Source organism: Acomys minous (genome assembly GCF_964271855.1).
Source record: "Acomys minous genome assembly, chromosome: 12".
In the NCBI taxonomy this organism is placed as follows: Eukaryota; Metazoa; Chordata; class Mammalia; order Rodentia; family Muridae; genus Acomys; species Acomys minous.
This window is the reverse complement of record NC_140493.1, coordinates 80033001-80247199: the sequence shown is the minus strand read 5'-3', so window position 1 is coordinate 80247199 and position 214199 is coordinate 80033001. Positions and strand designations below refer to the sequence as shown.

At 43.8% G+C, this 214199-nt stretch overlaps 4 protein-coding genes and 1 pseudogene across 16 annotated transcripts in view; 4 read left to right on the top strand and 1 right to left on the bottom strand.

Moving 5' to 3' along the window:
- Positions 1–8833: 8833 nt before the first annotated feature.
- On the bottom strand, positions 8834–161744 carry TEX14 (testis expressed 14, intercellular bridge forming factor). 10 transcript variants are annotated; one of them, XM_084803249.1, is made up of 33 exons: positions 161614–161744; positions 159831–159951; positions 144804–144940; positions 93415–93551; positions 77745–77859; positions 72445–72610; positions 70264–70400; positions 66182–66263; positions 63623–63753; positions 62031–62144; positions 60141–60264; positions 58992–59170; positions 49864–50015; positions 48141–48331; positions 47468–47618; positions 45421–46370; positions 42097–42200; positions 40178–40260; positions 38599–38877; positions 36975–37075; positions 34965–35031; positions 31312–31393; positions 30036–30098; positions 27390–27517; positions 25850–26055; positions 23698–23794; positions 21948–22022; positions 18363–18440; positions 17521–17614; positions 13681–13773; positions 11721–11827; positions 9720–9771; positions 8834–9174 (listed from the first exon to the last, which is right to left on the bottom strand). In XM_084803249.1, exons 4-33 carry the CDS (start codon positions 93548–93550, stop codon positions 9138–9140), a joined length of 4374 nt encoding a protein of 1457 aa, XP_084659375.1. In that variant the 5' UTR covers position 93551; positions 144804–144940; positions 159831–159951; positions 161614–161744; the 3' UTR covers positions 8834–9137. The 10 variants fall into 10 exon arrangements, with proteins under 10 accessions (XP_084659375.1, XP_084659373.1, XP_084659371.1 ...); XM_084803247.1 differs by having other exon boundaries at positions 161559–161647; XM_084803245.1 differs by lacking the exon at positions 161614–161744 and adding an exon at positions 160912–161015.
- Positions 64743–65626, top strand: LOC311609872 (small ribosomal subunit protein uS5-like; annotated as a pseudogene). The gene has a single exon. The product of its transcript is annotated as a small ribosomal subunit protein uS5-like (transcript).
- Positions 110744–128700, top strand: LOC311578385 (DNA repair protein RAD51 homolog 3-like). The gene is given in 9 exon segments (XM_084748213.1): positions 110744–111120; positions 111988–112097; positions 112100–112248; positions 113234–113400; positions 114754–114887; positions 118817–118883; positions 120123–120183; positions 127151–127211; positions 128501–128700. Coding segments are annotated over 9 exon segments (969 nt in total). The 5' UTR covers positions 110744–111002; the 3' UTR covers positions 128603–128700.
- A 14-nt stretch (positions 161745–161758) lies between the features above and the next one.
- RAD51C (RAD51 paralog C) lies at positions 161759–187120 on the top strand. 3 transcript variants are annotated; one of them, XM_084803298.1, is made up of 9 exons: positions 161759–161973; positions 162841–163099; positions 163987–164153; positions 168964–169097; positions 171056–171187; positions 173987–174053; positions 174453–174513; positions 182544–182604; positions 183890–187120. In XM_084803298.1, the coding sequence occupies exons 1-9, from the start codon at positions 161856–161858 to the stop codon at positions 183989–183991; spliced, it is 1101 nt and encodes a 366-aa protein (XP_084659424.1). In that variant the 5' UTR covers positions 161759–161855; the 3' UTR covers positions 183992–187120. The 3 variants fall into 3 exon arrangements, with proteins under 3 accessions (XP_084659424.1, XP_084659426.1, XP_084659425.1); XM_084803300.1 differs by lacking the exon at positions 183890–187120 and adding an exon at positions 174803–174884; XM_084803299.1 differs by lacking the exon at positions 174453–174513.
- A 16628-nt stretch (positions 187121–203748) lies between these two features.
- PPM1E (protein phosphatase, Mg2+/Mn2+ dependent 1E) overlaps positions 203749–214199 on the top strand; it is a 136819-nt gene continuing 126368 nt past the window's right edge. The window contains exon 1 of the mRNA XM_084803276.1: positions 203749–204337. Coding sequence (XP_084659402.1) covers positions 203892–204337 — 446 coding nt within the window. The 5' untranslated portion in view covers positions 203749–203891. The remainder of the gene's footprint in view (positions 204338–214199) is intronic.

Genomic DNA, 214199 nt, shown 5'->3' with positions numbered 1-214199 from the left:
TTGGCTGCCCTGGACTCTTTTTGTAGACCAGGCTGGCCTCAAACTCACAGCGATCCACCTGCCTCTGCCTCCCAAGTGCTGGGATGAAAGGCGTGAGCCACCATCGCCCGGCTGTTTCCTTTCTTTCTTACACCCTTTACCCTCTTTTTTTGACAGAGAAATTACCATGTGCAACCTTCTATCACTGACTCTGAAAGACTAAGGTTTTATTTGAGACAGGATCTTACTGTATAGCATCGGTTGGCCTGTGACTCACAATCCTCCTGCCTCAGGCTCCTGAGTGCTGTGATTACAGATGTTAGGCCACGACTCACCATCATGTCTTTTGTACACTACACTGACCATTCTCTTTTCTTACTTTTTCTTCACATGAGATATGATAAAATTAATTAGGTTTATGGTTAATTATAATGCTATTCTTTTTTTTTTTTTTTTTTTTTTTGGTTTTTTGAGACAGGGTCTCTCTGTGTAGCCTTGGCTGTCCTGGACTCACTTTGTAGACCAGGCTGGCCTCGAACTCACAGTGATCCACCTGCCTCTGCCTCCCGAGTGCTGGGACTAAAGGCGTGCGCCACCACGCCCGGCTCTATAATGCTATTCTAATCCCTCCAGGAACTTGAATTTTAAGTATTTCTAAACTCTTTCCATTTTCCCCAATTAGAAAGTTTGAGTCAGGTGTGGTGGTGCATGCCTTTAATACTAGCACTTGGGAGGCAGAGGCAAGACGATTGTTTTGAGCCCATGGCCAGGGTTTTTCGAGACAGGGTTTTTTTTGTGTAGCCTTGGCTATCCTGGACTCTGTAGACCAGGCTGGCCTTGAACTCACAACGATCCACCTGTCTCTGCCTCCCGAGTGCTGAGATTAAAGGCATGCGCCACCACACCTGGCTCCATAGGTATGTTTCTATACCAATCTATACCTATGATATGATTTTGTATGACCTGACTTATGGTTATTTCATAATTTTGGTTTTTTTCTTTTTCAAGAGACAAGAGTTTCAAGCTGAGCGTGGTGGCACATACATTTAATCCCAGCACTCCAGAGGCAGAGACAGGCAGATGGATTTGAGTTTGAGGCCAGCCTGCTCTACAAAGCAAGTCCAGGACAGCCAAGGATACACAGAGAAGCCCTGTCTCGAAAAAACCAAAAAACAAACAAACAAACCCACCCTGTGTATAAGTACATCATCTTTATGTTTCCTCCTTAGGACAGCCAGTCTTTGTATTTTTATTTTCTAGATATAATTATTTTATAATTATTTTGTCTGTATGTAGGCATCTGATCCCCTGGAACTGGGGTGAAGGACGGTTATAAACCACCGTGTGGGTGCTGGGAACTGAACCTGGGTCATCAGTAAGTGCTCTTAACTTCTGGAGCCATCTCTCTAGTCCCAAAACAACAGTTTTTCTTCCTGGCTGCACATTTTAACTTCCTGGAGAGCTTTTAAAAGTTCACATATTGCCGGGCATGGTGGCACACGCCCTTAATTCCAGCACTTGAGAGGCAGAGGCAGGTGGATCGCTGTGAGTTTGAGGCCGGCCTGGTCTACAAAGCGAGTCCAGGACAGCCAAGATAGCACAGAGAAACCCTGTCTCACAAAACCAAAAAGAAAAAAGAAAAAACTCACATATAACCTCAAATAAAACAGATTAATTCTGGGGTGAGACCTTTTGTGTACACACACACACACACACAGGAGGAAATCTCTTCAGGTGGTTCTAATACGGACTTGGGAATTAAGGATCACTCTTTTAAGGTAAAGCCTTCTAAATCCTCTCTATGCAAAGGAGCTGCCAGGACCAGAAGCACATTAGTAAGGAATGGCTTGGATGCCATCTCAGACTTTGTGTTCTATTAATTTTTACTGTGTGTGTGTGTGTGTGTGTGTGTGTGTGTGTGTGTGTGTGTGTGTAAGAGTGAGGGGAGGACAACTTTTAGGAGTCGGTTCTCTCCTTTCCTTTTAAGTTCCAGGTATTGAGCTCAGGCCATCAGGCTTGACTGGCTTTACACGCTGAGCCATCTTACCAGCCCCATTCTTCATGCTTCCTTAGTGCAGTCCTGAGCTACCTCAGAGAAGGCTGCTGTGCTGTCTGCATGTATAAAAATACATTTGCTCCAGAAAGATCATGAAACCCGTGAATAGTCTCTGCTTTTGTAAGAAGGGCAGTGACACCTGACCTTCAGGGTTTTGTGAATACTGAAATGAATTGCTCTCTTAATGTACTAGCTGAGTAAGCAATACTATTACAGGAAGCCACGCCATAGTAGGTCCCCAGACTTTAACATGACTGACTCCATGAGGGAAGCACCATTCAGGCTGGGAAACCCAGCACACAGACAGCACCACCTGCCAAAATGTAACCAAAGACCCAATCCATCAAAGCCCACGGTTCTGGGAAAGTCTTTAACCTTGCTTTTTAGTTTCTATAGTCCTACTTCTGGCTAACTGTTCTTGTTAACTAAAGCATGTCAACCCAGAACATGTGTTTTTTGTTTGTTTGTTTGTTTTGTGTGTGTGTGTGTGTGTGTGTGTGTGTGTGTGTGTGTGTGTGTGTGTGCTTAAACGCTCACCCAGAGAAAGGCTCAGTGCTACACTGGGATTCTGAACACACAGTGTTGTCGCTGGCCAGCTAATAAAGACTTCGTATTGGCTTAAACCCATGTCCAAGCAGTCCTCTCTAGTGAATATCCCAAAATAAAAATCTGGACTACCTCAGCGGACAACACAAATACGACCTTGCCTTCTTTAGGTTATATACAGGAACAGGAGTAGCCAGCACATTTTACTGGTCTGTAAGTGTGTTATGCAGTATGAAATTAAAGTATGGAGCCAGAAGGGTGGCTTGGTAGGTGAAAGTACTTGCTGCGAAAGCCTTAAGTTCTATTGCCTTAACCCATGATGGAACGAAATAGTGCCATTCCGCATGGGCCAAGCCCATGGGGGTCATTCCATTCAAACCACCACAGAGTCTATTGGGCAGACCCAGAGCTTGCTATGTAGACCAGGCTGGCCTTGAACTCAGAGATCCATCTGCCTCTGCCTCCTAGAAGCTGCTATTAAAGGTGTACATGCTTGGCTAATTGTGTGTGTGTGTGTGTGTGTGTGTGTGAGAGAGAGAGAGGGGGGGGGGAAGAAGGGGGGGGGAGAGAGAGAAAGGGAATAGGGTCTGTATACAGGGTAGAGGAAGGCAGGCAGGATACCATAGTAGAGAATCTTACAGGAGATTTAAAAACCTCAAGAAGACTCTGTAAGGAAATTAAATGAGAACCGAGCAGTGCAGCTAGATGGAAAGGAGAAGCATTCTGGGCAAGAGCAGCACATGCTGCCGTGGGTTTAAAGAGCTGAGAGAACTCCATTATCTCTAAGAGCCATGGGCAAAGATCCGAATGAGATGCAGATAGTAAGAAGATCGTTGTGGGGTGGAGAGAGGACTCATTAGATAAAGCGCTTCCTGTGCAACCACGAGGACCTCAGTTCAGATCCCAGTACTCATAAAAGCAAGTGTGGCGTGTACTTGCTACGCCAGTGCTGAGGGGACAAAGACAGATCTCTAGAACCCAGCAGCCAGCCATTTTAGCCAATCAGTGAGCTCCTGGGTCCTATCTCACCCAATCAATGCAGAGGAAGATATACAATGTTGACTCCTGGCCTCCACACGCAAGCACTCACATACCTGCATACACACACATGCATATATCTATCTGCTGTTCCCACACCAACAAATGAGTGACAGGTCACTGTGCCTGGAGATGCAGCTTAGTTGGGAGGGTCCCAGCCTGAGCTAACATACACTAGTGCTGATAAGGGCCTACACTCTTAGCATTCAGAAGGTGAAGGAAGGCTCGGGGGTTCAAGGTCACATTCTACTATATAGTAAGTTGAAAGTTATCCTAGAATACATGAGATCCTATTTCAAAACAACGCGCACATCTTTAATCCTAGCACTCGGGAGGCAGAGGCAGGTGGATCGCTGTGAGTTCGAGGCCAGCCTGGTCTACAAAGTAAGTCCAGGACAGCCAAGGCTACACAGAGAAACCCTGTCTCGACAAACAAAACAAAATTTAGGGAAGAGTGAGACTCTTCTAACAATGCCTATGTTCTGCCCTTTGTTAGTCTAACCTCTTTACTGTACTTTGTATGCATGTGGATGTTTTGCCTCCATATATGTCTTGCACCATGTGTGCAACTGGTGCCCATACGTGCCAGAAGAGGGTTTTCAGATCCCCTGGGACTGGAGTTAGATAGTTGTGAACTGTCACATGGGTGCTGGGAATCAAAGCCAGGTCCTCTGGAAGAGCCTCCAGTGAACGCTGTCTCCAGGCCCCTCACTGGAACAGTCCAACAGCTGCCCCATGACAAATATGCTTCTCTATCACAATGGCCTTCCATACCTCGGGTCAGTAAAAAGTGGCTCTTTCCCATCATTCCAGACAAAGTTTAAAGGTCACATCTTCAGAGCAGCTTCCCTTGAATACCATATTTTTCAGACCATAAGACACTTTTTCCCAACAGTTGGGAGGGAATTAGGGAGTAGATTATGGTCCAATTACTGTTTTCCTTGTTTTACTGCTCTAAAAACTGGGTACGCCTTATGGTCAGGTGCATCTTATAGTCTGAAAAATACAGGACCTTATCTGATCTTAAGTTACCTTTTTAAAAGACATATTTTATGTATATGGGTACTTTGTCTGTATGTATATCTACACACCAAAATATGGCATCAGACAGTTATGAGCTGCCATGTGGATGCTGGGAATTGAACTCAAGACCTTCAGAAGGCGGATCTCTGTGAGTTTGAGGTCAGCCTGGTCTACAAAGTGAGTGCAGGACAGCCAAGGCTACACACAAAGAAAACCTGTCTGGGGGGGGGGGGAGGGAGACATGAGAATAAGGAACATGATTTTTGATTTTCACTGTGGAGGTGGGGTTTGAGATCTTCTATGCTCAAGCTCCACCCAGTATGGAAAGCCAGTCATACAGTTCTCCTACTGGCTGCTTTTGGATCAAGATGTAGAACCCTCAGCTCCTTCTCCAGCACCATGTCTTCCTGTGTGCTGCCATGTTTCCTACCATGCTGATAATGGGCTAACCCTCTGAAACTGTAAGGCAGCCCCAATGAAATGTCTTCTTTTGTAAGAGTTGCTGTGGCCATGGTGTCTCTTCACAGCAATGAGATCCTAACAAAGACGCAAAGACTATGAGCTCTTGAGTGCTTGAAAGAGATCCACGAGGTGCCGCTGAACGCACGGGTGAGCCCAGGGGCTCAGAGGAGAGGCCTCCTACTCCTCACAGTGAGCATCTGGGATTGTAAGCGCATGCACGATGAGTGAAGCCACGGAAGTAAACTGGGTCACTGTCTCAGTCTCTCGTCTGTTGCTGTGAAGGGACACTATGACCAAGGCAGCTCATGCAAAAGAAAGCATTTACCTGGCAGCTTGCTTACAGTTTCCGAGGACTAGTCCGCAGTCATCGAGCCAGGAAGCAAACAAGCGCGGCACCGAGAGCTTTAAATCTCATGGGGGAGGTGGGGAGACCTGGGCCTGGCATGGGCTTTTGAAACCTCACCCCAGCGACACACCTACTGCAACAAGGCCACGCCTAATCCTTCCAAACAGCTGAGTGCTAAGCATGAAAATAAATGAGCCTCTGAGGGCTAGTCTCAGTCAAACCATCCCAGTCATTTAGGAAGAACCTTCAGAAAAAAGGTAAAGGGGGAATCATCAAAGAGACAGAAGAAAAACCCAGAGTGTAACATCAACGAAACTGAGGAAATGGGTGGAGGGAAAATTTAACGTGGAACAAAAAGCGCCTGTGTGGCTTAGAAATATGGAAGACGCTGGTGACCTGAGTAACTTCTGAAGAATGAAGGTGGGACTCAAATTCTAGTGTACTGAGGAGAGGGAGGGAGGGGAGGCAGCAAAGATATCAAGTGTAGTGCTTCAAGAACCGCAATGGAAAGGCAGCTGGAATCCAGTACGTGCTGTCTTATGTAGTGCTGGGTGTCACGCATGCGGGGCAAGCACTCTGTCACGTGTTTTGTTGCTTTAAATTTTATTGTTACTGCTTTTTTGTTTGAGGAGTTGTTTGTTTTGAAGACAGGATCCATCACTATATATCACTATATCCCTAGATGGCCTGGAAATCATTTTGTAAACTAGGCTGACCTTGAACTCACAGAGATCTACCTGCCTGTTTTTCCTAAATTCAGAGATTAAAGGTATGCACCACCATGGTTGGCTAAGATTTATTATTTTTTAAATTTTACATGTAAATGTGAGCAACATGTATTTTGGTACTTGTGGAGGCCAGAAAAAGGTGTCAGATCCCCTAGGGCTGGAGTTATAGGCACCTGGGAGCTGCCTTGTGTGAGTGCCAGAAACTGAACTCCATCCCTGAAAGAGCAGCAAGTTCTTAACTGCCGAACCATCCATCTCTGTAACCTGTTTTGTTGCTCTTTGTAGACAGGCTGGTCTTGACCTCACTGTAGTCCACCCTGGCCTTCAACTTGCAGTCTTCCAGCCTTGGATTCCTGAGTCCTGAGAATACAGGCATGCACCGCCAAAGATAACAAAAATCCACATGCTGATGCTTATGGAAAGCTGAATGGATGCATATGGAAAGTATGGAAATGGGGAGATGGCCTAGTTATGAAAGCACTTGATGCACAGTTGTGGGGACTAGATGGGAACAGCATCCCACCTACAGTTCCAGCTCACGGAAGGTGGAGATGAGATCCCAGCAGCAAGTGGCTACCTAGAGTAGCTGCATCAGTGAGCACTAGATTCAAGTGAGAGATGCTGCTTCAAGGACTAAGGGAGACAGCAATTAGGGAAGACTCCTGACATCAACCCTGGACCTCCATATACGCACACTCACACCTAAACACACACACACACACACACACACGCGCGCGCGCGCGCGCGCGCGCATGTACATAAGTGTGTGCAAAGGAAAAGTTGAAGTTGCTGAAAAATGTTACTTAACAAGGTAAAGTGAATGGACAGGATAAAAGAAAGTGGGAAGACTAAGCACATACAGAATATAGTCATCTGTTCTACAGAGACTGATGTGACCATGTCATGAGTAGTGGTGATGGGAAGCTGAGCGCATTTTCACCTAAAGGCTTGCTCTTTCTTTGTAAAGCTAGATGTGACAATAATTGGCTGAGTGTCCATTGGAAATGAGGGGCTGAAGCTTGAAATGGCTGACAAGAGCGAGAGAAGCAGCACCTGGAGAAATGATTGATGTGTCTCCCTGGCACACATGGCTACTCTGTGACCAGTAAGTGCTCTCTACCGACATTGTGGCTGTCAGCACTTGACCCTATTTCACAGTCACTGGTCAGGGACAGGCGTCTGTTCTCTAGATGGTATACAATCCATCCTCCCCCGGCCCCAATTTTGGATTTTGGAGAAAGGGTCTCTCTACACAGCCCTGGCTGTCCTGGAACTCACTATGTAGACCAGGCTGACCTAGAAATCAGAGGAATCCACCTGCCTCTGCCTTCAAGAGCTGAGCTGAAAGGCCTGCTCCACCATGCCTGGCCTAGATTAAAAGTCTTATCGGCAGGCATTAGTGTAACCTAAATGCTTGTGAACTGATAGTGTTATAAGCATGCACGTCTCATGGGCGTCTGCTGTCAGTCTTCACGTTCTTACACACGTCTCATCACCTACAGTAAGCTTTTGAGAGGAAGCCTGTACCATACGTCTCTATACACTCACAGTTCCTTACACGTAATATTTGTAAACTAGGGAGTGGTTTTGCTTTGTTGCTTGCTTTTTAAATTTTTATTATATTTATTTATTCATTATGTGTTTGTGGAGGAAGATCAGAAAGCAACCTCTGAGAGCCAGCTCTCTGCATCCACCATGTAGGTCCTGGTGATAGAACTCAGGCTGTCAGGCTTGATGACAAGTGCCTTTACACACTGAGCCATCTCGCAGGCCGCTTGTTGTTTGCTTTCTTTATGAAGGGTTGTCTCATGCTGTATCCTAGACTGGCCGTGAGTCAAGGCCAGCCTCCTGAGTCAGCCTCCCAAGGGCTACGATTATAGGCATTATAAGCATTCACGAGCTACCACACAGCCAGGTAACCTATGTGTTTTCTGATGGTTTTCCTCTGCTTACAACAGCAAGCAATTGTTTCTTTGTTTTAAAGTAACCAAACAAATTTGTACTTCTTATTTTAACTGTGCAGCATAAATTTTTCTGTAATCTGAAAAGTATGAATATGACCCACAATAGAAGCTATTTAATTTTAACTACAACTACCAAGACAAAACCAAATGTACTGCCCAACAGTGTAATGCTTCCAAGAAAAGTTACTAATCTTATGTGAGAACCCTATAATGGACACAAATCCTCTAGACCCAGTCTGGAGACACATCCATCTGGCTGGTAGTCATGAAAAGGCTAGATGGGAGAAAACGTGATTTTAGTTTGGCCATGGCTCCATCCTTCTAGTGCACTGCTGATGTGAGGTGCACAATCCAACGTATGTGGAGATGGTCATGGTCATCTTTTTTTGTTTGTTTGTTTTGTTTTTGGAAATGGGGTTTCTCTGTGTAGCCTTGGCTGTCCTGGACTCACTTTGGGAACCAGGCTGGCCTCGAACTCATAGAGATCCACCTGCCTCTGCCTCCCGAGTGCTGGGATTAAAGGCGTGCACCACTACACCCCATCGATGATGTTCATCTTAAAAAGATCAACTACATTAGGGTTTTGCTGCTGTCTCCTAGTAATCTGGTTCTAGCTGGAAGGGAAATGCAGCAATCTTCTCAATCCTCACACCAAAGCACAGAAATACATGTTCCACAACTGACACCTCACTAGCATTAAACATAAACACTTTATTGTATAACAAAGTTACAGTTTCAGAACTTTACATCAATAAAATCAAAAGCCATTTTGAACACAACAAAACGTCTGCCATTATGGTTACCTTGCACTTTTCAAAAACCTGACTTAAAACAAATGGTTAAGCTTGCTACACATGATAGGGCCACGTCATTGTGCCCATGGCAGCAGCAGAACAGTGTGAGGTACAGACGGGAACCACTGTCCTTGAGGCAACTGAAGCAGATAAAAGAAGAAAGGAGCTACAAGCCACAATGCCTGCATGATCCAGTTCCAGTCATTCTGACAGGTCGCTCTGATCCAGCACAATTATCCTGCATGCACATATTTTAAAGGACAAAAAAGGGAAGTTTTGAGTTCTTATGTACTTTTAAAAATTCTTATGCAGTGCTTGGGATCACATCCCAGGCCTCACACAAACCAGGCAGGCATTCTGGCACTAAGCTCATTTCCTAAGCCCAGTATGTATTTAGAACACATGAACAGGCACAAGCACATGCATGCACACGCCTGCACGCACTTTTCCTATTCAGCTGAAGTCACGGGAAAGGAATTTTGGTCTGTTCAGGCAAATAGTATCAACAATGTATCTCAGAAATACAAAGTGTCTACAAAGCAACTGATAGCAGCAAACATCCCTGTGTATGAAAACTTTCCTCCAACAGATACCACTTACTTAAGCCAGGCTGGCATGAACATCACCTTATTTATAACAATCATAGATATAACTGTAAATTGAGCAGCTTGGTGTAAATTCAGTCTGTTAGTGATATTTATTTAGATACTGGTAAATATTTTAAATCTGCTCATGCAATCTAAAAAGAACAGACTCTGACCTATAAACATGCTATCACATTACCTGGAGGGTTCAGACCAACCCAGTCGCTTCCAAAAACAGGGCTTTAGTTCATCTTGAAGGAACACAAGAGGAATAAAGTGAAAAAAAAAATCACAGTTACTTTCTAGACCAATGGCTGTCAGAATTCAGTAATCACATTAGAGCACTCTCTAGCCTGCTGTGCTGTTTACTTGTTTGTTCTACTCTATATATGACTTTCCTGAAAACACAGGTAACGGCTTCTTTTCCTAATATCCATGGCTCCCTGCCATAGCAATGGATACCAGGGACACTGATTCAAAAGTCTCTGTATTGCCTTTCTAAATTCCCTGAGTTATCTTCTCAGTGAATTCAATCTTGGCTAAATGTCCATATACTCTGGGCCCTGTGCCCATCAGCGTTTTGGAGGAAATAAAAGGTACACATAGCCTGTACAGATAAAGTTTCCTTAACAAAGTGGCTATACACAAAGATATAATTAGAATTAAGGGCACAAACAAGGAATCTATTGGCTAGCAGCTGTGGGAAGCCTAAGTAGAAAGCAGCTGAGCAGCGGAGATGAGATGGCAGGACAGTTACTGGTACCTGGAGGGGACGACTGGAGTTAGGAAGGACAGGATCCTTGTGAGGGACACCACGGCTACCAGATGCAAGGTGTAGGTAGGAAAAGGAAGTGAACAACAATAATCTTGGCCTCTGGCCCTCTGCCAGGGCCCCCGCTGGCTACCAGAAAGCCAAAGGGATGCAGTCACAGGGTCAGCATCCTGAGGCATAAAGCATAAAGCAGGACAGGAAAGCAGGGTAGAAGGGACTAGGGAAGGGACGCAAGAGAGGCTAGAAGACCCCACAGGGGAGCGTCTAACTCCCTGAGCAACTGAACATGGAAGGGGCCATTTGTAAAGATACAGTAGAAGGCTGACAATCTATGACAGTAGGTTTTTGTTTGTTTGTTTTTGTTTTTTTGGTTTTTTGAGACAGGGTTTCTCTGTGTAGCCCTAGCTGTCCTGGACTTGCTTTGTAGACCAGGCTTGCCTCAAACTCATAGCAATCCACCTGCCTCTGCCTCCTGAGTGCTGGGATTAAAGGCGTGTGCCACCACGCCCAGCAGAAAATAGGTTTAAAATTAAGGTTAATTTATAATTTCTACATTACTTGCAAACTCCATTTAAATTCTGAAATATATTTCTTCAGTACCCATTTGAGTTAAATTTAAAAATGCTTAAAAAGTTTTGTTTTACATTTATGTGTACGTATGTACACACATGCATATGGAGTTGGATCTCTCCTTCCCCTATGTGGGTTCTGGGGGTCAGACTTGGGTTCCTCAGACTTGGTGGCAAGACCCACTGAGCAGTCTTCAAGCTCTTGGTTTTTGTTTTGTCTTTAGACAGGGTCTCCCTGGCTGGCCTTCAAATCCATGGGTCATTTGCCTGAGCACTGAGGCGTGCATCAGCACACTCCGTTTAAATTTAAAGCTCTTTTGAATGTATTTAAATTCAAAACAGCTCTACAGACAACAATTTTGGGCTGCCCATGGCTTGTTTTAGAAACAATTGAAAAGCCAGGAGTGTTGGCTCATGCCTGCACTCACAGCACCTGGTAAGAGAACCGACTGCTTTCAGTCTGAGGCCAGCTGGACTAGGGTGAGACTCTGTCTCAAAAAAACAAAAGTAAACCCGCAAAAGTTGATGTTACTGTTTTGTTGACTGCAATTATCAGAAACGCTGAACTGAACTGCAAGGAAAAGGAAAACTATCCCAGGTTGGAAGATTGTGTATAACATCTGGGAAACATTTCTTTGTTTGTTTTTGAGACAAGGTCTTTCTGTGTAGCCACGGCTGGCCTGGACTCACTTTGTAGACCAGGTTGGCCTCGAACTCACAAAGATCCACCTACCTCTGCCTCCCAAGTTTTGAGATTACAGGCGTGCGCCACCATACCTGGCTGGGCAACATTTCTTAAAAGCTTTGATGGTCCCCAAAACCAAGGACCACAGACCTCACAGTGACCACTCATCCTTACCTTCTTCCAAGGCCCCTAAACAGCTGTCTGATCGCATTCTCTCTGGCTTGACACTTGCTTCCCTTCTTCTCTTCTCTTCAATGTCCTGATCTTTGCTTTTTTTCTCCCTTTAATGGCAATGATTTGGGGCATTAAGACATACATAACAGTCAGGGAACAAGGCTATGTCTGCAGTAAACACAGAGTACTTTGTACTAGTGAGATGCTCCTCAGGGAAAACGTTGATTTCATTTGGTTATTTACTTTTGGTTATTTATCTGTTATTTTCTTTCTTTCCTTCTTTCCTTGACACAGGATTTCCCTATGTAGCCCTACCTGTCCTAAAATTCACTAAGTAGACCATGCTGGGATTAAAGGCATGTGTTACCATGCCCGACAAGGCTAGTTTAAATGTATGTTAACTCACTCACTCATCTTCAGAACTATATGGAGCAGTTGCTGTTACTATCTACCTTGTGCGATGTGAAAACCAAGGCACAGAAAGCTACACACCTAAAAAGTCCATGTAATCAGACTGTTTGCAACATTAAGACTACATAGCTAGCCTCAAAGGAAAAAGAACACATTTTTCCTTATTTTATAATCAGCATTCTCTTGGAAATCATTACTTATTGCCTTGTCTTCATTTCCCTCAAACTCCTTGTGATATGAGAAGTCTAAATAAGCATCTCACAGTGTAAAACCACACGCCCCTTGAGAGCAGAAGCAGCTACCTTTCTGAGGTGAGGGAGAAGATAAAGCCACCTAGAATAAAAAGTGGCTTTTTTTTTCTTTTAATCTTCACTAACACAACCCAAGAACACAGTCATGCAGCCCACCTGAGCGGCTGCAGCCACTGCTGACATGGAAAGACTGTTTCCTCTGTGTAATAGTAGTGGCCATTAGAAAATCCGTGCTGCACTAATACTGATCTGCTATTTGCAACATCTGGTCCAGCGGCTCCACCCATGGGGGCAGAGGACAGTCAGCAGACTCTCCTCACTTTGTAGTCTTTCAGTATCTGAGGGAAGCTATCAAATTCTCCACCCATCGGCTCTTTTCGGACTGAGTCTTCCTGGCTCCTCAGCTGTTCTCATGTGACCTGGTTCCAGCCCCAAGACTGTTCTGTGTCCTCTCTGTTGATTGCTAACATCCATTTAGAACTGTGTCCTCGGAGTCCTCCAAGAGTGCCTGTTACCTGAAGTGCATTTGTCTGATCTGTGTATCCTGCATTAATGCTGTATCGACCTTTTCAGAAACTGAGTGCTGGGCAGGTGAATTAAGACTTTCTGCCCCTAACATAATTATACTGAGCAGTTTCAAAAAAAAAAAAAAAGTATCCAGTGAAGCCTGGTTTTCCACATTTTATACTTTTGGATCTAAAACCCACCAATCTTCTCATTTTATCATTTTTACTGTTACATTTTTGTTTGTGATACTGTAGCCCTATGTTCCTTGGCTGGCCTTGAACTTCTGCGCTCAATCATCCCTTGGATTTCTGAGTAGCTGAAACTACAAGTTCATGCAACAGCCATGCCTGGCTTTGTCTTTATCTTTAAAGTAGCTAACATTTCCACCTGTCAAGTTAACTTTGGATTTTCAGTCTATCATCCATCACATTAGCGTTCACTTCTAGATTTGTGTTACCTGGAAATTAGAAATAACTGCCTGTTTTGATTTAACTCAAATGGCTGGCGAAGCACTGAAGGTGACAGTCTGAGAGCTCTAACTGATAATCAGTGTCTTGAAGAGGCAAGTGTGAGAGTGAAGGCAGCTGGAGTAAGGGCTGGCTGACCTACAGCAGTGCAATGCCAGCACCAGAGTTCATTCTCCAAGAAGCTGAGATCCTAACTACTCCCTGGGGAAAAGGAGAGGAGAAAGAAACTGGAAGCCTAGGACTCTATGCCCTAGACACACAGCATCTTGTATACTCTTTTCCCTGTGAAACATGAAACATGATTCCTTAATGGGGAAAGACAACCTTATAGAGCCCTTGGGGAGGTCCAGTAGTGCCATGTTCTCCTCAGGTGACTGCAGCAATCTCTCCAGGTCCTCATCAAGAGAAGAATGAGCTCTGTCCAGGGGCAAGTAAAGAGAAGGATGACAAAAGTCATTTTCCCTCATAGCATATCACTGCACAGTGAAAGGGTCCTTAAAATCGGGGCCTTCACAAGAGCTGAAAGAGCATCAGGTGTGAGATTGTGTCTAGATTCCCAGAGGCTACCTGTATCTAACTTATATGTACGCTAAATAGTCCTTTAGGCCAGGCATGGTGGTGCATGCCTTTAATCCCAGTACTCAGGAGGCAGAGGCAGGTGGATCTCTGTGAGTGCCAGGCCAGCCTGGTCTACAGAGTGAGTCTAGGACAGCCAAGGCTACACAGAAACTCTGTCTCGAAAAACAAACAAACAAACCAACCCAAATGTCAAAGGGCTGAAGAAATAACAGTAACTTTTTAAAAGACAGGGTTTCATGTAGCCCAGGCTGGCTTTGAACTTGCTGTGTCCCCAAAGCTGGTCTTGAACTTCTGATCTTCCCATTTCTACCTTCTGAGTGCTAGGATTATAGGTATGTGCCAGGCAGAGTTTATGTGGTGCTGAGGACCAAACCTAAAGCCTCATACATTCTAAGCAATCACTCTACCAACTGAGCAACAACCCTAGCCCAATAGCTAACTTGGTACCAAGGTTCAAAGAACTTTACATCATACAGCCAAATGTAGCTTGCTTTTCTTGTTCTTAAGGCAGTCTGTATGAAGCCCAGGCTGACTTTTGACTTTGGTCTTCCTGTAGGAAATACAAAATGTGCCACCACGCCCAGCACTAACTTTACCTAGGGCAACTCGTCTTTTCCCCTGAATAATTCATATAGCTTTTTGCTGAAAGTGGCTTGAGAAGATGGATGAAATAGTTACAATACACATCAGAGATTAAAGCTTTCTCGGGGCTGGTGAGATGACTCCACAGATAAGCCTGACAACCTTAACCTCCTGAACCCACATAAAAGTGGGAGTAAACAAACTCCATGACACTGTCCTCTGACCTCCACACTCAGATCATAGTATGCACATGTGCTCCCATACACTGTACACAAAGACACAGAAAACGATACACGTAATAAATTAAAATGTTTAGAAGGTTTCTAAAACACTTATTGGGGAAGAAAAAATTTTTCTTTCTTTTGCCATTTTTTCGAGATTTATTTATTATTATGAATACAGTACTCTGCCTCCATATTCACCTGCATGCCAAAGAGGGCACTATATCACATTTAGATGGCTATGAGCCACCATGTGGTTGCTGGGAATTGAACTCAGGATCTTGGACCAGTTCTCCAGCCCCGCCTCTTTTTTTTTTTTTTTTTAATCTCCTCTAAAAATAAAAAACTTTCTTCTCAGCTCTTAAGACACTGTTTCCTACTTCTGTGATTCTGTTTTAGGCTTCTCCCTTCCTTCCTTAAAAATAATGATTTAGCCTTTAAAGAGTGGGGAATATTGGGTTCACAGCTTAGCCAATAAAATATAAGTAGCTGTCTGCTGGGAAATTCTGGAAAAGGTGTTGCTTCCCAAATAAAAGGGGGAGGATTCCAGTAACATATTCCTTTATCCTGCTCTCTTTTTACACTTGCCTGTTCTGTAGACAACAGCCATCCTGCTACCAGGAGACAGATTTTAGGAGAAAGGAAGAAAAATTAAGGCCAGAACAAAGGCCAACATGTCACAGGCAATAGGGCAGAAAACTGGTAAAGCGGAGTCCCTGGGGGTGTGATGGACTGCTGCACCAGAAGTGCCTGCCGCTCATGGACCTCGCCAAATGGGAGCCACTCATTTAACCATGACAGTTGGGCTTTCTGTTCTAGGCTCCTGAAACCACTGAGCATGGCTTTCCCAGGAGATGCAGGAACAAGATTAGGAGTAGGATGATAGGAGGGAGCAAGTGCCCCCACAGGCCTAAGTTCTGTCTCTTTTCTTTTTTGGTTTTTTGAGACAGGGTTTCTCTGTGTAGCCTTGGCTGTCCTGGACTCACTTTGTAGACCAGGCTGGCCTCGAACTCACAGCGATCTGCCTGCCTCTGCCTCCCAAGTGCTGGGATTAAAGGCCTGTGTCACCACTGCAATAGCAACAAATGCTCTAGACCAACGAGCCATCTCTCCAGCCCCTCTAATAAACATTTCTACAAAAAGGATACACAAGCAGCCAAAAAAGTTCAACATTCATTAAGGAAATGAACAATGTGGCATCATCTGATGCCTATTAGGATGGCCAATCCTGAGAGAGACGTAACAAGTGGTGAAGACGAGGGAAGTGGACCTTGTATGATGGAGATGGGAGCACACAGTGGAGCAGCTGCTGTGCAAAGCAGTACGCTGGTTACTTTAACAATTAAAAATACATTTACCATATGATCTGGCAATATCTTTTTTGGGTATTTATCAAAATAATTGAAAGCAAGGGGCAGGAAAGATTGCTTAGGAGTTAAGAGCCCTAGTTCCTCTTAGAGAGGACCTGAGTTTAGTTCTCAGAACCCATACTCAACAGCTGCCTCTAACTCCAGCCCCAGATGACACAATCCCTCTTCTGACTTCTTTAGACTCATGATTATATATGATGTGCACACTGCCACTGCCACACACACACACACACACACACACACACACACGGAACAATAAATCTTTAAAGTGGATAGAACCTGTATATCATTCTACTATGAAAAACACTCCATATTTTCCTCTCACATGTAAAACTACATTTAAATGTATGTGTGTGTGTGTGTGTGTGTGTGTGTGTGAGAGAGAGAGAGAGAGAGAGAGAAAAGGGACTATAAGGAAAGAGGTCCTGAGAGAGAGAGAGAGAGAGAGAGAGAGAGAGAGAGAGAGAGAGAGAGAGAGAGAGAGAGAAGGGACTATAAGGAAAGAGGTCCTGGGAGCTAGAAAGGGCAATGAGTGTATGTGCCATGAAGGGGAGGGAAGGACTATTAGGGAGATGGAAAGGGACCGGCAGAAGGTGGGGAAGACACACACATTAAGGCAGGAGGGAGCGCGAATAAGAACAAAGTAGGCATACACAGAGACAGACAGACTCTCAATCTCTCTCTTGCCTCTCTCTCAAATAAATGTGGTTTAAAAAGTTTTAATTATTTCAAGCCTATCAGATGCCTTTAATCCCAGCACTCAGGAGCAAGAGTCGGGCAGATCTCTATGAAACCTGCCTGGTCTACATAGTGAGTTCCTGGACAGCGAAAGCTACACAGTGAGAATCTGTCTTTTAAAAAAACAAAAACAAAAACTTGTAAGTGAACCATCATGGATAGCAACTATATCATTAACATCAGGAGATACATTTTAAATTTGTTAAGAAAATTATTACATGTTCTATGTATTTTAATCACAAAGTATAAATAACTAGGAGGAAGGGGCTCACAAGCCCCATCCAGCCCTGAGAATCCATAGACAGTTCATGATTCCTCAGTGGTGTAGCCCTGGTCAACTGCTCATGCTCCTATAAATAAGCCCTCACCAATGCTCCTGTGAGAGCCCCTAATGACACTCACAGGTCATGTGCCCTCAAAAGACATCTAAGTAGAAGGGAACTAGCAAGAGTGGGAGAGAGGCAGGAGGGTAATGAAAGATGAATTTGATAAACATACATTAGATAAATGAATGAAAACATCATGGATCCTATTGTATATACTTAATACAAGTAATATATAATAAAGCAAGGAGAATAAATAAAAAGATTGTTCTGCTCTATTTATTCATTTAATAAAAAGCAATAAACACAAATGCAATTTTAAAATCCTTTCAAAAGTCTAGATTTTGTTACCTCTCTGTGTCTTCCAGATCCTGAATTTCTTTGGTAGAAAGAAAACTGCTGTCTTTACTACTGTTGGTTTCTTGTTCTTCCAAATTCTTTTTATCTAAAGCAATTGAGAGAGCTAACTTTATTAAAATGAAAAACAGTTGATAGCATGCTTTGAAATAAGCTGTAAAAATTAAGGCCATCAGTCGTTCTGCAAGTGTGCAATGCATCAGCCCTTTCCCATGAGAGCAGAGGGCCAGGTGGCAGTGCGCAGGGCACCAGCACTCACAGCAGCTGCTTCTGGGGTCTTGGGAGCTCTGCGGTGCCAGGTGAAGCTACAGGAAGCCTAGGCGGTGCCAAGTTCAGAGAACTAGACAAAGCAAAGCAAAGAAGGCACAAAAGAGGAGGGTACAACTCTAAAAATAAGCCACACAATTGTACTTTAGGAGACTCTTCCCTTTCTTGCTTCTTAGGCACTCCTAGGGTACAACTTCATGAAAGGAATCTGTGTGAGATAAGGATGTACCCTTTAATGTATGCCAAGCATTTTACAGATCCTGACTCCTTCATATGGCCAGCAGACCTCTGAAGGAAGAGGCCCAACATTAGCAAATTATTCCAGTGCACCAGGCACTGTGCATGGAGCTATTGTGTGTCATGAGATGGGAACTACTGTCCCCCTTTCACAGATACGGATAGATGAAATTCAGAAATGAAACAGTTTGTCAGACAAAATTAACTAGTAGAATGAGAATTACAGTAGAGTCGTACTCAGCCTAAGTCACACTCTCCCACGCATACCACTATGCTATTAAGGGCAGCATTACACAGAAACCTCACGAAAACAGACCTGGGTATCAGCTTACCATTTTCAGTGACACTCAGATCATGTGCTGTGTTCCCATGTGACACCACGGATGAGGCTTGCTGCTGCTTCAGAAGCTCTGTTACAGTACAAAAGAAGAAGGCAACTTATCCCACTTCTCCATACCTCCCATTTTCTAGGCCAGGGGCCCTCAGAGGGCAGGCCTCAAGCCAGCACTATTGGTGAAACCCCAACCTACTAAATCTAAAGGGCCTGCAGTTTATCTCTGACTCCTAGGAAGTTTGAAAGCCACTACTTTAGTACATTCTGAGTTCAAAAAGAATTCTTCAAATAATAAAGCCCCAAATAACACTTGATAAAGACTTTTTTTAATTTTTATTTATTTATTTTATTTATTGCACATGAGTGCTTTATCTGCAGAAGAGGGCACCAGATCACCTTATAGATGGTTGTGAGCCACCATGTGGTTGCTGGGAATTGAACTCAGGACCTTTGGAAGAGCAGGCGGCACTCTTAACCACTGAGCCATCTCTCCAGCCCTTGATAAAGAATTTTTAAAGGACTGATAGTAGGTGTTGTGGCACATGCCTACAATCTCAGTACTGAGGAGGCACAAGCAGGAAAACGTTTAAGGCCAGTCTGAACTATATTGCTATATAGCCAGAACTGCATAGTGAGACCCTGTCTCAAGCAAAACAAAGCACTGGGAGGCATGTGGTGCACACCTATAACCCCAGGACTTAGGAGGTGGAGGCAGAAACTTGTCAAGGTCACCCTTGGCTACATACGTAGAGTTCAAGGCTAGGTTGTATTACATGAAACTTTGTCTCAAACAGTAATAATAACAACAACAACCAATCAAGCAACAAACAAGCAAACAAATGAAAGGAGAGCAAGATGGTTCAGTGGGTTCAGTCCTTGCCTCTGCACAGGATGATCTGAATTTCATTTCTAGCATCCATAGGGTTGAAGACAAGAAACAACTCCTTCAAGTTGTCCTCTGATTTCTACACAAGCTCTATAGATGTGTACACACACACACACACACACACACACACACACACACACACACACACACACACACACACACGTAAAAATGTTAAGGAAGGAAGGAAAGGAAAGGAAATAGAACACACTTAGAACACAAAAAGCAGGCACATTTCTATGAGTTTCAGGCCAGCCAGAGCTATGTATGTAGACCTTGTATAAAACAAAACAAAACACCCAAGACAGATGATGGTGATGATGATTAAAAAAAAAAAGGTAACACAAGAGGCCTACATAGCAGATATTAAATATTTATGTACGTTTGTGGAGGGTTTTAGACAGGGTTTCGCTGTATAGCCTTGGCTGTCCTGGACTCCTATTGTAGACCAGGCTGGCCTCAAACTCACAGTGATCTATTTGCCTCTGCCTCCCTGAGTGTTGTGATTAAAGGTATGTGGCACACCCCTGGCTCTATTATGCACATTAATTCAAAATTAATGTTCATAATCTAAACAACAGCCCTATGAGATTACCTACTATTTTTACTTCTGCTTTTCGGATGAGGAACAACAATCTTGAGAGTGGAGGTGAGGAGGAGCCTGGAACACAGCTACTGAGACGAGGGGACTAAAGAGAGGGCTCACACTGCTGAGGAATTCTCATAAACCAGAGTAAGAAGGAGAACTGAGACTGAGCCCAGAAAATCTTGGCTCTAAAGTTTATGTTCCTAACTCTGATTTTAAAAACAAATTTAAAGATTTTTATTTGTATAAAAATGTATATATCCACATGTATCCACAGAGATGGTAAGAGGGCTTCACATCCCTGGAACTGAGTTACAGATGGTTTTAAGCCACCATGTGGGTGCAGAGAACCAAACCCAGGCCCTATGCAAGAGCAGTAAGTGCCCTTAACCACTGAGCCAACTCACCAGCCCCCAATCTTGATTTTTACACTCAGAGCAGAGCAGGTGTCTCCCTCTCTCCTGGGCTATGTCATGTTTGTTTTTTGTTTACCATGAATATCCATCACTTCCTTATAAAATGCTCACTAGACCAAGATAAGTGTATGCTAAATTCACTGGCTGCTCTCTGTCTGGGGCTTGTTTCAGAACAAAGCAGAGAGACAGCTGGGCCACCCTAACTGGCTGTGAGAGGGAGGAGTTCCGTTAGGCAGTGCTGGTCGGCTCCCTCCCTACTGTTAGTAAACTGCTGCCTGACAAGAAGGCATATAAGACATTTAGCTCAGAGTTTTACCTTTATCAGTCCCTTGCTGCTCTTAAATGATCACCTATACCCTGAGTTCCATTTGTTGTTGTTGTTTTTGTTTTTGTTTGTTTGTTTGTTTGTTGAGACAGGGTCTCTCTGTGTTAGCCTTGGCCGTTCTGGACTTGCTTTGTAGACCAGGCTGTCCTCGAATTCACAGCTATCCACCTGCCTCTGCTTCCCTGATGGGATTAAAGGCGTGCGCACCACGCAGCTGAGTTCCATTTAAAAAAAAGATTTATAATTAATATGTATACACTTTTCTGCCTGCATGTGTGCCAGCAAGCCAGAAGAGGGCACCAGATCTCATTATAGATGATTATAAGCCACCATATGGTTGCTGGGAATTGAACTTAGGACCTTTGGAAGAGCAGTCAGTGCTCTTAACCTCTGAGTCATCTCTCCAGCCCTACTCTGAGTTCTAAAAGACCTTTTGTCTTAGGGTTCCTATCAGGGGCCTAAATCTCTGGATGTGAACTCTCCAAAAAATCAGGAGATATGGGGCTGGAGAAATGGCTCAGTGGTTAAGAACACTGACTGCTCTTCCAGAGGTTCTGAGTTCAATTCCTGACACCCACATCGCAGCTCACAACTGTCTGTAACTCCAGTTCCAGAGGATTTAAGACCCTGTTACAGGCAAACATGCAGGCAAAACAAATGCAAATTAAATAAGTAAATAATTTTTTTAAAAAAGAGCAGGAGACAGATCCTGACTACTCCCTAAAGGTCTTTTCAGGGGGAAAAAAAAACAGTGATAATACTGCAATTACTCAAGTTCATTAGGTCAAAGGACAGGGATTGAAAGTTAAGAATCCCAGAGGATGGCTGTGCTTTGAGTCAGAGCATTAAGTCTTTATTCCTTATGATTCCCAGGACCACAGTAATCCTGAAAACTAAGTGGTGCCCTTGAGAATTCTTTGTAGCCCCTGTACCCAGGACTGCACCATCACATATCCAAGGAGAGAGACCTCTAAAGACCAGGGCTTCCAAGGCATACCTGGTGGGACACTTTGAGGCTAAGGCAGAAAGATTGAGAATTTAAGGCCAGATTGGCTATGAACTGAACTCTAGAGCAGACTGTCTCAAGAAATGAAAACAAAACAAAAGCCTCAGAAAATAAAATTAGTTCTTCACCATAAAGCATCTGAGTAACATGTTGTTACTTTACCTCAGACTCTCTTCCGTAAACCTTTTAGTAACAAATGACAAAATAAATGGGCCAATGATCCTGGCCTACTTGACTAGAAAGGTGTCCCTGCCTGTGTCAACCAACCTCTGTACTAGCACTGATACCTAAGCAACAAAACCATATGTGGTCAGTGACAAGAACCAACAGGGGCCAAGGAGTATGTTTTATATTGAACACCTCTTACCAATTTCATCAAGTAGCTCCTGAGCTGGTGGTGGAAGGTCATCAGTATGATGCTGAGATGTGGCTTCCACTTGTTCTTAAAAAAAAAAAAAAAAAAAAAAAGAAGAAGAAGAAGAAGAAGAAGAAGAAGAAGAAGAAGAAGAAGAAGAAGAAAAAGAAAAAGGGTAAAAATGACTTAACACTCTCCTAGACCCCAAGTGCAGTTTTCCAGGCTTTCCATGGACTTGAGGCTTTCTCAGTAATAGAATAAACTAAGGAGTATGAGAGCATCTAACATAACATTCTTAGTGGAGGCTTCCTTGATATATGAGTGACTTTACTCTCCACTTTCACCCCACTTAGCCCATCTCTGCTTCTCTCTTCCAAGGACACTCTTACTAAGAGTGTGGGGATGCTCTGGAGCAGGATGTTGGAGAAACAGACTATGGATTAGCCAAAATGAACAAAAACACAAAGCACGAGGCCGTTCTCTGTAGGAGATATGGAAGCAAACATCTTTTGGGTCTTTCCACACACGCTCAATTATATATAACAAACCCTTCAATATAATATACAGAATTTCTCTTTCCTGGAGAGAAAGTCCAAAAGCTATAGCAAAGATCTTAGACACTGAAATTACTGCAACAAAAGCAATGTGCCCTAGAAGTTATTAGCATTTTTGTGTGATTTCAAAACTGTCTCTGAAGAAATCCATCCTAAGGAAAAGATCAGAGGTACAGATAAGACTCATGCACAAAGGGCAAAACTTGAAAAAATTTAAGTAAGAATAAATTTAAATTATAAAAATTCAAATAAGAGAATGGTTAAACAACGTATATAGAATGTATTATGCAGCTACTATATATTTACTATCATTCTTATATATACATATTTATCGTATATAAATTATTTTTAAAAACTTATTTATTTATCTTATATATATCAGTGCCCTATCTGCATGTACACCTGCAGGCCAGAAGAGGCCATCAGATCCCTGTATAGATGGTTGTAAGCCACTATGTGGTTGCTGGGACTTGAACTCAGGACCTCTGGAAAAACAGACAGTGCTCTTAACTGCTGAGCCATCTCTCCAGCCCCCATATATAAATTCTTAATTACAAGAGGAAATGCTCAAAATACAATTAGCCTTTGGTATTTATAAGGATGTATTTCCAAATCTCTCAGCCTGGCAATACCAAGATCCATGGGTGCTCAGTTCCTTATGTAAAGTGCCATAGTATTTGATGGCTTGTAATATCTAATGCTATGCAAATAAATAAATAAATAAATAAATAAATGCTATGCAAATACATTACACTGTTTAGTTAGGGAAGAAAGAGAGACTAAGCATCTGTAATGTCCAATACAGTAGAGGCAATCTTATTCAAACACCTGTGATCTGCCCCTGGTTGAATCCATGGATATGGAACTAACAGGTAAGGGTGCTGAGCAATTGGGGGGAACAGAGTCTAGAACTGATACACAACATAGTCACAAGGACTAAAATACATGTTATTTATCTCTAAAACTATGAAACAAGATAATGCACAAAAGTTGTACAATACAGCAAGCTATGGTATGACTATTTGATCATTTTTTAAAACTTTTCTTTATTCACCAAGTTCTCAATAATGAATATACTTTACTTTTATAATAATAGAAAAATAACATTTTTGTTCAAACCAAATGTTACATGAAATATTCATGAACATCAACTTCTTCAGCTACCTAACTCCAATGAACTGCTTTGCTATTGATTAAACACAGGGTACCTCTGGGTAGGCTCCTCCTCTGGGTAGCATAGGTTGATGTCACAGATGCCGGAGAAATGTTAGAAGAACCAGCCCCAGTGTACACATACCATTTTTTCTATAGAAGACATAAAGCGTGGTAACCAGTGTGTTCACTGAATAAAAAGACACATGTAGCACAGTCGTGTCCATTTATTTTGGACAGTATGTACAAATTCAACAAGTCACCTCTCCTGGAAAGCCCTCTCAACAACATGGTCTGTCTGCTGAGCACCTGGCAATCACACGGGCCTGTCTTCCTCACTAAGCCACTGCTAACTTTAAGAAAGACCCTGTCTTTCTTATTCAGGTTTGGATAAGGCACCTGGCACTTAGAATCTGCCCAGTTAACAGTTGAGTGAAAGCATAAGAGTCCTTCTTATTTCCTCACTTCTGGGTAGAACTTTTGTGAGCCAAATTAAAAAAAAAAAAATTTTTTTTTCAATCAATTTTCCATTAAGTACTAAAGAAAACAACCAGTCTGTTTATAGAGGGTGTCACTGTTAGCTTTAGTTATCAACTTGACATACAAAAGGGAACCTTACTTGAGTATCTGTCTCCATTGTATGTGCCTCTAGGCATGTCTGAGGCAGTTTCTTGATTGCTAATTGATGCAGGAAGCCTCAGCTCACGGTGGGCGGTGCCATCCCTAGGCAGGTGGCCTAGACTATGTAAGAAGTGTAGTTGAACAAGCCAGGAGAAAGGCAGTGAACAGCTGTGGTGATCTGGATGAGAATGGCTCCTGGTGGGTCATGTATTTGAATGTGTGGTTTCCAGCAGGTGGGCTTGTTTAGAAAGGATTAGGAGGTGAGGCCTTACTGAAGGAGGTGTGTCACCAAGGGTGGGCTCTGAGGTTTCAAAAGCCCAGGCCAGGCCCAGTTTGTGCTCTGCCTGCCTGCATCTTGTGGGTCAGACATGAGCCCCGTGCCTGCCTGCTATGCCCCAGCCATAATGACCATGGAATAACCCCTGACACTGTAAACAAAGTTCCTGTTAAATGCTTCCTTTTATGTTTCCTTCGTCACTGTGTTTACTACAGCAGCAGCAGCAGTCAGTACAGTGATCCTCCAGATCTCACCCCCAGGTGAAGGCCTTGGTTTCTCTGGATGAGGGACTATGAGCTGTAGCCCAAATTAACCCATCTTTCCCTTGAGTTGTTTTTAGTCAGTGTTTTATTTTAGCAACAGAAATCAAACTAATAGAGAGGGTCAACCAAAAGATTTTGAGTATTGGAGGGAAGGAGAGGGTTCAGGCAGGGGTTGTTTGTCAAGACAGTTTCTCTGTGTACAAACCCTGGCTGTCCAGGAACTTGCTCTGTAGACAAAGCTGGCCTCAAACTCACAGAGATCTGCCTGTCTCTGTCTGCAAGTGCTGGGATTAAAGGTGTGCACTACAGCTGGGCGTAGTGGTGCACACTTTTAATCCTAGCACTCAGGAGGCAGAGGCAGGTAGATCGCTGTGAGTTCGAGGCCAGACTGGTCTACAGAGTGAGTTCAAGATAGTCACGGCTACACAGACAAACCCTGCCTCCAGAGGAAAAGAAAACAAAACAAAAACAGGTGTGCGCCACCACTGCCCAGCTAGCCAAAGGGTTTTAATAGCAGTATTACACAGGGATTTGTGGTTTTCTTTTTTGTTTGTTTGTTTGTTTGGTTGGTTGGTTGGTTTTTTTGAGACAGGGTCTCTCTGTGCAGCCATGACTGTCCTGGACTTGCTTTGTAGACCACGCTGGCCTGGAACTCACAGCAATCCACCTGCCTCTGCCTCCCGCGTGCTGGGATTAAAGGTGTGTGCCACCACCACCTGGCTGGATTTGTGGTTTTCTTAAAAAGATTAAACATGTAAAATGTGAGGGAGAACAAAAGAAGAGCTGTGGACAAGGAGAAAGGGATAGATATAAAATGAGTTTTTCCTGCCAGTTCGGGGAGATCAACCAGCATTCAAGGAAGCATCCCGCTCAAGAAGCAAAGCACAGCCCTCCCACAACGCAGACTCCAGGGAGGGCCCAGGGATGCCTGGAAGGAAGCTAGGGTATTTCTTGCTTCTAAACGCATCTGGAGAAATCCTAGGCTTTCCATCACTGAGGACCTTGGACTGGTATCATGAAAGTGTAAGCCAAAACTGGAAAACTCACAGCATCAGTCAGTTTTGCAGGCAGGGCTTTAGAAGCAGCAAGGAGACATTCCAGGCTCTTGGCTCGCTCTCGGACACTTGTAAACTTGGCAGATAAAGTTCTCATAGCTTCTTGACCATTCCAACAAAATGTAGATCCTCTTTTAACTTTAAATGTGGTATTTTCAAGGCAGTCTTCATACTGACTAACAGCTGAAGAAATTGACGCTAGGAAAAAAAGAGAGCATTAAGTCTCTGGATTCTTTATATTATAAACAAAATAACCACAAAACTTTAACTATGCCAGGAATTTCCCAAATTCCTAATAACTGAAACAGCCATGAATCTTAGCTTCTTGGTCTCAAACTTTATATTCTAGGTTCTCAAGGCATGTGCATGCATACATATATACATATGCCCGGTATCAAAATTAAGCTACGAATTTACCAGAAATAAGAACACTGAGAAGAAAATATTTGATGCTGGCCACACATGGTAGCAGGATTCAAGGACTTGTATGCTTACGCAGAAGGTGGTGTTTTCATGTTTCTGCAGTTACCCAGAGCTACTTGCATACAGAGCCGACTCTGTACTGGAGCTTTTCCAGCACTGCAATCTAACCCTAACTTCCAATGAGTAAGTACAGCACCAGCACTAACACTTCAATGGAAACTCAGGGTCATGATCTATTGCCCTAGTGAATTGGTAAAGGAAACTAGTTTGTTATCATTTTACTGAATGAGAGAGAGAGCTATTCCTAATTTCTCTCTACCACGCCTGTGCCATTTAATAGAAAACTATGAGAGGACAGTGCTAGAGATATTTCAGTGGGAGAGAACTTGCTTGGTTTCACGAAGTTCAATATTTGATCCCCAATATTAAAAAAAAAACAATCAAAGCTGAGTGTGGTGGCGCGTGCCTTTAATCCCAGTACTTGGGAGGCAGAGGCAAGTGGATCTCTGTGGATTCGAGGGCAGCCTGCTCTACAAAGCAAGTCCAGGACAACCAGGGCTACACAGAGAAACCCTGTCTCGGAAAGAGGAAGGGGGGGGGGGGAAGGGAAGCAAGCAAACAACTAAAAACAACTCAGGAGATATGGATATTTAACTATGAGAATTCATTTAATTAACTGTTTCTGAGAGTAAGGCAGTTGAACGCTAAAACCCAACTTGCCTCCCTTTGCAGTAGGCTGCCTCCTGCAGGGAGGGTCTGTTACCCTGTTACAGCATATCCTACCCCTGGCTCAGAGAATAACTACTATTGTTCTCTTGAGAAACCACCTTTGCAAAGCCGGGCGTGGTGGCACATGCCTTTAATCCCAGCACTTGGGGAGGCAGAGGCAGGCAGATGGCTGTGAGTTTGAGGCCAGCCTGGTCTACTAAGCAAGCCCAGGACAGCCAAGGCTACACAGTGAGACCCTGTCTCGAAAAACAAAACAACAACAAAAAGAAATCACTTTTGCTCTGGGAGAAAATAGCCATCAGGATTTAGGCTCAGCCAAAATACATAGGAAGAGCCTGTGAATTCCTCGTCTAAAGACACCCTTCCCTGTGTGTGATTACCTGGGCTGAGCGGAGTACTGACACTAGTAGGTGCATGCTTTAATTTGGGTGTTTTCAACGATGTTTCCTTAACAGAGCTGTCTTGTTCATAAGTGATGCTGGACAAGTCTTGAATGTCTGTCAGTGATCTGTGGAAGAAAGAGCACATAACACGCTGGTCACGGTGGTGCACTTCTGAGGCCGAGGCAAAAGGACTGCCATGACTTCAGAGCCATCCTGAGTTCTAAGGCAACTTCGACGACATTGCAAGGCTCAAACCTTAAAAGGAAAAGAAAAGGTACAAAGTAATTGTGAAATGTGGAGATGTATTTGGAAAACAGAATAATTCCTGATAAGAACTTCATTTATTGTGATGAGTCTGAACTCACCATAAACTGGCCTTGAACTTGAACCTTACTGCTTCAGGCTCCTTAATGCTGGGATTGCAGATAGGTACCACCACGTCTGACTCTTCTTTTAGAGTATATTCTTGATAAGATCATTACTTGTCAATAGATTAGAGACTATCTTAAAGAAAATATTAAGTTTCTTTAAGCTGAGTGGTGGTAGCACACATCTTTAATCACAGTGTTCAAGAAGCAGTGGTAGGCAGATCTCTCTGAGTTCAAGGCCATCCTACTCTACAAAGTGAGTTCAGGACAGGCAGGGCTACACAGGGGAACCCTGTCTCAAAAACCAAAAACAAAAACAAAGCAGGTTAAAAAAGAAAGAAAGAAAGAAAGAAGTATCTTTCAAAGTAGGGCTGGAGAGATGGCTCAGCAGGTTCAATTGCCAGCATCCACATGACGGCTCATAGTCATCTGTAACTCCAGTTCTAAGGAATCCAATGTCATCCTCTGGCCTTCTTGGGCACTGTACACAAGTTATACACATATTTGCATGCAAAACACCAATACAAATAAAATAAAATTTACAGATACCTATCTTAATCCAGGTATAGGGGCACATACCTTTAATCCTAGCACTTGGGAGGCAGAGGCAGGCCAGCCTAGTCTACAGAGCAAGTTCCAGGACAGCCAGAGCTGTTACACAGAGACAGCCTGTCTTGAAAAAAAAAAAAAACACAAAACAACAACAAAACAAAATAAAAAGCCAGGCATGGTGGCACATGCTTATAATCCCAGCACTCTAGAGGCAGAAGCAGGCATATCTCTATAAGTTCCAGGCCAGCCTGGTCTATAAAATGAGTTCAGGTCACCCAGGACTACACAGAGAAACCCTGTCTCAAAAAAAAAAAAAAAAAAAAAGTTCTATCTTAACAAAGAGACTCTGGGGCCAGAAGCAGTAGCTTGCTCATGCCCATAAATTCAGCACTTGGGAAGCTAAACCAGAAGGAGCGCCTAACTTCGAGGCTAGCCTACGCTACACAATGAGTCCAAGGCCCCACGCTCAAAAAATAACCAAAACAACAAACAGCTGGGGTGGAGGGCAGCGTGGAGCATGCCCATAAACCTCTCACTCCCAAATAAAGAAACAAACAAAGAAAAAGATACTGAGCTAGAGATGCGGTTTTAGCAGCATAGCACTTGCCGAGCATATGACAGACAGGCCCTGGAGTTCTATTCCTGGCAGCACAAAATGAAAAAATATATGACTTGAAACATATTTTGGCTGACAAAAACAAAATTCCCATTTAAGAAAGGCTGTTTATGTAGAAAGTGCATTTAATCTATCTCAAGTAATAAACTTATTACCATGATCATCATCACTGTAGTTCCTTGATTATAAGATGTGCTGTTAATAATAGATATCATTGATTAAATAACAGCTTTTTGGTGAAAGAAGACAGTTATAATAAATATACTTATGGTAAGAATAAAAGCCAGAGCTGGGCAGTGGTAGGGCACGCTTTTACTCCTAGCACTTGGGAGGCGGAGGCAGGTGAATCTCTGTGATTTCGAGGCCAGCCTGGTCTCCAGAGTGAGTTCCAGGACAGCTCAGGGCTTTTACACAGAAAAACCCTGTCTTGAAAACCAAAAAGAGTAAGAGCCATAAAGATGTTTAGTGGAGGGGCAGAGGGGCTGGAGAGATGGCTCAGCGGTTAAGAGTACTGACTGCTCTTCCAAAGGACCAGGGTTCAATTCCCAGCACCCACACAGCAGCTTACAACTGTCTGTAACTCCAAGATCTGACACCCTCACACAGAAATACATGTAGGCAAAACACCATTGTACATAAAAAAATAAAAAAGAAATAAAATTAGAAAGAGGAGAAAGGCACTTGCTGCATAAGGCTGGCAGCCTGCGTTGGATCCCTGGAACCCATGTAAACATAGAAGGAGAGAACCAACTCCACAACGCTATCCTCTCGCTCCACATGCACATCACAGCAGTGCTTTAATCTCTCAAAAAATAATCATTGAGCCGGGCGTGGTGGCGCACGCCTTTAATCCTAGCATTTGGGAGGCAGAGGGAAGAGGATTGCTGTGAGTTCGAGGCCACCTTGGTCTACAAAGTGAGTCCAGGACACCAAGGCTACACAGAAAGACCCTGTATCAAAAACTAAAATAATAATGAGGAGGAGGAGGAGGAGGAAGAGGAGGAGGAGGAGGAGGAGGAGGAGGAATACAGATTCTTACAAACAAGGAAATATTCCCATAAAACCAAGACTACATAAGCATCCTTAGCTACTCTTTGGTGGTCATACATGTCTTTCTCTTTCGGTTCCTTTGGTACCTCTTCTAATATCTCTTCTTGTTTATCTTCAGCACTGTGAGAGAAAAAGCAAGAAAATGAGTTCCTTATGTCAAATGCATTAACCTGGTACCAGTTCACAGCCTAGGGTAAGAGGCAAGTGGAAAGTCTGGGTTCTAGCCCTGGTTCCAATGCTAAGTAGTCACAAGTTCTTCAGCCTGTGTGGTCTCAATTCTTATTTTGGACAAATATTCTCAAAGGGTGATCCCAGCTCTGAAACAGGCCAGTCAGTTGGTCTATACAATGGAGAGCAAGTTCCGTAGAACGCCAGTGGAGCACAGGTACTTTGCTGGGAGGTGGACACTGGAGCAAAGGGCACAGACAGGAGGCTTTAGCAAGTGTGAGACAGCTTCCTGGTATAGAGCGTCCAGAGAGGCTTGCATGGAGAAATACCACAAGAGATACTCAAGACAAATGACCCATATTTACTTCAACCAATGCTTAAGCTTCAGTATCAGTTCTCATGGGATATAGCATTATTAGCATATCCCACACTAAATATCTCCCGTTTTCTTTACTTTATGTACACACACAGACACAAGGCGTGCACCAATACCACCACCTGGCTTATTTCCTTCAATTCTTTTTTTTTTTTTAAGACTTATTTATTTATTATGTGTACAATGTTCTGCCTGCATGTATGCCTGCCCACCAGAAGAGGAAACCAGATCTCATTACAGATGGGTGTGAGCCACCATGTGGTTGCTGGGAATTGAACTCAGGACCTCTGGAAGAGTGGTCAGTGCTCTAACCCCTGAGCCATCTATCCAGGCCATATTTCCTTGAATTCTTATGTCAGTATTCTCAGATTTATTATCCCAGTTTTATTTATTCATTTATTTTGAGACAAGTTCTCAATATATAATCCTTGCCTGCTCTGGATCTTGCTATGTAGACAGGATGGCCTTGAACTTACAGTGCTGGGATTTAAGGCCTATGCTACTAGGCTTGGCTTTATCATTCCTATTTTGAAGATGCTGACAGCAGAAAGGCAGAGACCTATGTCATATGGATGGCATATCAAAAGCCAGGATTTGAATACAAACAATTACTCCTTTTCACTACCTGTCAAATTCTGCTGAACAAGTCCTAATATTTTTAATGCTCAGAGCTAATTTGTATGACGTGGGTAATATATTGGAAGACAAGCAATACATAAATCTAATAACTTTCAACCAATGAACATTGCTTCTGGCTCTGAAACTGATGAAGAAATGAACAGACCATACCATTGAACAGCTTGGAACTGAGGCTTAGACAAAATCTCAGCATTCTTTCCAAAGATTTCTCTTATTTGGAACTTTTCTTCAACTGAAATGATAAAGAAAATGCATTTTTACTTTAATCCCAGCACTCAGGAGGCAGAGACAGGAAGATTTCTGAGTTCTAGGCCAGCCTAGTTTACATTGTGAGTTCCAGGACAGCCAGCCCAAGTCTCAAGAAATAAATAGATGATCCAACACGAGTGTCTTCATCTGGGTTGGACTTAAGAAGCATTTGCCCAGAAGCCTGACAGCCTAAATCAGGTGTCCGGAGAGAGCCCACTAAGCGCTGTCCTCAGGTTCCACATGCACTCTGTGGCGTGTGTGCAAGCTCAGGGGTGGGGAGGGCTAGATCCCTACACTCATAGTACAACCAAGCTATTCAGTAGGCTTTTACATTTGACAGTTATTTTGTCTTTTCAAGGCAAACACTGGGGGTGTTGAAGCTAACAAACTGTTCACTTAAGATTCTAAATCCAAAGGGATAGGGTTGGGCTTTAGTTCAATAGTAGCACACATGAGGAAGGTCCAGGCCTGGTCCTCAACTCCAACGGTTTGGGAGAAAGATTATTCCTAAACAGACAACAAACTGTGCCTCTTAGCTAACACCACTGTTTAAAGAGAGGTGAGCAGAAAGTGGGCAAGTGCTAAAAAGGCAGCTAACAGTCTTCTGTTTCCAGGTATCAAGTGTCTGACGTTAGCCTTCCCCAGTTCTAAGAAGCCTCTCAAGTATGTAGGCAAACAGACTGTATTCATTTTCCTTTCCATTTAAACTGTCCTATAGGAAAGGCAGCTGACCCTGACTCCAAATGCTCATGGTTAACCCTACTCCTAAATCCAAGTGGCTGCTGGGCACCAGGAAGGTCTCCCAGAACAGTGTTGCCTACAGCAGGCATGAACCAACCAGTAGGGAGATGCTGGGGGATGGGACCCTCTTCCTGTCATACTCCTTTAAAACAGACAAACATCAAGAAAGCATAAACCAATAACCACAATTTACATGAGCTTGGCCAAGGCTACACAGAAAGTCAGACCCACAGAAAACAATCCAGACTGGGCGTGGTGGCACACACCTTTAGTCCCAGGAAGCAGAGGCAAGCGGATCACTGTAGTTAGAGGCCAGCCTGGTCTATGGGCTAGTTCCAGGACAGCCAAGGCTACATAGAGAAACCCTGTCTTGAAAAACAAACAAAAAAGATGGGTGTCTGTAGATGCTGGGACCTTTTAATACATATCCTGAATCCGAGAATATAATTTTTTCTAAAAAAGCTTTCAGCTGCTTTCAGTCCTAGGAATGGAACCCAAGGACTTAGCCATGACACTGCCCCACATGTCTTTTTACTTTGAGACTACTATTACTTTTGTATTATCATTTCCAGCTTTGCATCTGAATGTGTTCAAATGCATGCACATGCATGCAGAGGCCAGAGGTCAACTTCAACTATTGTTCCTTCGTAGCTCTCCACCTTTTTTTGAGACAGGGTCACTCAGTGGGCTGGAGCTTGCGAAGTAGGCTAGGCTGGCTGTCCAGGAGGCCCCACATCCCCAGTGATGGGATTACAAGTGTGTGCCACCATGCCAGGCTTTTTCACATGGACTCTGGGGTCTAAATTGGGTTCTTACACTTGCATGGTAAACACTATCAACTGAGGTGTATCTCCAGCCTCAGATCTAGCTTTTAACTCTGCTTTAAAAATACATGGGTGCATATGCCACAAGGACAAATTAGACAGCTTTTTGTTCTTGTTTGTTTGTTTCCAAGAAAGGGTTTCTCTGTGTAGCCCTGGCTGTCCTGGATTCGCTTTGTCCCTCCAACTCACAGCGACCACCTACCTCTGCCTCCCAAGTGCTGGGATTCTAGGCCACGCCCTAGATTGGGATTGCCACGCCCGGAAAATTACACAGCTTTTAAAAGTATCTATAGCAGAACCAACAGTTCACTTCCCTGCCTGCTGGTCCAATGTTACTTTCTTATGTAATGGAAACTTCCTTATAAATTACATAGACATCAAGGGCAGCTGGCTGGGCATGGTGGCAAAGGCCTGCAATTCCAGGACTCAGAAGGCTGAGGAAGATCATGAGTTGAAAGTCAACTTGGGGGCTAAATAGTGAAACTTTGTCATTAAAGGAGAAAAGATATGAAAACTGGCTCAGCAGGTAAAGACATTTGCTGCCAAGCCTGATAACCTGAGCTGGAGTTGCAGGACCCACATGGTGGAGTAGAGAACTGGCTTCCACAGGTTGTCTTCTGACATCCACATGTGTATCCCCCAAACACATACATAAATGTAAAAAATTAAGAAAGTTTAAAAAAAAAGAGGAGATTGTCTTAGACACGGCTACACCCATGATTCTTAAGTATGTCTTAGTTTTTGAGTCTCTCATGCTCACGCCTGTATTAGAATGACTTTAGTATAACCCTAAATCTGCTTTCAAAGAGAAAAAAAAGGACAAATGAACAAGACTCCTGGAGGTTTTTGTTTTGTTTTGTTTTGTTGACTCCTGGAGTATTAAGTTAAAATCTGCATAGTTGGCTGTTACTGAGTTTTGAAGATACTGAACAAGTTGATAATTGCCAAAACATGGCATCAGCCTAGACAACTACTGACGGATAAAGGGATAAAAAAGTGTGTTGTGTAGACATAATGAACTTTATTCAGATGTAAAGAGGAATGAAAATTAGTTTTTGTAGGAATATAGAAGTAGAGATCATAATGTTAAGCAAAATAAGTTAGACTCACTAAGATGAATACTGTGTATTTTATCTCATATGCAGAATCTAGATTTTTAAAAAATAGTTTATGTTATGAAAATAGAGGGGGGACCATATAGGAAAAGGGAGCTACTGAGAATGCCTAGGGAGAACCAGAGAGGATAAAAAGGGACTGACTGTAAACAGAGCAGAGTATGTATACGGTATGAAAATGTCACAGCAAAACCTTATATTTATACTAATTTTAAAAGTGTAAATTTTAAAAGGGAAAAAGATACTAAGCAAAGGAAAATGATGATGATATTCTTTCTGGCTTCTAGGGCAGAGACAGAGCAGAAGTTAAGTTCTAGTCTTGTGCTGTCCATAACCAGCTCTGTGGCTTGTGCACATCCCTCTGGTTGCTCAAGAGTGATAACCCTGAGCCCGCTGTATGCCATCAAGGGACCTACAAGTTGGGCAGTGCACACCACTCACAAGTGTGCTGCAGAAACGCCAAGGGGGTGTAAAGAACACAGTGTGTGGCCACAGGAGGCTGCTGAGGGGGAGAGGATTCATTCTTTTTATTTTATTTTTAATCTTTATTTGTACTTTATGTGTAAGGGTGTTTTGCCTCCACAGGCACTGCTTGCACTGAGTGCAGATATATATGCAGGAGTTGCCGACAGTTGTGAGCTGCCATGTGGGTGTTAAGAAGTGAAGCGCTCTTAGTCGCTGAGTCATCCTCCAGCCCCATACAGGATTCACTCTAATGAGGGGAGGTCCCTGAGCCTTGCTTGATTTTCTTGCAAAATGAAAAGCCTGAACAAGGTTATTTCTAAGGACCCACCTAACTCTCAGCTGTAAATGCTTGTAATTCAACAGAAAATGAAGGCAAAGAATTACCAAAGAGACCTGCCCTGGGACTTACCATAGCTTTGAGGTTGGGCAAAAGAACTCTGTGGCCTTTCAAAGTCCTCTTCTATGGGGCTTGAGGTCTATAAAAGAAAAGCAAAGAAAATAGGTTGTGAAGGCAAAGACATTTTCTATTTATTTATTTATCTATTATACAGTATTCTGCCTGCATGTGCTTGCACACCAGAAGATGGCACCAGATCTCATTGTAGATGGTTGTGAGCCACCATATGGGTGGTGGGAATTGAACTCAGGACCTCTGGAAGAACAACTGGTGCTCTTAACCTCTGAGCCATCTCTCCAGCCCGACATTTTCTAAAGAAATTAAGAGAATTTCTTATTATTTATGTTTTCCTGTTCCAGTTCTGGGCATCAAAACCAGGGCCTTCAACTGTTAGACCACACCTCAATGAGTATATGGGCAAAACAAATTTGATCTCCTTTTCTTTCTCCTCCTTCTTTTTTTGGGGGAGGAGAGACCTGGAAGGACTGGGAATTGTGATTGGGGTTCATGATGTGAAATTACCAAATAATCAAAAAAAAATATTATGTAAAAAACAAAACAAAAACAAACCTCAGGGTCTCATGAATACTAGGGAAGCTCTCTACCACTGAGCTATATATTAAGCCCTCTTGTTGTTCTTAAACCTTGAGAAATATAGAAAAGGAACATTTTCCCAGACACTATTGTGTTCTGGGTCCCTCTTAAAAGCCCTCCTTCAGGGCTGGGGAGAATGTTCAGTGGTTAAGGGCACCACCTGTTCTTCCAGAGGTCCTGAGTTCAATTCCCAGCAACCACATGGTGGCTCACAACCATCTATATTATCTGATGCCCTCTTCTGCAGATAAAGCACTCATATACAATAAACAGAATAAATAAATCTTTTAAAAATCTTTCAAAAAAAGCCCTCTCTCCACCTCTACTGTGTAGAGGAATTTTGTGACCTCACTCCTTCCAAGCACTACCCCTTGTTCAAAGATGCTATGGTTATTTGAGCTCTACCTGAAAAAGCAAAGGAGACTGAAAACAACCCAATCTAAATTATGAAGTGAGCCATAACAGCAATGACTTCCTATGGGAAAAGCAGTGACTGGAGGGAGAACAAGGGAGCTCTTTGGGGACTAGTGACGCTCAGCTTCTTGACCTGGCTGATGGCTATGTGAGTCTGGTCTGCAATAACTCATAAGCTAAACTTCACACTTTTTTGTTTTGTTTTTCAACACAGGATTTCTCTGTGTAGCCCTGGCTGTCCTGGACAGCTTTGTAGACCAATCTGGCTTCAGATTCAGAGATCTACCTGCCTCTGTCTCCGAGTGCTATAATTAAAAGTCAAGCGCCACCACACCCAGCTAAACTTGCACCTTTTTATTTATTTATTTATTTATTTAAGATTTACTTATTTAAGTATACAGTGTTTCACCTGCATGTGTGCCTACATGCCAGAAGAGGGTGCCAGATCTCATTATAGATGGTTGTGAGCTGCCATGTCATTGCTGAGAATTGAACTCAGGACCTTTGAAAGAGCCATCTCTGCAGCCTCTACAACTATGATGGGTATTTTTGTTTATTTTGGTTTTTGTTTGTTTGTTTGTTTTTGGTGGAGGTTTTTCAAGACAGGGTCTTGGCTGGCCTTGAATGCTATCTATATTCTTTCTTTTTTAATTATTAATTTATTCATATTACATCTCAGTTGTTAGCCCATCCCTTGTATCCTCCCATTCCTCCCTCCCTCCCACTTCCCCCCCTACTCCCCTCCCCTATGACTGTGACTGAGGGGGACCTCCTCCCCCTGTATATGCTCATAGGGTATAGAGTCTCTTCTTGGTAGCCTGCTATCCCTCCTCTGAGTGCCACCAGGCCTCCCCATCCAAGGGACATGATCAATTCTTTAGGCCACTTTAGTTCTACCTAGTTAGTATATCTTATTTGTATAGCTAACATTTTGGTGTCATAATACACAACAACTCAGATCTTCAATACTAGAGCCTTGCCTGCATCTTCGTTCTGCCAGGCTGTATTACTTACACTGTAAAACTTCTCGGTACTCTCAGACATGTCACAGCTTCCTCGAGAGGCTTCACTGTGCTCTGGCTGCTCATGGTTTCTGAAGAACGGGTATGTAATACCTAGTGATCATGACACAGTCAGGGGCACGGTCATTCACTGATATTCACGCAGAAGGAAAAGGGAAAGAGTAACACTAGAACAGAGATGTAAACATACTCTGCACAGAGCAGCCAAACTCTCTAAGTTATACAGACAGACACTGTTAATTTAGCCTGGTCCCAAAATGCATCCCTACATCATCCAGCCCCTTTGGCCACTCATTCAACAGCAACTGTTTGTTTGTCTGTTTTTGTTTCATTGTTTATTTGGAGGGAGTGACAGGATTTTTCTGTATAGCCCTGGGTGTCCTAGAACTCACTCTGTAGACCAGGTTGACCTCAAACTCAGAGATCCACTGATCTATGCCTCTAGAGTGCTGGGATTAAAGGTATGAGCCATCACTGCCCAGAAAATAGCAACTCTTGATGAAGAATAGACTCTAAATACCAAAAACTCAAGAAATTGGTTTTCCTGGGTTATTGTTGTTGGTTGGATGGTCTGGTTTTCTGGGACACAGTTTTATGTAGCCCAGGATAGCTTGGAACCTGCTATGCAGCTGAGTATAACCTTGAACTTCTGATCCTCTTGGCTTTGCTTTTCTAGTTTTAGTGTATGTGTGCATGTGCAGTATACATATATGTGCATATGTACACGCAGGTACACATGTGTGTATATGGAGGGCAGAAATAGATGCTGGGTATTGTCCTCTATCGCTCTCCACATTTTCTCTTGAGAAGGTCTCTCAGTAGACCTGACACTCACAGGCTGCATGCATTATGTGTCCAGTGTCCAGATGCTGGTAGTCACCCTTGCATTTTATCTGGGTGCTGGGGATCTGAACTCAAGCTTCAAGCTTGTACAGCAGGAATGTTGCCCACTGACTCACAGCCTCTGCATATTCTCACTCATGTTCTCTTCCCCCTCTCTCCCTCCCTCCCCCCCCCCTTTCTCAGAAAGTAGAGAGAAAGCCAATTGACACTTTCTATAAATGTCAATTTTAGAAGTCATTTTCTTTGACTTCAACATCTGTGAAATTATTATCTGATGATGTGACTATGCGCCAATTATAATGACAGTAAATGCCATATGGACTCTCAATAAGTTTCTCTCCAGCTAGAATTGCAATGCAAGGAAAAAAGCAGGTTAGATTATGACGGCATCCACCTGCAATTCCAACACTTGGAAGAAGGTAGTTCCAGGTGAGCCTTGGCTACACAGCAAGGGCCTGTCTCCAAAACAAACAAACAAACAAACAAACAAACACTCAGTAGGGAATGATGGCCCACCTTCCCCCTCCAGTAAGAAAACTGTGATTCCTTCCCAGGTTCGGCCGGGCCAAGGTCAGCACTTGGAGATTATTTTACTTCCTTTGGACAAAGGGACCTTGTTTCAGGAATAGGGAAACTAATTGCTATCATCACCTTTGAACACAAGGTCCTCAGAAAAGTAGGAGACAGAACCAAGCAAAGGGAATAAGCTCCAAGTGCACATTTTGAGAGCTGGTAAGTAGATCACAGGACCCAACTCCTCCAAGGGAACTTACTGGTGAAGCCCTGAAGGCCTGTCTGTCTGCTCTGCTTGCTCTTGCCACAATCACTGTTGTCTGTTTTGCCAAACTTCATATTTCCTGGTGGCTCATTTTCTCTTTGGTATTCTACGGCGTGCTGCCAGTCTGTGCTTTCAGGAGCTCTAACTGGGGGCAGTAGTAGAGCAGTGCTCTCATTTTCAGCTTTACTCTCAAAAGGCAAATTACTCTGAAAACTCCAAGGAGCCACTAGGAGCTGTCCAGAAACTGCTTTCTCTGCCATCTCTTTTACTGCCACTGGGCACAAGAGAAAGGAACATTTAAAACATCACTGCAAATAGTAGAAATAGAAGGTTTCCAACCTTAAAAGATATAATATTATTTCAACCATACTGTAACAATAATTGTTTTGGTACCAATTCGTCATCCTTATCGTGCCTGCTTCCTTGAAGGGGAGGGGCTGAAAACCATGACAGACTACCACAAACTCCAGTTATCACCCAAACAACAGCCTATGCTGCTGGATTCCAGTAGCAACCAGTAAAGAGCTTGTAGGTGGACCTTCTTGCTGAGTGAATGAGAAAAATAATAACTGAAGTTCCCAGGTTATGGCAATTACCATCTGCCTGACCTTTCTAGACTACACTGAGGACACAAACCAGGTAAACCATAACAAAATGGATTACGGAATATGTGAGAGAAACATGGCAAGCTTTCCAACTTTTTGTTTTGTTTTGTTTGTTTTTCGAGACAGGGTTTCTCTGTGTAGCCTTGGCTGTCCTGGACTTGCTTTGTAGACCAGGCTGGCCATAAACTCACAGCAATTCGCCTGCCTCTGGCTCCCAAGTGCTGGGATTAAAGGCATGTACCACCACATCCGGTTTAATCATGTTTTTTAAAGATTTATTTATTATGTATACAGTGCTCTGTCTGCATGTACACCTGCAGGCCAGAAGAGGGTGTTACATCACATTACAGATGGTTGTGAGCCACCATGTGGTTGCTGGGAGTTGAACTCAGGACCTCTGGAAGAGCAGTCAGTGCTCTTAACCTCTGAGCCATCTCTCCAGTCTCCATTTTAATAATATTTATGGGATAAATATACTGTGTATTGTTTTACTACATGCTATACTGGGGATAGAAATATTTCCTACAAAGTTTAAAAATAGGAAAGCATTTTCCTTCTATAGCCTGTAATCAGAAGGGCTGCACTTTTATTATAGAATGGTCTTGTAGAACAAAAATGGGGGGGGGGCAGCATTATCTTGACAATAAAACCTGTGCTACAGCTAAGAGATACCAAACAGGTGGTGGTGGTGGTGGTGGTGGTGGTTAGTTGTGTAGTGCTTGGGTAGCATGCACAATGCCCTAGGTTCAGTCCCAGAACCATAAGATAAAACAAACAAAACTGATGATAACAAGAATTAGAAATTTCATACCTCAGCTGGGAATGGTGGTGCATGCCTTTGGCCTTATACTCAGGGGAATCATGAGTTTAAAACAAGCCTGAGCTACATAGTGAGATCCTGTCTCCAAAAAAAAAACAAACCAATAAATAAATATTATCTAAAAATCAAAACCCTGACTTCATACTTACTTTTCCATCTTAAGTGTGCATCATCTTCATTATTTCTTGCCTTGGTATGATAGATTTCAGAAGACACGGATTCCATATTGATCCTAAGTTGTATTATTTAGGGTAGGAATGAGGTAGATACAAATGAAATCCATTTGATCACGTTCCTAACAAAATTCAAAGCCCGCCAGCCCACCCAGATCCTTCCGCATGGAGTCCTGGAGATGCATTGACTCCTTCTTACCACTAGAGGGAAGGCATCACATGCCCTAGCATCAGACTAAGGCCCTCTATCTGGTAGAGCCCTGCTGAGGACTGGGTGACCCAGGTTTCTGTGAGGGTTCACTATTTAGCTGAGTAACTCTTCACTTGGATCCCTGACTCCCTAAACCTTTCCGGGATGATAAATTAAAAGGTTTGGCTAAAAGATCCCTACAAGTTGCTTTTTTTTAAATTTCCAAGTTCAAAATTCTTGAATAGGGTGCAATGTGTTTGATATTTTTATTTTGAATCAGGTTATTTTTTAAAAGAAGACTTTTTTTCCTTTTTTTTTTTTTTTTTTTTTTTTTTTTGGTTTTTCAAGACAGGGTCTCTGTGTTAGCCTTGGCTGTCCTGGACTTGCTTTGTAGACCAGGCTAGCCTCGAACTCATAGTGATCCACCTGCCTCTGTGCGAGTTCTGGGATTAAAGGCATGTACCACCATGCCTGGCCTGAACTTTTAAAATTGACTATGACCTTGCTTCCAACAGAATAAAAAAAATCTAAAAATAAGTTTACACAAGTTTTTTTGTTTTGTTTGTTTGGAGACAGGGTTTCTCTGTGTAGCCTTAGCTATCCTGGACCTGGACTCGCTTTGTAGACCAGGCTGGCCTTGAATTTAAGAGTGATCTGCCTGCCCCTGCCTCCCCAAGTGCTGGGATTATAGGCATGCACCACCACACCCAGCTAGTTTACACAAGTTATTAAAAATAGCATAGCATGTGAAGTGAAAGATATGATTATGTATGTATGTCTGTCTGTACGTATGTATGTACTGTAGAGAATCCTACTATGTGGCCCAGGGTGGCCTCTGGCTCTTTAGTGCTGAGATTATAGGCATGTGCCACTATATCTTACTTCTGGCATCTTTTATACACACACACACACACACACACACACACACACACACACACACACACACACACACACACATATATGGGTATTTTGCCTCCACATATATCTGTGCACCAGACGTGTGCCCAGTGCCTTCAGAGGACAGAAGAGGTCACTGGAGATGGTTATGAGCTGCCACATGGTTGCTGGGAACTGAACTTGGGTCCTCTGTGATGACAGCAGCCAGTGCTTTTTAACCACTGAGCCATCTCTCCAGCCCTCTTTTTTGTTTGTTTTATTTTGTTTGCTTGATTTTAGGCAGGATCTTGCTGTAGCCTTGCCTGGCCCAGAACTCACTATGTAGGCCTGGCTGGCCTGACACACACCATGTAGATCAGACTGGTATCAAACAAAGCTCTATCTTGCCTGCCTCCCAAGTGATAGGGTTAAAGAAAGTTGTGTGCCACCATGCTGGACCATATTTCTTATTTTAAATATATATTTATTTTTATGAATGTGAATGTTTTGCCCTCGTGTATGTGTGTATACCACATGTGTGCAATACCCATAGGTTTCGTAGAACTGGAGTGAAAGGTGTTCCTTGACCACTGTGTTGTCGCTGGGAGCTGGAGATGACTCCGTGGCTGACAGTACTTCCCACCCTTCCAGAGCACAGGGGTTCAGTTCCCAGCAACAACACAGTGGCTAAGGAACATCTGCATTGCTTTTCTTCACTGCTCACAATCCACTCGTCATCAAACAGAGGAAGATCAGTAAGTGGTCTAAGGCCACATAGGAATGTAAAGGCATATAATACAAATATAAAGAACAGTAAATGTTAACCCACCTCTTACTATTTTGGTTTCTATTTCTTTCAAAGCTCTCCTTGTCTTGAGTGGATAGCAATTGTTCACCTGTGTTCTCCTTCCCAGGACCACAAAGAGTTGGCAGCTTAAAAAACAAACATGTTTCAATGCTTTTTGGGAGGAAATTATTCTTTTCACTCTCATATTCTATTTTCAAAATCATGTCATGTTTGCTAAGTGTGTGGAAATAACAAGACTAATTATGATATTAATTCCCTTCACATGTTTCATACCCAACAACTTATCTCTTTCCTAGAGATTTTTCCTCAAGTATGTGCAGTCTACGAACCCAGTCCAGACACAGTGCAAGTAGAAAATGAGTAGACAAAATAGAAATCAAAAGCTTCAGTGTGATGAAAAGTCCTAGAGTTCAGTTTCACCATGCATAAAAAGAAAGCTAACACCTGCCTGTAAGGTCCTAAGAAAATAAAACATAATAGAAGTTACTGGAAATAGCAGAAGTAAAAAAATCATAAAACCCAGCCAGGAAATGGCACACGCCTTTAATCCCAGCACTCAGAGAGGCAGAGGCAGGCAGATCTCTTTGAGTTCAAGGCCAGCCTGGGCTACAAAGTGAGCCCAGGACAGCCAAGGCTACACAGAGAAACTCCATCTCAGAAAAAAAAATCTAACAAATAAATATGTAAGTATGTAAATAAATATTATTTCTTAGCTTATAGCAACAAATCTTGAGCTTGGGATGGCATCAAGATGCACAGAAATGAGAGAAGTTATTAAAAATGAAGTATATCTGACCTACACAATGAGTTCCTGGCCAGCCAGGGCTACATAATGAGACCTTGTCTCAAAAAAAGGCAATGTGGAGCCGGGCGTGGTGGCCCACACCTTTAATCCCAGCACTCGGGAGGCAGAGGCAGGCTGATCCCTGTGAGTTCAAGGCCAGCCTGCTCTACAAAGCAAGTCTAGGACAGCCAAGGCTACACAGAGAAACCCTGTCTCAAAAAACTAAAAAAAGGGGGCGGGGAAGCTATGTGATGGTTCTGTGAGTGTTTGCCTAGCATGCACACAGCCCTTGGTCTGATCACCAGCAACCAAATAAATAGGCATGCTTATAGCACATGCCTGTAGTCAGAGTACTCAGGACACGGTGGCAGAATCTGAGGCCAGTCTGGGTGATGGTGAGATACTGTTTCAAAAGTGAAAACTGGGGGCTAGTAAGACAGCTCAGCAGATAAATACACTTGCCACCAGGCCTGGCAACCTGAGTTTGATTATCAGGACCCACATGGTGGAGGGAGAGAATGGATTCCTATGAGCTGTCCTCTGACACTCGCAAGTGTGTCATGACATGCCAAGTACACATGCATACAAACGCACACACACGTAATTTTAAAAATCAACACTTTTAATTTTGAAAACCTCAAAGGAATTTGCCAGAAAATGTCTTATTTCATGATAATGCTAGAAAGCATTTTCATATAGAATAGAAAATGGGGCTAGAGAGGTGGCTCAGTGGTTAAGAGCGCCGCCTGCTCCTCCAGAGGTCCTGAGTTCAATTCCCAGAAACCACATGGTGGCTCACAGCCATCTATAACGTGATCTGATGCCCTCTTTGGCAGATAAAGTACTCATATACAAATAAAGTTTTAAAAAGAAAAAATAATGACCCATGTTGGGAGTGGTGGTGCAAACCTTCAACCTCAGCATTTGGAGAGCAGTGACAGGAGGGTCTATGTGAGTCTGAGGCCTGTATATATAGCAAGCGCTAAGGCTATACAGTATAGTGACAGCCTGTCTCAAAACAAACAAAATAAAAAATAGTCTAGGCCAGCCTGAAGTCATGACCCTCTTACATCAGCCTCCCAATGCTAGGATTTCAAGTGTGCACAGGACACCCAGTTTCAAATTCTAATTTCCTTTTTTTGGTTTTTCGAGACAGGGTTTCTCTGTGTAGCCTTGGCTGTCCTGGACTCACTTTGTAGACCAGGCTGGCCTCGAACTCACAGCAATCCGCCTGTCTCTGCCTCCGAGTGCTGGGATTAAAGGCGTGTGCCAACACGCCCGGCTAAATTCTAGTTCTCAATGGAAATAAAGAGAACTATGCAAATGTTTTGGTGTAGATAGTTGGATAGACAGACAGACAGACAGACAATTAGTCAGCCATACAGATGTAGCAACACATACTTACTATCTCAGCACTTGGAAGGCTAAGGCAGGAGGATATTTTGTTCAAAGACAACTTGGTGTATATAGAGTTCTAGGCAAGGCTGAGCTATATAGTTAAGACCTCAAAAGGACAAAATGAAGATAAAAAGCCAGAGCTAGAGAGATGGGTGGGGAGGGAGGGAGGAGAGCACCAAGCAGGCTGGATCTTAGCAAAAGCACACCAAGCTAGTGGGCAAAGGGCTGTGCCTTAGTCTGCCTGACTAAGAATACATGGCTACCTGAGTCTCTCTGTATAGTGTTGGCTGTCCTGGAACTCCCCCTATAGACCAGACTAGCCTTGAACTCATAGAGATCCACTTGCATCTACCTCCAGAGTGCTGGGATTAAAGGTGTGCACCACCACCACCACCCAGCTGTCAGTAGAGAATTTTAACAATAAAAATCTCAACAAAAGATAGTCTAGTTAGAAATTCTGATATTTCAGAATAAAACTCTTTCTCCCAATGGAACAGACCCCCATCACCCTACTCTCTATTTTGGTAACACCTCTAGGCCTTAGCAAATGCCAGGAACTTGAATGTCACACCCTGTAAGAGGATGGCGTTAGTCCATGTCTTCCAGTTTTAAAGGTATACGACTCAAGAGGCACTCATCTCTCTGTGCATTTGCCCAAACTTATGTATTCATGCATTCTCTCCTCCGTCAGTGAGCACTCACTGCCTCTGATGGTATCAGGCAGCATACCAGATGCTGGGACACAGACTGAGACACACCTCAACTGTGCCCTTAAAGGACCACAGAAGAACCAGTCTGAAATAAAACTTCCAGGCCAGCTCCTAGGATACCTTGCTGGCTAAATTTTACTTCAGTGTTTTCATAAACACTTTGAACTATTTCAAACTGCTAGCACTTAACCTGATCTATAAAGCAGAAATTTCACATAGCTGAACCTAATACATTTGAATCTACAGAAGGACAAAGGCTTTGTGCTTGGCTTGGAATGGGGGCTAGAGAGAATATCTACCAGATAATTTCATCATAGTGGCCTTATTTCCTAAATCAAAGGACCTTGCTACAATACGAGCTGTCTGCATTATTTACAGGCACTGCACACAGGACACAGGAAATACTGGTTCCAGGATCCTGCTACGGCAGCTCCTTCTTCCCCCTTGATGTACCTGATTGTTTGGCTCTGATCGGTCCCCGCTGCTTTCTTCAGAAACTTGTGTGAAAGGCTTCCAACCACAGTCACTTAGTTTATGAGTTTTTTTGTGAGAATATTCCTCTTGGAAGTCTCTGTCATTTCCTGGAGACCTTGCGAGGGCCAACCAACTGCCATCATTTTCTGACCACTTGAGGTCTAATAATTGTATAACAGGAGGATGATAGGTCAAAGATGGAGGGCCCACAGCTAATGGGTACTTGGCATTTGCAAACCTTAATGCAGCATCCCTCAAAATCCTACACTGATTGTCCACCTCCTTCTGTCTCAACTCAAGTTCATCTATTTCCTTCTCGAGTTTCGTCAGCCACTCGACATTATGTTGCACCATCACCTGTGAAATCTTTATATTCAGCACACACTTACTGACACACTCGTCAGTCTTGGACCAGCTGCCCACTTTGCCCTTGGCTTCTCTGGTTGGCTCGGACAGGCTGAGAGAACTAAGAGAATCACTCTGCCAGGCCCCATCACTCTGCCAGGCCCCATCACTCTGCCAGGCCCCATCCTCAAAGGAAAGGTCTGTGTCAACTTCTGAAAAGTTCTGGTCCTCCTCACAAAAACACTGCAGTTCTCTCTCCATCTTGTCAAGCTCGTCTTCCAGGGATGGCAGTTCATCCACCTGGTTTGGTTGACCCTCCTCAGGTGATGAGGCAGTCCCTGGGCAGTCTTCCTCTTTGTCAGTTCCCAGGTTCAGGCAGCCTGAGAAGACTTCGTTGATTTCAAAGCTGCAGAGGCTGGCCTGACTTGCGGTCGGGCTTCGGGCCTCTTCTGCTGAGCATGACGCAAGAGGAGAAGGAACATGTGCATTCTCGGGCGCCTGGGCTGAAGGACTCGAATCCAGGACCTGAGGAGCTGGTGTTGTTTTGTCAGTGAGAAAGGAGTGACCTGCTGGTGACTGACTACCTGTTGGAAAGAACAGTAATACCCACAGAAGGTAAGCATCAAGGTGTACATCAAGAGCTGGGTCAGGTGGCATAGACACCTTTAATAATCATAGCATCGAGAGGCTGAGGCAGAAGGATCTCAAGGTAGATGCCAGCTTGTACTACTTAAGCAACTTTGAAGCCAGCCTGAACCACATAGTGAGAACCCATCTCAAATAACAAAAACAATAATCATTTTTAAAAGGCACAAAAATTCACAAAAACTATCTTTTATTTTTCCAACTCCTTCCAAGAGGAGTGAGATCTTAACAGAAGACCAACAGACACATTCAACAGAGGATAACAGTGTCTCTCTCTCTCTCTCTCTTTTTTTTTTTTTTGGTAAGGTAGTGTTGTTTGAGACAGGATCTCTCTCTTTAGCCCTGGCTGTCCTGGAACTCATGATCTTATTATGTAGACCAGGTGGGCCTTGAACTCACAGAGATCTGCTTGCCTCTACCTCTAGCCTTCCGAGTGCTGGGATTAAAGGCAGCAGAAAATGAAAGGTATTTCTTTTTTTTAAAGATGTATTTATTTATTATTATGTATACAGTGTTCTGTCTACATGTACACCTGTAGGCCAGAAGAGAGCATCAGATCATATTACAGCCACCATGTGGTTGCTGGGAATTGAACTCAGGACCTTTGGAAAAGCAGGTGGTGCTCTTAACCTCTGAGCCATTTCTCCAGCCCCCAGGGATTTCTAATATAAGTGAAAGTTCCCATTTTGACATTGAATGAAATAGATATTTGGGGCTATTGAGGTCTAATTGTAATAATGTTCTAAGCTTGTCTTCTAACCTCCGCATGTGTGCTAGCACACAGACACAAAATATTTATTTATTTATTTATTTATTTATTTATTTATACAGTATTCTGCCAACAGGATGGAAGAGGGCAGATCTCACTATGGATGGTTGTGGGACACCATGTGGTTGCTGGGAATTGAACTCAGGACCTCTGAAGAGCAGACAGTGCTCTTAACCTCTGAGCCATCTCTCCAGCTCCACAAAACAAAACACCAAAATCATCCAACTGTTACCAAATTGATGCTTCGTCTGTAAGTTCAAGTCATACCCATTTCCTTTAGCTCTTTGATGTGCAAGTCTGGAGCATCTTTTTGATATTCTGAAGTTAGTCCTAGACAGACATCAACATCAGGATGGGGTTCATATCTCTGCACTCTGGGACTCTCAGTTGACTGAGTCTTCTGAGCTCCAATAAACTCCTGTAAGAAAACATTGTCACAGACACATTTAAAGTCATGCAAATGCTATCTATTTATAAACTTACCCGTACATATCAGACACCTCCCTTTTACTCTTACTAGACAGACTGCTATCGGTCCTGATCAGCTCGTTTACTATTGTTCCCATCTGCCTTTCTTTACCCTACAACTTCCCCAGCACATCTCCTATATTCTCTGATGTTATCGTAAGTTAAACAACAGCCTTTCCTCATCAGCACAGAGCATACTAAAACGAGGCTTTCCAGAACTCTGGGGGCTTCCTGAGACCCAGTCATAGTGTGCACTCCTACACCAGCTTTGAACCCTCTGTGTAATCCAGACTCATCTCAAACTCCTGATCCTACTTCAGCACCCCATCCCCAACCCATGTGCTTGCATGGCGGGCATCCACAGGCATGCGCCATTGTCTTCCAATCCCTAAATTTTAAAATCTGGGTCTCTGGCTTCCTGGTCTGTAACTCAAAATAGCAGAAACGCACTTCTCACAATTTCAGGGCTTGCCTTTAAGTCGTTCTTCATAATATACCGAATATCTTGTAGGTTCATTGTTCGGTTTTTCTGCTTGGCGTGGATACCTGACTTAACAATATCATAGTAAGGTTCCGGAAGCCTGACATCAGCTTCTAAATAATTTCCCAGGGCTATGGTTTCTTTAACAATTGAGCCATCCAAGCCATTCCAGGGTATGCTGTCTATAAGGAAAAAGTAATGGGTACAAATAACATTGAGATAAACCTGAGAGAGGGAACCAGACTTTCTTCAGTGATGTATATACTGGTAAGTTGCCTATGTTGTGTAATACCCTCTTAGCCATGTTCCTGTACGCAACCCTAACAGAGCTCACTGGTCATGGAAAGAGACAGACCGACAGATATGAAAGTAAGAAGGGGACTAGTTGGGAAGAAGAGTATCAGTGAGAGCAGGACATGATCATGTACTGTGGGGACTGGAAAGAGGGCTCAGCAGCTAAGGGCCAATTATAGACAAAGAGCCACTTTACCTATATACTAGGGAAATACCTGCCAGAAACAGCAAACAGTAGTGTCAGCATCCTGCACACATGGGCATCCCTAGCTGATCTGAGGACAAGGGAATGCTTGGGCATCAAGCTGAGATCATAAATTCATCTCACAGAAAGTGTAGTTTTGCCTCTGGGATTACAAACATCAGAAGGTCAGCTGTCTCTGGCCTCTTCCCTAACCTGAATGTAGCTTTACTCTGGGTGTATGCCTGTGGCTATGTCTGTCTGTTTCTCTCTCTCTCTCTTTCTCTCTCTCTGTCTCTCTCTCTCTCGTCCTTTTGTCTTCAGTTATGTAAGCACTTTACATGAAGTCATGTATGTTTCAAACGGCTTTCATTTCTTTCAAGTGACACTGTATATACATTTACAGATCCCTATGAGTGTGCAGCTTCATGTTTACTCTCCAAAAGCTAACCTTCCCTCATTTGTAAGTTGCCAAAGGGGTACATCACAAAGAACACAAATGTTCAAATAGACTTCAAATGAATACTCAAATAATCTTTGCTCTGGAGGCGGGAGTACAACTTAGTGACAGAGCTCTTGTTTCAGGTTTAATCCCCAGCCCTAGAGGGGATGATTATAATTAATTAATTAATCATCTGCTAAATGCCTTATCACTAGCAAGCAGATCTATGAGCTTTTCTGAGCTTAAACAGTTAAAGATTTTTGGGAAACTGTCTTATGTGTAATAAGTATAAGGAAGATCCTTGAAGCTGGGGGCAGTGGTGCATGGTTTTATCCCCACCACTCAGGGGACAGAGGCAGGTGGATCTTTGTAAGTTTGAGGCCAGCCTGGTCTACATAGCGAGTTCCAGGACAGCCAGAGCTACATAATAGAGACCCTGTCTCAGACCAACAAACAAACAAAAGATCCTTCAAGATTTTCTTTTCTGGGCTGGAGAGATGGCTCAGTGGTTAAGAGCACTGGCTGCTCATCCAAAGGTCCTGAGTTCAATTCCCAGAAACTACATGGTGGCTTACAACCATATATAGCAGAATCTGATGCCCTCTTCTATCTGACATTTTCTTCTGTCATGCAGGCATACATGCAATACAGTGCTTATATACATAAGAAGTAAATCTTTTTTAAAAAAGATTTTTTTCTTAAATTCTGAATTTTCATAAAACCAAGTAACTACTGGGGGGAAATCGCTAAGCTAAAAGAAAGGACGCTGGTCACAGTTTAATGTGCTCCTGGTTCACCTGTTAAGATCTCTTGTATAATCATGGAAAAGCTGTAGATGTCTGACTTCACCGTGGCTGCCTTCTGTAAGATCACTTCTGGTGCAGCCCAGTTGTACAGCTGGGTGGGGAGGGGCACCCGAGTCATGTCCCTGTGTACACCGTTGTCCTGGCTGTGGAAGGAAACACAGGACAGTCTTATGAGTCTCACGAGTCATGATGATCACCACAAAGTGCACTTCAATGTTTTCTTTGAAATAACAATGTCCTGGAGCCTCTGAGTTAACGTGCTGCCTTGGAGCTCTTCCAGTGCTTACAGGTCCTCACTGTTCTTGCCTGTCTGACGCACATATCCTATGTGGCCGCTCTTCCTTTTCACCACTCCATTCAAACCACAGGAACCATGTTTCTGCTCTAATAGGAAGACATTACCTCTTCTACTCTGCATGAGTAGCTCCCTCTGCCTGGCATGCTCAGTGACTGCCTCTTTCTTGTGGCCAAAACATTAAAAATTTTTTAAGACATTAATTTCAAAGTCACCTTGATCACCTACTTTTAAAGTAGTACTATTTTATTAGCTACATGAGGGACTTTTTGGGGCAGAGGTCTGAGCCAGCTCCTCTCTGGAGACACCAGCTTTTACCTGCCTGCGGATAAAGGGAAACACTCTCTCCTGTCTCCAGAAAGAAACTTTAAAATCCCATTTGGCAGAAAGGTGTGACTATCTTGGACCCATTTGGACACAGTTCAAAGAGCCCTGAATTAAAAAGAGGATCCATTCCGGGTACACCTCCTGTAATTTACAACCCAGGGCTTTGAAAACCTGGAGTCCTCGAGTTAGGAGAACCTTTTTGTCCCTTTTTTTCGGTCTTCACAGCCCTTTTGTCCTTCTTTTCCATTTTCCTAGGCTTCTCTTTCTCTCTCCTTTTATCAGCTTAGCTCAGACTCTCACCTCTAGACCAAATGTATGGGACTTAGTGCATGAATTAAAACCTAGATCTCAGCTGTTTGTTTTTCTGCTGTCTTATTTTTGGCCAAGCGTGGTTGGCTACTCTATACTTCCTCAAGCCTCAAGGTTCCCTTTCCCCGCAGAGAATGTAAGGACCGGGCTCCCCTCTACCTGAGAAGGCACAGGCACCCACATTCACCCCCTATCCCCCTCCTAACCCCGCCTCCCCCCTCAGCACTCTGTGTGAACAAGCTAGTGAGCCAGCTTCACCAGAGCCGAGGAGCAGAGGCTGAGGGAAAACGCCGCTAGGAGGCGCAATTTAACAGCTACAGACTAGTTTGGTTATTATACCTTACATGTACTGAAGTTTTTGTTTTATTTTGTTTTTTTTCGAGACAAGGTTTCTGTGTGTAGCCTTGACTGTCCTGGAGTTGCTTTGTAGACCAGACTGGCCTAGAACTCACAGTGATCCGCCTGCCTCTGTCTCCCAAGTGCTGGGATTAAAGGTGTGCACCACCACGCCCTGTGCTTAAGTTTTATTACTTAAGTTTTAGTTGTATGGCCGAGAGCAGTGACGCACACCTTTAATCCCAGCACTCAGGGAAGCAGAGGCAGGTGGATCTCAGTGAGGTCGAAGCCAGCCAAGGCTACACAGAGAAACTCTCTGTCTCAAAAAACATGAAACAACATTTTTTTTCTTCCATTTATTTTCTGTGTGTACAAGTGTGCCAGAGTGCGCACGTGGAGGTGAGAGGACAATCTGGGAGAAGTGGCTCTCGCTCTTGCCATGTGGAACCCAGGGGCTGACCTTGCGTTTCCAGGCTTAGTGGCACCAGCCTTTATGCCACAAAGACCAGGTTGGCATAGAACTCACAGAGATCCGCCTGCCTCTGCCTCCTGAGTGCTGGGGTTAAAGGCTCAGTGCCCGGCCAATAACAGCTTCTTTTCTGACCTCATTCATGTTCTCTGGGGAATGAGCCCTTCTAGTTCTAACGTTCACTGATTGACCTAAAACATTTCTTACCTTATCAACCAGACCCCCTAAGAGCCAACTCAGACCACCCTAAATGTCTCCCAAGCCAACAAGAGGCCTCAGGGTGAGGTGAAGTCAGTACTGACTGCCCATGGCTATCATGGTAAGCAAATGAAATTATGGATGTGGCAACACTCACTCTGTGGGGCATAAAGTACTCACTCCACCAAGAAAGAAATAATGTGACCATAATGGCAGGCATTTGGCGAAGGTGTGATGACTGCTCATTAGTTATTATGGGGCTGGGGATGTAGATCAGTTGGTAAAATGTTCATATAAAATGTACGAAGCCCTGAGTTCATGCACCAGCACTGCATAAACCAGGCGTGGTGGTGCACGCCTGCAGTCTAATCGGAGGTAGAGCAAGGGGGATTAGAGGGTCAGTAGCATATTAAGCTATGTAGCAAGTTTAAGACCATGTCTCAAAAAATGGGAAGAACGTCTACTATTACAGGCCTGGAGAGATGGCTCAGTGGTTTAGAGCGCTTTGCTGCTCTTGCAAAGGATGTGGGTTCAGTTCCCAGCACATGGTAGGTCACAAATGCCTGGAACTGCAGATCCAGGAAGTCCAACTCCCTCTTCTGCCTCTACGGGCAGCAGGCATATATATGACACACATATATACATGCATGTAGGCAAAGCACATATATACATAAAATATATGTTTAAACGGTTACTGAAAAGTAAGAGAGAAAGTCAAGGTGATGGTCTGAATGCGAACGGCCCCCTAAACTTATATATTTGAATAGGTAGTCCTAAATTGGTGAAATCGTTTGGGAAAGATTACGAGGTGTGAACTAGTTGGAGGAGGTGTGTCTGTCACTGGGAGGGATGCTGACTTTTAGGTTTTGAAAGACTAGCACAATTCTCTGTGCTCTCTCTGCCTCCTACTTGTGCTTCGAGGTGTGAGCTCTCAGCTGTGGCTGCCAGTATGCCTTTGCTCCTCCATCATGGACTCTCATCTATGAAAGCATACAACAATTAAATAATTTCTTTTATAAGTTGCCTTGGTTGTGGTGCTTTGTCACAGCAACGGAAAACTAAGACATCCATCCTAATACTCATGAGACAGAGGTAAGGTAGATCTCTCTGAGTTCAATGCCAGCCTGGTCTATATATCAAGTTCAGGACAGCCAAGGATACACAGTAAGACCCTGTCTGAACAAAAAACAAAACAAACAAAAAACAATACTTTTTTTAAAAGTGAAAGAGCATAAGTTCTTTGCTGGGTTGGCATAACTATAGATTTTAGGAGATGGGCTACTCAGACTGAAGAGCCTATCAGTGGCGTTATTTTAATGGAATTTTGTACAATTTTCTGTATTTTTATCATATTCACCTACCCTCCCCAAGTCCTACCAGATCCATGTCTACACCTCCCACCCACCCAGCAGGGCCACTGACAGAGAGCAGTGAGGCCAGAAAGCCGTGAATTAGAAAACCTGACGCTGGCATTTTATTTGTATTGCTAAATATTAAAGTGGACCCTTGTATATTGTGGTATACACACAGATCTAATACATATTTACATATTTAATGTATATATTTGAAATAGTCATCATATAATTACATATTAAATCAGCATAAATTACATTAAAATCACAAAAAAAGTCAATAGGCTTTTAGGTCATTTTTTTTATGGGGTCCTGGGGACCAAACACAGACCCTCATGCATGCTGGATAAGTGATCATCCTCAGCTACACCCCCAAAGGCAGTGGGAATCTATATTCTGAGAAACTGCCATGCTTCAAGCTGGGCATTTCTTCAAAGGAATCTCAGGCCTCTTTGGCTTAGCTAACCAGAATTCAAATCCTTTCTCTTATTTATTCTCCCTTTCTTCTCTCTCTGTTAAAGAGAGATGGGAGGACTGGGGTGCAGCTCACATGAACTGTATTGGGGGGGGCTGTGTTCCTTGCCAACATGGAAAAGGGGAAGAGTGGTGCTAAGGATGAGAGGCTGTTCTGGCTGTCAATGTAGGGCAGTTAAGTTTTCTGGGATTCAGTTTTAATTTTAATTTAATTTAAATTTAAACTGAACTTAAATTCAGTAGAATCACATTTGGGTGTAGCCATGTGGCACCACTTGCAGGGTCAAGTGCTGTGCTGCTCTAGAGATTCAGTTGAGGAATTAAGAGTAGAAAAAAAAAAACCTGCTGATATTTTTAATGCCAGGATATGCAGCATTCTCATTAACAAGGATGTTAAACAAACTAACATGCCCAAGTAGAGTGTTACCCAAAAAGAACGCAGAACTGAAAGCTATTTGGACTCCTGGGTTATCAACTTACATTACAAAGAAAGGTATGCTGTTGCGGCTTTGATGACTAGCAGATTGCCATTTCTGCCTGACGGTCCACTCTGAGGCAGCGAGCCCAAATGAGACCGTGCTCAGCATGTCTCTCACCAATCTCTCCTTCCTTTCACTCCAACTGCAGCCCTGGCAGCTGGTAACACCTGCTCCTCACTGCAACCCACTCTTTCTACTGTGGCTTCCTGACATCCTGCCAATGTCTCCTGGCTGATCTACCTCATTCAATTTCCAGCCTGCCCTGTCTGCGGCCTACGAGCATTTTCTACCATCTGGCTCTACTTCAATTATGTTCCTCGCAACTGTCTGGGTCACTGGACACCATCCCTTCATCCCTCTGGACCTTGGGCTGGGCTGAGGCTGTGGCTTAGTTGTGCAGCACTTGCCTGGCATGTTTGAGTGCCTGAGAATTGATCCCCAGCACCCTACTTTAAAAAGAAAGGGAACTGGGGTTAGGAAACTTCATTTCACTTCAGGATTGCTATTTCTATGGGAGCACAAAACCAGAACAAACTGCTATGCTGTCTTCTCAACAGCAGATGGCACTCCTAACTGACCAATAGTGTCATTTCTGTCAGCCTTTGAAGTCTCTGATGGTATTACCAAGCAAAAAGTTCAACACTTGAGCTGCTTTGGATTACAGAGCCAACGTAGTAAAGCCTGATTTTGTACCACTAGATGTTCCTTTCATCTACATCCATCCAAGCATGCAGCAAATACTGAGTGAGCACAACTGCCCTGCCTATTTGTCAACTTGACACAAGCTGGAATCATCTCAGAAGAGGGACCCTAAACTGAAAAAGTGGCCCCATGAGATTAGCCTGTAGGCAAGCCTGTGATATACTTCCTTGGTTGATGACTGATGTAAGAAGACCCAGCTCACTGTGGACAGTGCCACAGCTGGACCAATGGTCCTGTGTGCTATATAAGAACATGGGCCCAGCCGGGTGTGGTGGTGCATGCCTTTAGTCCCAGCAATAAGGAAGCAGAGGCCGACAGATCTCTGTGAGTTCAAGAGAGTCCAGGACAGCCAGGACTCTGTATAACAGAGAAACCCTGTCTCGAAAAACAAAAACAAAAACAAAAAAGAACATGGGCCCACTAGTACCTGCCTCCTAATTGGATGGGACTTTATACCTGGTTTATAACAATCCATGAGCTAATACAGCTCAAGGTAATAAATCTCCCACTTTACCATAGAAAGAAACCCAGGGCAGGCTTGAAAGACGTCTGTTCTCATCCCACCATCAGCGGGACTGGGAACACAGCTGGTGTGGGCCTGGGGTTAGAAGAACAGCATCTTTTTTTTTTTTTAAATCACTTACTCACATCACATCCTGATTGTTCTCTTCCTGTCCCCACCTTCCCTCCCTCTTCCGCCCTACTCCCCTCCCCTAGTCCTCCCCTACCATCTGACGACAGCCTATCAGGTCTCATCAGGATAGCCTGCATCTTCTTCCTCTGTGTGCCCACAGGGCTGCCCCACCAAGGGGAAGTGATCAAATCCCAGGCACCAGAGAAGAAGAAGAGCATCTTTAGAAATACAATGTGATGATCTGTCTAACTAGACTGTAAAGGACAGGGCACAGATAGGTGAAGCAGCAGGCACAGTACAGGACCACACAGATTCCCTTGCAGAAGCCATCCTCCTGAAGAGGCCTAAATGTGTAACAGCAGGGAAGGGAGGACCTGCATGTTCCTAAACAAAGAGTGCTGCTATTGTGCTAACACAGTAGGAGCAGTCGGCGACCCAACAGTTAAACAGCTAAAAGCAAACAGCCAAAAAAGAAAAGCACTAAAAACCTTCTGAGACTCCTGGGATAGCTACTGGAATTGGAATTCAGGGCTGACACCTTTAGCAAGCTCTTTCCTCCTGATCATTCTGAACATGTTATTTGGACCCTACACCCTAAACAACTCCAGTCATTACCTCCCTTTATAGGCGCTATGAAGTTAGGAACGGTGCTGACTTCTAAGCCCACCTACTAAGTAACAAAGAAGATGCACCCTGGACACCTGGCTCCTGATGAAGCAGAATTCTAAAACTGGAGGCTTTTATGAGATTAATTACCTCCAAAAGGATGGAGTGAAGGAGAAAGGAACAATAGCAAGCTTTAATACTAATTATGAGATTACACTGGGATAAGAACTCTCTCTGGCCTTTGACAACAAAGCTAACACTGACTTTGCCCTTTCTTCTTCTCTGGAAAGGGCAACACCTGCTCATCTCCCTTAAGAAGTGACACCGCCAATATCTGCTTAGACAGTGGGTCCTGTCTGCTACAGATACAACTGACTTGACCTGTACATTTCAGTTTCTGTAAAACATGCTCATCTCTGGGGAAAGTCTCCTTTGGGTGAACATTAAAAAAAAAAAAAATCACACTAATGGTAACAAGATGATGACAAGGCATAAACCATGAACTACTTCTGCTGGGGCCAGGTCTCTTTTTACAATAACTACAGAGTACGGCTGTGGGCTAATAAAAAGAAGTGTTTTCCTTTATCATAGAGTGTTGAGAATTTCATGATGGGGAAGGTTGAGAGCCCCAGCCTCTATATAATCTCAGTGCTTAGAATCCAGAGACAAGAGGAGCCCTGGGGTAGAGAGCAACTGAAGAAGACACTGATGTTTTCCTCTAGTCTCCTCATGAATGTGTACACAAATGCACATGCGCATCCATACACATACACTAATAAATGTTTTAAAAATTATATCTGGGCATAGCTATAATCCCAACACTCCAGAGGCAGACTGCCACAAATCTAAGGCCAGCCAAGTCTACACAATGAGTTCCAGGCCAACCAGAACCACATAGCAAGATTTAATGGCAAAAACAAAAACAAAAACAAACAGACAAAATCAAAAAGGATGGGGCTAAAGAGATGGCTTAACTGTCAAAAGCACTTCCTGCTCTTTCAGAGGACCCAAGTTCCGTTACTAGACCTATGTTGGATTGTTTAATATCATCTATAACTATAGCTCCAAAGATCTGGTGCCACTGTCCTTTTCAGGCAGCTGCACACATGTCCACATAACTCATGCACAGACATACATACATAGACTTTAAAAATAATTTTTTCCTAGACAGGGTTTCTTTTTGTAGCCTTGGCTGTCCTGAACTCCATTTATAGGCCAGGCTGGCCTTGAATTCATAGTGATCTGCCTACTTCTGTTTCCCTGAGTGCTGGGATTACAGCCATGCACCATTATAACTGGCTTAAAACTAATTTTTAAAAAGAAAAGAAAAATACAAGAGTAGGGAGATAAGTATATGCAAGGTATACTAGGTATGGTCGATATGATGAGAAATACTGAAAGTGAGTTCAAATGACCAGACAGTGTCAAGAATAGCAGTAAAGGCCTATAATCCCAGCACTTGAAAGGCAGAGGTAAGAGGATCAAGAGTTCAAGGCCAATCTTTGCTATATAGCAAGTGTATGAGTCTATCCTGGGCTATTTGAGACTCTGTCTCAAAAGGTAAATAAAACTAAGCAGGGGGAAGTGGGTAAGAACGACAGTATAATATTATCAGAGGCCCGCCCTCCTGGAAGTGTGCACATTGAGATGGCGTTCATACTCCAAAAAATTGCCTGAACCAATTCTTACAGGCAATAAGGATCCTTTGAAAGGGTGTGTGTGTGTGTGTGTGTGTGGGTGGGTGGGTGGGTGGGTGCGCATTTGGTGGGATCAAAATACAACTTTTATAGCTAGTCTGTGGTGCACGCCTTAAATCCCAGCACTTGGGAGGCAGAGGCAGGAGGATCTCTAAGTTCAAGGCCAGTCTGGTCTACAAAACACAGATCTGTCTCAAAAAACAAAAAGAAAAAATATAACTGACTCTGTTATAAGTAGAAAGTTTTAGAGTGCATGGTAGAGGCTTTGATATACATTGGTTAATATGCATGTTACATGTTTATGAAAATGAAGAGTACCCTAAGCAGAAGTAACTTCCTAGCCAAGATGTGGCAACACACGCTTGTAACAGCTCTTAAGAAGCTGAGGAAGCCAGGTGTGGTGGCACACACCTTTAATCCATGAGGCAGAAGCAGGTAGATCGCTATGAGTTTGAGGCCAGCCTGGTCTACAAAACAAGTCCAGGAAAGCCAAGGCTAACACAGAGAGACCCTGTCTCAAACAAACAAACAAACAAACAAACAAGCAAACAAACAAAACAAAAAGAAGAAGAAAAAGAAGAAGAAGAAGCAGCAGCAGCAGCAGCAGCAGCAGCAGCAGCAACAGCCAGGCACAGTGATGCATGCCTTTAATCCCAGCACTTGGGAGGCAGAGGCAGGTGGATCGCTGTTGAGTTCAAAGCCAACCTACTGTAAAGTGAGTCCAGGACAGCCAAGATAACACAGAGAAGCCCTGTCTCGAAAAACCAAAGTGGGGAGGGGGGCTGAGGAAAGAGAACTGTGAGTTCAAGTCTAGCCTGGACTACTTTGTAAGTCTGAGGACAGACTGAGCTGTATACAATGCTCTATCTCAGGGAGAAAAAGAGGGCTGCTAAGAGGCTTCAGTGGTAAAGGCCCTGACTCCAAGCCTGAAAGCCTGAATTTGAGTCTGAGGATCCACATGGTAGAAGCAAAGTGAAGTGCCATAAGTTGCCATCTCTCTTCCGCTCCCCTCCCCCCCCTCTCTTCTCCCCCCCCCCCCACATGTACAACAATGTTAAAGCAGTCCTCGGTATAGCCTCGGCAAACAGAGCTGGACATCTGGAAACCTCTTTCTGTGCTGTGGACAGTTTCCTCACCTATTATGAGTCCTGAACAAATTAGATTTCAACAATGTAACAAAGGCCCCCCCCACCCCAGCGAGAACCTCTTAAGAAGGAAGCTATGATGCAGGCTATACCTACCTTTCCATCATGTACTCCAGGTTGGTCAGCCTTGCTTCTCCTGCAGAGACAATGTGGACAGCATAGGAGCTAAGGGAGCGATGGACAAACCCTCGGGAATGCAGGTATATCAAGGCATCAGCAATCTGGAGCAGTAAGTGCACAATCACTTCCATGTGCAACACTGGGAACTGGGACCTCTGTAAGCAAGGGAGAAAGTTCCGAAAGCTTTTCATTTGTGTCTCTCAGCTTCCTCTTTTAGCACATGGGGAGCCTAAATATCGGTGAGGTTAAATGACTGTAGCTCCCCTGATGCAGGCCCCCAGCTCTAACCTCAGCTCTTTTCCTACTGGTGAGCGGCTTTAGATCACAAAGGACCGGAAGAAAGTGCACTCCAGGTTAAGCTGCGGGAACTGCCAGGGAGGCCCTTTCACTCTAGGTTACATAGTTAAAGCTTGTCTCAAAACAAACCAAGGTCCAGCAGATGGCTCAGCAGGTAAAGCAGTTATGACCTAAGTCTAATGACCTGCGATGGCCTGAGTTCATTCACCAGAACCCACATAAAGACATAAAGATGGAAGAGGAGAACCAGAGTTATCCTCTGACCTCCATACACATAACTGTGGCATGAACACACACACACACACACACACACACAGAGAGAGAGAGAGAGAGAGAGAGAGACAGACAGACAGACAGACAGACAGACAGACAGACAGACAGAGACAGAGACAGACTGACAGACAGAGACAGAGGCAGAAGACAGAGACAGAGAAACTTGTGAAACTTAAGAAGGAAGAAGAGGAATTGTATTAGAGCCAGGGAGATTGCTCAGAGGGTAAAGGTGCTCGCTGTCAAGCCTGGTGACCTAAATTCAAGCTGTGAAACCCACAGCAGAAAGAGAACTCTCTTTCCAACAAGTCATCCTCAGTCCTCTAGGGTAATGCACACACATACAGACACACAATTCAAGCAAGCAATGTGAAAAAACCTAAATCACACTAGCTCCAACACACACTTACCAGTCTTATCCAGCATGTGATACCACATGCAATACAGGAAAGGGATTTACAGGTTTATCTTCCCAGCGGGGACTCTGCAAAGATGCAGGGAAGAGGGCAGGGAGAAGAGGAAGGACAGCTGGGGGAAATCTATAGAATGACCATTTACTCGTTCATGGAGGACACTGAACAGTGTGCCAACTGTGATACGCTCATAAACCAGGCGAATTTTCTTCAGGTCCTGGGACAAACATACAGCCATCAGCTGCAGCAGGTTAGGATGCCGAAGGTTGCTATAAAAGATAAAAATCTTCAGAAGGAACAGAGCATAGGAGAGCATGGTGAAAACACAGATAATAACACTTTCTTTTAGGTCATTTGACTACATTATAAATAAATCCCATTTCTAGCCAGGTATGGTAGCATAGCCTATAACCCTTGTAGTTGGGAGACGGAGGCAGGAAGAGGTAAGCTCAAGGTCATCCTCTCCTACACAGTGAACTCAAGTCTGGGCTACATGAGATCTTGTCTCAAAAACAAACAGCATATAGAAAAACAAAGGCTAAAATACAATTTATATACAGCATTTTTCTTAGAAAAAAAAGATGGGTTCTGGAAGGGGAGACATCTACTGGAAGAAGCTGAAGGCTTAAGAGCTATCAGTGGTGGGAGGAAGAGATGGCTCAGTGGACCTGGGTTCAATTCCCAGCACCTGCATGGCAGCTTACACCTGTCTGTAACTCCAATTCCAGGGCTTCTGACAGACACCCCGACACAGACACATATGAGAGCAAAACACCAATGAACATAAAACAAAAAGAAGTTAAATATTTAAAAAGTTATCAGTGGCAATAATAACAACGCTGACAAAGCCTACAAATCAAAATACTGTGTGCAGGCTAGTCTTTTATCAACTTGACACACAAGCTAGAGTTATCTGAAAGAAGAGAACGTCAGTTGAGAAGATACCACCATAAGATCAGATTGTAAGGCATTTTTTAAACTAGTGACTGATGGGAGAAGGCCATGCCACTGTGGGTCTTTCCATCCCTGTGTTGGTGGTCCTGGGTTCTAAAAGAAAGAAGGCTGGGCAAGCCAGGGGAAGCAAGCACCCTCCATGGCCTCTGCATCAGCTCCTGCCTCCAGGCTCCTGTCCTTTGACTTCCTGCCCTGACTTCCTTCCGTGATATACAGCAATATGTAAATGTAAGCCAAGTAAGCCCTTTCGTCCCCAACTTGCTTTTGGTCACGGTGTTTTGCCACGGCATAGGAACCCTAACCAGGACACTCTGCATAAGCTGCACACATCATCTCAGAAAAGCCCCCTCCCACTCACTTTAGAAATGAAGTAACCAATTAGATTATGAAACTCACTGGTAGAGAGCTTTCCTAGAAAGGAGGTAGGCACCAGCAAGGAAATGTGTCCTAAGTCACATACCTAGTCAGCCTCATGTCAAAGACACACACGGCTACCCTCCCTCTTTTCAGATTGCATGTGTCATTCAGGCCAGCTTCTTCAAAAGCAAGGGTTCGCCTGTCTCCCTGGAGACACCTCCTCTAGGGCTGAGTGGCCTATTCGGGAACTAGCTCAATGACAATGGATCCATTTCAGCTCCTTGGTGGCCTGGTATGAAACCATGAACCCAGTGTCTGACTCACCAAGGCCTAAATGATGTGACTCTGGAACCTGAGGAAGCCTTTGGAACTGAGAACCATGGAAATGCCCCTAGTACTGGGGGTGTTGTTCTCAGATGTCTCTATAAAAGCAGGAGTCATGTGCTCTCCAGATGGGTACGGGGTCCCAATGGAGGCAAAACACCAGATGGTCCTGGGACCTGTCTATCCAAAGACATGAGCTACAGGACAGATGACAGAACTGAGGCCCTCACCATCACAATCCACTCTCCTCAGACAATTCACTAATCCTTCTTCCTCCTCTAAAGCTTTTAGAAGTCAACCAAGTCCAACACTCAGGGAATGGCGAGGTGAGAGAGATGAATCACAGCTGGGTCTGCACAAACTTGGGCCTCTAGTGGGTCTTGTTCCCAGTTCTACTTACCTGCTGTGCTCCTGCTCAGCAATCAGCAAGTCAGCCAACCTCAGCCGGCTACAGTGAGGATGAGTGGGAAGGTACAGCTCCTTCACTGTCACTCGGCTCCTGTTCCACACAAGGCTAAAAGAGCAGGACAGAGTGTAAGGAGAGGACAGACACGGTGTAAGGAGAGAACAGACACGGTGTAAGGAGAGGACAGACACAGTGTAAGGAGAGGACAGACACGGTGTAAGGAGAGGGGCTGAGCTGCCACGGCTTTAGTGAACCAGTCTTCCTTCACGCAGACCTGGAAAACCTGTTCACACAGAATCTCGACATTCCCTTAAGATGGCTGGATCCTCCCTCCTACCACCTCCAGGTTCTAAAGCACCCTGGAGAATTAAGTGAGGAGACAAAAGTCACAGAATGATTCAAGGGGGGTAATTTGATATGGTTTTGTTGTTTTGGGGGGAGGTTGGGTTTTTTTTTGTGTGTTGTTGTTTTGTTTTGTTTTTTCTTTTTTCTTTTTTGCTTTTTGGTTCGGTTTGGTTTATTTTGAGACAGGCTTTCTTTTGTAGACTAGGCTGGTCTCAAACTCACAGAGATCTGCCAGCTTCTGCCTCTGGAGTGCTGAGATTAAAGGCGTGCGCCACCAGCACACCCGGCTTGATAAGAGTTTTGTTGTTGTTGTTATTAGACAACGGTGACAGCAGTGTGGCAACATGGATAGAGCTGTGGTGATCCCAAGAGTATAGTTAAGAGACCATAGGACAGACAGGAGCCATAGTGATGGGACAGAGTCATGACCTGACAACAACTTCATAGCATGGGCAGAAAAACAAGGGGGCAGAAAGGCCTTGTGGACCAGCAAACGCTTTTTGGTTGTGTGCTTCTTTGAAGAAGGAAAGCAGCATCCAGGGTCTAGGCCAAGACATCCTGGCAAGACAACCCTTCTGACTGTGCAAGGCACTAGGTACCTGAGGACTGAGCACAGACAACAGGCTTTTGTCACATCCAAATCCTGTTTCTGTCACCACCCCTGGATTTGGCTGATAAAAGCCACAGCCTGTTTCAGAGGCAAGATAATTACCATCTTGCTGTCTATAATTCTTCAGAAAACACAGTTAACATACCGAAATGAGAACTGTTTAGAGCAGTTATTCTCCAGCTAGAGGCTATTTGGTAATGTCTATCTACGGTCTGCTTGCCACAAGTGAGAAGGCCATCAACAGTTGGTAAGGGTGCCCAGCAGGCAGAGATCAGCACACTCCTGAACACCCTACAATGCACAGTCTGATCACAACAAAGGATATCCGACTAAAAGTGTCCACAATGAGAAAGCTTAATTTAAAGACATCACGAGTGTGGTGCTTCACACCTGTAATGCCAGCACTCGGGAGGCAGAGGCAGGTGGACCTCTGTGAGTTCGAGGCCTGCCTGGTCTACAAAGGGAGTCCAGGACAGCCAAGGCTACATAGAGAAACCCTGTCTCGAAAAACAAACAAGCAAACAAACAAAGACATCATGAGGCCCTTAAGGTTGGGAAGAAGCAATCAGTACACAGGAAGCCACTCTTCCTGTGACACTCATCCACACCCCACCGACCTGTTCCCACTTACTTGGTCATGACCATGTAGGGGCCACTGAAGAAAGAGAAGGTAGGCTCATCATCAGCTTGGATCACTTCCTTTTCTCCAATTACTGGAAGAGATCCTGGGTAAGTGAGCTGCATCCCTGAAGTGAGATAAAACTGAAACCAAGGCACAGCTTCAAATTGTGGGAAGAAAAAAGGGAAACCAACATACCTACGGAACCCTGTCACTTGGCTTAGAGCTGCTACTTAGTAAATACACTATGTACTATCTTCGTGGTAGTGGTTAGTTGGTTGATTTTTTGAGACAGTCTCACTATGTAGCCCAGGCTGGCCTAGAACTCACTATGTAGACCAGGCTGGCTTCAAACTTGCCTTCCAAGTGCTGGGATTAAAGGTGTGCACAGCCATGCTCAGCTGGACTACTTGTTTTTTGAGATAAGATCTCAATACGTAGCTTACATAGGCCTCAAAAATACATGATGGTCCCGCCCCACATCCCGAGTCCTGGGACTGCAGGAGTGTGGCATCTCATATAGTTTCTGGCATTTCTTTTTACAATCCCTCATCCTTCTAAGGGTAGGTTCATCAGTATGATCCCACATGATCCACAAATGACTTTATATTACTTTGAATCCTGAAATATTCTTTCCCTTTTACTGAGGCGGTTCACAGACAGACAGAAGTCCAGCATCTTGCCTGAAGTGATGTGACTGGGACTGACGGGCTCTCAGAATGAGAATGGCCCCCATAAGCTCATGTATTTAAATGTGTGGTCCACAGTTAGTGGAACTGTTTGGGAAGGATTAGGGGGTGTGGCCTTGTTGGAGGAGGTGTGTCACTAGGAGAGGAAACTTACTCCATTCCCAGTTAGCTCTCTCTGCCCTCTGTCTCATGCCTGCGGGTCAGATATAAACTATCAAATATAATTATCTTTTGGTAGAGAGAATAGAGACTGGAAAAGCAATGATCATTAACTTCCTAGCAATGTTCCCCCGAGGGATCACTTCTACATACTTTGTATCTTGCTAGAGTCATTCAAATGAATTTGCTTCAGTGTTTACAATTTTTCAGTATCTTTCATACAATACAAATACTCTGAGGATAAGAAGAGAGGAGTTACTTCTTCTTCCTTGGGAAAACACCAAATGGTGGGTGATGCTGGTGCAGCAGGAGGGCCAGGAAGACCCCGGGGCCCAGGGTTAGGAGGGTGAGGAGGCTTCTGCAGAGGATTTGGCAGCGGTCTTAGGGCCTGCAGTCGAGGCTGAGGCCGAGGCTGTGGACAAAGCCATGGGGCTTGTGGAGAAAAAGCTGAAGACAAGGAGTGGATCCCCGTCACTAAGCTGGGCCGCCTGGTTAAGGACATGAAGATCAAGTCCTTGGAGGAGATTTATGTTTTCCCTGCCCATTAAGGAATCCAGGATTATTGATTTTTTTCCTGGGCGCATCCCTAAAGGATGAGGTTCTCAAGATCATGCCAGTGCAGAAGCAGACACAGGCCGGCCAGGGGACCAGGCTCAAGACTTTTGTCGCTATTGGGGACTACAATGGTCACGTCTGTCTTGGTGTTAAGTGCTCCAAATAGGGAGCCACTGTTATTCGAGGGGCCATCATCTTGGCCAAGCTTTCCATCGTCCTTGTGTGGAGAGGCTACTGGGGGAACAAGATTGGCAAGCCACACACTGTTCCATGCAAGATGACAGGCCGCTGTGGCTCTGTTTTGGTGCGTCTCATCCCTGCCCCCAGAGGCACTGGCATTGTCTCAGCTCCTGTGCCCAAGAAGCTACTGACGATGGCTGGTATTGATGACTGCTACACATCAGCCAGGGGCTGTACTGCCACCCTGGGCAACTTTGCCAAGGCCACTTTTGATGCCATTTCCAAGACCTACAGCTACCTGACACCCAACCTCTGGAAAGAAACTGTGTTCACCAAGTCTCCTTATCAGGAATTCACTGATCATCTTGTGAAAACCCACACTAGAGTGTCTGTTCAGAGGACCCAGGCTCCAGCTGTGGCTACCACATAAGGGCTTTTATAAGAAAAATAAAGTGAATTAATTCTGTTTAAAAAAAAAAGAAGGGAGGAGTTGAGGGCTGGTGTTATGTATAACTCGGAGTTATTGCACATGTCTAAGATGCAAGAGGACCTAGATTTTTTAACTTTCAGAAGGGTCCAGCTGTATAGTTCTATGGATTTGTTTCCTGATGACCTTACACTCCTACAGGTTTAAATGAATATACTTAAAAAGCTTTTAATGAATTGAGGAATATTTTGAGGACAAATAATATCTTTAGGATCCTCTATTCTGTCAGTTAAAGAAAGAGTCCATTGGGGAATGTGAATGAATGAATGATCTTTGCTTTTCCAATGTCTGGAAAAGAAAAAAAATCCTCAGGTTTAGCTGAGAGGATTATGGTAGTTCTTACCTGTAACCCCAGCACTGGGAAGCTGAGGCAGGCCTATCTCAAGTTTGAGATCCCATCTTAAACCCTACCCCTTGATGAGTTGATGAAGGTGGAGAGATCTGGTCACATGATTTTCTAGCTAGCCCAGCAAAGCCTGGCTATGAGTGGAAACATCTTACCTTTCCAAAGCCAAAGCTGTACATGTTTTGGGCAGAAATGATTCCTGGTTTAAGCTGTCGATGAGGAGAACTATTTGGGCTTCTAGGACTATTTAAAAAAAGAGAGAAAATGAATTTATTATTCATAGCAAGGAACAATACTAAACCAAGTTTTCAAAAATGTATAATTGTCATCACAGTTATCCATCAACCTGACACAAAATTAGAGTCACCTGAAAAGAAGAACCTCAATTATAGAACTGTGAGGCCCTGCCAGGAGGTGGTGGCGCACACCTTTAATCCCAGCACTCGGGAGGCAGAGGCAGATGGATCGCTGTGAGATGGAGGTCAGCCTGGTCTACAATGTGAGTCCAGGAGAGCCAAGGCTACACAGAGAAACCCTGTCTGGGAGGGGGGGGGGGTTAGGGGGAGATGGGGGTGACTAGAGACCAGGTCTGTGGACCATTCTTAATTGCTAATTGATGTAGAAAGGCCCAGCTCACTGTGGTTAGTGCCATTCCTAGGCAAGTGGACCTAGGCTGAATAAAAGCAGCAGCTGAACCAGGAGGTGGTACACACCATTAGTCCCAGCACTCAGGAGGCAGAAGCAGGCAGATTTCTGAGTTCAAGGTCAGCCTGGTCTACTGAGCCAGTTCCAGGACAGCCAGGACTACACAGAAATACCCTGTCTTGAAAAAAACAAACAAAACAACAAAAGAAACAGAAAAAAAAACTAAGACAGCTGTCTTTTCCAATTTAGCTCGCTCGCGCTCTCTCTCTCTCTCTCTCTCTCTCTCTCTCTCTCTCTCTCTCTCTCTCTCTCTCTCTCTCTCTGTCTGTGTCTCTGTGACAAGGTCTTTTTACAGGATGAGATCTTCTACCCCTCCTCAGGCACTGGTACCAAGGAACACAGGATACAATGTGTTAACTTTCTGGGTTTAGTTTGATGGATACAAGAACTTAAAAGTAAACACACAAGAAAACTCAAGAGCAATTTATTGAAGTTTGAAAAAGAAAAGAAAAGAAAACAAAACAAGGGCAGGCAAGTTAGAGAACTCTGCAACTTCACTGGAGGACACAAAGAAAAAAGAAAGATGTTTTTTAATGTGTTCCCTCTGCTTTGGAAAGGATATTGTGGGCCATGAGTCGTTAGGCTAGAGGAAGCTGACATAGATATGAATTATGTTTAAAATGGTGTCCGAGAGGCACCTGGCTGCAAATAGCCCATTTTAGTCCCTTTCTTCCTACTAGCAGCTGTACGAGGCTTACAGTTATGCACTTTCATGCCAAACTTGATTTCTTGTTAAGAGTATTATCTTGGGCTGGAGAGATGGCTCAGAGATTAAGAGCACTGACTGCTCTTCTAGAGGTCCTGAGTTCAATTCCCAGCAATCACAGGGTGGCTCACAACCATTTATAATGTGATCTGATGCCCTCTTATGGCCTTCAGGTGTACATGCAGACAGAGCACTGTATACATAATAATATATAAATCTTAAAAAAGAGAAGAGTATTATCTTTTGCCACGCACAGTGCTCATATCTGTAACACTAACCCTTGGGAAGCTGAGACAAGTGGATTGCCATGGGATGAAGGCCAGAAGAGCCTAAGAGAGAGACCCTGACTTTAAAAATAAAAGAAAAAATAATTTTAAAAAGTTGTTTTTGTTGTTTTTGTTGTTATTCTTTTCAAGATAGGATTTTGTGTAGCCTTGACTGCCCGGGAACTCAGAGATCCACTTGTGTCTGCCTCTCAAGTGCTGGGGTTAAAGGTGTATACTACCATACCAGGCTGAGGCCTCTCTTTTACTTACTTACTTACTTATTGATTGATTGATTGATTGATTGATTACTACTACTACTACACATTATTATGATCATCATCATCATTACCACCACCACCACTACTACAACTACAGAGGGGTTACCTTAAAGACCTTGGGTCCAAGTATCCTAACGCATGCTTGTAATCCCAACACTCAAGAGGCTAAAGTGAGAGGCCATGAAGGGTCTAAGGCCAACCCAGGCTACACAGAAAGATCAAGTCAGCCAGGGCTACAGAATTTGCAATCCCAACACTTCTGAGGAAGAAACAGAAGGATCCAGAGTTCAAGGTCATTCTTGGCCACACAGTGAGTTAAGCCAGCCAAGGCTACATGAGGCCCTGTCACAAAAGGGGGGAAAATACTTTAGGAAGCTGAGAGTGGTAGCACACACTGTAATTTCAGCATTTGGGAGGCTGAGGCAAGAGGAGCAGGCTAGCCTCAAAGCCAGAGATCCATCTGCCTTTGCTTCCCGAGCGCTGAAGCCATCCTGGGCTAGAGAGCTCACGACCAGCCTGGGCAGCCAGGCAGGATAGTACCTGTCTATAACCCCACTTGGGAGGTACAAATAGTGGATACAGAGTTCAAGGCCATCTTTTGCCACATAGCACAGTGGAAGCCAGCCTGAGCTATTTGGGGGAAGAGGGCTGATAAAGGACAGTGGTTATCTCCAGACAGTGGTGGTATACAGGAGCAGCAACCAGCACTAAGGTCAATAGCTCGCTTTTCTTCTTACCAACAGCCACACTGAAAAATTATCAAGCACTTCACTAATTTGTATATTATCTTAGCACAGAGGCCATAGTCATTTTCTCTGTATTCCAACGTTAATATATGTACGGCCAAAAGAACATGATTAATTGACTTTTTAATATGGAAATGAAGATGGTGTAACAGACACCCTCTATGGAAGGACCTATGATCTCACCTCCTGGTTTTTACACCCCCCACAAGTCATTTCAGGTTGCTCCATTAACTCAGTACAATATTGCAGAAATAATGGAATTAGTTACGTGGATGGAGGAGATACGGCTTATGGGTAAAGGTACTTGCTACTAAGTCTGATGACCAGTTTGATCTCTAAGACCCACACAGTAGAGAGAGAACTGACTTTCACAGGTTGTTCTTTGAACTCTACTCATGCATGATGGCACAAGCATGAATGGGTGTACACAAATACACACACCCGCACACTGATATTTTTAAAAATTAAAAGAGTCACTTCCAAAGTAAGATAAAGCTGGACTTGTGCCCTGATCTCTCTTGGATCACTGGTTCTGAGAACTATGAGGATATCAAGGCAGCCCAGTGCCAGCCACGCTGTGTGCCATTTTTCACCTGTAGCCTCTATGCAGTCAAGCCTTCAGATGATGGCAGCCGTGACCCCAGGCTCTGATTTATGAACCGCAGACACTGCATGAGGTAAGCAATGCTTAGTGCCCCAGGTTGTGAAGTTTGAGCGCTGAGGGGATCCACCATGCAGTAATAGATACAAATGCAGAGGTCAGTGTTGAAAAGAACCACAAAGCAGACCTTCTCCAACTTTTTCATTTTACAGATGGAAAGATACAGCCCAAGAAGGGGCTGCTGGTGAATGGAAGGCCAGAGAACACCAGCAAGGATAGATGTAAATGCTACTCACACAGCCACTGCTCTTCCCACACACTACACTCAGGCCTGCACACCAGGGCCCCATCAGCTCAAGCATCCCTGTAAATAGTGGTAGTGCATGCATGCAAGAGATGCTCAGTTGATGCTTCAACATTTTCTTTTCTTTCTTTCTTTTTGGTTTTCCGAGCCAGGGTTTTTCTGTGTAGCCTTGGCTGTCCTGGACTCAGACCAGGCTGGCCTTGAACTCACAGAACTCCACCTGCCTCTGCTGGGGTTAAAGGTGTGTGCCACCACTTCCAGCTGCTTCAGGACTTTCCACTCAGACTGAATAAAACTATTCTGCTGCCAGGTGTGGTGACACATACCTTTAATCCCAGCACTCAGAAGGCGGAGGGAGGCTAGCTTCTGAGTTTGTGGCTGGCTTGTCTGCATAGTGAATTCCAAGATGTTTGGGGCTATGCAGAAAGACTGTGTCTCAAACAAAAGGGTAAGGAAGGTGGAGGAGGAAGATATGAATGTTATAATTCTGCTCTGGGGAGTCCTACAGGTCCTGTCTCCTGAGCAATTTAGCAGTTACCAGGCTTTCCCTTCCCTACTTCAATCTGTTATGCTGCTACAGAACCACAAGGCTCCCACCAGGAAGGCTGAAGTGGTTCAAGACTATGCTCACCCCTGGATGAGGCTCCCAAACCAGGGTGGACTACAAATGAGGCGCTGAGGAGAGTCGATCTTCTTCAGGAGGTCATAGGAGAAGCCCTGGATGATAGCCTTCATGTGTGAGGTACAGCGCTGCATGAACTCCACCACCTGCAACACATAGTGGAGACAGACAGTGCTGACCACAGTGTGGCCTGGAGGCTTGAACATGCAGGTCAGTGGTTTGAGGAGCTGAGAGCTTTCAACAGCAAAGTCTCTGCAAAGGGACGAACCTAGGTGATTCTCTAAAGATAGGGAATGTTTTCAGGGAGAGAATCTGTCAACTTACTTCCTCCAACTCTGTCCTTCAATGGATGAAGGAGTGCTAATCCCAGCACTCAGGAAGCAGAGGCAGGTGGATTGATATGAGTTCGAGGCCAGCCTGGTCTACAAAGAGAGTCCAGGACAGCCAAGGCTACACAGAGAGACCCTGTCTCAAAAACAAAACAAAACAAAAAGCTGGGCAGGGTGACACACACCTATAACTCCAGTGCAGGGTGGAGGGGTGGGCAGGTGACACACACCTATAACTCCAGTGCAGGGTGGAGGGGTGGGCAGGGTGACACACACCTATAACTCCAGTGCAGGGTGGAGGGGTGGGCAGGTGACACACACCTATAACTCCAGTGCAGGGTGGAGGGGTGGGCAGGGTGACACACACCTATAACTCCAGTGCAGGGTGGAGGGCTGGGCAGGGTGACACACACCTATAACTCCAGTGCAGGTGGAGGGCTGGGCAGGGTGACACACACCTATAACTCCAGTGCAGGGTGGAGGGCTGGGCAGGGTGACACACACCTATAACTCCAGTGCAGGGTGGAGGGGTGGCAGGGTGACACACACCTATAACTCCAGTGCAGGGTGGAGGGCTGGGCAGGGTGACACACACCTATAACTCCAGTGCAGGTGGAGGGCTGGGCAGGGTGACACACACCTATAACTCCAGTGCAGGGTGGAGGGCTGGGCAGGGTGACACACACCTATAACTCCAGTGCAGGGTGGAGGGGTGGCAGGGTGACACACACCTATAACTCCAGTGCAGGGTGGAGGGGTGGGCAGGGTGACACACACCTATAACTCCAGTGCAGGGTGGAGGGGTGGCAGGTGACACACACCTATAACTCCAGTGCAGGGTGGAGGGGTGGGCAGGGTGACACACACCTATAACTCCAGTGCAGGGTGGAGGGGTGGGCAGGGTGACACACACCTATAACTCCAGTGCAGGGTGGAGGGGTGGGCAGGGTGACACACACCTATAACTCCAGTGCAGGGTGGAGGGGTGGGCAGGTGACACACACCTATAACTCCAGTGCAGGGTGGAGGGGTGGGCAGGTGACACACACCTATAACTCCAGTGCAGGGTGGAGGGGTGGCAGGGGAGAGTGCTGGTGTAGAATGTATCAGGGGAAGGGAGACAGGGTGATCACAGAAGCTCACCAGCCAGGCCTACCCTCCTGGTTCATGAAAGATTCTGTCTCAAAAAATAAAGACGGAGCTGGGCATGGTGACGCACACCTTTAATCCCATCACTTGGGAGGCAGACGCAGGCAGATCTCAGTGAGCTCAAGGCCAGCCTAGTCCACAGAGTGAGTCCAGGACAGCTAGGGCTCCACAGAGAAACCCTGTCTCAAAAAACAAAAACAAACAAACAAATAGAAAGAAAAAAAAAGATGATGGGGCAGAAGAAACAGCTCAGTGGCTAAAAGCATTCACACCAAGGCACACATACATCATAAACACACAATACACAGTAATACTAAATAAAAGACATATCTTTTTTTAAAAAAAACTAAAGCGATGGGGCTAGAGAGATGGATCACTGGTTAAGAGCACTGGCTGCTCTTCCAGAGTACCTGGGGTTCAATTCCCAGCACCCGCATGGCAGCTCACAACTGTCTGTAACACCAGTTTCATGAGACATGGCATCCTCACACAGATGCAAATAAAAGTAAGCCAACCTTTAAAACCTGATGCTAGATGACAGAGCAAAGACACCTGATGTCTATCTCTGGCCACCACAATCCCCGAACGTACTGTAACTCAGGCCTCTGTCCAATCCCACCACTAAGACTGCTGTAAAGTTTGTTCTGCCTCGGGGACCCTGACAATAGTCCACACTCTTCTGGATGTGGCTGGATAAGGAGCCCACTCTTACCTGAGTGCTTCGATCCTTCCCTGCTGCCAAGGCCCAGGCCTGGGGGTTTCGACCCTTCTCATCATGGAGTCGAAGGTCACCCCCTGCATCCAGCAGTTTACTGAGGATCCACTGGCTGCCTGAAAAAGCTGCTGCATGAACAGGAGTGCTCCCATCAAAGCAGCGGCTAGCAACAAAAAGAGGTACAGTGAGTATCCACGGCAACCTTCTTCCTTCCACTGAAGAGATGTAAGCCTGACAACTCAGGTCAGTCACTCAGTACATTTTAGGGATGACGGTTACAATATGGTTTGTGAGAATACTCATACATGGCAGCAAGGGCTTTACACACACACACCTTTATGTCAACCTTCTAAACACACGGGCAAGCTGAGCCTGTGTTCTTTCTTTACTTCCCCTGGCAATGGCTTCACTGAGACATTTCCTGCATGTCTCAGGATCTTGGGGTCAAGCTGGTTAAACAGAGACTCATCTTCTCATGAGACAGGTGCTCTGCTACCCACACAAATTCAGTAGTTGACGCCAAGAAAACTTTGGCATCATCAATCCAGCCAAGGATACGTTCCTCAAAAATTCCACCAGTGCCAAGAAACTAATTAAGGCATAAGAGATGTCCTTTATTGTGTCACTGAGAAGATGAGGGTGTAATGTAATAGCCGTGGTTTCTTAACAGGGTGCACATCAGAATCCTCTGAAAAGAAAACAATTGAAAGTTTTCTCTTAATGAAAAAGTGAAGCAAGAGAAAATGATGAAGAGGAAGAAAAGGAGAACATTAAGAAAATTTAACAGCCAGGCATAGTAGCGCATGCTTGTAATCCCAGCACTCAGGAGGCAGAGGCAGGCAGATCTATGTGAGTTGGCGGCCAGTTTGTCTACAAAGCAAGTCCAGGACAGCCAAGACTACACAGAGAAACCCTGTCTCGAAAAACAAAACAAAAATTAACAGAAAACAAAACAAAACTTTCCAACTGGTTTCCTTTTCCTTGCTCCTAGGCAATTACAAATTCTGACTTGTTTTGTTTTGTTTTGTTTGAGACAGGTTCTCTGTGTAGCTACTGACTGTTCTGGACTCCCTCTGTAGACCAGGCTGGCCTCGAATTAACAGCAATCTGCCTGCCTCTACCTCCCGAGTGCTGGGATTAAAGGCAAATGCCACCAGGCCCAGCCTAAATTCTGTATTCTTCTAGAAGTTTTCTATGTGTATCACATCTGAACAAGAATATGTCATATGAGGCTGAAGAGATGGCTCAGTAATTAAGAATTCATGTTGAGGGCTGGAGAGATGACTCAGAGGTTAAAAATACTGTCTGCTCTTTCAAAGATTGTGAGTTCAATTCCCAGCAACCACATGGCGGCTCACAACCATCTAGAATGAGATCTGGCTCCCTCTTCTGGTGTGCAGGTGTACATGCAAGCAGAACACTGTATACATAATAATAAATAAATAGATCATTTTTAAAAAAAAAAGAATTCATGCTGAAGCTGGGCATCGTGGTGCACGCCTTTAATCACAGCACTCAGGAGGCAGAGGCAGGCAGATCACTGTGAGTTCAAGGCCAGCCTGGTCTACAAAGTGAGTCTAGGACAGTCAGAGCTACACAAAGAAACCCTGTCTCAAAAAAACAAAACTAAACTAAATGCACGCTGATCTTACAGAAAATCTGGGTTCAGATCCCAGCACCCACATGGTGACTCACAACCATCTAGAACTCCAGTTTAAGGGGGAACTGACACCTTCTAACTGTCGAAGGCACTGGGCATGAAAGTGGCAGGCAAAACATTTATACATATAAATTAAATCTTTAAAAATTTTTAAATAGTTTATATATGTTATATAAAACAATCTACTGCCAGGCATGGTGGCACACACCTTTAATCTTAGCACTAGGGAGATAGAGGCAGGTGGATCTTTTTGAGTTCCAGGCCAGCCTGGTCTACAAAGCAAGTCCAGGACAGCCAAGGTTACACAGAGAAATTTTGTCTCGAAAAACCAAAATAAAATAAAATAAAAACAATCTACTTAGGTTGGAGAACTTTCACATGTGAAATACTAGCCACCGTGCCAGGTGTGGTGGCGCATGCCTTTAATCCCAGCACTCGGGAGGTAGAGGCAGGCAGATCGTTATGAGTTTGAGGCCAGCCTGATCTACAGAGTGATTCCAGTACAGCCAAGGCTACACAGAGAAACCCCGTCTCCAAAAACAAAAAACAAAAAACAAAAACAAACAAAAGAAATACTAGCCACCGCACATTTCTTTTCTTTTCAATGTCCGTATAGTATTCCAATATAATTTAGTCAATGAGGCATTGAGATATCTACCAAAATTTGAATCTCAAGAGTACAGCACAGTGACACCTACCCATAACTCCAACACTTGAAAGGTAGAAGCAGGAAAGTCATGAATTCAAAGTCAATATGGTCTACAAAACAAAACTACACACACACACACACACACACACACACACACACACACACACACACACACACACACACGAACATTTGCTGCTTTACCAGAGGACCTGAATTCAGTTCCTGGCACCCATTGGATAACCTGTAAGTACAGTTTACATGTGACATACACATAAAATCTTTTATAAATAAATTCTTAGACTAACCTGAACTGACAAGTCAGGATCTGCAAGCATGAGCCTATGAACGTTCTTGTTTCCTAAGTTCCTCAAGGGAGGATAATGAGGTTGCCAGGGCCCAGGCTTCTGGGTGAGATCAGTGGTTCTGTGTAGTGTTTAAGTATTCCTAATCAAATCTATCCTATTTTTGTTCTAATTATTTCTCCTACAAGTAGTAGGAAAGCTGAGAAATGGGGAGAGGATATTGTTTTTCATTCCCCAGGAATGCTAAAAAAAAAAAAAAAAAAAAAAAAAAAAAAGGAACATTGGTTTGTAGACAACAAACCAAACCCTATAAAGAAATAGAGGTCCTAATGGGATCAAATGCATTTGAAGCTGGCAAACACCTTTAATCTTAGCCCTGGGGAAGCAGAGGCAGGTGGAACTCTGAGTTCAAGGCCAGCCTGGTCTACACAGAGTTCAGGATAGCCAGAGCTACACAGAGACCTCTGTCTCAAAAAAATACATATGATTGTTTACATGACCAGTAAAGCTCTTTTTATCCGTTTAATGGTTAAAAACAAAAACAAAACACTTCTACCCTGTTTTATTCTATTTTGTTTATTTGTTTGGGTTTTTTGAGACAGGGTTTCTCTGTGTAACCTTGACTGTCCTAGACGCACTTTTGTAGACCAGGTTGGCCTTGAACTCAAAGCGATCCACCTGCCTCTGCCTCCCAAGTCCTGGGATTAAAGGCGTGTGCCACCACCACTCAGCCCCTGTTTTACTCTCAATGTTGTTTAGTTTAGTAAAAATTGATGGGATGTTTTTCTTCTACTAAGGTTCTTCTTAGTGTGTGCACTGAGGCCTGTACTGACTTAGGCCATGTAATCCCACGGTCCACTAGTTACTGCAGTGCTCATGTGTCTGAATGTCTTCTGCTTGCCCTTTCCATTTCTTTATCGTGTTTGGAGTTGGGATTCTGTGGTAGATACTTACCTACTCAGTACACGGAACTACAAAACATTCATGCCTTTTTACATATTTATGAATTTACAAACATATCTTTAAAAGATTTCTTTCTTTTCTTCTTCTCCTTCTTCCTCCTTGACACAGGGTTTTTCTATTTAGCCCTGACTGTCCTGGAACTTGCTATGAGAACCGTGAAAGTACCTGCCTTTATGCCCTGTCACGAATTACAGCTCAGGTGAGAAGGTGTTACTATCTAGAAAGAGGTAAGTGCCTCATAAAGAGACATTCACATGCTTACACTGCTGTTCTTCCACATTACAATTTGTACCAAATATTAACCTGAAATTCTTTTAATTCCCAACTATAAAAGTCAGGCAAAAGTCACACTTTCTGAAAAATTGATATCAAGTACATGTCTGTGGGTATTTTGAACTGTTTGAGCAAACAGAGTACATAATATAAATAATAACTTAGGAAATAGAAATAGGCCAACAGGGAGAGTTATGAGTATGACTCATTATTTTCACATAATCATTCCATAGAATAAAGTGTAATTGCTTAGAAAAATCAATTTTATTAGTTAAAACATTTCAACACAGACACATAACTATTTTATTGATAAAAATTAATAAAGTTTCTCTATTTAATGTTTTTGTCCAACAAAGGACAGAAGTATAGTTTAAGGATTAGAGTCCTAGGTTCAACCCTCAAAATCAAAAAAATATTTGGCCAGACATGGTAGTGCACCCCTTTAATCTCAGCATTGAAGAAGCAGAGGCAGGCAGATCTCTGTGAGTTCAAGGCCAGCTTTGTCTACATGACAAGCTTGGGATACATAGTGGGGTCCTACCTCAAAAACCAACCAACCAACCAACTAAAAACCAGAAAGAGCAGGATGTGGTGGTGCACACCTTTAATTCCAGCACTTGGGAGGCAGAGGCAGGCGGATCTCTGAGTTTGAGGCCATCCTGGCCTACAAAGAGAGTCCAGACCAACTAAGGCTACACAGAGAAAGCCTGTCTCGAAAAACCAAAAAATAAAAAATAATGAATAAAAACCAGAAAGAAAAAAACAACAACACTGGGCTGGAGAGATTTCTCTGTGGTTAAGAGTGCTGTCTGCTCTTCCAAGGGTCCTGAGTCCAATTCCCAGAAACCACATGGTGGCTCACAACCATCTATAATGTGATCTTATGTCCTCTTCTGGCCTACAGGTGTATATGTAGATAAAGCACTCATATACATTAAATAAATGAATAAATAATCTTTTTTTTTTTTAAGAAAAGCAAACTGTGCTTCTGCAGAAGTTTTTTAAAAGATTTGTTTGCTTGTTTGTTTTACAGTGTTCTGCCTGCACACCAGAAGAGGGCACCAGATCTCATTATAGATGGTGGTGAGCCAGCATGTGGTTGCTGGGAATTGAACTCAGGACCTTTGGAAAAGCAAGCAGTACTCTTAACTACTGAGCCATCTCTCCAGCCCTCTGCAGAAGTTTTTAACAAGCTGCAGCAGTAGTTTCTCCTTACAAGACTAGTTTGTTTGTTTGGGGGGATTGGGTTTTTCAAAACAGGGTTTCTCTGTATAGCCTTGGCTGTCCTAGACTTGCTGTGTCTCAGGCTGGCCTCAAGCTCACAACAATCCATTTCCCTCTGCCTCCCTGAGTGCTGGGATTAAAGGGGTGTACCACCACACCCAGCTATAGAAAAATGATTTTCTAAATCCATATTCTGCTTTGTAGAAATTGATATTATTGTACTTACTGATTTGGATCTGAGCCATAATCCACCAGAACATCAACTGATTTCATATGGCCCAATAATGCGGCAACAAAAAGTGCTGACTGGCCCAGAGTGTTAACTGCATCAACACGGATCCCTGGAAAGCAAACACAGGTAAGCATAAACATCAGTATCATCCAGCAATGGAACCGAGGAAACTAGTGAAATGTCAAGGGGAAACTTTGTTTTTGTGCTTTTCAGTTTTTGAAAAAATTACTCTATATATATATGCGCATGAGAAGGCCAGAAGAGGCCGTGCAGGAGGAACAGCAAAACAGCTCTAGGACTCATGGAATACATACAGCCCACCAGTTAGCATACTAAGATGGCTGTGTCTCGGTGAGGCATAACCCTGAAAACTATGTGTCCTGAGGACTTCATGCTGTTATGGAGCATAGCTCTGCTTGTTGCCTTTGCTGTCCTTATAATCCCCTTAATATGTGAACTGTGTGATTACTATAAAGGGGGCTCCCAGCCCCTCACTGGGCAATATCATTGGCATACGCAGTAACAATGCTTGATCTTTTTCAGGCATTGCTGCTACAACACATTAATGGTTCAACCACCACCCTTGAAAAGAACCTGCAGATGTAGATTGCTAACAGTGGCCACTATCCTTAGAAAGAATTTGGATAAATGGATTGTTTAACAAGGTTAGGCAAAGATGTTTTTGCTAGTGGCTCTGACGTAGAAAGTCCTAGGGGAAAAGACTGTTTAGCAAAGTGAGGTAAAGATGTTTTTGCTATTGGCCCTGATGCAGAAAATCTTAGGGGACAATTGAAGTAGAGAGAAAGTACCCTCTTATTAGTAAAGCTACAGACTTTTTGAGGTTGGTAAAGCAAGAACAATGGCCCATAGCAGCATTCACCAAGCTGGGCTGGTGACTGAGATTACCACTGATTTCCTTATTCTATTTTTCTGCCCTCAGCTTCATGATACGATTTAATAAAGCATATTAATGAGTAGACGAGCACCTTTAGGACTTAATATAGAAATGGCTGATTATTTTTAATCAGAGTTTAGAGTTGTGATTCTTTTAAGATCTTTATACCATTATTTTTACTTTTATTATTTATTTTTATTTTTTGGTCTTTTGAGACAGGGTTTCTCTATGTTATCTTGGTAATCCTGGACAAGGCAAAGGCAGGTGGATCTCTGTACATTCGAGGCCAGCCTGGCCTACAAAGTGAGTCCAGGACAGCCAAGGATACACAGAGAAAGCCTGACTCAGAAAAAAAGAAAGAAAGAAAGAAAGGAAGGAAGGAAGGAAGGAAGAAAGGAAGGAAGGAAGAAAACAAATACCTTGCTTGCTTATACTCTGTTAATATGTAACAAGTTGCTTATGTACAAATGTATGTGGGTTCTTAGAGATAACTTGTTATTCATGTTTCTTCCTCACCCATAAAACGCAAAACACTTGATCATGTGAAGTACTGGGGATGATTTTCTTACATCTATCCATTGTAACCATTTATTTATAGAGAAAGAGAATGTAAACACACTGCAGGAGCAGCAGCTTGTTGAAACCTACCTGCTGGAGTCTGTCTCACTTCATCAGCGAGAGAGGGAGGGATGTTTCTTTTCTCTCCTTCTTTCCCCTCATGTTTTAGACCCTTGCCACCATCAGCTCTAGCCCCCACTAGGAGCCATCAGCCCTAGCCGCGGCTTGCCACCATCAGTGGACACTATTGCCAGTAACAATCAGTTCCAGCCTGGAAGGTTGCCCTCAGAAAAAGTCTACAGGATTCACGCCCCACCTTAGTTTTCCCCAGTTGCTATCAAGGCAGGACTTCAATAGACATCCCAATCCCAGGAGCTGGAGTTTCAGGAGGCTGTGAGCTGGGAACCAAACTCTCAACCCTCTTATCCACTGAGGCATGTCTGCACGCCCATGTGCTTTTGAATTTTGAGACAGGGCCTCACATAGTCCAAACCAAGCTGAAACTCCTGACTCACCTGCTTCCACTTGCCAAGTGCTGCGATTACAGGCATGTGTCACACTTTGCATTCGGAGAAATCTCTGATAGTTCTGTCATTTACTTAATTTGTTTATTTAAGATAAAAGGCCGGGGCTGGAGAGATGTCTCAGTGCTCTTTGTAAAGGACCCGGGTCCAATTCCTAGCACCCACATGGCAGCTCACAACTGTCTGTAACTCCAAGATCTGACACCCTCATACCAACACATATAAATTAAAAATAAATAAAAATATTAAAAAGAAAAAAAGATAAAAGGCCTATGGGGAGATATGCTAAGTGGTTAACAGCCTTGGATGCTTTTCTGGAGGGTTGTGGTTTGGTTCCCAGAACCTATATGGTGACTCACAATCTTTCTGGCCTCCTATGGCACTGAATCCACATGGTACACCAACATATATGCAGGCAGGACTCCCATGAACATAAAATAAAATAACAAAGCTTTTTTGCTTGGTTGGTTTTGGGTTTTTTTGGTTTTGGGATTTTGGTTTTGGTTTTTCAAGACCACCTTTCTCTTGTAGTGCTGGGATCAAAGGCATGTGCCACCACGCCCGGCCTTAATAAAGCGTTTTTTTACAAGGCAAATGTTTATGTGTCTAGGCTGGTCTAGAATTTAAGATTCTAATGCCTCAACCTACAAAGTAACTGGTATTAGGGGCTATGCTACCATAAACTGAAAGAAAGGAGAACCTTTCTTTCTTTCTCTCTCTTGGGGGCAGGGATTGAGACAGGGTTTCTGTGTGTACCCTTGGCTGTCCTGGACTCACTCTGTAGGCTAGGCTGGCCTTCAAACTCACAGCGATCTGCCAGCCTCGGCTCCCTGAGGGCTGGGATTACAGGTGTGAGCCACCACACCCAACTAAAGGGAACCTTTCATAGGCAGGAGGGTCTCTACACAGTTAGATTAGCTTGCTCTACATATTGAGTTCCAGGACAACCAGGAGCTTCATAGCCAGATCCTGTGTTTAAATAAACAAAAACAAACTAATCATTTTTCACTGCTGTGGGGCTGGACTGATGAGTCAGAGGCTAAGGATCCAGGTTCAATTCCCAGCACCAACAGGACAGCTCACAACCTGTAGTTTCCAGTTCCAGGGAGTCTAACACCCTCTTGCAGCCTGTGCACTAGGGATCTCACCATCCACAAATGTACTGGCAGATAAAGCACTCACTCACACAATTTTTTTCTTTTGTTTTTTTTTTTTTGGGGGGGGTGTTTGGGTTTTTTGTTTGTTTTTCTTTTTTCTTTTTTCCTTTTGGTTTTTCTTTGTAGACCAGGCTGGCCTCGAACTCACAGTGATGCACCTGCCTTTGTTGGGGTTCTTTTGTTTTCTTTTTTCTGGACAGAGTTTCTCTGTGTAGCCCTGGCTGTTCTGAGACTCACTCAGTAGACCAGAGATCTGCCTGCCTCTGCCTCCGGAGTGCTGGGATTAAACGCTTGAACTATCACTGGTCAGCTTTCATTCACATAATTAAAAATAAAAATAAAAAAATAAAATCTTGTGACTGCAAGGTAGCTCATCTGACCTAGGCATCTGCTACAATCCTGACAAGCTGAATTCAATCACCATTACCCCCCCCCCCCGTGTTGTCCTGACACGCACGTGTTGTCCTGTCACGCACATCGTCCCCCAAGTATCACACAAAATAAAAATGTTTGCCTTGGGAGAGAAGGTGGAGGTGCGGGATTCTCATTTTATTGTATTTCATTTGTTGAAGTCGACAGTCACCACTCCCACCAAGGCTGGCCTTGAACTCAGATTCAATCTACCTCTAGAGCACTAAAAAGCATGAGTTTTTGTTTCAGTATATTTAATGTACACGTGCGCAAGTGCTGAGAACTAAAAGAAAAGGCACTTGCATGATATAACATGTCCAAAGATACTCCCTGCAAGTGTAATAAAGCATCACTGGCTACAATTACTATAAGTTAAACATAAAATGAGACAACTTACACACCAACAAGGAAAGCTTGAGAGAACTCTCACATTGATAACCACAAGAAATAAGTCCACTCAGACTGCGTTCCCTCCCTCTCACTCTCCCGAGGGAGAGAAGAACGATCATCAATGGCAGGAGGCAGCTGCAGAAAGCAGCACCTAGAGCCGGCTTCACGCTCAGGAGGGAACGCTACGTCTCGTCCTCGTGGTCTCGGGTGCTCTACACAGTCAGAGAAACTTCTCTAGTAACAAACTATAGAAATGATCCCTGAAAGTATAGTCTTAACCCCACTGCCCCGCGCCAGCCGCTCTCCACCAAGCGACACCACATCTTCCTCACGGCCACTTCCGACGCCGCCTCCGCGATCGCCGTCCCGCCGCGGCTACTGCACACCACGTCGGCGCGCACCGGGCCGTGGTCCCTCGCGAGCCCACTCGCTAACCAGCCCAAGGGGCATTCCTTTGGAGTCGCTACAGTTTCCCAACACCAGGCAGACAGGCTCCACGATTAGCATACGGCCGCTGAACAGCCAATCCGCTGCCAGGGCCCGCCCGTCCCGCCCGCTTCCGCCTGCGTCCGGTCGCCTGTCACTCGAGGCCACCAGCGGCCGGGTGGGGGCGACCGCGCCTTCCCTCACGGTGCGAGCCGCCCCTGCCTCAGCCCTATGCTGCCGCCCCAGGGCCAGAAACGCTGGGGGAGTTTGGACTTCTGGCCCAAGCCAGAGCCTTTCGTGAGGAGGGAAGTTTTGGAAAAAGTACGTAAGGGAAACGGCAATTCAGGGACTGCACACTTTTTAATCAATTTTGTCCTGTGACCAAAGAAACACAGATGAAACAGAGCACTAGGGAAATTGAGGCAAGCGCATTTTCCCACGTGTAAGGCCAGATGTAGTTAACTACAAAGTCAAACCCTTGGTTTAAAAAAAAAAAAAAGGCAACACAAAATCTGCAGATTCAAACTCTTAATATTTTAGTTGCATACAAACTAAGTATTTATGACATTTTAAAATAGATTTTTAAAAACTAGGGTGGAGAAATTGCTCAGGGATTAAAAGCACTGGCTGGCCTTCAAGAAGACACGGTTCAAATTCCAGTACCGACAACTCACAATTGCAACTCCCGTTCCAGGGTATCAGACACCCTCACACAGACATATATGCAGGCAAAACATCAATGCACATAACTTAAAAAACCATTTTTAAAAATATGTACAACCTTGGAGCCAGGTGTGGTGGCGCACGCCTTTAATCTTGGCACTTGGGAGGCAGAGGCAGGCAGATCTCTGTAAATTCCAGGCTAGCCTGGTCTACATAGTGAGTTCCAGGACAGCAAGGACTACATAGATTCTGTCTCAAAAAATGAAAAAAAAAAGTAATATCAGCAGGCGGGGAGGCAGAGGCAGGCAGATCTCTGTGAGTTCGAGGCCGGCCTGGTCTACAAAGAGAGTCCAGGACAAACAAGCTACACAGAGAAACCCTGTCTTGAGGGGGTAAAAAAAAAAAAAAAAAGTAGGCTGGAGAGATGGCTCAGAGGTTAAGAGCACTGGCTACTCTTCCAAAGGTCCTGAGTTCAATTCCCAGCAACCCATGGTGGCTCACAGCCATCTATAATGAGATCTGATGCCCTCTTCTGGTGTGTAGGTGTACGTGTAGTTAGAACACTATATACATAATAAATAAGTAAATTAAAAAATCTTTAAAAAAAAAAAGTATTATGAGCCCGACATGGTGGGATACACATTTAATCCCAGCACTCGGGAGGTAGAGGCAGGTGGATGTTCGCTGTGAGTTCAAGGCCAGTCTGGTCTAGAAAGTGAGTCTGGGACAGTCAAGGCTACACAGAGAAACCCTGTCTCGAATAACAAAAACAAAAAGGTATTGTGAGTGGACCATCACATCTAGCTTACAGTTCTTTTAGACTGAATAACACTCCATTTTGCATATATACCATTTTTTAAATCCACTCATTTGCGGATCGACATACAGGCTGTATCGGAACAATTATGTTTACAGTATGCTGATTCAAAATTCTTCAACAGAATCACAAGTGGTGTCTCAGAGTTCAACCCTAGCCCTCTGGAAGCAGAGCTCTGACAACTTGTGTCCACGCTGGTCTTCCTAATGCATTTGAGGTCAGCCAGGGACACATAGTGAGACCCACTGAACAGTTCTGACCGTGTTTCTGGCTGGCCCAGAACTCAATCTGTCAAGATCAGCCTTGAATTTTGGGTGACCTTCTTACTGCTGGCATGTTAACACCACACCCAACTCTTCTGCTTTTAAGAAAGACCTCAGTATGAAGTTCAGACTACCCTGGACTCACATATGTGACTGAAGCTGGTCTCCAACTTTTTGTTTGAAAACAGATTGCACTGTGTAGCTCTAGCTGGCCTGGAACTTGTTATATAGAGACGCCTGGCCTCGAACTCAGAGATCCACCGGCATCTGCCTCCGAGTGCTGGGATTACAGGCGTGCGCTGCTGCGCCCAGCTGACCCACACACTGTTGTTCCTGAGGGCCACCTTGCTACTTCTGCAGTTGGTGTTCCAATCCATGTGCCCACCAGCTGCAGAGAGAGGTTCATGTGTCCCAACATCTGTGGTAACATTTGTTATTTTACTGATCTTCGCCATTCTGACTTGAGATGGAATGTCAATCTAAGTTTAATTTCTCTGATGACTAAGCATATGAACACTGTGCATGTCATGGTACACATGCGGAGATCAGAGGAGAACTTGTAGATGTCAGTTTTCTCCTTCCACCATGTAGGCTCCATGTGTCAAGCCCAGATCATCAGGCCTTGGCAAATACCTTTACCCACTGCGCCATCTCTCCAGCCTTTTTTAATATACTTGTTGGCCATTTGTATTTCATCTTTTACAACATTTATTTTATGTGTATGCATGTTTTGCCTCATACATGTAGGTGTGCCTTGTTTGTGCCTGGTACCCGTGCAGATCAGAAGAGAGCTTCAGATCCCCCCTGGAAGTTCCAGAGGTTGTAATCTGCCATGTGGGTGCTCGAAACTGACCCAGAGTCCTCTCCAAGAGTCGTAAAAGCTCTTAACTGCTATGCCATCACTCCAGCCCTTGTATTTCATCTTTTGAGATCAATGACTGGCTAATTTGAGTATTTTCGTTTGGATTTCTTTATAGACTAATCTCCCCAGAGATAGTATAGCTGGCAAGCATTGTTTCCCATGGACTGTCTCTTCACTCTGCTGACTGTTTCCCTTGCTATGGAGAGCCTTTTAATTTTACTCAGTCCAGCTTAGCAATTCTTTTCCCTCTTCTTCCTCCAGCTTTATTGGAATAGTTTAAAATTACATTTTCTATTTCTAGAATTTCAGTTGCTTTTTCCATGACTTTCAAAAAACGTATCACCAAAAATGAAACATAGTTGTCAAAGTGATACAGTATACAAAAGAACCTTGATTTCTATGAAGATACATTTCTCTATAATTCCTGGATAGCTTCAAATTATGCTAACTCTGAGCATCGATGTTTACTCCAGGTTTTAGATCTTGTCTTTGAAAACACTATGCTCTCCACCTTTGCCATCGCCATCTGCACAGCCAGCATCAACACCAGGGCGAAGCTGCTCCCAGGTTAGGCTTTTGTTCCCATTTCCCTAGCATAACCATCAACATGTCTTTCAGTTTGTTTATTCCCACTCAACTTTACTTTCTGGGAAGGCCTGATGCAGAGGTTCTCAGTGTTATTTAACAGCTACCAAAGTTAGACAATCCAGGGCCATCATTCTGCGATATACACGGAAGCCCGAACACTTCCAGAATTGGTTTTATCTCCTACATGGGGATACACTCAAACCCAGAAGAGCTTACTGAACTAAACTCTTCCTATTCATTAATCTCTAATTCACCAGCGGCACAGAAAGGGTGTTCATTATACATAACACCTCTACCAAACTAAACTCAAGTTCGAGGATCGGGGGTGAGGGCCTCGCGGGCTGGGGAAGAGGGAGGGCTTCAGCCCACAGACAGGGATTCCTGCGGGCAGGCACGTTTGCTTGCCAAGCCGGCATGGCAGAGGGAAGGAGATTCAAACCTGGGAGACAACGCTTTCTCAGAGTGTGTCCCTAATGGCTGGCTTTGGGCAAGCCCCGATGGAGCGATGGAGCTGGTGACTCCAGGCGAGGGGCTGCCTAGGAGCCTAGACTCTCAGAAGACCATCCTGGAATGGGATCTGAGACAGTTGTATGAAGTGAGGAATGTGAGGCAACTTGTGAATTAGGGGGTTATAAACCCTGGGAAGTGAGGGTGAATGTGTCTGATTGCTAGAGCTGAAGGGACCAGAACATCTCATCACATACAGTGATACTGTGCCTTTATCACCGAATGACAGAATTTATGTATCCCATGTGTGAGAGGATGATGCCACGGTACAATTAGAGACCATTTGGAAAAGTGGGGCCTCTATTTTCTACCTGAGGCTCCCATAAAATTCTAGATTCATCAGATCAGGTTGGGTGAGAGGTCCTGCTGAGAAAGGGAGTTGTTCTTCATCTTCCAAACACGAGCAATTGGTTATCCGGAGAAGACAGACCTTAACCTTAACCAGCAGAGTCCTACACACTAAACATAAACCTTTTTGGGGGAAGGGGAAAGGGGTAGCTAAATGCAGCTCATCTTTTCTTCCTTTCATACTACAAGTAAAGGCCTGGTAACAGCCTCTCTCTACCAATCTTTGCCCAGTGAAGAGGATTCAAAGAAAATTATACAATCCTCAATCAGAAAAAGGAGACAAAGGAAAATAATTAGGCTGTAGCATGCATTCCTATGCAAGATGCCCTGACTCATGGAAGCAGTAATAACTGTCCTACCGCAAGAGATGGTTATGTGACCAGAGTTACCATACTTGTAGCACTTTCATTTTGGTACAGGCTTTTTGAGTATGTCCAAATTTGCCTCAAGAACAGAAATTGTAGCCAGGCACTGCGGTGCCTGTAATCCCAGCACTCAGGCAGAGGCAGCCAGATTTCCATGAGTTCGAAGCCAGCCTGGACCACAAGTGAGTCCACGTATTTTGTCCATAGTACACCATGTATTTTCATGCCAATTAATAAACGGCTTTCATGCCTGGGCAGGACAAGGGCAAATGGGATAGGTGTGGTTAAGGTTCCCAGGCTTGGGAAGAGAGGGAGAATCTTAGGAAGAAGAGAGACTGGAGAAGAAGAGAGGAGAAGCCACCATGAGTTAGTTGAAGGAGAAACACATGGCAGGCGTGCATGGAGACTTGGCCCAGATGATGATAATTAGTAAGTATATGAAATTATGGATGGGAGTTAGCTTTATAGAAATTATTAGAATTAGACACTATGGAATTGAGACAGATATCCCATACCTGCCCGACTATGGGAAGTAGTTTAGAGGATTAATATCTGCCGTGCCCCAGGTTAACTAAGGCTATTTTAATATATAACAGGTGTCTGTGTCTTGTTTGATTGCTAGTGGGTTAGAATATACTGCCATAATAATCAGGATAGGCCTGATAATAAACATTACTAGGGCATATTGGTAATTTAACAAGTCTCGCCCAATGTGAGGCAATTATTAGGCCAATACTGGTAAATTAACAACAACATACAAAAACCAAGGCTACACAGAGAAACCCTCTCTTGGAAAATGAACAAACAAAAAAAGTAGATATAGTACACTCAGTCTTGCTTATGTTTTTGTCTTGTTTTTTCTTTTGGTTTTCTGCAGACCAGGCTGCCCTGGAACTCAGAGATCAACCTGCCTCTGCCTCCCAAGTGCTGGAATTAAAGGTGTGTGCTACCATGCCTGGCTGTATATCAGTCTTAAGAGGAGATGCCTCCAGACTTTTCCCATTTAGTATAATGTTAGCTTAGAGGTTTGTCAAGGAGAAAAAAGAAGGAAAAAAGAGCAAAAATTCCACATGCCGCTGTGTAAGTGTGGCAGTCAGGAGACAACTTCCAGGAGTTAAATCTTTGGTTTTTATTTTTGTGTTGTTTTGGGTTTTTTGTTTGTTTGTTTTGTTTTGTTTTGAGGCAGAGTTTCGCTGTGTAGCCTTGGCTGTCCTGCACTCACTCTGTAGACCAGGCTGGTCTCAAACTCACAGTGATCTGCCTGCCTCTGCCTCCTGACTGCAAGAATTAAAGGCGTGCGCCACCGCACCGGATTTTTTTTATTAAATTAACTTATTTTTATTATGTATACAGTGCTCTGCCTGCATATATACCTGCAAGCCTGAGGAGGGCATCCACCATGTCCTAGCTGGGAATTGAACTAAGGACCTTTGGAAGAGCAGCCAGTGCTCCTAAACTCTGACCCATATCTCCAGCCCCAGGAGTTCATTCTTCTTCCTACTTGAGACCCAGGGAATGAACTCTGGTTGCCAAGCTTGGCACACAGTACCTTTACTCATACGGAACCATCTGGCTGGCACCATACTCAGGGTTTTAAACTATTAGGCCATATCACTTTTGTTGTTTTTCTAAACTATTGTTTAGTTTTATGTTATGTGCATTAGATGTAGCTGTCAGATCCCTTGGAATTGGAGTTACAGCCAGTTGTGAGCTGCCATGTGGTTGCTGGGGATTGAACCCAGATCCTCTGGAAGAGCAGACAGTGCTCTTAACCACTGAGCCATCTCTCCAGCCCCCTCGCTTTTGTTTTTTAACTTAACATAAGTCACTGCACGATTTGATACAGGGTCTCAGGGATAGGCCTGGCTGGCTTCAATTGCTGATCCTCCTTCCAGGCCCTGGACACTACACTACTTGGTGATGGAGAGCAAAGACTCTTGAGAATGCCAGGCAAACGCCTATGATGAGATGAATCCACTATTTATTCAGAGACAGGGTCTGAGCATGTAGTTGGCCTCCAACTTCTGATTTTCCTGCTTCAACCTCCCAATGCTGAGATAACAAGGAGACCACCAGGCCAGCATTTTTTTTAAATGTATGGTTAAATATAATTTATTACATAGCCTAGGCTGGTCCTGAACTCTAGGATTCAAGTGACCCTCTCTCCTCAGCTTCTTTAATGCTGGGACTTTAAAATGCCTTTCAGTAAAGTTGTTTTTGTTTTAAGTGCTGAGGCTTTGAACCCAGCACTCTTCTCCATGATAGATAAGCAAGTGCTCTACTGCAGAGATGCATCGCCAACCAGCTTATGGTAATTTTTTTTAAAGGTTAGCCGGCCTGGAATTCACTGTGTAGGTGAGGATGACTTTGAACTCCTGAACCTTCAGCTTCTACTTTGCAAATGCTATGATTACAGTCGAGAACCATCATACTTGGGTTCAGGTATGTCACGGCTTTGTGCCAAATCTCAAACCCTAGTTTATGTGTATAGCAATGTCATAATGCAAACAATTAATTTGCAAACATCAGCTAATGAAAAGAAGTAGGCAAGGCCTTGTCAGATGTATATACAATAGTCTGAGCACACGGATCTATTCATGCCAAGAATGGCCTGTTCCTACACAGAGAATGAATATTAAAACACCCTTTGTACTCTCAAATATATAAGGGGAACAATTTACATGTAATTTTTTACCAAAATTGTTAAGGGGCTTGGACCTATTAATCTTTTATCCAGAACATGCTTAGTACAGCACTTATTTGTGCAAACTGCCAATGGGTCAGTGAACTATCAGCTTTCCAAGTAATTTACTTAAAATATTAATCCAATAAAAACCTATTTATTCAAAGAGGCAGGAATTTGGCTAGGCACAGAATCCCATAAACGGTCTGTATCTTTGCTATGTATGCTTTGTATGACTTGCTGCCCTTTCTGTCCAGCTCAAAATGCTGCAAAGCAAACGTTACAAACTGAAAGACAAAAAGCTTCAAAGGCAGACAGCTGGAACATAAGCCTGCTGCTGCCTTTATCTTTACAGTAGATATAAGAGAGTGAAATTACTAAGAGAAAATCCTGCAACAAATCGTGAAATAAGCTTAAACAAGCAGACCTAGAGCTCTGATTTTAGTCACCGTATTAATTAAACCGAAGTCCACTCAGACTGCGTTCCCTCCCTCTCACTCTCCCGAGGGAGAGAAGAACGATCATCAATGGCAGGAGGCAGCTGCAGAAAGCAGCACCTAGAGCCGGCTTCACGCTCAGGAGGGAACGCTACGTCTCGTCCTCGTGGTCTCGGGTGCTCTACACAGTCAGAGAAACTTCTCTAGTAACAAACTATAGAAATGATCCCTGAAAGTATAGTCTTAACCCCACTGCCCCGCGCCAGCCGCTCTCCACCAAGCGACACCACATCTTCCTCACGGCCACTTCCGACGCCGCCTCCGCGATCGCCGTCCCGCCGCGGCTACTGCACACCACGTCGGCGCGCACCGGGCCGTGGTCCCTCGCGAGCCCACTCGCTAACCAGCCCAAGGGGCATTCCTTTGGAGTCGCTACAGTTTCCCAACACCAGGCAGACAGGCCCCGCGATTAGCATACGGCCGCTGAACAGCCAATCCGCTGCCAGGGCCCGCCCGTCCCGCCCGCTTCCGCCTGCGTCCGGTCGCCTGTCACTCGAGGCCACCAGCGGCCGGGTGGGGGCGACCGCGCCTTCCCTCACGGTGCGAGCCGCCCCTGCCTCAGCCCTATGCTGCCGCCCCAGGGCCAGAAACGCTGGGGGAGTTTGGACTTCTGGCCCAAGCCAGAGCCTTTCGTGAAGAAGCACGTAAGGGAAATGGCAATTCAAGGGCTGCACACTATTTCATAAATTCTGTGCGGGAATGGCATGGTGGCTCACTCCTAACACTTGAAAGGTGAAGGAAAGAGATCAAGAAGTTGAAGGCTGTCTTAGAATTTTGAGGCCAGCTGCAGCTACATGAAATCTTGTCTGAAAAGATCAAACACCCACAAATCAACGTTTAGAGACACCACATTTCTCTACCCTGAAAGAAAAAAGAGAAAAAGACAAACAATCCTCCGGCCACATGATAATAACTAGCACCATTACTGGATACACACCTGCTGATCAGTATTTTAACCTGTCATCCCAGTTTATCATTTTACCAGTAGAAGAGCTATTTCCCTTTCTTACAGATGATGCATTGTCCCTATTCATCTCTCAGGCAATAGTGGGAAAACATTGGTTTCTATTTCTGATTGGTACAAAAGCAATGTCTTACTGCTGGGGAGTACGGACAGCTCTAAGTAAGTGAGGAAAGCTCTGCGTGAATGAAGTCCTGAATGAACGTGTGCTGTTGACATGGATGTGCCCATGTCAAGAACCACTGTGGCATAAACAGGGGGAGGAGATCCCCCTCAGTCACAGTCATAGGGGAGGGGAGTAAGGGGAAATGGGAGGAAGGGAGGAATGGGAGGATACAAGGGATGGGATAACCATTGAGATGTAATATAAACAAACTAATAAAATAAAATAAAATTTAAAAAGAAGCACTGTGGCTCCTGGGGAAAGAGAAAGGTCTAGTGCTTTGTATTTGATTAGTAATTATTTTGCTCCCCAAGGTCTGCTTCCTGTCTTTCGAGCGGACTATCACAAAATCCAAATGTTGCTGCATAACTTTGCCTGCAAATAATCTGTTTGACAATAAAATGCCTATACACCTGGGCGGGGCAACAATGAGGTAGGAGTGGCCAAGGCTAGAGGGTGGGGAGCCTACATGGGTCCAGGAAAGGAGAGACAGGAGCAGAAGGAAGTGGTACTGGGGCTGGAGAGATGGCTCAGAGGTTAAGAGCACTGGTGTCTCTTCCAATGGTCCTGAGTTCAATTCTCAGCAACCACATGGTGGCTCACATCCATCTATAATAAGATCTGGTGCCCTCTCCTGGCCTGAAGGCATACATGTAGGAAAAACACTGTATGCATAATAAATAAATCCCCCTTTTTTTAAAAGGGGATGGGGCTAGAGAGATGGCTCAGAGGTTAAGGGCATCGGCTGCTCTTCCAGAGGTGCTGAGTTCAATTCCCAGCAACCACATGGTGGCTCACAACCATCTATGAGATCTGGTGCCCTCTTTTGGTGCACAAATGTTCATGTAGACAAAACACTGTATACATAAATAAATCTTAAAAAAGAAAGAAAGAAAGAAAGTGGAATAGCATGAAAGGAATCATGTGTCCCGGAAGAATTTACTCTCCTTTAGCATGGAGAAAACAGCCCAGATGGAAAGCACGTGCAAGTATTCATGGGAATATTAGGTGGGAAATGCCCAGATAGGAATGATGAAAGCTAATGTCACAGCATGCAAGGGTGGGAGGTAACGGAGCAGCTTAGTGGGTAACGTCTGCCCAGCCCCCAGCGAAATAAGGCTAATTTAAAATTCTATCGGGGGCTGGAGAGATGGCTCAGTGGTTAAAAGCATTGACTGCTCTTCCAAATGGTCCTGACTTCAAACCCCAGCAATCACATGGTGGCTCACAACCATCTGTAATGAGATCTGATGCCCTCTTCTGGCCAGCAGGTGTACATGCAGGCAGAACATTATACATAATAATAAATTAATACATATTTAAAATTCTATCAGGTATCTGTGTCTTTTATTGACATGGTAGCAGGTTAATAATAACCACGATAATAGTTATATGGTTTAATAATAGATATTAGTAACTCTTTTTGTTGTTGTTGTTGTTGTTGTAGTTGTTGTTTTTCCAAGACAGGGTTTCTGTAGCCTTGGCTGTCTGGGACTCACTTTGTACACCAAGCTGGCTTCAAACTCACATCCATCTGCCTGCCTCTGCCTCCCAAATGCTGGGATTAAAGGCATGCACCACCATGCCTGGCTTAGTAACCCATCTTTTCACAACAGCAAAACCTTCCTCTGGTTCATGTGCAGATGTTGACAGTGTCCCATGAAAATGTTCACCATACCTTTGTCTCCTCCTATGTAGTTTATACTTGAAGACTTGCTGCCATACAAACCCTGGTCTCTCTGGTCATGGCCCTTAAATACTTAACTTTTCCATTCTCTGTTCTTCCTTTTTGTTCTGTATGCTTTTCGTTTTTCACCATGCCACTCTTGCGCACCTAAAACTCCCTCTGTAGAGCAAGCTGGCTTCACAGAGAGATCCCTCTGCCTTTTTTTTTTCTCTGCCTTTCAACTGCTGGGATTAAAGGTCTGCACCACCATGACCATCTTACTTTCCACCTTTTGAGAGGCTCCCTCAGTACACATGCTATACCTTGGTTGTCCTCTTTTGTATTTTTAATTATTTGAATATTATTTATTTATTATTATGTATACAGTGCTCTGCCTGCATGTGCACCTGCAGGCCAGAAGGGGGCATCAGATCTCATTATAGATGGTTGTCAGCCACCATGTGGTTCCTGGGAATTGAACTCAGGACCTCTAGGAGAGCACTCGGTGCTCTTAACCGCTGAGCTGTCTCTCCAGCCCACCTTGATCTTCTTTTGAGTAGATGCTCCCAACAAGCACATGGATCTGAAAAGTCTCTCTAGCATGTTCTAAGATTTACCCTGCTAGGCATGTTGGGTCATGCTTCTAACACTCACGACTCTGAGACAGGGTTCGCTGTAAGTATGAGGACAGACTAGGCTACACAGCAAGTTCCATACCAGTCAGGGAAACAGAGTGAGAACCGTCTCCATAAATGCTGCAGGGGCAGAGGAGATGGTAAGCGTGCTCACTGCTCTATCAGAGGCCTGGATCCCAGCACCCACCACAGGCAGGTCACAAACCCAGCCTTGGCACTGTCTTTACCAAACAATGTGCAGAAATAAGGGTGATGTTGCGTCTGCTGTCTTAACACTATACGCACCTTTCTTAAGGAGTTTCTTCACTTTCACATGGTTCCCTTGTTTGGCATACTCATGAAGCTGAGCTTCCAAGGAGTCGTCTGTTAAGGTTCCAAGCTGCACTGGACAAGGCATTGGAAAATGAACAGCCCGAGACATTCTGTTTCAAAAGGGAACAAACAACACATTGTTCTAATACTACTTCACAAACGCAAAGAAGATCTTTCTCTTTCCTCTCTCCTGAAGAAAGATCCCCTCAAAACCACAACCCTAAAACAAACCCAAGGCTTTTGGAAATCTGCCATCCATGGACTTCTCTGAAAGCAGGCAACCCCCACCACACACCCAGGAACTCTAAGGTTGTAAAAACAGGTGACTGGATTAAATTCCTTCCCTGCTGTTTCAAAACACAGTTTATTTCTAAGTCTGGTGAGGCCATCCCCTCTCCCATCCTACTCTCAACTACAAGAAATGCCCTCAGACTCCTCCCTGCATGAGCTCCTGGGGGTTGTGTTCGTTTGTTCATTTGTTTGTTTGTTCTGTTTTCCGAGGCAGGCTTTCTCGGTGTAGCCCTGGCTGTTGTGGACTTACTCTGAAGACCAGGCTGGCTCGAACTCACAGAGATCCACCTGCCTCTGCCTCTCAAGTGCTGGGATTAAAGGCGTGTTCCACCATACCCGAGATTTTTTTTTTCTTTTTCTTTTTTTTTTTTTTGAGATTTTTTTTTCTTATACTTCTATGGTTGTTTGAATAAAAATGCTCTCCTATAGGCTCATACGTAATCACTTGAGAATGGAACTGTTTTAAAAGATCAGAACGTGTGCTCTTGTTGGAGGAAGTTCATGTGTCACTGGGTGTGGGCATTGAGGTTTCAAAAGTTCATGCCAGCACCCTAGAAGGCAGAGGCAGGCAGATCTCTGAGTTTGAGGCCAGCCTGATCTACAAAGAAGAGTTCCAGGACAGCCAGGGCTATTACACAGAGAAACCCTGTCTCAAAAAACAAACAAGCAAAAAGACTCAGAAAGTAAACAACTTAAAAATTTCAGGAAACTCACCAAATATATAAAGCGAATGTCTTCTCACACTCTATAGAGAACTAATAAAAGAGGGTAATGACACTACCAGAGTCTAACCACCGATGAGTTAAAGTCGCCGGGAGTCTAACCCCTTCCCAAGGTTACATAAGCAGCAAGAGCTAATACAGAGGAGACTCTCCCACCTGCCCAGCTGCATTCAAGTTGTAGAGAGAGTGCCAGGGTTCCTGCTTTTATGAGGATCAGACATAAAGGGGTGGACTTTTCTGGTGCAGCCGTCTGAGTCATCTATGTTCCTCAATGGTCCATCAAGTTAGACTTTGGTGGTGTCATTGCTCTAGCCTTTCATCAGGTCTCTATATAGTGTGATTAGACATCTGCTCACGTCTCCCAGGAACAGTATCACACAACAGATAGGGATGGTGGTGTATGCCTATAATCCTAGCTCTTGGGAATGGAGGCAGAAGAATCAGAAACTCAGCACATTTGAGGCCAATCTGGGCTACATATGATCATCTCATCCATCCATCCGTCCGTCCATCCATCCATCCATCCATCCGTCCATCCATCTATCTATAAAATGAGAAAAATAATTAGAAGAATATAAATTCTGAAAGGTTAAAATACAAAAGGAACTGTTACGTTGCTGTGTAAATAATATAAACAGTGTGTTATGTTCATGGTTTGTTCTCAAATTCTAGTCCTGGCTTGGTCAACTCCCTGTATAACTGATAAGAGCAGGAGAGGAAGTTGCCAGGTAGTTTTAGAGCAGAGAATCCCTAAAGCTAAGTTTCTCCTTGGCTAAAAGCACTGGCCTTGTGGCCGGTTCTGTCCTTGCCTAATTCCAGAAACGGTTAAGCCAAAATGTCTTAAGTAAACACACCACAAGGGAGGTCTGCTTTCTCTTGATCTCTCTCTCCCTAAGTGAATACCCTTCTTGGAACTCGTACATGAAGGCAGGCCAGAAACAGAAGAGACAGCTGGACATTTCACAGCTGAGCCAACTCCACTGAGCCCTGCTCTCCCATTGCTCACCCTAGTTTCTGCCCTGAGTCCTTTAAAAAGCCCTTATGTTCCAAGGTCAGCGCTGTCCTATTTGGAGACCCTGCTTCACAGGAGCTCTGCATACTTTCCCTCAAGATCCCCCTATGAGTCTACAGCAATTTTTTTCCTAATTCCGTTCTTCTATTGTCCATGAATTTCATTCTTCAAATTCACAACCTAAGAGCCTAGGTGCCACTGATTCTGTTTTGTGTGGCTAAGAGCTTATGGCACCCTAACCCCAGAGGTAAAGGCCCACTTGGGAAAGAGGGAAAGTCTCTGTCAAACTAAAAGACACCCATTTCTCCATATTAAAGTCTTAGAGAAAGGATTCAACACTGATGAAAATACTCAACATCTTCATCTGTCAAGGAGGATAACAATAAGCAGAAGTTGCTGGGAGGTTTAAATGAGCTAATAGGTGCTAACACTTGGAACTGTGTCTGGCACCCAGTCAGGTCTCTGCAGCTACTGAGTGCATGAGAACATGTGGAGGTTTGAGGAAGAACGGCCCCATAGGAGACATGTTTGCATGCAGTCCCTTGGTGGTGAAATGAAGTCTCAGTTTTTGAAAACCACATCTCCAAAACAGAGGTGTTTGGGTCAAGGGGCACCACTTAGAATAGATTAAGTGCATCCCCACCCCCAAAGAGGTTTGTTACCAAGAGAGTGGCATGTGTAGTTAGAAATAACGGTCAGAACCCCACTTCTCTCTGTCCCCCTTCCTCGTCTTCCTTCTTTCATGGAATAAGGCAGCAGCAAGAAAGCCTCCAACTAGATGCAGCTCCTCTAGACGCTTAGCTCCCAGAACTCTGAGAAATAAACTTCTACTGGGTATGGCAATTTACACATGTAATAATCCCAGCATTTGGGAAGATGAGGTAGGAACAGCATTAAGAATGTTGATGCCGGGGCTGGAGAGTTGGCTCAGTGGTTAAGAGCACCGTCTGCTCTTCCAGAGGACCCGGGTTCGACACCTAGCACCCACATGGCAGCTCACAGCTGTCTGTAGCTCCAAGATCTGGCACTCTCACACCAATGCACATAAATTTGAAAAAAAAAAGTCTCCTTCATTAAAAAAAAAAAGAATGTTGATGTCAGGGCCAGGCGTGGTGGCACATGCCTTTAATCCCAGCACTTGAGAGACAAAGGCAAGCTTCGAGTTCAAGGCCAGCCTGGTCTACAGAGTCTAGGATAGCTAAGGCAACATAGAGAAACCTTGTCTTGAAACAAAACAGAACAGAACAAAACAAAAGCCAAGAATGCTGATGCCAGGCTGGAGAAATGGCTCAGTGGTTAAGAGTACTGACTGCTCTTCCAGAAGACCCAGGTTCAATTCCCAGCACCCGCATGGCAGATCACAGCTGTCTGTAGCTCCAAGATCTGGCACTCTCACACCAATGCACATAAATTAAGAAAAAAAAGTCTCCTTTATTAAAAAAAAAAAAAAAAAAAAAAAAAAAAAAGAATGTTGATGTCAGGGCCAGGCGTGGTAGCACATGCCTTTAATCCCAGCACTTGAGAGACAAAGGCAAGCTTCGAGTTCAAGGCCAGCCTGGTCTACAGAGTCTAGGATAGCTAAGGCAACATAGAGAAACCTTGTCTTGAAACAAAACAGAACAGAACAAAACAAAACAACCCAAAAAACACAAAAATTCCAAGAATGCTGATGCCACGCTGGAGAGATGGCTCAGTGGTTAAGAGCACTGACTGCTCTCCCAGAAGACCCAGGTTCAATTCCCAGCACCCATATGGCAGATCACAGCTGTCTGTAACTCCAGTTCCAGAGGATCTGGCATCCTCACACAGACACGCATGCAGCAAAACATAAATGCATAAATACATGCATAAATAAATAAATAAATAAATAAATGCTGATGCCAACCTGGGCTACATATACAGGCTTAGGCAAACCTGGGTTATATGACACCCTGTCTCAAAAACAAACTGGTGTAGTGTTGCACTCCTGTGTTTCTATCACTTGGGAGGCAGAGGTAGGAGCAGGAGCTCAAGGTCACAAGCTTGGAGGCAGGAGGGTCACCAACTACACAACATGCTCAATACCAGCCTGAGCTACAAGAAACTGTACAGCTCCTCCCTAGCCCCCAACAGCAAAGTGTTGCAGTTTATGCTGTAATTCTTTGTTTGCTTTTGTTTTGTTTTTTGAGACAAGGTTTCTCTGTGTAGCTTTGACTGTCCTTGGACTCACTCTGTAGAGCAGGCTAACCTCGAAATCATAGAGATCCACCTGCCTCTGTGTCCCAAAAACTGGACCACCATACCCAGCTTTATGCTGTAATTGTAATATTCAAGAGGTTGAGGAAGAAAAAATCAGCAGGTGGTCCTAGTGCATCAACTTCACCACCTTCCTAAACAAGCAAGCAAAAAAACCATTGCTCTTAAACATAAAAACTGCAGCTTCTACAGCAAGAGGCCACTTCTTTTCCCACTTCCCTATATATCCCATATAACCAGAAAGAAGAGATCTGGCCTCCTTTCATTATAAATTAAGGGGGCAAACTTGGTGTATTTACTGAAATACTCTTTTTGGCGGGGGGGAGACCAATCCGAGACCTTAAACCTCGGACTCACACATTGAAATTGTCTTCCTGGCTTAATAAAACCTTCCTTTAGACCATGGAAAATCAGGGGAGAGCGCGAACGCAGTCCCCCACTACCACAAATTATGCAGTCGAGTTTCCCGCATTTGGGGAAATCGCAGGGGTCAGCACATCCGGAGTGCAATGGATAAGCCTCGCCCTGGGAAAACCACCTTCGTGATCATGGTATCTCCCCTGCCAGGTAAGTATGAGTTGCCGCAGCCGCACCACTACCTCACCCTGACCAGCGACGCATTTTACAGTTACGGTCAATTATATTACAAGTCCTTTTGGAATTACTCTGGGTGGGACTACACAGTTTTTTATTTACACAGACGAAGATACAAACTTTCATATACTTGCTGAAAATACCCCCATACGAAAAAAAAAAGTAGTAGAATAGGATTCGTTTGGCATATTTGCATAGTCCCACCCCTTGTAGTGACGTCTCGAGTTTTTTTTCCTTAGCATTTCTCTTCCCGATGCGTTAACTCTTAAATCACTCATTCTTCGCTACTATCAGCCCTGAAGAGGTTTTACTTTTTATGTTTTTCTTTCATTTGATATTAACAAAGGATTCGGCTTTGATTTGTTATGACCTGTCCAGGGACTACTCTGAATAAGGTAACAAAGATCGCTACTGCATTTAAACATTGGCGTTTCTCTTCCCAAAACTGAAAAGAAATTTGTCAAGCACAAAATTCTGTGAGGACTGAGTACTTGTAAAATGCTGCCTGGATTTACTTCTTTGTTTACTTACTTTTTGGTTTTTGAGACGAGGTTTCTCTGTGTAGCCTTGGCTGTCCTGGACTCCCTTTGTAGACCAGGCTGGCCTTGAACTCACAGCGATCTGCCTGCCTCTGCCTCCTGAGTTCTGGAATTTAAGGCGTGTGCCACCACCCCTGGCTGCTGCCCCACTGCAAAAATCGACTCTTGTGCTTACAAAGTATGAAACAGTGTAATGTGCTAAGTAATGTGGGACTGGTTTTGCTCTACACTTGACAGAAAGTCTGAGATTGGTTCCCAGCACCCGCATGGACTGCTCACAAAAGTTTATCTTTATAAAAGTAGATGGGGCAGTTTGTAATCCTGAAGTGCCCTTGGAGACCAAAAGAATATTATTTCCCCAAGGGGCAACCCGAGCTAGTTTGCAAAGGTTTACCAAAAAAAAAAAAAAAAAGAAAGAAAGAAACAAACAAAAATCCTGGCCTATTAAATGCTCTCAAGACAAACTGAAAAGGAATAAATAATACTCCTAAAACTTCAGAGGGCCTTGTCAACAGTAACCTGTTTTTCTTTTCTTTCTTTTTAAGATTTATTTATTCATGTATGTAGTGCTCTGCCTGCATGTACACCTGCAGACCAGAAGAGGGCATCACATCACATTATAGATGGTTGTGAGCCATCATGTAGTTACTGGGAATTGAACTCAGGACCTATGGGGGTGCGGTCATTGCCTTTAACCTCTGAGTCATCTATCTCTCCAGGCCAAGTAACCTGTTTTCAACACTGAAAATGTCAAGGGAATAACACAAATACAGCCCCCGCCCTCAGGTTAGTCCTCACAACTTTCAGGTAAGAACTAGAATGGTCCTCTCTCTGTGGATAAAGTACTAGCTACACAGTGATGAAAAGACTGAGGTAATGCAGCCTGTCCTCACTTCATCTGATGTCTGTCTGGTCATTTCTTAGCCTTCACCTCCACCTTGGCAGCTTCCTGGATTGGAGCCACCAAGCCTTGCAAAGAAAGCACATCTTACCAAGCATGCAAGTCCCTCACTAATACAACCCACCTCCCCTGAGCACTGACGTGATCCTGGTGTGTCTTTAAAAACTCTGTATCCAGCTGGGCGCATTAGCGCACGCCTGTCATCCCAGCACTCATGGAGGCAGAGGCAGGTGGGCCTCTGAGTTCAAGGACACCAGGACTACACACAGAGAAACCCTGCCTCAGGAAGAAAAGAAAAATGCCGTATCCCTGAGCATGGGCACCAAGAGGCTTTTCAGAGGCAGGAGTCTTCTCTTGGACTCATTTTTTTTTTCCAGACAGGGTTTCTCTGTGTATCCTCGACTGTCCTGGACTGGACTTGTATACCAGGCCGGCCTTGAACTCACAGAGATCCACCTGCCTGTGTCTTCTGAGTGCTGGGATTAAAAGCCTGTACCACTACTCCGCAGCACTTTTTTTTTTTTTAAGTATTTGGACAGTGAGGTCAATCCATGTGTTACACACTAGAAATGACCATGCTGTCTGAGAATCTGCAAAAGGCAAACTAGATCTGGGTAAAATAAGATGTAACTGGTCCACATGGGAAACAACAGGTAGTAATATGAATGTATCAGGGTCACCCACTGAACCCTAAATTTGTGGAAATACAACTGTATGTTATACACACTTAAGTCTATATTATACTCACTGTGCTGAGAGATGACCCCACTCAATCAGGTCTAGAACTTGCTATGTGGATGAGGATGACTAGGAATGCATGAGCCTCTGCTTCTACCGTCCCAATGTCTGAACCACAGCTGTACAGTCCTTCCACACAGCTTCATTATAATACAGCACAAGTTAGAGAGCGTGGGGCTGAAGAGATGGCTTAGTGGCTAAGAGCACCTGTTGGTCTTGTAGAAGACCAGGGTTCAATTCCAGGTGTTGGAACCAAGCAAAAGAAACTTATTCTAAGTACCACCATTTCATTTTCAGACTCCATTTAATCATAGGGAGAAATGAGGTTCAAGGTCCCAGGCACCAGGGGAGCTGGTGACTTCCCAACAGCTGAACAGCTTCTGTTGTAAGGAGACACTTGTCTGAGAGCAGGCATCTCAGGGACAACTTATAATGACACAGTTGTCAGAGTCCAGACATCTCAAGGACAACTGACTGATGGAAACTCCCTTGTTCAACCCCTTATGTCAAGTAGGACTGGGCAATGCTGCAGCCCACCCCGATCCTCCTCTCTTTATGGTTTTATCCTGTAAATATGCTGGACAACTTCCCTTCAAGGTCCCAGTTCAGCTCCCGTGTCTGTTTTGAGGCCCTGATTTTTGCCATCTGTATTGACCTGATGTTTAAGTAATGCTGGGTTTAAGTGGACCCCGCAACACTTGGTGCACTGTCCAGGAATCCAGTCCCTCAACTCAGGTCCTCGTTTGTAATCATCCACGTTCAGGAGACTTCACTCTGAAGTCCAAACCCTCTGGAGGAAGGGCTGCTTTCTTACTGGCGCCTGCCTGTGACCCAACAAAGAAGGAAACGAATGCAGCGTTGCTCCTAGGGTCAGAACACATTGGGCGACGTCCTGATTCCTCTCTGGTTCCCACTGGGGGAACACCTAGTTCTGGTTCTGGGTCCTGATGGTGGGACATCTGAGTCCCTTTGGTGGAACATCTGGAGTCCCACTGATCGGACATCTGGTTCTCTTCCCCGTCCTTAGCACACCAGTCCGTCCAGGTCTGTCAGTCTGTCTGTAGTTTTGTTTAGTTGCTTGATTGTTGCTCTGTTTCGTATTTGAAGGAAAAGGCCAAACTTCATCTGCTGGCCGTTCACCCTGTGACTTAGTTTTAACTAATTTCTGGGATTTTTTCAGGAAAAAAGCAGCTGAACTGGAACAGCAAAAACTGATAAACTGGCACTGCTCTTGGAACCCTGCCCCTGTAGGGTAAGAGCCCAGCACTGCTGAAGAGCCCCTCCCCACCCCCTCCCTCACCTGGATCAAGCTGATAGCAAGCAGGGGGCTGTCTGATCTGTATAAGCTGCTCTTAAAAGGGCACTAGCTGCTTCTCAGCTTCTCCAGTAAGGAAGCTGATGGCTAGTCCTGCTACAAATCCTCTGTGGGCATGAGAGCTGGATTCAGCACGTAGCAAGGTGTTTCTCCCTTGAAATTACAGCCAGAGTAAATAAAGCAAGTTCTGTCTGTCATATATATATATTTGTTTCTGACTCATCTTAAATGTATGAATTTACTATGCTCTGTATATCTTAGTTATAGATTGGCTTATAAATTATTGGGTATGATTAAAAATATTTAATATCTACAATATAAACTTATAACTCAGAACTCAGGGTCGGAGGCATGCTGGGCAGCAACAAATGGCATGAACCAACAAAAGAAACAAGACTCCAAAGACATGTTTTGTTTTGTTTTGTTTGTTTGTTTTTGGCTTTTTCAGACAGGGTTTCTCTGTGTAGCCCTGGCTGTACTGGACTTGATTTGTAGACCAGGCAGGCCTAGAACTCACAGACATCCACCTGCCTCGCCTCCTGAGTGCTGGGATTACAGGCATGTGCCACTGATCCCAGCAATTGGGATATTTTATATAATTACTGTTCTGTCTTTTCAAAAAGGTTTATTAGTCAGGGTGTGGTGATGCACAATTGTGACCTCAGCACTCTCGGAGTCAGAGGTAGACAGATCTCTGAGTTCAAGGCTAGCCTGGTCTACAAAGAGAATCCAGGACAGCCAAGGTTCTGTGTAACAGAGAAACCCTGTCTCCAAAGAAATATAAATAAATGAATAAAGTGCCAGGCGTGGTGGCCACGCCTTTAATCCCAGCACCTAGCTTTAAAAAAAATGTTTAAATTTGGGGGCTGGGAAGATGGCTCAGAGGTTAAGAGCTCTGGCTCTTCTTCTAAAGGTCCTGAGTTCAATCTCCAGTAACCACATGGTGGCTCACGACCATCTATACTGAGATCTGCTGCCTTCTTCTGGCATGCAGGCACACATGCAGGCAGAATACTGTATAAATAAATAAATCTTTCAAAAAACTGTTTACATTTAGCCCAGTGGAAAATCTTGGGATTTTTTTCACCAACTACTGGGAATTTTTGTTGTTGTTTTGTTTTTTCGAGACAGGGTTTCTCTGTGAAGCCTTGGCTGCCCTGGACTCCTTTTGTAGACCAGGCTGGCCTTGAACTCACAGCGATCTGCCTGCATCTGCCTCCCGAGTTCTAGGATTAAAGGCTTGTGCCACCACACCTGGCACTACTGGGAAATTTTAATTCTATCCCTAGTCTGTATGTCTCAGCAGATTTTCACTAGGCTGACAGACTCCATCCAGGGATCACCCGTGGCCTGCAAAACGCTGAGCTCTGGACTTCCTGAAAGCTGATGTAAACCAGTCCAGCAATGTGATTGCACCCTGTCTTTCAGCAGGATTGGCTAATCACATGCTTCTGATAAGTGCCCCATTGCCCAGCCTTTGAGCAGCCTTCCCGCCCCAGCCCCACAACAAATCCCTAATGTCAGCTGGAAGCAATTACAGAATACTTCATCCATTGTCTCACCAAACAGCTGAAATGCTAAGTCAAAAAGCTCCCTGGCATAAGGGACAAATGGCTATCTATAATGCCAACTGACATACCAAAAATGAGCCCAGACTTAACTAAAATAGTTCTACAATATGATAGGACACATAACCTGCTTTGTGCTAAACAAAAAGATAAGATATGGCTCTTAAGAAATTATTATTTCTATACTAACCAATCAGTGGTTGTTAGGGACCTCTCCAGAATGAAGGAGAATCTCTTGCAGAGGGAACCAGACAAGATCAATGATTAAACTGGTTGGAGTCTTTTCAACTGGTCTCCATGGCAACCCCTCTCCTCACCAGCCTGACTGGGCCCTTAGTCCTGTTCCCCCTGGTTAGGCTTTATGTCCCTTGCATGATATACTCCCTTTCACAGTTTTCCAAGACCACACTAATGCTATCAAACTTAGGAGCTTGAGGGCACAATACAACCCCTCATACAATGGACTAGGGTACGGAGACTAGGGGGAATGTTCCAACACCCAGAACCCACGCTGTAGCTCACACACTGTATTGGATCCTCTCTTCTGACTCCTCAGGTGCCAGTCATACAATGTGGTGTGCCTACATACATGCAAGCAAAACGCACACCCTGGGCGTGGTGTCCTTTAGTCCCAGCACTCAGGAGGCAGCAGGTGGATCTCTTGTGAGTTCTAGGACAGCCTAGTCTAGGAAGTGAGGACAGCCAGGACTGTTACACAGAGAAACCATGTCTTGAACAAACAAACAAAAACAAACACCTCATCTATTTACGTTTTTTTCAGTGCTTGTTTGAACCCAGTAACTTGATTACACTAGGCAACTGTTCTACAATTAACTGCCGGTCCTCTTTCCTTAGATCTTGTCTCTGCCATACAACAAAATAACAAAAGCCACTGCAAGGACTACGCAGGGGTCTCCCTGTTAGGCGGGCTTAGAACTCACAGTGATCTGCCTCTGCCTCCCAAATGCAGGCATTAAAGACGTGCACACTTAACGACACCTTAAATATGATCTACATGCAGTGCAGCATACAGAAAACAAGTATAGCACATAATTAGAGTTGTTTTGCACCTAGGCAAAAGCTTTCTTTAGACCACGGAAAAATCAGGGGAGAGCGCGAACGCAGTCCCCCACTACCACAAATTATGCAGTCGAGTTTCCCGCATTTGGGGAAATCGCAGGGGTCAGCACATCCGGAGTGCAATGGATAAGCCTCGCCCTGGGAAAACCACCTTCGTGATCATGGTATCTCCCCTGCCAGGTAAGTATGAGCTGCAGGCCTCACGGTCCCTGAACAGCACGGTCCACGGAGCATTTCTTACCCGCGGTGAAAACTTAAGCCGTCACTAAAAAGCGCTCTATCCTTATACACTGTCACTTTCCACACTCAGAAACACTTAGGAGCATTGGTGGCCCTGGAATTTTCCAAAAATCACAACTATTTGGAAGCAGCAGCTTTTCCCAGTTTGCTCCGGAATTCTCTATCTACATAGCACCGCCTCCATAATGACTCACTTCCGGCACTCGGAAGTCGGCCTCCCTGTCAGCCGAGAACACTAAAGAACCTCTTACTAGGTGGTAGTTTGCTGTGTCTTTTCTGTTGCAGCCTCCTAGAACACTGCATTTTTTTCCCCATAAACACAGGAATCAGATGCATAGCTTTTGGTGTGAATCAACATTAAGCGTAACAAGAACAGCTGCAATGATATTAGCCACAGGGATCGTTCTTTCTCATGTAACAATAAACTTTGCCATCCTTGCTGCCTCTCTATGAGGTAGCTACTATCATCCCCATCTTTACAGACGTGAAAATGGGTACAGAAAGGTTTTCCTTCAAAGCACATTATTGGTGGACTGTCTTACTTTGCCAGATAAATCATAAAAGTGCTCAGATTGATGGCTCATGACCAGTAAGGGTGCCTGCTTCCAGGCCTGAAAAATAGGGTTTAACTCCAGGGACCTACAGTGTAGAGAGAACAGACTTTCACAGGTTTGATTTATTTGTGTGTTTTAAAGACTTGCTCTGCAGTCCTAGGATGGCCTCAAACTTACAACAATCCTACTACTTCAGCCCTGAGAGGTGAGATTATAAGGTATGCATGAGTTCGAGGCACATCTTGAAGATAGAGAAGACACTGTATGCTGTTTCTGAAAGAACAAAAGTTCTGGAACGAATGGCAGGGTAACTAGAATTCCAGTGTGAGGAGAACATGCTTTTATGCTACTGTGCTCATTCATCACGTCAATCCCCAGCAACCACATGGTAGCTCACAACCATTTATACAGAGATCTTCTGCCCTCTTCTGGCCTGCAGGCATAATGCAGACACAACATTGTGTACTTATTAAATCGTAAAAAAATAAAATTAAATTAAAACCCTATCTCGAAACAACAAGCAAACAAACAAAAGAGACAGAGAGATAATTTGCAAACTAAAACACCGATGCAGCAACATTTTTTAAAATATATTTTACCTACCAATATTACAAACTATAGGCCAAACAGCTGGGGCTGTAGCTCAGGTGGTAGAGTGCTTGCCTAGTATGCACAAAACTGTAGGTCTAATTTTCAGCATGGCTTGTAAGGGCATATGCCTGTAATCCCAACACTGGGAAGGTGGAGACAGGAGGATGAGAAGTTCAAGGTCATCCTTTAAAACTACAAGGAGAGAAACAGAGCCAGTGAGATGGGTCAGCAAGTAAAAGCACTTGCTACCAAGCTGTGAGAGAGTAAAGGTCTCTCCACCTGTTTCAGCGGGAGACTTCTCTGACTGAATATGAAACTGACCTTCCCTTTTTCTACCTGTGCTGGGGAAAGTCCCAAGGGAAAGTACCTACCAATTTACTAGAAATTCGGGACCGAAATTCCCCAGCTAACTGCATGCTTTGGCCACTGTTAAACTGCTTGCTTGCTTTGCTTCCCCTTGCAATTGCCCAACCTGGGCTGGATGTAGTTTTCCTGTGTTCTTTGTCTCTAAAAACTCCTGTGCTGTGCATTTGAGACTGGTCTTGAGAACTGTTTTTCTCTGGGCAGTCATCTGGCTTAATATAGATTCTCAATTCACACTTTAGTGGGATTGAGGGTCTTTGGGTCTCTACCCCATACAAAGCCTGCCCTGGGACCCCATGATGACCAAGTACTCCCAAGATTCTCTTCTGACCTCCATGTGTGTGTGAATGTATACTCAAATAAATTATGTAATTTATTCATTATTATTATTTCATTTGTCTTTGAAGTTCTGTTCTGTTCCTTTTTGTTTTGTTTTTTAGACAGGGTCTCTCTATGTAGTCCTGGAGCTCACTATGTAGATCAGGCTGGCCCCAAACTCGCAGAGATTCCTCTGCTGGGATTAAAGGCATGCCATGCACTACCACACCTGGCTATTAAATAATGTAAATTAAAAGTTCTGTTTCAAAGAGAGAAAGAGAGTATGTGTGGGAAACAATGCTTTAAAAAATGTGTATGGTAGCTGGGTGATCTGAGTGGAACACGCCTTTAACCCCAGCACTCTGGAGGCAGAGGTAGGCGGATCTCTGTGAGCTCTGGGCCTCACATGTCCCAGGCAAGTGAGCTACTGTTGACAGTTTGCTACTTATTTTATTTCTATTTATTTATTTGGTTTATTGAGACGGGGTTTCTAGGTGTAACAGAGCCCTAGCTGTCCTGGAACTTTGCACATTAGCTAGGCCTCAAACTCAAAGAGATCAGCCTACCTCTGCCTCCTGAGATCTAGGATTAAAGACATGTACCACCACTCCCAGCATTAGTTATTTCATCTTTTTATTATTTTTATTTTGTTTTTTGAGACAGAGTCTCACTAGCATTGGCTGCCCTCAAACTCACTATGTGGACCATACTGGTCTCAAACTCAGAGGACCGCCTGCCTCCGCCATCCTCCTGAGTGCTGGTAATCTATCTCAAAGAGAGTACTCCGTCATATACATACACAGATATGCCCTATAGTCACATATACATATATACACTTTATACATAAAACATTTCTCTGGTGTGGAATATTAAGTGCTAGCTTTGGAACACAGACATTGACATTGGAATGATTAAAAAAAAGATGAGTACGGCCCCTGTGCAAGGGTGATATTAGAATTTGTGAAGTGTTCCATATTAAGAATAATAGAACTGGGCGTGGTGGCGCACGCCTTTAACTCCAGCACTCAGAAGGCAGAGGCAAGGGAATCACTGTGAGTTCAAGGCCAGCCTGGTCTGCAAGGTGAGTTCAGGACAGCCAAGGCTACAGAGAGAAACCCTGTCTCGGAAGAAAAAAAAAAAAAGAGAAACGCCAAGGTACTTTGCACAAAAGGGATAAAAGAGTTATGTGTGAACTAGAGTACCACTATCAAAATTTTCATTTTTTTTTAAATTTTTAAAAAACTTTTAATTTCTAAAAATTTTTCATTATCACAATTTTAAAAGCTCAAACACTAGCTTTAGAAACTTTATGACTTGTGTACCTTCTTTCTTGGTGTTAACATTATTTATTTATTCGTGTGCGGGGGTACATATCTGCCATGGAACAGCGTGTAGTCAGAGGAAAACCTGTGGGTATCAGTTCTTCCCTTTCAGAACATGATTCCTGAGGACTGAACCCAGTGACTATTCCTAGTGGCCCTAGCATGACCTTAGTTGTTTATTTATTATTGGGGATGAACCTAGCATTACCTATTAATGATTGGGTATGAGGAGACCATGATGCACACATGGCGATAAGAGGACAGCCTGTGACAATCTGTTCTCTACTTCCATCACGTGGGGCCTGGGAATCAAACTCAGGCTGTCAGCTTTGACAGGAGGGTCCCTTACCCAACACGCCATCTTCCGGACTCTGTGCATGCTTTTTAGTGTATGTATCTGGGTATGTATGAGCTTCCACGCAAGTGCGACCATTCATGTGCATAGATCAGAGGGTATCAGTTGGTTCTTGCCTTCTACCGTGTAGGTCCTGGACATGGAACTCAGGGCCGCAGGACTTGGCAGCAAATGCCTTCACTGACCTTGCCCTCTATTAATATCTTCTTAAACTAACAACATGGAGTCCCTACAGGTCCCTAGCCTTCACAAGGCCCAGTTACAGCTTTTCACAAGATTTCACCACGACTAGCCAACTTCTCTATACAACCTGCCTTAGGACAAAGAGGTGGCCTTGCTAAGCCAGGCATGGTATCTGACACCTGTAATTCCAACACTCAGGAGGCCCAAGTATGAGGATGGCCTCAAGTTCGAGGCCGGTTTACACTGCATAGTAAGTTATGGTGGCCTAGGCTGCAGAGAACCTGTCTCAAACCAGCCATCCAACTGTCCACAACACCCACACAGCAGTGAGTCAGACATGGTGACGCACACCTGTAAGCCCAGGGCTCCAGAGCAGATGCAAGAGGATTACCTATGTTTTGGCCAGCTTGGGAAACACAGGAGACTATGTCTCAAATTTGAGTACGTGAACCATAGGTGCAGCTCAGTGTAAACCACTTGTTTAGCATGTGTGAGCCTTTGAATTCCCAGCACTTGTAAGATTTCTTTTGCAATTACATTTTATGTATTTATTTTCTGAAAAGGAAGACATGAATGGAGGTCAGAGGACAACTTTCAGGAGTCAGTCCTCTCTTTTCACCATGGGGGCCTAAGGGGTCAAAGGTCATCCAGGCTGGAAGCAGTCTCCTATTATCCACTGAGCATCTCTCAGCCCCTTTCTGTTTTTTGTTATTTTGAGATTCGATCTCACTATATAGTCCTAGCTGGCCTAGAACTTGCTATAGAGCTCATCGGCCTACCCCCTGCCTCCCTAGAGCTTAGAATAAAGGTGCAAAACACCATACTTGGCCCTGTTCAGGTTGTCTGTTTTTTGTTCTTGTTTTCTTTTTTGGTTTGTTGTTACTTTTGATTTTTTGAGACAGAGTTTCTCTGTGCAGCCTTGGGTATTCTGGAACTTACTCAGTAGACCTGGCTGGCTTTGAATTCTCCAAGATCTGCTTGCCTCTGCCTTCCACAGTGCTGGGATTAAAGCATGTGTCACTCGGCACTTGGAAAGCAGAGGCAGGTGGATCTCTGTGAGTCTGAGGCCGGACTGGTCCACAAAGTAAGTCCAGGACAGCCATGACTACACAGAGAAACCCTGTCTCAAAAACCAAACAAAAGAAACAAAACAGTGTGTGCCACCACTGTCCAGCTTTTCAGTTTTTCTGTTTCCTTGCCCACCCTCCCCCCCCAACCACCACCCAAGTCCGGGTTTCTCTGTGCAGCCTTGACTGTCCTGGACTCACTTTGTAGACCAGGCTGGCCTCGAACTCACAGTGATCCACCTGCCTCTGCCTCCCAAATGCTGGGATTAAAGGCGTGCGCCACGACCTCCGGCTCCCACGACACTTCTTTACCTCATCCTCCGTACCTCTTAGGCAAAGGACTTCAGAAATCAAACCCTGTCTCGAAAAACCAAAAAAAAAAAAAAAAAGAAAAAAAAAAGAAAAAAAAGAAAAAGGACCTCAGAAATCCCCCTCCAAACTGCCAATCTCCCCTAGTTCTGTTGTGGAAGCGCTCACTTCCGCTTGCCTTGCCAATTCTCCTAAAGGAGTCCAGGCCCTCCCTCTTAGGACACTAGAGGCCCACGCTACACGACGACGACGACGACAAGGATCTGACAGGGCATGGTTTCTTACTTTTCCAGCTATTCCACACGCTGGCAGGGAGGACATTAAAGCTCTCGGAAACCGCCACGCTCCGGACTGAGGGCCCAGGTCCTCCCACCGGAAGCCGTGCGTGCGTGCGTGCGTGGGTGCATGCGTGGGTACGTGCGTGCGTGGGCACTAACGGCGCCTCACTAACAGCCTCGCCCATCTTCACACACAGACACACAGGGGTGGGGGCCTGGCCCATAATCCCTCGCGAGGGCGGGAAAAAGAAGGCGGGGCAAGCAAGGGGGTCAGCTAGGAAGAGCGAAGGGAATCCATCCTGTGCAGGGGCACACACTAACTCTTCCCCAACAGTTCTCTCAATTTTTCACAGCAAGAAACTGGCAACTGAGCTGGGCGTTGGCAGCACACACATTTAATCCCAGCGCTCGGGAGGCTGAGGCAGGGGGATCGCTGTGAGTTCGAGGCTAGCCTAGTGTACACAGCGAGTCCAGGACAGCCAGGGCTACAAAAAGAAACCTTTTCTCTCCAAAAAACAAAAACAAAACAAACAAAAGAGAAAAAAGAAACTGGCAACTGATCGGTTTTCTCTTGCCGCTTCTATTACTATTTCCACCAGGGAGTTGATTCCTCTTAAAGACTCTTGAGGGACCCATGACACAGGCCGCAGAGAGGTGAGGAGATATGGCGTGTGGAGGCCGCTGGGCCTGGTTACCATCCTCGCGTCTCCAGCCTTGGTTTGTGTGGGTTTTTACAGTAAGTCTGTATACCCTCGGTCAGGGAACCCCGAAACGTGACGTTGATGAATCACACGGGGAAAAGAACGCGAAGCGTAAACCCTTGCGGGATTTCCTCAGCAGCCAGGCCGCGCCAGCTCCGCCCCGCCCCTTCCGCTGTCCGCATGACGTCACGCGGCGTGGCCCCGGGCTTGCGGGGTTTGGACCTCTAGGGCTTTCGCGCCTCTCGCTTTACGTCACTGCGTGCGTAGGGCGCTGGGCTTTGAAAAATGCCGCGGGACTTGGTGAGCTTCCCGCTGTCGCCCGCGGTGCGCGTGAAGCTGGTGGCTGCGGGTTTCCAGACCGCCGAGGACGTCCTGGAGGTGAAGCCCTCCGAGCTCAGCAAAGGTAACGACTCCCGGCGGCCAGCCTGGCGCCGCCTCCCGTCTTCGTCCTCCCGCCACCGCGTCTGCGACTTGGCCCCGCGTAGAGTTTTCTTGTGGTTGGAACTGGGCGGCAAAAACATCATTAACGGAGCGTTTCCTCTGTGCCGGCGCCCGCCTTAAGGATTGCCTCGCGTACGCTCAGAGGAAGCCTCTTGGACCAGGGTGTCCAGCGTGTAGGTGAGGGAGCCGGGTTTCACCTTGAGGTTTCCTGACACCTGGGTTGGGAAACTGCGGCTCTAGAGCTGGAAAACAGACACGAGCCATGGGACTCTCGCTCTTGCAAGATCCTAGACGGGCGGGACTTGAATTCGAGAAACGAAGGAGTACAGTAGGACTAGAGACGTTTCGGCGAGAAAAGGAATAGAACATTCCCATAGACCAGGAGAAAGCCCTAGAAAGACACTGATGATTCACGGAATACCCCCGATTGTTTTCTCAGAGCCCCGCAGTAATGATGCTAACCTGGCAGAAGCTGACCGCTGGGTAGGGCACTAGCTGCTCATGCCTTAGGCCCTGGGCTTGACTCTCAACCGCTAAATAACTGGATACTTCGTTACTGTTTTTGTTTTTTTGAGACAGGGTTTCTCTGTGTAGCCTTGGCTGTCCTGGAGATTCTTCATCAGTGAATTAGACTTTTGTTTGTTTTCAAAACATGATTTCTCGGTGTGGTCCTGGAACTAGCTCTGTAGACCAGGCTGGCCTGCCTCTGCCCTCCTAGTGCTGAGATGAAAGGCACGGGCCACCCGGTCGAGCTCCGACGTAGACCTTTAAGTCTCTAATGTCAGGTTTTTGTTTTTGTTTTTGTTTTCTTTTCTGATTTTGTTTACAGAAGTTGGGATATCTAAAGAGGAGGCTTTAGAAACGATACAGATTGTCAGAAGAGAATGTCTCACAAATAAACCAAGCTGTGCTGGGACATCTGTGGCAGACAAGAAGTGCACACAGCATTGCAACTTCTTGAACAAGAACACACCCAGGGCTTCATAATCACCTTCTGTTCTGCACTGGACAGCATCCTCGGGGGTGGAATACCCCTAATGAAAACCACAGAAGTTTGTGGTGTACCAGGTGTTGGGAAAACACAGTTATGGTAAGCCAGGGTGCTCCCTACCTGGGGGTGGACTTAATATTTTATGTATCTAACAGAATGTTGTGCTGTGTAAGGGTACCACAAAGCATATGTCGCCACTGAGGGTGTGTGTGTGTACAGGTTACTATTCACATTATCTCAACACCTCATCTTGATAAGTGGATAGAATGGTTTTGATATCAGAGTGTTTCCTTCATAATATAGTGTGGTTACTAGAGTAAGCAGATACTCTCCTAATTAATTGCCTTCTGAGATATATTTGTCAAATGTTTGCTTTATCTTTAAAGGTGATTGTTTTATGTGCATTGGTATTTTTGCCTGCGTGTGTTGTGTGTGTTGTCTCTATGAGGATGTGGGATTCCCTGGAACGGGAGTTACGGACAGTTGTGAGCTGCTGTGTGGGTGCTAGGAGTTGAGCCCTGGTCCTCTGAAAGAGCAGCAAGTGCTCTTAACCACTGAGCTATCTCTCCAGCCCCGAAAAATATTTAAAAATTGATTTATATATGGTAAAGGTTTCTGAAACAGGCTTAGTCACACCCTCCAATGGCCTCATCGCTCAGGATACTGTCGCAGTTAGAGGAAGGTCTGGGCTATATAACACTTGCTAGACCAGCCAGGGATGTATACTAAGAGCCTGTCTCCTGCACCCCCCCACCCCCCCCCAAAAAAATTATTGTCTACCTGGTACACTGCAGTAGGGATGGAGAGAGACTGAGATAGAAGGATTGAGAGTTGGGCTCAAAAAGGAAGGGAGGAAATAGAAAGCTTTCAATCCCCAGAAACCTAAAGCCACTAAGAGTTCCTTCATCATAATTTTGTATAGCACCCTAACTATACTCTAGGCATCTGTTGATTCATATGCATTTGGGGCTATGGAGAGCTGGCCATCTCTGTTGCCTTGGGTACTATATTTGCATTTAGAAAACGTGATGACCTCGCAGATGGTTATCATAACGATTTGGTCGCTTGGCTGATTTCTTGACAGTATGCAGTTGGCAGTAGATGTGCAGATCCCAGAGTGTTTTGGAGGAGTAGCAGGCGAAGCAGTATTTATTGATACAGAGGGAAGTTTTATGGTTGATAGAGTGGTGAGCCTTGCAACTGCCTGCATTCAGCACCTTCATCTCATAGCAGGAGCGCACATGGAGGAAGGTAAGTTAACACCTGGTGCTCTGTCTAAGAAGGAGTTTATGTTTGTGCCCATCTCAGACCTCAGTACGAGATTATCCCAAACTTGAACCTTAACTAGTTAAACTCCAATACTTTTGTTGCAACATGAAATACAGTACTCTCCCCGTGACCCAGGCTGTCTGTGACCCTTCTGCCTCGGACTCCAAAATGCTGGTATAACAGGTCTGGGTCATACCCAACTTAGCAGCCATTGCTGTTTTGAAATAATTGTTTTAGGGGCTGGAGAAAGGACCTGGATTCAATTCCCAGCACCCACATGGCAGGTTACACCTGACTGTAAGTCCAGTTCCCGTTCCAGGACTCTGACACCCTCACACAGATAAACGTGCATACAAAACACCAATGAACATAAAGTGAAAAGGAATTTAAATATTTTAAAGTGTGTGTGTGTGTGTGTGTGTGTGTGTGTGTGTGCACATGTGTACACACACTCGTGAATGCAGGTGCCCACAGAGGCCAGAGGTGTCAGATCCTCCTAGAGCTAGAGTACAGTGATTGTGATATGGATACTGGCAGTCAAACTCAGTTTCTCAGGAAAAACAGTTTGCTCTTTTTGTTTTCAGACAGGGTCTCTTCATTATATTACGTTGCCCTGGCTCTGCCTCTCAAGTGTTAGAGTAACAGTCATGAACCACCACACCCAGCACAGTTTGTGTTCTGTTTGTTTCTTTGTTTGTTTTCTGAGACAGGGTTTCTCTGTGTAGCTCTGGCTGTCCTGGACTCAATTTGTAGACAAGGTGGCCTTAAACTCACAGTGATCGGCCCATCTCTGCCTCCCTGAGTGCTGGGATTAAAAGTGTGCACCACTGGGCCTGGCCCAGTTCGTGTTCTTAACCACTGAGCCATCTCTCAGGCCCAGCAGGTAAAGGAACTCACCACCAAGCTTGACAATATGGATTTTTGTTTCTATTTATTGTTGTTTTTGATTTTGTTTTTTGAGACAGGGTTTCTCTGTGTAACAAGCTCGGGCTGTCCTGAAACTTGCTCTGTAGTCCAAACTGGCCTCAAACTCACAGAGATACACCTGCCTCTACCTCCCAAGTGCTGGGATTAAAGGGCTGGAGAGATGGCACAACGTTTAAGAGTCTATAAGGGTCTTATAGAAGACCCTGGTTCAATTCCCAGCACCCACATGGCAGCGCATAACTGTCTGTAACTCCAGTTTCAGGAGATTTGACACAGCAGACAGACAGACATGCAGGCAAATCACCAGTGTACATAAAGATAAATAAATATTAAAAAAAATGACTGATTGTCAGACTATTAGAACAAGAAAAACTGAACTATTTAAGATTGCTTTGTTGTTTGTTTTAGAACATCAGAAAGCCTTGGAGGATTTTACTCTTGGAAATATTCTTTCCCACATTTACTATTTTCGTTGTCATGATTACACGGAGCTGCTGGCACAAGTCTATCTCCTTCCAGATTTCCTTTCAGATCATTCGAAGGTATGGATCACACTACTAAAATAATGTCTCTGAAAGTGTTGATAACAAACATAAACTTGATGCCAGATCAAAAGTCTCTTTCCCTGTCCTACAACTTATTATACTTTACTTATTTTACATATATATATACACATATTGTTCACTTTTCAAAATATTACATATTCATGTACATAATTTTAAGGTTGAAATATCTGTTGAACATAAGTTTATTTCTGGATTCTATTCTGTTGCACTATGTGCATATTCTTATGCCAATATTACTAGTTTTTATGTTGTAGGGTTTTATCTTGTTTTGTTTGGTGTTTTTTGTTTTTCAGGGTCTCAAATAACTTAGGCTGACCTTGAACTAACACTATGTGTGTGTGTGTGTGTGTGTGTGTGTGTGTGTGTGTCTGTCTGTCTGTCTGTCTGTCTGTCTGTCTGTCTGTCTCCTGGGATTCAGGCTGATGTGAAACTCAAGAGATTTAAGTGCGTCTGCCTCCAGCATACACGCATCACCATGCCTGGCTGACCTTGAATTCTTAGTCATCCAGTCTTCTCTCAGGCGTGTGCTACAATATTGAGGCTGCTCTTTTTATCATCATCACCATCATTATTACATATATTTTTTGAAACAAGTAGGGTTTTTTTGTTGGTTTGGTTTGGGTTGGGTTTTTTTGTTTTTTGGTTTTTGATTTGTAGCCTTGTCTGTCCTACGCACATGGCATATGTGTGTAGTATCAGTATTCAAACCAATCATTGGACAGTTGAGCTGAAAAGATGGTTCAGTGGTTAAGAGCACTGACTGCTCTTCAGGGGACCTTAGTTGGATTTCTAACACCCACATAGCAGCTCACAACCATCTGTAAATCTGCTTCCAGGGGATCTTGCCCTGTCTGGCTTTCACAAGCACACACAGACACACATGCAGGCAAAACACTAATATACACAAAATAATAAAGTGAATATTAGATGAAAACCTTTGAAGAGATAAAGCCCTAGGGTGATGAATATAGTTCAGTGGTAGAGCGTTTACCTACCGTGCGTGGACCATAGGGCCCAGCATTACAAAAGAAAAGAAAATGCTAACTTTAATTTGTATTCACTTAATTTGAGTTAGAGTCTCACTATGTAGCCTGGCCTGGCCTGAAACTAATGATCATCCTGTCTTTACCTCCTGTGTGCCAAGAGTATAGACATAGCATTAGTGTGGTCTTGGAAAACTGACCAAGGGAGTATATCATGCAAGGGACATAAAGCCTAACCAGGGGGAACAGGACTAAGGGCCCAGTCAGGCTGGTGAGGAGAGGGGTTGCCATGGAGACCAGTAAGGAGATTACAGTATTTGCCATCATGCATGGCTTGTAATGTAGAAATTTGATGGAAAAGGTAAGTTTTGGGGTTTACTTTGTTTGTTTTTTGTAATATGTATTAGACCCAGAGCTTCATGCATCGTAGGCAAGTGTTCTACTACTAGGCTACTGCGTAGGCCCGAGAGCCAATTCCAACTTGAAATATAACAGGAGAAGTAAATACGACATTAGGAGTTCAGAGATACCTGTTTGCCACTAATTTACATTCTGCAGTCACATCCTCCCATTGACAAAAAATATACTTGTGAAAAGAGATGAAAGATAAAAATGCTTTTTTTTTCTTTTTTGTGCATATGTATGTGTGGACGCATGTGTCACAATGACGCCGTCAGAGGACAACATGCAGAAATCAGTTCTTTACACTCCGGGGTCCAGGGGTTGAACTTAGGTTGCCAGCTTCCATGGCAAGTGCCTTTACCCACTGAACCATCTTGCCAGCCCTTTTGCCATTTCCCCTCCAAAGCACAGTGCTCTTTGCATTATTTCTTACTTAGCATTGTTAATGATAGCATCCTGTAGATCTCCCAGTAGAGTGCGCTCAAGACAAATAGGCTGCAGAGTTTCATTATTTCTTAGGTTTTGTTTTGTTAGTTGTTGTTTTTCTTGTTTTGTTTTCCTGTTACAAATCAGGACTTCAGACATTAGAAGTAAACATTCTGTCATTGGGTTATATACCCCCCTCTTTTTTCTTTCTTTGTAATATTTATTTATTTATTATGCATACAGTGTTCTGCTTGCATGTACACCTGCACACTAGAAGAGGACACCAGATTTCATTATAGATGTTTGTGAGCCTCCATGTGGTTGCTGGGAATTGAACTTAGGACTTTTGAAAGAGCAGGCAGTGCTCTTAGCCTCTAAGCAATCTCTCCAGCCCTGCTTTTTGTTTGTTTGTTTTGAGACAGAGTTTCTCTGTGTATCCTTGGCTGTCCTAAATTCACTTTGTAGACCAGGCTGGCCTCAAATTTACATATATTTTCCTACCTTTGCCTCTAGAGTACTGGGATTACAGGTGTGCACCACCATACCTGGCTGCTCCTTTTTTTTTTTTTTAGTTTTTTGAGACAGGGTTTCTCTGTGTAGCCTTCACTGGTCTGGACTAACTTTGTAGACCAGGTTGACCTTGCACTCACAGCTATCTGCCTGCCTCTGCCTCCAGAGTGCTGGGATCAAAGGCGTGTGCCACCACCGCCGGCTTGCTACTACTACTTAGTGCTAGGATCAAAGGCATGCACCACTAGATTTGGCCAAATTTTTTATTTTTTGAGACAGGTTTATGTAGCCTTGGCTGTTTTAGAATACTCTGTGTAAACCAGACTGGCCTTGAACTCTCAGAGATACACCTGCCTCTGTCTCCATGTGCTGCGACATGTGCCATTAATTCCTTTAATTTGATAATGAAATGTAAAACTTGAATTTTAAAATGTGAAGTTTGAAAGGAGGGGTACTAGAGAGATAGATAGCTCAGGGGATAATGTGTTTGTTTTGGTAGCATAAAGACCAGAGTTCAGAACCTTAGCACCTACATAAAAGCATGGCAGTCCCTCCTGTGACCCCAGCACTGCTGGAGGGCAGGGTCAGGAGAGGGTTTTGACAGGGCATCCTTGGGTTTTACCATCCATCTGTGCAGTTGACCCAAACAGGAATTCTAGATTGAATGAGAGACCCTGTCTCAGAAAAGAAGATGATGCTTGGAGGTGGTATCACATGGCTTTGATGCCAGCACTTAGGAAGCAGAGGCGGACAGATCTCTGAATGGGAGGCCAGCCTGGTCTACGGAGCTAATTGTAGTACAGCTACATGAGAAATCCCGTCTCAATGCAATCCCTACCCCCCCCCCCCCAAAAGAACTTATTTTAAAATCTTCAAACAAGAAAGCATATCTTGCCAGGCAGTGGTGATGCACGCTTTTAATCCCAGCACTTGGGAAGCAGAGGCGGGTGGATCACTGTGAGTTTGAGGCCAGCCTGGTCTAAAAAAAGCAAGTCAGGCTACACAGAGAAACCCTGTCTCAAAAAAAAAGCCAACCAAGGGCTAGAGAGATAGCTGAGAGGTTAAGAGCACTGGCTGCTCTTTCAAAGTCCTGAGTTCAATTCCCAGCTCCCACATAGTGGCTCACTATAATGTCATCAGATGCTCTCTTCTGGCCTACAGGTATAAATGTAGGCAGAGCACTGTATACTTAATAAGTAAGTAAATAAATAAATAAATAAATAAATAAGCCAAGAAAGAAAGAGGGAAAAAGAGCAAGCAAGTGTATCTTCCTCATCTCTTCTCTTTGATCAGAAAAATTTATATTTCTTAAAGAGTTACTTAATTTTTTGTGTATAAGTGTTTTGCCTGCATGTATGTCTGTGTACTCATGAGTGCGTGGTGCCAGAGGAGATTATAAGAGGATGTTAGGCCTTCTGGAACTGAAGTTATAGATGGCTGTGAGCCATCACCTGAGTTCTGGGAACCGAATCTGGGTCCTACAACCACTGAGTCATCTCTCCAGACTCTACTGTTTTCTTCTAGCTTATTATGTTCAGAATATTAAACTCATAATACAACTTTTGTGTCCTAACTTTTTTCTAGGTTATTTTAACTAATCAGATGACAACAAAGATTGATAAAAATCAAGCTTTGCTTGTTCCTGCATTAGGTAGGTAAAAGAATGAGTTAGACCTTTTTTTTTCCCCCCTGAGGCAGGGTTTTTCTGGGTATTCTTGGCTGTTATAGAACTCACTCTGTAGACCCGGCTGACCTTGAAGTCAGATCCAGCTGCCTCTGCTTCCCGAGTGTGGGGATTAAAAGTGAACACCACCACATCCAGCCGAGATAAAACATTTTTGTTTTTAACATTTTTCCTACATTTTCATTTGATGTTTGATGAATACTCTAAAAGTTTTTGAAAGCAGAGTCTGCCTTATTCACTGATCACATTTAGTTAGTAGGTACTATCTGACAACCATGTGTCAAGAAGTAAATATTCAAAGTAGGTTCTAAGACATCTTCCTGTCTTAGGCCAGGAAGGAGAATGAGTTTATTTAAATACAAATCGTACAAGTGCAAAATAGATATGACTATATTCCTAATTTTGTGATTTTATTAGAACACAATGCTTTAAGATCTATCTCCATTGAAATCCAGTAGTATTCTGTGGGCCAAAGATAATGATACAGACCTGTAGCCCCAGCTACTGAGGAGGCTGAAGTAGGCGGGTCTCTTGAGCCCAGGAATCATAGGCAAGCCTAGACCGCATAATGGAACCTCCATGGTTGCATGGTCTTTAATTCCAACACTCCTGAGACAGAAGCAGGCAGAGTTTTCTTAGTTCAAGGCCATTCTGGTCTACCGAGTTCTAGGCCTGCCAGGACTATAGTGAGACCATGTTTCTGTGTGTCAGAAATACCTAATAGGCTTTATGGAGTGGAAGGTTAATAATACACTGAAACTATAGCATTTTCATGAAAAAAATAGAGGACAATGATTTGCATTGCTTTCCTAGACAAGTAAAGCTATTACTCTAACGATTTTACTCATATCCTACAAATTTTGAAACCAAAAATGACAGCATTTCTCTGTGTGTGGCCTTGTAGCCCTGGCTGTCCTGGAACAAACTCACTCTTTTTGTTCGTTGTTGCTGTTGTTGTTATGTTTTGGTTGGTTTGTTTGTTTGTTTTTAGAGACAGCATTTCTCTGGTATTTTGGCTGTCCTGAACTCTCTTTGTAGGCCAGGCTGGCCTTGAACTCACAGTGATCTGTCTCCCACGTGCTGGAATTATCTTTTTTTTTTTTTAAACATTTATTTGGTAAAGTAAGACTGTATTTGACCAGACATTCTAAGCAACTTAAAAAATTGTAAAGATACTATATAGGCTTGTTTTTGTTTTTGTTTTAGGGGAGAGCTGGGGACACGCTGCTACAATAAGGCTAATTTTTCACTGGGAACAAAAGCAAAGGTCAGTATAGAAATAAGTTCATAATTCAGATATTAGTCTAATTATACTGAACACTTAATGGTTTTTTAGCTGTAGTCCCTAGCTTGAGATTTGCAGTGACCCATAAACCACTGCTTTTGTTGCCTTGTTTGGCATCACTTAGAGCAAACATAGAAACACATTGTTAATACTGCACACTCAGCTACATAGGGAATTCTTTGTATATTTAAATGATGGGGTGAATGCACCTGGAACATGTAGGTGGCTAAGGACTGGCTGCCTTCTGATATTCTTTGAAATTACTTCCTAGCCATGAGGAAGGAGGTGGTACTCTGTGTTCCCAGAGGGAATTGAAAGAAGAATAAAATCAGGACAAAAGGAAAACTTCTGAGGTTAGTGTTAGGACTAATATATGTGGAAAAGAGGATGGTTTTTCTCACTTGCTTAATATAGTTCTTGCATGAAATTGTGTCTGCCATTTTCCCTCATACACACGTATATTTATCTGCCTTTCAAAAGTATTGTTCCTTAAAATAAAATCACGGCAGCATGAAGCCTTTGTGTTTGTTTCTAAAGCCGCTGAGCAGGTGAATGGACCAGCTTTGCTTTTCTTTAAAATAGGCCATTGAAAGCTGTGAAGTCTTTTATTCTGAACTTCAAAAAACACCATATTTATGCCAGCCTTTCTCCTCTGATTAATTGGCACAACCTAGAGAACTTGGTATGGAAGTGCTGTACCAAGAAGGCAGGAGGAAATTGAGGCAGTGTGGAGCCTCAGTTAGTAACACTGAGCCTAGTTAGTGACACTTTTATTTTTCTAAACCTGCATTTCAACACCTTCTTTTGTGTGTGTGTGTGGGGGGGGGCTGGTGGGGTTTTTTCTGTTGGGGTGGTTTTGTTGTTTTGTTTTCTCTGTATAGCCCTAGCTGTCACTTTGTAGACCATGCTGGCCTGGAACTCACAGAGATGCACTTGCCTCTGCCTGCCAAATGCTGGGATTAAACATGCTCCACCACAGCCGACTACATGTCACCTTCTAATGCTCTTTCAGCTCCATATTGTAGGTAGTTTGTTCGCACATGTCTGTAATTCCAGCACTCGGGAGGCTGAGGCCTGAGTTCCAGGCCAGCCTAGGCCAGAGTGAGAGTGCCTAAAAAGAAAAGAAAGCCGTATCAGGAAACTGTTTCATGTACAGGTTTTGGGGCGGGGACACAGGAGGATTTGATACTAGGTCTCTATGTAGTCCTGGCTGTCCTAGAACTCTCCATGTAGCCTAGGCTGGCCTCATACTCACAGAAGTCGCCTGCCTCTATCTCCTGAGTGCTGGGATTAAAGGAGTAGACCACCACACCTAGCTTTATTTAAGGTGTACGTGTGTGTGGGTGTGTGTGTGGGTGTGTGGGTGTGTGGTTTGTCTTTGGTTTTTTTTTTCTGAGACGGGGTTTCTCTGTGTAGCCTTGCTTATCCTAGACTCCTTTGTAGACCTGCCTGGCCTCGAACTCACAGCGATCTGCCTGCATCTGCCTCCCGAGTTCTAGGATTAAAGGTCTGTGCCACAATGCCCGGTGCTTTATTTAGTTTTAAAATTTGATTTATTTTACTTCATGTGAGTATTTTGCTTTCCTGTTTTTGCATGTGTGTATGTGCAACATGTACATGTCTGGTGCCCACAGAGGTCAGAAGAAGTCATAAGCCCCCTGGAACTGGAACTCCAGATGACTGTAAGCCACCATGTGGGTGCTGGGAATTGAACTCAGGACCTCTGGAAGAACAGTCAGTGCTCTTAACCTCTGAGCCATCTCTCTAGCCTCAAATTAAGATATTTTTGTTCAGTTGGCTGCGGTGGTCCATGCCTGTAATCCCAGCACTAAGAGAGGCAGAGGCAGGTGGATATCTCTGAGTTTCAGGCCAGCCTGGTCTACAAAGTGAGTCCAGAACAGCTAATGCGACACAGAAATGCTGTCTTGAAAAACCAAAAAAAAAAAAAAAAAAAAAAAAGGAAAAAAAGCTATTTTGTTCTTTTTTATTTGGAACCAAATAGCTTCGTCTTTAAAGCTGTGAAATCTTTGTGTGTGGGAACTATGGGAGTTTGGGTTGGGTTGGGTTTTGGGGTGCTGGATATTGAACTGAGGAATTTTGGGCATGCTAAGTATGTGTTCACTGACTTTGCTATTGGCCCATCAGTAAGGCTGCATAAGACCTTATATGCTTTTTTTTTTTTTTGGTTTGTTTGTTTGTTTTTTTTTTTTTTTTTAAACAGGCTGTGAAGTAGCTCAGGCTGGTCTGAGATTTACTAGATATTATAGGATGACTGTAATTCTTGAAACTTTTGCTGCGATTATTGGAGAGTACCACTGCACCCTACATTTCCCCTGGTGTTTGTGACTGACGGCCCAGGAAATATTAGGCAAGCACTCTGCCACTGAGCTGTATACTCTTACATGCTTTTTAGCATTTTTTTAAGTTGAAAGCAGATCATAAATTTATAATTAAATGAACATTTTAAATTTGAACAGAACTCAAAAACTTAAATAACAAATCAATGCTGTGAATTGAACCTAGACACTACCATGGCAGAACCTCCATCCTTCACTAGTAACATCTGATTATATGGTTTGTTTTAAGACAGACTCTTACTATGTAGCTCTGACTGGTCTGGGACTTGCTATGTAAATCAGGCTGCCTGTGCCTCTCCAGTACTGGGGTTAAGGGTGTGTACACCACACATGCCTAGTAACATCTGGTTTTTGTTTTTTTTGAGACAGGGTTTCTCTATGTAGCCTTGGTTTCCTGGACTCTCTTTGTAGACCAGGCTGGTCTCGAACTCACAGAGATCCAGCCTACCTCTCCCTCCCAAGTGCTGGGCTTAAAGGTCTGTGCCACCACACCCGGCACTAACATCTGATTTTTAACCTCTGATGAATGACAGAATGATATTCCAACAATTCTTAAGTGATTTTTGTCTGTGTCCTTATATTATGTGGGTTCTCCAATTTGCATATTCATGATAATATGAGGCCAAGATTGTTCAGAATTATACCACTCTTTGCCAAGATTTGTGGTAAAGTGGAGTAATACATCACACCCCCACACAGCCTTTCATGTGTGCTCAGCTTCAGAGCACACACTGTACTTCTGTCTTATTTCTTCCTGACCCAAACTATGCAGTTCAGCCATATGTTAAGCTTCATCTCAGAGAGGGCTACGAGTCAAGTGATTCTCCTTGGTTTAGTTTAAAAAGATCTCTTAAAGAAAAGATCTTCTGAGATGCAGGCATGGCATATAATTTTTTTTTTTTAACCTAGAAATCTGAAGAGGATTTTCTAACTGGAAAGGTTCATCAATTCCCTTTTGGCTTTATGAATTGTTCCCCCTTTAGATAGCCCAAACTGCCAGGTGGTGGTGGCACACGCCTTTAATCCCGGCACTTGGGAGACAGAAGCAGGAGCATCTCCTGTGAGTTCGAGGCCAGCCTGGACTACAGAGGAAGTTCCAGGACAGCCCGGGCTACACAGAGAAACCCTGTCTCGAAAAACAAACATACATAGCCCAAACTGGCCTAGAACTCTCTGCCATCCTCCTGTCTCCTGCTTTACCTGTATTACAACACCGAGTACTGTTTTTTGAATTCTTACTAACTTCTAACTTTGTAAAGTCTTATTAAAATCTTACTATGTTTTTGTCTTGGACCTTGTATCACGCACCTATAATCCCTGCACTTGAGGGGAAGGTTTGAGTTCAAGGCCATCCTGAGGTATTTAGCAATAAATACTCTGTCTCAGTCCATCATTCCCTACCACCAAGAGTAAGTGAGCAAAAGAGATAATTGCTGCTGTTGTTTCTTCTTCTTCCTCCTCTTCCTCTTCTTCAAGATTTATTTGCTTATTATGTACAGTGTTCTGCCTCCATGTGTGCCAGCAGGCCAGAGAGGGTACCAGGTCTCATTGTAGATGGTTGTAAGCCACCATGTGGTTGCTGGGAATTGAACTCATGACCTTTGGAAGAGTAGCCAGTGCTCTTTACCTCTGAGCTATCTCTGCAGCCTTTTGTTTGGTTTGTTGAGACAAGGTTTCTCTGTGTAGCCATGGCTGTCCGGGACTTCCCTGTAAACAGGCTGGCCTGGAACTCACAGCATCTGACTGCCTTTAATCTCGCCGAGTGTTGGGATTAAAGGTATGTGCCACCATGCCCCGTATGCTTCTTAATAATTTCCTCAAAAATTTCAGATTTACTTGGCACTTTTTTGGACAGAGATAGGTTATAAGATTAGCTCTGCAAAAAGAAAGAAAACCTGTCTCAAAAACTAAAATGAATGAGTATTAATTGTGTAGAAACTAATAACATCCCTAGCCCAGAGGCTTATGATTGTCTCCTGTTAAGTTGGACTCTATATTACATAAAATTATAATAAATGGATATTAAAGTTGTCTGTCTTACTGCATTTTGACCGGATTTATCAGTTGGCTGGCATTGAGTACATTCAGAGTCTTAAATGACCTTCACTGCCATTTATTTTCAGAAATTTTTCTTCATTTCCCTTACTTCACTGTTAAACAATAATGTCCTTGGTAACCACTATTCCATTTCTGTCTCTGAATTTGCCTACTCTAAGAACCAAATATAATTGGAATTATACAGTAGTTGATTTACTTATTTCACTTAGAATAATGTCTTCAAGGCTCATTTATTTTGTAGCCATATGTCAGAATTTTCATCCTAAAAATGAATGTATTATATATTCCACATTTTACTTACCTCCTAGTGGCTACTGCTGCTTCAGAAGTGATTTCAAGGTAGTAGCTCAGTGATGAACCACTTGCCTAGCATCTGTGAGGCCTTGAGTTCAGTTTCCATCATCACAAAAAAGTCATTCTCTCTTCCTGAAACAGGGTCATGTATCTAGGGTGTCTTCAAAGTGCCGTCTAGCCAGGTGCTCTGAGCTTACAGCAGTCCTGACAGCCACTCCATGTGTTGAAAGCCTTTTATGCTCTTTCTGTTAACATTGTAAGAATAAAAGTACTAAGAGTGTAGACGGGGGCTGGAGAGACGGCTCAGCCGTTAAGAGCACTGACTGCCCTTCCAGAGGACCCAGGTTCAGTTCCAGCACCCACATGGCAAGCAGTTCACAACTGTCTCTACTCCAAGATAAGTAGATTAATTTAAAAAAGAAAAACGAGTGTAGATGGTGGAGTTGGGAAGATGACTCAGGCTGTAAAACACCTGTCATGCAAGCATAGGACCTTGAGTTTGCGAGGCTGGAGAGATAGCTCAGCAGTTAAGAGCACCAACTGCTCTTTCAGAGGTCTTGAGTTTAGTTCTCAGCAACCACACGGTGGCTCACAGCCATCTATACTGTGTTCTGATGTGCACTGTATACATAATAAACAAATCTTAAAAAAAAAAAAAAAACTTGAGTTTGAAGCTGGTTTTGGGGCGCACACACCTTTAATCCCAGCACTTGGGAGGCAGAGGCAGGTGGATCTCTGAGTTTGGGGCCAGCCTGGTCTACAGAGCAGTCCAGGACAGCCAAGGCTTCACAGAGAAACCGTGTCTTTAAAAAAAAAAAAAAAAAGTGAAAGAAAAAGAAAACAAAACCCAAAAAAAAAAAAAAAAAAAAAGCTTGAGTTTGGATCCCTAATCACACATTAAAGTCAGGTATGGTGATATCCTAGCTCTGGAAGGAAGAAATTGTAGACTCTTTGGGGCTTGCTGGCCAGCAAAGCCAGCAGCCTCGTTGAACCCTAGGATCAGTGAAAGACTATCTGAAAAAATAAAGGCAGACAGAAGATAAGTGACTCAACCTCTGGCCTCTCACACACATGTGCACACATACAAAAAGAGCATTAGCAGGGGCTGGGGGCACACTCCTTTAATCCCAGTACTAGGGAGGCAGAGACAGACAGATCTCTGTGAGTTTGAAGCCAGCTTGGTCTACAGAGCAAAGTTCTAGGACAGCCAGGGCTACTCAGTGATACCCTATCTCAAAAAAAAAAAGGGGGGGTGGGGGGAGCCGGGCATGGTAGCAGGCACTTTTAATCGCAGCACACAGGAGCCAAAGACAGGCAGATCTCTGTGTGTTCGAGGCCAGGCTGGTCTACAACGTGAATCCAGGACAGCTAAATATACACAGAGAAACCCTGTTTCAAAACAAACAAGGGGGGGAGCTTTAATTATTATTTCTTAACTTAAAAAAAAAACAGTTAGAGAGAGTTCAGTCATTTAAGAACATTTTCTGCTCTTCCTGAGGACCCGAGTTAGGTTACAAAAGAACATTTTCTGCTCTTCCTGAGGACCCGAGTTAGGTTACAACTGTCTGTAACTCCAACTCCAAGGGACCTGATGCCTGTGGCTTTTGTGCACCCACGTGTACATACCCACATACAGACACACCTACACAATTAAAAATAATAAAATTAAGTCTTTACGAACATACATGTGTGTGCATGCCTGCTTTTTGTAGGGAGAACAGGTTATGACATAACCCAGAGCCTAAAACTCTTGTAGTAAGGAAGACCTTGAATTCCTGATCTTCCTACCTTCATTTTCTTTCTTCCTTCCTTTCTTCTTTCTTTCTTCTTTTTTGGTTTTCCAAGACAGGGTTTCTCTGTAGCCCTGGCTGTCCTAGAACTCACTCTGTAGACCAAGCTAGCCTCAAACTCAGAGAGCCACTTGCCTCTCTCTGAGATTAAAGGGGTGTGCCACCACACCTGGCTGTCTTTTGTTTTAAGACACAGGCTGGCCTTGAACTCCTGAGTTAAAAAGAAAAATTCTTCCTATGCTTACCTGAGACTGAAGGCGTCCGTCCACAGTGGTGCCCTGTGAGGGAAGTGTTTTGTTTTTTAATGTATTTCTTTCCACTTTGTGTTCTTGAGAACACATGATAGAATTATAGTATAGGACTGTATTATACATTTAAATTATGATAAGAGTCATGTGACCTAATTAGTTAAGGTAATGTGTCTATATGTACTTTTTTTTCTCCAAATAGGTTTGCAACATTGTATAAGTCACCAAGCCAGAAGGAGTCCACAATACCATTTCAGGTCACAGTCAGTATTAATTAATCAAGAGTGGGATTTTGGTGTTGGGGGGCAGTAGTTATCTGAAGAGGTTGTGTGCAAATCATTTCTGTTAATTATTAAGCAACAAGCATATTTGAAGACAGTTTTGATCTGAGAACATCACCAAAAGAGTACGTACAGTTGAAATGAAATTTATCTTTGAGAACAGAGGGATTATTTACATATGCTCCATCGCATATATAAAATCACCTATTAAAGATTTTTATGTTAAAAGTTTTCAGAAAGATACAACTGGATACAATGGTGCATGCCTGAACTTGGAAGACTGAGATAGGCAGACTAGAGTTCACAGCCTGCCTAGCCAGCATGAAATTCTGTCTTAAGAATGCCACCAATTACAATTAAAAAAAAAAACCGGAGAAAGAAATGGATTAATAGTAATAATTTTGATCTGTAGATAGTAACTTTGAAATATTATTTTTTTGAGCATTGTATCATTGGACTCCAGGCCCAAGTTGGCCTCAAACTCACTACCTAACTGAGCGTGACCTTGAGCTTCTTTGTTTGTTTTGTTTTGAGACAGGGTTTCTCTGTGTAGCTTTGGCTGCCCTGGTATTCACCTTGTAGACCAGGCTGCTTCGCACTCAAAAGATCCTCCTGCCTTTGCCTTCTGAGTGCTGGCATTGAGGGTATACATCACCACATTGAGTGGCCATCTTATTTTCAGAAGGAAAAACCAAAAATGGAAAGCAATTCTGAAAATGAATTTTCCACTTAGTTTTTACACTGACCTGTGCTCAATTATTTTGTCTTGTTTGAGAAGAGGGCTTGTTATGTAGCCCGGCTGGCCTTGACCTTTTCATCCTCCTGCCCCTATTGCCTGGGTGATGCTATTACAGATGCATGCCCTATGCCAGGCAAAATATTTTATTGCGAACATGATTTGTAAAGTGCCTAAGTGGCAGTACGAATTTCTTCCCACCTCTCCCAAAAGAGGTGCCACCAGGCTTCTTAGGAAGCTTTTTAGAGAGCTTTTTTGTTAACTTAGGCCTCACCCCTGAACTACAAGTCTAGTCTCAGAGAACAATCTTAGGCAGTGATATTTTTATCTGTGTATCATGTGTATAAAGGAGTATTCATAAAATACTTATAAAACTCTGAGTTGGAATATCTGTGAAGTTTATCCTCTATTCGATGATTAATAAATTCTCTCCCAAGAATAAAGTAGCTTATCAGTTCTTTTTAAACTGTTTGGAAAATTGATCTTTATTTTCATTGTCCTTTAAATGTATTTGTATGTTTTTTTCATCTTGCAGCCTCAGGGATTTAGAGATGCTGTTGTCACTGCTGCTTCATCGCAGACAGGAGGTTCTTTGAATTTCAGGAAACGGTCACGAGAACCAGAGGAAGAATGCTGACCCAAAACTGATGATGTGCTATTTAGTGTATATAAGTGTACATATAAATAGTTTATACTTGACTTTAAAATACAAACATATACTATGGCAAGAATGAATCAGAATTATATTATGTGACTGGGAAAATATCTACAGAATCTTCTCTTCTGTAAAAATATTTTTTATTTGCTAGGTGTAATTGTGGTCTTAGAGGCTTATTACAAAAGAAGCTCACCCTTTCTAGTTCTTTCTGAACTCTGGCTGGCTGGTTCCACTCAGCTGTTCTGGCTCAAACTCCTCTTCCAGCTGACTGATTCAGTCTGGCTTCTCTACACTTCTGACTGAATTGCTCTGCTTGCCTTCATACTAACTTTGGCAATTGGTTCTAATCTTCTAGTTTCTCATTCTTTGGCTCATTCTCTCTTCACCTGTGTCTAGCTTGTTCTCTTTCTTCTCTCTCTCCTCTGTCTCTCTCTGTGTCTCTGTCTGTCTGTCTGTCTGTCTCTCTCTCTCTCTCTGGAACCTGTACAACTGTCGCAGTAAAACTGCCTCCTCTCCTCCTCCCTCTGCGGCCCTCTCTTAAGTCACCTCTTTCTTCCCTTTCTCCTGAGAGGTGGGCATATATCCTATTCTGACAAATCCTTTTCTCATTCGTCACTTTGCCTCTCAATTAAACATCACTTTCAAAACATGCTTACTTCCTTCTACAAACTAACCTCACCTACATTGTTACGGGTTAGGCAGGCAGTCTTTATGAATCAATTTGTCCTGGTCTACAAAGTGAGTCCAGGACAGCAGGGCTACACAGAGAAACCCTGTCTCAAAAACCAACCAACCAACCAAAAACAGAGTGTACAGCATCTGGGGAATGACACTGAGTTGTGATGTAGCCTACACACACACACACACACACACACACACACACACACACACACACACACACACGAAAGACAACCATTGTAAACTGGGTGATGGTGGCACACACCTTTAATCCCAGTACTGGGGAGGCAGAGGCAGGTGAATCTCTGAGTTCGAGGCTAGCCTGATCTGCAGAGGGAGTTTCAGTACAGCCACAGATACACAGAGAAACCCTGTCTTTAAAAACAACATCATTCTACCAATGTTTTTCCTGTGTCATGCATGTGTATGTTTAAGTGCACATTTGTGTATGTGGGTTAATACAGTTGTATGTGATCTTGTTTCTACCTTGTTTGAGACAGCAGCCCTTTGAAGAGGCCAGGCCAACTGGTCTGCAAGCTCCCAGGGATCCTCCTGTCTCAGCCTGCAGATATGCCACAGGTGCTTGCTCTTGACTGCTGAGCTAGCACCAGCCCTACTGTGCTTTTTTTTTGCTTTTTTTTTTTTTTGTCACTAATGTCCTTTTTTCTTTTTTAGTATTTTATTTTATTTTATGTACACTGGTGTGAGGGTGTCAGATCCCCTGGAACTGGAGTTAGAGACAGTTATGAGCTGCCATGTGGGTGCTGGGAATTGAACCTGGGTCCTAAGGAAAAGCAGCTAATACTCTTAACCATTGGACCATCTCTCCAGCCCCTGTCAGTAATGTTCTTAATCAAAGGACTAAAAGTAGAAGAGCCTTGCTCTTACTCTGTCTGAGACTTCCAGAAGCCATGCCAGTCTGGGGATCTTTATTTTTCATGTCATTGTAAAATGTAATAAAAATCAATGATATTAAGATAACTACTGTAATATGTTGTGTTTTACTTTTGAGACAAAGCTGGTGTTCTATTGCTTTAAAAGTATATTGAGTTACAGAAGAGAAGCCGACTGTTCATAATATGTATTTTTAGTAAACATCAGTGCCTAAATTTACTGTTACTGTTAAAATTTACAGAACATTTTGCTCCCTTAGATCTGATTTTGGAATAGAATATGTTGACAAGATTCTGTGTATTTTTGACCGCAGTATATTTCTTTGCCTGTTTTCAGTTCAGTTCACCTTTGACATAGACTTTTGGATATTTCAACTGCCTATTTGACTCCCATTATGTGTAGTGAGATGTGAGTTTTTAAGCAACCTATTACTTTAAATATAATTTTTGATGTTCCATTTATTTTATGAAGATATAATTTGTACTAACTAACAAGGGATAGACAGAGAACTCAAGGAGATTACATCCTACCTACTTTCAAATATAAGCTGCAAGATAAATTACAAAAACCAAGCAGTAATATAAAGAGAATTTATGTCAAGAAGACATAAAAATTGAGGTTCAAAGGGAAAAATAAAACTACAAAACTAACCAGTTCAATGATAAGTACACTAGTTTTTAGAAATAAAAAATATTAGATGAAGACAAAAATAAATAAAATGTTTTAATAACCCCCTCCCCCAAAAGAAAAAAATGTATTAAGCCTTTTACTTTTCGGTGCTTTTCTTTTGGTAGAGGATTTAAATTTGAAAAGCATTAGATTTAAAGAAAAGTCAGTCTCTCTCTCTCTCTCTCTTTTTAATCTCTAGTCACTTAGTTCATATATATATAATTTGGAGGCAGGGTCTCAATATGTAGCTATGGCTGTCCTGGAGCTCACTGTGTACCTGGCTGGCCTTGAACTCACAGATAACTGCGTGCCTCTGTCTGCCAAGTGCTGGGGTTAAAGACATCTGTCACTATGCCCATCACTCTTGTTTTTTGCTTTTTGGTTTGCTTTTTTTGTTTGGTTGGTTGGTTTTGGTTTTTCGACACAGGGTCTCTCTGTGTAGCCTTGGCTGTCCTAGACTGGCTTTGTAGACCACGCTGGCCTGGTCTCTCGCACAGACATGAATGTAGACTTAACCATGGAAATAAAATAAATTTTTCAAAAGAGGGGCTCAATTATAAAGTACTGCAACATTTATCTTCACAAGTTTATGACAAAGTTCAGAAACTTGAACTTAGGGGCTCAGCAATGTCCCCTGAACTTCCTTCCCTAGGGTATCATCTAGTGCTGACAGATGCACAGAAGCCACCATAGCCTGCAACAGCACTATGAGCCACAGGGGGAACTGCTCATTCAAAAGGGATGGCCATGCCAGGCGTGGTGACGCACGCCTTTAATCCCAGCACTCGGGAGGCAGAGGCAGGCGGATCTCAGTGAGTTCAAGGCCAGCCTGGTGTACAAAGTGAGTCCAGGATAGCCAAGGCTAACATAGAGAAACCATGTCTCAAAAAACAAATACAAAAACAAACAAACAAACAAACAAAAACACCTGAAAGACTTACCACCAAGTACCCTTCCACTGACTTATATCCTCAACCTTATTTTTTTATTACCTTTTTTTTTTTTTTTTTTTTTTTTTTTTTTTTTTTTGGTTTTTCGAGACAGGGTTTCTCAGGGTAGCCTTGGCTGTCCTGGACTCACTTTGTAGACCAGGCTGGCCTCGAACTCACAGCAATCCACCTGCCTCTGCCTCCCAAGTGCTGGGATTAAAGGTGTGCGCCAGCACTCCCAGCTTATTACTTTTATATCCTCAACCTTTAAAAAAAAAAAAAAGCAGATAAACAAAACCCCAACCTTCTCAAGCCAGGCAGAGGCAAAGGCAGACAGATCCCTGAGTTCAAGGCCAGGTAGGACCACTACATAGAGAAACCCAGTCTCAAAAAAATGAAAACTAACAAACCCCAACCCCAACCCCCCAAAAAACCCCAACCTGGGTTAGTCTTGAACTGGTGGTCCTCTTATTTTGGCTTCCTGAGTAGCTAAGCTTAGGCTATGTGTCCAGGCCTGGCTAGAACCCTCACTTTTAAAGTCCCAAGTCACACGTAAGAAGTTTGTCCTCTGGGACACGCTACAGATGTTGCATGTAGACATTGCAGTGGGCGTCATTAGCTAAACGCAGTAAACATCTAGGGATCAACTGCCAGCTTACCCATAGATCAAGATCCATAAGAATCTCTCATCTAGTCACAGTTAGGAGACAGTGTGGCGACACAACTGAAAGCTCAGCCCTTCGGACTGCAGAGATGGCTCAGTCAGTGGTAAAGAGCACTTGCAGCTCTTGCACAGGACCTGGGTTCAGTTCTCCGCCCCCACGTGGCAGCAACATCCTTCTCTAACTTAAGTTCCAGGCATCCAACACCCTCTTCTGGCCTCCGTAGGTCCCAGGAACATGTGTGGTACACACACGTACACACAGGCAAACACTCACAGAATACAAGTGTATCTTTTTCTTTTTTTTTTTTTAATGAAATTCCAGCATTTTGGTGGTGCAGTCAGAAGAATCAGGAATTAAAGGATGGCCCTGAGCACACAGGACACTGAAGCCTAGGCTACGTGTGACCTGCCTCACCTCCTGCAGTTAATCATTTTCTACTCGAATGCTTTCAATGTAAACAGAAAAAAATAATAATAATGTGACTAACTTGGGCATGTAGCCCAGTTGACCCCTCTCATATTCAGCCCACGAGTGCTCTTGACCGTAGCTTTGGAGACAAAATTGAGAAGCACGTAGCCAAGCTCAGTCAAAGCACAGGGCGTTGAAGAGTACAGTGGTTTCAGTTTTGCTCGCTCACCTACGTTTTAGCAGAGTTTGTCTTGAAGCCGTGGAGAACAGGCCTGGCACCTGTGAGCCTCTCCAGGTAGACTGCTAGGTATTTCCCATCTGTGTCTTCCAGTAGCCCCTCCTCTTTTTTTTCTAGAATATGAATTTAATTTGCTTCTTTTTATTCCTGTTGACACTATTTTCTGTGTTCATTGTTTCCCATTGCAAGCGATTCCAAGCCTTCAGTCTCTCCATGCAGCCCTCATCTGAAGGAGTGTATAGCACAGGTTCTTAGGGCGATATCGGGCTTCCTCATCAAGGCATAAGCCAGGCTTGGAGGCAGGAGGATCAGAAGTTCAAGGTCAATCTCTGCTACATAGCAGTTGAGATCAGCCTGTTGTAAACAAAACTCTGGCGGCGTCATCATCATTGAAACAAGGCTGGGCTTGGGAACTTGCAGAGATGGCCTGCCTCTGCCTCCCAGTGCTGGGTTTAAAAGTGTGTGCCACCATGCCCAATGCCTGGGATATTTTCTGTTTGTTTGGTTTTGGTTTTTGGTTTTTCAACACAGGGTTTCTCTGTGTAGCCCTGGCTGGACTGGAGTCACTTTGTAGACCAGGCTGGCCTCGAATTCACAGTGATCCACCTGCCTCTACCTCCCGAGTGCTGGGATTAAAGGCGTGCGCCACCACCGCCCAGCTTTGCAGGTTTTCTTAAAGCACAGTCCTTACCATGATTCTTTGAATTATAATTTTTTTGTCAATACTTATCAGAAATAATTGCAAGTTATTTCCCTAGATATCATCTTGAGCTTTGCCCACAGGCTTTATACCTAAAGAGTTTTGGAATTACTGGCATGTACTTCCAGTGATATAAAAATTCAGTATTTTATGTGGTAATTTTAAAGAATATTTGAAAAGTAATTGGTTTTTTAAAATTATGTCTTGCCTGCATGTAAGTGTATGTGCCATACGTGTGCCTCATACTACTGGATCTTGTGGGACTGGAGTTACAGAGGTTGTGAACCACCATGTGGGTACAGGGAATTGAACTCATGTCCTCTGGGAAAACAGCCAGTGCTCTTAACCACTGAGCTATCTGGTTGTTTTGTTTTGAGACAGGGTATTAGTGTGTGTAAGTCAGATTAGCCTGAAAGTTTCCTGCCTCCATCCCTAAGGGCTGGAATTCCAGGCTTTCGGGCTTTGAAAATAGTTTTATGTTTGAAAGACACGTGCTCATTTTGCTCATATACTTTGATTGCTGCCCTTTTTTCCCCCCTCAAATATCTGCAATGTTAGGTATGTGTGGTAAGAGTTCCTCAGATCTTAATTCTCAATTTAGTTGATGAAAACTGTGTGTGGTATCTTGGTGCCAGATATGTCATTTATAGATCACTCTTTCTTAAGGCAGCAAACGACTTCATATGCCCAAGTCATTTCCTTTCTGGAAAAGATGCATTGTGTCAGCACGGTCACCACGTGTGGTAATTGATAACGTCTGTGCCACATGGCTGGCTTCTGCTCTTGTCGGACACAACTATTCTACCACCTAGGATTGCCATATGCTGCAGCACTCGAGGTTAATGGAGTCATTTCATCTTCCCTTCTAGTCACAAATGTCACCATGGCTCATTTCCACCAACTAAGAAGCAAGTATTAGCAATATCTAAGTGTAGAAGGCATCTTTGTTAGGAATTTTTGATTTAGTTGGCTGTTCCACTTTCATTGAAAAAGGTACTGTTTTGCTGTTTGGTGTTTTGTTTTGTTTTGTTTTAGTTTAGTTTTAATGGATGGTGCAGAGTGATGGACATCTGCTGACCTAACTAGGACATGCTCAGTGTCATGAATATTTACATGCATTCATTCTAAGTGAATATATAAAGGTAATTAAAAATTAGATGATAGTGGTAAATTTTTATTAGCAAGAAGCACTTTCTGGCTTTGCATATTGAAGATTAGTCGGGAAATATTGATGTAGATTTTTTAGGTAGTCAGTTCGCTTTAGAAGAATCATTATAAAAGAACATGCTGCATGCCAACGTTGATAGCATCAAACTGCATCAGCTCTCCCCTCTCTGTAAGGATGGTCTAAGTCCGTATTCCATTGGTCCTAGTTCAAGAGGTGGAGCAAGCAACCGGTTGACAGGAAACAAACTGGAAAAAACAGTAAGAGAAAGTCTGGGGGCAAGATAGAAAGACACAGGAAGTAGGAAGTAGGGCAATGTGGAGAAGGAGAGAAAGGGTCTTTTCCTCCTAGGATGTTGGCTGAGTAGGAAGGTTAGCTGGGTGCTTTTCTCTGCCTCACTGAGCTAGTAGGCTTTCACCCCAGCACCTGCCTCCTGAGTATTGGTAAAACTGAGCGTTTGGGATTTTGTTTAAAAAAAAAAAAAAACACCAGCCAGATGTACAAAGTGAGTTGTAATGTAAGTCTCTGGCTTCCTTTATCTTTACAGTAGATATAAGGGAGTCAAAGTACTAAGAGAAAATTCTGTAACAAGTTGTGAAATAAGCAGACCTAGAGCTCTGATTTTAGTCACCGTATTAATTAAACCAAAGTCCACTCAGACTGCGTTCCCTCCCTCTCACTCTCCCGAGGGAGAGAAGAACGATCATCAATGGCTGGAGGCAGCTGCAGAAAGCAGCACCTAGAGCCGGCTTCACGCTCAGGAGGGAACACTACGTCTCGTCCTCGTGGTCTCGGGTGCTCTACACAGTCAGAGAAACTTCTCTAGTAACAAACTATAGAAATGATCCCTGAAAGTATAGTCTTAACCCCACTGCCCCGCGCCAGCCGCTCTCCACCAAGCGACACCACATCTTCCTCACGGCCACTTCCGACACCGCCTCCGCGATCGCTGTCCCGCCGCGGCTACTGCACACCACGTCGGCGCGCACCGGGCCGTGGTCCCTCGCGAGCCCACTCGCTAACCAGCCCAAGGGGCATTCCTTTGGAGTCGCTACAGTTTCCCAACACCAGGCAGACAGGCTCCACGATTAGCATACGGTCGCTGAACAGCGAATCCGCTGCCAGGGCCCGTCCGTCCCGCCCGCTTCCGCCTGCGTCCGGTCGCCTGTCACTCGAGGCCACCAGCGGCCGGGTGGGGGCGACCGCGCCTTCCCTCACGGTGCGAGCCGCCCCTGCCTCAGCCCTATGCTGCCGCCCCAGGGCCAGAAACGCTGGGGGAGTTTAGACTTCTGGCGGCCCAAGCCAGAGCCTTTCGTGAGGAGGGAAGTTTTGGAAAAAGTACGTAAAGGAAACGGCAATTCAGGGACTGCACACTGTTCGAGCAATTTTGTCCTGTGACCAAAGAAACACAGATGAAACGGAGCACTAGGGAAATTGAGGCAAGTGCATTTTCCCACGTGTAAGGCCAGATGTAGTTAACTACAAAGTCAAACCCTTGGTTAAAAAAAAAAAAGCAACACAAAATCTGCAGATTCAAACTCTTAATATTTTAGTTGCATGCAATCTAGGTTTATTTATGACATTTTAAAATAATTTTTAAAAACTGGGGTGGAGAGATTGTTCAGGGATTAAGAGCACTGGCTGGCCTTCAAGAGGACGCGGTTCAATTTCCAGCACCGACATGACAACTCACAATTGCAACTCCCGTTCCAGGGTATCAGACACCCTCACACAGACATATATGCAGGCAAAACATCAAGGCACATAACTTAAAATACCATTTTTTAAAATACATTAAAAAAAAAATATTCAACCTTGGTGCCGGGTGTGCTGGTGAACGCTTTTAATCCCAGCACTTGGGAGGCAGAGGCAGGTGAATCACTGTGAGTTCGAGGCCAGCCTGGTCTACAAAGTGAGTTCAGGACAGCCAAGATTAAAACAGAGAGACCCTGTCTCGATAATAGATAGATAGATAGACAGACAGATAGATAATAGATAGGTAGATAGATAGATTGATAAAATCAGGCTGTCATATATTAAACAGGTTTGCTCTGGAGGAGACTTATTTTTTTCCAGGATAGGCTTTCTCTGTGTAGCTTTAGCTGTCCCTGGACTCGCTTTGTAGACCAGGCTGGCCTCAAACTCACAATGATCCACCTGCCTCTGCCTCCCAAGTGCTGGGATTAAAGGCGTGCGCCACCACCGTCCAGCCCAGAGGAGACATTTTTAAAAGATTCTTTAAATTAGATTTATAGGGCTAATAATATTACAAATTGTTTCTTTTGTATTTTCTAACTGTAACTAAACTTGTAACCCTGGACATGTGATGAAAAATCAAACACATACTCTGTACCACTTGGATAATCATTGGTCTTTCTTCTGTGAAACTTGTATAAATGAAGAAGCATCTGGTTGCTAGTGGGCCAGAGCCCCAGATGTGGCCTGATTGCTAGGAGTCAGAGCTCCTCAACTGCCCTGACCATTGCCTCACTTCCTCTCTCCACTCCCCAACACCTCACGTACTCTGCAGGCTGCTCTGTCAACGGAAAGACCCTCCACTTTCCTCTGTGCTGGGGGAGGGACCACAGGAAGTCTCCGGGCAAGCCAACACCCCCAGCTTTCCCTCTAGTAGCCTCAGGCCTTGTACTAAGACCTGTGGTCCATTTTTAATGTATTTTCCTGCAGGATGAGATAGAGTGCTAGTTAACTCTTCTACATATGAATGCCCAGTTTTCCTGGCAGCCTTTCTTTTTTCCTCAAGAGGTTGTCTTTCCTCCAAGGCATTAAAAGACAAACCAACAACAACAACAACTGCAGCTCAGTGGATGTGGTAATTCCCGTGCCCTCTGTTCTACTCGTCTCTGCCCTCATCTTGTGCCAGTGTCATGCCTGCTCTCTGCTAGACTACCCTTCAAGGATGGTTGGAAATAAAACCCTACTTTCCTCTTTCTGTTTAGGACTGTGTGTTAATCACGGTTCTGTAGATGATCAAAACAAACAGAATGAATACTTGTTACAAAGGAAATGTCTGAGTAGCCTACGTGGTATGGCTGTAAATCTGTATGGTGGAGAGGCTGAGAAACTAGGACTTGTTCAATGCACAAGACTACACATCTTCAGCATTCCCAATCTGTGGCTTAAGACTGGAGGATCCTGGAGAGGTGCTGGTCTCCAGTCCATTTGAAAAGATAAAGAAGCAGCCGGGCGTGGTGGCGCACGCCTTTAATCCCACCACACGAGAGGCAGAGTCAGGCCGATCACCGTGAGTTCCAGGGCAGCCTGGTCTACAAATCGAGTCCAGGACAGCCAAGAAAACACAGAGAAACCCTGTCTCGAAAAACAAAAAATAAATAAATAAATAAGAAAAAGGAAAAAAGATAAAGAAGCTGTGTCCAGATGGCCAGGGACGGCAGGAACAACCAACAGGAACAGGGTATGTGCACTCAGCCACACTGAGCAGAAGCAGCACTGCTTTTTCCTCAAACTACTTTATATCTAGGCCACCAGGAAGCATGGAGTCCACTCTTGGAGAGGATCTCCACCCGCCCACTTCCCCCAATCATTCCGAAAGTATTCTCACAGATCAACCAGAAGGTCTCTCTTACTTGTTATCAGATGATACAATTACACAACTAAAATCAATCCTCACCATGCCGGGCTCCTTAATTGTATTTTTGAAACAGGGTCTCATATAGTCCAGGCTGGTCGGTCTTCAGCTTGGTATATGGTTTTGTTGTTGTTGTTGTTCTGTTTTGTTTTTAAGATTTATTTATTATTGATACAGTGGTCTACATGTACACCTACAGCCACAAGAGGGCATCAGATCTCATATAGATGGTTGTGAGCCACCATGTGGTTGCTGGGAATTGAACTCAGGACCTCTGGAAGAGCAGTCATTGCTCTTAACCTCTGAGCCATCTCTCCAGCCCTCAGCTTGGTAGATAGTTTAAGATGACCTAGAACTGATAATCTGCCTCTATTCCCCCAGTACTGAGATAACAGGTATGTTCTACCCTGCCTCCATTTCCTAATTTCTTTCTCAGCAAGTTCATCACCAGGAACAGAGAAGAACTGCTGACTGCTAAGTGTGGTGCCACAAGTCAATAACCCTACACTAGGGAGGCTGAGGTAGAGTGACTCCAACTTTGAGGTCAACTTGTTTAACTACATAACAAGAAATATGCTCAAAGTGCTCAAAGTGCTTATCAGATCAAGTATTTTCTCTTGGTGAATTTCGGGTATAACATTATCTGCAGGGGATGGAGAGATGGCTCAGTGGTTAAGAGCGCCGACTGCTCTTCCAAAGGTCCTGAGTTCAATTCCCAGCAACCACATGGTGGCTCACAACCATCTCTATGTGATCTGGTGCCCTCCTCTGGCCTGCAGGTGTACATGCAGGCAGGACACTGTATACATAATAATAAATAATCTTTTAAAAAAAACCATTATCTGCAAATAGGAGTAACTGGACACCTTCCTTTACTAGCTGTATCCTCGCTTCCGCTCTCTCTCCCCCTCCCCCTCCCTCTCCTCCGCCCCCTCTCTGCCAAATCACCCTAGCTAAGATTTCAGCTGTTATATTTAATAAGAGTAGATAAAGGAGCTGGGTGTGGTGGTGCACTCCTGCAATCCCAGCACTCAGAGGCAGAGGCAGATCTCCAAGACAGCCAAGGCTACACAGAGAAACTCTGACTCAAAAACAAAAACAAAAACAAAAACAAAAAAATAAATAAAGAGTAGATATAGTATACCCAATTTTAAGAGCAGATGACTTTCCAATTTAGAATAATGTTGGCTTAAAGTTTTGTCAAGGAGGAAAAAACAAACAGTGATACTGTATCAGTCAGGAGACAACAGCGAGGAGTTCATTCTTCTTCCTATTTGAGACCCAGGGAATGAACTCTGGTTGCCAAGCTTGGCACACAGTACCTTTATTCATACGGAACCATCTGGCTGGCACCACACTCAGGGTTTTAAACTATTAGACCATATCACTTTTATTGTTTTTTGAAATTGTTGTTTAGTTTTATTTTATGTGCATTGGATGTAGCTGTCAGATCCCTTGGAATTGGAGTTGCAGCCAGTTGTGAGCTGCCATGTGGTTGCTGGGGATTGAACCCAGGTCCTCTGGAAGAGCAGACAGTGCTCTTAACCACTGAGCCATCTATCCAGCCCCCTCGCTTTTGTTTTTTAACATCATCAGGTTAATTGCTCGATTTGATACAGGGTCTCAGGGATAGGCCAAGCTGGCTTCAATTGCTGATCCTCCTTCCAGGCCCTGGACACTACACTACTTGGTGATGGAGAGCAAAGACTCTTGAGAATGCCAGGCAAACGCCTATGATGAGATGAATCCACTATTTATTCAGAGACAGGGTCTGAGCATGTAGTTGGCCTCCAACTTCTGATTTTCCTGCTTCAACCTCCCAATGCTGAGATAACAAGGAGACCACCAGGCCAGCACTTTTTTTTTTTTAATGTATGGTTAAATATAATTTATTACATAGCCTAGGCTGGTCCTGAACTCTTGGATTCAAGTGACCCTCTCTCCTCAGCTTCTTTCATGCTGGGACTTTAAAATGCCTTTCAGTAAAGTTGTTTTTGTTTTAAGTGCTGAGGCTTTGAACCCAGCACTCTTCTCCATGATAGACAAGCAAGTGCTCTACTGCAGAGATGCATCGCCAACCAGCTTATGGTAATTTTTTTTAAAGGTTAGCCGGCCTGGAATTCACTGTGTAGGTGAGGATGACTTTGAACTCCTGAACCTTCAGCTTCTACTTTGCAAATGCTACGATTACAGTCGAGAACCATCATACTTGGGTTCAGGTATGTCACGGCTTTGTGCCAAATCTCAAACCCTAGTTTATGTGTATAGCAATGTCATGATGCAAACAATTAATTTGCAAACATCAGCTAATGAAAAGAAGTAGGCAAGGCCTTGTCAGATGTATATATAATAGTCTGAGCACACGGATCTATTCATGCCAAGAATGGCCTGTTCCTACACAGAGAATGAATATTAAAACACCCTTTGTACTCTCAAATATATAAGGGGAACAATTTACATGTAATTTTTACCAAAATTGTTACGGGGCTTGGACCTATTAATCTTTTTATCCAGAACATGCTTAGTACAGCACTTACTTGTGCAAACTGCCAATGGGTCAGTGAACTATCAGCTTTCCAAGTAATTTACTTAAAATATTAATGAAATAAAAACCTACTTATTCAAAGAGGCAGGAATTTGTCTAGGCACAGAATCCCATAAACAAGTCTGTATTTTAAACTTAAGATTTGCTGCCCTTTCTGTCCAGGTGAAAATGCTGCAAAGCAAACGTTTCACAAGGAAAGACAAAAAGCTTGTGGCCTAAGATTCAATGGCAGACAGCTATAACAAGCCTCCTGCTTCCTTTGCCTTCACAGTAGGTATAGAGCAGCAAAGGCAGTAAGAAAAACTCCTGTACCAAATTAGTAAATAAGCTTAAACAAGCAGACCTAGAGCTCTGATTTTAGTCACCGTATTAAGTAAGCCGAAGTCCACTCAGACTGCGTTCCCTCCCTCTCACTCTCCCGAGGGAGAGAAGAACGATCATCAATGGCAGGAGGCAGCTGCAGAAAGCAGCACCTAGAGCCGGCTTCACGCTCAGGAGGGAATACTACGTCTCGTCCTCGTGGTCTCGGGTGCTCTACACAGTCAGAGAAACTTCTCTAGTAACAAACTATAGAAATGATCCCTGAAAGTATAGTCTTAACCCCACTGCCCCGCGCCAGCCGCTCTCCACCAAGCGACACCACATCTTCCTCACGGCCACTTCCGACACCGCCTCCGCGATCGCCGTCCCGCCGCGGCTACTGCACACCACGTCGGCGCGCACCGGGCCGTGGTCCCTCGCGAGCCCACTCGCTAACCAGCCCAAGGGGCATTCCTTTGGAGTCGCTACAGTTTCCCAACACCAGGCAGACAGGCTCCACGATTAGCATACGGCCGCTGAACAGCCAATCCGCTGCCAGGGCCCGCCCGTCCCGCCCGCTTCCGGTCGCCTGTCACTCGAGGCCACCAGCGGCCGGGTGGGGGCGACCGCGCCTTCCCTCACGGTGCGAGCCGCCCCTGCCTCAGCCCTATGCTGCCGCCCCAGGGCCAGAAACGCTGGGGGAGTTTGGACTTCTGGCCCAAGCCAGAGCCTTTCGTGAAGAAGCACGTAAGGGAAATGGCAATTCAAGGGCTGCACACTATTTCATAAATTCTGTGCGGGAATGGCATGGTGGCTCACTCCTAACACTTGAAAGGTGAAGGAAAGAGATCGAGAAGTTGAAGGCTGTCTTAGAATTTTGAGGCCAGCTGCAGCTACATGAAATCTTGTCTGAAAAGATCAAACACCCACAAATCAACGTTTAGAGACACCATATTTCTCTACCCTGAAAGAAAAAAGAGAAAAAGACAAACAATCCTCCGGCCACATGATAATAACTAGCACCATTACTGGATACACACCTGCTGATCAGTATTTTAACCTGTCATCCCAGTTTATCATTTTACCAGTAGAAGAGCTATTTCCCTTTCTTACAGATGATGCATTGTCCCTATTCATCTCTCAGGCAATAGTGGGAAAACATTGGTTTCTATTTCTGATTGGTACAAAAGCAATGTCTTACTGCTGGGGAGTACGGACAGCTCTAAGTGAGGAAAGCTCTGCGTGAATGAAGTCCTGAATGAACGTGTGCTGTTGACAGACATGGATGTGCCCATGTCAAGAACCACTGTGCCATAAACAGGGGGAGGAGGTCCCCCTCAGTCACAGTCATAGGGGAGGGGAGTAAGGGGAAATGGGAGGGAGGGAGAAATGGGAGGATACAAGGGATGGGATAACCATTGAGATGTAATATAAACAAACTAATAAAATAAAATAAAGTTTAAAAAGAAGCACTGTGGCTCCTGGGGAAAGAGAAAGGACAAAATGTAATGGCATGGTCTAGTGCTTTGTATTTGATTAGTAATTATTTTGCTCCCCAAGGTCTGCTTCCTGTCTTTCGAGCGGACTATCACAAAATCCAAATGTTGCTGCGTAACTTTGCCTGCAAATAATCTGTTTGACAATAAAATGCCTATACACCTGGGCGGGGCAACAATGAGGTAGGAGTGGCCAAGGCTAGAGGGTGGGGAGCGTACATGGGTCCAGGAAAGGAGAGACAGGAGCAGAAGGAAGTGGTACTGGGGCTGGAGAGATGGCTCAGAGGTTAAGAGCACTGGTGTCTCTTCCAATGGTCCTGAGTTCAATTCTCAGCAACTACATGGTGGCTCACAACCATCTATAATGAGATCTGGTGCCCTCTCCTGGCCTGTGCGCATACATGTAGGAAAAACACTGCATACATAATAAATAAATATTTTTTTAAAAGGGGATGGGGCTGGAGAAATGGCTTAGAGGTTAAGAGCACTGACTGCTCTTCCAAATGGTCCTGACTTCAATCCCCAGCACCCACATGGTGGCTCACAACCATCTGTAATGTGATCTGATGCCCTTTTCTGGCCTACAGGTGTACATGCAGGCAGAACACTGTATACATAATAATAAATTAATAAATATTTAAAATTCTATCAAGTATCTGTGTCTCTTATTGATATGGTAGCAAGTTAATAATAACCACGATAATAATTATATGGTTTAATAATAGATATTAGTAACTCTTTTTGTTGTTGTTGTTTTTCCAAGACAGGGTTTCTGTAGCCTTGGCTGTCTGGGACTCACTTTGTACACCAAGCTGGCTTCAAACTCACATCCATCTGCCTGCCTCTGCCTCCCAAATGCTGGGATTAAAGGCACGCGCCACCATGCCTGGCTTAGTAACCCATCTTTTCACAACAGCAAAACCTTCCTCTGGTTCATGTGCAGATGTTGACAGTGTCCCGTGAAAATGTTCACCATACCTTTGTCTCCTCCTATGTAGTTTATACTTGAAGACTTGCTGCCATACAAACCCTGGTCTCTCTGGTCATGGCCCTTAAATACTTAACTTTTCCATTCTCTGTTCTTCCTTTTTGTTCTGTATGCTTTTCGTTTTTCACCATGCCACTCTTGCGCACCTAAAACTCCCTCTGTAGAGCAAGCTGGCTTCACAGAGAGATCCCTCTGCCTTTTTTTTTTTTCTCTGCCTTTCAACTGCTGGGATTAAAGGTCTGCACTACCATGACCATCTTACTTTCCACCTTTTGAGAGGCTCCCTCAGTTCACATGCTATACCTTGGTTGTCCTCTTTTGTATTTTTAATTATTTGAATATTATTTATTTATTATTATGTATACAGTGCTCTGCCTGCATGTGCACCTGCAGGCCAGAAGGGGGCATCAGATCACATTATAGATGGTTGTCAGCCACCATGTGGTTCCTGGAATGAACTCAGGACCTCCAGGAGAGCAGTCAGTGCTCTTAACCGCTGAGCTGTCTCTGCAGCCCACCTTGATCTTCTTTTGAGTAGATGCTCCCAACAAGCACATGGATCTGAAAAATCTCTTTAGCATGTTCTAAGATTTACTCTGCTAGGCATGTTGGGTCATGCTTCTAACACTCACGACTCTGAGACAGGGTTCGCTGTAAGTATGAGGACAGACTAGGCTACACAGCAAGTTCCATACCAGTCAGGGAAACAGAGTGAGAACCGTCTCCATAAATGCTGCAGGGGCAGAGGAGATGGTAAGCGTGCTCACTGCTCTATCAGAGGCCTGGATCCCAGCACCCACCACAGGCAGGTCACAAACCCAGCCTTGGCACTGTCTTTACCAAACAATGTGCAGAAATAAGGGTGATGTTGCATCTGCCGTCTTAACACTATACGCACCTTTCTTAAGGAGTTTCTTCACTTTCACATGGTTCCCTTGTTTGGCATACTCATGAAGCTGAGCTTCCAAGGAGTCGTCTGTTAAGGTTCCAAGCTGCACTGGACAAGGCATTGGAAAATGAACAGCCCGAGACATTCTGTTTCAAAAGGGAACAAACAACACATTGTTCTAATACGACTTCACAAACGCAAAGAAGATCTTTCTCTTTCCTCTCTCCTGAAGAAAGATCCCCTCAAAACCACAACCCTAAAACAAACCCAAGGCTTTTGGAAATCTGCCATCCATGGACTTCTCTGAAAGCAGGCAACCCCCACCACACACCCAGGAACTCTGAGGTTGTAAAAACGGGTGACTGGATTAAATTCCTTCCCTGCTGTTTCAAAACACAGTTTATCCGGAAAAGTGGTTTCTAAGTCTGCTGAGGCCATCCCCTCTCCCATCCTACTCTCAACTACAAGAAATGCTCTCAGACTCCTCCCTGCATGAGCTCCTGGGGTGTGTCTTTGTTTGTTTGTTCGTTTGTTTGTGTTTGTTCTGTTTTCCGAAGCCGACTTTCTTTGTGTAGCACCGGCTGTTCTGGACTTACTCTGTAGACCAGGCTGGCTCGAACTCACAGAGATCCACCTGCCTCTGCCTCTCAAGTGCTGGGATTAAAGGCGTGTTCCACCATACCCGGGATTTTTTTTTCTTATACTTCTATGGTTGTTTGAATAAAAATGCTCTCCCATAGGCTCATGTATTTGACTGCGTAATCACTTGAGAATGGAACTGTTTTAAAAGATCAGAACGTGTGTCCTTGTTGGAGGAAGTTCATGTGTCACTGGGTGTGGCCATTGAGGTTTCAAAAGTTCATGCCAGCACCCTAGAAGGCAGAGGCAGGCAGATCTCTGAGTTTGAGGCCAGCCTGATCTACAAAGAGAGTTCCAGGACAGCCAGGGCTATTATACAGAGAAACCCTGTCTCAAAACACAAACAAGCAAAAAGACTCAGAAAGTAAACAACTTAAAAATTTCAGGAAACTCACCAAATATATAAAGCGAATGTCTTCTCACACTGTATAGAGAACTAATAAAAGACAGAGTAATGACACTACCAGAGTCTAGCCACCGATGAGTTAAAGTCGCCGGGAGTCTAACTCCTTCCCAAGGTTACATAAGCAGCAAGAGCTAATACAGAGGAGACTCTCCCACCTGTCCAGCTGCATTCAAGTTGTAGAGAGAGCGCCAGGGTTCCTGCTTTTATGAGGATCAGACATAAAGGGGTGGACTTTTCTGGTGCAGCCGTCTGAGTCATCTATGCTCCTCAATGGTCCATCAAGTTAGACTTTGGTGGTGTCATTGCTCTAGCCTTTCATCAGGTCTCTATATAGTGTGATTAGACATCTGCTCACGTCTCCCAGGAACAGTATCACACAACAGATAGGGATGGTGGTGTGTGCCTATAATCCTAGCTCTTGGGAATGGAGGCAGAAGAATCAGAAACTCAGCACATTTGAGGCCAATCTGGGCTACATATGATCATCTCATCCGTCCGTCCATCCGTCTGTCCATCCATCCGTCCATCCATCTGTCCATCTATAAAATGAGAAAAATAATTAGAAGAATATAAATTCTGAAAGGTTAAAATACAAAAGGAAGTGTTACGTTGCTGTGTAAATAATATAAACAGTGTGTTATGTTCATGGTTTATTCTCAAATTCTAGTCCTGGCTTGGTCAACTCCCTGTATAACTGATAAGAACAGGAGAGAAAGTTGCCAGGTAGTTTTAGAGCAGAGAATCCCTAAAGCTAAGTTTCTCCTTGGCTAAAAGCACTGGCCTTGTGGCCAGTTCTGTCCTTGCCTAATTCCAGAAACGGTTAAGCGAAAATGTCTTAAGTAAACACACCACAAGGGAGGTCTGCTTTCTCTTGATCTCTCTCCCCCTAAGTGAGTACCCTTCTTGGAACTTGTACATGAAGACAGGCCAGAAACAGAAGAGACAGCTGGACATTTCACAGCTGAGCCAACTCCCCTGCTCTCCCATTGCTCACCCTAGTTTCTGCCCTGAGTCCTTTAAAAAGCCCTTATGTTCCAAGGTCAGCGCTGTCCTATTTGGAGATCCTGCTTCACAGGAGCTCTGCATACTTTCCCTCAAGATCCCCCTATGAGTCTACAGCAATTTTTCCCCCTAAATCTGTTCTTCTGTTGTCCATGAATTTCATTCTTCAAATTCACAACGTAAGAGCCTAGGTACCACTGATTCTGTTTTGTGTGGCTTAGAGCTTATGGCACCCTAACCCCAGAGGTAAAGGCCCACCTGGGAAAGAGGGAAGGTCTCTGTCAAACTAAAAGACACCCATTTCTCCATATTAAAGTCTTAGAGAAAGGATTCAACACTGATGAAAATACTCAACATCTTCATCTGTCAAGGAGGATAACAATAAGCAGAAGTTGCTGGGAGGTTTAAATGAGCTAATAGGTGCTAACACTTGGAACTGTGTCTGGCACCCAGTCAGGTCTCTGCAGCTACTGAGTGCATGAGAACATGTGGAGGTTTGAGGAAGAACGGCCCCATAGGGGACATGTTTGCATGCAGTCCCTTGGTGGTGAAATGAAGTCTCAGTTTTTGAAAACCGGATCTCCAAAACAGAGGTGTTTGGGTCAAGGGGCACCACTTATGAATAGATTAAAGGTTCCTCCCGCCCAAAGAGGTTTGTTACCAAGAGAGTGGCATGTGTAGTTAGAAATAACGGTCAGAACCCCACTTCTCTCTGTCCCCCTTCCTCGTCCTCCTTCTTTCATGGAATAAGGCAGCAGCAAGAAAGCCTCCAACTAGATGCAGCTCCTCTAGACGCTTAGCTCCCAGAACTCTGAGAAATAAACTTCTACTGGGTATGGCAATTTACACATGTAATAATCCCAGCATTTGGGAAGATGAGGTAGGAACAGCATTAAGAATGTTGATGCCGGGGCTGGAGAGTTGGCTCAGTGGTTAAGAGCACCGTCTGCTCTTCCAGAGGACCCGGGTTCGACTCCTAGCACCCACATGGCAGCTCACAGCTGTCTGTAGCTCCAAGATCTGGCACTCTCACACCAATGCACATAAATTTGAAAAAAAAGTCTCCTTCATTAAAAAAAAAAAAAAAGAATGTTGATGTCAGGGCCAGGCGTGGTAGCACATGCCTTTAATCCCAGCACTTGTGAGACAAAGGCAAGCTTCGAGTTCAAGGCCAGCCTGGTCTACAGAGTCTAGGATAGCTAAGGCAACATAGAGAAACCTTGTCTTGAAACAAAACAGAACGGAACAAAACAAAAGCCAAGAATGCTGATGCCAGGCTGGAGAAATGGCTCAGTGGTTAAGAGTACTGACTGCTCTTCCAGAAGACCCAGGTTCAATTCCCAGCACCCATATGGCAGATCACAGCTGTCTGTAACTCCAGTTCCAGAGGATCTGGCACCCTCACACAGACACGCATACAGCAAAACATAAATCATAAATGCATGCATAAATAAATAAATAAATGCTGATGCCAACCTGGGCTACATATACAGGCTTAGGCAAACCTGGGTTATATGACACCCTGTCTCAAAAACAAACCAGTGGGGTGTTGCACTCCTGTGTTTCTATCACTTGGGAGGCAGAGGTAGGAGCAGGAGCTCAAGGTCACAAGCTTGGAGGCAGGAGGGTCACCAACTACACAACATGCTCAATACCAGCCTGAGCTACAAGAAACTGTACCCTAGCCCCCAACAGCAGAGTGTTGCAGTTTATGCTGTAATTCTTCTTTGTTTGCTTTCGTTTTGTTTTTTGAGACAAGATTTCTCTGTGTAGCTTTGACAGTCCTTGGACTCACTCTGTAGAGCAGGCTAACCTCGAAATCATAGAGATCCACCTGCCTCTGTGTCCCAAAAACTGGACCACCATACCCAGCTTTATGCTGTAATTGTAATATTCAAGAGGTTGAGGAAGAAAAATCAGCAGATGGTCTTAGTGCATCAACTTCACCACCTTCCTAAACAAGCAAGCAAAAAAACCATTGCTCTTAAAGATAAAAACTGCAGCTTCTACAGCAAGAGGCCACTTCTTTTCCCACTTCCCTATATATCCCATATAACCAGAAACAAGAAATCCAGCCTACTTTCATTATAAATTAAAGGGGTAAACGATGTATTTACTGAAATACTCTGACAGAAGGTTGGGGGGGGGGGGTGAGAGCAATCCGAGACGGCTCTGCAGGACTTACAGACCTGACTAAACCACAAGGGTCACACAACGAACTTGTCTTTCTGGCTTAATAAAAATCTTCCTTTAGATCATGGAAAATCAGGGGAGAGCGCGAACGCAGTCCCCCACTACCACAAATTATGCAGTCGAGTTTCCCGCATTTGGGGAAATCGCAGGGGTCAGCACATCCGGAGTGCAATGGATAAGCCTCGCCCTGGGAAAACCACCTTCGTGATCATGGTATCTCCCCTGCCAGGTAAGTATGAGTTGCCGCAGCCGCACCACTACCTCACCCTGACCAGCGACGCATTTTGCAGTTACGGTCAATTATATTACAAGTCCTTTTGGATTTCCTCTGGGTGGGACTACACAGTTTTTTATTTACACGAGGATACAAATTTTCATGTACTTGCTGAAAATACCCCCATACGAAAAAAAAAAAAGTAGTAGAATAGGATTCGTTTGGCATATTTGCATAGTCCCGCCCCTTGTAGTGACGTCTTGAGTTTTTTTTTTCCTTTGCATTTCTCTTCCCGATGCGTTAACTCTTAAATCACTCATTCTTCGCTACTATCAGCCCTGAAGAGGTTTTACTTTTTATGTTTTTCTTTCATTTGATATTAACAAAGGATTCGGCTCTGATTTGTTATGACCTGTCCAGGGACTACTCTGAATAAGGTAACAAAGATCGCTACTGCATTTAAACATCTGCGTTTCTCTTCCCAAAACTGAAAAGAAATTTGTCAAGCACAAAATTCTGTGAGGACTGAGTACTTGTAAAATGCTGCCTGGATTTATTTCTTTGTTTATTTACTTTTTGGTTTTTGAGACGAGGTTTCTCTGTGTAGCCTTGGCTGTCCTGGACTCCCTTTGTAGACCAGGCTGGCCTTGAACTCACAGCGATCTGCCTGCCTCTGCCTCCTGAGTTCTGGAATTTAAGGCGTGTGCCACCACCCCTGGCTGCTGCCCCACTGCAAAAATCGACTCTTGTTCTTACAAAGTATGAAACAGTGTAATGTGCTAAGTAATGTGGGACTGGTTTTGCTACACTTGGCAGAAAGTCTGAGATTGGTTCCCAGCACCCACGACGGACTGCTCACAAAAGTTTATCTTTATAAAAGCAGATGGGGCAGTTTGTAATCCTGAAGTGCCCTTGGAGATTAAAAGAATATGTTTTCCCGAAGGTAAATGCTCTCAAGTCAAACTGAAAAGGAATAAATAATACTCCTAAAACTTCAGAGGGCCTTGTCAACAGTAACCTGTTTTTCTTTTCTTTCTTTTTAAGATTTAATTATTTATCATGCATGTAGAGCTCTGCCTGCATGTACACCTGCAGACCAGAAGACGGCATCACATCACATTACAGATGGTTGTGAGCCATCATGTAGTTATTGGGAATTGAACTCAGGACCTATGGAGGTGCGGTCATTGCCTTTAACCTCTGAGTCATCTATCTTTCCAGGCCAAGTAACCTGTTTTTCAACACTGAAAATGTCAAGGGAAAACCACAAATACAGCCCCCGCCCTCAGGTTAGTCCTCACAACTTTCAGGTAAGGATTAGAATGGTCCTTTCTCTGTGGATGAAGTATTAGCTACACAGTGATGAAAAGACTGAGGTAACGCAGCCTGTCCTCACTTCATCTGATGTCTGTCTGGTCATTTCTTTTTTCTTTTTTTTTTTTTCTTTTTTTCTTTTTTTGGTTTTTCAAGACAGGGTCTCTCTGTGTAGCCTTGGCTGTCCTGGACTCACTTTGTAGACCAGGCTGGCCTCGAACTCACAGGGATCCGCCTGCCTCTGCCTCCCGAGTGCTGGGATTAAAGGCGTGCGCCACCACGCCCGGCTGTCTGGTCATTTCTTAGCCTTCACCTTCACCTTGGCAGCTTCCTGGATTGGAGCCACCAAGCCTTGCAAAGAAAGCACATATTACCAACCATGGAAGTCCCTCACTAATACAACCCACCTCCCCTGAGCACTGACGTGATCCTGGTGTGTCTTTAAAAACTCTGTATCCAGCTGGGCGCATTAGCACAAGCCTGTCATCCCAGCACTCATGGAGGCAGAGGCAGGTGGGCCTCTGAGTTCAAGGACACCAGGACTACACACAGAGAAACCCTGCCTCAGGAAGAAAAGAAAAATGCCGTATCCCTGAGCATGGGCACCAAGAGGCTTTTCAGAGGCAGGAGTCTTCTCTTGGACTCATTTTTTTTTCCCAGACAGGGTTTCTCTGTGTAGCCTCAACTGTTCTGGTCTGGACTTGTATACCAGGCCGGCCTTGAACTCACAGAGATCCACCAGCCTCTGCCTCCCAGAGTGCTGGGATTACAAGCCTGCACCACTATGCCTGGCTGGACAAAATTTTTTCATTGACTTAATCTGTGTGGTTGTAAATAACTACCTCATATAGATCATTTCAAGTGAGACCCTGCTACAAGAATGTAACAGTACTTTTTTGTTTTGTTTTGAGACAGGGTTTCTCTGTGTAGACCTGGCTGTCCTGGAACTTGCTCTGTAGACCAGGCTGGCCCCAGACTCAGGCCCACCTGCCTGTGCCTTCTGAGTGCTGGGATTAAAAGCCTGTACCACCACTCCGCAGCACTTTTTTTTTTTTTTAAGTATTTGGACAGTGAGGTCAATCCATGTGTTACACACTAGAAATGACCATGCTGTCTGAGAATCTGCAAAAGGGAAACTAGATCTGGGTAAAATAAGATGTAACTGGTCCACATGGGAAACAACAGGTGGTAATATGAATGTATCAGGGTCACCCACTGAACCCTAAATTTGTGGAAACATTACTGTATGTTATACACACTTAAGTCTATATTATACTCACTGTGCTGAGAGATGACCCCACTCAATCAGGTCTAGAACTTGCTATGTGGATGAGGATGACTAGGAATGCATGAGCCTTCTGCTTCTACCGTCCCAATGTCTGAACCACAGCTGTACAGTCCTTACACACAGCTTCATTATAATACAGCACAAGTTAGAGAGCGTGGGGCTGAAGAGATGGCTTAGTGGCTAAGAGCACCTGTTGGTCTTGTAGAAGACCAGGGTTCAATTCCAGGTGTTGGAACCAAGCAAAAGAAACTTATTCTAAGTACCACCATTTCATTTTCAGACTCCATTTAATCATAGGGAGAAATGAGGTTCAAGGTCCCAGGCACCAGGGGAGCTGGTGACTTCCCAACAGCTGAACAGCTTCTGTTGTAAGGAGACACTTGTCTGAGAGCAGGCATCTCAGGGACAACTTATAATGACACAGTTGTCAGAGTCCAGACATCTCAAGGACAACTGACTGATGGAAACTCCCTTGTACAACCCCTTATGTCAAGTAGGACTGGGCAATGCTGCAGCCCACCCCGATCCTCCTCTCTTTATGGTTTTATCCTGTAAATATGCTGGACAACTTCCCTTCAAGGTCCCAGTTCAGCTCCCGTGTCTGTTTTGAGGCCCTGATTTTTGCCATCTGTATTGACCTGATGTTTAAGTAATGCTGGGTTTAAGTGGACCCCGCAACACTTGGTGCACTGTCCAGGAATCCAGTCCCTCAACTCAGGTCCTCGTTTGTAATCATCCACGTTCAGGAGACTTCACTCTGAAGTCCAAACCCTCTGGAGGAAGGGCTGCTTTCTTACTGCACCTGCCTGTGACCCAACAAAGAAGGAAACGAATGCAGCGTTGCTCCTAGGGTCAGAACACATTGGGAGACGTCCTGATTCCTCTCTGGTTCCCACTGGGGGAACACCTAGTTCTGGTTCTGGGTCCTGATGGTGGGACATCTGAGTCCCTTTGGTGGAACATCTGGGGTCCCACTGATCGGACATCTGGTTCTCTTCCCCGTCCTTAGCTTGCCAGTCTGTCCTGGTCTGTCAGTCTGTCTGTAGTTTTGTTTAGTTGCTTGATTGTTGCTCTGTTTCGTATTTGGAGGAAAAGGCCAAACTTCATCTGCTGGCCGTTCACCCTGTGACTTAGTTTTAACTCATTTCTGGGATTTTTTCAGGAAAAAAGCAGCTGAACTGGAACAGCAAAAACTGATAAACTGGCACTGCTCCTGGAACCCTGCGCCTGTAGGGTAAGAGCCCAGCACTGCTGAAGAGCCCCTCCCCACCCCCTCCCTCACCTGGATCAAGGTGATAGCAAGCAGGGGGCTGTCTGGTCTGTATAAGCTGCTCTTAAAAGGGCACTAGCTGCTTCTCAGCTTCTCCAGTAAGGAAGCTGATGGCTAGTCCTGCTACAAATCCTCTGTGGGCATGAGAGCTGGATTCAGCAGGTAGCAAGGTGTTTCTCCCTTGAAATTACAGCCGGAGTAAATAAAGCAAGTTCAGTCTGTCATATATATATTTTTAAAATAAATGTATGCGGTCACTACATGTTTGTTTCTGACTCGTCTTAAATGTATGAATTTACTATGCTCTGTATATCTTAGTTATAGATTGGCTTATAAATTATTGGGTATGATTAAAAATATTTAATATCTATAACATAAACTTAAAACTCAGAACTCAGGGTCGGAGGCATGCTGGACAGCAACAAATGGCATGAGCCAACCAAAGAAACAAGTCTCCAAAGACATGTTTTGTTTATTTGTTTGGTTTTTGAGACAGGGTTTCTCTGTGTAGCCCTGGCTGTACTGGACTTGCTTAGATCTCAGACATCCATCTGCCTTGCCTCCTGAGTGCTGGGATTACAGGCATGTGCCACTGAGCCCAGCAATTGGGATACATTTTATATAATTACTGTTCTGTCTTTTCAAAAAGGTTTATTAGTCAGGGTGTGGTGGTGCACACTTGTGACCTCAGCACTCTGGGAGCCAGAGGTAGGCAGATCTCTGAGTTCAAGGCTAGCCTGGTCTACAAAGAGAATCCAGGACAGCCAGGGTTCTGTGCAACAGAGAAACCCTGTCTCCTAAGAAATGTAAGTGCCGGGTGTGGTGGCGCACACCTTTAATCCCAGCACCTGGGAGGCAGAGGCAGGCGGATCGCTGTGAGTTCGAGGCCAGCATGGTCTACAAAGCGAGTCCAGGGCAGCCAAGGCTACACAGAGAAACCCTGTCTCAAAAAACTAAAAATTAATTAATTACTTTAAATTTAAAACTATGCTTCATTAATGAGTTATTAAAGCTGCACCTCTGTGCACTCATATACAAGAACTTTTCTTGCTGGCAGCCAAACTTTATAACATCAAAGTAATCCACTTACTGATTTTAGAGACACCAAATTGTTTACACAGTTATAACTTTGGTTTTGTCTTCTAAAACTTATGCGTATGCTGTGTCTTCAGCAATAAAAAAGGTACTGTGATATTGTAAACACACACAACTGAGAGATTTTAAACTTCTTTTAAGAAAGAATTTTAGTTTTATAGAAAATTAAGAACTGGATTCTTTTTTTAAAGCTTTAAAAAATGTTTAAATTTAGGGGCTGGGAAGATGGCTCAGAGGTTAAGAGCTCTGTCTCTTCTTCTAAAGGTCCTGAGTTCAATCTCCAGCAACCACATGGTGGCTCACAACCATCTATACTAAGATCTGCTGCCTTCTTCTGGCATGCAGGCACACATGCAGGCAGAATACTGTATAAATAAATAAATCTTTCAAAAAATGTTTAAACTTAGCCCAGTGGAAAATCTTGGGATTTTTTTCACCAACTACTGGGAATTTTTGTTGTTGTTTTGTTTTTTCAAGACAGGGTTTCTCTGTGAAGCCTTGGCTGCCCTGGACTCCTTTTGTAGACCAGGCTGGCCTTGAACTCACAGCGATCTGCCTGCATCTGCCTCCCGAGTTCTAGGATTAAAGGCTTGTGCCACCACACCTGGCACTACTGGGAAATTTTAATTCTATCCCTAGTCTGTATGTCTCAGCAGATTTTCACTAGGCTGACAGACTCCATCCAGGGATCACCTGTGGCCTGCAAAACGCTGAGCTCTGGACTTCCTGAAAGCTGATGTAAACCAGTCCAGCAATGTGATTGCACCCTGTCTTTCAGCAGGATTGGCTAATCACATGCTTCTGATAAGTGCCCCATTGCCCAGCCTTTGAGCAGCCTTCCCGCCCCAGCCCCACAACAACTCCCTAATGTCAGCTGGAAGCAATTACAGAATACTTCATCCATTGTCTCACCAAACACAGCTGAAATGCTAAGTCAAAAAGCTCCCTGGCATAAGGGACAAATGGCTATCTATAATGCCAACTGACATACCAAAAATGAGCCCAGACTTAACTAAAATAGTTCTACAATATGATAGGACACATAACCTGCTTTGTGCTAAACAAAAAGATAATATATGGCTCTTAAGAAATTATTATTTCTATACTAACCAATCAGTGGTTGTTAGGGACCTCTCCAGAATGAAGGAGAATCTCTTGCAGAGGGAACCGGACAAGATCAATGATTAAACTGGTTGGAGTCTTTTCAACTGGTCTCCATGGCAACCCCTCTCCTCACCAGCCTGACTGGGCCCTTAATCCTGTTCCCCCTGGTTAGGCTTTATGTCCCTTGCATGATATACTCCCTTGGTCAGTTTTCAAAGACCACACTAATGTTATCACACTTAGGAGCTTGAGGGCACAAAGAAACAAAACTGACCCCTCCCTCCTCTTCTTCCTACCCTGGAAAGAGGCAGATTCAGGAGGATCTCTTTGAGTTCGAGGCCAGCCTGCTCTACAAAGTCAGTCCAGGACAGCCAGGACTGTTACACAGAGAAACCCTGTCTTGAACAAACTAAAACAAAAACAAACACCTCATCTATTTACGTTTTTTTTTCAGTGCTTGTTTGAACCCAGTAACTTGATCACACTAGGCAACTGTTCTACAATAACTGCCGGTCCTTGTCTCTGCGATACAACAAAATAACAAAAGCCACTGCAAGGACTACGCAGGGGTCTCCCTGCCTCTGCCTTCCAAAGGTTTAGAAAAGACTTGTTTGGACAATTTATTGAAAATGATACTCAGCTTAATTGTAGGGGGGCTTAGAACTCACAGCGATCTACCTCTGCCTCCCAAATGCAGGGATTAAAAACCTGCACATTTGGAGACACCTTAAATATTGATCTACATGCAGTGCAGCATACAGAAAACAAGTACAGCACAGAATCACAGTTACTTTGCACCTAGACAGAAACTTCCTTTAGACCACGGAAAGATCAGGGGAGAGCGCGAACGCAGTCCCCCACTACCACAAATTATGCAGTCGAGTTTCCCGCATTTGGGGAAATCGCAGGGGTCAGCACATCCGGAGTGCAATGGATAAGCCTCGCCCTGGGAAAACCACCTTCGTGATCATGGTATCTCCCCTGCCAGGTAAGTATGAGCTGCAGGCCTCACGGTCCCTGAACAGCAAGGTCCACGGACCATTTCTTACTCGCGGTGAAAACTTAAGCCGTCACTAAAAAGCGCTCTATCCTTATACACTGTCACTTTCCACACTCAGAAACACTTAGGAGCATTGGTGGCCCTGGAATTTTCCAAAAATCACAACTGTTTGGAAGCAGCAGCTTTTCCCAGTTTGCTCCGGAATTCTCTATCTACATAGCACCGCCTCCATAATGACTCACTTCCGGCACTCGGAAGTCGGCCTCCCTGTCAGCCGAGAACACTAAAGAACCTCTTACTAGGTGGTAGTTTGCTGTGTCTTTTCTGTTGCAGCCTCCTAGAACACTGCATTTTTTTCCCATAAACACAGGAATCGGATGCATAGCTTTTGGTGTGAATCAACATTAAGCGTAACAAGAACAGCTGCTATGATATTAGCCGACAGGGATCGTTCTTTTTCATGTAACAATAAACTTTGCCATCCTTGCTGCCTCTCTTTGAGGTAGTTAATATCATCCCCATCTTTACAGATATGAAAAATGAGTACAGAAAGGTTTTCCTTCAAAGCACATTATTGGTGGACTGTCTTACTTTGCCAGATAAATCATTAAAGTGCTCAGGTTGATGGCTCATAACCAGTAAGGGTGCTTGCTTCCAGGCCTGACAAAATGGTTTTTAAATTTTTAATTTTTTTTTTTTTTGTTTTTTCGAGACAGAGTTTCCTCTGTGTAGTCTTGGCTGTCCTGGACTCACTTTGTAGACCAGGCTGGCCTCGAACTCACAGCGATCCTCCTGCCTCTGCCTCCCGAGTGCTGGGATTAAAGGCGTGTGCCACCACGCCTGGCTACAAAATGGGGTTTAATTCCAGGGACCTACAGTGTAGAGAGAACAGACTTTCACAGGTTTGATTTATTTGTGTGTTTTAAAGACTTGCTCTGTAATCCTAGGCATAGAACTCAGGGCCGTAGGACTTGGCAGCAAATGCCTTCACTGAGCTTGCCCTCTATTAATATCTTCTTAAACTAACAACATGGAGTCCCTACAGGTCCATAGCCTTCACAAGGCCCAGTTACAGTTTTTCACAAGATTTCACCACGACTGGCCAACTTCTCTATACAACCTGCCTTAGGACAAAGAGGTGGCCTTGCTAAGCCAGGCATGGTATCTGACACCTGTAATTCCAACACTCAGGAGGCCCAAGTATGAGGATGGCCTCAAGTTTGAGGCCCGTTTGCACTGCATAGTAAGTTATGGTGGCCTAGGCTACAGAGAGCCTGTCTCAAACCAGCCATCCAACTGTCCACAACATCCACACAGCAGTGAGTTAGACATGGTGACGCACACCTGTAAGCCCAGGGCTCCAGAGCAGATGCAAGAAGATTACCTATGTTTCGGCCAGCTTGGGAAACACAGGAGACTATGTCTCAAATTTGAGTACATGAACCATAGGTGTAAACCACTTGTTTAGCATGTGTGAGCCTTTGAATTCCCAGCACTTGTAAGATTTCTTTTGCAATTACATTTTATGTATTTATTTTCTGAAAAGGAAGACTTAAATGGAGGTCAGAGGACAACTTTCAGGAGTCAGTCCTCTCTTTTCACCATGGGGGCCTAAGGGGTCAAAGGTCATCCAGGCTGGAAGCAGTCTCCTATTATCCACTGAGCATCTCTCAGCCCCTTTCTGTTTTTTTGTTTATTTTGAGATTCAATCTCACTATGTAGTCCTGGCTGGCCTAGAACTTGCTATAGACCTCATCGGGCTACCTCCTGCCTCTCTAGAGCTTAGATTAAAGGTGCAAAACACCATACTTGGCCCTCTTCAGATTGTTTGTTGTTGTTGTTGTTTTCTTTTTCGGTTTGTTGTTGTTTTTTGTTTTTTTCAGACAGGGTTTCTCTGTGTAGCCTTGGGTATCCTGGAACTTACTCAGTAGACCTGGCTGGCTTTGAATTCACCAAGACCTGCTTGCCTCTGCCTTCCTGAGTGCTGGGATTACATCCTTCTTCCTTCCTTCCTTCCTTCCTTTCTTTCTTTCTTTTTTGAGACAGTATCTATGTAGCCCTCACTGTCCTGGAAGGCACTATGTAGAACAGGCCCTGTCCACCCCCCACCCAGGATTAAAAGCAAGCATCACCATGCCCTACACTAATGTACTTTCAGCATTTGAGAGATCAAGGCAGGAGGATTAGTAGCTATCTTGCTATCTTACTCTCATGTGTATAGTGAGTTTAAGGTTGGTTTGGGCCACAAGAGACCCTGTTTTGAAAAATCATAAACTCATCCTTTGTAGGCAAATGGATGAAGCTCAAAGTAAGATTCAGAGAAAAGCCGTGGTGGCACATGCCTGAAATCTAAGCACTGGGGAGCCAGAGGCAGGTGGATCTCTGTGTGTTCAAGGCCTGCCTGGTCTACAGAGTGGGTTCCAGGACAGTCAGGGCTGTTACACAGAGAAACCCTATCTCAAAAAACAACAACAAAAACAAAAAACAAACAAAGACTGAAGTGTAAGTAAGCCTGGAGGGCATTTCCCTAATTAGCGATTGATGGAGGAGGGCCCAGCCCATTGTGGGAGGTGCCAACCCTGGGCTGGTGGTTCTGTGGTCTGTAAGAAAACAGGCTGAGCAAGCCAGGAAGCAACACTCCTCTCTGGCCTCTGCATCAGTTTCTGTCTCCAGCTTCCTGCCCTGTTGAGTTCCTGTCCTTCCTTTGATGATGAGCTGTGAGGTGGAAGGTAAACCAAATAAACTCTTTCCTCCCCAACACACTTTTGGTAGTAGTGTTTCACCACAGCAATAGCAACCCTAACAAAGACACCCCTGCACGTGCCAAGCAAGTTGGCCCAAGCTTCCAAGTTGTTTCCTGTCTCTGCCTCACGTCTCACTAGGATTATAGAAGTGTTACTATGCTCGATTTGCAAGCATTGTAGAGATCTGAGCTTAAGTCTTCATGCTTGTATGACATACTTTACCTACCCAACTCTCTCTCCAGCTCTAATTAAAACAACAAAACAGCAATAACACAGACTTAAAGGGCTGGACAGATGAATTAGCAGGTTTTGCAGTCAAGCCTAAAGACCTACCCAAATTGGATTTCTGGGACCCTTATGCTGGAGGACAGATTACTGCAAATTGTTCCTGCAGCACACATACGTGATCATTTGTGCTTGACATTTCTGTCTCTGTCTCTCTCATGGTCACACACATTAAATGTACAAAATAAATATTCTGATTGATGCTACAACATGGATTAATCTTGAGAACACCATCTAAGCGAACTATCCCATTTGCACAAAAGATCTATTCATAAAAGCCTGACTCAACTGAAAGCAGGATGACAGCCATGGACTGAGAGGTTATGTTGAAAATGTCACCAGAGAACGATGAAAAACACAAATACACAGAGTGGTTTGGGGTGTGTCTCTGTGTTGTTTTCTAGTATTGGAAACTGAATCTAGATTCCCATATTCAAGGCAAGCACTCTACAACTGACACACACCCCTAGCCCTCTTCCTACCTTTTTAGGTTAGATTTGAACTGGCGAACTGGACTTGTGTTCTCTCTGTGTGCCAAGGCGAGCCTTAAACTTCTGATCCTGTCTCCACATCTTGAGTAGCTGGGTCAATAGCCAGTGCCACCTTGTCCAGAGAAAATTATGTTAGACGGTATATGTTAACAGCATGTGATTGCCCAAGTACACAGTCAACTAGTTTCCTAATTCTCCAAGATAAAATTTTAAAAAGCAAATCCACTGCATTTGACCACACTGAAGATGTATTGCTACTTTTATTATTTAATTACTTATTATTATTATTATTATTATTATTATTATTATTATTATTATTATTATTATTGGTTTTTAAACACAGGGTTCTATGTATATAGCCTTGGCTGTCCTGGAAGTCAGAGATCCGCATGCCTCTGCCTCCTGAGTGCTGATTTCAAGATGTGGGCCACCACTGGCTGGCTTTAAAGATTTATTTATTATGTATACAGTACACTGCCTGTGTGTACACTGCAGGCCAGAAATGGGTACCAGATCTCATTATAGATGGTTTTGAACCACCATGTGGTTGCTGGGAATTGAACTCAGGACCTTTGGAAGAACAGACCTTGCTCCCTTAACCTCTGAGCCATCTCTCCAGCCCCATCTACGACATTTAAGATGTGTGCCATTCACTACACTGCTCAACATGTTGCTTCCTTCCTTAGTACTCAAAAAGACTGATTGGCCGATTCCCTACCTGACCCCACAGGGTCTCTCTGTGTAGCCTTGGCTGTCCTGGACTCTCTTCGTAGACCAGGGTGGTCTCGAACTCACAGTGATCCACCTGCCTCTGCCTCCCAAACGCTGGGATTAAAGGCGTGCGCCACCACCTCCGGCTCCCACGACACTTCATTACCTCTTAGGCAAAGGACCTCAGAAATCCCCCTCCAAACTGCCAATCTCCCCTAGTTCTGTTGTGGAAGCGCTCACTTCCGCTTGCCTTGCCAATTCTCCTAAAGGAGTCCAGGCCCTCCCTCTTAGGACACTAGAGGCCCACGCTAGACGACGACGACGACGACGACAAGGAGATGACAAGGGCATGGTTTCTTACTTTTCCAGCTATTCCACACGCTGGCAGGGAGGACATTAAAGCTCTCGGAAACCGCCATGCTCCGGACTGAGGGCCCAGGTCCTCCCACCGGAAGCCGTGCGTGCATCGGGGCGTGCGTGGGTGCGTGCGTGCGGGGGCACTAACGGCGCCTCACTAACGGCCTCCCCCACCTCCTCACACAGACACACAGGGGTGGGGGCCTGGCCCATAATCCCTTGTGAGGGTGGGAAAAAGAAGGCGGGGCAAGCAAGGGGGGCAGCTAGGAAGAGCGAAGGGACTCCATCCTGTGCAGGGGCGCACACTAACTCTTCCCCAACAGTTCTCTCAATTTTTCACAGCAAGAACCTGGCAACTGAGCCAGCACTTGGGAGGCTGAGGCAGGGGGATCTCTGTGAGTTCGAGGCCAGCCTGCTCTACACAGCGAGTCCAGGACAGCCAAGGCTACACAGACAAACCCTGTCTCCCCAAAAAACAAAACAAACAAAAGAAAGAAAAAAGAAACTGGCAACTGATCGGTTTTCTCTTGCCGCTTCTATTACTATTTCCACCAGGGAGTTGATTCCTCTTAAAGACTCTTGAGGGACCCATGACACAGGCCGCAGAGAGGTGAGGAGATATGGCGTGTGGAGGCCGCTGGGCCTGGTTACCATCCTCGCGTCTCCAGCCTTGGTTTGTGTGGGTTTTTACAGTAAGTCTGTATACCCTCGGTCAGGGAACCCCGAAACGTGACGTCGATAATCACACGGGGGGGGGGGGGGAAGAGCGCGAAGCGTAAACCCTTGCGGGATTTCCTCAGCAGCCAGGCCGCGCCAGCTCCGCCCCGCCCCTTCCGCTGTCCGCATGACGTCACGCGGCGTGGCCCCGGGCTTGCGGGGTTTGGACCTCTAGGGCTTTCGCGCCTCTCGCTTTACGTCACTGCGTGCGTAGGGCGCTGGGCTTTGAAAATGCCGCGGGACTTGGTGAGCTTCCCGCTGTCGCCCGCGGTGCGCGTGAAGCTGGTGGCTGCGGGTTTCCAGACCGCCGAGGACGTCCTGGAGGTGAAGCCCTCCGAGCTCAGCAAAGGTAACGACTCCCGGCGGCCAGCCTGGCGCCGCCTCCCGTCTTCGTCCTCCCGCCACCGCGTCTGCGACTTGGCCCCGCGTAGAGTTTTCTTGTGGTTGGAACTGGGCGGCAAAAACATCATTAACGGAGCGTTTCCTCTGTGCCGGCGCCCGCCTTAAGGATTGCCTCGCGTACGCTCAGAGGAAGCCTCTTGGACCAGGGTGTCCAGCGTGTAGGTGAGGGAGCCGGGTTTCACCTTGAGGTTTCCTGACACCTGGGTTGGGAAACTGCGGCTCTAGAGCTGGAAAACAGACACGAGCCATGGGACTCTCGCTCTTGCAAGATCCTAGACGGGCGGGACTTGAATTCGAGAAACGAAGGAGTACAGTAGGACTAGAGACGTTTCGGCGAGAAAAGGAATAGAACATTCCCATAGACCAGGAGAAAGCCCTAGAAAGACACTGATGATTCACGGAATACCCCCGACTGTTTTCTCAGAGCCCCGCAGTAATGATGCTAACCTGGCAGAAGCTGACCGCTGGATAGGGCACTAGCTGCTCATGCCTAAGGCCCTGGGCTTGACTCTCAACCGCTAAATAACTGGATACTTCGTTACTGTTTTTGTTTTTTTGAGACAGGGTTTCTCTGTGTAGCCTTGGCTGTCCTGGAGATTCTTCATCAGTGAATTAGACTTTTGTTTGTTTTCAAAACATGATTTCTCGGTGTGGTCCTGGAACTAGCTCTGTAGACCAGGCTGGCCTGCCTCTGCCCTCCTAGTGCTGAGATGAAAGGCACGGGCCACCCGGTCGAGCTCCGAATTAGACCTTTAAGTCTCTAATGTCAGGTTTGTTTTTTTTTTCCTGTTTTCTTTTCTGATTTTGTTTACAGAAGTTGGGATATCTAAAGAGGAGGCTTTAGAAACGATACAGATTGTCAGAAGAGAATGTCTCACAAATAAACCAAGCTGTGCTGGGACATCTGTGGCAGACAAGAAGTGCACAGCATTGCAACTTCTTGAACAAGAACACACCCAGGGCTTCATAATCACTTTCTGTTCTGCACTGGACAGCATCCTCGGGGGTGGAATACCCCTAATGAAAACCACAGAAGTTTGTGGTGTACCAGGTGTTGGGAAAACACAGTTATGGTAAGCCAGGGTGCTCCCTACCTGGGGGTGGACTTAATATTTTGTGTATCTAACAGAATGTTGTGCTGTGTCAGGGTACCACAAAGCATATGTCACCACTGAAGGTGTGTGTGTGTACAGGTTACTATTCACATTATCTCAAGTGGATAGAATGGTTTGGATATCAGAGTGTTTCCTTCATAATATAGTGTGGTTATAGAGTAAGCAGATAATCTCCTAATTAATTGCCTTCTGAGATATGTTTGTCAAATGTTTGCTTTATCTTTAAAGGTGATTGTTTTATGTGCATTGGTATTTTTGCCTGCGTGTGTTGTGTGTGTTGTCTCTGTGAGGATGTGGGATTCCCTGGAACGGGAGTTACGGACAGTTGTGAGCTGCTGTGTGGGTGCTAGGAGTTGAGCCCTGGTCCTCTGAAAGAGCAGCAAGTGCTCTTAACCACTGAGCTATCTCTCCAGTCCCGAAAAATGTTTAAAGGTTGACTTATATATGGTAAAGGTTTCTGAAACAGGCTTAGTCACACCCTCCAATGGCCTCATCGCTCAGGATACTGTCGCAGTTAGAGGAAGGTCTGGGCTATATAACACTTGCTAGACCAGCCAGGGATGGAGAGAGACTGAGATAGAAGCACGGAGAGTTGGGCTCAAAAAGGAAGGGAGGAAATAGAAAGCTTTCAATCCCCAGAAACCTAAAGCCACTAAGAGTTCCTTCATCATAATTTTGTATAGCACCCTAACTATACTCTAGGCATCTGTTGATTCATATGCATTTGGGGCTATGGAGAGCTGGCCATCTCTGTTGCCTTGGGTACTATATTTGCATTTAGAAAACGTGATGGCCTCGCAGATGGTTATCATAACGATTTGGTCGCATGGCTGATTTCTTGACAGTATGCAGTTGGCAGTAGATGTGCAGATCCCAGAGTGTTTTGGAGGAGTAGCAGGCGAAGCAGTATTTATTGATACAGAGGGAAGTTTTATGGTTGATAGAGTGGTGAACCTTGCAACTGCCTGCATTCAGCACCTTCATCTCATAGCAGGAGCGCACATGGAGGAAGGTAAGTTAACACCTGGTGCTCTGTCTAAGAAGGAGTTTATGTTTGTGCCCATCTCAGACCTCAGTAAGAGATTCTCCCAAACTTGAACCTTAACTAGTTAAACTCCAATACTTTTGTTGCAACATGAAATACAGTACTCTCCCCGTGACCCAGGCTGTCTGTGACCCTTCTGCCTCGGTCTCCAAAATGCTGGTATAACAGGTCTGGGTCATACCCAACTTAGCAGCCATTGCTGTTTTGAAATAATTGTTTTAGGGGCTGGAGAAAGGACCTGGATTCAATTCCCAGCACCCACACGGCAGGTTACACCTGTCTGTAAGTCCAGTTCCCGTTCCAGGACTCTGACACCCTCACACAGATAAACGTGCATACAAAACACCAATGAACATAAAGTGAAAAGGAATTTAAATATTTTAAAGTGTGTGTGTGCATATGTGTACACACACACGTGAATGCAGGTGCCCACAGAGGCCAGAGGTGTCAGATCCTCCTAGAGCTAGAGTACAGTGATTGTGATATGGATACTGAGAGTCAAACTCAGTTTCTCAGGAAAAACAGTTTGCTCTTTTTGTTTTCAGACAGGGTCTCTTCATTATATTACGTTGCCCTGGCTCTGCCTCTCAAGTGCTAGAGTTACAGTCATGAACCACCACACCCAGCACAGTTTGTGTTCTTTTTGTTTGTTTGTTTGTTTTCTGAGACAGGGTTTTTCTGTGTAGCTCTGGCTGTCCTGGACTCAATTTGTAGACAAAGTGGCCTCAAATTCACAGCGATTGGCCCATCTCTGCCTCCCTGAGTGCTGGGATTACAAGTGTGCACCACCGGGCCTGGCCCAGTTCGTGTTCTTAACCACTGAGCCATCTCTCAGGCCCAGCAGGTAAAGGAACACACCACCAAGCTTGACAATGTGGATTTTTGTTTGTTTTTATTGTTGTTGTTTTTTATTTTGTTTTTTGAGACAGGGTTTCTCTGTGTAACAAGCTCGGGCTGTCCTGAAACTTGCTCTGTAGTCCAAACTGGCCTTGAACTCACAGAGATCCACCTGCCTCTGCCTCCCAAGTGCTGGGATTAAAGGCGTGCGCCACCACTGTCCTGCTTGACCATGTGGATTTGATCCCAAGAACCCAAGTTGTGGAAGGAGAGAACCAGCTCCTGAAAATTGTTCTCTGACATCCACAGATGCACCGTGTCATTCGCATGAGAGTGTACATACATATATACACAGTTTGTTGAAAACAAAAACAATTTTAGGGGCTGTATGTCTTTTCAGTAGTGTTTACAGGGCCCACTCCAGAGACCCTGGAAAGCTAAAAAGAAGACAGAATGATTCTTCTATCTGAAATGTCTTACCTGTGGCACAATCTGTATTTGAATAAACATCTTAAAATACTGCTGTATACTCAGTAGAATTACTAGGCACTGAGATGTGAATTTTTAAAAAGATTTGTTTATTATGTATCCAGTGCTCTGTCTGCATGTACACCTGCAGACCAGAAGAGGGCATCTGATGACATTATAGATGGTTGGGAGCCACCATGTGGTTACTGGGAATTGAACTCAGGACCTTTGGAAGAACAGACTTCTTAACCTCTGAGCCATCTCTCCAGCCCCGAGATGTGAAGGTTTTAATGATAAGTTTATGATTAAAGGTAAACTGTTGGGATTTTTGTTGTTGTTGTTGTTGTTTTGGAGACTGTTTACTAACTGAAACCAGTGTTTACTAGTCTGAAATGTGGCTTCCTGGATATCCTTACCCTGGTGTGTCCCTGAGGGTGACCTTGAACTGCAGCCTCCTTCCTCCTTTTCTCAGGGGCTGGCATTACAGATGTGAGCTGCCATATACAGCTGATTCCTTTGGGTTGTTTTGTTTTTTGGTTTTCGAGACAGGGTTTGTCTGTGTAGCTTTGGCTGTCCTGGATTCGCTTTGTAGACCATGCTGACCTTGAACTCCAGAGATCCGCCTGCGTTTGCCTTCCGAGTGCTGGGATTAAAGGCATGTGCCACCACCGCCCAGCTGGTTTTTATTTTTATTTTTATTTTTTTGTTCTGTTGTTTTAGCAGTGTTGGGCATCAAACCCAGAGCCTTGTAAATGGTTGTTTGTTTGTTTGTTTGTTTGTTTAGGTTTTTTGAGACAGGGTTTCTCTGTGTAGCCTTGGCTGTCCTAGAGTCGCTTTGTAACCAGGCTGGCCTCGAACTCACAGCGATCTACCTGCCTCTGCCTCTGCCTCCCGAGTCCTGAGATTAAAGGCTGAGCCTTGTAAATGCTCAATGTAAAAGGCAAACAATCTGTCACTGAGCCTCATTCCAGCCCATGTATTCTGTGTGAATATCTGTGTATACTTGTATATAAACGTGCTGGGGACTGAATCCAAGGCCTTGCTCACAGTAGGCAAGCAGCAGCCCCCTGCTGGTTTTCTTTCATTATGTTAATCTCTAAGTACTTTTTATTTCGCTTTTTGAGGCAGAATCTTGCTCTGTAATCCAGACTGGCCTAGAACTATGTAGCTCAGGCTGGTCTCAAACTCGGAAAGAGTTTGTGAGGTTTTTTTGTTTGTTTTGTTTTGTTTTTAATCACATCTGTCAGGCTGTAGAGATGACTCAGTTGTTCAAAGCATTGGCTGCTCTTCCAGAGGTCCCGAGTTCAATTCCCAGTACTCACATGGTGGCTCACAACCATCTATAATGGGATCTGATGCCCTCTTCTGGTGTGCATATGTATATACAGAGAAAGCACCGATATAAATAAATAAATCATTTTTGAAGATCATACCATTTTATTTAGTGTACATGTACATGTGTGGAGATAAGAGAGCAACACCTTGTTTTCTCTTTGCACTGTGTAGGTTCTAGTGATTGAACTCAGATTATCATCTTGTTATCAGTCAAATACATCATAGGGGCTAAAGAGATGGTTCTGCTGGTAACAGCTCTTGCTATTCTTGCAGAGGACCCAGGTTTTGTTCCCAGCACCCACATGGCAGCTTACACCTCTCCATAGCTCTAGTTCTAGGGGTCAGATGCCCTCTTCTGGCTGCCATGGGCACCAGGCACACACATGGTGCACTTACGTGGAGGCAAAGTAGCAATAGCATTAAGTTTTTTTGTTTTTCAAGACGGAGTTTCTCTGTGTGGCTGTGGCTGTCCTAGAGTCACTTTGTAGACCAGGCTGGCCTTGAACTCAACAGAGGTTGCCTACCTCTGCCTCCTTGATTGCTGAGATTATAGGCATGTGACACTGCACCCAGTACATGAAAAAATTTGATTTTCAAGAGAAGGTTTTTCTGTGTAACAGCCCTGGCTGCCCTAGATTTGCTCTTAGCCCAGGCTGCCCTTGAAGTTACAGAGATCCACCTGCCTCTGCCTCCTGAGTGCTGGGATTAAAGGCTTGTGTCACTATGCCTGGCAAAAAAAAAAAATTTTTTTTTTTTTTTAGATTTACTTACTACATATACAATATTCTGGCTGCATATGTGCCTGCACACCAAAAGAGAGCACCAGATCTCCTTATAGATGGTTGTGAGCCACTTTGTGGTTGCTGGGAATTGAACTCATGACCTCTGGAAGAGTAGACAGTGCTCTCCACTGCTGAGCCATCTCTCCAGCTCCCTGAAAAATATTTTTTAAAAACATTTTGAACTGCAATACTGAATTTCACATTCCAAAACCAAAGTGACTATTTTCTTTGATTTGATTATGTGTTTGGGTGTTTTGCCTGAAGGTATGTTTGCACTGTGTGTGTGCAGTACCTTTGGAGGTCAGAAGAAGGCATCAGATCCCTGCCTGCATATATGTCTGTGTGTTCTGTCAAATCTCCTGAAACTGGAGTTCTAGACAGTTGTGAGCTGCCATGTAGGTTCTGGGAATCGGATCCTAACTGCTCTGGAAGAGCAGCCAGTGCTCTTGACCACTGAGTCATCTTCCCAACCATCCTTCCCCAGTCTCACCATGTAACTGGCTGGCCCAGAACTTCTTATGCAGACTAGGATGTCCTTGAACTCTAAGTCACACCGACTTTTAAAAATCCAAGTGTTAAGAATTAAGATTTCAAATTATTGTCACTGCTTAAAAATCAAGTTATAGTATTAAAGGGAACATATACGCCATTGGAATATTTTTCCTTTGAATCCCTTTTTGTATGTTTTAGTGTTTCAAGACAGGGTTTCTCTGTGTAGCCTTGGCTGTCTCAAACTCACATCAATCTGCCTGCCTCTGCCTACCAAGTGCTGGGATTAAAGACATGAGCTACCAAGCCTGGCTTTCCTTTGAATTCTTAATTTGTACCTCCAAAAACAAGAAAAAGAAAGAAACTTCTGTTGTGATACTTGAATTCAGTGGAGATCAGTAACTGGAGATATGAAAAGATAAGCAAACTAGTTTTATTTGTAAGTAAATATTTCCTAGTATGTAAAGAAACCGTGGGAAATGTAACTAGTCAGCAACCATCCAATCACGGTTACAGTGCTTTTACAAGGGTTCGGACATCTTTTAGAGAGTATGTTGTTTTACAAGGATACAAAGGTATTCCATTTTGTGATTAAAAATAACTTATAGGGCTGGAGAGATGGCACGGCAGTTAAGAGCCCTGATGGCTCTTATAGAAGACCCTGGTTCACTTCCCAGCACCCACATGGCAGCGCATAACTGTCTATAACTCCAGTTTCAGGAGATTTGACACAGCAGACAGACAGACATGCAGGCAAATCACCAGTGTACATAAAGATAAATAAATATTAAAAAAAATAACTGATTGTCAGACTATTAGAACAAGAAAAACTGAACTATTTAAGATTGCTTTGTTGTTTGTTTTAGAACATCACAAAGCATTGGAGGATTTTACTCTTGAAAATATTCTTTCCCATATTTACTATTTTCGTTGTCATGATTACACGGAGCTGCTGGCACAAGTCTATCTCCTTCCAGATTTCCTTTCAGATCATTCAAAGGTATGGATCACACTACTAATATAATGTCTCTGAAAGTGTTGATAACAAACATAAACTTGATGCCAGTTCAAGTCTCTTTCCCTGCCCTACAACTTACTTATTATACTTTACTTATTTTACATATATATACATATATTATTCACTTTTCAAAATATTACATATTCATGTATATAGTTCTAAGGTTGAAATATCTGTTGATCATAATAACATAAGTTTATTTCTGGATTCTATTCAGTTGCACTATGTGCGTATTCTTATGCCAGTATTACTGGTTTTTATGATCTAGTGTTTTGTTTTGTTTGGTGTTTTTGTCTTTTCAGGGTCTCATATAATTCAGGCTGGCCTTGAACTAACACTGTGTCTGTGTGTGTGTGTGTCCTGGGATTCATGCTGGTGTGAAACTCAGAGATTTAACTGTCTTCCTCCAGCATGCATGCACCACCATGCCTGGCTGACCTTGAATTCTCAGTCATCCTGTCTTCACGCAGGCTTGTGCTGCAATACTGAGGCTGCTCTATTTATCATCATCACCATCATTTTTATATATTTTTTGGAAACAAGTGTTTTTTGTTTTGTTGTTGTTGTTTTTTTTTTTTTTGGTTTTTGATTTGTAGCCTTGTCTGTCCTGGAATAGTGGCATATGTGTGTAGTATTCAGCCCAATCATTGGACAGTTGGGCTGAAAAGATGGTTCAGTGGTTAAGAGCACTGACTGCTCTTCAGGGGACCTTGGTTGGATTTCTAACACCCACATAGCAGCTCACAGCCATCTGTAAATCTGCTTCCAGGGGATCTTGCCCTGTCTGGCTTTCACAAGCACACACAGACACACATGCAGGCAAAACACTAATATATACAAAATAATAAAGTGAATATTAGATGAAAACCTTTGAAGAGATAAATCCCTAGGGTGATGAATATAGCTCAGTGGTAGAGCGTTTACCTACCATGCATGGACCATAGGGCCCAGCATTACAAAAGAAAAGAAAATGCTAACTTTAATTTGTATTTACTTGAGTTAGAGTCTCGCTATGTAGCCTGGCCTGGCCTGAAACTAATGATCATCCTGTCTTTACCTCCTGTGTGCCGAGAGTATAGACATATGTGACCATGCTCTTGGTTTTTGTTTTTGTTTTTGTTCTTGTTTTCTTATTTTTAACTATGCGAGTGACTGGAGACTAGAGGAGGACATTGGATAGATAATATTGTAGATCATGGCTCTGTGGCTCTCAACCTTCCTAATGCTGTGACCCTTGAATACAGTTCCTCGTGTTATACTGACCCCCAACCATATATTATTTCCTTTGCTACTATAATTTTGCATGTGTTATAAATAGTATGTAAATATCTGAGATGCACCCCCTGTGAGAGGGTCATTCAACCCCCAAAGGGATTGCGAACCACTGGCTTAGACAGACCTGGAGTTAAAGGAAGTTGTGAACTGCCAGACATGGGTGCTGGGAACTGAACTCAGGTCTTCTTAATTGCTGAGCGATGTCTCTCCAGATTCATCAAGAATACCCACCTAGCTAGATTTTTTTTTAATATTTTATTTAATTTTAATTTATGTCTGTTCATGTGGGAGTGTCAGATCTTGGAGTTACTGACAGCTGTGAGCTGCCATGTGGGTGCTGGGAACTGAACCCGGGTCCTTTTGGAAGAGCAGGCAGTGCTCTTAACCACAGAGCCATCTCTCCAGCCCCAAGATTTTTTTTTTTTTAAGCCAGGGTTTCTCTGTGTAGCCTTGGCTGTCCTCGATTGGCTCTGTAGACTAGGCTGTCCTCAAACTCACCTGCCTCTGCTTCCTGAGTGCTGAGATTATAGGCATGCACCACTGCGCCTGGCTTAGAGCCCCCAGTTTTAAGATTTATTTGTGTAAAGGAACATGTTTGTGGGATACCGTTTTTATTATTGTAATTTCAACGCCAAACCTAACTTCATTCTCTGTTCTGTGTTTAGGTGCAGCTAGTGATAATAGATAGCATTGCTTTTCCCTTTCGTCATGACTTTGATGATCTATCCCTTCGTACTCGATTACTAAACGGCCTGGCTCAACAAATGATCAGCCTGGCAAATAATCACAGATTAGCTGTAAGTAGCATTTGTCAGAAGAATTTTGTAGTGAAGACGGCATGAAGTACTAATGTTTAATTTGTATAGATTTTGCCTGACTAAATATTGTGAACATGGTTTTGGGGTTTGTGCTTGTAATTTTTGTGTGTTAAAGACAAAGCCTTGATAAATAGCCTGAAACTTGATTTATAGTCTGGCCTGGCCTTGGACTCTGTATCTTCTTACCTCAGCCTCCTGGGTAAGGGGATTACAGAATTTGCCATCATGCATGGCTTGTAATGTAGAAATTTGATGGAAAAGCTAAGTTTTGGGGGGTTGCTTTGTTTGTTTTTTGTAATATGGATTAGACCCAGACCTTCATGCGTGGTAGGCAAGTGTTCTACTACGAGGCTACTGGGTAGGCCCTAGAGCCAGTTCCAACTTGAAATATAACAGGAGAAGTAAATACGACGTTAGGAGTTCAGAGATACCTGTTTGCCACTAATTTACATTCTGCAGTCACATCCTCCCATTGACAAAAAATATACTTGTGAAGAGAGATGAAAGATAAAAATGCTTTTATTTCTTTTCTGTGCATGTATATGAGTGGACGCATGTGTCACAATGACGCCGTCAGAGGACAACATGCAGAAATCAGTTCTTTACACTCCGGGGTCCAGGGGTTGAACTTAGGTTGCCAGCTTCCATGGCAAGTGCCTTTACCCACTGAACCATCTTGCCAGCCCTTTTGCCATTTTCCCCCCAAAGCACAGTGCTCTTTGCATTATTTCTTACTTAGCATTGTTAATGATAGCATCCTGAAGATCTTCCAGTAGAGGGCGCTCACGACAAATAGGCTGCAGAGTTTCATTGTTTCTTAGGTTTTGTTTTGTTGTTGTTTTTCTTGTTTTGTTTTCCTATTCCAAATCAGGACTTCAGACATGCTAAGCAAACATTCTGCCATTGGGCTATATACCCCCCTCTTTCTTCTTTCTTTGTAATATTTATTTATTTATTATGCATACAGTGTTCTGCTTGCATGTACACCTGCACACTAGAAGAGGACACCAGATTTCATTATAGATGTTTGTGAGCCTCCATGTGGTTGCTGGGAATTGAACTTAGGACTTTTGAAAGAGCAGGCAGTGCTCTTAGCCTCTGAGCAATCTCTCGAGCCCTGCTTTTGTTTGTTTGTTTTGAGACAGAGTTTCTGTGTATCCTTGGCTGTCCTAGATTCACTTTGTAGACCAGGCTGGCCTCAAATTTACATATATTTTCCTGTCTTTGCCTCTTGAGTACTGGGATTACAGGTGTGCACCACCATACCTGGCTGCTGCTTTTTTTTTCTCCTGGTTTTTTGAGACAGGGTTTCTCCATGTAGCCTTCGCTGGTCTGGACTAACTTTGTAGTCCAGGTTGGCCTTGAACTCACAGTGATCCACCTGCCTCTGCCTTCCAAGTGCTGGGATTAAAGGCGTGTGCCACCACTGCCCGGCTTGCTACTACTAAAGTGTTAGGATCAAAGGCATGCACCACTATATTTGGCCAAATTTTTTATTTTTTGAGACAGGTTTATGTAGCCTTGGCTGTTTTAGAATACTCTACATAAACCAGACTGGCCTTGAACTCACAGAGATACACCTGCCTCTGTCCCCATGTGTTGGGACATGTGCCATTAATTCCTTTAATTTGATAATGAAATGTAAAACTTGAATTTTAAAATGTGAAGTTTGAAAGGAGGAGCACTGGAGAGATAGATAGCTCAGGGGAAAATGTGTTTGTTTTGGTAGCATAAAGACCTGAGTTCAGAACCCCAGCACCTACATAAAAGCATGGCAGTCCCTCCTGTGATCCCAGCACTGCTGGAGGGCAGGGTCAGGAGAGGGTTTTGACAGGGCATCCTTGGGTCTTACCATCCATCTGTGCAGTTGACCCAAACAAGAATTCTAGATTCAATGAGAGACCCTGTCTCAGAAAAGAAGATGATGCTTAGAGGTGGTATCACATGGCTTTGATGCCAGCACTTAGGAGGCAGAGGCAGGCATATCTCTGAATGGGAGGCCAGCCTGGTCTACAGAACTAATTTTAGTATAGACAGGGCTACATGGGAAACCCCATCTCAATGTACCCCCTATTCCCAAAAAAGAACTTATTTTTAAATCTTCAAAGAAGAAAGCATATCTTGCCAGGCAGTGGTGGTGCATGCCTTTAATCCTAGCACTTGGGAGGCAGAGGCAGGTGGATCACTGTGAGTTTGAGGCCAGCCTGGTCTAAAAAAGCAAGTCAAGGTACACAGAGAGATAGCTCAGAGGTTAAGAGCACTGGCTGCTCTTCCAAAGTCCTGAGGTCAATTCCCAGCTCCCACATGGTGGCTCACTATAATGTCATCAGATGCCCTCTTCTGGCCTACAGGTATAAATGTAGGCAGAACACTGTATACTTAATAATTAATAAATAATTAAGTAATAAATAAGCCAAGAAAGAAAGAGGGAAAAAGAGCAAGCAAGTGTATCTTCCTCATCTCTTCTCTTTCATCAGAAAAATTTATATTTCTTAAAGAGTTACTTAATTTTTTGTGTATAAGTGTTTTGCCTGCATGTATGTCTGTGTACTCATGAGTGCATGGTGCCAGAGGAGATTATAAGAGGAAGTTAGTCCTTCTGGAACTGAAGTTATAGATGGCTGCGAGCCATCACCTGAGTTCTGGGAACCAAATCTGGGTCCTACAACCACTGAGTCATCTCTCCAGACTCTACTGTTTTCTTCTAGCTTATTATGTTCAGAATATTAAACTCATAATACAACTTTTATGTCCTAACTTTATGTTTTGCTTTTCTAGGTTATTTTAACTAATCAGATGACAACTAAGATCGATAAAAATCAAGCATTGCTTGTTCCTGCATTAGGTAGGTAAATGAACGAGTTAGACCTTTTGTCTTTTTGTTTTTTCCTGAGGCAGGGTTTTTTCTGGGTATCTCACAGTGATCTGTCTCCCAAGTGCTGGAATTATTTTTTTTTTTCTTAAATATTTATTTGGTAAAGTAAGACTGTATTTGACCAGACATTCTAAGCAACTTAAAAAATTGTAAAGATAAAGCCAGGCGTGGTGGTGCACACATTTAATCCCAGCACTCGGGAGGCAGATGCGGGCGGATCGATGTGAGTTCGAGGCCAGCCTGGTCTACAAGTGAGTCCAGGACAGCCAAGGCTACACAGAGAGACCCTGTCTCGAAAAACAAAAAAAAAAACAACAACAAAAAAAATTGTAAAGATACTATATAGGCTTGTTTTTGTTTTTGTTTTAGGGGAGAGCTGGGGACACGCTGCTACAATAAGGCTAATTTTTCACTGGGAACAAAAGCAAAGGTCAGTATAGAAATAAGTTCATAAATCAGATATTAGTCTAATTATACTGAACACTTAATGGTTTTTTAGCGGTAGTCCCTAGCTTGAGATTTGCAGTGACCCATAAACCACTGCTTTTGTTGCCTTATTTGACATCACTTAGAGCAAACATAGAAACACGTTGTTAATACTGCACACTCAGCTACATAGGGAATTCTTTGTATATTTAAATGATGGAGTGAATGCACCTGGAACATGTAGGTGGCTAAGGACTGGCTGCCTTCTGATATTCTTTGAAATTACTTACTAGCCATGAGGAAGGAGGTGGTACTCTGTGTTCCCAGAGGGAACTGAAAGAAGAATAAAATCAGGACAAAAGGAAAACTTTTGAGGTTAGTGTTAGGACTAATATATGTGGAAAAGAGAATGGTTTTTCTCACTTGCTTAATATAGTTTTTGCATGAAATTGTGTCTGCCATTTTCCCTCTTACACATGTATATTTATCTGCCTTTCAAAAGTATTGTTCTTTAAAATAAAATCACGGCAGCATGAAGCCTTTGTGTTTGTTTCTAAAGCCGCTGAGCAGGTGAATGGACCAGCTTTGCTTTTCTTTAAAATAGGCCATTGAAAGCTGTGAAGTCTTTTATTCTGAACTTCAAAAACCGTCAGATTTATGCCAGCCTTTCTCCTCTGTGATTAATTGGCACAACCTAGAGAACTTGGTATGGAAGTGCTGTACCAAGGAGGCAGGAGGAAATTGAGGCAGTGTGGAGCCTCAGTTAGTGACACTGAGCCTAGTTAGTGACACTTTTATTTTTCTTAACCTGCATTTCAACACCTTCTTTTGTGTGTGTGTGGGGGGCTGGTGGGGTTTTTTCTGTTGGGGTGGTTTTGTTGTTTTGTTTTCTCTGTATAGCCCTAGCTGTCACTTTGTAGACCATGCTGGCCTGGAACTCACAGAGATGCACTTGCCTCTGCCTGCCAAATGCTGGGATTAAACATGCTCCACCACAGCCGACTACATGTCACCTTCTAATGCTCTTTCAGCTCCATATTGTAGGTAGTTTGTTCGCACATGTCTGTAATTCCAGCACTCGGGAGGCTGAGGCCTGAGTTCCAGGCCAGCCTAGGCCAGAGTGAGAGTGCCTAAAAAGAAAAGAAAGCCGTATCAGGAAACTGTTTCATGTACAGGTTTTGGGGCAGGGACACAGGAGGATTTGATACTGGGTCTCTATGTAGTCCTGGCTGTCCTAGAACTCTCCATGTAGCCTAGGCTGGCCTCACGCTAACAGAAGTCGCCTGCCTCTATCTCCTGAGTGCTGGGATTAAAGGAGTAGACCACCACACCTAGCTTTATTTAAGGTGTACGTGTGTGTGTGTGTGTGTGTGTGTGTGTGTGTGTGTGTGTGTGGTTTGTCTTTGGTTTTTTTTCTGAGACGGGGTTTCTCTGTGTAGCCTTGCTTATCCTAGACTCCTTTGTAGACCTGCCTGGCCTCGAACTCACAGCGATCTGCCTGTATCTGCCTCCTGAATTCTAGGATTAAAGGTGTGCGCCACAATGCCCAGTGCTTTATTTAGTTTTAAAATTTGATTTATTTTACTTCATGTGAGTATTTTGCTTTCCTATGTTTGCATGTGTGTTTGTGCAACATGTGCATGTCTGGTGCCCACAGAGGTCAGAAGAAGTCATAAGCCCCCTGGAACTGGAATTCCAGATGACTGTAAGCCACCATGTGGGTGCTGGGAATTGAACTCAGGACCTCTGGAAGAACAGTCAGTGCTCTTAACCTCTGAGCCATCTCTCCAGCCCCAAATTAAGATATTTTTGTTCAGTTGGTTGTGGTGGTCCATGCCTGTAATCCCAGCACTCAGAGAGGCAGAGGCAGGTGGATATCTCTGAGTTTCAGGCCAGCCTGGTCTACAAAGTGAATCCAGAACAGCTAATGCGACACAGAAATGCTGTCTCGAAAAACCAAAAAAATAAAAAGGAAAGAAAAGCTATTTTGTTCTTTATTATTTGGAACTAAATAGCTTCGTCTTTAAAGCTGTGAAATCTTTGTGTGTGGGAAGCATGGGAGTTTGGGTTGGGTGGGTTTGGAGTGCTGGACATTGAAGTGAGGATTTTGGGCATGATAAGTATGTGTTCACTGACTTTGCTATTGGCCCATCAGTAAGGCTGCATAAGACCTTATATGCTTTGTTTGTTTGTTTGTTTGTTTGTTTTTAAAACAGGCTGTGAAGTAGCTCAGGCTGGTCTGGGATTTACTAGATATTATAGGATGACTGTAATTCTTGAAACTTTTGCTGCGATTATTGGAGAGTACCACTGCACCCTACATTTCCCCAGGTGTCCGTGACTGACAGCCCAGGAAATATTAGACAAGCACTCTGTCACTAAGCTGTATACTCTTACATGCTCTTTAGCATTTTTAAGTTGAAAACAAATCATAAATTTATAATTAAATGAACATTTTAAATTTGAACAGAACTCAAAAACTTAAATAACAAATCAATGCTGTGAATTGAACCTAGACACTACCATGGCGGAACCTCCATCCTTCACTAGTAACATCTGATTATATGGTTTGTTTTAAGACAGACTCTTACTATGTAGCACTAACTGGTCTGGGACTTGCTATGTAAATCAGGCTGCCTGTGCCTCCCCAGTACTGGGGTTAAGGGTGTGTACACCACACGTGCCTAGTAACATCTGGTTTTTGTTTTGTTTTTAGACAGGGTCTCTCTGTGTAACCTTGGCTTTCCTGGACTCTCTTTGTAGACCAGACTGGCCTCGAACTCACAGAGATCCACCTACCTCTCCCTCCCAAGTGCTGGGCTTAAAGGTCTGTGCCACCACACCCGGCACTAACATCTGATTTTTAACCTCTGATGAATGACAGAATGATATTCCAACAATTCTTAAATGATTTTTGTCTGTGTCCTTATATTATGTGGGTTCTCCAATTTGCATATTCATGATAATATGAGGCCAAGATTGTTCAGAATTATACCACTCTTTGCCAAGATCTGTGGTAGAGTGGAGTAATACATCATACCCCCACACAGCCTTTCATGTGTGCTCAGCTTCAGAGCACACACTGTACTTCTGTCTTATTTCTTCCTGACCCAAACTATGCAGTTCAGCCATATGTTAAGCTTCATCTCAGCGAGGGCTACGAGCCAAGTGATTCTTCTTGGTTTAGTTTAAAAAGAATTCTTAAAAGATCTTCTGAGATGCAGGCATGGCATATAATTTTTTTTTTTAACCTAGAAATTTGAAGAGGATTTTCTAACTGGAAAGGTTCATCAATTCCCTTTTGACTTTATGACTTGTTTCCCCTTTCGATAGCCCAAACTGCCAGGCGGTGGTGGTGCACGCCTTTAATCCTAACACTTGGAAGGCAGAAGCAGGGGCATCTCATGTGAGTTCGAGGCCAGCCTGGACTACAGAGCAAGTTCTAGGACCGCCAGGGCTGCACAGAGAAACCCTGTCTCAAAAAACAAACAAACAAATAGATAGCCCAAACTGGCCTAGAACTCTCAGCCATCCTCCTGTCTCCTGCTTTACCTGTATTACAACACCTGATTCTGTTTTTTTAATTCATACTAACTTCTAACTTTGTAAAGTCTTATTAAAATCTTACTATGTTTTTGTCTTGGACCTTGTATCATGCACCTATAATCCCTGTCTTGAGGGGAAGGTTGAGTTCAAGGCCAGCCTGAGGTATTTAGCAATAAATACTCTGTCTCAGTCCATCATTCCCTACCACCAAGAAGAGTAAGCGAGCAAAAGACATTATTTATGCTGCTGCTGCTGTTTCTTCTTCTTCTTCCTCCTCCTCTTCCTCCTCTTCCTTTTCCTCCTCTTCTTCTTCAAGATTTATTTGCTTATTATGTACACTGTTCTGCCTGCATGTGTGCCAGCAGACCAGAGAGGGCACCAGGTCTCATTGTAGATAGTTCTGAGCCACCATGTAGTTGTGGGAATTGAACTCAGGACCTCTGGAAGAGCAGTCAGTGCTCTTAACCTCTGAGCCATCTCTCCAGCCCCTAAAATATGATTTCTAAAATGGCTGATTTAAAAAAAAAAGTTGCCTCATTATATTATGTTTGCATAGAGTACTAACTGTAAAGCACTGAAGAAAGTTCTGGTTGTGCTTCTAGTGCAGTTATTTTTGGTTTTATGTTTGAGTTGCAAGAGTCTTGCTGTGTAGCCTAAAACCCATGCTCTTGCTGTCTCAAAGCTCTAAGTGCTATGGTTAGGAGCATCTGTCATCATGCCCAGCTAAAGAGAAATCAGTCTTTTTTTTTTTTTTTTCTGGTATTGATAGTTGAACCCAGGGCCTCTCGCATGTTGGCACACACGGTACTGTTGAGTCATGTTCATATTCATAGTCCTTGTTGTTGTTTTTTCTTGGTTTTTTGAAACAGGGTTTCTCTGTGTAGCCTTAACTATCCTGGACTCGCTTTGTGGACCAGGCTGGCCTTGAACTCACAGCGATCTGCCTCTGCCTCCCAAGTGCTGGGATTAGAGGCGAGCTCCACCACCGCCCAGCTTGTTCTTTTTTTTGCTTTGGTTTGTTTTTTGAAACAGGGTTTCCCTGTGTGGCCCTGGTTTACCTGGAACTTGCTCTATAAACCAGGCTGTCCTCGAACTCACAGAGATCCAGTGCTGGGATTACAGGCAGGCTCCACCCTTGTTTCTGTATGTCACTCAGCAGTTATTTTTGTTGTTGTAAATTTACAGAGTTTATGACATTTTGGATTTTGACGTTTGTTTTCTGTTTTGGTTTGGGGGTGGGTGGGTAGGTAGGTATTTTACCTGCATGTCTGTGTCCTTGTGAGTGCAGGTGCCCTCGAAGATCAGAAGAGACTCTTGGGAAATTGGGGAGGGGCGCAATTACAGACAGTTGTGAGCTCCCATTTGGTCACTGAGAATAGAATTAAAGTTGTCTGGAAGAGCATCCAGAGCTCTTAACTGTAAGCCCCAATTCTGCTCTTTTCCATGTACAAGGAGTCTTATGCTTGAGGAGCGGGGCATTCTTGAAATTAGCAAAATTAGCTGTCCGTGCCTGTCATCTCAGCACTCAGGAGGCAGAGGCAGGAGGATCTCTGAGCTCGAAGCCAGCCTTGTCAACAGAGCTAGTTCCAGGACAGCCAAAGCTACACATAGAAACCCTGTTTTGAAAACCAAAAAGAAAAAAGAATGAGCCAGGCTTGATGGTGTATGGGTGTATGCTTGTAATCTAAGCGCTTGGGAGGTGATGGCAGGAGGGAGTTCAAGCCCATCCTTGGCTACTAGTGCATTCAAAGCTACACTGGGCATATGAAATCCTGTCTCAAAAACTAAAATGAATGAGTATTACATTGTGTAGAAACTAATAACTTCCCTAGCCCAGAGGCTTATGATTGTCTCCTGTTAAGTTGGACTCTATATTACATAAAATTATAATAAATGGATATTAAAGTTGTCTGTTTTACTGCATTTTGACCGGATTTATCAGTTGGCTGGCATTGAGTACATTCAGAGTCTTAAATGACCTTCACTGCCATTTATTTTCAGAAATTTTTCTTCATTTCCCTTACTTCACTGTTAAACAATAATGTCCTTGGTAACCACTATTCCATTTCTGTCTCTGAATTTGCCTACTCTAAGAACCAAATATAATTGGAATTATACAGTAGTTGATTTACTTATTTCACTTAGAATAATGTCTTCAAGGCTCATTTATTTTGTAGCCATATGTCAAAATTTTCATCCTAAAAATGAATGTATTATATATATTCCACATTTTATTTACCTCCTAGTGGCTACTGCTGCTTCAGAAGTGATTTCAAGGTAGTAGCTCAGTGATGAACCACTTGCCTAGCATCTGTGAGGCCCCGAGTTCAGTTTCCATCATCACAAAAAAGTCATTCTCTCTTCCTGAAACAGGGTCATGTATCTAGGGTGTCTTCAAAGTGCCGTCTAGCCAGGTGCTCTGAGCTTACAGCAGTCCTGACAGCCACTCCATTGCTGCAGGTGCAGATGTGCACCACGACACCAAGCACCTTAAAAGAAAGCTGAAAGCCTTTTATGCTCTTTCTGTTAACATTGTAAGAATAAAAGTACTAAGAGTGTAGACGGGGGCTGGAGAGACGGCTCAGCCGTGAAGAGCACTGACTGCCCTTCCAGAGGACCCAGGTTCAGTTCCAGCACCCACATGGCAAGCAGTTCACAACTGTCTTTACTCCAAGATAAGTAGATTAATTTAAAAAAGAAAACGAGTGTAGATGCTGGAGTTGGGAAGATGACTCAGGCTGTAAAACACCTGTCATGCAAGCATAGGACCTTGAGTTTGCTAGGCTGGAGAGATAGCTCAGCAGTTAAGAGCACCAACTGCTCTTTCAGAGGTCTTGAGTTCAGTTCCCAGCAACCACATGGTGGCTCACAGCCATCTATACTGTGTTCTGATGTGCACTGTATACATAATAAATAAACAAATCTTAAAAAAAAACAAACAAACTTGAGTTTGAAGCTGGGTGTGGGGGGCACACGCCTTTAATCCCAGCACTTGGGAGGCAGAGGCAGGTGGATCTCTGAGTTTGGGGCCAGCCTGGTCTACAGAGCAGTCCAGGACAGCCAAGGCTACACAGAGAAACCCTGTCTTTAAAAAAAAAAAAAGTGAAAGAAAACAAAACCAAAAAAAAAAAAAAAAAAAAAAGCTTGAGTTTGGATCCCCAATCACACATTAAAGTCAGGTATGGTGATATCCTAGCACTGGAAGGAAGAAATAGTAGACTCTTTGGGGCTTGCTGGCCAGCAAAGCCAGCAGCCTCATTGAACCCTAGGACCAGTGAAAGACTATCTGAAAAAATACAGGCAGACAGAAGATAAGTGACTCAACCTCTGGCCTCTCACACACATGTGCACACTTACAAAAAGAGCGTTAGCAGGGGCTGGGGGCACACACCTTTAATCCCAGTACTAGGGAGGCAGAGACAGACAGATCTCTGTGAGTTTGAAGCCAGCTTGGTCTACAGAGCAAAGTTCTAGGACAGCCAGAGCTACACAGTGATACCCTATCTCCAAAAAAAAAAAAAAAAGGTGGGGGGAACGGGCATGGTAGCAGGCACTTTTAATCCCAGCACTCAGGAGCCAAAGACAGACAGATCGCTGTGAGTTCGAGGCCAGGCTGGTCTACAAAGTGAGTCCAGGACAGCTAAATGTACACAGAGAAACCCTGTTTCAAAACAAACAAGAGGGGGGAGCTTTAATTATTATTTCTTAACTTAAAAAAAAAATAACAGAGTTAGAGAGATAGTTCAGTCATTTAAGAACATTTTCTGCTCTTCCTGAGGACTCGAGTTAGGTTACAACTGTCTGTAACTCCAACTCCAAGGGACCTGATGCCTGTGGCTTTTGTGCACCCACGTGTACATACCCACATACAAACACACCTACACAATTAAAAATAATAAAATTAAGTCTTTACGAACAGACATGTGTGTGCATGCCTGCTTTTTGTAGGGAGAACAGGTTATGACATAGCCCAGAGCCTAAAACTCTTGTAGTAAGGAAGACCTTGAATTCCTGATCTTCCTACCTTCATTTTCTTTCTTCCTTCCTTTCTTCTTTTCTTTCTTTCTTTGTTTCTTTCTTCTTTTTTGGTTTTCCAAGACAGGGTTTCTCTGTAGCCCTGGCTGTCCTAGAATTCACTCTGTAGACCAACCTAGCCTCAAACTCAGAGATCCACTTGCCTCTCTCTGAGATTAAAGGGGTGTGCCACCACACCGGGCTACACAGAGAAACTCTGTGTCGAAAAACCAAAAAAAGAAAAGAAAAAAAAATTCTTCCTCTGCTTACCTGAGACTGAAGGCGTCTGTCCACAGTGGTGCCCTGTGAGGGAAGTGTTTTGTTTTTTAATGTATTTCTTTCCACTTTGTGTTCTTAGGAACACATGATAGAATTATAGTATAGGACTGTATTATACATTTAAATTATGATATGAGTCATGTGACCTAATTAGTTAAGGTAATGTGTTTATATGTACTGTTTTTCTCCAAATAGGTTTGCAACATTGTATAAGTCACCAAGCCAGAAGGAGTCCACAATACCATTTCAGATCACAGTCAGTATTAATTAATCAAGAGTGGGATTTTGGTGTTGGGGGGCAGTAATTATCTGAAGATGTTGTGTGCAAATCGTTTCTGTTACTTATTAAGCAACAAGCATATTTGAGGGCAGTTTTGATCTGAGAACATCACCAAAAGAGTACGTACAGTTGAAATGAAATTTATCTTTGAGAACAGAGGGATTATTTACATATGCTCCATTGCATATGTAAAATCACCTATTAAAGATTTTTATGTTAAAAGTTTTCACAAAGGTACAACTGGATACAATGGTGCATGCCTGAACTTGGAAGACTGAGATAGGCAGACTAGAGTTCACAGCCTGCCTAGCCAAGATGAAATTCTGTCTTAAAAATACCACCAATTACAATTAAAAAAAAAAAACAGAAAGAAATGGATTAATAGTAAATTTTGATCTGTAGATAGTAACTTTGAAATATTATTTTTTTGAGCATTGTATCATTGGACTCCTGGCCCAAGTTGGCCTCAAACTCACTACGTAACTGAGCGTGACCATGAGCTTCTTTGTTTGTTTTGTTTTGAGACAGGGTTTCTCTGTGTAGCTTTGGCTGCCCTGGTATTCACCTTGTAGACCAGGCTGCTTCGCACTCAAAAGATCCTCCTGCCTTTGCCTTCTGAGTGCTGGCATTGAGGGTATGCATCACCACATTGAGTGGCCATCTTATTTTCAGAAGGAAAAACCAAAAATGGAAAGCAATTCTGAAAATGAATTTTCCACTTAGTTTTTACACTGACCTGTGCTCAGTTATTTTGTCTTGTTTGAGAAGAGGGCTTGTTATGTAGCCCGGCTGGCCTTGACCTTTTCATCCTCCTGCCCCTATTGCCTGGGTGATGCTATTGCAGATGCATGCCCTATGCCAGGCAAAATATTTTATTGTGAACATGATTTGTAAAGTGCCTAAGTGGCAGTACGAATTTCTTCCCACCTCTCCCAAAAGAGGTGCCACCAGGCTTCTTAGGAAGCTTTTTAGAGAGCTTTTTTGTTAACTTAGGCCTCACCCCTGAACTACAAGTCTAGTCTCAGAGAGCAATCTTAGGCAGTGTTATTTTTATCTGTGTATCATGTGTATAAAGGAGTATTCATAAAATACTTATAAAACTCTGAGTTGGAATATCTGTGAAGTTTATCCTCTATTCGATGATTAATAAATTCTCTCCCAAGAATAAAGTAGCTTATCAGTTCTTTTTAAACTGTTTGGAAAATTGATCTTTATTTTCATTGTCCTTTAAATGTATTTGTATGTTTTTTTCATCTTGCAGCCTCAGGGATTTAGAGATGCTGTTGTCACTGCTGCTTCATCGCAGACAGGAGGTTCTTTGAATTTCAGGAAACGGTCACGAGAACCAGAGGAAGAATGCTGACCCAAAACTGATGATGTGCTATTTAGTGTATATAAGTGTACATATAAATAGTTTATACTTGACTTTAAAATACAAACATATACTATGGCAAGAATGAATCAGAATTATATTATGTGACTGGGAAAATATCTACAGAATCTTCTCTTCTGTAAAAGTATTTTTTATTTGCTAGGTGTAATTGTGGTCTTAGAGGCTTATTACAAAATAAGCTCACCCTTTCTAGTTCTTTCTGAACTCTGGCTGGCTGGTTCCACTCAGCTGTTCTGGCCCAAACTCCTCTTCCAGCTGACTGATTCAGTCTGGCTTCTCTACACTTCTGACTGAATTGCTCTGCTTGCCTTCATACTAACTTTGGCAATTGGTTCTAATCTTCTAGTTTCTTATTCTTTGGCTCATTCTCTCTTCACCTGTGTCTAGCTTGTTCTCTTTCTTCTCTCTCTCCTCTGTCTCTCTCTGTGTCTCTGTCTGTCTGTCTGTCTCTCTCTCTCTCTGGAACCTGTACAACTGTCGCAGTAAAACTGCCTCCTCTCCTCCTCCCTCTGCGGCCCTCTCTTAAGTCACCTCTTTCTTCCCTTTCTCCTGAGAGGTGGGCATATATCCTATTCTGCCAAATCCTTTTCTCATTCGTCACTTTGCCTCTCAATTAAACATCACTTTCAAAACATGCTTACTTCCTTCTACAAACTAACCTCACCTACATTGTTAGGGATTAACGGCATTTACCAAGGGCACATCTGTATTCCAGCCAGATCAGACAGGGCAGATCTGCACTCCCCCCTCCCCAACACAGACAGTTTTCTCTGTGTGCAACCTGGTGTTGCACACCATGCTCAGAGGACAACTTTTTGGGAGTTAATTTTCTCCTACTTTTTAAAAAGATTGACTTATTTTATGTATATTAGTGTTCTATCTCTACATGGCAGAACAGGGTATCAGATCACATTATAGATGGTTGTGAGCTACTATGTGGTTGCTGGGAATTGAACTCAGAACCTCTGGAAGGGTGTCTAGTGCTCTTAACCACTGAGCCATCTCTTTACTTTTTAATGTAGGCGTGTGTATATTTATGTGCACTGTGTACATGCTGGTGCCTACAAAAGCCAGGCGAGGGCGGCGCATCTCCTGGAACTGGAGTAACAAATGGTACTGAACCACCATGAAGGTGCTTTGCACCAGACTCCAGTCCTCTGCAAGAGCTAAAAATGCCCCTAATGGCTGAGCCATCTCCAGCTCCTCCACCCTGTCTCTGAGGCTGGATTTCTTGTTCTGTTGTTTCATATTCCAGGCCCACATAGTTTGGCTGCTTTTTCTGCTTTTGCTTCCTATCTTACTAGTAACAGTGGGAATACAGGTATGGAGCAACATGCGTGGGCTCCAGGGATTGAACTCTGGTTGTCAGGCTCAGGGGCTTTTATCCACTGAGCATCTTCCTGACCCCTCCATCTTAAATTTATAGAAAAAACATCTGAAGGTTGAGCTCATTGACTGAGAGGGCCACCTGTCCCCCTCATTACAGTACAGAGATTAACAGCAGCATTGCACTGCAGCAGCCTTTATATGGGGTCCTCATGCCGCATGTCAGGCAGTTTGCCCACTGGACCTTGTCCCTGGCTCCTAAAAAGATTGTCTGAAGCACTGTTGTATAATTATATTTTAGTGTGCTTTAATTTTGAGTAATGTGGAAAGCTGACCTCATGTTACCTATCTGGATTTACTATCCAGACTGGACATTTTCTTTGTCAGTTACCTAGAAAATAATAGGAATATAAACACAGCTGGGCGTGGTGGCACACGCCTTTAATCCCAGCATTTGGGAGGCAGAAGCAGGCGGATCACTGTGAATTCGAGGCCAGCCTGGACTACAAAGTGAGTCCAGGACAGTCAAGGCTACACAGAGAAACCCTGTCTCGAAAAACCAAAAAAAAGAATAAAACACTATATACTTTTTAAGTATGTGTGTATATGTGTCTGTGTATGTGTTTGTCAGCTGTGTGGAGGCCCTCAAGGGTATTCTGATTCCGACCCTGGACAAGTGGCTGAGGTGCCTATTTAGCATATGAAAGCAACCTGGCCTTCAGGTTCTCCTCAGTCCTTGCCTGTTGCAGGGTGTGGCTGCATGGCTGGCGTACCCTGCCCTATACCTCTACTCGGGCTGGGCTTCCTTCTCCTCAGAGCTCTTCCCTGTATACTCCAGACGTTTTGGTTCTCCTTCTCCCTACCCCACACCCTCTGCATTTTTTCTGTCTTTGCACACTTTATCCTTCTCTTCTCCCTCCCGTCTGTCTCTGCCCCTCTTGGAACCTCTGAAGCCCAGATCTGCCCCCAATAACCCTGACTTCGTGCTTTAATTTGGCTTGCATTGTCTCATCTTAGTGGGGAATACCTAGGGGAAGGCTGGAAGAGGGCCTCGGCTCCCAGGAGCTGGCGTTGTGTGTGGTGGGCTGCCTGATGTCGGCACGTAAGAAGTAAATGCTGAATCATCTCTAGCTGCCATTTTAATATTACTTGTTCGTAAATGTAGCTTTGGGGACTAGGAAGATGACTCAGCAGTTAAGAGTACTTGTTGCTCTTTCAGAAGAGCAGGACTCAGTTACCAGCACCCCGTGGGGGTTCACAACACCTGTAACTCCAGTTCCAAGGGATCTGAACCCCTCTTCTGTCCTTCATGGGCACCAAGCGTGCATGTGGTATGCTTTGAAATGAACCAGCACGGCACTGTTAGTTGCGTTGGTGGTTTCGTTTATTGGCGTATGAGTGCGTGCGTGCGTGTGTGTGTGTGTGTGTGTGTGCGCGCACGCACGCGCGTGCATGTGTTTGATTGCTTAGCCTACAGGGAGCAACAACTATTAGGAGGCATGGCCTTATTGGAGAAAGTGTGCCACTGTGTACGTGGGCTTTGAGCTCTCCTTTCCTTAGGCTACACCCAGTGTGGCGCAGTCTCCTGGACTCAAGACGTAGAACGCTGTCCTCCAGCTCCATGTCTACCTGCATGCCACTGTGCTTCCTGCCGTGACCATAGTGAACTAAACTTCTGAGAATGTAAGCCAGCCCCGAATTATGATATTTTTCCCTCTATAAAAGTTGTCATGTTGTCCCTTCACAAGCAATAAAAGCCAAACTAAGACAGTGTGTTTGTGTATACCTTACTATGTAGCCCTTACAGGCCTGGAACTCACTACTTAGAGTAGACTGGCCTCAGACTCAAGAGATCCACCTACCTTTGCCTCTAGGGTTAAAGGAACAGTATGACACCTGGAACACTATGTCTAGTTTTGTGGATAGTTTACAGATTTTAGCTTATGAAACTGGTTTTAGTGACCTCAGTCTATTTGTTTAAATTTTGTTGTCATTTTAAAGGGAAGATTTTGTAGCTGATGTGTAGCCATTGAAACATATCCTCCAGAATCGTCAGGTTGTGATAAACTTATAACCTACATTTTTTAATATGATGTAAATAAATTCTGAATTTTGGTTTTGTTTGTTTGTTTTCCAAGACACTTTGTCTGTGTAGCCTTGGCTGTCCTGGAACTTGATCTGTAACCAGGCTGACCTCAAATTCACAGCGATCCTCCTGCCTCTGTCTCCCAAGTGCTGGGATCAAAGGTGTGCGCCACCACTGCCACCACCTGGCAAAATGCTGGATTCTTTGTTTTGTTTTTGAGAAAGGGTTTCTGTGTAGCCTTGGCTGTCCTAGACTCATATTGTAGACCAGGCAGGCCTTGAACCCACAGAGATCCTCCTGCCTCTGTCTCCCAGAGTGCTGGGATTATAGGTGTTTGCCACCATGCCTGGCTAAATTCTGCATTCTTGAGTGATTTAAAATTTAAAAGGGCTGGAGGGATGTCTCAGCTGTTAAGACCACCTACTGTTCTTCCAGAGGAGTCAGTTCTTAGCACCTGTGTCAGCAGCCAGACCTACTGTAATTGCAGCTCCAGGGCTCTAATAGCCTCTTTTGGCCTTGTTTGTTTGTTTTTTTGTTTTTGAGACAGGGTTTCTCTCTGTGTAGCTCTAGCTGTCCTGGAACTTGCTGTGTTGACCAGGCTGGCCTACAACTCAGGAGATCCACCTGCCTTCCCAAGAACCTGTACACAGCTGGGCATGGTGGTGCACACCTTTAATCCCAGCACTCCAGGAGCCAGAGGCAGGAGGATCTCTGTGAGTTGGAGACCAGCCTGGTCTACAAAGTGAGTCCAGGATAGCCAAGGCTGCACAAGAGAAACCCTGTCTCAAGGGGAAAAAAAAACAACGAAAACCTGTACACATATGGCCTACACTCACCCAGATACATACACAGAAGTAAATATTTAAAACATCTAAAATAGTCTGTCATGTGTTTCCTCTTGATTCTCTGTGGAGGGAGAAATTGTAGTTTTTTTAGTAGTGAAGTCAAACCCTGCACATGTGCATGCTAGATGGTACGCAAGCACGCCACCACTGAGCTACATCCCAGCCCCAGAAAAATGTACTTGACCAATGAAATATTATATGTTCTGGCAGTATTTTCAAGATTTTTTGTAATAGGTGGTATTTTTTGTCCTAGGCTGAACACTACACTTGCATTCTTCATTGTGACTCTTGTGGAGTTTACACATGGGCTGTCTGTAGCGTACTGGGCTGTGTAGGCAGCACTTGTAGCTCGTACCAGGGCAGTCTCATGCGTGTGGCGTCCTAACTACACAACTCGTTTCAGACTACTGCTTTAACATGGGGTGGCTGCTTATAATGGCATTAACTGAAAGCCATTAAGTTGCCCATTATTTTGTATTCTGTCCATTCAGGTCTCATAAAGCCAAGAGTGTCCAAGTGTTGAGTAGTAAATGTTGGGTCTTCTTAGGCATTGGGTAATACAGAATCTTGCATTTTCTTTCCTATTTTGTATGAGACCAAAGTCTCACTCTAGTCAGGTAGACTTGACTTTACAATTCTGTCTCGTTGTTGGTGCTAAGATTGTAGAGGAATGAACCTCCATACTGGGTTCTCCTATTAATGGCACAGTGGTTATCTTTGCAGTACTATGGATCAAACACAGGTTATCACTGTGGTATACCTCAACTCCAGATTGCTATACTGAAAAAAACCAAACATGAGAACCCTGATTATAAGCAAAGCCAAGTGCTTTGTGTATAATTTTTAAAAATAAATTGACACGAGAGCTTTAAAAGTTGTTCTTATTGCTGAAAATTGTTTTTCTAGTAGATAACTAAAGATTTCCTATGTGTCTTCATTTGGTAAGGCTGCAACTGCCATAGACTAGGTGACTTTTCTGGCCAGGCATGGAAAATGGAGGCAGGAGGATTGGGAGTTCAGTCATCCTAGGCTTGATAGCTAGTTTGATGCTGGTCTACATGAAAGCCTTTGTTTTTTTTTTTGTTTTTTGTTTTTCTTTTCTTTTCTTTTCTCACACTTCTAGAGACAAGAAGCCTGTTGCCAATATAGTCAAATTTTGGTGAAAGCTTTCTTCCTAGTTTGCTTCAGAGAAACCTACCGTCAGTACATGCTACCCTCAGCAGATGTGCATGGAAATTACCAATTAGATTAGGAGAAAATTTTTCATGTGTGTGAGTGCTTTGCCCTGCATGTATGTATGTGTACCAGGTGCCTCTCTATCAGTCTTGCATGCACCTCCTGAAGTGTTGGAGGGAAAATACAGGCCCGTTTCTTCCCCCTTCTTGCCCTATTCTGAAAACAAGCTAAGCAAATGCTCGACCACTGAGCCACATCCGCTAGGCCTCAGCTATTTGAAAGCTTTATTTTTCAAAGGTGATTATTTTTTATGTGTTATTTAAATACAGACCTCTAGCATTTTCTGTTACTTGGTGTTCACTGGTGATAGTGTATTTATTGTCTACAGTTTATATGAGCTGGATGCCTGGTACAAGATGAATGAAGTGGATAAAAGTCTTTCTAGAGAGCCCAGCTCTAGCCCCTGATAGGTAGAGGCGGGGGCATTAGAAATTCAAGGCCGTCCTCAGCTACAGAGTTTGAGGCCAACTGGAGCTCCATGAGACCCTGTCTTACGTTGGTTTTGACCAGCAGGTCTACCTAGCAGATGGGGGTTACATTTGGATTTCATCTTAGGGTCAGATTTTATGGTCAATTAAAAAGAATCAGATTTCTAGGGCTGGAGAGATTGCTCAGTGGTTAAAAGCACCGCCTATTCTTCTAGAGGTACTGAGTTCAATTCCCAGCAACCACACAGTGGTTCACAACCATCTATAATGAGATCTTGTGGCCTCTTCTGTAGATAAAACACTCATAATCAATAAATAAGTCTTTTTAAAAAAAGAATCAGATTTGTTTATATTTCATGTTATCACTATGATTACCCTTTCCAGTAACTGATGTACACAAGTAAGTATCCATCAAAGGGTAATGTGGCTCAAAGTTTGTTTCCCAGGGAGATATTGGAAGGTAGTGGGCACTAAGAAGTGGAGCCTGGGAGGTGGCACATCTTTAGATCATTGAGGGTAAACTTCAAAGAGTCGGATCCCGAGTCTCCTTTTTCTCTTGCTTCTTGGTCCTGAGGTGAGTTTAGTTCTGTCATGTGTGCATCTGCCATTGCCATCTGGCAAACCCACCAGAGGTCGGGAAGCAATGAGTTTGTCTGATCATGGGCTACAACCTCTAAAACTGAGCCAAACTCACCCTTTTATCTCAGCTATTTGTTACAGTGAGCTATTTGTTACAGTGATGAAAAGCTAACACAAATACATTTATATGCACACAGAAAATACTCCCGAGATTTATCAGTGTTTTGATTGCATATATATCTGTGTGCCGTGTGTATGCCTGGTGCCTATAAAACTCAGAAGCGTCAGATCCTGGGGAACCGGCATCACAGGCAGTTCTGAGATACCATGCAGATGCCGGGAACTGTTCCTAGGTCCCCTGCAAGAGCAGCAAGTACTCTTAACTACTAAACAACTCTCCAGTCCTCCAGTGTTGTTTGTTGCTGGTTTTGTTTTTGTTTTTTTCAAGGCAGGGCTTCTATGTGTAGCGTTGGCTGTCCTGAAACTCTCTCTTGGAGACCAGGCCTCAGACTCAGAGATCTGCCTGTCTCTGGAGTGCTGGGACTAAAGGTGTGCGCTCCCTCCCAGCTGTTGTTCTTTTAATTGATGTATTCATAGTACAGAGTAATGGGTTTCGTGAAGATATTTTTTATTATAGGGATATCATGTACTCGGTTCCAGTGTTTTTAATGTCATTTCTATGTTTGGACTTAACTAGTACAACATAAGCTGAAAATATAGTTTACTTTAAAAACTCATTTTGGGTGATGGAGAAATGGCTCGGCAGGTAAGAGCACTATCTGTTCTTCCAGAGGTCCTGAGTTCAATTCCCAGCAACCACATGGTGGCTCACAACCATCTATAATGATATCTGATGCTCTCTTCTGGCATGCAGGTGTATATGCAGAGCACTGTATGCATAATAATAAATAAAATCTTTTTTTAAAAAACTCGTTTTGGAACAAATACCAGAGAGCTGGACATGGGAGGCACAGGCAGGTGGATCTCTGTGAGTTCGAGGCCAGCCTGGTCTACAAAGTGAATCCAGGATAGCCAAGGCTACACAGAGAAACCTTGTCTCAAAAAAAAAAAAAAAAAAAAAAAGGAAAGAATACCAGAGATTTACATTGTCCATTGCTGTACTTGGAAAATCAATTCGATTTCAAGTAAGTTTAGGTGCTTCATATGATAAAATGGTGAAGTTAAAAGCTCACACAACCTAATTCAGCACCTGGTTTTGTTTATTTTTAGGATAAAGGCGTAACATTTTTAAAATATAGTTATTACATATCTATATTGCTAGAGAAAAAGAACATTCCACCACGCGGCTGGGGAGATGCTTCATTCAGTAAGATGCTTGCCATGCAGGCATGAGGATCTAAGTTCCAGCCCTCAAACCTACATGGAAAAAAACAAACAAACCAAAAACCAGAAAACAAAAAACTGAGTACACTTGCACTCTCAATACTAGGGAGGCTGAGACAGATAGATCTCTATGGACCCGAGTCTTAAAAGACCAGGGTGTAGCTGGGCGGTGGTGGCGCACGCCTTTAATCCCAGCATTTGGGAGGCAGAGGCAGGCAGATCACTGTGAGTTTGGGGCCAGCCTGGTCTACAAAGTGAGTCCAGGACAGCCACAAATACACAGAGAAACCTTGTCTAAAAAAAAAGAAAAAAAAAAAAAGACCAGGGTGTAAGCCAGGTGAGGTGGCACATGCCTGCAATCCCAGCACTCTGGGAGGCTAAGGCAGGCAGATCTCTCTGAATTCAATTTGTCCTGGTCTACAAAGTGAGTCCAGGACAGCAGGGCTACACAGAGAAACCCTGTCTCAAAAACCAACCAACCAAAAACAGAGTGTACAGCATCTGGAGAATGACACTGTGTTGTGATGTAGGCTACACACACACACACACACACACACACACACACACACACACAGGAAAGAAAACCATTGTAAACTGGGTGATGGTGGCACACACCTTTAATCCCAGTACTGGGGAGGCAAAGGCAGAGGCAGGTGAATCTCTGAGTTCCAGGCTAGCCTGATCTGCAGAGGGAGTTTCAGTACAGCCACGGATACACAGAGAAACCCTGTCTTTAAAAACAACATCATTCTACCAATGTTTTTCCTGTGTCATGCATGTGTATGTTTATGTGCACATTTGTGTATCTGGGTTAATACAGTTGTATGTGATCTTGTTCCTACCTTGTTTGAGACAGCAGCCCTTTGATGAGGCCAGGCCAGCTGGTCTGCAAGCTCCCAGGGATCCTCCTGTCTCAGCCTGCAGATACGCCACAGGTGCTTGCTCTTGACTGCTGAGCTAGCACCAGCCCCCTGGAAACTGGAGTTATAGACAGTTATGAGCTGCCATGTGGGTGCTGGGAATTGAACCTGGGTCCTAAGGAAAAGCAGCTAATACTCTTAACCATTGGACCATCTCTCCAGCCCCTGTCAGTAATGTTCTTAATCAAAGGACTAAAAGTAGAAGAGCCTTGCTCTTACTCTGTCTGAGACTTCCAGAAGCCATGCCAGTCTAGGGATCTTTATTTTTCATGTCATTGTAAAATGTAATAAAAATCAATGATATTAAGATTACTACTGTAATATGTTGTGTTTTAGTTTTGAGACAAAGCTGGTGTTCTATTGCTTTAAAAGCATATTGAGTTACAGAAGAGAAGCCGACTGTTCATAATATGTATTTTTAGTTAACATCAGTGCCTAAATTTACTGTTACTGTTAAAATTTACAGAACATTTTGCTCCCTTAGATCTGATTTTGGCATAGAATATGTTGACAAGATTCTGTGTATTTTTGACCGCAGTATATTTCTTTGCCTGTTTTCAGTTCAGTTCACCTTTGACATAGACTTTTGGATATTTCAACTGTCTATTTGACTCCCATTATGTGTAGTGAGATGTGAGTTTTTAAACAACCTATTACTTTAAATATGATTTTTGATGTGCCATTTATTTTATGAAGATATAAAATTTGTACTAACTCACAGATACAGAGGGAGAACTCAAGGAGATTACATCCTACCTACTTTCAAAACGAAGCTGCAAGATAAACTACAAAAACCAAGCAGTAATATAAAGAGAATTTATGTCAAGAAGACATAAAAATTGAGGTTCAAAGGGAAAAATAAAACTACAAAACTAACCAGTTCAATGATAAGTACACTAGTTTTTAGAAATAAAAAATATTAGATGAAGACAAAAATAAATAAAATGGTTTAATAACCCCATTCCCCAAAAGAAAAAAATGTATTAAGGCTTTTACTTTTCGGTGCTTTTCTTTTAGTAGAGGATTTAAATTTGAAAAGCATTAGATTTAAAGAAAAGTCAGTCTCTTTTTTTTTTAATCTCTAGTCACTTAGTTCATATATATATAATTTGGAGGCAGGGTCTCAATATGTAGCTGTGGCTGTCCTGGAGCTCACTGTGTACCTGGCTGGCCTTGAACTCAGAGATAACTGCGTGCCTCTGTCTCCCAAGTGCTGGTATTAAAGGCGTGCGCCACCACCGCCCAGCTGTGCAGGTTTTCTTAAAGCACAGTCCTTACCATGATTCTTTGAATTATAATTTTTTTTGTCAATACTTATCAGAAATAATTGCAAGTTATTTCCTTAGATATTATCTTGAGCTTTGCCCACAGGCTTTATACCTAAAGAGTTTTGGAATTACTGGCATGTACTTCCAGTGATATAAAAATTCAGTATTTTATGTGGTAATTTTAAAGAATATTTGAAAAGTAATTGGTTTCTTAAAATTATGTTTTGCCTGCATGTAAGTGTATGCGCCATACATGTGCCTCATACCACTGGATCTTGTGGGACTGGAGTTACAGAGGTTGTGAACCACCATGTGGGTACAGGGAATTGAACTCATGTCCTCTGGGAAAACAGCCAGTGCTCTTAACCACTGAGCTATCTGGTTGTTTTGTTTTGAGACAGGGTATTATTGTGTGTAAGTCAGATTAGCCTGAAAATTTCCTGCCTCCATCCCTAAGTGCTGGAATTCCAGGCTTTCGGGCTTTGAAAATAGTTTTATGTTTGAAAGACACGTGCTCATTTTGCTCATATACTTTGATTGCTGCCCTCAAATATCTGCAATGTTAGGTATGTGTGGTAAGAGTTCCTCAGATCTTAATTCTCAATTTAGTTGATGAAAACTGTGTGTGGTATCTTGGTGCCAGATATGTCATTTATAGATCACTCTTTCCTAAGGCAGCAAACGACTTCATATGCCCAAGTCATTTCCTTTCTGGAAAAGATGCATTGTGTCAGCACGGTCACCACGTGTGGTAATTGATAACGTCTGTGCCACATGGCTTGCTTCTGCTCTTGTCGGACACAACTATTCTACCACCTAGGATTGCCATATGCTGCAGCACTCGAGGTTAATGGAGTCATTTCATCTTCCCTTCTAGTCACAAATGTCACCATGGCTCAATTCCACCAACTAAGAAGCAAGTATTAGCAATATCTAAGTGTAGAAAGCATCTTTGTTAGGAATTTTTTATTTAGTTGGCTGTTCCATTTTCATTGAAAAAGGTACTGTTTTGCTGTTTGGTGTTTTGTTCTGTTCTGTTTTGTTTTAGTTTAGTTTTAATGGATGGTGCAGAGTGATGGACATCTGCTGACCTAACTAGGACATGCTCAGTGTCATGAATATTTACATGCATTCATTCTAAGTGAATATATAAAGGTAATTAAAAATTAGATGATAGTGGTAAATTTTTATTACCAAGAAGCACTTTCTGGCTTTGCATATTGAAGATTAGTCAGGAAATATTGATGTTTTTTTTTTAGTAGTCAATTTGCTTTAGAAGAATCATTATAAAAGAACATGCTGCATGCCAACGTTGATAGCATCAAACTGCATGCGCTCTGCCCTCTCTGTAAGGATGGTCTAAGTCCGTATTCCATTGGTCACAGATCAATGCTAGTTAATAAGAAAGTTTGTTATCTGTAAGTAAAACTTACAAAACGAAAGGTTAGAACCTGTTTGAGGTACTTATTTGCCTTTAAAACTGGTAAAATGTAGTTTGTATGGCTTATTTTCACTTGGAGTGAATTTTAATTTTGGTAGCTTTGGCTTCTTCCTGTAAATGACTATATAGCCTGCAAGAGGAAAAGAATTTAAAAAAATTATTATAACAAGCATGTTTTTGACAACAAATGGGAATATTCTAAAAACACAGCTAGTGATTGAAGCTCCTATTTTAAATCATTTCTATTGGACTCAGTTTGTTGTCAGATATTCTGTGGTGCTCTACTAGGTAATTTGATGACACTATCTTCTTAGATTTAAAAAGTTTTAATTAAATTAATTTTTAAAAATTTAAAGATTTTAAGTTATGTATATGGGGGCTGGAGAGATGGCTCAGTTAAGAGTATATATGACTCTTTGAGTGTTTGTGTGGGTGCAGATGCCTATGGAGGCCAAGAGAGGGCATCCAATTCCCTTGATGATGGTTCTAAGTCTCTTGACATGGTGCCGGGATCCAACTCAAGTTCTCTACAAGAGAAAGCAAGTGTTCTTAATTGCTGAGCCATTTCTCCAACCCTACACATTAATATTTTAAAAGTTATTTGCAGGACTGGCTGCTCTTCCAAAGGTCCTGAGTTAAATCCCCAGCAACCACATAGTGGCTCCCAACCATCTATAATGAGGTCTGGCGCCTTCTTCTGGTGTGCAGGCATACATGCAGGCAGAACACTGTATACATAACAAACAAACAGACAAACAAATCTTTTTTAAAAAGTTAATTTACATTATTATCCTTTAGTTTTTAACTTTATTATAGTAAAAACATTGCAAAGCTGGGCAGTGGTGGTGCACACCTGTAATCCCAGCACTCAGAAGGCAGAGGCTGGCAGACCTCTGTGAGTTAAGAGGTCAGACTGTTGCAGGATATTTGATTACACTGTGAACCCCGAGATTGTGTACAGGAAAAACCTATTTCTAGTTATGGTTTGGCTTAGCCCTAGCACACACACCTTTAATCCAAGAACTTTCTGTTTATTGTGAACAGGTAGTTGTGGTGTGGCTTAGTCCTAGGACACAGTTTTATCCAAGAGCTTTCTGTAAACAGGATTAAATAAAGTTAATCCTAGTTCAAGAGGTGGAGCAAGCAAATAAACATAGGGGAAAAAAAACCAGAGGAAGTCTGGAGACCAGATAGAGAGACACACAGGAGGTAGGAAGTAGGAACTTGCAGTGTGAGGGGTTTTCAGGGCAATGTGGAGAAGGAGAAAGGGCCTTTTCCTTCTGGGATGTTGCCTGAGTAGGAAGGTTAGCTGGGTGCTTTCTCTGCCTCACTGAGCTAGTAGGCTTTCACCCCAGCATCTGGCTCCTGAGTCTTTATTGGTAAAATTGAATGTTTGGGATTTTGTTTAAAAACAATACCATCCTGGTCTACAGAGTGAGTTGAAGGACAGCCAAGGCTACACAGAGAAACCCTGCCTCAAAAAACTAAATAAATGAAATACACAAAAATTTTAAAACATTGCAAATTTAGAACAAAACAACCCAACAACTTCAGTGGGCAGTGGAGGCCCACACCTTTTATCCCAGCACTTGGGAGACAGATAGAGGGGATCCCTGACTTTGAAGCCAGCCTGATTACATAGTGAGTTCCAGGACAGCCAGGGCTTTGTAGAAAGCCCCTGTCTATAGGTGGATAGATAGATAGATAGATAGATAGATAGATAGATAGATAGATAGATAGATAGGAAGAAAGAAAGAAAATACTTTTAGCCTTGACTGCCCTGGACTTGCTTTGTAGACCAGGCTGGCTTCAAACTCCCAGAGATCTGCTTGCCCCTGCCTCCCAGAGTGGAGATTACAGGTATGCACCACCATACCTGGGTTTAAAAGCACCACATTTTTATATTTTAACTTAATGTTCATCCTTTGGCCTCGCCTTAAACATTTGCATTAGCAATGCCTTGTAGGCCACTAGATATGAACTAAATAAGTATCTTATTGTTATGCTGTTTTCTTTCTCTTTTCTTTTTTGGTCTTTTTTGTTTGTTTTGTTTGTATGTTATCTTGGGCATCCTGTATTCACTTTGTGAACCAGGCTGGCCTCGAACTCACAGTGATCCGCCTACCTCTGGGATTAAAGACATGTGCCACCACACCCAGCTGCTTTCTTAAAAATATAAAGCCATTTTGAAACAAAGTATGCTTTATTATTTGAGATATTAGTTTCAAATTATTGACTTTAGGAATTAGGAATATAACAATTGAGGGGTTTTTAAAATTCCTTTTTGTTTTTTCAAGACAGGGTTTTTCTGTGTATCCTTGGCAGTCCTGGACTCCCTTTGTAGACCAGGCTAGCCTGGAACTCACAGAGATCTGCCTGCCTCTACCTCGTGAGTGCTGGGTTACAGGCATGCACTACTGCACCCAACCAATTGAAGTTTTTAAAAGCAGTATTTCTATTCTTCCATATACACAGATAAAAGATACATACTTTAGAAAAAGCAGAACATGAGCCGGGCGTGGTGGCGCACGCCTATAATCCCAGCACTCAGGAGGCAGAGGCAGGTGGATCGCTGTGAGTTCGAGGCCAGCCTGGTCTACAAAGCAGGTCCAGGACAGCCAAGGCTACACAGAGAGACCCTGTCTTGAAAAAACAAAAAACAAAAAACAAAAAAAAAGAAAAAGAAAAAGTAGAACACATATTCTAGGTTTCCACAACTAATAGAATATCAACTGGAGATAAATTAAGAAACTACAGATTTTTAAAAATTACATGCTTTCATTATTCATATATCACACATGATTTCAAATTAACAGAGTATTTTTAGATCGTGTTTAAGTTTACAAGAAAGTTGAGATAGAGTTAGCCTGTTTGTTTCTTCCTCTCTCCCTGTGTCTACCATCATATGTTAGTATTATACGGTGTTAATATGATTCACTGAAGTCCATATTTAACTCTGAGTTTACTCATGCCTGTTATATGGAATACTGACATGTTTCTGCTATTTCAGAATTGTTTTTAACACATTCCCTTGCCTGAGTATTACAACTAATAATCTGTTCTTCTAATTTAAGAAATAATCTATTGCTAACTTTGCTTTACATAAATTCTTTTCCAGTAGAATTGTCAAGACCTAAAGTTGCTTTAATTTCTGTTTAATCCACTTTAGATTCTGTTCCATATAGTCCTTTCATAGTTTAATTTAGAGTTATTATATCATTTTAGTTAAAACAAATGCAGAAAATTATTTATACAGTGATAAAAAAGGCTATAAAAAGATTTCTCTTAATTTCTTATAGACTAGGAACCTGGACACTGCCACCATGCAGAGGCTGAAAGAAAATTGGAAGATAATGTTTTCAGAGCTCAGAGACTCAGGCCACTGTCTAGAGCCTAAAGTCCAGTGGACATTTAGGGGGAGCAAAGTTACAGAGGACAGAAAGCAGGCTCAGGACGGAGACAAAGAAATGCTGTGGCTTTTTTGCTTTCCTTATAATTTCTTGTCAGTGCCTCCCACTGGGCAAATAACAACTGAAAGGCAGCTGTCACTGGAGCCTAGTGAACGCAGCCCAATGGGTCAGCTCTGCTGTAATACAGAGTGGGACAAGAGAGAAAAGAACGGATATGACAGCAACAAGGGAAAGGTTCAATGTTGAAGTCAAGTCTTTCTAAAAATCAGCCTTATTACGGTATAATTGTGTACAATATACTTACTTTTTAAAAAATTATTTATTATGTATATAGTGCTTTGCCTGCATGTACACCTGCAGGCCAGAAGAGGGCACCAGATCACATTATAGATGGTTGTGAGCCACCATGTGGTTGCTGGGAATTGAACTCAAGACCTCTGGAAGAGCAGTCAGTGATCTAACCTCTGAGCCATCTCTCCAGCCCCATAATATACTTACTTTAAATGCATTACTTTAGGCCTAGACTGACTAAACTTGCAATCCTCTTCAGTCTTCAGTCTCCTGAGTGCTGGTATTATAGATATGTGCCATCGTACCACATCTGGTTTAGTCTTGTCTGTTCTTTTAGGATGTCATATGCATAAAATCATATAATATGAATTCATTTGTGCAATTGAAAATATTTTATCTTGTGTGTATCAGTGTTTTTGGCTGCGTGTGTGTGTGTGTGTGTGTGTGTGTGTGTGTGTGTGTGTGTACCACATGCATGTCTCATACTTGCAGAGGCTAGAAGAGGCCATTGAATTCCTTGGAACTGGAGTTATGGAGCATGTGAGCTGCCACGTGAGTGCTGGGAACCAAACCCATGTCCTCTGCAAAAGTAAGGCATTCTCAACAAGTGAGCTATTTCTCTAGCTCCCCTTTTGTTCAATTTTTGCTGTATGTGTATGTGTTTGCCTGTGTATATGTATATGTACTAAATACATGTATGGTTTCCAAAGAGGCCAGAAGAGGACATTGGATGCCCTAGAACTGAGCCTCCATGTGGGTGTTCTGAACGGACCCAGGCTCTCTACGAGAGAAGCAAGCACCCTTAAATGCTGAGCCAGCCCTCTCAACATGTTTCTGAGGTTTATCCATGTATCGGGGTTTTGTTTGTTTTGACATAGGAGGATCTCACAGTAGCCCAGGCCGGCCTTTAACTCACTGTGTACCAAGGCTTGACTTCAACTCTTTTTTTCCCTTTTCTGAGTTAGGGTCTCACTATATATCCTCAGCTGCCCTGGAACTTGCCATGTAAAGCAGGGTCACTGAGACCGCCTGCCTGTGCCTTTCTAGTGCTGGGATCAAAGATGTGCACCACTTCATCCGGGTCAATGCTTGATCTTATTGTATGCCGAGTGCTGGGATTCCAGGCATGTTCCACCACACTTAGCATAGTTCATTTATTTTTATTGACACGTAGTATTCTGTTATGTGAATATATATATGTGTTATGTGAGATGGTATAGATACAGCTGTGAACATTTATGAACAAATTTTCATGTATGTGTTTATGTGCATGACAAGGTACTTCTCTAGGGTAAATATCTTAAAAAAAAAAAAAAAACAACAGTCTGGATTTTGCAAGAAGCTACCAAAGTCACCATTTTTACCCTTACAAACATTACTGGGAAAATTCATGAAAGGACATTGTGCATTTCCTTCAGCAAGCTAAGGAGTTAGAAGGACATTTTTTTTTGTTAGAAAATTATCTCAAAAGAACTCACTTTACATTTTATATACATTATGCCTTTTCTTTTTCTTTTTTTTTTTTAAGATTTATTTATTGTGTATGCAATGTTTTGCCTGAATGTGCACCTGCAGGCCAGAAGAGGGCACCAGATTTTATTATAGATGGTTGTGAGCCACCATGTGGTTACCAGGAATTGAACTCAGGGCCTTTGGAGGAGCAGACAGTGCTCTTAAACCTCTGAGCCATCTCTCCAGCCCACATTATGCTTTTTCAAGCTTGAGTTCTTTTTTGTTTTGTTTTGTATTTGTTGTTGTTTTTTCAAGACAAGGTTTCTCTGTGTAGCCTTGGCTGTCCTGGACTTTGTAAACCAAGCTGGTCTTGAACTCACAGTGATCCACCTGTCTCTACCTCCCCAGTGCTGGGATTAAAAGCGTGTGCCACCACCACCTGCCTCAAACTTGAGTTCTTAATGAAGAAAGTCATTACATATTTCAGAAAATCCTAAAATCCGTATCAAGTGCTAATAACTAAATTTGTTTTAAAACACAATGGCAGTAAAGCATAGTCTTGTTTTCTAGAGAGGACACCATAAATGCAAAGATGCAAATGAGGCACAAACTGTGTTAAGGGCAAGGAAGGGATATCAGGTGGTCTCAGGAAAAACGACTCAGAGAGTCTAAGAATGTCGGGTCTCAGTACATTTTTTATTAAATAAAAAATAGAATGGACTAGGAGGTGTGAGGAGAAAGGAAAGCAAAGTGATGTGAAGTAAGGACGAAAACACCTGACAACGGCAAAACGGCCTACGCAGCTGCTTTGGGATCCTACCAAGGCTGTCAGCAGCCTCTGACAAGCTTCTCGGCAATGGGATCCATATTGATCTTTGTAAAGGAGTGTCTTTATTAATATAAGCAAAGACGCCTCTCATTTCCAGTAGCAGAGGTGTGGGCTTTTCTCTTTTATTCTTAGAAGTAATGTTTTACCAACATATATCATTTCCCTTTGATGTGTGGGTTGAGTCATAAATTAATGTCACAAATGTCGTCTAAATGAGGGAGGCAGCTACATTATGAAGTAAGAAGGTGTAACTTGACATGAATTGTTACCGTTGACAGCTACGCACTCCTAAACTAAATGTCACCATGTTACAATTGGGGTTAGTAACAGTTTGTTGGAATATAAAATTGGATATTTAAAGTTTCTGTAGCCTAAAAAGCTTTTTCTTTTCTAGCTGTATTATTGTTATTATTATTATTATTATTATTATTATTATTATTATTATTATTATTATTATTATTATATAGGTCTTACTACATAGCCCTGGCTGACCTGGAACTTGATAGGTAGTCCTGGCTGAACTTGGACTCAGAGTGCCCCTGCCTCTGCACCCAGAGTGGTGGTATTCAGGGCTGTGTTATTGCACCAGCTCTTTTCTAGTTTTTCTGAAATGGCAGTGAACAGGTAGGTTGAAAACAAATGAGTTCGAAGACTTTCTTGGCATCCCATAAAGAAGTTGCTTTTCATAGACTAATTGGGTCTTTCCATTTATCTTAGGGAAAAAAAAAACAGAGAAAACTCCAAGTGCATTATTTACTCTACACTTTCCCATCATGTATTATTTAATCTTGACCTAGGAGAGAGTGTAGAAGTCTACTTTACATGATACCATTAGTAACTTCAACCCACTTAATCTTAAAATAACAGTATCAGGTCAGGGATTTAAAAATACAGTATTATAGGAAAACAGTTGGTGAGAGCACGCCCTCTTCTGCCATTAATAACTGACTGGAAATGGTATTTCAGATCTTAAATCCAGCTGAAATCCAGAAACAATAAATGGAGAGATGGAGTGGATAATTTGTGAGTATGCGTTTTTCAGAGCAGAGGGAAAAATCACTATGTTTGTGCTGAATTATATGCTGCCATGGGTATGGCAGCATGCAGCAGTGATGCTATCATCCATACAGCTGTATAGCACAACTCCCTCTGAGCACCCACCGTCAATATCATCACCACGAAGCTCGAAAATAACAGGTTTGTGTATAGTTTGGTAAGAAAATTAGAATAATTTAAAGTCATTTCAGTTCTAGCCTGCCTGGGGTGTGTGTGGGGTGGGGGGGGAGACACAGAAGGTAGTGAGGAAGGACAAACAAGATATAGACAAAAATACAGATTACATGACGGGTTATGATGTGCATTATACAGAAGCCAAGGAGGGGAGTTGGGGTGATGGAAAACTCACAAGTGAAATCTACCATTTCAACCACGGAGTGAGTCCTTGTTGCATCTCTTGCTTCTGACCTTGAGCAAAGTCACTGCTTTTAAGGCTTGTTTCCTCATCTGTAAAACAGAATCATAACACTGACATCCTTTGCCTTAAGGGGGCTGTAGGGAGGATTAAAGAGATGAGCACGTGTAATCGGCAAAGCCCTATATAAATAAGACACTGTGTGGACAAGAGATACAGATGGTTTTCAAAGAACAAAAGGAGGCAAGGGAAACGATTCTATAGGCTTTGGAGACGTAGGTCTGGGCTCCAACACCAATGCCACAGCTAGAAAGTCTGGACTTTAAAGCTAGTAAATTACTATTTTATTTCTCACATTCATCTTTTTGAGAAAGGATACATAGGACCAATACATAGATCCTAGGCAAAAGAAACTACCCTTTTAAGAGCTTGTGCCCCCACCTCTACTTTTTCTGAGGCATATCACCAGAAAAAGGTGTACTGTATCAACAGATATGCTAAAGCAGATAAGGAAACTGGAACTCACAAAGATGTGCTAGTTCACTCTTAACATGAAACTAGGGTCTTCATCCAATAAAGACCATTCGAAGTTGGAGTGCAGGAGTCCAGTGTCCCCACCACTCCACAGACTCGACGGGAGGGACCCTGGAATTCTTAATTAGAACCGGTTGCCATGGTGACAGTCTCTAGGCAGCGTGGGCTGAGCTCTCGGTAGGGATTGCGGGTGGGCCGCCGCTGGACCCTGTGCGCGCGCCCGCCACCAACTTTCCCTCCAGACTGAAGAAGGGTGGCGCGCTCCGCCCCCGCCTTCGGGCCGCGCACGTCCGAGCTCGGTGGCGCGCACGCCTGCGGGAGCCCTCTCCAGGCAACCTAGTGCTGATCGCCGGTGCCGGTGCGGCCGTTCCCCCTCCGTAGCGGGAGGCGAGGCTCCGAAGCAGCCCCCTCCTATTTCTGGGCTCAACCCCCCCACCCCCTTCCCGGTGGACCTCGGGGCATGAGCAAGGATGGCGGGCTGCATCCCTGAGGAGAAAACTTACCGGCGCTTCCTGGAGCTGTTCCTGGGCGAGTTCCGCGGACCGTGCGGCGGCGGCGAGCCAGAGCCCGAACCCGAATCCGAGCCCGAGCCTGAAGCGGAGCTGGTCGCGGCAGAGGCGGCCGAGGTTTCGGGGGAGGAACCGGGGGAGGACGCTGCGACAATAGCAGCGGTCGAGGAGGGGGAGCCGGACCAAGACCCCGAGCCCGAAGAAGAGGCGGTGGAGGAGGAGGCGGCGGCCGAGGGCGAGGAGGAGGAGGAGGAAGCGGCGGCTCCGGGGCACTCGGCCGTGCCGCCGCCGCCGCAGCCCCAGCTGCCGCCGCTGCCCCCGCTCCCGCGGCCGCTGTCGGAGCGCATCACCCGAGAGGAGGTGGAGGGCGAGAGCCTGGACCTGTGCTTGCAGCAGCTCTACAAATAGTTAAGTAGCGGGGCTCGGCCGCGGGTGGGCCGCCGTCTCTGGGGCCTGTGTCCCCGTCCCCGCCACCCGCGTCCCCGCAGGGCACTCGGGCGGGGTCCCTGCGCCTGCCCCGGCCCCTCTTTGCGGGCCCTCGCGGCCAGCTTCTCGGCCACTTCGCACTCCCTTCTCTGGCTCCTTCCTGCGAAGGTCTTCCCTCCGGTCTTGGGCTCCCCATTCTTCTCAGCGCCCTTCTTCTTGGGGTTTCCTCCCACCTTCGTCTGTCTGTCCTTTCCCGGGCTGCGTTCCTTGTTGGGCGGCGGGGACGCGCGACTCCTTTATGGACTGTGAGGTGCCTTCCTGTGTAACCGCAACAAAGCTAATAGCGTCCCGGTGTCCAGAGGCGCCCAGACCCCTAGATTTTCCGTCAGGTGCTCACTGTTGAAACGAAAAGCTCTATAGATGGCTTTCCTACGTGTAAGAGCCTAGCAGCATACTTTTACAGACATTTGACAGCTCATAATTGAGAGAGGTGGGAAGGAATTGGGAAGGAAGGGTAAGTAAAAACCTACCGAGCAAGCCTTTGAGTGGAAGGACGGGTCGTAATTCATTAAAGTAGAAAAGTCAGCCTGGTTTGATAAAATTGCAATTAAGTGCAGTATTTTCAGTCCATTAAGTAGATGGGGTGGGAGGTGGGGGAAAAGCAGATGGCTTAGCTACCCAGATGAAAGTCTAAAATAGAAAGGTCAAGGCTTTGCCTTTCATCCGAGTTCTGCTTTTTATGGGCTCGAAATAGAAACGGTTTACAATTGCGTTTCTTTCCAAATGGAATTGTTCTGAAATGATGCCTCTGCAAGCACCGGTGAACCGAGTCTTTTGCCATTTGGCTAATAGTTGTAATGAAAGGTGTTACTCTGACCACCCAAAAAGTTTACTACCGCAAGATTCACTGCAGCTAAGTTCAAACCCACTTCCTGGATTTCTCCAAAACCTGAAAGAGCCTGGAAAAGAAAGCTGTTTGGTCTTCATCTGACCTCGTAAACACTTGATCAAAACATTCTCCCATTAAAGCAGCAGCTTGTCAAAGGGAAAAAGCCACTGAGCAGATCTGTAGAATTGGACTGTATGGATGCCACACTTTATAAACCATGTAGTAATCGACTTTAAAATACTGTTCAATTACAAAGAGAATAACGTGTTTTGGGGAAATGCAAAAATAAAATGGCGTGTAATACCACCACCCAGGCATAAGCAGCATTAACGGTTTAGAATATTTCATCTTTTGTAAACTATCAAAGAAAAGGGCCCACAGAATGCCATTTTTATGTGCTATTCAAAGACACTTAAATATAATGGGAATATGTACCGAAATGAAGGAATTTATCTTAGACTAGTACTATTTGGACAATTTTTACTTTTACATATACACTTCCAGAGCTGAAGAAACACAGTTTAAGGGTCAGAGAATGCTCCCCTATCCTGTCATTAATGTAGTACAGTCCTGAACATTTCAAGGCTTTTAAAATTTAGATGTACAAAATGAAATGGTAAGATGTGGGTGGGTTTTTTTTTAATGTGGAAAGGAAACAAGATTAATTTTAATGTACATATAAATTAGAAAAATGATTAAATGATAAAGTGATCACAAATGAAGGACAAAAGTTTGTATTTGAGTTAAAACCAGCAAAATTAAAGTTAGAAAATATTATTGCAAAAAAAAGAAAGAAAGAAAATATTATTTCCCCTTAAGTCGGAGATTTTGTACTTAGTATAAAACCAGGCTGTGTACCGTAATTTGTTCTGGTGCTAGTAGAGATAAAATGGCTGGCTTGTTTATGTATCTTTAAGGTCCTTAGTAAGTTAAAAGTTTTAAAGTGTGTAATGACAGTTTTAGTTTTTATTTAATTCTTTTTTAAAAGCTTAAGACTTAGTCACAAGAATCAGGACCAACTTACTCTGTACTGTTAGGTCCTTTTTCTGTTCAGGCACTTCACTTTCCAGGTGAGTCTACAATGCCTCTGCCCAGATTTAGAAAAACAAGAACCAAACCGACCAAAGAAAAAACTCAGGTGCAAACGATTCCAACATCTCCCAGCGTAATCACTGACTCAAAACACCTTGACACAGTGGGAATGTTGACTTCTCAAATGTGTGAGGAAATACACAGAAGTAATTCTCCTTAAAAAGTAATGTGCCTCTTTGTGAGCATGTGGACATCGCAGGTCCCTGCGGAGGCCAGGGCTATAGAGTTCTCTGGTGCTGGAGTTACCACTCTGGGTGAACTGCTGACAGGTTGGTCCTGGGAACCCAGGTCCAGTCATATGCAAGAGCAGTAAGCACTCTTTTTTTATTTTTTATTTTTTTATTTTTTGGTTTTTCAAGACAGGGTTTCTCGGTGTTGCCGTGGCTGTCCTAAACTCACTTTGTAGACCAGGCTGGCCTCGAACTCACTGAGATCCATCTGCCTCTGCCTCCCAAGTGCTGGGATTAAAGGCATGCGCCACCACACTCGGCGCAGTAAGCACTCTTAACCACGGAGTCTTCTCTCCAGTTTCTCCTGACTACAAATACATAAAGAAGACTTAAATACATAGATATAGATAGATAGATTGGGTTTTTTCCCTCTCAACTTCTCTCATTTTTTTTCTCTTTACTTGTCTTGGGAATTGAACCTAGGGCCTTGTGTATGCTCACCAAATGCTCTACCACTGAGCTGTATCCCCAGCTGGATGAAATTTTACTTAAGAGAGTGTAGTATAGTAACACATTTTCTTTCATAATTTGGTTCTCTTGACTCTTAGAATCAGAACAGCAGATCAGATGTAGTAGTACACACCTTCAATCCCAGCACTCAGGAGGTGGGGGCAGGAAGATCTCTGGGAGTTCAAGGCCAGCCTGGTCTACAGAGCGAGTTGCAGGACAGCCAGGACTACAGAGAAACCCTGTCCCAAAATAAAATAAAACAACCCCCGCCACCCCACCCCTCCGCAAAACAGCAGCAACAGCAAAACAAGTTATGTAGTTTCTCAAATGAAGGTTTAGGCAACTTGAAAGTGTCTTAGAAGCTGGCAAAGAGCACGTGCTGCTCTTGCAGATCAAGGTTTGGTTGCCCAGTCCAGTAGCTCACAATTGTTTGTAGCTGCAGTTCCATGGGATCCACTGCTTCCTGTCCTCGGTGGGCACCATGCACAAATGTAGCGTGCGTTCATAACATGCAAGTACACATAGCTCACACACAAAAAATAAAATATAAAAATAAATAAATATATTCTTCTTTGGGGATGTTTGTTTTTGTTGTTGCTTTTTGGGGGGGGGTTGCTTTGGTTTTTTTGGGTTTTTTTTGTTTTTTTCTGACAATCACTCTGTGTAGCCTTGGCTGTTCTGGAACTCAGAGATCTACCTGCCTCTGGCCCCTGAGTGCTGGGATTAAAGGCATGCTACACCACCGCAAGGCTGAGTTTTGTTTTTGTCTTTCCTAGAGCCCCGCTGACCGCCCCGTCCCCAAGGAGGGGCACTGTGTTCTCAAGCATGTGCGAAACCCAGTGCTAAACATCAGGAAGAGAAATTTGGTTTTTTGGTGTTTTTTTTTAAAGATTTATTATGTATGTATACAGTGTTCTGCCTACATGTACACCTGCACGCCAGAAGAGGGCACCAGATCTCATTATAGATGGCTGAGAGCCACCATGTGGTTGCTGGGAATTGAACTCAGGACCTTTGGAAGAGCAGCCAGTGCTCTTAACCGCTGAGCCATCTCTCCAGCCCCGAACTTTGTTTTTTTTGAGACAAGATTTTACTACAGCCTTGTCTGTCCTGCAGCTGACTATGTAGACCAGGCTGGCTTGGAATTTATAGAGATTCCCCTGCCTCTGTCTCCTAAGTGCTGGGCTTAATGGGGTGAAAGCTAAAAAGCCTTTTAGACTAATATTTAGGGAAAAATTTAACCTTACTGCTTCAAAATTGAAAACTTGTACATGTGTATACCTCTCCTATATAAAAACAGTATGTGGGCCGGGCGGTGGTGGCGCACGCCTTTAATCCCAGCACTCGGGAGGCAGAGGCAGGAGGATCGCTGTGAGTTCGAGGCCAGCCTGGTCTACAAAGTGAGTCCAGGACAGCCAAGGCTACACAGAGAAACCCTGTCTCGAAAAACAAAAAAAAAACAAAACAAAAAAAACAAAAAAAAAAACAGTATGTAACATTTTGGGGTTTTGTCTTGTTCTGTTTTTTGTTTTTTTGGGTTTTTGGTTTGTTTGTTTTTGTTGTTGGTTTGGTTTGGTTTGGTTTGGTTTTTTGAGACAAGGTTTCTCTGTATAGCCCTGGCTGTCCTGAACTCACTTTGTAGATCAGGCTCACAGAGATCCACCTGCCTCTGCTTCCCCGAGAGCTGATGTCACCAGTGTGTACCACTGTGCCCAGCTTAACATGTAACATTTTGTGCCCAGCTTAACATGTAACATTTTTGAAAGAACAATAATTTAAAAATGTCAACTACTCCCTCCCCCAGCTATGAAAAAGTTCTCCTGCCTCTGCCTTCCAAATACTAGCATTACATGTTACTCTGTGTCTGGATCCTTTTTTTTTTTTCTTCCTTTCCTGGTAGGCATCTATTCTACCATTGAGCCATATCTCCTGACCCTTTAATTCTCAAATAAAAAGCTATAAGTGGTGTTATATTCAATTTAAATGTGAAGATATGAGGCAGATTGTGTAGGCTAGTAAGTCAGTACTGTGTGTCTTCCCCACCGCCATACAATACTGAGGATCAATTTGTTTTAATCTGTGAGAAGCAAAGACTTTGAAGTCTTATTTTAAAGCTGTGTGTTATCAGATTTTCAAAGCAGTTGTATTTTCGGGCATTCACTTCGACCGGGATGGGCTTCCCGAGGGGGAGAGAGCTATCGCAGCAGGCTGGCAAAGTTAAGTAGTTCCAGATGGTTTGTGGTAGCATTGAAGGTAGCACTTTAAAAATGGTTTGGAATAACACAATCATTGGTTTTATATACACTAATAATTCAGTTATGTTGAATCATAAGTGACTTTGGGAGAGGTCAGAAAATTGTTCAGCTTTGTTTCATTTTTATGGATATAATGGAAAAGTACAAAAGGAAAAGTATATCGCTCATCTCAAGAATTAAACTTTCTTATAGAGAATAATCAAGGTTCACTAAAAAGTAGAGAAAATTTACATAGACAAAGAAGGGTGACATAAACACAGCTTGCTGTTAATCATGGTTCTTCAGTCTTTCTCCTAGCCTTTGAGGCTGACACTTGGCTGTGAGGTTTTAAATGTCCTTCCGGTGTTCTATTGATGTTCTGCACTTGACCTTTTCAAGTCTACTTGTCTGCCATCAATACCGTTCACTCACATGATTGGCTGTTGTGGTTGTGCTAATGGCTCCCAACTCTGTCTCCGTCCTTGCTTTGACTGCTAATGGAACAGCTTCCACTTGGGTGTCTAAAAGGCTCTTCAGATTTAACGTACAGCCTCCTCTTCCATCCCTCAAACAAAAACAAAACCTGGTACTCTAGGAGTGTGTGTGTGTGTTTGTGTATTGTGTTTCCGGGGATCACATGCTAGGTTAGTGCTCTACCCCTCAGCTCTGCCTCCAGCCTGACTCCTAATACTCTCTGTAGTGAATGCATCCCTGATTTCTCTTTTGACCCCTCACATTTGATTTGTGAGTTTAGCCTTGTAAGTATCTTATAAATGTGCCTCTTCCTGTTTCCACTGTCATTGTCATCTCTTGCCCATTTTATTAACTTTTTGTGGCCAAAGTTACTACTCTAGGACTAAATGATATAGGTTTTCTTTTTAAATTTTATTTCTTTCACATGTGTGTGTGTGTTTAGCTGACATGTATTTTGGTGCACCACATGCATAACTGATAGATGGTCGTGAGCCACCGTGTGAGTGCTGGGAATTGAACTTAGGACCTTTGGAAGAACAGCCAGTGCTCATATACTTCGAGCCGTCTCTCCAGCCCCCAGCTTAGATATTTTTACCCTTAATTGAAGTTAAGTAACCGCAAGGTTAAAGGCATAGTCCTAAACTTCCAAGTCAACCCAAGACTTCTGATCCCAACTGTTAAGACATGGCTCCAAGCAAGGTTAGAAGAAAAAGATCATATTAAACCACCCTAATCTCTGAGACCACTTGGAAGTTTCGGAGGTTCTCAAAGGCGCCCTCAAATCCAATTCTTCTCTAAAAGACAAACAGGACTCACTGACCACTCTGAATATAGTTTATTGCAAGGACAAGCTACAGATGAAAACCAGCCCAAGGAAGAGATGCACTGGAGGAGAGCGGCAGGTGTCCAGCATCCTCTATGCTCGAGCTACCCTTCCATAGCGAGTGTGTGCTGATGGCCCAGATGACCCACAGCCCAAGAATCCCACCCAGGCCCTAGTTTTCAGAGTTCTCATGGGCATCTACACTTAGGAACGTTTCTGATGAAGTCAGAGATTCTGGAGACTTAAAGTTTTCCTCCCAGGACCTGAGCACAAAGTCTGGACCTTTCTTTAGGCAAAGCCGAATTGTTTTCTACATATCCTTAACCAGTTAATCCCGTTGGTATCCATATGAAAGGTAGGAGGCTTTTAATCTCACCAGCCTTGTCTCTGGAGCCATTCTCCACACCATCCACTTGACACCAGCTACAGCAGCCTGCTAAGACATCAGTGGGCATGTGTTATTCTCGCTTTAATATCTGCACTTTTGGGCTGGAGAGTTGGCTCAGGGGTTAAGAGCATTGGCTGCTCTTCCAGAGGTCCTGAGTTCAATTCCCAGCAACCGCATGGTGGCTCACAACCATCTATAATGTGATCTGATGCCTTCTTCTGGTGTACATGAAGACAGTGTACTCATATACAGAAAATAAATAAATCTTTAAAAAAATATATCTGCACTGTTATGTGGTGCCTTTTCCCCCTGTGGAGAATGCTACATGTTCCATCCTTGTCCAAGCCCAGTCCCTTGTGTATTGTTTAGGTTTCTTTAGGAAACCTGTCCTCCTCATCCCCACGTTTATAATGAACCAAGTGTCCCTTCTATGTGCCCGTCCAGAGTACCCAGTGCATACTCCTGTAAGCTCTTGTTTCATTCGTGTCTTTTGAGAAACTAATATTTATATCTCCGGTGTAACTAAAATAATTCACGAGAGCAAAGAAAAAATGGTAAAAATCTATTATATACAAAATATGAAATTAAGTCAGGCATGTTGGTGCAAACCTGTAATTCCCAGCCTTCTGAAGATGGAGGCTGGAGGATGGCCCATTTGAGGCCAGCCTGTGCCATAGAGAGTATAAGGACACATAGCAAGACCACACCTCCAAAATGCAAGAGCTGAGGATGAGGACATACATCACTTGCTGCTTAGCATGGGGAAGACCTTAGAGTCAATCCCCAATAGTGCCAAGAAAATGAAAAAAAAGAAAGAAGTGCTATTAATATTTGCTGTAATTATGGAGATTGGTAATTTGCTCTGAATGCAGTTGGTTGCATAGCAGACCTGAGGGCTGAGATTTTGATGATGGTACATCTTCTTTAATTTTCAGGATATTGTAAACTGTGCAGTTCACCTGTGTGCCTGATTAAATAGATGTAAAGATTATGTTTCCTGGTTTAAAAAACTTTAGTTCTCTGAAATAGACAAATAACTTAATTTTTTTCCCCTTGCAACAACTGGTGTAGGCAGGCTTTTGGCTACTTTCTTGGTGTAGCCTTTTCTTTCCTCCCTACACCACCTCTATCCCTTCTAACCCCCCAACACTAGGTAGGAGAGAAAGAAGGATGGGGGGCGGGAAAAGGGGCATAGGTCTCTTTAGACTACTTCCTGCTGATTAGGGGCATTGAGTTCCTTGGGACAAGCCCAACCTTTGTCATCAGGATATCTCCAACCAACAACCATCAATCCAGCAAAAGCAGCAGCGGGAGCAGCCGCTGCCAGAGTGCCTCCAGGCTCTAGCCTTATATGCCCTCTGAAGAGTGCCCAGAATTCCAAGCGTAAACATCTTCAGCTGGGCAAAATCACTCTCCTGCCAGAGCAGAGGCAAAATCATAGTCAGCTGCAGTGGACAATCTGAAGTAGTCCCGTATCCCACACCTGGGAATAAAACAATAACTTATTCTCAACAGAAGTGGATTTTTTTTAAACCGAAATTCTCAGGCTGGCGTGGTGGCGCACGCCTTTAAACCTAGCACTCAGGAGGCAGAGGCAGGCGGATCGCTGTGAGTTCGAGGCCAGCCTGGTCTACAAAGTGAGTTCAGGACAGCCAAGGCTACACAGAGAGGCCTTGTCTTGAAAAACTAAAAACCAAAACCCAAAACAAAAAGTTATGAGCTGGCATGAACAGCCAGGGCTACATACTGTGGCTCTGTTTCCTAAAGGGTCGGGGGTGGGGGGGGGTGGGGGGGGAGGGAGGGGGAGAGAGAAACAAAGGAAGAGGGGAGAGGGAGGAGGCTTTGGGAGGGGTGTGGCGTGGCGGGAACAGGGATGCAGCTGAGTGGTAGAGTACTTGTGTAGCATGTGGAAGGTGATTGGTTTGATCCCTAGCACTGCAAACAAACAAAACAGAGCCAGGCATGGCGGCCCATGCTTGTAGCCCCCAACACTTAGGGGGCTGAGGCAGAAGGATGGTGAGTTTCTCCACCCTAGCCTACTTCCCACCAGGGTAATACCAGGCAGAGTAAGACCTTATGCCTTGGTTATTTTTCTCATCACTGATAAAATGCGTGACAAAAGCAGAAGAAAGGAAGGGAGGGCTTATTTTGGCTCACAGTTCGAGGATATAGTCTGCAGTCAAAGGTTAGTCATGGGGCAGGAGAATGAGGCGGCTTGACACATTGTATCCAAGGTCTGGAAGCGGAGGAAAATGAAGGCTGGTGCCTCGCTTGCTTTCTCAGGTTTATTCTGGGGTTCTGGCCTATGAGATAGTGCCGTCCATATTTATACCAACCTAGAAACTCTCTCACAGGCAGACTGACCCGTCATGCCCTATACCAAAATCTGCTGCCTCATCCTGTAGTGTGTGTGTGTGTGTATTGTGTGTGTGTATGCGTGTGCACACGCACGTGTGCCTCTGTGTGTGACTTATTGCTGAGACGAAATACTCCACAGAAGCAACCTTGGGGAAAGGGATGTGGGGAGGCATGGTGGATGGTGGCAGGGGCTTTACGTGTGACGTGTTCTATCTGGACTGATGAGGAAATGGAACTGTTGAGCCAGAACTGGGGCCACTTATAACCATCTAAGTCCTGTCCCTACTTCCCTACCAGCAAGGCCCCATTCCAGAAGGTTCCACGGTCTACCCCAAACAGCTCTACAGCTGGGGACCAAGTGTTCAAATGCACACATTTGTGGTGTGCATTTTACAGCCAAGCCATCGTTTTCTGCCCCTGCTCCCATAGGCTCCCTTGTGGCCATCTATCAAGTAATGCTAAACGTACGCAGTCCAATGTCATGCATCCCATAGACTACCAGGCCTAACAGTGTGGAAAGTCCAAAGGCCCTTCTAAGATGCAGGCAATATATAGTGCTGTCTGTCTACCTGTCTGTCTGTCTCTCTCTTTATGTATGTATATATTCCATATACACATATATATGCATATACACATATATCCACATATATGTATATGTTCATTATATTATGTATGTATATGTGCATGTTCCAATTTCCCTCATCTGTAGCTCACACATCTGCCCTCACCTCTCACCATGTTCTAGATTTTTAGTGGGTGTGGAGTAGGTAACCTGAGTTCTATGAACATGGTAGGTGTTCCCAACTTTTAGTTAACTTCGAGGATATTGTGATGATCATCGTCCTTTGGATAAGTCTCTCATTTTCTTAAGACTTATTTCTGGATTTGGGATTGCTATAGTACAA

What these genes read in the sequence shown, in the direction of transcription:
- RAD51C (XM_084803298.1), top strand. Translation starts at nt 161,856, where the DNA reads ATGCCGCGGGACTTGGTGAGCTTCCCGCTGTCGCCCGCGGTGCGCGTG. An exon ending in GTTGGGAAAACACAGTTATG is followed by an intron (nt 163,100 to 163,986) that starts GTAAGCCAGGGT and finishes ATTTCTTGACAG; the next exon opens with TATGCAGTTGGCAGTAGATG. An exon ending in CAATACCATTTCAGATCACA is followed by an intron (nt 182,605 to 183,889) that starts GTCAGTATTAAT and finishes TTCATCTTGCAG; the next exon opens with CCTCAGGGATTTAGAGATGC.
- TEX14 (XM_084803249.1), bottom strand. Translation starts at nt 93,550, where the DNA reads ATGTCTCGGGCTGTTCATTTTCCAATGCCTTGTCCAGTGCAGCTTGGA. An exon ending in TTTGGGAGCCTCATCCAGGG is followed by an intron (nt 66,264 to 70,263) that starts GTGAGCATAGTC and finishes AAATAGTCCTAG; the next exon opens with AAGCCCAAATAGTTCTCCTC. An exon ending in TCTGAGTGTCACTGAAAATG is followed by an intron (nt 17,615 to 18,362) that starts GTAAGCTGATAC and finishes CAATTGCTTTAG; the next exon opens with ATAAAAAGAATTTGGAAGAA.